Source organism: Sander lucioperca, chromosome 22 (assembly GCF_008315115.2).
Source record: "Sander lucioperca isolate FBNREF2018 chromosome 22, SLUC_FBN_1.2, whole genome shotgun sequence".
Lineage (NCBI taxonomy): Eukaryota > Metazoa > Chordata > Actinopteri > Perciformes > Percidae > Sander > Sander lucioperca.
Genome location: NC_050194.1, coordinates 5,839,884 through 6,117,383, shown reverse-complemented (window position 1 = coordinate 6,117,383; position 277,500 = coordinate 5,839,884). Strand labels below are relative to the sequence as shown.

Genomic DNA, 277,500 nt, shown 5'->3' with positions numbered 1-277,500 from the left:
AGAGAGGAGAAAAAGACAAGTGGATTCAAGCGGAAGAAGGGAAGGAAATAAGATAAGTGGGTAGTAAACAGAAACAAGATGCAGGAGGAGGAAAAGGGGTAAACTAAGTAATCCAATCCAATCCAACTTTATTTGTAAAGCACATTTAAAACAACCAGCTGACCAGAGTGCTGGACATTGACATGATTATAAACACACGAGTAACAAAACAAACATTTACAACCAAGGGGGTAAGCCTCTCCTCGGACCGCGAACCTCCTATGGCGCCATTTTGATGCTACAAAGCCATCACCCCCCGTTAGCATTCCATTGACTGCCATTCATTTTGGCGCCACTTTGACAGCGAATAACTTTACATCTAAAGCGTTTAAAGACTCTATTTGTCCATTGTTTATTTCTAAAGAAACACAACAATGTATAAAAGGCTCCATTACCTTGTACCTCACGTTATGGCTCCGTAGCAGACGTTTTTGTAAAAATAGGCTAACGATTGTGTCATAACCACGCGACTTACTGTCGCATAGTAGAGGAATTACCGTATAGTACAGGAGAAGTGCGCAGGCAGTTTCATCTCACATTAGCTGTTTAAGTGTAATTACTAATGTTAACTAGCATTTTAGTTAGCAATAATTAGCCTGTGCCTATGTTATCTCCTTACATATACCTACGCTCTCCATCTCTGCAAGATTGGGAATGATGAGATTTCTCTTGGCACAGCTACCAGAAGACTTACAACTTTCAGACACGTTGCTCACGGCACATTTACGTCGTCTCTCTCAGTTGGAGGCTGCGCAGTAACCCTAGCCATCACCAGAAAAGTGCTTCTATTGGCCTTCACTGGTCTTCGCCCAGAGCAACGGGATCTGTTGGTCCATTCTTATATACTGTCTATGAGTTTTAAGTCGTGATTTAAAAATGTGAAGGCTGGGGGCCAATCTGACATGCAGAGGCAATTCATTCCACAACCTTGGGGCCACGACTGAGAACGCTCGATCTCCCCTATTTTTGAGCCGCGTTCTAGGGACAACAAGGAGTAGCTGGTCAGCAGACCTTAATGACCTCAGAGGAGTGTGCGGCTTCATTAGATCAGTAATATAAACTGGGGCTTGACCATAAAGAGCTTTAAAAACAAACAGAATCTTTAAAGTGTATTCTAAAGCAAACCGGTAACCAATGAAGGGAGGCAAGAACAGGTGTAATGTGATCTCGTTTACGAGTAAGTAAGGAGTCGAGCGGCAGCATTTTGAAGTAATCTGGAAAATGTCACAGGAAAGGGGTGTGACATGTTTTTTTGTTCTTTGACAGATGTTGACTTGGACTCGAGTCGACTTGAGTTTTGATGACTTGCGACTTGACAAAAAAATGACTTGAGACTCGACTTGAACTTGTAGTTTAATGACTCAAGACTTGACTTGTGTGTATTCATAAGTTTCAATGTTAGCTGTTAAAGCAGCCATATTATGCTCATTTTCAGATTCATAATTGTATTTTAAGGTTGTACCAGAATAGGTTTACATGGTGTAATTTTCAAAAAACACCATATTTTTGTTGTACTGCAGTGCTCTCTCTCACTGCTGCAGCTCCTCTTTTCACCTGGTCTCTGTTTTAGCTACAGAGTGAGACCTCTTTTCTTCTTCTTCTTCTGTAGTATCTTTGATTGCACTGCACATGCTCAGTAGCTCATATGTAGATCATGTCAGCTAGCTAGCTCCATAGACAGTAAAAGAAAGGCTGTTTCTACAACTTCGGTCAGTTACAAGGCAGGATTAGCTGGGAGACTTCTAAATGAGGGCGCACATGTAAGTAGTTCTTTTGTAGATTATGGTGAACTTGTGTGTGTTGTAGCAGTGCTTTGCTACTGAGAACGAGGTAGCATGCTAGCGTTAGCATTAGCGTTAGCATGCTAACGCTACGAGCTAATGGTTGCGGTTAGCCTGCTCGTTTCGGCTTGTGACGTCACAAGCCGTGCCGATTTTGAACAGCTCACCCAGAGACTGAAGGCAGGACACATTCAGAAACTGTATCTCACTCTAAACAGCATGGATGGATTTTTTTCAAAGTTTGTATGTGTGTGGAAGCACCAGAGACACAACATAACACCCCAAATCCCAGAAAAAGTGATTTTTTTTCATAATATGGGCACTTTAAATATAAAATAATTTAATGTTGTCACGTTTCCATCTGACTATCAAGGTATGTCATGCAGCGGCAGCAGCGTAAACTGTGAATCATGATTGGACGACTCAAAAAACTCCCAGGTATGTGATTGTCATTATTGGATGACTGGCTGTCAGTCAAACATCAAAGACCCCTGATGAAGCCTCATTAGTCAGACCAGACCACCACAATGGTTGTGTCTGTGCCACAGATTAAATTAATTCTCATACTTTTGGTACTAGTTTTTACAAACTAGCCAATCATTTTATTAGGTGGGCTGCTAATACCTTGTCTTTTCTCTTTATAAAGAACGAGTTCTACAGGTAAGAGTGCTTTATCTTGGGTGTTGAGTGTTGATTTGAGACTTGACTTGCCTTAACTAAGGACTCGACTTGACTTGCCTTGCCCCCAAAAAAATAACTTGAGACTTGGACAAAATTACTTTAAGACTTACTTGGGACTTGAGCAAAGATGACTTGGTCACAACACTGCTCTTTGACTCTTCCCGGTGCTGCAAATATTTTTCTTTGACCCTCCCTGAGTGAAGTTAATAGTATATAAGCATATTTAGTAGGGTTGAGTAGTGAAGTCACTGTTGTGAAGAAACTGTTGCTGATACAATGGAACCACATCCTGAGGGTTAAGAGGTCAAACGGAAGGTCTCTTTCATCCTTCCCTTGTTGTTTGTGTGCAACCTACAGCGGTACGAGGCAGAAACATAAAGCCTGTGATGCGGGACGATCGATAGAATTGAATTAGCTGTGATGCACTGACTGGACACAGGAAGGAGATCCTCTGCTGGGTATTCCTGATTAGATTGAATATGTTCTCATCTCATTTAAGGCTGCTACAGATGGCTGTTCCCACTTCGCTTCTTATAAGTGTCAAAACTTGTGATGATGGCTCCCAAAGCCAGTTTCAACTATGAGATATTTGCAGTGTTGGGGAGTAACGGAATACATGTACCGCCGTTACGTATTCAGAATACAAATTATGAGTAACTGTATTCCGTTACAGTTACAATTTAAATAGTTGGTATTTAGAATACAGTTACATTGTTGAAATCAATGGATTACATTACACTCTCTGAATAAATTAAGGCAACTCCATGCATTTCCCAGAAGCCCCAATATGAAAATGAAAAAATTAGCTATTTGCGTGATCACGGATAGAGGTAGAGATTGAGCCGGAACCGGCACAACAGAGCCAAGGCAGGAATGCATTTCTATCTTGGAAATTCAAACAGCATTTCATATTGAAGAAAGAACAGGGAGAACGAAATATAACTGCGGAGTGCAACCTCTGCTTTTCAGCAACCAACCTCCTTTCAGGTTCCAAATTACTCCACCTCCAACCTGAAGAAGCACTTTTAAGTTATTTTTTTTAATTGGCCAAGGGTAGTTGTCTGCTGTAGTTTTACTGGTAACCTTGCTATTGATGTGCAACTTTACATTCTCCTACGTGCTGATTTACTAGCCCCAGAGCCGTAGAAAGACTGACTATTCCCGTTTGACATGCTAGCTAATGTTAGCTAAAATTAGCTCGTGGTAGCTTAGACTGCGGTTAGATTTTTGTAGTATGCAGTTTGGGACTACAAATACAAAAATCTATCTGCTTGTTCAGGTACACATTCAGCCAGTTGGAACAGAAGAACACACCAGAATAGGCCTGTTTAGTAAGCTGTGTGTGATGGCTGCATTCCTACACTTATAAAATGCAATTCATTGTGGAAGTAATCCAAGTATTCAGAATACGTTACTCAGATTGAGTAACGGAATATGTTACAAATGACATTTTTGGGCATGTATTCTGTAACGGAATACGTTTTGAAAGTATCCCTAACACTGGATATTTGTCTGGAAAAGAACCGTTGAGAATTGAGCCAAGCAGTTGGAAGCCAGACCTCAGCAAACTGCTGAGTGGTTTATGATAACAAGCAATGCTGTGATTTGAATTTAAAGGTCCCATGTTATGCTCATTTCCAGGTTCATATTTGTACTTTGGGTTTCTGCTAGAACATGTTTATATGCTTTAATGTCTTTCGCATCTGTGCTCTCGGAAACCCTGCAACGTCATTGCAGCCGTGGAATGACTGTAGCGGCACTTTCTACCTATGACATCACAACCGTATGGAAGTCCTAACGGCTTGTTTAAAAACAGCGTTTCTGAATACGGGCTGTGCGCATGTCTCTGTGGATTGAGCGTTTTGATACTTTTCCAGTATTTATATAGCACCTCAACCTGCTCTATATTGAAAAGACATGAAATTTCACTTTTTACGATATGGGACCTTTTAACCTCAATTTCTGTACCTTATGAGCAAACTTAAACTGGGTGTTGTAGGTCTAAAACTCAGCTGAGCAACTTCAAGGCTGCTTTTTTTCTGTATATTGTCAATATTGCCATTGTACTGATACAGGCACTGTTTATATGCTGCGCTATATGTCGTTTTGTTAATACCGTATACAGTGGTGTAGTCTAATGTATTCTAGTGGGTATATGTATATCCCATATATATATATATATATATATATATATATATATATATATATATATATATATCTCTATCCTGGGGGGGAGCATATCAAAGTGTGGGGTCTGGGTGTCCTCCCCCCAGGGTTATTTTGTGCGTCAAAAACTTAATTTCCTGCATTCTGATACACTTTTATGCACCAATTTATGGTGGAAATACCTTATTTATCCTATGAGAAGGAAAACACAGATGACATTCAAAACATATCAAAAATATAATGGAATATTAAGCAGTAAGGGGGCTTTCACATCAGGGACCTAAGTCTGGATCACAAAAGTTGACCCCAAAGCAACGAGGGCAAAAATAAAATAGGCTACTTATATTTGTCTTAAATGTGCGGTGAAGGGAGGATACTGGCGTCAGTGTAGGCGGAGCATTTGGGCCCGCGCTCTCTACGCACACACTACGCACTGCGCTCAGCGAGGTCGATGAAAAGTCTCTCTGCTTGTTCTGCAGTGTTAGTTTAGTTTGCTGTCACATTACTTGACCCCATATTTGTGAATACAAATACCTGAAGTGAATGTTCTGTCACAAAACTATGTTGTTGTGTATCATTGCACGTTTTTAAGTGGGTATATGGAAAATCTTGGAGATTTCTTAGTTGGTATACTGCGTATAACTGCGTATCACATAGACTATACCACTGACTGTATATCTTAGTGTATTCATATCCACCCCTTACTGTGTGCTTACCAGTGCTTTTTGCACTTCTCGTTAGATGCTAAACTGCATTTCATTGTCTCATACTGATTTAAATGTAACATTCTAGTAAACACATCTAGTGTTTGAATAGCGTTTAATTTAAATAATTTATTTACATTTAAGCATAATCATGTTTTTTTGCCGTGCAATTGCTTAAATATTTGTTATGTTTTTGTAGATGAAAAGAAAGTTGGAGCAGAGTGACTGACATGGTTCTGGAACGTCTGTTTTTAGGGTAATGTTTACGACCCAATTTCCACCGAAATACCAACAATCCCTTTGCACTGCCTCACTTGAATGGACCTCACACCTGTTTGTGCCTGATCCAAATACCTCACAGACAGGCAAAGCAAATTTCAAAGTCGGAGCGCTGCTTTAAGCTGAAGAGACTCACACTCTGTTGAATGAGTTTACATTGTTTTCAATGAGCATTTGTCCCTCATCTGTTTGATGTAGATAAAGGCAGATCTATTCACCTCATTCCTGAGAGCAAAGCAACATTCGTGGGCTGGCTATTAGAGCTTCGTTTCAGCACACACAATCACACAACTATTTATTTAGTGTCATCCAGGTGACAATTATTTGCAGTGGAGTAGGCTGTTTGTCCACTCACACTGATACGGCTCGGAGGCAGCTGTTCAAATTAACTCTGATGGGGAAGGACTTAATATAAACACTGGTACTGTTGACTCTGGTAGGGGCAAATGAACACTGCCAAGCTAGCTGTTCAGGGTGACCCGATTATTGCTAACACTTTGGTTAAAGGTTAGAGGTTAAACATCATCCATCATTCCTAATAAGATGACTAGATGTTGATTTTCATTTATATATATATATATATATATTTTTTTTTTTTTTTTTTTTTTTTTTTAATATATAATCAACATTTCCAGAGGATGAGCTGCCAACCAAACTTCAGTCAAATTTCTAACAAACAATATGTGATTTAAAAAAAGGAAAACTTTCTTCCAACTTTATTGGCAGAGAAAATAACCGCATCAGTTTTAAGCTTGATGGGAATAGAACTCTGCTTAATTAAATCAGAGGAAATACTCATGAGATGCACCAAGTGGGAACGTGTAGCCAGAAAAGTGACGAGTGGAGTTAAACTGAATATGCTGAACTGGATGGAAGTAAGTTTGAGTTTACCTTAACATCCTCTGAAGTGGGGATTCTTTGAATAGATCACAAAGCAGCGGATGCTCGCTCGTTGGCTGTACTAATACCTCCTTTTTCCAGCCCTTTCCTCAGAGCTCCACTCTCTCCAGAGAATCATCTCTGCTCATACCTGGGCCTGCACACCAGCTCCCTGCAGGAGGTTTCTCGAGAGAAAATCTTGCCAGGAGTTTCTTTCTCCAAAAACCTTTTTTTCTGTCCAGTTCTTCAATTATTTAAAAGGGAAGTTTAGGCTTTGTTTCTGCATTCAAACTTTTTCTCTCTTTGCTGCGGGTGGAGGAGAAGGAAGAGGCGGAGGAGGAGGCGGAGGCGGAGGAGGAGGAGGAGGAAGAGGCTGTTTTGCAATGTGTTATTTTCTCTCAGCCATGCCACAAGCTGAGTATCCGCACTCAGAGCTTAGCATTAAAATTAAGGTTGCAGATATTAAAATGATTAATACAGCCTCACAAAGCTGAGCTCCCATTTAGCCTGACCACTTTTATGATTCCCTCCTCTCCACTGCTCATACTGAAAATGTCCTATTCATGCAGATGTTCCATTATGGGCTTCCTACACTGTGTGTGTGTGTGTGTGTGTTTCTGGGATGAGGAGAGGAGGGGGGTAAAGGAGGGAGAGAGGGCATGAGAAGAGCGTTTACACAGAGTGAGCGTGATGGCTGGGTGAATTCAGGACCTCCGACTGTCAACTCAAACACCATTCACAGACCTCTCCCACGTGAACAATGCACAGCTCAGCTTCCCATTTTGCTACAATGCTGCTGTCTTCCTCAGCCAGCCAAATGACCAACCATTCAGTCGTTTGCTCCTGGCTTTTTCCCTTTTTAAAAAGCAAAAACAAACATGACATAACACAAGTTACTATCGTTCAACTGCTAATACGTAAAAGGAACATGACAACCAAATTCACATGTAATATAATAGACACAGGAGGATGGATACCTGCCATTGATTGATACATGAATAAGTTTGCACTACTGCTAGTGAGCTAAAGTGCTAACAAGTTTACTACTGACCACTGTTGGCTATGCAAGCTAATATATAAATATACTGAGAGTAAATAAAAGTTGTGATGTATGCATTACTAATAGTATTAGTTTCACCATGGATAAGTTACAACATAACTAAGTAATAAAAACTAAAGTTACATATGCCCTAAATCATAAAATGTCAGAGTTATACTCACTAATGGTAAAGCCACAGTTTTTGCTGTTTTAATTGCATTCCATTTTGCAAAACCGTAAAAAAACAGAGACCTAATTTATATGAATTTTCAGTATCGATCTAGCTTACTACAATGTGCTGCGATGCCGAGGCTTTGAAGCCGATTTGACATAGTGACCAAACCGTGGAATTACAACTTCCGTCACGCCATGGGGCCCAAAAAGACTTTTCCCAATAGACTACATTGGGAAAGAGACGTCTGCAAATCAGTGGAGAAATGTTTTTGAGCATCACAACCCCAGCAAAATAACTTGTTTCTCTCATTTGGTCCGATAACATTTGGAAAGTTTAGAAGAGACTCTGTATTAAATTATTTTAGCCACATCCAAGTTAGCGAAAGGCTAAACCCGAAGCTAGCTGGTTTGGTCAGCAGTAGCTAGTGAGCTTTCTCTATGAGCCCCATAGTGAAAAAGCAGTGCTGAATGTATACCATCATTTTAGACATGGAAGTCTAACTTTTTGGGCTTCATGTGCCACTGAGCAACGTTAATATGAATGAACGAGCCCCCGCCTCCAACACTGTATTCAGTTTTATTTAGGGCTGTCAAACGATTAATTTTTTTTAATCGCGATTAATCGCTGAATTTCTATAGTTAATCGCAATTAATCGCATGTTTTATCACGATTAAAATTATATTTTGCATTTCAGAACTGTTTTTAAGTACATATTAACAATGGAAAGCAATTCTTACTAGTGTATCTTGATTGGGAATCAAATGAATGCAAAGAAAGTGACTTTATGAACTTGATTTTAAGATTTGTATTTGTTTATTTATTTATTGACTGTAAACAAAAGACAAATGTGTGAATCTAGTCACACATTTGAATTTAGAGTCAATATAGTGTGCAGTAACTCCTAAATCATTTTGATTACTCACTGACGTCCAGTGATCACCTTGCATCACTTTGCAGCAGTTCCAGTTGGGCTGCTTTCTCCGTGTCATACAGGCTGTGTATGCGTGCATGAAACTACTGTCCCCCTCGACGGCAATGTATAAGACGGGTCAGAACATGCCAACCGTAGTACGTCTTTAAGACCCGAGTCTTCTACGATGCTGACAGGTCTGCAGTTAGTTGCCACCCATTTTGCGAGAGCGATAGTATTTTTTGGGGATTTGGTTTCATCCGCAGGTCGGCAAGTAGCACGCTCCAAAATAGTGCTTTGCCTGAGCCTGCTAGCATCAACCTGAGTCACGTTAACTGTACTACTATGCTTAGTTCGTAGGTGGTAGCTCAAGCTTGACGTGCTTCGGTGATATTTTAATTCGGCCTTACACAATGGCTTTTGACCTGTCTGGGAGTTTTGGAAAATAAAAAGCGCCATTCAGAATTTCGTTGCTGCTGTCTTTCTCCATCGTGCCTGCAGCAGCAGGATGTGTTGTTACGAGGAAGTATGGCAAAGTGCGGCAAAGGGTCAAAATAGTAGCCTGTTAGGCACGACGCGAAGCTGAGTGAAGTGAAAATAAATTAATAAATGGCGACATGCGATTAAAAAAAATGTTAATGCTGACAGCCCTAGTTTTATTCATACATCCATGCTTGTGCCAGCCGAAAAGCTAATGTTTATGATGGAACTCTTTGATTGTTGATTGGCCACTTGCCTTAGTTATGTCTTTATGTCCAAACTAGTCAGGTTATGCCCCAAGTAGTCGTGGTGCAACCAATTTTAGTAGCCGATCTAGTTACAAACTAACTAGTACTTACTAAGCCTCTGTTGACTTCACACCCTAACTTAGAACTTACGCATGCAACCCAGTGCTGATGTTTAACTGGTGCAATATTAACCATCTTCCCCTTACTTACTGTAAGTGTGTTACCATGGTAACAATTGCAAATTAGCACTAAGTCATGACACAGCTGAAGATGATGGGGATGTCATTAGTTTTGCAGGTATTTGCTCATAAATTATTATTTGCTCATGACATTGGCAGCCCCTGAGTCATGCTGCTAGCAAGACTAAACATCGATGCATTTCAGTAGAAACTGATTATTTAAAATGATTTTCTTCTGCCCGAAATTCTGAACTGAACTGGCGGAGGTCTTTTGCTCACACAGATTCTTCGGTAATAGAAGTACAGAAATTGGAAAGTAACTTTTATTGAAAGGTAGACGTTATGTTTCCATAAATACTCAGGAAGGGTGTCATGGTTTTCGAGGGAGATCAGCTTGCTTTATGTAATTGGTTCCTCTCATAATTATACTATTATATATTATACTTATTATATTTGAAATGTTTGCATTGATTTGATCACATTGATAAGACACTGCCTTGTCAAAAGAGGTGAAATAAATTAGATTTCAACTGATGGGATAATAGAGGATGTCTGAAGAAAATAAGTTATTACCACTGTAGATGACCAAAGAGAGGCTTACTGTCCTCTTACAGCACTCGAGGTTATCATGACACAAAGTTGTAAACTTCTCATTTAGTTGTTTTTTACTAAGAAGGGGAAACAAACTACTGGAGCTCTGTTAATGACTGTTACAGCGAAGTTGGAGCTGATGTCGGAGCAGTGTCTCCCCATCAAAGCAGAATGTGTCCCCGACCTGTAGCCTTGTCTGACCCACTTCAGCTCTGCGCTGCACATTCACTCTCCTAATTGCCCACCTGTGGGCTATCCTAATTGGCTTAGTACACTGGTTTTAATTAGGGAGAGTACCACGATTAAGACCCCAAGACTGCCTCCACAAAGCTAAGACACTGCTAGAAAGCCGAGTGAGAGAAAGAGAGGGACTCACCACACCGACAGAGTTCAGAATGACTATTTAGTAAATGAAAACAAAGTGGCATTTTGAGCCACCTCACACACAAGCGAGTACTTAATGATGCGGATTAAAGCAGAGATTTATTAAGGAATCTGTAGAAGGCCATTAGCTACGCCTTTGATTTATTCACCGGGGACTGAAGCAGCGCAATAAATATGGAAATAACCTTTTCAGACCACAGCTCTGGGGAACACCCGACCAGAATAAGAATTTGGATCCAGAGGGTGTCGATATCTTGTTTGGAGATGAGCTCGTGATAGCTAGTTAGAGGTTTCTGTCCGTGCAGACATAATCACTGATGGCAGAGGATTGCAAGAAATTCACTGTTTCAATCCCCTCTGCACACACACACACACACACACACACACACACAAATCTTTGCAAACACACACAAAATGTTAACTCCTAATGCAAACTGAATTACGCATAATGCAATTCATAATGCTAGTTTTTCTCTTCTCTCTGCCCAGTGAGCCAACTGAATGAAATTCATTCAGACATGTAAAGTCGAGGTCAAGTGGAGACAAGACGCTCTGTCCCTCCAACAAAACCAGCTGGCAGTAATTTTCCATCTATATCTATCTACACTATATCCACTGCAATTTAAATATCACAGAGTCATCAAAGTCATTTCTAAAGCTGCTCTCAGTATCTTGGATTAAGAGCTTTATGATGTGGTAGCTTTTATTGTTTATAAGCTGGTCGGGCCAAAGGAAATAATTAAGTCTGTGCTTTAACATCTGTGTATGTAATTAACCACGGGTTAGTTAACGGTTGAGCTTCTTAATTTGCCGATACCGCACTTCTAAAATGCATTAGCTCGGTGTATGTTTGTACTGTATAGTATGCATACACTCTGCAGATTCTACACTTCTACATATGTATATTATCGGTGATGTTCAATTTCTTTAAATGTATTTTTCTGATGTGTCATTAACTCTTTTGTTTTACCCACTTTGACTCAGGCTGCTTCATTTTTTAGTAACTTTAGTTAATGATTGGTTAGTGAACTACATTCTCCATAATTGCTTTAACAAAAACGCAGCCAATAATTTGTTTAATGTTTGCATGAAGATTACCTGTCCAACCCCTTATTCAAAAGGAACATGTCTTGTGATTGCATTGCATTCTGGTCTATTGAAGCGACAGCTTGTGTACAAAATTGGCAACCTCGCCTCTTCAGCAATGGATTTTTCCCTGTACGATCTTTGAATGTTAATGTGAAATGCTGAGTCTAGACTCAAATAGACAGACATCATATTGCGACATTTACTGACATTTTTTTGTGCTGTCACAATCATCAAAGTATTTTATGGTAATCCTTTATATTTTATTTTATTCATAGTTCTTGTTAGTTTTAATGGAGCATTTAGCTTTTTTCAGCTCATTGTTTTGACTCCACAGCCCACCATGCTTCTGTTTGTTTACCACTCTCATCAACCTTATTTCCAGCCACAACAAGCATCTGTTTTCAGCAAAAAATGGTCTACTGAAACCCAATGCACATAAGCCATGATATATATTCACATCTAACTGACTTGGTAATTGTGGAAACAGTGGAACTAACCAAGACTTTTTTGGTGAGTTTGAACAAAGTGTGTTTTGTCAACAATGTAGTTAAGCTTGTCTTAGTTCTGTAAAAGAGAGAAATTTAAATTCAGAAGGTATTTTTGAATATTTCAGCTATAATTTAGTTAACTTTTGTGGAGTAAAACAGTTTATGTCTCTTATTATTTATGAAGTTTTACAAGGACTGTTGATAAAAAAGACTGTTCATCAGGTTCTTTGTAGCAAGGGTGCCATTTACCAGGGGGGGATGCGTGGGATTTCCCCCCATGTTTGGTCTATATATCCCTGCCTTTGCTGAATAATTTTTTCCCCAGTGGTCACAAAACGTATCCCCTCCCCCCTAAAAGTGCAATGCTACTCCTCCAATAGACCATATATTATATACCTAAAATAGAAGTATTTTAAACTAAGTAAAATGCTTTAATGTAAATACGATTAAATCCGAGCGGTAGTTGCTGGTTGTATTTAGCCATAGACATCAACAACCACCCACTAGCACGCACTTATATAAAAAAAATAGTAATTAATTTATTATCATCTCAACTGTAACTCCAGAAAACCTTTGGTCTGCTTTAACCATTTAACGAGCTGTAAGTTCCCAACCAGAACCTATCTGCACCATCACAAGGCATATTCTTTTCCAGCATCACAAGTTCACTCTTTATAGAGCAATACATCACTGTGACAGATCTCATCTCTGAACAGGGGTAGGGCATGTGCTTTCTTTGTTTCTACGAACTGTATGTGAACTGCTGCACTTTGGCACCTGATTGGCAGCACCTGGGGGTACCAGAAGCTCAAAACAAGTGTCAATAGCAACAGCAAAATAACCTGTTTGGCAATAGCAGAGAAGATTTGGCAAATTTTTCATTTTAGTTGCATTACGGAAAATGTTCGATCCAGCATTGTTGGGGCTTGAGCCCCAAGGAATAAAAAGTCCCATTCAGACTACAAAAAGTGATCTGGCAATTCGCCACAGGGTTATGCGACGGTGGGAGTGTCACTTAAAGTGGCTATATGTAACTTTCAGTTTGTGTTGATTCCAGCGGCCCCTTTGGACAAAAGCGCTATTGTTTTTACCACACCTGCTTGTGCTGTTGTAAAGGTCTTTTCTTTATGGTGCTGTATTGCCCACTGTAATACTGAGTTAGCATTACCAGGAGATCATATAGTTGCGATGAATGTTTTGCTCAGACAGAAAATCATTAATTTACAATAAGAGAATACGTTGCAAATGGCATGGTTGCATTTCAAGTGTTGCATATGGTAACTTAGGACCTACTCTATGTTTAAAGTGTCTTGAGATAACTCTCATTATGATTTCATACTCTGAATAAAATTGAATTGAAAAAGTGAACACGGAGTGATTTCGGTCCCACCCTCATTTGAAAAAAACTAATTTAATAATTTAACTAACCTGGTGATGTCACCTGTTCGTAGTTCCATCCATCCAGCTGTTTTCGCTGCTTCTAGAGGTTGTGATGTCAGCTGACTCAATCTGGAAAAAATAATGTGAGATCATTACACTTGATAGGGCGTCTGCGTCGGACAACTCTCCTCCGTCTGTGGAATGGACCTGCGAGTCCTCCTACGTCTACGAACGGGGCGAGCGGCGTGTCTGCGTCTGCGTGGCATTGTCAAAAAACTACCTGATGGGAGTAACGGGGATCTATTTATAAACTCTCAAGACAATGTTCTGTGATGTCACTGATGATATCACAGTTTATGTGACACATCATCATCCTTTATGATCTCACAGAGACAACATACCTTGATGTCTTTGATGATGTAACATGCTGCCTTCAAATGTGGTCAGGTAACGAATCAGTGATGTCAGTGATGATGTCACAAATGCTCTGCAACGAAAACTTAGATCAATCACTAGTGACATCACTATAGTGTCATTGATAGTCACAGGAATTTGACATCATGAAATGTCTCTGTGAGGTCATAAATGATGATGTGTCACATAAACTGTGACATCATCATTGACATCACAGAACATTGTCTTGAGAGTTTATGAATAGATCCCCGTTACTCCCATCAGGTAGTTTTTTGACAATGCCACGCAGACGCAGATACGCCGCTCGCCCCGTTCGTAGACGTAGGAGGACTCGCAGGTCCATTCCACAGACGGAGGAGAGTTGTCCGACGCAGACGCCCTATCAAGTGTAATGATCTCACATTATTTTTTCCAGATTGACTCAGCTGCTATGAAGACTCAGAGAAGCACCGGAAACAGCTGGATGGATGGAACCAGGAGCATCACCAAGTCAGTTAAATTATCAGTCAGGTCCTTGTGTTTTCTCGTCTCGCATTCTTCCCTGGATACCCTACTACTCCCTGCTACACCTTACTACACCCTGCTACACCTTACTACACCGTGCCACACCCTGCTACACCTTACTACACCCTGCTACATCTTACTACACCTTACTACACCATGCTACACCTTACTACACCCTGCTACACCCTGCTACACCCTGCTACTCCCTACTATACTCTACTACACCCTACTACACCTTGCTACACTCTGCTAGTCCCTACTATACCCTACTACACCTTACTACACCCTGCTACACCCTACTACTCCCTGCTACACCTTACTACACCCTGCTACACCTTACTACACCCTGCCACACCCTGCTACACCTTACTACACCCTGCTACACCTTACTACACCCTGCTACACCCTGCTACTCCCTAATATACTCTACTACACCCTACTACACCTTGCTATACTCTGCTAGTCCCTACTACCCCCTACTACACCTTACTACACCCTGCTACGCCCTGCTACACCCTGCTACATCTGCTGACATCTCTCCATTAGTGCATTGTTGGAATTGTTGGAATTGTTGGGTCGTTGTAAATCTATCTATCGTTACTACAGGTTCTGTGTTTGTTCCTGCCTGAATTCCCAATGTTTTGTGTTATGTTCAGCCTGAATTGCTGATGTGTATTGCCCTTATAATACAATCACTAGTGACATCACTATAGTGTCATTGATTGAGTCACAGGAATTTGACATCATGAAAAGTCTCTGTGAGATCATAAATGATGATGTATTACATAAACTGTGACATCATCAGTGACATCACAGAACATTGTCTTGAGAGTTTATGAATAGATCCCCGTTACTCCCATCAGGTAGTTTTTTGACAATGCCACGCAGACGCAGACACGCCGCTCGCCCCATTCGTAGACGTAGGAGGACTCGCAGGTCCATTCCACAGACGGAGGAGAGTTGTCCGACGCAGACGCTAGGCAACGCTAATAAACATGCATTTTTAGGGCCCGGACAAGTATAATGATCTCATTCTTTTTCAGATTGACTCAGCTGCTATGAAGACTCAGAGAAGCACCGGAAACAGCTGGATGGATGGAACCAGGAGCATCACCAAGTCAGTTAAATTATCAGTCAGGTCCTTGTGTTTTCTCGTCTCGCATTCTTCCCTGGATTTGGGACCTTACTACACCCTGCTACACCCTACTACACCCTGCTACACCTGTGGTCTAGACCTACTCTATGTTTGAAGTGTCTTGAGATAACTCTCGTTATGATCATTTATGATCTCACAGAGACAACATACCTTGATGTCATTGATGATGTAACATGCTGCCTTCAAATGGGGTCAGGTAACGAATAAGTGATGTCAGTGATGATGTCACAAATGCTCTGCAACAAAAACTTAGATCAATCACTAGTGACATCACTATAGTGTCATTGATAGTCACAGGAATTTGACATCATGAAATGTCTCTGTGAGATCATAAATGATGATGTGTCACATAAACTGTGACATCATCATTGACATCACAGAACATTGTCTTATGAGTTTATGAATAGATCCCCGTTACTCCCATCAGGTAGTTTTTTGACAATGCCACGCAGACGCAGACACGCCGCTCGCCCCGTTCGTAGACGTAGGAGGACTCACAGGTCCATTCCACAGACGGAGGAGAGTTGTCCGACGCAGACGCCCTATCAAGTGTAATGATCTCACATTATTTTTTCAGATTGACTCAGCTGCTATGAAGACTCAGAGAAGCACCGGAAACAGCTGGATGGATGGAACCAGGAGCATCACCAAGTCAGTTAAATTATCAGTCAGGTCCTTGTGTTTTCTCGCCTCGCATTCTTCCCTGGATTTGGGACCTTACTACACCCTGCTACACCTTGCTACACCCTGCTACACCCTGCTACACCTTACTACACCCTGCTACACCTTACTCCACCCTGCTACACCCTGCTACACCTTACTACACCCTGCTACACCTTACTACACCCTGCCACACCCTGCTACACCTTACTACACCCTGCCACACCCTGCTACACCTTACTACACCCTGCTACACCCTGCTACACCTTACTACACCCTGCCACACCCTGCTACACGTTACTACACCCTGATACACCTTACTACACCTTACTACACCCTGCTACACCCTGCTACACCCTACTATACCCTACTACCCCCTACTACACCTTACTACTCCCTGCTACACCCTGCTACACCCTGCTACATCTGCTGACATCTCTCCATTAGTGCATTGTTGGAATTGTTGAAATTGTTGGGTTGTTGTAAATTATAGAGTGTGGTCTATACCTACTCTATGTTTAAATTGTCTTGAGATAACTCTCGTTATGATTTGATACTCTGAATAAAATTGAATTGAACAAGTGAACACGGATTAATTTCGGTCCCACCCTCATTTGAAAAAAACTAATTTAATAATATAATTAACCTGGTGATGTCACCTGTACGTAGTTCCATCCATCCAGCTGTTTTCGCTGCTTCTAGAGGTTGTGATGTCAGCTGACTCAATCTGGAAAAAATAATGTGAGATCATTACACTTGATAGGGCGTCTGCGTCGGACAACTCTCCTCCGTCTGTGGAATGGACCTGCGAGTCCTCCTACGTCTACGAACGGGGCGAGCGGCGTGTCTGCGTCTGCGTGGCATTGTCAAAAAACTACCTGATGGGAGTAACAGGGATCTATTCATAAACTCTCAAGACAATGTTCTGTGATGTCACTGATGATGTCACAGTTTATGTAATACATCATCATCATTTATGATCTCACAGAGACAACATACCTTGATGTCTTTGATGATGTAACATGCTGCCTTCAAATGGGGTCAGGTAACGAATCAGTGATGTCAGTGATGATGTCACAAATGCTCTGCAACGAAAACTTAGATCAATCACTAGTGACATCACTATAGTGTCATTGATAGTCACAGGAATTTGACATCATGAAATGTCTCTGTGAGATCATAAATGATGATGTGTCACATAAACTGTGACATCATCATTGACATCACAGAACATTGTCTTGAGAGTTTATGAATAGATCCCCGTTACTCCCATCAGGTAGTTTTTTGACAATGCCACGCAGACGCAGACACGCCGCTCGCCCCGTTCGTAGACGTAGGAGGACTCACAGGTCCATTCCACAGACGGAGGAGAGTTGTCCGACGCAGATGTCCTATCAAGTGTAATGATCTCACATTATTTTTTCAGATTGACTCAGCTGCTATGAAGACTCAGAGAAGCACCGGAAACAGCTGGATGGATGGAACCAGGAGCATCACCAAGTCAGTTAAATTATCAGTCAGGTCCTTGTGTTTTCTCGCCTCGCATTCTTCCCTGGATTTGGGACCTTACTACACCCTGCTACACCCTGCTACACCCTGCTACACCTTACTACACCCTGCTACACCCTGATACACCCTGCTACACCCTGCTACTCCCTACCATACTCTACTACACCCTACTACACCTTACTATACTCTACTACACCCTGCTACACCCTGCTACTTCCTACTATACCCTACTACACCTTACTTCTCCCTGCTACACCCTGCTACTCCCTACTACACCCTACTACAGCCTACTACGCCCTACTATGACTTTGCCCATTTAAAGATTTGATTGAGTATCTATCTTACAGAGTAGTACCCTGTCACCCTTATTTGTGTTCCTGTAGATTTCCCTATGTCAAAATGTTGGTTTAAACAGCATTTGGAACTAGTCCTCATCAAAGCTAACATTTCACCAAATTGTTTTACGAGTCATTCATTTAGAATAGGGGCTGCTACTACTGCTGCTAGTCGAGGGGTCTACAGTACTTCTCTACAACAACTTGGACTAAGACAACTAAGATTGCATATAACTGGTGGTGGTATAATGGATGGGTGGTGTTCTCAATGGTACTGATGTAACTGTTTTCATCAATTTAGATTTTATTTTGCATCTATCGTAACTACAGGTTCTGTGTTTGTTCCTGCCTGAATTCCCAACGTTCTGTGTTATGTTCAGCCTGAATTGCTGATGTGTATTGCCCTTATAATTACAGGTGCCTTTGTAACTGCAGAGGTCAGTGGTTGTTCCTGCCTGGATTGCCGAGATTTCGTGTTCAGCCTGAATTGCTGATATGTATTTTTTGTTTTAGATCTGCAGAAGTTTTGTTTGTTCCGGCCTGAATTGCTGATATGTGGTTGTTTTGTAATTACAGGTGCCGTTGTAACTGCAGAGGTCTGTGGTTGTTCCTGCCTGGATTGCAGAGTGCATGTTCAGCTGAATTGGCGAGATTTTGTTTTGTTCCGGCCTGAATTGCCGAGTTTTGTTTTGTTCCGGCCTGAATTGCCGAGTTTTATTTGTTCCGGCCTGAATTGCTGAGTTTTGTTTGTTCCGGCCTGAATCGCCGAGGTTTTCTTTTGCAACATCATATTCTTCTCATGTCTTTTGGGGTTTGATCAATGTCAATGCTGAATGTCTTTGTTACACTGATTATTCACTGATTATTTAACACATTCATGTTTGTATTACCATACAGATTGTGGCGGCTGTAAGGTATGTAGGCTATATTCATGTCATTTAATCACTTAAATTCTTTTCAAGTTTTGGGGGATGTGTTTGGTTTTCCTAAACATTAGTTGTATAGATCCCCTTTACAATGGAGTCTAATCTGTTTGTACTTGTTTGGTTAATTGTTAGTAATAAATGTTTGCATATCTGCAACAAAGTCTCGCCCTGCTACACCCTACTACACCTTACTACACGCTGCTACACCTTGCTACACCCTACTACACCCTACTACTCCTTGCTACACCCCACTACACCCTGCTACACCCTGCTACTCTCTACTATACCCTACTACACCTTACTAAACCCGCCCCGTTCGTAGACGTAGGAGTACTCGCAGGTCCATTCCACAGACGGAGGAGAGTTGTCCGACACAGACGCTAGGCAACGCTAATAAACATGCATTTTTAGGGCCGGGACAAGTATAATGATCTCATTCTTTTTCAGATTGACAGAGCTGCTATGAAGACTCAGAGAAGCACCGGAAACAGCTGGATGGATGGAACCAGGAGCATCACCAAGTCAGTTAAATTATCAGTCAGATCCTTGTGTTTCTCGCCTCGCATTCTTCCCTGGATTTGGGTGGCACCTAAATCATGGTTGCAGCTGCTGCCGTGTTCCTGCTCTGCGCCCTGCTACACCCTGCTACACCCTAATACACCTTACTACACGCTGCTACACCCTGCTACACCCTACTACACCCTACTACTCCTTGCTACACCCCACTACACCCTGCTACACCCTTGACTACCCTACTACTCCCTGCTACACCCTGCTACACCTTACTACACCCTACTACACCCTGCTACACCTTACTACACCCTACTACACCATGCTACACCTTAATACTCCTTACTACACACTGCTACACCCTGATACACACTGCTACACCCTACTACTCCCTGCTACTCCCTACTACACCCTACTACAGCCGTGGTCCTGCTCTGCGCCCTGCTATACTCTGCTGCGCCCTTCTGCGCCCTGCTACACCCTACTACACCTTACTACACGCTGCTACACCTTGCTACACCCTACTACACACTACTACTCCTTGCTACACCCCACTACACCCTGCTACACCCTGCTACTCTCTACTATACCCTACTACACCTTACTAAACTCTGCTACACCTTACTACACCCTACTACGCCCTGCTACGCCCTACTATGCCCTACAATGCCCTGCTACACCCTACTACGCCCTGCTACACAATGCTACACCCTACTACTCCCTATTACTCCCTGCTACACCCTGCTACACGTTACTACACCCTGCTACACCCTGCTACTCTCTACTATACCCTACTACACCTTACTAAACCCTGCTACACCTTACTACACCCTACTACACCCTGCTACACCTTACTACCCCCTGCTACTCCCTACTATACTCTACTACACCCTACTACACCTTGCTACACTCTGCTAGTCCCTACTCTACCCTACTACACCTTACTACACCCTGCTACTCCCTACTACTCCCTGCTATGCCCGACTACACCTTACTACACCCTGCTACACCCTGCTACTCCCTACTATACCCTACTACGCCCTACTACGCCCTGCTATGCCCTACTATGCCCTACAATGCCCTGCTACACCCTACTACGCCCTATTACTCCCTGCTACACCCTGCTACGCCCTGCTACATGTTACTACACCCTGCTACTCTCTACTATACCCTACTACACCTTACTAAACCATGCTACTCCCTACTATACTCTACTACACCCTACTACACCTTCCTACACTCTGCTAGTCCCTACTCTACCCTACTACACCTTACTACACCCTGCTACACTCTGCTACACCCTACTACACCCTGATACACACTGCTACACACTGCTACACCCTGCTACACCCTACTACTCCCTGCTACGCCCGACTACACCTTACTACACCCTGCTACTCCCTACTATATACCCTACTACGCCCTACTTCACCCTACTACACCCTGCTATGCCCCACTATGCCCTACAATGCCCTGCTACACCCTACTACGCCATGCTACGCCCTGCTACACACTGCTACACCCTACTACTCCCTATTACTCCCTGCTACACCCTGCTACTCCCTACTACAGCCTACTACGCCCTACTACGCCCTACAATGCTGTGCTACACCCTGCTACGCCCTGCTACACCCTGATACACCCTGATACACCCTACTACTCCCTGCTACGCCCTGCTACGCCCGACTACACCCTACTCTCACCACCCTGCTATAACTTGCTACACCCTGCTACTGCAAGACAATGTTCTGTGATGTCACTGATTATGTCAGTTTATGTGACACATCATCATCATTTATGATCTCACAGAGACAACATACCTTGATGTCTTTGATGATGTAACATGCTGCCTTCAAATGGGGTCAGGTAACGAATCAGTGATGTCATTGATGATGTCACAAATGCTCTGCAACGAAAACTTAGATCAATCACTAGTGACATCACTATCACTGTCATTGATAGTCACAGGAATTTGACATCATGAAATGTCTCTGTGAGATCATAAATGATGATGTGTCACATAAACTGTGACATCATCATTGACATCACAGAACATTGTCTTGAGAGTTTATGAATAGATCCCCGTTACTCCCATCAGGTAGTTTTTTGACAATGCCACGCAGACGCAGACACGCCGCTCGCCCCGTTCGTAGACGTAGGAGGACTCGCAGGTCCTCCCATGTCCACAGACGGAGGAGAGTTGTCCGACGCAGACGCTAGGCAACGCTAATAAACATGCATTTTTAGGGCCCAGACAAGTATAATGATCTCATTCTTTTTCAGATTGACTCAGCTGCTATGAAGACTCAGAGAAGCACCGGAAACAGCTGGATGGATGGAACCAGGAGCATCACCAAGTCAGTTAAATTATCAGTCAGGTCCTTGTGTTTTCTCGCCTCACATTCTTCCCTGGATTTGGGACCTTACTACACCCTGCACCCTGCTACACCCTACTACACCCTGCTACACCTTACTACACCCTGCTACACCTTACTACACCCTGCTACACCTTACTACACCTTACTACACCCTACTACACCCTGCTACACCCTGCTACACCTTACTACACCCTACTACACCCTGCTACACCCTGCTACACCTTACTATACCCTGCTACACCCTGCTACACCCTACTACACCCTGATACACACTACTACTCCCTGCTACGCCCGACTACACCTTACTACACCCTGCTACTCCCTACTATACCCTACTACACCCTACTACTCCCTACTATGCCCTGCTACACCTTACTACGCCCTGCTACGCCCTGCCACACCCTACTACACCCTACTACTCCCTGCTACACCCTGCTACACCTTACTAAACCCTGCTACACCTTACTACACCCTGCTACACCCTGCTACTCCCTACTACAGCCTACTACGCCCTACAATGCCCTGCTACTCCCTACTACGCCCTGCTACACCCTGCTACGCCCTGCTACACCCGACTACACCCTACTATGCCCTGCTACACCCTGCTACATCAGCTGACATCTCTCCATTAGTGCATTGTTGGAATTGTTGGAATTGTTGGAATTCTTGGGTCGTTGTAAATTATAGAGTGAGGATAATGAGCTGAACCGGGTAATGTTTTCACTGTCACTGTGTCAAAAGCCAAAGCATTAAGAGTTTGTTGTAGCAACCAACGTAATAATAACTTAGATTAATATACTATATACAACTACAGGGGGACATAATTTAATGTCGGCTACTGATGTACAACCACATAGTGCATTGTAACGTTATTTTATGAATGAAATAGACATATTACATACCTATGGCCAATTTGCGGTCAGTTTTGAATCATTTACAATCCTGTAATTGTCTCCATCTGTTGAAAGACCGAGTATGACTCAGGTTTTGCCCGTTGTCTTTCACTTTCCCATTTAGCTTTTAGTTGTTGTTCATTTATTTTCTTTTTTTCTGTGATGGTCCTGCCCCAGTATCAGCCATAACTACAACAGCTAACTTCTAAAATAACATTAAAATACAATTAGGCCTATATAAAGAAATCTCCTGCTACCTTTTACCTGCATACTCACTAACACAGGCTTTTCCGGTGTTACAAAGTGACCTGTGACCCGTCAGAATGTGTGCCTGGTAGCGCCGTCTACCTGCCGTAAATCATTTTGTGACTTTGCGGAAAAAATCGGACCCGTGCAAAGGCACCAATAAAAACTATATAAAAATAGCGTTCTTTTCACTGTTAGTATTGTTTGCTGTTACAGGTCATTTATGATCATCAGATGGAAAATTACACAGTTTCAGAAACATTTAAAAGTTACATATAGTCACTTTAAATGAAGAGAAAGAAAATCAAATTTTCATACAATAAAAGAACAAATAACAATTAATAACATAAAAGAAACATGGGTACAAATTTGCCAAGGAAGTGCGATACTGAATTGCTGGAGGACCCCTTTACTGTATTTGGACCTCCAGAAGCTTCTATTTGTGTTTGTGTGTGTGTGTGTGTGTGTGTGTGTGTGTGTGTGTGTGTGTGTGTGTGTGTGTGTTTTGCCGGACCCCACAAGTTTAAAGGGCTGTTTGAGGGTTAAGACTTGGTTTTAGGATTAGGGATAGAATTAGGTTAGGGTGAGGGTAATGGTTAAGGTTAGGCATTTAGTTGTGATGGTTAAGGTTAGAGTAAGGGGCTAGGGAATGCATTATGTCAATGACGGGTCCCCACAAAGATAGTGCCACAAACCTATGTGTGTATAATTTAGTCAGGAGAGAAATCCAGAAATCTTGTACCCATCTAATTTCGACCCAGAACACGAGCTACTGTAATGTGTGATCAATGCGTGAACTCTTTGAAAATGTCTTTGGCTGACAGTGTCTTCAAGTTATCTTTCAGAAGGCTCTGAAGAACTGTCTTATGAATCTTCTTACTCCTCATGCTGCAAATTGCATTAGAGCCTTTCCACAATGTTGTACGTTGGACTCAGTACAGTACGTTTTTATGTTTGCCTTTCACCTCTACTCAACGTCATGCATCAATCCCAGAGGGACCGAGCAATACTCCATATGTACATTCCCTGCCCTCATTTGCATTATGTGCGTGGGGGCATGTCTCGTCATTCTGTGGCCTGTAGAGGATCTCTTCTGAGTCTTGTGCTTCTCCGTCTTTCCATATGTCTCTGAACACATGTAAACTGTACATGCACACTCAAACACACTTTACACATACACAAACAATCACAAACCCATCCACCAATATACACACACCCACCAGCATTTCCCTTTGACTCTGAGGAAATCTAAATAAAAATTCTGTGTGTTATAATGCCAGTAATGCCAATCCACACCGAAGTGAGCGCAGGGCATCCTGCGGGAGTGCTGCCTTGCACGCACATCAAAGCCTTAATAGATAGATTGGCATCCAGACAGGCTGCTGTTTGTCAATATGTGTCTATTACATGCAGTAATATGGAACCACATGCTCCCATGTGAGCAACACACAGGGCTTAACTGCAATAATCAGGTGAATCCTGCATTATTGCTTGTTTTTCTGCAGGATCAAGGAACATGATACATGTTGTACTTTGATCAGGATCAGGTGCCTTTAGTGCACAAGGCCAACACGAATGTCTCTTTTAGCTGAAAATGGTATTTGCCTGAGAAAATGCAACCCGTACTCACTCGTCAAACCCGTTTTCACCAACCGGTCAAATACGACAGCTTGGTCAGTGTCCCTCAGCATCTGATACTAACACACAAGGCACCCTTTAGCTTCTGTATGAGACGCACCAAGCGTTCAACTGCTTGACTGCGGCTCAGTAAAATGACGTAGTTTAAAGAGCGACAAAGTCAGGGTTGGGTCAAACAAACCCAGGACTTTCACCAAGAAGAGTGTTGTGTCCCCCGTGTCCCATTTGAAACCAAAATTGAACTTACATGACGCCTCTTGTCGGATGTCCATCTCCTTACACTATCAATTTTGCAAGGGTACTGTCACTGCATCTGGGGCTTGCCGCCCAGGGTAGTTATGATTGGTTTAAAGAAGTACAAAAAAGCCAGAGCATTTTTCCACCTATCCTAGAAAAGCGGTGTAGCCACACCATGCTCCAACACAGCACTGTGGAGATAGATCTGGCAATGCGAGACTATTAGCCTAGTATTTTTGTTGACCTAAACCTAACCAAGCAGTTCAAACTTACTTATTTTAACCCAAACAACAATCCTTTCCTAAACCTAACACAGTAGTTTTGTTGCTTAAACCTAACCATACCCTGCATGTTGAAAAATGACGCCAAAGGGGTACCCAGGGCATTAAAAACGTGATGCCAAGGGTCCTGACCAATCATATGTGACAAGTTGGGAGTAAGAAAGTGATGAAAAAAATGCACACAGGAAAAGAGACAGAAGATATTATTTTGCACAATATTCAACTGATGTAATTTAGAATTCGTATTTTTAGGCATGATCAGTCGTGACATTTAACTCCAACAGACAGAGAGCACAAAGCATAGGTAACTGGCAGGTTAAGTCAACCTTTATCACACCCACTCCAGTTAGCGTACCCACACAATAATCCAGTGCAGTGAGTTCCCAGATCAGTCCCTCGGAAACAAATACCGGTAGTAAACCCCGTTCTTCCTCTTCCGCTCTGCATGGACTTCCTGGTTGAGGCCGATGTGGCCGTGAGCTGCTCCCACGTCATAGTGAGGAACGACTCGTTGAGGTCTGGCTTGAAGGTCCGCTTGGTGCCGAGAATTTTCTTATGATCAGGAGCGTTGCATACCGCCAAGAGCAGAGACTGCCACGGCTGCTTTGCCTAGTTAAGATATTGTGCAAAAGCCTACTCCATTTTTGTTTTATTGACTTTTGCCTGAGATTTGTGAGATTATTGTAATTTTGGCTTTAGCTTGCTTTTAGTTTTCATTCGGTTTTGGAGGAATACTAAATGCAATAATAATAAAAATAGATTGTAAACATGTTTTGTAATAGCGACTACAGCTGTTGTAGTACAGTGGGTTGTGGAGAAGCAAGTGGCTCATCTTTCTCCTATGTGCGTGTATTTAACTTAAGAGTGACATTGCTGTGTTTTGTTTAATTGATTATTATTGTTTTCTTTTGGTTGCAGTATTGCTTGAATGTTAAGGCCACTGGCTTCAGGTGCCTTTCCAGGTTGAATTTGGCCATAGCTCCAATATAAGTTTCTTTTAGTATCTCTTCCTTTTTTTTAAAGGATTGTTTTATATTTGTTTGCTGTCTTTTGCTATTTATGGTCATTTCCATTTCCAGGCATTAGTGTTATCTTGGTTTAAATGTGTTGTATATATTTTTTACTGATCTCTCAATACATTAAATTTCTATTCTTGTATCTACGTCTGAGTTTTAATTGTGGACTTGCCTGCGGTTGAGGGAACTCCTGGTTTAGAGAATAAGTAAGTAGTTAAAAGTAATAAATTGGGTTTGAACCCCAGTCTATGGTACACTCTGGGTGAAAGACCTGTAATATAATTTAGCCACCACCTCTTCAGTGTCCGGTTACACATAAATATCTACAAATGCACACAAGACACAATAACTGATAACAGTCACCCTGGTTCAGATATCATTGCTGAGGCAAATTGCAATATCAAAAACAAACAGTTGACCTGCAATTTCAAATAGAGTGAGGGATGGGATGTGAGCATATTTACACAGAGCTCCATGCAAGACGGCTAAATTTTTCCAAGCGACTGTTGAGGCCGATAGCGGATACAATTTACCATCATTGCACTGTGAGTGCATGTTTACATATGCATATGCAATCGCCACATGGCTCTCCAAAGCCACCGCTTTCCTGGAATGGGAATGGATCCAGCTGTTGCCCTTGGCTACAGATTAATGTGTGTGCATGTGCAAGTATGTGAAGTGCATAAAAAAGCCATATCTATTCCTCACACACCTGTGATCCATTCTCTAACCTCCTCCCCCCTCAAAGTTTGCGATCTTCTCGAGTTTTGCAGCTCCGAGTCGACAATCGCACACAAGCACGTTTGATGCACCGCAGGAATAATTCCACAGCGTCACAATGCACATATTGATTTGTGAAGATGGATTAAGGACAATTTGTGTAGCTTGATCAATGAGATCAAAGCCAGGTAAGCTCTAGAATATAATTCAGGGGTCATGACCAGCCATTATTCACCTTCCATACAGAAAGACGTGATTAGGGAAGGGTTTCACAGCGAGGCTACGGAGCCAGAATACTAACTGCAGGAGGACAAGGGTTTCCAACAGCACACTTGAAGAAGTAGCGTGACGTTGATTAGTGAGTGAGAGTTTGTTTCCCACAGATCAGAGGAAAAGTCTCAAGTTCCCCTTACATTTTGGGGATCCAATTTTTCCATCACAATTTAACTTACCCAATAGTTTTCCCTCTAGATTTCAACTTCCTTAAAAGCAAATTGTTTCACTTTGGATTGAAGCACACCAGCAGTTTATAAGTTCAACTGAATGCAATGAATAAAAAGCAGAGAACAGAATATGCGTCTACAGCCATGCTAGTGGTCTAGCACGGAGGCGGATGTTTTGCTGTATAACATTTACAATGTTCACCATCTTAGTTTAGCATGTTGGCATGCCATGCACTCCACAAAGTACTGAGGCTAAAGTCACTACTTTACGACCAAATATCTGCAAAACTAAAGTATTGGACAATTCTTTTTTATTTTAACCTGTTGTGGCTCTAGATGTAAAGTCAAGGGATCACCAACATGAATACAATTCATGCTGAGCGTAACATGAATTCATCATCATTTAACCTATTTTGCTCTTTGGGGAGCATAGGTCATTCATGAACTTTCTCCAGCTGGTTCGGTGTTGGGCAGTCTTCTCTACATGAATGGAACATGAATGTCTGTACCAAATGTCATTCAATCTATCCAATAGTTGTGACATTTCACTCAAATCTACAAATGTCAAAGTCATGGTGGCGCTAGAACAACAGCCATCCACCAGATGAAAAGTCAAAGGATCACCTAAGTTGTTTATTCTCTGGGCACCGTGAATATATGTACCATATCTCATGCCCACACATCCGTTTGTTCTAGACATTTCACTTAACCTGTCAACTTGCTGGTGGTGCTTGAGGAAAAGTCAGGGGATTGGGGAACATCAGTAGGATTCATCCTCCAGGGACCATGAATGTCTGATCAAAATGTCATGAAAATCCATCCAATAATTGATAAACTAAAGATAAGGTAGATAAACTAAGCAATAGACATGACATTGTCCACAAAACTAACCTGGGCAACTGAAACTGTTTAGAGGCCTTTCTCCACATTTGAAATCTAAAGTATTCATTGTCATTTCAATCAGAACCGCCATCATCAAAAGCTCACATACCCTCTATTTCTTTTTATCCTCCTCATTATCGCCATCGGTATCGATATTATCAACAGAAAACTTATCTCCTTCTGATAGTCCATCTCTTGCTCCTGTATCTCTTCATATCGGTTTCCATCATTACATTTTCATGTCATCATCGGGTTATCAAGCGATGGTTGCATGCAGATGCTTCCTCAAAGTCACCTTTATCCTGCAGATCAAAGCTGCCATCAGTGACTGAAGACCAGTGACTGATGTTTGTGGCCCTCGCTGAGTATAAACTCTCTCATTGTGTGGAAGAAGAGGTTGACAGCGACGACACATAGTGCCCCAGTGATTGCGCTCCATTTCATCATGCTGGTGCTTTGTTGGTGTCAGCCAAACTGGCAAAGACTTGCAGATGGATTTTAACAGTTGAAATGAGAGCCGTTGACTGATTGGTTATGGGTACGTTGGTGATTTTTGAGCTGTGACTGGCTGTAACTTATTGTAATATCCTGAAGATCTCTTTTTTACAGTTGTGTGGAAGTTTATCGTCTTCTCTCTGCATGTGCTTTTTTATTATAGTGCATAAAAAAATCATAAAAAAAGATTTCATATGTATGAGACTGGAGTAGCATATTCAGACGGGATCCCCCACCTTTGCCATGTCGCTCCATCTGAAAAAACATTTAAAAAAAAGAAAAGAAATGTGTGTTGCCTTTGAGATTACGAATGGATGGATAAGATATAACTTATAAGATATAACATGTATAAGTTATATCTTATCCATCCATCCGTATATTTGGAACATTCAGAAGTTCTTTAAAAGTGGTGGAAATTTCAGACATTACTGTTCTCATCTTTACGAAACATTACGCAAACATGTCGTGTGGATTCTCTGCTAAGTTTTATAAATGATGCCCCAGGTTTCTATGACCACAGAGCCTTTAAAATATGGAAGATTCCTTTTTTTTTAGCACTTTTCTGACAAAGATGGAGTTTTGTACAGTCTTATGTCAACTCTGATAAAGTGCGATTTGCAATACAATTATTTTGTTACTCTGCACTACTCATGAAAAAGTGAAAATACCTCTGCTGAGGAAGAGGAAGCTACTGTATTTAGCCTCCAGTCTTTTCTGGAGTGATTCAACCGTGTCTGCTGTAGGTGTCAGAGCCAACCTGCTGGTGTCAGGTGGGTTACATTTCACAGGTTAACCTGATAACCCGCCAACAACCCTCTCGGGATTTGCTGTCACATTCAATTACCCCACCTGAGTGGCTGTGTTTGTATGTGAAAGCAAGAGAGAGAAAGAGGAGACGAGGCGGAGAGAGAGAATATAGCGCTGAAAGGAAAGAGATTGATGAATGCTTGTCTGTTGTTTGCTTTCTGTGGGTATGCGTGTCTGCCTATGTGTGTTTGTTCATGTTCACCCAATGCCTGCATGAGGCACATCCCAGCGATGTGTAAAAAGACTGTCAAAAAGTGAAATGTGATTTCCGCTGGTGCCTTTTTGAAGTCGCTCGTGTCATCGTCATCATCATCATCATCATCATTCAGCTGTGTGTTTGACCCACACCGCGTCTTTCGTATCAAAGAGTTAAGTGTGGAAGACTGATCAGGAGCACTTTTGATAGTCTGTGACAGTGCAGGGTATCCACTTGTTGGAATAACCATGAGGTTGGTGACAAAAAAAATCCACATTTAACCTTCACTGTCAATCTCTTTAACCTCACAATCAAGTATAAACTTTCCACCTTCATTACCACCGTCAAATAATGTCTGTCTCCATCGGCTCGATTAGTCATTATTTCTCCAGGGAACTTGTTGAAGCATATCACCACATCTCCAGATTGGTTAGAACCATGACTACATAGAATTTTGTCTCCCCACTGATTAGTCCGAAAAGCTGCATCAGCTTCAAAAGAATGAGTCTCTCGTAAAAACAAACAATGAGATTTTTACTCTTTACAAAACAAAAAAAGGGCTTTCCTTTTAACAATGTCTTAGCCCCTAACATTCAACGAACCAAAACAAATTTTGTCATTTACCATTAACACCAGAAAGCTGTTAACTTAACCCACTCAAGAAAAACCGTAGGCTTTGGGGAAAGATTCGTCCCTCCAAAAGTTTCCACTGCTTTATAACCATAAACAGACAGGGTTCCCTGCAACTTTACCTGTCGTCTTCAATCCGCCGTCCATCGATGTATCCATGTGGACCCCGAAAGAAAGCTAGTTTCCCGGACCGCCTTGCCTGTTCAATTAGAGGCCACAACCTCCTTCTTTCCTGGCAGAACCTCCGCGAAACAGATGCCTTTCTCTTTACAGACCGAAGAGTTTTTGGTCCGGCGCCAGATTTCTTCTTTCACCCATCTTTTGGTAAAGAGAACGATGATATGCCTGATCTTATTGTCAATCTTCTTTCCGACTTTTTGGACAATGTCCACTGCTTCTTCCATCTTCGACCCAATATCTGGAGCAATCAAAACCAGGATTTGGGTTTGACCTGCGTATGGATATCTTTGTCTTTTCTCTCTTCGAAACCTTTTATCTGGAGGCACCACCTCATCCTGTATCTTTCTTGTTCTTTGACTTTCTCCTTAAGCTCATTATCCACTTTGCAAAAATGGTCGTGTTTCACTTCTTGCCCGGCTGTCCGAACTGCCAGCGGCTCGCGTGAAAACTGACCTGGCACGTATCTTCTGGGACGTACCATGGCGCGGCTGGTGGAATATCAAGCATTGACTTGAATGGCAGCGATTGCAGGGTCGCTGCGCCTCCGGAACGCAGCGCAGATGTGCCTGGTGGAAAACAGGGGTAAGTGTGCACATCCAGTCTACTTGTAGGCCAGGGGCTTGATAAAGACTGAACACACGCACACACGCACGCACACACGCACGCACGCACACACACACACACACACACACACACACACACGGACCACTGCAGCTCACTATCTCTCTGGAGGGGCCAACTTTGAACACTGTGTTTACAGACAATAAGCGATACAACACATTATAGCTTTAATGTATCATATCTCCAAATTACATATAACCCACAGCTTCCAGTGCCTTAAGTGCCATAGCTAGATCTAAGAATTGGTGCACGGATATAGGATCATATAAATAATCATATATTCTGGTGTGTGTGTGTGTGTGTGTGTGTGTGTGAGTGAGAGAGAATTCATGTATGTGCCAGAGTGCCTTGGTAGCTGAGTGGTACAGCGCATGACTAATATCTGCAATTTCTCATGTTTGATTCTGGCCTGGGGACCTTCGTTGCATGTCAGACCCCTCTCTCCCCCATTTCTACACTGTCCACTAGGGGTGTAACGGTACGTATATTTGTATTGGACCGTTTCGGTACAGGGCTTTCGGTACAGGGCTTTCGGTACGGTGCGCATGTGCACCGAATGCAATCTTTTGTGTGCGGAACATAGGTCAATTTTCGTGTTTCCACACGAACATATTAAGTGGCGGAAGTCTCCGCGTTCAGCGCAAATCCCGCCCTGCAGCTGATCCTAAAGTTTTCATTGGTTATGTCAATATGTCAATCACTGTACAGATTGCCTACACCAAACACTGATCACTAAACCTACCCGCCGTCACTGTAACCTAAACCAATGAAATCGACTGCAGGGCGGGATTTCCGCTGAAGTGGTTTGGGGAAAAAAAATAATAATCTCTGCGCTGTACAACAACATACATGGCACGCTTTAGCCCAGCCTCTCGCTAGCTAGCGTCATGGCCAATGTAGACAAGCCCATAGACAGTATGGACAAGCCGGAGCATGAAGAGCCACCCATATCATTAAGGTCTCCTGTTTGGGAACGCTTCGGTTTCCCAGTGAAATACGTCAATGGACAAAGACTAGTCGATAAGACGAAAGCAGTGTGCCGACGTTGCTCAGGAATGATCTGGTATGTTTCTGGCAACACTTCAAACTTGTTAACGCACTTGAAAAGGCGTCACGCGAGTGTGAACATCACTACTACAGGAAGAAAACGACCGTAATTCAAACGCAGCTCCTGTTGGCATTTAAACAGACCTTTGCTGGTAATTCCGATCGGGCCAATATATTATATATATATATATATATATATATATATATATATATATAATATATTTTTAATTATATTTTATTATGTGATATTGGTTTGAGACTGAGATTATTTTAATTAGTGGAGAACTTTGCAGCAGTATTTTATTTCTTATTCTTTTTTTATTTTATATATATATTTTATTAAAAAGTGTTTAAAAAAGTGTAAACAAATTGTTAAAAAAGTTTATAGTAATAAACAACCTGCAGTTTAATGTTTGCATTTCTTTCCCTTACTGTACCGAAAATGAACCGAACCGTGACTTTAAAACCGAGGTACGTACCGAACCATGATTTTTGCGTACCGTTACACCCCTACTGTCCACTGTCAAAAAAGGCAAAAATGCCACAAAAATAATCTTTAAAAAACGTGTGTACCTCGGCCAATTTGCATATCTGCATACTTGGCATGACACAAGTTTCTCCCCATTTCAGTTTGATGAATTCAAAACCTCCTCCACAACCCTTTTATGTATATGTGATTTAACAGGCTCATAAGACAACACCAAACAAATGTTTTCTCTTCCCTGTTTTCACAGCCACAGAATTCCAAAATGCACCATGACACTGACACATGCTGCTCTTTTTCACCGCCCGGAAAATGTTTGTTTTTTTCCTCTTCTAATCGATGAAAGCATTATCGGCTGTAATTCATAAATTCTGAAAAAGGAGGGATAATCTGTCACTGCTGAAAGAGATGTTATGCTTTTGAAGACGTACACCCATTTCTAGGGCAGTGCATGTGTGTGTGCGTGTCACTGGAATATTGCCACTAATTTCTCAGAATAAATCCAGTCCTTATTAAAGCATTTGACTGAAAAAGTGTGACGATGCATAGTAATTTCCTGCAGCTACTTAGTTAATACTGATGCCATTCAGTGTTATATGGACTTGTGACGCAAATGTAAATGCACATAGACAGCTTTGTAAGGCTATAATTCAGTATGTGGCAAAAAAAGGTGCATGTGATGAATAAAACATCATAAAAAAACATCAGGCCTAAACAGAAGCTTTGTGGGTCATTGATGATGTTACTGTATAAATCAATGTGTAAATGTGAGACAACCCACACTCCTCCCACAGTGGACACATCCACTCAGGTGAATTTCAGACATTAAATGCTGGTAAGCGTGAATGTATTGTTTGACTATTGGCAGCCCTGTCTCATAAAAATAAAAAATGATGTTCCCATACAACTAAACTACAGAATCCATAACGTTTCGAGGGAAACTTTGACATAACGCAATTACATTTCTAATCAAAGTGTACGAGAGTGGTCCGCGAAAGGTTGCGCGAAGGACGTCAGGGTGGATGGGTGGGTCAGGACTTTCACCTAGGAGGCCGCTGTTCGTGTCCTGTGTAAAACCAAAAGTCAACGTTGACTTGTTTACGTAATGTACTTAACCAATGTACGTAACATACATAATTACATTAACTTGCGTAACAAACACACTTATTTTAATCCTAACCCATCATCTTTTTCTAAACCTAACCAAGTAGTTTTGTTTCAATTCACAAAGTTGCGTAAATTGACAATAATCTTGTTATACTGCATGGTACTAATAACTGACCAGTTTAGACGGATTTAAATGTTTTGCAGAATTGTTAGCTAAAGATGCTTTTATACATTTAGGCTTTACCATTAGTGGTGCTAGTGATGCTGCTCTAGTGATGGCGTTGATGGTCAGTCGACTTTGTTGATCCCCTTTTTTTAGCACTATCATGAGGTTGATTTTGTTTTTTTTGGTGAAATAACTACTTATAGCATAGATTTGCCATGAAATGTGGTACAGACATGTTTATGTTATTTTTTTTTTTAGACTTGACAAAGCTCCTCCAAAGCCTCTGAGGACATTATTCATCTGTTTTCCCAGGCTGGTGCTCTGTTCCTGCAGGTAATATTCCCCTTGACCAGTAAACAGAGTGAATGTATAAAATTCTCTTTTGGGCATTGCAAAAATAAGGAACAAATACTGCAATGGTAAAAAAAAATATGAATGCATTTTGACAGCTCAAAACAAAGCATTAACATTAATGCTACGAATTACATCAGTCATAGAGCTACAATGGGGACACACACTTGTCAATGTGTATGGAGCAACAGACTCATAAGCAGCGTGGGTTGGTGTTTGAAAAGAGCACCTTTTGTCTTTGATAGAACAAAGTGTTTTGCATAGCACCCATTCAGCTAAATACATTCCCAGTATTCTGAATAACATGAATAGCAAAAAGGAGCAGGTTTGAATTCTTTCAAGAATTATGATATGGTGGAGTTTGACTTGTTGAATTGTTTGCTCATTACACTGAAACAATGATGTGAAGAAAACAAGCTGTAACCAAGTAAGGTAGTGAGTGTAGTGCTTTGCTAGAACAAAACACTTAAAGAGCCCCTATTATGCTTTTTGGAGTTTTCCCATCTTTTAGTGTGTCATGTAGTTTTTTGTGTCTATAATAGTTGTATAAAGTACAAAAAACTAGGGCTGTCAAAATAACGCGTTAATTTCGATTAATTAATCTGAGAAAAAATAATGCGTTAAAAAAAATAACGCAGATTAATCCATTCCATATTGACGTTTGACCCGGAGCCGTTCTAGCCACCATTGGACTGTAAAATGAAGGAGGGAGACGAGAATGTGCTGCCTGGATCATTAACTGGAACATTTACTTGTAAAAATCTTCTTCCTGCCAACCCTGGCTACCGAAATCTGGTGCCACTGATATGTCTGCACTTCTCTCTGATGCTCTGAAACAGACGGCAACACAAACACCGCTGCACGGGACGCTAGTTAACACTATACTCGACAGCAGCTAACGTTAGCCTACCACTAGCTAGTTAACACTATACTAGACAGCAGCTAACGTTAGCCTACTGCTAGCTAGTAGCTGGATTAAACACGGTTAAAATGCTGACAGCTAACGCTAAACGGTGTAAAGTTTGACTGTGTTTTACTGTAGAGGATTCAACACCGGTATGTAACAATCTGCTGCTGCTGTCGGAAAAACAACACAGACGGTGCGTTCAATGAAACTGGTAAACTACAGCCTCGTGGTGCATTTTAAGTTATTGTAAATGTCCTTTTCCCATCTGGTGGTTGTTTTTGTCGTTCAACAGCAATTTACTAGTGAAATAAGTTATTGTTATACATTATTATTAGCATACCAGAGACCATTTTTAGACAGACCGATGGATCCGATGGTGTGCCACTGGACGACCTCTGTTTTCAATCAGTGCTGAGTTTGAGGCTGTGCAGAGCCAGCAGGAAAGCTGAGCAGCAGAAGAACTGCAGTTGGACCAAAGTTCAAAAGACTAGTTTCCGCTCCATTTCCTCCAAAAAAGAAAAGCCAACTTATCTCTCTGGCTGTTAGATGACCCATCACTCATCAAATAACGAATCCAACATAGAGCAAGAATAAAAGAGATATTCTTTTTAGTACTTTTTCAACAAGGATAATGTCAGATTTTTCTCTTAAAAGCTAATCACCTCAAGAGGTTGGAATAGGAAATAGGTCATGATTAGGAATAAGTAATCCTAATTGGAAGCTCACTGTTCCGGTAAATGCACTGGAGATGTGCGTATGTGCTGGCCATCTTGATTGTCTCTGTGGCCGACCCGCCTTAGTTTCTAACGTCATTTCAATCCGGGGGGCTTTTGCCAAGCCCCTAAAATTATCTGTGTGGGTGTGTGTGTTGCCATAGCAACAGATGTGTGTGTCGGAGCAGTAGCAGATAGGATCCATCCTCTGCTGTATTTGAGGCGGCGACTTGTTGAATCAGGCCTCTGTTATTGGCAATCCTGAGTGTCTACAATGAATTTCTTAATCTGAGGGTCTCTCGCACTGTAAAAACACACATCGTCCTCAAAGTAAACTAATTCCGCCACAACTAATAACACACATCAACAAACATGTCATATTATCTTCTGCCTGGAAACATAACGCTGAATAAGATAAAAGAAAAAAAGGCACAGACTCATACTTTTTCTGTTCGAGCTTCTGCCTCAGTGACGCACTGCTTCTGCATCTTTCTGATTCAGTATTCTGCTGAGTAACTTTGTTTTGGATGAGGTTACAGCAAACTGTAAATTCACCCACGCAGTCATGCATAATTGGGCATAAACAAGGCAGAGATGGAAGGAATAAAAGAGAAGTAGCCAATCACTGCAGCCACAAACAGCCCACTTCTCATCTGCAAGGACCGCCTAGTGCTGATTATCAGTTTTGCCTGGCAGTCACTGTCATCTCCAATTGTAGTGAAATCGCAGTATTCCACTAACTAACAAGTATTGCATGTGAAGCCAAAGCCTGATGTAGTTTTTTTCCTCCGTGCCATAACTCAGAGGAACTTAAATACAGTATAAATGAATAAATATATCAAAATGAAAATAAACAGTGGCAGTGTGGTGTACGATATATAAATGCTGTATACTGTAGCGACCCTGACGGACTTAACATGGGAGAGACTCTTGGGGAGCTCATGGAGGGAAGATGTTCCCCCTAGTTCAGCTGATAGGTCAGGTTCAGAAAAGGTGAGGGGGAAGAGAAGGGGATGAAAAGTTGAAGGGAAAAGAGAGTGAGAAAGAAAAGCCTGGGAGAGACACCCCCAGTGTTACCCCCAGCTATAAGCTAACTCACTAGTTTCGGCTACCAACCTCTTTGTTGTTTTGGGCACTCTTTCAACCCCGTTATTAGCCTGTATGCTAGGGTAATAAAACCTGGTTCTCGGGTTAAACTTCAGCCACTGTGTCCTTATCTTTCAGCCAGCTAGCAAGCTGTGCACCGGAGCCGCGAGCGCTACGATATTGTACATTACAGTGAGGACCACAAGAGTTTCTGATGAGCCCATCTCACGGTCGACACGGTCGACAAAGCAACTGTGGTTAAGCAGGCCTAAGATTACGGTTATGTTGACGTGTAAACAAACAGAAAATTGATTTAGTGATCTGTATATTTTGTCTAGTTATACGCATTTAGAAGATTGTGCTAATATGAGTTGTCCATATAGTTGTTTCTCAGGGATTTGGGTTAAAAATACAGTAAAATATTATGAAAATACAAACAAGAAATACTCTTTTGCACAAGTAGCACTAGGGTTGGGATGGTGACTTTAAAAATGTAGTCCGATAATTACTAATTACCTGTTAAAAAATATAGTCAGTAACCTAATCCAAGTATCCCAATATTGTAATTTTTGGATTACCTCAATACCAAATATGGTGCAAAACTTGCACCGTACTGTGATGTTGTTCCCCTTTTCTTTAAATACAAAAAAAATGGCAAAATGTCTAGCCAGTGAAAGCTTTTTCCCCATTAACATTAAAGCAGCCATATTATGCTCATTTTCAGGTTCATAATTGTATTTTAAGGTTGTACCAGAATAGGTTTACATGGTTTAATTTTCAAAAAACACCATATTTTTGTTGTACTGCACCGCTCTCTCTCACTGCTGCAGATCCTCTTTTCAGCTGGTTTTTGTTTTAGCTACAGAGTGAGACCTCTTTTGTACTATCTTTGATTGCACTTGCACATGTGCAGTAGCTCAGATGTAGATCATGTCAGCTAGCTAGCTCCATAGACAGTAAAAGAGGCTGTTTCTACAACTTCGGTCAGTTACAAGGCAGGATTAGCTGGGAGACTTCTAAATGAGGGCGCACTTGTAAGTAGTTCTTTTGTAGATTATGGTGAACTTGTGTGTGTTGTAGCAGTGCTTTGCTATTGAGAACGAGGTAGCATGCTAGCGTTAGCATGCTAGCGTTAGCATTAGCGTTAGCATGCTAACGCTAACGCTAACTACGAGCTAATGGTTGCGTTAGCCTGCTCGTTTCGGCTTGTGACGTCACAAGCCGTGCTGATTTTGAACAACTCACCCAGAGACTGAAGGCAGGACACATTCAGAAACCGTATCTCACTCTAAACAGCATGGGTGGATTTTTTTCAAAGTTTGTATGTGTGTGGAAGCACCAGAGACACAAAATAACACCCCAAATCCCAGAAAAAGTGATTTTTTCATAATATGGGCACTTTAAAGTCCATGATAAAGAACTGGCAATTGTTAGCTATGGTTTTACTCGACCCCGGAGTGGTGTTGTGTGAGATGTGTGTTGTAATATGCGCATGTGCATGTTAGTATATTGTTCTAATATCCTGCTAATAATCCCTAAACTAAATGTATCGTTAATCTGATTACGTTTTTTTTCTGTAACTTTAATGAAATACAGTTACCTTTTTTGTATCCTAAATCATTTAACGCCATTCCATGTATTCTGTTACTCCTTAAAGCTATAGTGTGTAGTTTCTGTCGCCCCCATGAGGAATTTGAAGTAATGACAACAAAACTGTCGCGTCCACATGATACAAGCCTTCCGTGATCATGCAACACCCCCACCCCTCCACGCAGTTGCCTTAAGCCAAGGAGGACACGGAGGATTAAAAAAACATGATGGACTCTTCAGAGGAGGTAATTATCTTTACTCAAGCTTTTACGAGCGAGGACGCCAGGCGACACAATTTTCTGAAAATAGTCATACTGAGAAATACAGAGAGAGTTGTGTGGAGCTGATAGTCTTAATTAGCTTTGTAGCAACTCATTTGGCAATGGCTTGAATGTATCGGACGTTTATTAATATCAAAAAGTTACGCGCTAAAGCTTTAAGCCTGAGCACCGCAGGGCACCTGTAACTCTTTTTGCTTCAAGTCAACAAGTCTTTGATGCTCAGCGAGGCTGATCAGATAGCTGTTAGGGTACTCACTGGCATTCACATTTCACTGGCTGCACTTCATCTTCCACTAATGCCATCTGCGAGCACTGGCATCTTGCCCAGAGCAGGATGGACGAGCGTTAAGGGGTCGTGTGTGTGTGTGTGTGTGTGTGTGTGTGTGTGTGTGTGTGTGTGCGCGTGTGTGTGTGTGATGGAGAGTGAGAATGAGTGCATGGCTGATAAAATTAGTAAGCAGGTAAGTGAGTTGAGCTAATCCAGTCCATGTTCATATATTACAGCATTTGCTTTTTTTGTGTTTTTAGCTCAGGTGGCACCAAATAGCAGCCAATTTGCTCTTCCATGCAAACTGTTGTGCAGTTTGTTGGGAGCTGAGAATGTATTCCAAACCATCTACGGGAAATAACTGCAAAATAAGAGTTTACTGCTTTGAGCCAGGGAGAGATGTTGACATTTGTTGGCCGGTAGCTTCCTCATAATTGGAAAGCTGAATAGTAAAATAAATGGAGGAAAAAATGCAGTCTGGACCTCATGCATGGTCACCTACAGTGGTGGAATGTACCTAAGTACATTTACTCAAGTACTGTACTTAAGTACAAGTTTGATTTACTTACTTAACATGAGTCTTTTCTTTTCATTCCACTTTCTACTTCTACTCCAATACATTTTGAGAGAGAAATATTGTCATTTTGTCTCCACTACATTGATCTGACAGCTTTAGTTACTAGTTACTTTACAAATTAAGATTTTTGCACGCAAAACCAATATAGTTTATCAAATACAATGTTTTATTATAAATTCAACTACCCAACAATATATAATGGCCTACAAGTACAGGTGAAATGATTAGGCGATTAAACACTAATTTGATTGATTCTAGTTTCTAAAATGTGAGGATTTTTCTGCATTGAGTACTTTTACTTTGAAGACTTTAAGTACATTTTTCTAATGATACATACATACTGTTACATAAGTAACGTTTTCAATGCAGGATTTTTACTTTTGACAGAGTCTTTTTTCACAGTGTGGATAAGGATCTGAATATTTCTTTCAACATAGTCACCTATCATGGTTAAATCAGCTCCATCCTTCATATGCATCCATTTCCTATATTTAGCATGTGTCTTTCATTACTATCCTGTCATTCCTTACCTGTCCACTAGTCACCACTGACCATCACACCTGCCTCTCATCTGACCTCGTTACCTGCCTACCCAGCTGCTCTCCATTACTAATTAGTCTCAGTTCATATAATGAACTGTTGCCACTCACTGACCTCTGGGCCATCTACAGCATGTAGTCCAGCTTTTTCATTCCAGCCAGCTTTTGTTCTGAAGGTTCATACCCGATTTATGCCACTTCACTCTTGAGCGTGGAGACACCTGTTAAGTTAAGATGCTCATTAAAAAACGTAAATCACAGCAAAGACGGCAGTCAGTCACTCTTACTCCCCCCCCCTTCATTAAAATCTCTGATTTTAGTGGGCTGTCAAGTCATTATATTTCTGTCCAGAAGACATTTATGTGCCTGTCCTTTTGACTTTTGTTTACGAGCCCTGATTCACTTAGTTTGACAGTGTGAACATAAAACAACCAAAAGCAAAAAGGCAACTCCTCCACCTATCAAACCAAATAATCTATTTACTGGTTAATGTGATTTGCATCTTATTTTTGCCCAAGTTTCCTCCTCCCCTCTAAAATTTGTGTGCCCTTTAAAGCTGCACCAAATTTGTTTTAATATTAACAAGGCATCAAAGCACTTGTAGTGATTAACCCACAGACAGTGTTGGGGAGTAACGGAATACATGTACCGGCGTTACGTATTCAGAATACAAATTATGAGTAACTGTATACAGTTACAATTTAAATAGTTGGTACAGTTACATTGTTGAAATCAATGGATTACATGATGATACTTCTCTGTTTCACAAGTTTATTCACTCTCTGAATGAATTAAGGCAACTCCATGCATTTCCCAGAAGCCCCAATATGAAAACGAAAAAATTAGCTATTTGCGTGATCACTGATAGAGGTAGAGATGGAGCCGGAACCGGCACAACAGAGCCAGGGAAAGAATGTGTTTCTATCTTGGAAATTCAAACAGCATTTCACATTAAAGAGACATTTTTTTTTTAATTAGCCAAGGGTAGTTGTCTGCTGTAGTTTTACTGGTCACCTTGCTATTTTATAGTTTTTGTAGTAGACATTTTCCTATGTGCTGATTTACTAGCCCCAGAGCCGTTGAAAGACTGACTAGCCCTGTTTGACATGCTAGCTAACGTTAGCTAAAATTAGCTCGTGGTAGCTTAGACTGCGGTTAGATTTTTGTAGTATGCAGTTCGGGACTACAAATACAAAAATCTATCTGCTTGTTCAGGTACACATTCAGCCAGTTGGAACAGAAGAACACACCAGAATAGGCCTGTTTAAGCAGGATTTGATGGCTGCATTCCTACACTTATAAAATGCAATTCAATGTGGAAGTAATCCAAGTATTCAGAATACGTTACTCAGATTGAGTAATGGAATACGTTACAAATTAAATTTTTGGGCATGTATTGTGTATTCTGTAACGGAATACGTTTTGAAAGTATCCTTCCCAACACTGCCCACAGATAATTATCTCTGACTCTGCAGCTCTATGGAGCGTTTTAGCATCTTTCAGTTAAATTGTTTTGGTTTTACGGCACAACTTTACTGTTTTTTACTGTGTCTTTGACTCTGGGGATGTTTTGTTCGTGCGATTAATTTGCGCGTCAATATGTTTTTTTCAAACCGTTGTTTTTGTCACAAGTACTTTCACACAGTAGGCGCATATTACGCCGCGATAAATCAACCTAATTTTTTTTTGGAACAAGGTTGAGCTTTCGCAATGCAAACAAAGACATCAACCAATCACGTTGTGTTGTTCACATAAAACAACAACAAGAGGCTGCTGTCCGAACCTAGACTGCATAGAATGCCAAGGTTGGTTGGGGCAGTGGATGGGTCAAAAACGCAGGACTTTCACCCAGGAGACCGGGATTCGTGTCCCGTTCGTCACTGAAACGTACATTTCGTGCAACGGCCTATAGATAGGACAGTAGACTCACGACACAGGGAAAAATCTCTTCAAACAGTCGGTTAATTATTGAAATAGTGATACGTTTGAATTCTTTGTTCAAAAATTAAAATGGCCATGATGATGACGTTGATGAAAAGGATGAAGATTGTGTCGAATGGCTTTCCCCGAGGCAGGCAGGTGAGACTTAGACTGGGTAAACCCAGCCCGATCTGCCGGCGATTTGATTTCGCCCTGCAGCTCAGGCTGGAAACCTGTACATTTATTCTATCCTGCTTCCGTTACACATTTGCGGGAACCAATCACAAACTGGCTTATCCACCTGGCGCGCTATTGGCGGGTTTAACACGATGACGATAGAGAAACGAAGGCAAGCAGCTTTTTGTTTACATTCAACGAGCCGGCCACCGAAGCGCAGCAACCCATTGAAGCCGCTGTCGCTGCTGTTTTAAAAGATTTCAAAGGCAAGTTTTCTCTGAAAATGGAACAGAAACTTGTCCTGGAACAATTCCTACAAAAGAAGGATTGCCTTACTTCCGACCGGCTTTTTATTATTTATTTATTTATTCTTTTTTTTTACTACCGACTGGCTTTCACTCTGCCTCTCTCTGCAAAGTACGTCACCTGGATCGTTGGTCTGATTGGTTGAAGGACTATCCAGTTGCGTACAGAGTCATTTGAACTATGCCCGTTGATCACGTCTCTTGTGCAGAGAAAATACAGAGCAGACTCCCCAGACTAATGTTCAATCTTAAAAGATTGAGCTTGGTCTGGTGATAGCCAGACTAGGTGAGACTGACACTTTGAAGCAAAGTTATCAAAACGAGCTGTGGCATATAAAAACCAAGACGTACCATCTAACCCTGTTGTTGTAGCATTTTTTATTCCTTCCCCTTCACCAAACTGTTGCGAGCCCAGGACTTTCTTTTAACTCTAATTTCAAGTGAAGCGAACTCTCAGGTCCTATTTTAACGGAGGGCATGAAGAGGCAGTGGGAGCAGCATTATGCTTCTCATTATCACTGGATCCAAGTGCACTTTTACCACGGGCTACTGGAAAAGCTCATTAAAACAGGCCAACAATGGAGTCACATTCTGAACTCAGAATTTTCTCTGTCAGACTCGGTGTGGAATGTCACAGCCATGTTTTTTATTTATTTTTTTTATTTATTTATTTTAGATTCTTGTATAAGTAGTTGGAGCTGTCATAGGAGGTAATTTGGAACTGCCACTTGGTAACCCCTGGGTGATCCAGTCCTCACACCTTTTTAACAAGAAACACAACTCCCCCACTGATCATCTCATCGTCTTTTTTAGGGCCATTTTGCATTCCCTATGAAAAAAGTAAAATAGTTGAGAACAGATGCTGTGAGACCACAGCATCTCTCTTCAAATTTAAAATGTCACTCTTTTACACCCTTATTATTATTATTATTATTATTCAGTGTGCCGATGTGCTGCAATAGGTGGGCCTCCATAAGGTGAGTACATTTTGACTGCTCCTAATCTTCAGACAGACCTTTTAAAGGCCTGTTTGAGACTTTGGGGTTTTCAAGGGTTAGTTCGGATTCACCAAAGTCACACAATAACACTAACTAACTAACCGATTGAGGCAGTGGTAGACCAGCATGCGTGCGTGCGTTTGAGAGAGTGTGTTGATGAGAGCTGGTTTCAGTTTGAGGTCTCCAGAGCAAGGTCATTTTGGCAAAAGAAATGAGGAGAGTAGAACAAAAAAATAATAAAAAATTCTTCTACAGTTATGGGAATTGCGTGTAATATGACAAATGTACACCGTGTGAGGCCGACACTGCAGATAGAGGGTCAGATAGAACAAGTGCGTATAGGGAGGGAGCAGGAAGAAGCTAATAGGATTTGGTATTAGCTGAGGGTTAATACACACTATTTTCTGTGTAACAGCCAGGATCCAGCCGAAGCAATATTGATTTGAAACAGTGATCCGTCTTTGTAGTTGAACCCGAGCAGACAGCAGGAGAGACTCCACTGAGCTAATAGCCTTCACTCACCGACATCCCCGCAAGCAAAGAACATGCAATGAGAGCACAGAGGTGAAGTGTGTGAGAGACAAAGTCAGTGTGTGTGTGTGTGTGTGTGTGTGTGTGTGTGTGTGTGTGTGTGTGTGTGTGTATGTGCATCTGTTTTTGAGTGCAGAAAGGTGTTTGTGAGGGGTAGGTCTCTGTGGGAATGAGGTTGTGTGTGTGTGTGTGTGTGCGTGTGTTTTTGCATGTGTATTTTTGGGATGGAGTATGCATGAGTGCACACGTGCAAATAAGTGTGTGTTTGCATGCGAGGAGTTTAGGCAGTGTGACACCTCCCGGCGCCCTTCGTTCACCTATCTCCTAATCTCTGCCGAATCCTAAGTGAGATAAGAGCTTACTGACATTTGAATATTCCGATTCCTCGGCTGGAATATCAATTAAGACCAAGGCGACGCTCGCAGCGTTGCCTTTTCTCTTCTATCCTGCTGTGCTTGTTTCTCCTGTCACTCCAGCGACCTGATCGTGTCGAGAGAAAAAAAAAAAAAAAACACAAAACACTTCACGTGGACACTAACAGATTTGCCAACACCACGGGAGGTTTCGGAGACTTTGTGCTGAGCTCAAAACTCGGCTCTCCCTTCACTGAGTGGCTGATTGTCTCCAGGCAATCAGGAGAGATGAGATGCGATGCTGGCGTTAGATAACAGATACCTTTCCTTTTGATCTGTCCTCTTTCCGCCGAGCGCCGTGCAATTTCAGGGGATTTGATTTGATTCAATTTCCCTCTAATCTCGCTTGCCTCGTACACATTAGAATGTGTGGAGCTGCGTGTGAAGTGCAGATTTTGATGGGGGGGGGGACTGATGAGAAATTTCCAGTTGCTTTGAGTAACGAGCAGCCCTAAAAAATCGGAGGGTTGCATAAATCTGCATACATAACCCAAATGTGACCAAGAGCATATTGAAATTAAGTCATTCATCCTCTCTTTGTCAAGTCCTTCTGTCAATTACACGTCTCTGGCCTCCAAAGAAAGTCAAATGGCTACATTATTCATTATATTTATTATCATGTAGATAGAGCTGCGGCGGAGCCACTTTAGAAGAGTGATTTTCGTCTCACACAGATTCACACTTGCATATGCTAAATCCAGAAATGCTGAGAAGAAACACTTCTGCAGTGTTAATCTTCCCAGCAAGATGTATGCAATCAATTCAAACACAGTGGGAATTAGTCAAGCCCCCGAGCAGAGCAGTTCAAAAGTTATCAAAATGACTCCAATAAACGTTCTGAAGTCACAATTTAAAACAATGTTGGAATGTTGTTTCCAGAGGAAAAAGAAGGGGGGGAGAGACAGACAACGGAGGGGAAAAGGGTGTAATACATGAGAAATAGAGGCACAAAGGAAAAAATAGAGAGTGGGTTTGCTATAGCAGAGCTCACTACACTGGCCACCCTGGAGACATACAGTCTGGTAAAGGAGCCATTGACTTATTGTGTCCTGTTTGAGCTGCCTTCACAAAGATGCGCGTCTGTATCTATCTGACTCAAAAGAATCTGCTGAGTAACTTTGTTTGGGATGAGGTTACAGCAAACTGCAAATTCTCCCACGCAGTCGAGAATCATCCAGCATAAACAAGGCAGAGACGGCGGGAATAGTAAAGCTTGAGCTCCTATCCTTTCGCCTCAAACGACTCATCATCCCTTCGCCTTCCTCTCTCCTCGTCCTGTTTTCACTCACACCCTCTTCTTCCCAATCTCTCCCCTTCCATCGTTTTCTCTACCCCTCTCCCCAACTCTCCCCTCTCTCTCCATCAGTCCATCTCCCTCCCCACCTATCCACAGTTGTTGCCTTGGTAACAATACAACGAGATTTTCTTTGCAGCTCTGTCACCGTGGCAACGCTTGGCTTTCCTCCAGGCCGTTGTTGGAAGCGCGCCGCCCTCCGGTCCGCTCCAGCCGGCTTGTACTGACCACCTTTCGGATCGAGGCCACCCATTGGCTGGAAACCGCTCAAGTGCTGATGCCTCTGTGTGCTGTGGATGAGATGTAGATACTTCAAGATGGAGGGTCTATGGAGGTGAAACTGCTGGAGATTTGTGTTTTTGATTGTGGCTGTGGTAATGGTGTAAGTGTTTGGCTTGGAATGGATTTACTATCTTTTAGAGTAATTTTCTGGTTTTGTTTTGCTCTGGTTTTGGTTTGATTGCATCAAAATCCCACTCCTTCTCAGAGTCAGTGGATACACGTTAATGTGTTTAGACACCATAATAGAGCCTCCTCCTAACTTTAGATCTTGCCTCATTGTCATCATGTTTTGACATTTTCAAAACATGAATGATTACATATATTTGGGTGATTGTTGCCTGTGCATTCATGGTTCAAGTGCAGACAGGAAGTGCAAATAGGTAATCCGGCATACTTTTACTGATGCAAATTTGCCAACATGTAAAGAAATATGCTAAAAAATAAATGAAAGATTAGCTCAAGGTGTAGCCCACGGATAAAACTCATTGACTCCACAACAACAATATAGAGTTGCATGGGGAGCTGTTCCCTACCCTGGTTTTAGAAATAAAAGTCCTATTCATTTTTCCCATAGACAACTTTATGTGCACTTCTATGGCTTGGATGGACATGAAACTCTCCCGCTTGAATCATGAGTTCAACTGCATTAGAAAATAATTAGTCTATATCCACGACCTTCCACTTCCGGGATTGCTCCGGTGCTGCCAGAAATTTAGCCAGATGTCACTCTTTTTGGTTGGATGTCCGTTACCTTCCGCTTTCTTTGTGTTGGAATTTTAAATTCCGGTGGATTTTTGAGGACTATGGTTAACTGCTCCTCAGATCTCTGCAGAAATCCAGACAGCTAGCTAGACTATCTGTCCAATCTGAGTTTTCTGTTGCACAACTGATGAAACAACCTTTGAACGTACACATGTTCCACCAAAACAAGTTGCCAAGAAATGCCAATAAACCAGAGCACGTTTTTCTCCCATCCCGGAATGCTGTGTGGACTAGCCAGACCCTCCTTCGCAGCGCTGTGGAGGAAGGTCTTTGTAAAGCGAGACTAGAAAATCCCTTCCTTGATAAAAAGTCAAAGGACTGTGGAACAAGAAGTTAACTACGACTTTCAGCAACCAAGCTTAAAATTCTGTTAGATACGCCAATAACAGAGGGTGGAAGCTAAAGATTATGGTGTACATTAAGGCATGGATACCCGAACCGAGCCCAACGGGTCCCGACGGGTCCCGACGGGTCCCGACGGGCCGGGCCGGGTTCGGACAGATATTTAGAAATTATGGTCGGGTTCGGGTCGGGCTCGGTTACATCAGCACGATAAGGCATTTGTTGTAAAATGGTGCTGTGGCTCCTTTAAGAGAGCTCAGTGTGTGTGTAAAGTGGGCAGAAGAGAGATAGAGAAAAGAGGAAGCAGACGTGTAGATGCGACCGGAGCAGAGTTGGTGGAATGAGTTTAAGTTTTGTACACAGTATGTGCGGTGCCCGAAATAAACCCCAGACTGAAAACCAAGTTCATTCATTTGCTCACCAGAAACGGGATTTTAACCCCCACGTTATTCATTTTATAACGCCGGCCCCTGACGTAACGAGTCTCCCCTGATTTTCTGATCACGGTCGGAAACGAAGCAATCAGGAAAGGTTAACACATTGAACATTTTAACAGCTTATTAACATGCGCTTGTTGCCCCGTGTGTGCTGATGCGCTCATCTGTTGACATTTCCGAATGCCTTCCTACAGTTCCTTAATAAAAGCGGGCTTTCCACACAAACAAACGTACATGTGTCATTAGTATGAGAAAAAAAATGAGATTTTAACTGTGTCGGCCTTGAACACAAATTTCTTAATGCCTGTCGGGCTCGGGCCGGGTTCGGTCACGGCTCTGTCGGACGCAGGCCGGGCTTGCACAGAAAAATTCGGCCCGATTCGGACTCTAGTGTACATTGTTTCAATAAGTTCACTTGCTGATTCCTGGTCAATTTTAGATTAGTCTGGTTTACCGGATGTACAGTGTGGGTATAATGCCTGCCATTCGGCGCAGGCGGGCATTCTCCTCCCCTTCTGCTATCTCCGCTATTCATTTTGCAAGGGCACCGTCTTTGCATCCGGGTCTTAGCGCCACTCAGGATGATTGTGATTGGTTTAAAGAAATACAAATAAGCCAGAGCCTTTTTTTCCCCTTCTCCCAGAATCCTAACTCTGCCGGACCATTCTCCAGAGCTGACACAATGCTGTGGAGGTCTGGCAATGCGAGAATGAGAATACAGAGGGTGGGAAAACATTTCTGGAAGCAGCGGACCTTCCCACTTCACAACTCTATACTTCTTACTTCTTACATATAGAAAAGCATTAAACCGCCGACACATGACCCGCGGTAAAACCGTGAGTCACTTACTAAACTGAACCGGGTTGTGCGAATCACTTGAATCACTTGAGTCAGTATTGCTAAATCGCCAAGGAAACTCAGTCCTACTGCGTACACCCACTCGCCACCTCATGCAGCTGCTCACAGGAGAGCCATTTAGTCACGGAAAAGAAAACATTTTGAGCCAGAGTGTTTATTTATTGTCTTAACTTAGTGTAGCCTAAGCAATATATAGGCTTTCAATGTAGACATAGAAACAGGAATGGAGAAATGCCCGTAGTGAATACATTATTATTATTTTTTTAAATCAACTGTGTGCTCGACCTAATTGCATTTCAACATATTACATTTATACACCACAAACCTACAGTAAGCCTAGCTAGGCTACGTGCAGAACATTGTATGTTATTTCAGAAGTGAAAGAATGGCTTTTGTTGTTGAATTGCTTTACCCTGAGCTCGAGGAGAGACTTCACTCGCTCGTCTGAATGAATCAGATCCACTCATGACAACGTAGCCGGCTGATTTTCGGGATTGACTGACTCACGCGAGCATCGACAACTCACGAGTCATCGAGGGCTCGTGAGTCCTCAAGTGAATCATGGTCTGCGAGCTTCCGGCTCTGAGTCTGCAGGTCGGATAACTCGGACTGTCTCTCTGCTCAGTCAGTCGCTTGAGTTGACTTGTGGAGACTTGTTGTTGTCTGCGAAATTGTAAGTTATAAAGCTTTTTGCAGCTAAGATGGCTAGGACTAGTAGTAGCTAATGTTGCAAGAGGTTTGTGTGTGGCGCTGTTATCATTTTAGATTGAATTGTAGTAGGACTCAACTGATCCGAGTTAATGATACTAGAGACTCGCAATTCGTGAGTCAATTTAAAGACTCGGGTAAAGATCCGAGTGAATCACGACTCAAACAGGTTTAGCAGGTATACGTTCTGGAATTGGTTGCGCCTTGAAAGGTCAGCGGCAACGAGGTCAAAGGTAAAATAATTGGAACTTTGAGTGCTGCGCTTGGCGGGAATTCCGAGCCAAGGGTAGCGCTCTGCCTAGTTGGGCAGCACCGCTCTCCTCAAAGGAAAACAATGGTACAGCCAGCGCAGAGCGGTTTTACAGCGGATCATGTGTAGTCAGCTTTATGGGAACTGTAGAACTGTTCTTAGTTCAGTCGTTCTTAGCTTAGAACATGATTTCTATTTGGGAATTTTAGGCCTTTATTTTTATGGGACAGATGAAGACATTAAAGGGGAGAGAGAGGGGGGAATGACATGCAGCAAAGGGCCGCAGGTCGGAGTCGAACACGGGGCTGACTGCGTCGAGGAGTAAATCTCTATATATGGTCACCTGCTCTACCAGGTGAGCTACCCAGACACCCAGAACATGATTTCCCCAGAATAGAATTAAGAAAAAGAAAAACAATAGGACTGACAAAACCTATTAATAACTTAAATAACTTTTATTTAATAATCATTTTTAATTTTTCCCTATCAATATATATTGTGACATTTCTATGGCTCAGAATGATATTTCCTTGTTCATTTTGGGGACCAGCAGTTGGGACAGAAATTAGTACATAGTTTGGCCCAAAATATAAGGTCTGATAACTGAGCTTGTGTTCGAGTTATGGAGAAAGATCCACGATGAGAGTGTTGAGGAGAGAAAAGTGGCTGAGAGTCACTTTTCCTCCGCACAGGCCAATAATTGCTTGCTACACCCCTGCTGGTGGAGCACAGATATTGCTGCAAATGCTAATGCTGCACAGCTGGTGCTGAAACTGTGCGCCACTCACTAGGTGCAGCAGCCAGTTGGCAACTAATGGGCTTATTACAACAGCACCAGGAGACATGACATTTTGGATGTATTGTTCCAATGAGGAAAATGCACTTTAGAGATGTCACGCTAATGGGATTGTGTTTTGGCCGGCTGGTTTTGGCAGGGGTTGGGAAATTCTACGTTCACCAGGCCAAAACCTGGCATCAACACTCCGGCAAGGGATTACACTTGGGTAAGAGTGTCAGTGTTTTGTTGTTGTGGCGTCTTTTGTCTGAGTGTCATTTTTTTTCTTTCTTTCCTTTCTTTCAAATACAGCGTAACTTTGTCTCTGCATCAAGGCCTATTGAAAAAGATTTCTCTGGGTACCGTCCCGACAGATTGGTCTGGTCCATACCCTCATTGTCATGGTGACTGGCAGCACACAGTCACAACTAATTCACTTGAATTCAGGCATGGATTAAAAAATGTAAAAAAGAAGTTATATATCCAAACTGTTATACAAGAATAAAGGGACAATCATCACAAGGAGTAGTACTCAGCCTGTGAGAACAGTTGTATGATGTTTTCTGTGGCTCTGCAGGGAATCTTCCCAAGTTAGGAAGAAAAACCCTGATGATGTCATCATTTCCAACTTCTTCCTTGTTCCTTGTGCTGGTAGTGCCAATTAAAAAAGTGGACCACCAATGGGTTTATTTAAGAGGCATCAATACTGCTTGATTTTGTCTCCAGTAAAGGACTTCTCGTCATTCAGTGCCTCTGTCATCGTTAGTTGACATAATTAATCTGAAACAATTTTACGCCCATTTTCACATTGGGAGCTTTGGATTTAAATTATACATTTAAGCTATACAGTTGGTTAAAAAAAAGCAGTAAGTACAGTTAAAACCACTTACAGCACTGACCATGTAACATCCCCTTTGACATCCATGTGTCAGTCTGCAACACATTCTCACAAACGGGTTCGTGACATATCGTACAAAAATGTATCCACAACAATTGGTATGATATCTCACGGAAATTACGACGATTGCCGACCAGTCACGTGACAAAGTTTAGCAGTCGTTACAGTTACGTTTAGCTGAGAAAATGTGACTGCCGTGCAGCAACAGCAGTCAAGTTTAGGCACCAAAACGACTTAAGATTAGAACCAAGTTTGTGGTTTCGGTTGAAACACCGGTCCCTTTAAGTAGTGCTCCCGGGACACGGACATCTATTTCCTGGGTGAGAGTCTTGTGTTTTCCCCCTAACTCCGCTCTCCCGCTTGAATGCCCTGTGTTTTATGACCCATCCCTACTCCTTCTCCCTACCCAGATCTTCGCGGTCTTTTACAGCAGCAGTACAGTATGTATATGTATGTACAGTATATGTACGAATTGTTAACGAGAACAGTCAGCTGTATTTTTTTAAGACATGAGAGAATTTGTCAAGGATGGTGTTAAGCTGCTAAGATTTTAACCTCGGCTTGTTGACTATTTCTACCACAGAGACATTGAGACAAACCTCCAAGCATACACACACACACACACACACACACACACACACACACATATATGTACAGTAGAATGTAGCTGCGTCACCATGTAATCCAGGCTTTAAGAAGAGAAATGCTCCTGTCACAGTTCAGGGACTGCTGGCTAAGGAAACGGTGACACAGCGGAAACACTCAGCTGGAGGCGGCAGTGTCACTGGGGCTCCAACAAAGATACATTTTATTTTGTTTATAAATGCTGGTTTTGGTTTGAAGTCACCCCTTTTAAGGCAGAAATCAGTATAATCACAACTCTAACTGGCACTGGAGTTAGCCTTCAATCAACTGTGCAACTGGGTTATAGGTTGCCAGGTTGAGGTGACAGACAGGTTGAAAATTGTATATGGTGTGTGGATTGTGTGAATAGGAGATCATACAAGATCTAGCTACTGGTCAACATTTGACAAACATATTGGTCCGATTATTTATAAAGGAGTTTGGGCCGTGCAAATTAAAGCCATCGAACACCTCTTTTTTTTTTTCGTCACGTTTGGAAGTCTATCGGTAACATTAACAGACAGCGTGTGAGTCTAATGATGGAAAGCCAAAAAAGAAAAGGGAAAGATGGCGCTGAGATGGTCAGACTCAAAAGGAAAAAAAAGCGATCATGTTGCTGTGCTGTGTGTTGTTCATTCATTCACCATCCGAACATTGTACTGTATGGTATGGCTCTGCTCGACTTGACTCACTTTTTTGGTACCAGTACTTTTTCTCTTTTCTTTTCGTTTCCACTGCAGATAGTATCGCCTCAGTGTAGGTGTGATTCTCAGCTGATCGCCACATGAAACTGCCGTGACATCATCCTCAATGCGACACTTGCTGAATCCTGTCAACTGCACCCAAACAGAGGAACACCTAAACTTCATAAATTGTACGGTGTAATGTACGGCGTAGTACATCGACCGAGGTGATACCAAAAAAATCTATCTTCAACTTATGGTAATGGTAAACCAAAAAAGAGCAAGTCCAGTAGAGCGGAATAACCGATAGAGATACAAAATCTCATTTCATTTCTAAACTAAAGATAATGGAATCAGTGTTATTGCATTTTCTGCTTTCTTCTGTTTAGCTATGCTCTTTGTTAAGTAATGAAAAAGCTTGATGCCATTATAGCGTGTTGAACAATCTCTTTTCTTGCAGTTAATCATCTCAGACTTGAAATGCACAGTATAGTACAGTGAAGTCTTCCTCTCTCCTCCCACCTCTCTGTTTCCCTCGGCTCTTTGCCTTCCAGCACACTTTTGATGTTAAGTATTGATAGAACGTCTTGCACTAACAATACACAACTAAGAAATACATTTATGTGTATGTGTGTGTGTGTGTGTGTGTGTGTGTATATAGCAGCAAAGTTAAAGTTCATACTGTACATCAGCTGCTTCCTGCGCCGTTTTATGAGGTTGAGACCTAAATGTTTCACCAATGTCAATTCAATCGATTCAAAATAAATTCCAAAGCTGTTTTTCTGTCTATAGAAAAAGTTGATGAAATTGCAGCTCTTCCTCTCTTTTCTTCACAGTGAGCAGCTGACAGGTGAAATGCATGAGGTACATGAACTGGTGCAGTATGTTACTGATGCAGTTTGGTGTGCTTTTTAATGTGTGTGTGGTGTGTGTGTGAGAGAGAGAAAGACAGAGTCAGAGGGATAGTGCTGGAATAAAAAGATGAAAGCAATACAATGGTGAAAGCGAGGAGAAATGGTAGTGTGTGAGCGTATACTGTACGTGAGTGTGTGTTTGCAGGTGTTCAGAAAAAGCACATTGGTACGTTTGTGAGCATCTGGGTATGTGTGCATTTGTTTGTGTATGAAAAAGAATATTTCAAAAATCCATCTTGCAGGTTTTTGTGTGTGCATAAAACCTTGTGTGTGTGTTTGTAAACGGCGCTGTCATGGTGTGTTTGTGGGGAGACCTTGCAGGGCATCCTGGGACAGTTGAAATAAAAAGCCATCTGACAGCTCCGTGCTGAAATGCACTCTGGGAAAAGCAAAGAGGAAAGAGAGCCAAGAGAGTGGCCTATTTGATAGCTGGTGCACTGGCGCGTGTGTGTGGGGTGGGGGGGGGGGGGGGTATCCAGGTGTGTACAGCAAGCATGCATGTGTTTTTGCTGTGTGTAGACTCAGGTGTGTGCGTGCATGCAACTGTGTGGGTTCTGTAGTAATTAGGTAACAGTCTGGCCCTCAGCGATCCATTTCCTGTCAGTGAGGGCAGAGAGAGACCTGCTGATGAACCATCTGGTGTCCAGGTGCATCTCTCTCTCTCTCTGTCCCGCTCACTCTTACCCCGGGAAGCTGCTTGACCTCCGGTGGCTGCTCACTCTCGTCTCCTTCGTAAAATCGATCTCATCAGGAGGAATGATTAAAGTGTGGTTGTTGTTGCCATCCATTTTGTTCTGGACAGCACCATTCATCTCTGTACCCACAGACAGTGCTTCATCTACTGGAAATAAGCAGAATATGCAGATGTTGTAGCTATGTATGTCGTCATTTTTTAGGCATTCTACCAAAGGCTTCTGAATATCGTGACAAGGACATTCCTGTGTTCACCTGTGGATCTCAATGCTACACCGGGGGGAACATGTGGTTGCACTTTGTAGCACTGTAGTTCCTCTGAGTGATGCTGTGCACAGCAGCAACACTTCCACAGAAAATGAATTCTACATGGTTAGTCCATGGTATACCATGAACAGAGTCGTTTCCTGTTGCAATGCAATGATTTCACCATGAGATTTTAAAAGCATGTGTATTTCATGGTTACATACATAACTACTGTAGTATGTATTTATTATTTATGCTGCCATGGGTTCCACTAGCATTGCACACATACATTTAACCTGCAGCATCACAGAAACCACTCAAACTTGCTTCTCAAACCTTTATTGAATTGGTGTTTTGGTCACTTGGAGGCAGAAAATAAGCTGTAAACACAACATTAACATATAAGCACCTTATAAAGTTGATACATGGCTAACACTTGCCTATTTAGTCATCCAGCAGATACAGGGTAACATTAGTATTCATTTGAAGTCACTCAACTTTTTTGCTCTGTTTTGGTCCCCACCAGCTACTGAGGGAAATAATTGGCTCTTTGGCTCTTTTGGTGCTAGGCAGGTAGTGCACAGTGGGTTTTTAAAAAATGTCTTTGCTGAAAACAGGCACATGCTGCAACTGTAAATGCTACTGATAAGAGCAGTAGGAGTAGCATAAATCAAAATGGTGAATTGAAAAAATGCTCTGTGGAGCTGATGGGAAGTGCAGAGTCGGATGATAGTTGTATGTGGGTTCATTCCTCAGAGCGACCCCTTAACATTACATGTAGTCATTTTCTTCCCTACTGTATATTGACATAAAAACATCGACTGTTGCAGCTTTAAAGGTACAATATGTAACTTTTCTGCTATAAAATGTCTAAAAACGACCATACCTATGTTATATATTTTTTGAATTGTGTAGTTACACTATCCCAAATGTTTTCATCAAATGGCAAACCCAGAGAAATCTGTTAATTTATTTTCAGACACGTCACGTTTCATTTAGTCGCCCGTCAGTGGCGTCATATAACCTTTCACCATCTAGTTACTCGTAACTTCCGTCAAAACACGGGCACCCAGATTCTATGTTCGAGAGTAATTGTAAATCATGCAATGTCACAGAAAAAAATACGGGTAACACTGCTTTTTCTGCCAAAAGGCATCATTTTGTGATTAATTACATGCCACTTTGCAACACAGTTAATACAGCAGAAACCTTATTTATTGATACATATCAATATTAATCCAGCTTAATGTTACTACAATGTATGTGCTGGTTGACAAGTAGCTAACGTTAATGCTAGCTAATGTTTGGTGGATAACATTATAGGGTTACAACATCGTTCAATATGCTCATAAAGTTATTAGTAGTATGATTGTTTTGACCATGATAAAAGCAGAAGCAGCATGAAGTGTCGGGAAACAGAGAATAGCAGACCCAGGCATCCTAGTCACAACATCGGCCATCCATAATGTTAGCTACCGGTGTTTGTACCGAAAGTCTCCTCCCTGCCGAATTTCTCCCCCCTTCGCGTTTAGCTGTCTTTACAGTTAGCTAGCTAAATTAACCAGACAAAAGGTGGGTTAAGCACCAAAACAAATAGTTAAGATTACAGAAAAGCGAAGGGGGAGATCGGGCAGCTGGGAGATGTTCTCCTGCTGCTGACAACGGCAATCGAACATGCTCACCGTCCTGGAGATTCCCCCTGCAATCCCCACCCACACCCGTCTCTCAACCTCGTTGAGTAGCTAGCTAGCGTTACAACAAACCCTGTCCGCCCGGTAAAATCCAAAAGGTGACATTGGCATGTGAAATATACTGTGATAGTGTGGTTATAGCTGCTGGCTAATCATTAGCCAGCATCTAAAATCTGCTAACGTTAGCCCTGGCTCACTAGCTAACTGGTCAGCTAGCTACCAATACAGATTGAATCAAGAAAAACGTAATTATGTTGGGGAAACTGCAGCTGATTTATTAGCATGACATGAATAAATGTTACTAAACGTAACTTGAATAAACTTGAATAGGTAAACTTGTCCGTGAACAGATGCATTCTAATCGATGATAGTGTTTAGCAATAAAAAATTCCCATAATTCCCAACTTCCCAACGTCCTCAAACGTCTGTGTTTACAATCCATTGTTTTGGTTGAGAGACCCCTAGCGGCAGAAAGTTACATATTGTACGTTTAACTAGCATGCTAAGCTAATGTTTATTTAAGGGAGACCTATACTGTTTTCAGATTCATACTTGTATTGTGTGATTTGACTAGAACATGTTTACATGTTTACATGTTTTTTTCATACTACCCATGGCTGGTGCACCTGTATTCACCCTCAATCTGAGACGCTCTGTTGGAGCACCTGTCTCTTTAAGCCCCCCTCCCGAAAAAGCCCAGTCCGCTCTGATTGGTCAGCGCGCTTCCGCATGTCCGCTAGTCTCTGGAATCTCCACTGATGTTGCACTCCGAACCTGAGACTGACTGCAACAGAGCAGGACTTTGTACCATGAAATATCACCAATAAAGGCTTCTAAACCAAATACTACCAAACTGGATTTGTTTCAGCAGTAATTTGACCCGATATTGGAAAGAAATTAACAACATTAGCAGCCAAGATTACAGGTTTCCCTGGCGTTAGCATGTAGTTAGTAGTGGATTGTAATGGAAAACGTTGCACTTTCTACTGTCAAAAATCGCAGATAAAAGCTTCTGAACCAAATACTTCCCAACCGTAAATTTATGAACTATAACCGGATATGTTTCAGCGGTAAAATAATTCCGAAATTGGGGAGAAATGAACAACAATGGCAGCCAAGAGTACAGCTTTCCCTGACTTAGCATGTAGCTAGTCCTATGTAAACACAGCAGTAGGCTAAAAAAACTGCAATAGCCTCCCTGGACCAGTCATAGAAACCCGGCTCGGTGTTAGGTGACACTGAGCCGAGAGTAGAAAAAAGTGTTGCGTCGGGGCGTTCAGAACATTGGGAAATCTGAGGTTTTTGCTCACAAAGATAGATGTACTCCACAAGAACAGCACACTGCCTCTCACTTACACTAATAAGACGTTTGACTATTTGAAGTGCAGAGAACTTACAAAAAATGGTATAAAAAGAACCTATTCATTCACCTACCCCATACCTTCAAGAGAGCATGGAGAGGAGCCCAGCTTAGCACAGTGCCGTTTATCCCTGAGAGCCCAGAACCCACTCTGTTTCTCTGTTTGAATTCTGTATTATCTTGGCAGAGAGGAAACAGTCTCCATGGTGATCGGCCATTCAATCCTTTTGACACGATGACTCATTGAACTTTGTGTGGAGGGTAGTCCCATAATACAATGCATTGTGCATAAGATAATTTGCTGTAGCGCGGTCATGACAAAAACACTTTGATGTGCAGCATGCACACCATGACAGGCCTGGCTCTGACTTTAGTTACGCTGCTCAAGTTCAGCTTTACAATGACGCTGACATGTCTGACATTGATGTCTTTCTATAAGATGTCTTTATATTGGCCACGAGCAGTCAAAGGTTAAAGTTCAGAGATGCAGTGACTTCGGGTAATTATTTAGAACTGCCATAATATGTGATGAGGTTAAAAGTGTGCGTCAGATGTCTAAAGGATGAACTATAGCTTTTTATGCGTGTATTTTCATGTATTCTTGTATTTATTTAAACAGTTTTCTGCATTTATTACTCAATTTCTTTTCTTTTTTTTCTCCAATCTTTCCTTTTTTCTTATTTATGCATATCTCTCTCTCTCTCTCTCTCTCTCTCTCTCTCTCTATATATATATATATATATATATATATATATATATATATATATATATATATATATATATATATATATTCTTCCTTTTTGGTCATATTTTCTTTCTTAATATTTCTTTTTCCTTTTTATTCACATTGTGCTAAGAGGGATCTGCAATGCATGATAGACAGAATACATTTTTTATGGAGCTAAGATCATTCTTTATCTCTCATCGTTCTTTTTTATCCAGTTTTTGTCACAGTCTGTCTATTTATAATAATACATTTCTCTACAAAAATTTGCAGAACCTCTAAAATCTTTAAACCCTCATAATATTTTCTCTTTCTTCCATTCACAATTTTCTTAGAGGCATCCTAATCTGCAATGCTGGATAACAGATGAACGGGCAAAAAGGGAAAAAAAAGTATTGGTGCATTTCTAATTTCAAACAGACAACATTACTATGTTATAAAACGAAGCTTGGTTGGATCTCAATGTTCAAACCTACAGACTATGGTTCAAACAAACGACAAAGTGAGTCCCAGCTCACTGTCAGTGGTATCTCTCCAGGCTGTACATTGCTTTCTCTTTACAGATTAGAGTCTGACTCCTCCTGGTCTGAAGCTTAGGAAGAGAATGGTTCATTTTCACAGGCGCTGATTTTTGCTGCCTTGGGCTATAAGAATAACATATGCAATTTCTGAAAAGCTGAGTGCTGTTTTCCCTACATAATTGATGTGCTGTGCAGTGAAATGGAATGTTTCAGCAGACTTATCAAAAATACTAAAATGGTAAAAAAGATTTATTCTTTACCTTCGTCTACAGGCCTCAAATAATTGTTCTGTTTAAATTTCCTAAAATGGAATATATGTGGGACTGGCTCACAAGCTAAAAGGAATTCAATATGTCATTATGTAAATAAATTAAATCTAGGCATATGCATACTTCAAGAAACCCACATTTCAAACTCCATATCAAACAACCATCGATTAAAGTCACCAGAATTCAGTCAACCCCCCACCCCCCTTCTTTCATAGATTCTTCACATCCCTGTATAATTTCACATTTAAATTATAAAATTATCATCAGAGGGGATTTTAACATAGTTATCAACCCAGCAACAGACTGATAAGGAACAGCAAGCAGAAAACGGCAATCCACCAGAATAAATCATTAAATAAATTTATACGCAGATGACATCTTACTTTACTTACAGAACCCACACATGTCTTTACATAAAACATAAACCTATGCACAAGATTCTCTAAAATCTTTAACTATTACATTAATTATTCCATCCCTCCCTCCACAGGCACCATAAGATACCAAGGTGTTAACCCCCCAAGCTGGTACAGAGCTGGTACATTTAAATTTTAATCCATTTATCAAAACTATAGTTGTGACATAGATTGATGAGACTACCAATCTCATTAAAGGGGTGATAGAATGATTACATTGGGTATTTCACACTGTTCCTTAAGGTCTCCTAATAGTGTATGTAACATTGGTTGGGCTGAAAATGGCCCGGGTGCTATTCTATGGGTCCTAATGCATCCCTGTGTTTTGGCCATTGACATATATAAAATGGACCAACAGATCCCGTTGCTCTGGACGGAGACCAGTGAAGGATATTAGAAGCACTTTTCCGGTGATGGCTGAGCATTACTGCGCAGCCTCCAACTGAGCTCGAAGACGTAGATGTGACATGAGCAACCTGTCTGAAAGTTGTAAGTCAGGCTAATTATTGCTAACTAAAATGCTAGTTAACATTAGTAATTAAACTTAAACAGCTAATGTAAGTCGAAACTGCCTGCGAGCTTCTCCTGTACTGTACGGTAATTTCTCTACTGTGCGACAGTAAGTCGCGTGGTTATGACACAATCATTAGCCTATTTTTCCAAAAACGTATACTACGGAGCCATAATGTGAGGTACAAGGTAATGGAGCCTTTTATACATTGTTGTGTTTCTTTAGAAATAAACAATGGACAAATAAACTCTTTAAATGCTTCAGATGTAAAGTTATTCGCTGTCAAAGTGACGCCAAAATGAATGTCAGTCAATGGAATGCTAACGGGAGGTGATGGCTTGTTAGCATCAAAATGCTTCATAGGAGCTACGCGTTCTGAGGAGAAGCTTACCCCCTTGGTTTTGGCCCTATTTGGAACGAGAGCTTTTCTTCCAAATATGTTATGCTCATGAATATTTAGATGAGCTGTGCGCTGATTGGTTGAGCGAACCACATACACATACAGTGGAGACGAGACAGCAGGTCTCATATTTCAGACACTGCAATGTTATACATTGTTCGTCTGCTATTTCATTACTAAATTCACCTCTGAGACTTTTTTATGCGAGAAATCAACTATGTAAAGGTCAAATATGTGCCGTTTTACGAAAATTGATGGCTAATTACAAATTTTGTCCGACTGTGTGTCGGAGTTCATGAGCTCCGTGACAGCGGCCGGTGCTGCCCGAGTTGCTGCCTCGCCGCCCAGCCTGTCCTTTCACAGACCCCGGGTACACTTTCGGCATAACTATAGTATTTTTACAGTTTGCATTTCGTCACGGCATGTATATCACAGCTACCCTAAGGTCTTACAAAGCTAACACTTTTGTCCAATTTCAATTTAAGGCATTTTTGTGAATTTGAGAGGTCTCGTTTGGAGGAACTGCTAGCCTCTTAAGAAACGCCTGCATTTTCAAGCTTTTTGGTCTAAACATCATACCCAAATTAAAAGTGGTACAGCTCCCATATACTTTGACACTCAGGGATGTTGGAAAGGAAACACTCTCAAGTTTTTGTTCCAAGTGTCAGGGTGATTCTAGGCCTTACTGACACAGAGTTACAGAGGCTAGAATGGAGGGTTTCTATTTCCATCCAAGTCATACATCTGTAAAATGATTAAAATACACTGCTGTGAACACATAATCCAGGTGACAGACAATCCAGGACATTAGCCACATGTTTCTGCTTACTACAGAAAAAATCCAGAAGCCAAAAGACTCAAAAATGGATTTTATATGAATTTTTTTCTACATATATGTCTGTGCGTTTTCTGATTTCCATTTGAAAAGTGCAAAGAAAAAAGCCAGTACAAAATAAAACACTTCTCAAATACACAAACACACCCACATCAATCATACACATACTTGAAATAACTATATACATAAATATATAGAAATAAGTAATTTCATTGCACAGGGTGTGAAATGCTTATAGGAGGCCCTGTTTTTGCTTTGACACAGCTCCAGCCATTACAGGGTTAAAATTTCACTGGCACATTTGGTATCTATCGACTTGTCTGCTCATTGGCTAAAAATGTAGACGGGTCTTATAGCATTTAAATCTAACTGGTCCGAGCAAATGTCGCTCGAGTACACGTGGTGCTCACATCGTGTCAGAGGACTCTTCAACTTTCCATTATATACATATATACCAGGTCTCTATGGAAACCTTAGAAGTCAGAGAATGCAGTGACGCCCACATCAAGTTACTAGGAACCTCAGGAGAGACGCAAGGAAGTAATACAAATAGAGGGTTTAGAGTGTAAACAACTGAATGGAGTAATGGAGTATTGTGCACTTTGGATGCTTTAATACTTTATATCTAAACAACAGAAAAGCTCATCAAAACGCGTCCAAGATGCAAAGGCATGGAAGGACTTAGACCACAAAAAAAGGCGCGATATTTTGAGAAATTACAGTTTACTGGTGGTGTAGATCCCTACAAGTTGGCTCCCTCTTCTTGGACCCATGGCGACTCGGTGATTCTTCCTTCAGTTGCATATCCCGATATAGTCAACTACCTGGTTTTCTCGCCGAGCCCATACATAGCGGAAGACCTTAAATCCTACAAAAGTTTGGAGGCCTATAACCAGATGGTATGTGGATGGGTGAGGGAGACGCAGTACCAAGTCATTAACGACCAATGTGGTGTGAAGCCAAAGTAAGTAATGCAATAACGTCTTTAATCAACCTAACCTTAACTGTATGATATCATTGCGATACTCGAGGTGTAGCCAAGTGACTCTCAATAGTTGTTTTTTTCATTTCAAAGACCGAACAAAACAGATTGTTTCCTCGTAGATCCTGGTTGAGCTTTGCCAACCACAAGCGCCTCCTTTCCTCTGATAACTTCTGGCATTCCTCTCCCTGGTTTTTAATAACTTTTGGAAGTCGATAATATTCCAAATGTTTTTCTCGGTCTGACCTATTGGTACAACCTAAAACAAGGCAATAATTAACCATTTTCCTTGACGCCGTTCGGGATCTACTTCAGTGCCTATGCTTTGTTGTGATGCGGAGTACCTCCAACATGGCGACTTCGGGTCTGATGACGCGTCTAATGACGCGTCGTGAAAACCCTCTATACGGAAATGAAAACAGTTTAGCGATTTCCCGTTGTGATTCGGCCAGAAACGTCAAGATTGTGAGGCGAACAGCTCGTTTTGGATATAATGGCTTGGATATTCCATTTCCTTGGACTCTTGGGGATTTAAGAAAAAAGTTTTGGGCAAAAAATCCCCGCAGTGGCTAAAGGGACAAGGAAAAAGGTATGAATGCACTACACACGGGCTGCGCTGTTTACGCTGAATTGTTTTATTTTCTATAACTTTGTAGCAGTTGTGTAACTGCTATAAATCATCTTATCCTTTGTGTATATTTTGAAGATTAATGCTTTAAAGGTATAAAAACGTTTATGAATCGAGGTTACAGCGACGCCACAGCCACAAGCTGTACCGTAGACGGTACAGTGAACTAGCTAGGCTATGTGTCCCATTCAATCCTATGGGAAAAGATCGCCGCTACACTTTCGTCATAACTATAGTATATTTACACTTTGAATTTCGTCACGGCATGTATGTCACAGCTACCCTAAGGTCTTACAAAGCTTAGCTAACACTTTTGTCCGATTTCAATATAATGCATTTTTGTGAAATTCAGAGGTCTCGTTAGGAGGAGGCTAGCTAGTGTTATGGATATTTTCTGGCACACAGAGAACACAAAGAAAACACAGAGAATGGTTAAAGTGATATATTGCAAAAGTTTTACGTAATTAATGTGCAATTAATTACAGGGGAGTTACAGAGCAAAAGTGTAATTCAGTTTTACTCCACACAGAAACACATTGAATATATAGCTGGTTACAAGAAGAATAAGTCCAAGCCTATTGGAGAGCAGCCAAATGAATATTTTTACAAACCAATGAAAAAGTTCAACAATTTCCAGTAGCCAATGGCAAGCTTTTAAATGTCTCCGTATATTTAGCTTTTTCCCTTTAATGGTCACACAGACCTACTGTCTCCTCCAAAGACAGGCTGTCAGAACTTCACTCAGTTTAACATAGAGATTTTATAAATAGTCTCCAACCTCTCTACAGCTCATAAATCAGTGAGACAAAAACCCTCTGCATAGGCATTTTGACTACCTCTCATGTCACAGCTCATAAAACATAAAGACAGTTTTGAACAGATCAGAGAAATGTTCAAATGATTAACAAAATACAAAGGAACATGATTTCTTTAACACTAGGTCTCATTGATAGAGCTCCATCCAGCTCACCGCGGGCTCTATTAGTGAGACTCGCGGACAAGAGGCGTTTATTTCCCCCATTGTTTGCAAGGTAGCGTGGCCGAGCGGTCTAAGGCGCTGGATTAAGGCTCCAGTCTCTTTGGGGGCGTGGGTTCGAATCCCACCGCTGCCATAATCTTTAATCTTTAGGGGTGGCAGTAGCTCAGTCCGTAGGGACTTGGGTTGGGAATCGGAGGGTTGCTGATCAAGTCCCAGTACGGACGAAAGTACAGAGTGTGGATTGGTGGCTGGAGAGATGCCAGTTCAACTCCTGGGCATCTTGAGCAAGGCACTGTACCCCCCCCAACCGCTCAGGGTGCTGGTCTAGCAATGGCAGCACACTCACTCTGACATCTCTCCATTTTGTGCATGAATAGGTCCTGAGCATGTGTGTGTATTTCAGGCCTGTGTGTAGTGATTTCTAACAGAGTGTAAATTGTAATTTCCCCACTATAAATAAACAGTATAAATTAATAAATTAATAAATTACCAAAAGGTATTAAATGAGAAAACACTCAACTGGCCCCAACTAGTGCCAAATTCAGCTGCTAAACTTAAAACTAAAACCAGTAATAGAGAACATATTGGCATCACTACACATTTTAACATTGGTTTTGCATAACTTTGGATTAACAAATAAAGACTGGGAAGATGAGAGTGATTGACAGATGACAATGACAGTGGTGATCATAATATGTTGATGATGACAATAATATTGTTGGCAAAATAGATTGAAAAGACAAGTGACAGCCAAAACAACTACCAAAAGATGATGGTGATGATGCGATTGTGATGATGCCCCTGACGGTAGAAGTAGAGATCAGTGCCAGATGGCTTAAAAACACACAGAAAGCTCTTGTTGTGCAGCTCTGCTGAACAGGATTCAGGAAGGTAGAGAGGGATTGGCAGTGGAGCGGGAGGAAAATGCAGGTTTACTTTGTTTTGAGTTAAATTCCCTGGACTGTTTCCTCACTGCCAATAGCACGGGCAGTCTGAGTAATTAGCGTAAACTCACATCGTGTGAATGTGTGTGTCTGTTGTGGTGTGTGTTTTTATTCGGATGGGTGTGAAGGCAACATTTGTGTGCAGTTAGTTTCATTTTTATTTTTATTTATTTAATTTTTTTTACCTTGCATGCACGATCCATTTGAAGGTGAAAAAACAAACAAATTACACCCAAAACAGTAGGTTTGATTTTGTCTGGCAGTGATTTTACATTTGAAGCCCAAGGACACATTAACTCTCTGGCTTCAACTCTGCATGTATGAGGAGACGCAGCTGAGGAGAGAGGTATGAGAGAAGAGTACCCAGAAAATATTTTATGTTGAATAGATGTCGATGTGAATATAGTGACTTTGTAGAATGCGGCGCATTTCATCTTCCCTGGGATCTCTGAAGTTATTTTTAATGAAAGGCATATCGCCAAAAATTCTCTCTAAAACTTCAAGAGGTGATGTTGATACAACTACATGCAAAAAAAGTATGAAGGCAAGTGTAAATTAAGCCCTAAAATAATGTTTACGTATATGCAAATCAAGTTTTTATAGGCTACTACAGGTCCCAGAATTCTACACTCCTGGAGCAGCTACTTTGTTAGAAATACAACAAAAGAGCAAATGGTGTATCTGTTTACAGCGTATAGGCAAACAAACTTGCATTGTTTTAATAAAGAAGAAAGCCAATTAGTGGCACGTTTCCATCATCACCTACTAGATCACTGTGGCTGCCCATTCCTGTTTGATAACGTCATGCAATATTTAAAACTCATCTGATGAAGTCAGAAAATGCAGGAAATAACCATATCATAATTTGTACACTCATTTTTGATGAACATTGCATTTCCTCTGACTGCTTCACAATAAAAACCAACCTATGTTTCGCCAGTTCAAAGCTTTTAACGTGAAGCAGCAGCAGTCGGAAATGTTGGGTTAGCATTAGCAGTAACTTAATACAATCAATTTTGATTGTCACATAAAAATTGTACAAGGTAATTTCAGTAAATTGTAATGTACCATCAAGGTTAGGCAGTATAAATCCCTGGTGGGAATGGTGGACCCCGCCACTAACACTTAGGACTACTGTATAGAGGGGTATTACTGAATGTAAATACATTAAATGGCTGATGCTGCAAACATGCAGACCATATATAGTATCAAAAACAGGGTTTTATTTAATTAAAATCTTAAATTAATCTGAAATCATAATGATTGAATATGCACGTTGCCAGCTGTCAATTGTGCACTGTGAAGAAAATGGAGAAAGAGGCGCTAATATAGCAGCATTTAACAGACAGGAATAGGAACAGGCTCGGGAATTTGTTTGACATCTGTGAGACATTTAGGTGTCAATTTCAAAAAAACAAAGCAGAAAGCAGCTGACTGTGAACGTCGCTTCAACTTTTGCTTCACTGCTATATATAAATGTGTTTCCAAAGTTAGTCCAATCCGCTGTAAAATCATCAATTTAACATCAAATGTTGGTTGGGAAGTAGAGAGCCAAGGGAAACAAAGAGGAGGGAAATGGGAGAGGAGATATGAAGAGAAAAAGGAGGAGTTGAAGGACTCTTTCTGAGGACAATAGGACAAACAAACAGAGAATAAAAGGAGACACGAAAGGACGGCAATGAGAGGAGCATTTTTTTTTTTTTTTTTTTTTTTTTTAACAGAAGTCATCCTTTATTGCCACGTAAGAAAGTCGTATATAGAACAATGGTGATATACTGTCCAATGGCAAATCATCAACAAAAGAAGAACAAAAATATCCCTGTCATCCCTCTCCAAAATAAGGAAAACAGACAAATTCATAAAAACACTATGGTAATATATTTCTGGGACAAAACGTCTGCTATATCTCTTTTTCTAACAATATTTGAATAGTACCAAAATACAGCTTTTTCATAACTTGATGTCACAAATTATAAAGTCACTAAACAGTAAAAGGACAATGGGGCATCACGGTGCATATTATAAGCTACTGTGCAAACAAAAATAGTGGGAGATGGGCTCTACCATAGAAAATATGCTTTACTAGTCACGCATAAATGCAGTGCTGGGGCCATATGTATCCATATACACATATGCCTAAATACCACAAACTGGTCTGGACATCAAAAATAGAAAATTGGATCTCATATAAGTTTGCATGTAATGCATGATCAACACCAAAATGAGTTAATCAATGAGTTATTCTATAAAAGGATATGCTCACTAATGGATAGTAGTTATATCGCAAATAGCTTATTGATTCTTCAAAGGTAAATACCTTGGCTCTGGACCATGGTAGCAGAGGTCAATAACCAGAGTATTTTTTTCACATCCGCTGTGATTGATATCCTGACGTTAATTCTAACAGCAAGTATATTTAATATAGGTTCATGATAAAAAAAAAATCATACATATAAAGCACACCATAGGAGCAGAACCCTTTTAAAAACAGATGTTGAGCATAACTGGACAACAAACACTTTATCTCCTCTGTCTCCGTGTGCAGAAGCTCCAGATTGGTGAAAACATTGCGCATAAAGACTGATGCTATACAAAGTCGTAAACATAGCTGATGAGATCCCCTTTGATAATACTGATATATTGATTATTTTTTCTTTTGATCATACAGATGCTGCTCCTCATAGGCTGTAATGTTTACAACGCTATCAAGTCCAGCAAACAGCGACGGCAAAGGATAGAAAAGAGTGGAGGAAAACCTGGTAAAAACTTGTGTTTAAGCCCTTTAGTGTCATCCCAAATGTACTGTACATACCCCACTTTCTGATCATGAGAAAGCTGCTCTTTCTTTTCTTTAATGAAGAAAGTATTCTAACGAGTATTCTGCTTTTTATCTGCTGTGATTAAGGGGGAAAAAAAGTCTTTATTTAGTACCTCCCCACCTAGAAATAAATATTTACAGACAACTGCATTGTCCTGATTCAGACTGACATCAAGAACAATCCATGCTTCACATATTTACGTAGCTTAAATGTGATACACAGTGTAAAGAAACACTCAACCCAACAGGAGCTGAAAAATGACATGTTCCAGTGCATGTTAGTAATGGCCAATCTGTCTGGAGGAACTAGTGATTGATTTGGGAATCTGCATTAATGATCAAAACAAGTCTGAGTGTCTGTAACAATACTGTGTGTGTGTGTGTGTGTGTGTGTGTGTGTGTGTGTGTGTGTGTGTGCGTGTGTGTGTGCGTGCGCCAACTGTCATCTCTGATTCACAGCTTTCCAAATGGAGCTGTTAGCTCTCACGTGCCGTGCGCCGCCATCATTTTGCGATATCAATAATTCAAAGCTTCCTCCCTATCAAGTATTGACATTAAGTCCCTTTTCTGTCTTTGTGTGCCACTGTGGACCGAACCTCTGTCGCAGCACCAAAGCTCTTCCCCCACGTTTCTCTGGGTTTCAGTGATTAAAGACCAAAGTGAGAACTTGTAAAGCCCCCCTGGCCACTGGTCCCAGTGCAGCTCCTTTTTCTGTGTCTTATTGAATATTCCTTGTAGATATTCCACTGTGTGGTTTTCTCCCGGCGGCTGGCTGCTCTGCTGAACAAGAGAGGCTTGATTTCAGCACAACTTGTCTAATGGGGTTGCTTTTTTTGTATTAATAAGCCTCGCTCTCTCTGCTGAAGCAAGAGAGAAGAATTTGGACCGCAATCCCAATTTTCATATCCCATTCATATCTCGCCTGCCACTTTCTGCCTCTCAATGAAGCTTATGTGGGCTAGTGAGAGTAGGTAAAAAGAAGTGTGTCAAAGGACACATATGACTGTCCACAGTATAACAGTGGGGGTCAGTGCGGTAACAGTGATAGCAGTGTGGACCATGCCAAAGAAAAGGTAGAAAATGCAGAAAAATACATAGTCAAAAAAATCATGTTGTGTTACCAAGGTAGCTGGTGTGCGATGCTTCAATGTAAATCAAGGGCACGAAAGATCCAAGGCTGAACACAGCACACACTGCAATGCGTCATTTACTTTGGAATGCAAAGTGTCCTCGCCAGACATCAGACTTTCATTTTGATAAAGCCACTAAATAGATTTAGTTTTACTTGCCTGAATGATATTAAAAAGATTGGTGTAAATTCAGTCAAAATATTGCATTCATAAAAAAAAAAACACATCCAGCAGAAATGTTAACACCACATGACATCAGGCTGCATGCTTCACTGGCCTGATTCTTGCTCCTGCCTCTGATGCTGATCAATGTGCCGGTGAACCGCTGCACCCTCTAACTTGGGTCTGATTCCTATAATTAGGCCAATTGCACATCCACTGTTCATTTGACTTCCATTCAAGCAGGAAGAAAAATAATAATACAGCAAAACCTTTAAGCTGTGGAAGGCAGTGCACCCACAGGACTTTCAGGAACCTGAATGGTTTGGAGCAATGAGTTCACACTGAGTGGTCATCCCTAATTTTGGAACCCATTTGGCAGTGTCACGGTAGGGAGTAAGACACTAAGAGGTGAAGGTGATCACTGACACTTATAATGCAAGATGTCAGTTACTACAGAGTGGCCAGCTGGGTAGGGGAAGTTTTGATTGACTAGTTTGACTAAAGGCCTGGTCACACCAGAAAGTGGCACAGCGAAAATCATTGACGTGTCCTCCCAAAATATTTGGTTCTAGATGTTTGGTGACGTAATGACTCTTTGCAGGGCTAGTTGGTAAACTATTCTCAAGATTTAAAGAGTTATTTATTTGCTTGGTCATTTAATAAAGATTTGAGTTGTACCAGTGACGCCTGTCTCAAACTGTTTGCAAACAATGCCTTATTTGTAGAGCAGTTTATACTCAGGCAGAGGAGGTTAAATCAAATGGATGAATGGGGCGAGACAGCTGATAAGCAACGACAGCTTTCTCCATTTTCAACGGGATCTCGTGGGAAGCCATATAAATAGCACGCCAATTTTAAGGACATTTTGCGTGTCATGTCAATGCATGTTAAGCTTTTCTTGTGTCAGTTTAAAACACGCAGTTAACATTGTGAGTGCAAATAAAACTACTTTGTTAGGTTTAGGAGAAAAATAAGATCATGGTTTAAAATGAGTATGTTTGTTCTGTAAATTATGTACGTAAGTAAAGTTACGTACGTAAGTAGTCAAAGTAAAAACAGTCATCATAGACTTTTAGTTTCACACGGGACAAGAACAGCAGTCTCCTGGGTAAAAGTCCTGTGTTTTTTTTTTTACCTATCCATCCACACCGACCTTCTCCCTATGAGGACTTTAACGCTCATTGTACTACGTCACAATATAAGTCAGTAGAGACTTACGCCCCCTTCACATTGGTACAGTAGATATGGCTGCGAAACAACCAGAAGTTATTCATTTCCTATAGAGATTCGCAGACCGCATGTGAATGGGTCCGAACCGATGCAAACGAGTGCGGTGCAAAAAAAATCGGGTCCATTGGTCATCCGGATGTGTTAAAAAAGTTGAACTCATACGACAGGCAACGGACGGTTCCTATCCGACAATCCGAGCAAAAGTTAGCGTTGCTATGGTACTGATAAACAAATGTGAATTCTTAACTTTTAATAAAAATTATTAGTAATTATAGAAAGGGGTAAAAGATTGATTCATTTTGGAGTATGAGAAAAGTTCTTCCGTGCAGAAACAATGCGTGGGATACCTGCTATGGCTAAGTTGGTTAGCAACAGACATCAAACTATTGACATTATACCGATATATCACATTTTACATTACATGTCATTTAGCTGACGCTTTTATCCAAAGCGACTTACATTTGCTATATATGTGAGCAACTATGGGTTAAGCGTCTTGCTCAGGGACACATTGGTTGATGTATCGCAGTGGGAATCGAACCCAGGTCTCCCACACCAAAGGCATGTGTCATATCCACTGCACCATCACCACCCAGAAAATCGTCACAGGTCGGAATCGAACCCTGGACCTTCTGCGTCGAGGAACAAACCTCTATATATGTGCGCCAACTGAGCTAACCCAGCCACATTTAACCGACCTAACGTATCAACATCCTGGGCAACTTTTCGTCGTTCTAGTCTCTCCGCCATTTTTTTTTTCTACTCACTTCCGACGCTTTCAACGGTGTAGTACGACGTCCACTGGGGGCGCATTGCGTATTACGGAGCTGATTTCAAGTGCCAGTGTGAAGGCGGCGTTAGAAATGACACGAAATGACACGCGGAGAGCCAATAATGCGTTGTGATAGCATGTGAAATTACTTAAGAAAGAAAATTTGGTGATATCAGGCTGCCATTTTGGACTCTTCGGCTTTGAGGGCTTGCTATTGGTCAACAGCGCAAATTCACATTTCAAAGTTCACCAAAGTTGAACTCAACACGATAAATTTGCGTGCATTTACTTTGCCTTCATGAGCGAGTCCACTGTTGCCATTAAAAATAATTGATTTTGCAGTTTAAAATGCTGGTGTGACTTTATATATGATACTATATAAAAGTGATTAATTCTATACCCAATTCATAAGTTTATGCTGTTCTGGGTTCTGTGTGTCTCATAAACATTAGTGGAAAAAGTGGGAAGTGGGAATCTTAAAAAAAAGACAGAAGCAACAGAACCTTAAGTTCTATCAACAGAAAATCTTCAAATTACAAAAGCACTCAAAAATGAGAAGGAATAATGAGGAATAATCAATATTTAACTTTTTTTTTCCTGTGGAACTGGTAGGCTTTCAGTTGTCTATTAGCCACTGAATGTACTTATTATAACAGTATGTTGAGCCAGTAAAAATTCTACATCGTATCACCAAATTGTGTTGTCAAAATGTAGAAAAACAAGAATGTCACAATTAATGATGAACACTCACTGTTCCAGGGCTCCTACTGGCTCTGTTACTGAGCTGGCTGTTTTGAGCCTACAGACTACCTCTGTCCTTTAGTCTCTGCTTTGGCATTTTTTGTCTGACTGACTTGTCTGATGAAAAGTGTCAGGCATGACTGCCTCCTGAACCCAGTCATCTGTAGGGCCTGACCCATTCAACAGCGACCTAGCCAGCGTAACCACTTCCCCGCTTTCTATCAGGTTTATTTTGGCTGTTACCATGAGGGATGAGGGATTTTTTGTTTGTTTACTTACTGTTTCCACTGCCCTGCCTGCTTACCAATTGTTCCAGTGGCTGCTTTTGCAGAGCTGAATGGGCTTTAAGGGTGGAGCAGTATGTGATGGCGAGGAGGGTTCATATTTGCACATTTCCGCCTTGCTGGATTAACACAATTGGGTCTGATAATGCACATCCCGAGCAAACATTGACCTTCTTCTCAACTTTGTTGCAAACAAAACCACCAGCTGTCAAGAAAAGGAAGAAATAAAAACATAGTGGAGGCAAAAAAATGCGCAAAGGATTCTCATCATAACTCCATTTATATACGATCCATTTGTTTGAGTTGTTTGTTTGAGTTTGGACTCCTTAAGAGACAATATTCATATGCCGAAGTTGGATACACACACACACACACACACACACACACACACACACACACACACACACACAAAGCCAGACGTAGAAAAAAGTTATAAAGAGTGAAATGTGCGCAGTGTTCAAGAGGATACACAATGGTACAAAATTGCAAACTGAATTACATTTTTTTTGGCACACAATCAATCACTTATATTTCTTGCTGGAACAATGCACACCAATCATGCCTTTCAAGGTGGGGGGTGAGGGTGAGGGGGGAGGATGAATTATTATTATTCACTGTCTCATCATGACTGTACTCCACTATCACAGAAAAGATTCTTCACAGCCCCGTTTTTGTTTCTCGCAGAAATTTCTCCTTTTGAGACCATGGAGGGAGCAAAGAAGGAAAAAAAAGGGGATGAAAAGAAGTGAAGAAGAAAAGAGAGATTAAGAGAGAAAAGGCTTTGTATATTCATATATATATATATATATATATATATATATATATATATATATAAAAAGCATAATATCAGTTATCGCTACAAAGGGCCAAGGTCTGGAGTTTCACAGTCTTTCATGTACAACAGGCGCAGTAAGAGAACGGACTCCCGACTGTGATGATGCCTGCCGCTCTGCACTGTGGGAGCAGAGGGAAAGCAGAGTCCACCCTGTAATGTATTCTGTGTGTGTGTGTGTGTGTGTGGGTGGGTGTATAGGTGACATATTTGTAATGCTCTGATGACTTCTTAAATCCTGTTCCTTGCTTTCAATTTGGTCTTAGGTTTCCTGTCTTATGACCCTCGAGACAGCAGGGGTTTTCCGCAGCTTGAAGGCAAAAAACACCCCCTCCTGCACACCCCTTTATCTAAACGCTCAACTGGCTTAGCTGTTTCATCTTTTGATTTAGGAGCTGTAGTATTAGACCTCCCCCCCTTTGTACCTCAGATCTACATGCAGTCTGGATACACAGTGTGCCCAAACGGAGTGTACCTCTGCTAGAGCTTCCAATAAAAATGTGTCACACTGAAATAGTGTCTTTTTTTTCCTCAACAGTTTGTCATGTACATCTCTCTTATACGTACATGCTTTAAAGGTCCAGTGTGTAACGTGTTTAGTTGTTCATTATCAAAATCTGTGTTGCCCGTTCACAAACTTGTCCTTTTTCATGAATATTTACCACCACCATCAATTCCAAGTATTCCTTTTGGCTTGAAATTTTACATTTGCATTCGCATGAACTGGGGTAGACGCTCCATATTCATGCGCCATCTTGAAATACGTTAGCCGGTAAGGGACATACAGGACATACTGCTCCGTCTTTCGCGTTTTTCGCTGTCACATGATAAACTCACAGGTGCTGCTAATGCTGCTAATGGGTATCGTCGCTTCCCGGCCCCGGCAAGTTTGAAGAAGGAAACATGGAGGACCACACGTATTCAAAATCCTAATTTCAGGAACAGGAGTCTTCTTCTTCGCCCAGAAAAAGAAAAAGGATATTGAAAAGAGCAAGAGACCGGCTTTTTGAAGCGTGAAGGCTACCGCAGCTGTAATACGTACTTTGAACTGCGTGGTGCGAGAGAGCTAATTGCGATATATGATCTCAACGCTAGATGGGAGAAATTCCTACACATTGGACCTTTAAAATGGACAATTCATATATTTTTTTGCTTGTGCTTTGGTCGGATCTTTCTATTTTAATGTGGCTAAGCATTGTCTCATTACAATCTGATCGCTCAAAAATGCATCTTTATTGCAAATGTAAAGAGGGTCTTAGAGGTGGAAGTAGCACTTTAGATAACAAGGTCAAAATGATATCTGTGGCTGCAGCTGCTAATAAATCTCACATCATTACAACACAAGCAAATAGGCTCGGAGAAGCCCATAGATTTGGCCTATTTGTCAGACTTATTTTACGGATTTATTTTTATGAGAAATATAACCCAGATAGTTTTTTTCCCCCCCTGCTGGTTGTGATGTTTTTTTTTCCAGCTAGAGCTTGAGTACAGTGAGTGATCTAATCAAGCCTAGTTTCTTGTGGCAGTGTCTTCTTTTACCAGCTAAAATAAATGTGGTATTTTTACTTCTGTTATATCCACTTTTAACAGTAGTTGCTTGCTTTTGTCTAAAACTAGAAAAATATGACATCCTATGCAAAATCTGCGCAGAAATACAATGTTGAGAAGCCAAAGTTTACATTTGGTCCACGAAATATGTTAGGCATATAGTTGCTCAGTTGACCTGCTGTGCTGTCTGTGATTGCTTTAACTTATACATACATAGAATATATTTTTCATTTAATAGGTCATTTTGTCCACTTCCAGTATGATGAAGGCCAAGCCTGACCACAGCTACACTAAAACCGCTTTGTTTTATGCACATTTTATTTGTTCTTTTAGAGAAATTGTTCAACATTTTGTTGCGTTACGCTGATAATAAGAATAAGTTACTGTGTCTAGAAAAGAAATAGTCTGGCACATATACCACAAAGTCTCTTTTTTACAGTTTGTCTTTTGTTCGGTTTAAAAAAAAGGCTAGGTATATCATAAATTAGGGAGTTCTTGAGATGCTTGTATGCAGATTTTGTTATTGTACTATTGGACAGAACCAGTCTAGCTGTTTCCATCCCGTTTCCAGTCTTTGTGCTAAGCTAAGTTAACTGACTACTGGCTTTAGCTTCATATTTAAAATGCAGACATAAGTGGTAGCAATCTTCTCATCTAACTCTTAGCAAGAAAGCAAATGCACATATTTCCCAAAACTACTCCTTTAATTGTACAATTGTACAGTTGTTAATAGTTTTCTAATTCAAAAGTATTTATGTTTACCAAACTGTACCCTGTCATTGAATGGATGGGGTGGGTCATTCTGACGTACTGTAGCTGTCATTTCTAAAAAGTTATCTCAGAAAAAGTTTAATCCGAGAGTTTTACACCACTATGATAGTCTAAATTCACTGATAAAAATGTATTTTTGGGGAAGCACTAAACTGAGTTAAAAAAAAAAATGCAAATCGACTAATTAAAAAACAAAACAAATATGTACAAATTAAACTTAACATCAGCCTTCTGTAACTGAATTCTAATGATTGGTACTTTAAAAAAAAAAAACGTATTGGTCATACCCTGGTTGCGGGAATTTCTACAGGATACGTTTCTGTGTGTTTGTGTGAAAATATGTGTCTGCATGAATGTGTGTGTGTGTGTGTGTGTGTGTGTGTGTGTGTGTGTGTGTGTATGTATGTATGACAATAATGTCTGTGGAGCCTCTGCTAGCTCCAGCATCATCCAGATGCTGCCTCCCTGCCTCTTTATCCCTCTTCTGGGCCAGCTGTCACCACACAGACGAGATCAGAACAGAACAATGCCAGTGTGACAGCCTCCATTCTTTGTGCTGGAGCCTTGCGGAAAAGGGGCGACCTTCAGCTGCAGATCTTATGAAGGCGCTTCTGAATAGCCACAGTACAAAGCTCTGCATGTCTGCAGTCCAAAGCCCAGCGCCTGCATCACGTGTGTCTGTTTCAAAGCCCTCGGGAGATTTTGGGGGGTGCAAATCGTTAGGGAATGTTATTCCTTCCAAACCTTTCAACGCTTTGTTGGGCAGATGAGCAGAATTTTTGTTGCGAGGTTTGTGTGTAAACTTGCTGTGTTTCTTCTTTCCCATGATGCTTCGGTGCCTTACACTTAATCCCTTATATTGCTTCTCAGGTTTGGTTCATAAAGCCAATCCATTTTATTATCAACAGTTTCCCACTTTATTATCTGTGTGTTGTTGCACTGTAACGCTCAGATATTGTCATCGTTACCGAGTAGATATTAGCTGTGAGACAACACTCTAATATCACCACCAAGTGTACGTATACACATCCCTGCTCTGTAGGCTCTTTGAAGTCATGGTTACAGATGCCACCAACTTGGACGTCATCCGTGATTTGATTGGTAAACTCTGTTTGTGAAACGAGGACCACTCAGACACAGTGTCACTGTCCCACCACAACGAGCCACACAAACACACACATAGATCTGCACTTTTGACCAACGCAGGAGCTGGTGTCTCCACTCAGAGATTACTTGTGCCACCACACCACATGCATCCTTTGCCCCTCTTTTTCTCCCTTTCTTCCTCTCTCACACAGTCACCTCTGTCTTGCTGTTGGTCACAAAGTAGGGCTGTGTGGGGAGGAAGTGTTGGCTGTGGCTGTGGACTCTGGTGCTGTGAAGCTGGTTGGGCTCCAGCACAGTACACTGAGGCTTCTTGTGCCCATAGGTCTTCCTCCGGCCCACCGTCTCAGTCCCATCCCAGGCCTTCAGCCCCAGCCCCATCGTATGCCCAGCCGCGATTGTGTTGGAGCTGTAGGCCATTGGGCGGCCCATTGTAGCCGAGCTGGAGCCAATGGGGGTCTCGGCGGCCCTGGAGATACCCAGGGATGTGCGACCTGGCATGGTCCCTGCCATGTGTGCCAGGGAGGTAGCCCCAAGGCCTGGCGGCTTGCTACTGTGGCTATGACCATGACTGTGAGTGTGAGAGCTGTGAGAGCTGTGAGAGCTGTGGCCCATGTGACCATGGCTGCCTTTGGGTTTCTGGCCATTCAGCTTGAGTCCCCCCCCTCCTCCGACACCGGCTATGTGCCGTTCTGTCGGGAGGGTTGAGACGGAAGAGATGCTGGGCATCTCGGTGATATAGGTGGCCACCGGCTCAGGAGTCAGTGGACCCAGGGAGGTCATAGGAGTCATGTTGGTCATCTGGTTATGGGAAGTCATGGGTGTCATAGAAGTCATGGGCATCATAGACGTCATTGGGTTCATGGAACTCATCTGGCTCATGTTAGGGTTCATGGAATTGGATACCATTTGGTTGGAAGCCATGGGGTTGGTAGTCATCGGAGGAGTCATCGAAGACATGTTGCTCATTGAGGGTCTGGAGTTGCCCATGGGCTGGAGAGGCAGCCCGCCCTTTGTTGGCAGCTCCACCATCAGCCGACGCTTGTTGTAGACTTCACCATTGTACTTGGCAGCTAACAGAAGAGGGAAAGAGAGGGATGGAAAATTAATGAAAATGTTAAGTGGACATGAAAGAGCAGCTGAAATCTTGGGATAAATGTTGAAAATTGAATTCCTTCAATTTGACTGTCAAGTGTGAAAAAAAAATCAATATCCTCAGCTTGTCTGTTTTGCTACTGTGGAACAGAAAGAAAATAAAACTGTTCTATAGAGTGACTCATAAAATAAGACTTTCAGCAGTTTGCAGATCAGCTGCAAACTAAGACATGCACATGTGAGCCAACAACACACTGGCAGAAGTTTGGATAGAAAACATCCCATCCCTTTTTACTCCCACTATCTGAAAAGGTCATATAACAAACCCCATATATTTTAACTTTGTTAGTCAGCCTACCCTTATTTACTGTAACTGACCAAGCAGGGTGTCAGGGCTACTACGCCTGCATAAAGAGGCCCGTTGTGCCACCGGGGGAGGGAAATCAAAAGGCAAGCTCAGAATGTCGTCTTCACCTCGCCTCTTCCTCCCTTATGAAGCCAAGAAAACATCTTATTTCTGTGTGGTCGGAAGAAGTTCACTATGATAAAAAGAGCAAAGCGTGCATGTTTTTTTCCCCTTTTGACATATAGAAAATATTTCAAAAAGATCTTGCTGAGTGCCCTTTATAGGGAGGAAATGAAGGGTAGTGCACTTTCAGAGCTAGAATGCTTTCTGATTCAAAGTCATAGATCTGATTTTGTGTACACAGCATTTGACATTATTTGCTTCTGACTAGTTTCAATAAAAAAAAAAATACAACATGCGCTATAGTGGTGATTATTACAACATGGCAGCTGTCTGTAGCTCCAAACATTGAGTGAAAGGACGTCCCTTTCCACATATAATCAAGTGAAAATTTAAGACGTGGACCGCTTAAATTAAGGGTAGTGCTATTTTTGTGTGAATGTGTAATAGGGTTTGTGTATGACTTCACTTGCCATATATCCAGTAGTGTAGATTTATTGGCTCACGGGTGCCCTCTGGCAGTGGGTAAATGTTGTGAGTAACAGCTAATTTTGCCAGTTAGACTTCATATCAACATCTATCTTATTTAATTTACAACAACGTGTAACAAGTTTATATAGTGTATTTACAGTGCTAAATCAATCATAAAACATGAAGAAGTGCATTCAGTGAACAAGCTAGCTAGCCACTAGCTACTGTAGCTAAAATATCTTCTTGATTATTTGTAGTATGCTTGGTCTGAGCATGGTGGGCCAAATGTGTGACTACCAAGTGGATATAATGCATTCACAGTGCTCAATTGTTCATATAACATGAAATAGTGCCTTCAATCTAGCTGTCACTAGCTACAGTAGCTTAAATAACTTCTTGATTATTTGTAGTAGCCTACGCTTGATCTAAGCCTGGCAGGCCAAATGTCTGACTGATATAACAAGTAGATATAATGCATTTACAGTGCTAAATTGATCATGTAACATGAGTAGTGTATTCCAGCTAGCTGCCACTAGCTACAGTAGCTAAAATAACTTGTTTGTATGGACTGGTCTGAGCGTGCCAAGCCAAATGTGTGACTGACCAGTACATATAATCTGTTCCTGTGCAGACAATAAATGGCAGCACAGAAATAGACACAAGCCTCCTTTTCTTCATTTTTCAACACAACACAACATAGCGTTAAGAGGTTGCCTCACAGCACAGAAAGTTGCAGAAAAAATTATTGTTATTGTGACAAATATTTTCCAAGGGGTAAAGAGTATGATGCAAAAAACATGCTCGCACATCCAAAGTCACACCCAATAGACACATTTCTATCTACCAGGCCTCACTGTGCTCGATGTGTTGGTGTAAGCATCTTCCCATATCTTCTCTGTGTTTGTGTGTGTGTGTGTGTGTGTGTGTGTGTGTGTGTGTGGGGGTCTCTTAAGCCTCGGAGCAGTCAGGTTTAATGCCTCAAATGTATTCCTCCCTCTGTCAGTCACTGTCACCAAGCAACAGTCTGTCTTATCAGTGTGAAATGTGACCCTTTTTTCCTGTCGAATTCCCGTTCACAGTCAAGTCATTACTCTTTAGCCCTTGTTGCCTCCACGTCCTTGAAGATAAAGTTAACACACTCAGCGAGTTTGCTTTGCCGTCTAACTATAAATCTACTTTATCGCTCTGTGAACGGGGAGAGAAACGAGTGACGGAATAGCAGAGGTGTTTGTGGGGTGGGTGGGTGGGGGGTGGGGGAGTAGTAGGGAAAGCGGCGTCTCACCCGCCGACACGCCGCTAGACCGCCCCTGGGGATCAAACCTGCTTAGGCGACAGGTGAATCAATCCCGTGGCAGTCGGCTCAACGGTGCGCATATCCAGCGGCGTACGTGAGTGGAAACGGAAAACACCGCTGTTACACAGTGTGGGCTCTGCATGCCTCTGCCTGAGAAAGGCCAGCATCCAACAGAGACCAACACACATTATACATCAGAAAATCAAGCACCGCTTCCCTGAAGTCCCTGAGTGTCAAGAACACAAGGACCTTATTAGGATTTTTATTAGCCAATCGGGTCTAGTGTCTAGTCTTCAGAACCTCTTTTTACATTTTATATATATGTTTATCCAAATTCAAAACCTAATATATTCCTGAGATGTTTTAGTACTGTATGTATGGGTGGATCCCCATGTCATAGTGCTGCCACCCTACCTAGAAACATCCATTAGTCTGGGACTTTTATTGTCTTATGATAACGTAAAAGCTGTCTGTGAGGTTTTTTAACTCTGAGGGCCCTTTCTTGCACCCAGCGCAATTGACTTTGTACACCAACGCATGTATCATTCTTATTTTGCACCCGACGCACAGCGGACTTTTCCCTCAACAGACTCACGTCGGTAAATTAGGAAATGAACTTGCGCTCCCGGCGGAGCCTGCTTTTAAAGGGAATGTGAGATAACGCTCTGATTGGTTTATTGCACGGTACGCCAAAACCACACCTATGAGTAATGTAGCTACTTCAGACCAATTTACAATTGACATTTATCCCACCGGTATAATAGCAACAGCGCCCGAGATCCGCCCACAAAGCTACTTGCGTTTGGCGTTTGACTTGCGTTTCAGATCGTTAAAATAGGGCCCTGAAAGGTAAACTCTTTACATCTGAATGGTTGTATTATTTTGCAGGAAAATGCTCTTAATATAAAGATATTCAAAATTGACACAGGATGTGGGATGTTATCTGAACCGGCTCTCTGTGGGAGCTGTGGAAAAACAGTAATGTCAGGAAAATTATGGGCAATTTTGGCACTGACACAATGTCAGTGTCTAGGATGAATCTGTCTTGGTCTACCATGAAATATCTCAACAATTGCTAAGGACCTTTGTACAGACATTAATAGTGCACAAATGATTAATCCTACTGACTTTCGTGAACCCTTAACTTTCCTTTAAGTGCCCCCCAGGAGGTTGACATTTTTGTTTTTAAGTCTGGGGAACTACTGGATGGATTGCCATGAACTTTGGTACCATGGTGTCCAGGCGATGTAATGACTTTGGCAATCCTCTGATTTTATGCCTGGTGCTTATTAGCAAATGTGGCACCCTAACAAACCAAACTAAGATGGTGAACATGGAAAACGTTATAGCTTCTAAACATGAGCATGTTGTCAAGATATTACTTCCCCGTGTTGCACCAAATCATTAAACGAAAAAGGCTGAAACGTTCTCCCTCGTTTCATTTTTGAAACTCATTTGCATGTAAGGAGGATTAAACAAGGAGATTAAACGACAGCTGTAGTGTGAGGATATATGTTTATAATCTACATGTAACTTTTTAAAATTAATTTCACACCGATAAGGATCTTTTGCTATTTGAGTCGTGCATACAAAACAGTGCAATATATACTACCACAGCAGGTGGAGTATGTGGAAGCCTAAAGTCTATTAAAGTGGCTTGCGGCTTGTTGGGTGATACTTTCATTCCCTTCAGTACTTAAACCCTCACCCAGTAGCCATCAGCAGCAGCCTGGCTAGACAGGGAGGCTTCCAGTTTGAGATACTGAGGATTCACTTTACAGATAAAACTTTACTGAAAGAGAGGAAGAGGAACATGCCATCTTCAGGGTTAATGGCAGTTGTTAGATTTAGCGTGGGCCATAATTGGTCATTTGCACTTTTTAAGACTACATCCTCCTCTGGAAGGTCTACATCCAGGGACCTTTTAGTAGTTGGTTTTTGCCTTGGCTGCAGTCAGAATTTGATAAAGTGACCTTATAAAGATGCACAGGGGGACAGTGGGGATGGCTATTGATTTTACAGAAGTATGGCTCATCACCTGGATGGTAGACCATTGGGAAAGTGGCAGAAGCAATTAAAGAAAAGCAACACAAAAATGGCGGTTGGAAGGAGTGTTGGGGAAATGGTGTTGATCTTAGATTTGGTTCTATTTCTCAAGGGGTCAACCGGCAGTGAGAACACCAGGCTGTATAGCAGAGGACAAGAAAAGTCCATTTATGTTGCTTTTTAGCGAAGCTTCTGAAAGAGCTTCTGGTTTTGTTTGCTGTAATTTAGTCTTTCTCCCTCTCGTACTTTACATACACACACACACACACACACACACACACACACACACACACACACACACACACACACACACGGTTCCCATCATTGGACTGGCAGCTTGCCTCCTGTGGTGTATATCTCTGGACAGGTTTCCAATAATTTCATAGGAGCCTTTTTGAATACCACTTGTGGAATGGAAATCTGTCATTCAAGTGTGAGCCTGAGGAAAGGGGGGGGTGGGGGGGGGCTGCCTTCAATTACAGAAATAGAATCAGATATGAGCGCTTTAAGGGAGGATCGAGATTAGCAACCCAATGATTCTTTAAGGAGCTATACAGAGCTTAATGGATTGGAGGGGAAGGGGGAGGGATTGCGTGTGAGGGGGAGACAAAAGAAGCAAAAAGAAAAGGTGAGGGAGAATGCAGAGTTGAGGGCAGGAGGCGGATGGTAAAGGTGTCGATATGAAAGAAGAAAAGACGGGAAATAGAGAGAGGTGGGAGGGAAGGAGCAGGGGAAAAGTTAAGAGGGAATGAAGGGGATGGTGAGGGAGAGAGAAAAACAAGCCGAGAAATTAAAGGTTGAAGAGCAAACGGGAGGAAAATGGTCCAGGAGAAGCGGTGAAGGGAAGATGAGGGCCATTTTAGATATAGAAAAGCAGAAAGGAAGAAGTGGGTTCGAAAGGAGCTGAAGAGGAGGAAGGGAAGACAAGTGTCAGACATGCTTTTGGTTTGAATGTCTACATTGCTGCCTGTACCCAATTCAGTCTTCGCAAAGAGGGTCCTGTGTAAACCCACATGTACCAGTTTGAACCATACTGGTAGAGTAGTTTTGCACATTTTATCCCATTAATTTGTAATTCTGTACACTTTATATTACTTTCAACAATTGAGAGCCTACCACAGCTTTTTAGATTGATTTTATGCCCTCCAGGCTTCTCTCTCTCACAATTCCAGCGCAAAATGAACCTAGGGGTTAATAACAGATGTGTACCCACTCGATCTCTCTCTGGGACATGTTTTCATGCTAATCGAATGTGTTTGTAGCTTGAAACAAGCTAGCGCGGACTGCTGATTAGCTTACAACGCTAGTATTCAGGGCACAGGGAAAGTAAAAACCAATCGCTATTTATACCACTAAAAAGGTTCAAAGTATCACCACACTTCAACGCTAGCATAATGAGGGTCCCTAAATGTTAACCGAAGCATTAAGAACTTTGTAAGTGTACAGACAGTTTATTAAAAAAATAGTTTAGAAAGACAGTAGCTCCCAAGACGGCGGCCACCTGTATACAAGAACGCGATTGTCTTTATAATCTATCAACTTTGTGCGTTGCTATGGTTGCTGTACACAAACCAACCAGCCAACAGTTTGCAAGGCTCCAGAGCCGATAAGGAGAAACACACAGCTACTTTTAAACATTATCAACAGGTTTTCGGATATGAGCAAACATCGCTACGCCAACCTTTTCAAGGAGCTGGTTGAAGGAATGAAAGAGGGACGCTGTGTTCGCACAGTCCAACAAGTCCGCCACCGCTGGTAAACTTTGAAAAAAATGTATTTTGCACGGCTACATGTAAATGGGAATATTAGTGGAATATTTACTTTCATTGGCTATGTAAACAGCTTAGTCGGAATATCGTCTTTTTTGATATAAGGGCAAAAAATTGAATATTATGTGCATGTAAACGTAGTGAATGTTACAAGGGGTGGGAACATTTGGGAATATCACGATTCGTTTCCAATTCTTGGTGTCACGTTTTCATTTAGAATCAAATTCAAATCCGATTCTTAATTCAATAAATATAAAAGGGGGTAGTAGTTTCAGGCTCTTACTTCAGTGCACTGTGTGCCAAACCATTTACTTGTGTTTTTAGTCCGTTAAAATACAATATGAGACTTAGCTGGCAGTTATTAAGTTAAATGGTCTTGATGAAGGTTAGTGCCCAGAGAAAAGTGTGTAGGAGTACGCAGCTTCTTTATTTGAAAGAGCTAATTAGCATTAATTTGGAAGAATGTCACAGTCTTCTGCCTGTATGAAAATAATGAAATCAAAGTGTAAATAACTAACCATTACTGGTTAAATGTCCTTTGCAGAACAGAAGTTGCTCAATGTGTTCTGGAGTAAGGAGTAAAGAAAAGTGGTGCAATGGGGAACGCAGTTTCTGCTGCAACAGAACCCATCGTTTTCCACAGCGCTGAACTGGTTCAGGTCTTTGCAGTGAAACGTACCGCAGAACCGACCAGCGCCAATCCCCCCGACCTGGCCTCTGAGCCTCAAGTCCCTTTCACACATCCGCTGCCAACATGAAATTATCTCGACATTACCCGCAGGAGCTGTATGTGAGAACCCAAATGTTTGAATCCGACCATGAATTCGGTTGTTTGGTCCTCACCAGAGTTCGAATGAGCTTTCACACCATCCCAAACTAACCGGACTATCCGACAAAATGCTCCAGGGTTCGGTTAAAACGGACCAAACTGCCAAGGTATGAAAGCACCCTTCCTTAAGTGTGATGTGGAAACTTGAAACCTCTAGCAAACATACACTGAGAATGGCTTCATCAGTGGATTAGGAGACGTCTTGTGTCCAGTAGTTAAACTTTTTACATGGAACATTTACATATATATTTGCATTTTCATAGATTCTGGATTTTTGTAATAATATAGGGAGAAGGAGTATATGTCATTTTAAAATGTTCAACCAGGTGATTGATTTTTTTCTTTTTACATAGCTTAAAAAAATGTCTGAAAGAGATCTTGAACATTTTGAACGCAAAAATAACATTTGACTTTTCACAATATGCATGTCTCTTCAGATTTGATTCTTATTAATTTCTAGCTGTATGTTGTGTTTTTAACGCTTTAAAGCAGCAGAATCCAGCGTTTCAAAGGACAAGTACATTTAAATACTGTTACTATATTGGGCCCTATCTTGCACCCGGTGCAGCGCAAAGCCCGACACAACTGTCTTTGCTAGTTTACGACCGACGCAGTGTTGTTAATTTCCCGTCCAGCGCCCCAGGCAGTGCTGCCTGGAAGGCACTAGGATTAGGCAATGATTATGGTTATAGTTATGGTTAGGGTTAAGGTTAGGGTTAGATGCCTTGTAGTCAACGGTCGCAGCACTGCCTGGAAGGAGACGTTGGGGACTTAAAACACTATCGAGCGCCCATGGTCGTGCTGGTCTCACAGGGAGTTGTGTTCAGGTGCATTCTTGGAATATTGCTATCTTGAGGCAGTGGAAAGTGATTGTGCCATTGACCAACAAAAACCTGTTCTGAAGTCAAGCGCAGCATTTCATTGTTATTTTAACAGCAAATAAGTAAAAGGCTAGGCTCGTGCACAGCGCGTGCACACTATGCTTGTTACACACACACAGGGACGCGCAGCAGCACACAAACATGCAAAAGATTGAAAATAAAAGTATTACAATGTGAAATAGTATTATGATATAATCTGCTTGCGCACTTTCACTTCATGCACGAGCAGATCAGTTTCTTCTCCTGAAAATCTCTCCTTCCTGCTCAGCAAATCCGCCATCTTAATAGCAATGCGCCAAGGTACAAACGTGCCTGGCTTTTAAAGGGAATGGGAGAAGACACTCTGATTGGTTTATTGCATGTTACGCCCAAAACACACCTATGATTGATTAAGACACTAAGTACAACCCTTTTGAACCACGCGCCTGGCGCACGGACCCTTTTTAACGCCATCAAACTAGCAAAAGTGGATTCGTACACGCCCTAAACGCACCTGCACCAGGCGCTTCACGCCGTGTGCTTAGATCGATTAAATAGGGCCCATAGAGTACATTTTTAAGTTTTAATACTTAACAAATTCCAGAAAGTTTGCTAGAATTAGCCCTTTCCTTGTACCTTTTTTTCCCATCAACCTGCCTCATTTTTTTCTCCCTACAGTTAGAGATTTCCCAATCCCCAGAGCGTGTTCTGCATCCATCTGTTGGTTTTTATGCGTAGTTGAGATGAAAGGAAATCTGCAGCCAAACATCAGAGAGTAAGGTTTTTTAGTTGGGGAAACAGTGGGGCTGCATCCCTGCATTCCCCTCGAATTGCAGCCGCACTGCATTCTGGTCTATTGAAGCTCTTGTCAGTGGAGAAATTGGCATTTTCTCCTATGATGGATTCATTTTCTCTTGGTTGAATATTGGTGCAAAATATCGACTAAAGACTTGTTCTCTGATCCCCGTGGTCCGACACCAAGACGTCTTCCGTTGGCATTTCATATAATGGAACAATTTTCTGCAATCAAACACAGCTGTAGCTGAAAATATCTGTTGTGTGATGTCTATATTTGGCCTGTTATCTGGGAATGAACAAAAATACATGACCAAACGGGTCCAGGACTCAGGATGACAGTGTTAAACACCATTTTGATTAACGTTCTTGCAGGGTGGCTTTCCTTAAAGCTCAGACATGATGTGTCCACTTATCACTTATTATTCATCTGCTTCTTTGTTTTCAATTTCACTGGCAGTTATTTAAACTGCTACTATAATATCCCAAGAATAATCTTCTTGCTTCCAGGGCACAAAGCAGTGCTCATCATAATAAACAAGCATGATAATCTATTACTGTAACATGTCTGGGGATGAGTCATTGCCCTCCACATGCAGTGTGGTGGAGGGAATAGCATTTAAATTTACAACACAGAGAAAGTTCACACCTACATTTGTCATCTGAATCAAATATTTTACTTTCTGCTGCTTGGCATTCAGAGGAAGGCTTTTCAAAGACAATTCTTTGTCTAATAAATCCAGACAAATAGTGTCTGCAGCTGTTTATACAGATATTGTGGATGATATCTGGCGTGAGTGGGCTGTATTCAAGTGAGGGCAGGGTACCTGTCTAGCATAAACACACAGAAAAATTCACAATTTAATCCCAATTGAGTTTAGGTTATGAAATAGTGATGCCACTGCCAATGGCATATGGGCATGGTGAGGCGACTTCAAAACAGCTGCACTGGCAAATGAGCTCACTGAATTCAGTGGCATGCATTAAGCTGTCAAACTTGATGAACAGGCTGTTTCTGTTTTTACAGCGCGTCCAGTTTGGTAGTGCAATCAATAACACCTGTCAGATCTGCCTGCAGGACATCGCTCCTGGAGACCCCTGGGATGAAAACAAATATTCTTTGTCTTTGGATCACAAAATGTTCAGTGAACTATAATGAAAAAAACAAGTAATTAATAAAAGACTCAAGACTCACTGCCAAGTCAGGATGCATCAGATGGTTGTGACTCCACTGATAAGAATAAGGGAAGCTCCAAGATTGATTGCGACGATGATGCACCTCATTGATGTATAAGGAAACCTGGATGCAGCGTTTGAGGCGGAGCCCCATTCATTCCTATGAGAGTTGCCCAGTGGCACATGAAGCCAAAAAAAGTTCAACTTCCTTGTGTAAAATTACCCGTTTGAACGTGGTGCTTCTGCATTACAGGGCCCATGAGCACTAGAGACCTCCGCCGGCCGAGCCGGCTACTTCCAGTTTAGCGCTCCGCTAACTTGCATGTGGATTAAAAAATTTAATTGTGCGGCTCTTTTAGACTTTCCAAATGTTATCGGGCCAAATTGATCAAATTCTGATGGTGAAACAAGTCATTTCGCGGGGGGTTGTGATGCTCTAAAAAGAATTCATCCACTGATCAGACGTGTCGCCATGTGAGTCCATTGGGGAAAAAAAGTATTTTTGGGGCCCATGGCATCACGTGAGAGACACAGAAGCTGTAATTCCAATGTTTGGCCACTATGTCAAATTGGCTTCAAAGCCCGGCATACTTCCTGGAGGCCTGATGCACCTTCTCCAAACAAGAGCCAGATGCAACGACTGGCAAAATCAATCAATCCGTTTTCTTTTTCATAACCAATAGCACAACATCAAGGGCACTGCCTACCTCACAGTGTAAACCTGTTCTTCAGTTTGTCTTCAAATTTAAAGATAATAAAATCACTTTACAGACACTCACCCACAGCCTTCAGGGAGGCGTACTTGTTGAGATCCTTGTTTTGCTGCTGCTGTTGCTGCTGTTGCTGCTGCTGCTGCTGATGCTGCTGCTGCTGCTGTTGCTGCTGCTGCTGATGCTGATACTGATGCTGATGCTGTTGCTGCTGTTCGTAGACATGAGCCAGCTGGCTGAGGGCAGGGTAAGGGTGCTGCTGGCCCATGTTGGAGCCCGGCACCACGCTGTTGTTCATCTGACCACCCTCTGTGGGCAAAGACATATAACAGGACAAGGTTAGAATCAGTTTTAGGACGTTATGTGGGAGCGTTGACAGTTTGAAGCTCCACTTACAAGCAGTGGTGGAATGTAACTAAGTACATTCACTCAAGTACTGTACTTAAGTACAAATTTGAGGTACTTGTACTTGACTTGAGTCTTTTCTTTTCATGCCACTTTCTACTTCTACTCCACTACATTTCAGAGAGAAATATTGTACTTTTTACTCCACTGCACTAATCTGGCAGCTTTAGTTACTAGTTACTTTACAAATTAAAATGTTTGCAGACAAAACGCATGTAGTTTATAAAATACGATGTTTTATTATAAATTACTACCCAACAATATATAGGCCTACAAGTACAGCTGAAATGATTAGCCAATTAAACACTTTGTTGATTGTTTCTAGTTCCAGTTTCTAAAATGTGAGGATTTTTCTGCATTGAGTACTTTTACTTTTAATACTTGAAGTACATTTTCTTGATTATATATACATACTTTAACTTAAGTAACATTTTCAATGCAGGACTTTTACTTGTAACAGAGTAATTTTACAGTGCTGTATTAGTACTTTTACTTAAGTAAAGGATCTGAATACTTCTTTCACCATGGTTACAAGCATCCACTTATATAACACTTATTTTTTTATACTGCATGATATGCTGCTTTAGAAATGATGTCCATGCTCCACAATTCTCAGGACACATTAACACCTATTCATGCCAGTACCATTAGCTGATGGACTCTTGCCATCATTCTACAGCTGCATCCTTTTTACCATATATGTCACGCTGTCTAAACACATTTGGACAGAATCCAGAGATTATATATATGTACACTGAAAAGCTGCATCTGCTGTCTATTACATGATGTTTTACCAATACTGACATGTATGTCAGTATTAGAACTGGAACGCTCATGTCCAACAGAGTGTGTGTGTGTGTGTGTGTGTGTGTGTGTGTGTTCTTGTTTAACTATATTCGTGGGGTCCAAAAACCGGGAGTCCAGTATACTTGTGGGGTCCCGACAGCTTTGTGGGGCCAAAATGCTGGACCCCACAAGGTTAAAGGGCTGTTTGAGAGTTAAGACTTGGTTTTAGGATTAGGGTTAGAATTAGGTTATGGTTAGGGTGAGGGTTAGGGTTAAGGTTAGGCATTTAGTGGTGATGGTTAAGGTTAGGGTAAGGGGCTAGGGAATGCATTATGTCAATGATGGGTCCCCACAAAGATAGTGCCACAAACGTGTGTGTGTGTGTGTGTGTGTGTGTGTGTGTGTGTAAAGTAAGAGAGGGAGAGGACAGAGACATTTCAATATATTGCTAAGCTGACATTTTTTATGAACATTTGACTCATCAGCCTACATGTGGAATTGAACTGCAACAAACAAAGAGCTTTAGTTTAGTAAGTTTAGTTTAGTCTTCATTTGAAGTGCTTTATAGACACATCCTAATTCCTGGTGTCAGGTACTGTGTTTTCCACAGTTGCTCAAGATATCTCACCATGAGAGAAGTCTGGCTTTAAAAAAATGTCTTTGCTTGCTTGCTGACTAGTTTTGATGCACTCTTAATTGCAACTGTGGTGTTCAGGTTTTCTGGCTGATGTAATATGAGGATATATATTTTGTTCCTTTTTTTTTTTTTTTTTAAATTCACCAACACCGCGAAACATTTCTTCACAGGAAAAAAAAAGAAGCCGTGAGTATTATTCATTGACATATATAAAATGGACCAACAGATCCCGTTGCTCTGGACGGAGACCAGTGAAGGCCACTTAGAAGCACTTTTCCGGTGATGGCTAGCGTTACTGCGCAGCCTCCAACTGAGCTCGAAGACGTAGATGTGACGTGAGCAACGTGTCTGAAAGTTGTAAGTCTTCTGGTAGCTGTGCCAAGAGAAATCTCAATCATTCCCAATCTTGCAGGGACAGAGAGCGTAGGTATATGTAAGGAGATAACATAGGCACAGGCTAATTATTGCTAACTAAAATGCTAGTTAACATTAGTAATTAAACTTAAACAGCTAATGTGAGACGAAACTGCCTGCGCGCTTCTCCTGTACTGTACGGTAATTTCTCTACTGTGCGACAGTAAGTCGCGTGGTTATGACACAATCGTTAGCCTATTTTTACAAAAACGTCTGCTACGGAGCCATAACGTGAGGTACAAGGTAATGGAGCCTTTTATACATTGTCGTGTTTCTTTAGAAATAAACAATGGACAAATAGAGTCTTTAAACGCTTCAGATGTAAAGTTATTCACTGTCAAAGTGGCGCCAAAATGAATGGTAGTGAATGGGATGCTAACGGGAGGTGATGGCTTGGTAGCATTAAAACGGCGCCATAGGAGGTTCGCAGTCCGAGGAGAGGCTTACCCCCTTGGTTTTATTTCCTGTTGCTGTATTCAATGGTTGAGATGACTGCAGAGACAGATACATTTGCGAGATGGACATTATTTTCAGGAGTTATTACGCTGTGTTGAAGCGAGCTGTCCCGTCACCGTTCCCGTGGTCAGAGCCAGAACCAGAGACGGTACGTGTCGGTACGTCAGCGCGGACAGCAGTGTGTCCGAGCTGCTCACAGATAGAAACATGTCGGGAATTAATGTTTAGGCTTGCTTCGCGTAAATATCATTGCATTTTATCAGCCGTGGAAAGTAACTGTGCCGTACTTCAATACAACTGTAAGGTACTTTTTATTGAGTATTTCCATGTTCTCCTACTTGCCTATTGTACGTTTTACGTTGTAACTCAAAAGTAAGGCAAAAGTAGTGTAAAGCATTACAATTCAGAAACAGTAATATTGTAATATAACTAATTACTCTCAAATGACAGTAAGTAGTAATCTAGGCCTATAGTGTATTACATTTTGGAAGTAACTTGCCCAACACTTTTCCTTTACTATAACTGTCTATTAATATGTGAAGGAGTTTTGGCTTTAAAAGGAATGAACTCTTATGTTATAGGAAGTAACAGATGTCATATTAAATACATTCTCCTGGTTGCAAAATTAGCTAATGCATTCCCCTTATTTAAAAAGCAATAATTACAGGACATTTTAAAAGGTGTGTGTATATATGAGTGTACTCTCCAACATCTTTGCAGCACATAAAGCTAGAAATAATCCGGTGCCTCTATATCACATCATATCATCAGTAAAACATATGTTGAAGAGTTACAAAAAAATCAGTAAGCTTTACAGTATGTTCTGATTGTGATTAGCAGCCAATCAGTCCTCCAAAGTCCCAGCACATTCTCAAAGTAGCCCTCTCAACCATGGCCATATTTGATTAGTGAATGGATCAGCCTTCCTCTAGTGCTGCACCTAAAGCTGCACCTCCTCTGGAAGTTTCAGGAAACCAGATGGCATCAGTACAGATGGATATGAAGGGCGGCGCCGGCAGCTTGACAGAGTTGTACGAGAGCGGTTGAGGAAGTGTAGCAGTCTGACTTTAAAGCACAGCTTTATGTCAAAATATATGTGGGAACTTAGAGGACTCTCTCTTCAGCATTGTTCTCTCGCTGCGCTGAGTCTGACAGATAATTGCAAATTCCTGTTCCTGAAGGCGAATGTATAACCTTGCTAAGTGAATACATTCTGTTAAAAGCCCCAAACTTCCACTTGATAATTTGAGACATAAGAACAACTTAAGAGACGGAGAGTGAGAGGAAGGAACGACAGGGAGAAAAGTGAAATGGGGAGACAGGGAGAGGGGATGAGGATGCATAAAGAAATGAAGATAGTGAAAAGAAAGTTAGAACAATGGCAGTAAAATGGCATAGTAAAAGGTAGACAATCTCAACAGTGATACAAACTCTTCCTCCTCTCCTTCTCCTTTCAGCCCTCTTATAGGTGCTCATACAGATGGCCTTTTGTTGCTCTACGGCAAACAGAAGGGGCACCGGCCTTAAACCTGCACAGTCCAACTGTCAAGCAAAGCAAGTTGTGTTGTTACTAATTAATTACTTAGCCCTGGCACTGACTCAAACCACACACACACCTACACACATACACACCTACACTGACTGACAAGGTAGAGAGAAAGTAGAGACAATTATAAAGAGCATCAGAGTGCGAGACAGCGTGACGCGTGAGGTGTAGAAGAAAGAATAAGAGACATATAGAGTTCATATAGACATCTGGCTTACTAAAGGCCTACGTGGATTTAGGTAAATGGAAACAGAAGGCACTGATTTACCTTTCATGCATCGAGTCTCTCCAAAAAACATTTACTTCAGTTGCAATGAAAGCCAGTCCTCTGCTTTATTGTTCATAGGTGGCCAAAATGGCTGGCACGAGGTCACCAATTTTCTCATTTCATAATGGATTTTGCCTGGTTGTAGAGCACAATTTTAAAATGCAATATCATATCAAAGCACTAGTCCACCTGCTTGTTTGCAGGCACTGTGCCATGGACTGGATCGCAGTGAATCATGAACAGTCATGTATTTATACTAAATTGTGATTGCATGCAAATGATTTATGTTGATAATAAATAAGAATCTGTTGAGATAATATAAAAAAAAAAATGTCATTAGAGAGACAATGAACACAATGTATTAACCTGACTCGTGTCTGCTCTGCCAAGTTGGCTGGCTGTTGGCTGTTATGGATGTGACAAGCTAGCGATTCAAATTACAGCCTCACTGAGCCACAGATAAACATCTGGTAACTGTGGTGCATTTTTGGCTTAAAGCAATAACTGGACATTTTGGGGAATATACTTTTCACTTCTTTTTTGGGGGGGCATTTTCAGCCTTTGTTTTGATAGGACAGCTGAAGACATGAAAGTGGAGAGAGAGGGGGGAATGACATGCAGCAAAGGGCCGCAGGTCGGAGTCGAACCCGGGCCCGCTGCGTCGAGAAGTAAACCTCTATATATATATATATATATATATATATATCAACTGAGCTATCCGGGCGCCCACGCTTTTCACTTATTTGGTGCAGAGTTAGATGAGAGGATTGATAGCACTCGCAAGTGCATTCAATATGTAGCTTGAGCCAGCAGCAGACTAGCTTAGGTTAGTACCAAGAATGAAAACAGGGGAAACAACCCTTGGCGTTTTTGGGTCTTCCGGATCTGCGCTCTCTGAGTCTCTGTACTGTCATTGCAGCCAGGGAATGACTGTGACGGCAATGTAGCGGCACTTTCTACCTATATACAGTAGGCTAGTCAGACAACTCACGTTTGAAATGTTTATTATAACAGCAGAACATTGTGTTGGCGGCCAGACTCCGACCTCATCACTCCCCACAGTATGGGTTTACATGAGATATTTGGGAGTGATGATAAAGTAGCTTCCCCCTGGCCGGAGCCTGCAGGTGGATGGTGGGGTGGTGGTGGGGCTAACAGCAGGCAGCGATACAGGTGCAGGGCAGCAGCAGCATTGGCAAGGCAGAGATGGGGAAATTGTGCAGCTTAAATAGACCGCCAAATTGAGGGGGTGTGTTTGGTAAATTATACGGGGAGTGAGGCATGTCACGTGTGTGTACACAGTGCAGCTCGAGTTGACTGCCTGAACTATAGCTCGCAGGCGTCGCCCCATTTCTGACATGACAACCGTACGGAAGTTCTGATGGCTCATTTAAAGGCAACGCTTTGGAAAACGGGCTGTGTGCATTTCTCTGTGGATTGAGCGTTTTGATACTATCACAGTATTTATATAGCACCTTGATTTGCCTTAAAAACAAAAAAAAAGACGTGGGAACAATAGCAAAGTGAACCACATTCAAATACAAAACTGCACTTCTACACTGTAAATTGTTTATGTATTATAATCATCTGTTGCTGCAACTTCTCCATGTTGGTGTGAAGTATTGCAGCAACAAATAATCAAAATTATTACAGTAGTATAAAAACAAGTGTGCCAGTCCAGATTTTGCCCTTAAAACCACCGTTTTTATCCAGCACCTGTTAACATTTTTGGTTTTGCGTCATTCATTTTCAATAGCAAACAAAGTTTTAAGGAACCAAATTCAAAAGCAAATCAACACCTCAGAGAGGCTTAAAGTAAACACTGTAATATATTCAAGAAAGTGTAGCAGTGCTGTTAGGGTTAGGGTTACAACAGATGTGCTTGTGGATGTAATGGACACATTTTCTGAAATTGATCACATAAATAAATATAAATATATGCTAATTGTCCCGTAAGAGGAATTCTTTGCCAGTTTATCTCTATTGCTCATGCATTAGCTCCACAACATAGATTAATGCTGTGTACTGCTGCTCCCAATCCACAATCTTTTCTCCTGCAGTTCTCTTTGCTTATAAAGTGCTATTATTATTTCATGTTTATAGAAACACTGTGTTAGCTCTCAGTTGACAAGGATGACAAAGTGGATGGCGATTTGAGCCAAAATACATATAATTGCCGACTTCACCTCACGCAATCTTAAAAATGTTCTGCTACTATTGCTCCAGGATCTCTTTGTAAAAACCTCTCATCCATGCGTTTTGATCTGAGTGAATGGGTCGCACACAGAGCACAGCAACCTGATGACATCATCACATTATGAACCCATTTGCCAGGATGACTGACATGTGTCACCAGGATGCCCATCTGGATGATGAAAAGGATGCAGTGGGAGTCTGCTGGTGTGGTCACAGTGTGTCACCAAGCTGAACCAAAACACACTCCTTCTCTAAGGTCACCGCAGCCTTTTAACTATCTTCAGAGACAGATTTAATTCCTCCCAAGATTAGGGCTGCAGCAAACTACAAAGAAAGAAAAATAAATTGGATACAGTTGAGAATCAGTTTGACAAGCAGCGGCAATTACAAGCCCATTGTGTTTGGGTCAAACAAAATGGAAACTAAAGATAAAACTTAGATGCCACAACAGTGCTTCTCTAGAGGTGGGGGGAAAAAAATTGATTCAACACTATCGTGGTATTTTCCGTTGCAATGCTGTATCGATACACGGATGCCAAGTATCAATCTTTTATTATAGAAACTGCACATGAGAATTAAACTTTTTGCTACTCAAACTCAATTGCTTTTTCAGTCCACTAGGTTTATCTTTTTAGATAAAACAGATGTTGACAAAGTTTTCCTTTGGGGACATCTTTTGAAGTTGGGAAAAAAGGTAATAAATTGCAATATATCGCAGAATATCGCACAATGTTTGAAATTGCAATAATATCGTATTGTGACATAAGTATTGTGATAATATCGTATCGTGGGGCCTCTGGTGATTCCCTCCCTATTCTCTACATCATAATATACATTTAAGACGACATTTCAGCCACAGAACGCCTTCCTATGATACTGGCTCTTATTATGGTTTTACTGAACATTTCAACAAAGCTTTAACAATGTAACTGGCACATACAAACAATCCTGGCAACTGAATACAATCAATGTTTAGCAGTCAAAATTGCCAGGTCAGAGCTCATTAAAAAAGCCAATGTATTGAATTAAGAAATCCCAGAAACGAAATTCATTTTAAGAGAAAATTGCTCAGTAGAGCTCAATAGAATCCTCCACCAAAGTCTAATCACCTCAGTTATTTGGTACTTTGTCAGCCAAGCTGTACTGGATCGATGACAGCTGTATACAGTTACTGAGTTTGAGATCATGAGGTCAACAAAATCAATAGGTTTAGTCCTGATTGTACAGCAAATATTGTGTTCATGACAAAGGCCAGAAGATATGTTCATCTGAAAACTGAAAGATTGGACAGAGGGGGTGGTGCTACAAGACAGAGCCGGAATGCACTCAGCAAATTTCATATAGCTAAACATATCTCACGTAAAGGACAGTCTGTGCACTATGTACTCACATAGTAACCCGCAGTTTTTGTTGGAGGTACAACACGTTCAAACTGGTGGAGCTAATCCTTAATATTGAATTCCTTTATTCATTTGTCCGATTTGTATAAAGACTTTTCAGTTGAAAAGGCCCTTTAAAAATCCTAATACAATGTTGATAATATGCTCTTGGGTCTCTCTCAGTTCCTTCAAAGTAGAAGACTGACAATGGATGCTTAGGATTCTTAGAAGTGGCAGTCCAATCCTTGAACTAAGGGGATTTGGAAAACACTGGTCTGTGTCTCCGAAGTAGCCATTCTGGGTGCTATTGAAAATATTTATAGTTGACTGCTGATGTATTTCTGTAAGAGGGCTTTTATACTAAAGACTAATGTATGCTCCCTTTATGTACAAAAACAGATAGGCCTATGTAGCTTTTAAATGATGTAACCATCACTGCCCATATATTTCCTTGCATCCTTTACGTTGGCAAAGATGTTAAGCAATACAGCCATTAGAGCGCTTATCCTGTGGTACCTGACCAATCCCCTTTTTCTGTAGTAACTGTTTGTACCTGTGCCCGGGCGAAGAAACATCATGGCTAGATATTTAAAGTTTCTGACCAACTCATATGGCCTCTCTTCAAAAGGTTTCGCCATTTTTACTATTTCTTCATCGTGTCCTATGGTCATCATGTCTCACTTGAACTATTGTCTACACTGCCCCCATGATCTCCGTTCGTACTGCTCCGTTTCGTCCGTATCCATAAGCTTTCAGAAAACTTGCACAAATATGGACAAAATGAACAAGAGCATGGACAGAAGGCTTCGTCCCTATCCGTATCTTACATTGAGCATAAATGAGCCTTAACAATAGCAAAGTGGCAAAAAAACGCAGGCTTCCCCATTCTTTTCAATAAGGCTGCATTGGCGCAGCAGGGGGTGTTGTTGCAGACTGCTCCGGCAAAAAACATGTGCAGGAACAAATACATGGTTAAACACTTTAGAAGGTATCTTGTCGTGTAATATGTGTAAACCTTTTGTCAGTATATGTAAAGGTCAAAGTTTAATTTAAACTTTTGGAGCCATACCAGATGGGATATCGAGGCCCTTTTTTGCTCACGCAGTTGTTTAGCCATGTGTAGCCATCACGAACAATGGCTGTCTCATGCCTTGCTTGTGTGTCTGGTGTGAAAGGTGTACACCGATTCTCCACTGGGCGCGTCTGTGCTGCGTTCTGGCTGCGTTACGGTTTTGTTCCGTCCTCCGCCACGCGCCATATCACACCGGGAGTGTCTCAGAAGCGGAGCCTCTTGCTGCCCGACTCGCAGTATATTGTCTCTACAAGTACTTTACAGAACAATCACGTGTTTATTAAGTTAGTATCTACCTTCCACTCCAAGCACTCCTGCAATTTAACTGATTTTTAACACTTTAATGCTTTCTCTTTTCTCGTGTTTTTTATGTATTTATTTTTTACCTTTATTCAGGGAAGTTTCACTGAGAGGAAGCCTCTCTTTTGCAGGAACACCCTGATCACATTTACACAGCTACACATTCATACCTGGAAGCTTCCCAGTACAACCACAGTCTGATCTGCTGGCCACTAAACAGCAGCTGCACTGCGTTGTCCTGATGAAATGGATTTGTGATGTCTATTATGTTTTTCCAGCTCCAAGATGAATCTCTCGTTATCCATGGTGTTGTAGAGAAGACATGAACGATATTGGGGGGGGGTGTCTTTTGGTGAATTGCCTGGATACCTTCGCTGTTGTACTTCTTGCCCGGCTGTCCGAACGGGCTTCCGGATCGTGTGAAAATAGACCTGGCGCGTATCTTTATCCGCTTTACGCACGCTTCTGGGATGCACCGTGGCACGGCTGGTGGAATATCAAGCATTGACCTGAATGGCAGCGATTTCTGGTGGAAAATAGGGTTTAGGCTAGCGCACAAACTTGAAAAAGTAATATTTGCTGCTAGCTGTCAGTTTTGAGAAAACATGCAGAAACGCTCATGAAATAACTGTTTTTATTGTATTTTCCCACCAAAGAAGGGAATCCACAGTTCTGCCTTCTAATCGAATCCATTCAGGTACACCAGGTTTCCATAGACAGGTGGGTGTTTTTTCATCTCCCAGCTCGTTGAATGAATGCCAGAAGACTTCTAAAAGGTCAGGTATTATGATTTTTCTCAGACCTCTGTGAGCTTGACAAGATGGACGTCTGGCTTTGCAAGATTAGTGCTGCCCAGTATGAAAGATTTATCATTTCCTGTATATAATTTTTTCTTAAGACCTGCTCACAACAGGCTGCTTGTAAAAGTATTTTGTAAAAGTGGCTGTAAAGTGGCTGAATCGTTGCCATGTTACATCAATCCCTGACAGGAGGGAGCTGGGAATTTATTTATATAAAGTCGTCACAGGGTACTGCTTCAGGAATTCAGGGTAAAAGCAGTGGATTTGATCATCGTGTGGGTTTTTTTAACATTGAAGAAAGAGACATTTACATGAACTCACCCTGCAGGGCGAAGGCGCGGGAATGTCAGGATTACAGTGCGTGTGACTGCACTGATGAGACAGCGTGTGGATGATGAGCTTAAGACCGCCAGGTAACAGACAGTGCAGTCAGCAACGCGCAACGTGAGTGTGCACTACAGTGCATAACACCGCAAAGGCCGAGTCACACAGCGCCGACACACAATGATTTCAAAGCCGCGCTGTCTCCCTCGTGGGAAGCCAGACATCCAGCGTGAAGCAGTGAGGCAATCCTCCCGGGGCAGACATGGTATCTGTGCTTTTCTCATGCCCCATTCCGTTTAACTGTGTCCCTTGATGTGTACTATATAGTTGTGTGTGTGCAAGAAGGAAATGAAGAAGAAAAAAAAACAAACACAAGAGAGACATCAAGAGAGAGCCAGGGCACATGTATGTAGGAGTGCTTCTATCTCATGCTTGGCCTGACTCCATCGCTACTGGCTGTACAGTGTAATTTAACTGCTTGTTTGATTCGCCGCTGAAAATTGTAAGCAGCTGACTCATCTATTATTCCCTCTTTCTCCTCACTCTGCAAATGGATAAACCCTCTTCTTTTCTTCAGCTGCAAAACTGCCTCTCTGTCATTACTCAACCCTCTCCATCTCCCTCTTCTTCTCTCTTGTCATGGCAACAGTATTCTCTCGTGTAGTATTTGCTCTGCAGCACACGGCGAGTTCTCATTGTCCCGCAGTCACCCTCGCCCACATATCAACAGGCAGGCAGGCCGGCTGTACTGTACTGAAAAAGTCATTGTTATGCAACCTATGTTATGCTGCCTGCTGCTCTGTTGGTCTGTCCATCTCTCTTCACGTGTCTGCTTGCCTCCTCCGAGCTTGTTCTAGGTCACATCCTAACGGCTTTGTCAGGCATTGTCAAAAAAGCACACATGTTTTATTGAAAGACTTGCTCTAGTTTGGTAAAAAGGCAGTTTTATCATAGTCACAGTCATATTTGGGTACAACCGAGCAAAGCATTTTTAAGTTGAAATGATGTTGACACAAAAGTCTGCTCCGACAATGAAAAACCTGGGTAAATAGAGTCTCAAAATGAAAGATGAGACGTGCGCAGTTGTCCAAAGCTGCTGCCTGTACTGTTTTCTAAAACTGGGAGCGACAGTAAACATCTTTGTGATATTAGCTCAGAACAGTTGTATGAAAATTCATGCTCAAGATATGCATCCTGAGAACACAATTTCTTTCTTCACATATTCTCTAATGTGTGAAGCTTGCTCTATTTATTATGTAGCTTTAAGAGCTCTTGACTCGTCCAAATCACTCACCCTTATGTGACAGTGTGCACACATCCCATGTGTAGGAGTGTGTGGGGTCTTCTCCGTTTCTCTGCATATGCATATTTAGTCACACTGAAAATGGTAAGCAGGTTATGTGTGAGCCTGTGCGAGGCGGGAGTCGAGAGCTTCCTCTTTATTTGCCCTCCTGTCTGTTTACAGTACATAAGAAGCACTGCATCTGTCTTGACCTCATCCCTTCGGCCCATATCTCTCTCCTGCAGCACGGATGACAGCGAGGATCACAGAGCGAGCAGAGGCCTCGCTATGTGACCGCTGAGCTCATGGGAATTTAGCCAGGGGCCGGGGGTAAAACCCCCTTTGTATGGTGGGTGGTAAGGTGAGGGAGTTCATGTGGAGGCTTGAGCAAAGAAGACGTGGTTGGACTCTGAGGGTCACGCCTTTGTGATTGGTGGGCACAGTGGAGTAAATTCATCTAGGCTTTAAACAAGAAAGTTTGCTAGAATGAAAGAGAGACAGACAGCGGGAACAGAACAGATGCCTGAGGCTCCATGGTTCTTGCTGCCTGCTGGCACTGTCAGCAGTGGGGGGGCAAGTTTAAAGTGTAAGGGCCAAAAAGCTCCCAGATAGAAACTATTTGACACCGATGCTTACCGCCTGAAGGAAATCCAAGCATACTGCCTACAGCTTGTAGAGGTGCTTCAAAAGTCACTGAGTAGCCTACTTTAGAATAGTGATTCCCGATCAGTTGTAGTTGTACCCCGGGGGGGGTAATTCTGCAGTTGCCAGTGGGTAGGTTTTAAAGATTGTTGTGTAAAAAAATGCATTTTGCAAATGCAAAAAAAGAAGAAATATTTAGACATATTAAGTCAGGTATTACACCTGAACACCACAAGTTGCAACAAAAACAAATGCACGTGAACTAGTCAGGGGCGTAGCACAACATTCTGGGCCCTGTAAAAAGGCATTTTCTATGGGCCCCTCCCCGCATCCACAGCTATTCATTCTAGCATCTTTTTGGGCCCTCCTCACATGAGGGCTCTGGGTACTCAGTCCCCCCCCCCCCAGTCCGACACCGAACTAGTTAGCAAGCAGAGAAGTTCTAAACAGTTAGCTAAAAGTAATGGGTAAACAGCTGAAATAGCTAAAAGTAAAAGGTTGAAATTGTTATCTAAAAGTAAGAGATAATCAGTTTAAATAGTAAGCTAAAAGTAATGGATAAATGGTTAAATAGTTAGCTAAAAGTAACGCATAAGCAGTCAAAATAGTTGCGTAAAATTGATAATTGAATGGTTAAAATAGGTAGCTAAAAGTAATGGATAAATGGTTAAAACATTGAGCTTCTGTCACTAAAAGTATGAAAGTTGCCCAAAAACATAGACATAGACATAAACATAGTTAAATTGCATATTGTAAAAAATACTGTAATAATATTCACTTTTATATAGTTAATGTTAAATGACATCCAGTTTTAAACATATTTGGAACATTTCGGATGGTGTAATTGAAGGGACAGCTCTGGGGGGGTAGCCTACGTCTGAAAAGAAAGTTGGGAACCACTGCTTTAGTTCACAAGACTTTGCTGTTTAGCAACACAGTAAGTTTCAGAGCCACAAAATGAGAACTTGCATGAACACTTGGGGGCAAAAGCTAAGCATCTGTGATATGATTAAAAAAGATCTTACTTTATTAAAGGCATGTCACTGGCACCAGCATTTAGTTGCCCAAAAACATTGCCTTAAGGACTTGGGCGTGCATGGGCATGAATAATATTTATGTAGATTAGCCTTAAGGCAGCTGTATGGCATTCCATGCACAACACTGCCTGTCTTTTCCATAGCAATGTGTCAGATCCTCAGCCTTATATATGGCCTTGATCCCCAAACATTGTTAATCTCATTATCATCACCATATGCTGCTAGCTTTTTCTTCGCTCATTAGCACATCAGCGCACTCCCGTAAGAGATAGTGAGAGAGAGAGCTCAGAGGGGGGGCACAATGGAGAGTGTGTCGTGAAATGCTTGAGCGATACAGAAATATGGGCTACAGAGAAACGTGTGCAGCCAACTCTACTCCAAAAGCGATCTCATATCTCCGAGTAATTCTCATGAGGGCTGACCATTAAACAGATAGGAGTGCGATGCAGAGAAACCGTATTATTGAAAAGTCTGTCACGGGAAAATGGCGGCGGGAAATGATAGCAGAGAGAATAGCTTATCTCCCCTTAATTGTTCCTCCCTGAGCCTTTGAAAGCACAATGACTTCCGTTGTACCCTTTTATGATTAGAGTCTTTCGTCATACCTTCCTCATTTTGAAGTGCTATCCATTTCTACTGTTCCTCTTTTTTTTTTCTCTCACATTTCACAGAGGAAGCTTTGCAACAGGATTCAACAACCATTTTCCACTTGCGTTGTCTTGTCACAAGACAATGCATTGACTCGAGTCTCACAGGACATTGTTAAAGCTAGTGACTGAATCAATAGTAAGATATCTCTCTGATATCTAAAGACCTGATAGCTGTTAAAACTAGGAATATCTCAGTTCAAGGGAATTGTGTTTTAGCTGTGTAGAAGTACAGAATCAGCGTCAAAACCATTCTGGCAATGACCATCATTGTCCCTTGAGATGCGTCCTTTGAACATATTCCATTATTTTCCTTTCCCACTGCTTCTGACACATACTGTATACTAGGACAGTTGCCTTAGATTTTCATCTGTGTCCAACTCCTAAACCATAGCAGATGGGGCCATCCATTTGTGACGGCATCATAATGTGTCATTGCAGCTGACTTCACACTCGTATTTAAACGGAAAAAGAATCTACCTTGTGGCATCTACACTGCACGAGTGGATGGAAGCAACTCACACGTGAAGAGCAAAACAAAATGCCAAATAACACCTTCGGATAACAAGACCTGTTTATCAAACGCTTAAAACCATATGTCCTCTGCACTGCTGAGTGCTGACAGATGTGTGGGAGAACACCAGGTTGAAAACAGAATGTGCAAAAAGTTGTTTGGAAAGCTGCTGAATTCTTTCTAATAACTGCAGCTTGATATCAACAATAAATCACACTGTGAACTGTATGTCTCTCATTGTGTAGAGTGCAGCTGTTGAATAACTGTAATGTATGTAACCGATTGAATGACACTGACAAAGAACTCACATTTAATGTAGATTAGTTGAACCTGGCCAAAGCCCGATCCACTTAACAAGGTAGGAATCGGCCCCAATGCCGATCTTGCTCATCAGGTCATTATTACAATCTAATGTACAGTCTGTATAACAACAAAAAATGGGAGAGTACAAACAATTAGAAATGCACTGATTTATCGGTATCTGCTCCAATATTGACCTTCCTGAGAGGATTTGGGAATCGGCCGGCTGATGTGACTGATCCACATTAAGTACAGTTTCTGTGTCTATGTCATAAAATTAAGTGTGTTCACTATCAGTTACATGTATTTAGTCCAGGTAGAATGTGACAACGCATTCTCCCTCCCAACTGGTCACATACGGCCGCTTGGTCAGGACCCCTTGGTGGCATGTTATTTTATGCTCTGGATACCTCTTTGTCATCATTTTTAATGCTCTGGATAACCCTTTTGTGTCATATTTCATCGTGCAGGGTATAGTTAGGTTTAGGCAACACAACTACTTTGCTAGGTTTAGGAAAATATCACGGTTTGGGTTCAAATAAGTATCTTTGTTACGTAACTTACATACGTGGCGTTAGTTCAGTAAGTTACGTATGTAACTTAACTTATGCATGTAAGTCAAAATAAGTATACGTTGACTTTTGGTTTCACACGGGACAGAAACAGCGTTCTCCTGGGTGGAAGTCCTGTGTTTGTTTGACCCATCCATCCACTCCGACCTCAGACCAACGCTTTATCTCTCTTTATACTACGTCATCTCACTGCCCCACGGTCCAGCATGTTGAAAGCCTGGTGCGTCTCATACAGATGCTAAAGTGTGTATCAGTATCAGATGCTGAGGTTCACTGACCAAGGTGCTATATTTGACGAGTTGGGAGTGGGTACAGGTTAGACTGTTAATAGTTTTTAGTGCCACAGCAATCCCAGCCCTCATGTTAACTTACATAAAGATGATCCCGATAAGTTCCAGAGGTTGGGAAAAAGACAGCAATACTCTGAGAAAAAGTTGGACTGGTGCATCTCTACCATAGAAATAGAATGAGAGTAGAACGGACATTGAAATGTTTGCCATGGTCGTTTGACAAGTTTAAAAGAAAAATGGCGCTCAGCACTGTGCATTAACCATAGAAATAGAATGAGTTAGCCTGCTACAGCAGTCACATTTCTTTGCAATGACAGCGGTACACATAAAAATGTCTGCCGCTCTGCTCTGACCATCCTGCTATGTTTATTTCAATGGGGAATGTCTGTCTACAAAGTGTACAAAGTACTTGAAATTGAATCTCTCCTCACTAAATTATTTTCCTTTCGGCCAAAGTAAGAGACAGTTCATGTTTTTCTCTGCACACTCACCACACACTCATCATTTTCATTTTCTTGGTATTTCAAAATATCCAAACTCAGATTTCTGCCACATGACGTTATCTGGTAAGTGCCTGTGGCAGTCATCTCCGGTGGCTACAGACTGGGTGTTCCTCCCTGTGACAGGGCTCATCAGTCACCGGGCCACAGAGAGAAAGACAGACAGGCAGACAGCGAAAACAGAGAAATAAATACCTACTCCACTAAAGTACATGCCTTACAAAGAGGAGCCCTTATTCATCATGATGATGAAGCACCACTCAAGGAAACAGAGCATTCACAATAACATATGGGCATATTGTTTTTCTCAATGATCTTCTGTCTCTCTCACAGACTATTTTTTAAAGTTCTGGTTGTTTATGAATGTTTTCCAGAAGAAGTACCAAAAGTGTCCTCGTCCATGTTTGTTTTAACTTTTTTCTTCTTTTCTTGCTAGGGCTTTCACACCTACCTCATTTGGGCCAGACTTTCTGAGTTTTTAGTTTGATCCAAACCAAAATTACGGGTTACACCGATCCGGACAAAGCTGCTGAAATTTGTTCCGACCAAAAGAGGTAGTATCGGTTTGAATCAGACTGATCATGGTCTGGTTGGTTTCTAGTGTGAAAGCATTTTTTAGATGGTTCTGTCTTTTGGAAAAATACAGGAAGTTCTGGCAGGATATTGTCTTTCTATAAGAGAAGCGTAGCTCCTTTAAGGAAAAGCTCAGTGCTTAGTGTGTACGTGAGAGAGAGTGGCAATGAATGCGCTCAGAGCAGAGAATAAATTAGAAGTTTACTTGTAAAATGGTAGTAAATGTACAGTGTAGGTTTCAGTTTATTTATTTTTCATAAATGCTGTAGCTCCTTAAAACCCAAGTAAAGTTCCCGTGTCTCGCTTCTCAACAACGCAACAAAACAAAAAGAGACGCTGTAGCACGGGGAGAGCAGGAGTCGGTTGAAAAAACTCACGAAAAAAGTCTGACACCAGAGAGAGGATACGCGAGGACGGGGAAGCTCGTCTACAAACAAAAAAAATCTCAATTACAAGTATCGGGAGACACGGCTGACGTATGTGATGACGACAGGACATAGATATAGTTCTTTAGTGTGCTTACATAACTGCAGTGTGAAAACTAACTGAATCACATGTACACAATGTAACAAAAACATGAGCCTTGGGTGAAAAGGCCCTGAGTCTCTAGCTTTCAAGAGCTCGTTGGAGTGTTTCTGGGCTTCCTGATTGGCAGGATGCTACCACTGCAGTGCAACCTTGACTTACTAGGCTATATACAGTACTATTTCTCCCCTCCTTGATCCAGTGTTATAAGTCAGCAGTGGGACTCCCGCTCCATCAACTGAGGGCAACATGCTGCTACAGACAAGGCAAGACAGACATATAAGGAAGAAGGCAGTGGGAGATGGTGATGATAATGATGTGTGTCTCCTAGGGGGGCTGACACCTCTGACAACATGTCAGCAGGGCCGACCCAGATACCACCGCAGAGAGACAGGCAGGACAGCGCTTTCCAGTGGTTGCATTTGAGCGCCTGTCAGGTAACTATGCTATGTACTGTATGATGACAAAAGTGTGTGATTTCAATGGAAGAAATGCAATATTAAGCTGCAGCTAACTTTGTTTTTGTAAAAGGCCATTATACAGTATTGTGCATCACGGATGGAAAAGCTGTAAAACTCTTACATTATTTTAGAGTTAGCATCTCTTTAAGCTACTATGAGCCATCTTACATGTTCAATGCCTTTATTGAATAGATAATCGCTTTTTAGTCACGCTAGCGCGTGATCGGTCAGTTGATCCATATGGGAAATATCTCATAAAATATTGGATGGATTGCCATGACATTTTGTACAGCCAGACGATTGAACCGTATGACTTTTAACCAAATGTTGGATGGAAAATAGGTACACTGCTACTAATTAGATTTTTTTATCCAATGACATCATCAGGTCAAAATCTCTCTTTATCGAATACTTTAGTTTGAGCCATTATGCCGAATGGGTGCCATTTGTTTGTTGTAACTCTTCCAAACTGAACTTCAACACTGAGTCTAATAACGCACTTATTTAAATATTCAAAATGTGTATTGGTCAATCTCAGGCAACTTTATATCCTTTTTTACAATGTTTCTAAGCCTGTGTCGTTTAAAAAGCATATTTAAAACCATGTCAACTAATTCTTTAGTTTTCCCCACAAGAAATTGTTTATTTTAAAGAAATGGTTGGTTACATGTTTAAATAATTAAGATGTATAAAAAACCCACTATATACGCAAGTTGTATTTTTCTTTAAAAAAATGCAAAGTTTATATTTTTTATAATATTCCTGCAGAACTAATGACATTGGCTCAGCTGTACTTTGCGTTAACTGCTAATTACAAAAAGTTAGCATGCTAACATGCTAAACTAAGATTGTGAACATGGTCCCAAATTCCAAACATTATACCTGCTAAACATCAGCGTGTTAGCACTGTTATTGTGAGCATGTTAGCATGCTGATGTTGCAACGCGAAGTCTTAGTCTTAAACCCTATTCGCACGGGATTAGTATCATCTGGGGTCCTTGCGTGATTTAGAAATTACCCCCCCACATCTGAATTTCATGTGGCGCATTCGCACGGGATAAGCCGAGCCTGCTTTAACTCAAATTTACTGACTTATCTGTACCACAAGAGTTGGATACACGGAGGCGCGCGGAGGACAGCCGCTGAGGACGGCCAGGGCGAGGCCGCCGCACCGCACTTGGGTCGGGGTTCCGTATGTTTTTGGGCCAGGCCCGGTAGAGGTTACCAGAGGCACATACCCTATCCCCGCCGCAGCGGCACCCACAAAGCATCACCGTCTGCCCTCGGACGAAGCCGCAGTGAGCCAGTCGACTCAGAGACGGAGGTCTCCGGTCGGGGGCAGTGGTCCAGACTAGGTTGGCCATGAAAGGCTGCGTCCGCAGCCCCTTGCGATCCGATATCCTTCTTTGCACAGGAAACATAAACCTTGAAAAATGGTACTCGACCCTGCCAAATCACAGACACGTCGATTCACACTGGACTAATATTATCACAGGACCTCGGTGTTCGACAAGTATAGGCTGGTAATTTGCGGGGGAATTTTTACTTGACAAATTACAGACATGGCCGATTCGCAAGGGCTTTAGTTAAATACTACAGTTACAAAAATAACTGTCACAACCTGCTCTGTCATTTACCTGCTGCCTGGTAATTTTCCACTCTCCCCACCTGTGCTCCACCCTGCCACCCGGCCACTCCCACCTCATCAGCCGCTCTGCTCACCTGGACACACAGCTGCTCCTCATCTGCAATCAAGTCACTACTTAGGCCTCCCCAGTTCACTCACTCGTTGTCACCGTGTTCACGTGCCAGACTCTCTAGTTTAAGTCTCTGTTACGACCCTGCCTGTTCTTGATTCTCCTGCCTTGCTGTATGCTTGGAAACCAGTCCTGCCTTCCATCCCTGACTGCGATTCCTGCCTTTTTGCTTCGTATGAGTTTCGCCTGTCTGTCAGACCTGGATTCTGTGAACTGTGTGGCTGCGGTCGAAAAGTCAAAAAATGACCTAAGTCCTTTTTCCTAACCACTTTGCCTTAACCCCGTTGGTAAACGTCATGAGGTCAAGGAAAGGTGTGAAGGAGAATTCAAAAGGAATTAAGTAAATGCAACAGCGATGTGAGAAGAATCCGACTGCCCTTACACTCGGCTGTAAACGTGAGGTTTCATGCAGGCTTAATAAACGTGAACAACACGGTGGAAAATATTACCTCATCACCATTTTTTTCCCTTCTTATTTTGCAATTATGTCGTTTCATGTGAAGCACCCCCTGCATGTCATTTTGTTATTATGAAACACTGGGCTGTAGGCTGTTTCTTGTATGAAAGGTGTTCAGCAAATAACGTTTATCATTATTGGTTGCTTAGCTCACCCTCTTTCCCACTCATTTTTATCCACATGAATCCAGATTAGGATGATTGTATGGAAATAATTAACATGTATGCAAGATAAGCAGAACGCGTTAGACCTACGACCTCCTTTCCTTCGCAAAGGATGGTCCAGTGTATCCTATGCTAAAGGAGACAATTCGAATGCCTCTTATCATGGCAGCCACATAACTACTTCCGGGTCATTTCACTCCGTTAGGAACCTTCCTAAACTAATTTGACTATTCAACCGCAGCCTGTGAGCGTGAGCACGCCTTCACGCCCCTGTGCCTCACTGTTGCAATCAAATACTCCGATTCCCAGCGTCCAAGTCAAGAGTGCCCAGGGGTTGAAGTGGGCCCGAACAATATGGAACGGTGTTCTGGCACCATTGATTAACAAGTAAATTAATCTAAATGGCAGTTCCACTCATCAGTGTTTCCCGTTCGTTTAAAATGACACCAAATATCCATTCCAGTGTTTTCTCAGCAGTGCACCGCCGTGAGTCCATGAACGAGATAAGATTGTTTGTTTATTTAGGATCCTCATTAGCTCCTGCATTGCAGCAATGCAATTGCTGCTAATGCATTGCTATTCTTCCTGAGGTCCTTACACCTCACTTGAAAATATGGCAATGCAATAATAAATACACATAACATCATAAAAAATAAAAATTGTAAGACAAAAACTAAACATACACTATCATTTTATGACACAACTCATATAAAATGACAAAATACACACACATAAGACAAGGACAGAGCAATAGACAGCTCCACCAGTGCACCAAGTGCTGTGGTTAGTTCACATGTCTGTAATGTACAATCTGGTAAAGTCCATTGGAACAGGTGAAGATCTCGTTGTCAGTAATCTACCAGTTACTAACGGCAGATGTACTTCAGATCTGGTGTTTTTAGCTAGACAGAGAATCTTTAGTTAAAACAGATCGGTGATGCTGGAAGTGAATGTAGCCCTGATGTGTTTTATGTCGAGTGACTGCGTTGGACTCCGTTTAATTATTATTTTTTTAATTGCCTTTTTAAATGTTTGTTAGCAAAACGGTAACTTGCAATTTGGCCTTATGTGCTCTGATTCGTTTGGCAATATTTTGTTTTAATAAAATCTCACCTCATTGTAATTGCTCCTGTGTTCTTCACCACTGTTTTGGTTAAACTGTAATGTCCCCCTGGATCTTTGGGTTCTCCCTCTGCCAGATCCCACTTCAACCCCTGAGAATGCCCATAGAAGATGGATGTTTTCTGCAGACAAAAAATACCAACTGTGCCCTTTTTCCGGTGTCCTAACCTCACCTGTAACAATAACTAATTCAAATGTTGCATATTTACTTAATCATTTTTTCTGTGTTCTATAACATTTTCATAGCACCAGCAATATCAGATATTGGTTAAACTGATACATCAGTCTCACCTTTAATCCAGCAGCCTCTTTTATAACCGAGCAGATGTGCTGAAGGATTCTCATAGTATTTAATTAAACCTAACCTTAGAATTCATTCCCCTGCCATCTTTGACCAACAGTCTGTTCCTCTGGCTCCTTTATGTTTAAAAGCTTTAGTCTGCTGCACCTGGCCCTTGGGCTGAATCCCGGGCAGGTTTTAAGTGTTGGAGCACAGCTGTGAGGGGCTTTTCTTGGCCTGCGAAGACAAGACAGGGCAGTAGGCAGATTTCCCCTCGCTCATCTCTCAGCTGCCAGCCAGCCAGCAGCAGCAGGATGAGAAATGCATGACAATAATTGCTGAATTCAGGCGAATCAGGGAGTTAAATGCGAACGGTAACAGCTTAAGCTGCGTGCAGTTCACACGGCATCAGAACAATCTAATCGATCCCAGACTGCAATTAACCAGCTTTATTTTTGTTTGGGGAACAGAGAAAGGGCTTCTAGGTGGATGTCTAGAGAGCCGCAGTACAAATAAGCCCTTGTTACATACTTTCCAGAATTGGCTCCAAGCACCACAGCTCGATAACATGATGCTTTATCATCATCTACAGACATAATGCTCGCAGACTCAGCTTCATGACATTTAAAAGTTTCCTCAAGAACAACATTCTAACCACAATCTGTTTTTCTATTTTTGTCTTTCTCATGTCCCCCCAGTGAGGCTGCAAAATAGCCTTGTATCCATCTGTGAGGTACATAATCTGTCTCATGCTCCTCTAGAAACTAACTGAAAACACAGATTTTGCCTACTGTTTGCTTGCTGGTAGTAATCCTCAGTATCAGCCTGTGTTGCTTTGCTATGTTCTTGAGTGTGCGTTTGTGTGAGTGCTCCTGACTGAGCTGTGAAAGTATAATTTGCTTTAATTGAACATGATTAGGTGCTTTATTGTAGATGCAACATGGGTTTACTAATGGAGAGAGAGGCTTCCGCGGGGCCAGATTGAGAGGCTTGGTGTTTAGAGTGATCTCTCCTCTGTCTCTGCCTCTGCGTTGCTGCCATATGCCCGTCTGATACCAGCACATGGTAGGCAACACGCTCCTAGCCGTGTGTTATTTGTGTACCTGTTTATCCGTCTTCTCTTTCTGTCTTTGCCTCCTCCTCTCTCTCAATCCAATGATCCCTCAGTCCATCTGTTGGCAAAAATTTCCCAAGGATTTATCTGCCTGTTTCTCTGCTTTCTTGTCGAGCTGCAGAGGGAGCAGGTCAGCGCACTTTCACTGCATTGTACACTCAAACACACATACAGAACGGCATCTGATATTTTCCCCCTGCTTTCCCTCCAGCTTATGAAAGATGTAAAATTTGGGTGGGGGAGAGGAATATTCTTTCAGGAACCCTCGCCAGTGGCCCAGAGGGATCTCCGCTCTAAGAGGGACAGATTAGCCCCGTGAGTGATTCCCACACTCTACCGCAGGACCTGTCTATTCATCCACAAAAATGCCTCGGTGACGTTCTATTATTAGCAATATAAACTAAATGCGCCGCTTATTGATGGCCCGTGCTGCTCTCTCGAAGGAGAGGAAAAAGTAGGTTACTGAAGAAAGACCGGCTGCCTCGCTCCATTTGTAATCAGAAGAACACAAGCACTGGCAGGGTGCAAAGTGTACTGTTTGTGCGCCATTGTGTTTTATTTGTGTGAATGTGCCTGTGTGTCGCTGTCACTTTGCGAGCAAGACAGTGGCTGAAAGAAACGTACAAAGAACAACAAACGGTAGCATGTGATGTAATGGAACTGTATGAGTGCACATGTGGGTGCACATTCTCTCTGGGTGTTTGCACCCAGTGTCTGGCATTTGTGCAGTTTACAGCTGATTTCTGTGTGAATGCCTTTGTTTCTCTGTGTGCCATTGTTTCATGCACGGAAAGCTATGTGGTAGCGTTCATGTGAAGATCTATGCAAAGGCAATGGTTCAGCAAGAGTGCCAGTGTTACTGTCAGAGCTTCTGCACCACTCCGTGTCTTGGCAACAGGGAGTGTGAGGGAACCAGCGCGAGCAGACAAGGACACCTCCTTCTGCTTGACGAATGCTGCAGAGCGGGGAGGCAGGCGGGCGAGAGATGGCTTCTGTGCAGCAGCATGGGGGTAAGAAGTGGGTCAAAGGGAAATCCCCATATGGACGACCCCTCCAACCCCACAGCCTACCCCGCTGGGCACTGCCAGTAGCCCTCCAAAATCTAGCCCAGAGCGAGGTGCACAGAGCAGACATACGCCTGGCTCATCATAAACAGTGAGCTGCCAGTTCATAAGAAACAATCTCTGCCTCGTCACGTAACTGCATGCGCGGAGAAAGACAGCATTATTTGCATCACCTAGTGTTAGTCAGTGTAACTGAATCAGTGTCACTGCATTTTGTAATAGTTTTAAATAAGGCAAGATTGTTGCTGATATGCCTGCTGATTCTACTGTACCATGACCCAAATTTGTTTTTAAGGATGTTTCAATAATCTACAGAGAATGGGGTGAGCAAAAACTAGAGATCACAGATCAGCTTGCGTGTTGATCAGAGGGGTGGAAGGAGAATGGCAAGAATCCTGCAAAACTGACAGGCCACAACTAGACAAATCACATCCAAACTCCATGTGTGTTAAGAAGATCATCTCAGAGTGCACTAATTAAGGCAATTAGGCTGTTGTAGCTCAATCAAGACGAAAACCACGCTGTGTGCCGATGTTGTCTGCAGAGAACATGTCTCCAGCAGGCAAAGGAGCATCAAATGTGGGCCACTGAGAAGTGCAAACAAAGTATCTTGGTCAAACGCCAACCAAAGCATATGGTTTCTCATGCTGATGGACAAAGGAACCTGAATATGCGGATCCTGGTTCAAACTTTGGCTCAAACATCATGATGCAGTTTGGTGTCAGCACAACAGAACCGTTTTGTACAGTATGACGTATCTGAATATCATTGCCGACCAAGTTTATTCCCTCTTCGCTACAGTTTATTCACACTTGAATGGACCCCTCGGGCATGATAGCACACCATGGAACAACACTTTTTCCATGGAGAGATCTCCTGCTGGCCTGCACAGTCGCACAGATCTCAACCCATTCTAGCATCTCTGGGATGATGTGGAAAGGTCCATTTCTACATGCTATAACCAACGTCTTAAATGAGTCATGATGATTTCATTCTCAAAGGCCAAATGAGGTGCAACAGTCCAGATCCAATGCTCTTGCCGTCACATTAGGTTTCAACTGACAGGCGAAGGTTTTTCCCTCAGAAATGAGTCTCTAAATCTCCACACACCGCAAACCCGCTTTACTGGTCTAACCCTACTTCACACATATTTGAGTCAAGTACAAACTGCCAAAGCCTGAGCTCTGATAGCTGATAACTTTGTCCAAGTTGTGAGACGGAGACCATAAGAGAGCTCATTGTGACGGAAAACGATCTGGAGTCAGGAGATTTTACACCTGATCGTAGTTCTCACAAGGACACAAGTACAGCACAGATACACAGAAACACACTCATTTGCATGCATACTTACTGTACATACATAGTCTCTCTCTCTCTCTGATATTATCTGTGTCTCTCACTTCTGTTTTCTTTTTTGCATACGCACACACCAAACACATCCTCACACACACTTCTGCGCCCGCCGCCTCATGCTCGTGTCTTCCTAAATGAACTAAATCTAAACTGGTTAATTATGAGATTCATCCCTGTTAGCACCTGTTAGGTAATTAATGCCAATCACTGCCTTCTGGGGAGGAAAATGATTCTCCATAAAAACACAGTTTAGCTAGCATCTCGCCTCTCCTCTCTTGTTCTCTCCTTCCTTTCTCTCTACCCTCCAACAACCTGTGTGCCCTGTGCCTGCTGTTAGCAAATCATCACAGAAAATAAATAAGCGCCGCTATAAACAAATGTTGCAGGCATTAGGCTCGTAGATAAAGCAGTCTTGGAATTCCATCAACCACAGACGGGGCAGATGGTGTAGGAGTGTGGACGTGGCGACGGGGAAATCTAAGATGTCAGTTAGCAATCAGAAAACCATAAATAATATAGGACTACGCTAATGCTTGGATGGTAATGGTGGTTCTGGCCAGAGCGGTGGTTGGCGAAGCAAAGCTTATGCAGCAGCTTCATGACTGAATATCTCATATTCATAGTTTTCTATAAAACTTTAAGAAATGTTGCAAATTTAATCAGAAGTCAACCACTTGATATTAAAACCGTCACTCCAGGACTGCTGCAGCTGTAGTGTAGGAGCCGATGAAGGGTACTTTACCGTGCGTTTGATTTTCCTCTCAGAATTGATATTGATACATGTCTGGCAGGTTGCGGATGTGCACTGTAAACATTTGTCTCTGAAGATGATGATGATAATCTTCCTTACCAACACGCTGACTTATAACAAAGCTGCAAAATGTGCTATTGCTGGCAAATAGGCTATCAAAGGTGTTGCACTTCAGCATCAGTAAACATATGATATAATATATGCAAACAAGACATAAACAGATTATCGCTTAGGTGATTGGCAGCCTCTACCAGGCAACACTCTGCACTTTGCTTTATTTGCTACCACTATAGATTGTGCTGTGTTAATCTATGGCAGGGAGTGATTGCTTTACCACACAAAAGCTTTTAAAGCATTGCTAAAATGTAGAATGAATTAAAGTCCAACAGAAAATACAAAGATTTTAGAAAGCAGGTAGACAAAAAAGCAGCTTCTCAATTCACGTTTGCAACCGTCGATTTTGCAGGCTGAAATGACTAGGCAGATTTGATCAGCTGTTGCTGGCTAGCTATTTGAGTTATTTGATCTGTTAGCTCCATAAGTTGTTTAAAAACACATTACTTTTATATGATGAGGACTTATTGATGTGTTTGGTGAACGTAGCCCTGTCTTGATAATGGGTTGGGGTTGCTGAAGTGTGAAGTTCCCAAAGTGTTAAAGGCTGCTATTAGATTGTTTACATTTTTTTTTAATCTAGACCCTTGAAGCGGGCCCCATGGCATACTGTTAAGAGAGGCTCTGTTCCAAGGGTGTATTTTTAGTTAGTACTAAAGTACTTTAAATGCGAAATTGAAAGGAGCCACAATTACTAAGATTTAAGAAATTTGTTAAAGTTTCCCAAAAGATATCTGAGGTTGAGGTAAAGCACCAACTATTTATTTATTTGTTTATGTGTTGAAGTGATAATTGTTGGGAGATGGATGATTGTTCCTGCAAATGTATTTTTGCTGTCTCTGCTCCACAGTGAACCTTGCATTTTCAGTGGCCATGTATCTTACATTTTAAGCTGTAATGCTTTCCAACAAACATTATGTTGGTGATGAAATACACCTCAAATTCAAATATTGCTACTAAAATAAACTGAATATTTCTTTCAGCCTGCTTGAGGTAATTGTATGTTTAAATGAATTATGTGTGCTTATTTTTGTCCAGTTTATTGACTCTGGCATAACAAGCAAAAAAAAAAAACATTCCGCAGAATTCCACAGATTTTCAATCTTGTTAACAAAAAAAAAAATCTGCAGATTGCGTTTGGGTCTGGTTATTAGCGTCAAATGTCAATAGGATTTTGAATGTGGTTTTCTAGAACAGAACCTGGAAGATTATCTCTCTTACTGCACCCCTATCCACACTGCTTTAACATGGGGAGAAATCTATAGCTTTACTTCTTCATTTCTTTATTTGCATATATATATATATATATATCTCCCTAACCAACGTATCATGCATAGCCATGCCAACATAGCCTACTGTGTTTTCCAGGGTTTTAAGAGTGGAGCGAAGTAAAAACAAACCGTGTCGGGCAATATTAAGATGGCTTGACGATGGCGTAAGTGTCGCTCGTGGTGTTACTTGGCAAATCAAGGTGCTCATTGGATCAATTGCTTTTTCAGCAGAGAAACCGCTCTATAATGACATGAAGCCGGATACATCCGTCAACTCGATGGAGTGGGCAATTTCAAAGGTCTGGACCCAGGCCACTTCTACATAGTTAACGGTTATTAAGCTGTGATTGGACAATCTCTGTTTGGGAGAGGGGTTTAGTGAACGGTCAGTGTTTTACAATAGTAATATAAAGGTATCACATTTGACTTAACGGATATATTAATGTTGTAAAATGATAAGTGCTATATAAAGATAATCAAACCATTCAACTGATTAAAGCACACACTTTGAATTATTTAGCTATACAGGGCTGCACAGAGACTTTTTACCAACAAGAGAGTAAAGAAGCTTGATTTTACATTCACAAAATAACCCAGAACGGTGTGGGATGCATTCGAATTTATCAAGGTACCTGGTGATAGATATTGGGGGTCAGTGGAGACAGTCACACATAAATCTAATCTGTTGCGCAGGCATTGCTGCGTGGAATGAATTATACATCATTTATGGCTTGTAACTGTTGATCTAAGGGCAGATCCTGGTGGTGGAACAATGTACACAAAGGGAGGGGAGAGGAGGAGGCGATGAGAAAGAAATATGGGATGGGCGAAGTGGACTTGGCTGACGGTTGGGATGTATTGAGGGTACAGATTAAAATCATTTCAAACAGACGGCTGGACTAAATGTCTCAGTACAGCAAGATCGAATTCAATATGATGCTGAAATAACATAAGGGAGCAAACGAGGGAAATGTTTGCACTAAAGGCCATGCGTGCAAAATGACATGTTTTAAGCACACACATAAGTATTAACAAACCCTTGCATACAAGCATGAACATACAGGTACAAAATGAGGATTTGAAACTTGACTACCTAAAGATTTAACTTGACCAGGGGCCCGTTTCAGGAGAGAGGTTTAACAAACTCTGAGTCTAACCCTGATGTCTGAGTTGATTTACCCTGAGATGGGAAACTCTTGAGTTTTCGGTTCCAGAACAGCTGATTAGAGTTGGTTCAATCAACTCAGAGTAGGTTCACTCAGAGCTAAGCGCGTGCACCACCACAATAAAAAGGCAGAATGAATGGAGTCATAATACTACGATTCACCATAGTAACAACCACAAACAGAAATACTCATTGCGCACGTACAGCGAGTTTGAACATACATTTCGTTAAAAAAGCAACACAGCGGCTGCTGCAAAAGAGAGAAATTTGCGTGGGAGAAAATTGCTGCTAGAGTAAATGCGTACGTTCCAATATAGTGTAGTAATATAATATTTAATCATAAGTATAATATCACTGGTGAAATGGTATTGAACCTATAATCTATTTCATTTAGGTGCAATCCTGCAGGAGAAAAAGTCCTAGTCCTACTAGTCCCATTCTGAGGCTGCAGCACCATAATTAACAGAATTATAATTCATAATCTTTTATTTCAAAGGGTTTACATCATTCACCTGCAATACCCTAGAACTCCTTTTTAATGGCTCTTACTGGTTTGTGTCCAGGGAACACTACAAGAACGTTTAAAACACGTTTCAGAGCGAGTCACACTCTTCTGACGGAGCTTTGCTATACAGTGGCTTTACAAATATGCTCCGCATCACCAATGTTGTAAAGAAAACAAAAAAATGTAATGTGACACAAAGAATCTGCTGGAATGATGGGTGAGGATAAGGTTATGTAGGCTACATATCTGATAGACTGGGAAGAAAAACGATACAGCTCAAATAGGTAGGCTAGTATCTGGAATTAAAAATGCATCTATAGTCGGGGCCTCAATATCATCTCCCGACGTATGTTTAACTCCCTGCGAAGTAATACAGCTTCTTCATCAACGGGATCGTTAACAAAAGGAAATGCCATGTTTTGAGAAAGAAAAACATTTTATAGTCTGCCTAACATGGTTAATAAACCAACCCTGTTATTTTTATTCATGCAGATAACAAACCATTCATTCATTCAGAATGAGGAAATGAAAGAGCGCTGTGTCAGAGGAAGGAGACTGAGAGAAACTGGAGGTTTATTGAAGAAAACCTGCTCCCGACCAGGTTAGGTTCACAGGCTCAGTTACCATAGTAACTGACTCTGAGGTGAAGTTACCCCTCTCTCTCTGGTTTGATTAACCTCCCTTTCTGAAACGGACCCCTGGCGTGTTATGAACCACCAGTTTAGACATTCTAACAGAACATAGGAATCTTTTTATAGTTTACTGTTTTTGCAGATTGGACAGAATACAAGAAATTGACATGATAGTTTTTGTAAATCTGTTACACTCCATTCTGTGAGAACTCTGAACAAAGCCTCATCATACCGTACATTGTAACACAGTTTTCCTTCTTGAAGATGCATCTGTGTGAACCAACCTTGAACTATTCCTCCTCTCCTAGGGCCTCTTTCTTATCCCTCTACTCTCACGTCATCCAAGTGAATGGAGCGATTGTTAAACAAAAAAAAAAAAAAGGAATATCCTTGTGTGTCTCATTAAATCTTTAGAACATTGTGAACTGAACCCTGCTTTGTGTCGCTTTGTTCTCCGAGCGAGCCACTGCTCACGAGCCAGTAGATGACAGGAGACGAGCCACAAAACTTGATCTTGATCGGATTGTTTCACCGCAATAGTAGTCAATAATTGGGATTTAGAAAGCCACCGCAGGTTAAGCGTCACAAAAAGACAACAAAAATATATTTTTTTCCAACAGTGTAATTATTGTTTTCGTAAAGTGGTCCAGAGGCTGTTTCATCACCATCCGAAATTAATTAGACAAACTAGGAAATATTGTTCAGACCAAACAAGGTCTACTTGGATACATCTCATCCATTTTTTTTTTTTTCAGACTCTCCCTTCCGGTTGCAGACACAGATATCCGAGAAAAGTTATTCATTCCTATGGCAGTAACCCAATTTAACAATCTGTGGTAGAATGACGAGCAGAAAAAGAAAATAAGGTCGGAAGTAGGTTATGTTAACTCCTAAATTTAGATAGATCATGATTATGGGGGGGGGGGGGTGCATTTGTAAGTTTATTTCCTTTGTGCATTGTGGGAGAAAAGTGTAGCCTATATTAAAAGCACACTTTTCCGAAGGATGCACACTGACTATCTGGATAAGTTAAGTCAACCTGGGTGTCCTGCTCGGGATTCTCGCCTCATCGGACTTACGTTGCCATATTCCCAGATCTCAGCAGTTAGCTTTGTTATTATAATGGTGTTATTACCATAAAAAATGATGGCCAAAGCTATGCAAACAATACAGAGGTAGTAATAGAACAGAATTACCATGCTGGCAGAAACACCAATTGGATATGTAAAGGAAAAATACAGTACCAAATACCTGTTCATACTGTAGATTCACATTCATAAAACATACAATATACACACTCCAAACCCCATTGTCTCTGCCGCCTCCAGTTCTCCATCTACCTATCTACTTCCCTCTCATTGTCTACCAGCAAAAAGCAGAAATCAATGTGTCACATTTTCTACCCGTAAACTTTGCAAGACTGATGTACCTGCCACATTCACAACAATACTGTTTTTTCACACTTGACATGTAACACGCTCGCTGATGCTACAGAAGGCGGGGACTTTGTACACTGAGGAGCTTTTAACCAATATAGGACTAAATGGATGTCAAAGCACCGAAGCGCACATCGCTACAACAGTGGAATGTTGCCTTTGTGTCCTCAAAGGCGAGACGCAACAGGGAGCTTTGAGCTCTGAATCCTGAATCTCACTTTCATATCAGGAGAGGCCTGAAATATCGATGGTTTCAGTATAGATCTCCTCACTCCATCTTTCGCCAAACACTCTCAGCCCCCCCTCTGCGGGCTCCGCTTTTTTTCTTTTCTCATCTCTGGCCCTCCACTTCCACTCTACCAGTCTTATTTTTGTTCCCTAACTTTATTTCTCTACTCAGTCTCTATCTTTCAGACTTGGCATGTACGACTACTCTCCGTCAGGCTCCGTATATCAGAATAGGAGGGGGGGGAGAAAGGCATTTTCAGATCCCCTCTGCTTCCATTTCCCAAGATTCCTGAGGGGGACTGATTCAATCGCTGCCTGCTGCTGAGGTTGACAGTGACATCTAAAGGTACCCCTCCCTTTGGATGCCTGTCTCTTGTGCTTCTCTAGAATTCTTATTCCTCTACTCGCTGCAGCACTCGATGTAATTGCTATCTCTCGATAGTAAAATAAGTACCTTTCTTGTGGGATTGAAGATGTTTATCATATGTGCAAAGATGTACAGAGTTGTATGATTATTGGCTGTGTGTAGACACTCAAGGGAAATAATAAATCTGCATGCGGGAGCTCTACATAGTGATAGATCTGAATAAAAGTTGAATGCATCATCACAGGCAGAATACTGTATGTTATATATTACTGGGCAGCCACCTCAATTAATGTGCTCTCTGATTTTCCAATAAGGTAAGGCCCGTTGAGATTAAGGAGCTCATTAAGTTGCTTTGTGCACAGACACAGTGGCATGCTGCTGCCTGTGATCTGATGAGGAGATACTGAAATGGTGCATTTGCATATATGCATGAGACTAAACACGATGGCCAATGAAAGGGCAGGAAAGCAATTCAAATTTCCATATTGAGTCAGCAGGTTCACCAAACCAACAAGAGTGTGCTTTTGGCAGTTCCGTGGCTTTAAAATTGCATGAATTGTAAATAAATCTGACTTAGTTCTTTAGGATTGATGGAATGCATCATGGTTGTATCTTGACAGAGACACATCCAGCACACATGTTAACTGCTGAATGTGGTTTAGTATCATGCTCAAGTTCAATTTGAACAGGAATAATTGATAAGGGAAATGTTTGTCACGTTCACTTTCCCCTCCCAGACTTTTTTTTCTTTAATAAAGTGAATTATCAAATAATTTTGGATAGCACATACACTTGTTCTAAGCTCATTTACTTCTTCTGGGCCATCGCTTTACTTTCTCTCATGACCAATGTATGTAACAATAGTTGCAAGCGAGAAACAAACTGATAATTTTAGCATCAAATGGATTGTGTATTTAGCTATATTTAGGCGTATTACATGTAAGTGTGTTCCACATGTTTGGAACATACTAAGCATACAGATGACAGGTAGATTATACCGCAGCACTAGTTCATTTGGATGTTTTGATGAAAGGAATAATTTGACATTTTGGGAAATATCTGTATTTGCTCATTTGCTAAGAGTTAGCTGAAAAGATTTATGCCACTCTCATATCTGTACGTTAAATATGAAGCTGGAGCCAGTTAGCTTAGCATAAAGATTAGAAACAAGGGGAAGCCAGCTACCGGCACCTCTAAACTAAAGTTCACTAATTAACATTAACATATTGTTTATTTAATTCTTACAAAAACCAAAGTATAAAAAGGACAATTTGTGGTTTTGTGCGGGACTATCGCCGACAGCGCTGACTCTCTTAAACCTTGTTTCTTAAATCGTGAGGTTGCCAGGCAACTGGTAGCTGTTTCTCCCTGAGTCCAGTATCTATGTTGAGCTAAGCTAACTAGCTGCTTTCTGTTGGCAGAAACTTCATTTTTCATAAATCAGTCTGTCTGCGGGTTTTACCAACATTTAAAACGAGGCAATTTCACCTGATTTCATCGAAGGTAAATAGCTCAATATAATGTCTTGAAATCATTTTGGGAATTTTTTCCATTTCCTGAAAAGCAACAGTTTTAGACATACAAGTTTTTGCCCGACGGTAACAATGTTTAACACCAGACATCCGAGTGGATTTTCTCACAAAGCAAATAAGCGTGTTTTTTAACATGTCAAACTGGCCCTTAAATGCTACTGTATGAAACTGGGTGACCATTGACCAATTACAAGTTGACTACAGCTGCCTTTCTGCCCTTTAGAAAGACCAAGCTGAGCAGAGCCACCTTTCATACTCAGAACATGACGTTTTTCAGTGGATCAGTTCTTTAAAAGATTTCGAAGCAAGAACAGTTGCGAGTTGTGTGTTCTCCTTGACTCTCTTCTTTGACACTGAAGTGGTTCTGGCTGTGTGAAGCTTCCACTACCACTGTCTGGTTATATGTGGGCAAAATAAATAAAAGCAGCATGACCTTTTCCTGAAGGAAAAGCTCCTGAAATAAAAAAAATAAAAAAACAGTTGATCTCCTGGTTTATCCTCCAAGGAAGGAGATTTGTTGTTCAATTTTAGACTCACTCCCATTCTCAAGGCACAAAATATATGCAATGTAGCAATCTCAACTTGTTTATCGGTGCCTTCTAAACCTGTTTCATACATATACGGCAAATTGCTTTGGACAGAAACACACTTCTGCCTGGAAAATGGTGGGAATGTCATCTATATAGAAACCAAAACAAAAACAACACTACAAGAAGAAAGAAGAAAATACTCTACAACCAACTCCTGCCGTAAGAGACATGAAATGCCAAGAGAAAAGGCAACGGTGGCCAGCAGCCGAGGGGAGCTGAAAGTAGGGTGATTGCCGCAACCAGAAAGGTGGAAAACAAAACTCCTTCTCTGTTTTTGTGAGTCGTTCCGGGCTGGTAGTTTGCAGACAGGCACAAGATCTGTCAGAGCGAGAGCCCAGCATCGTGACGCATTTCGCCCAGCCACATGTCCCCTATCCATGGGCCAGCGCCCAGCAGGATGGGGGGTGGTGGGGGCCGGGGCTGTAAGCCTGTCCACGGCATTGTGTCTTTCAGTGTTTGTGTGTGTCCATATGTATGTGTATATATTTGAGGATGGGAGGGTGAGCGCCGGAAAGGCTGCCAATGTGTCCCTACCTCCTCGGGGCAGGGTGGTGAGCAAGCCAGGCCATACTGAAGCCCGCAGGCCAAAGAGAGAGAAAGAGGTGGAGTTGGTGATAGTGGTGTGTGTGTGTGTGTGTGTGTGTGTGTTTGTGTGTGGGGAGGGGGTGACATGGACGGCACACGGCGATGGAGGGAGGGGGGGGGGAGGGGTTCACAAATGTGCTCCCACCATGAGCTTTCCCTGCCTCTGACTTCATCGCTGGTGGCATTAGTCAGCTTGCCAAGCAAATCTGCTGCCTGCCCCCGGGCCGTGTGAAACACAGGCTTGGAGAATATATGTGTGTGTGTGTGTGTATGGAGGTTGTACACGTGTGGGTGACTTTTGGTGTCCATATGCATGTGTGTGCATAAGGAGAAGACAAGAAAAAAGAGCCCTCAGCACCTCAGGGACATGGGAAGTGATCTGTTGCTTTGGCCTGTTCATCCAAAACAGACTCTCTTTTGAAACCAAGACTTCCAAAATGCACACACATGGAGACATGACCGGCCAACACACAGCTTAGGTCATTTAATACTGTAGCTGTAATACGATGTTCTTTCCCCCAGTGTTCCCCAACCTTGTTTGGTTGTTTGGTTTGTTTGTTTTTTTAACCACTATTACTAACTAAATAATTAAAATTACTAACTAAATGTACACATAGGTCTACATGTTACATATTTTTTCATTAGTTTTCCTTTAGGTTTGGTCAAGGTTGCCTTTCTACTACCGGTGACATAAGCTAGATGTTTAAACCGTTTTAGCTAATCTAGCTAAACTAATCAACTGTTTATCTTTTAGCTAGCTATTTATCCATCCCTTTTAGCTAACTTTTCCAACCATTTATTCGTTACTTGTAGCTAACTATTTTAACTGTTTGTCTATTACTCTCTTCTAACTATTTAAACCATTTATCTGTTTCAACTGTTGATTTGTTACTTTTAGCTAACTATGTATCCATTACTTTTAGCATACAGTTTTACAACCGCTTGTGTGTTACTTTTAACTCTCAATTTAATTTTTACTTTTATTTATTCCACCATTTATCCAATAGCTAACTATTTCAACTGTGTATCTGTTGCTTTTAGCTAACTATTTAAAGCATGTATCCATTAGCCTACTTTCAACTGTTGAAAGTAGGTACCAACTGTTAATCGCAACCCGTGATGCTTAGGTGTTCCAGAACACTGTATGAGTATGCAGACATACTGTAGCCTATATATATGAATTTAAATCAAATCATAACTATTCATAATTTTTTTTCAAATTTGTTGAGCTATTTCACAATCTTTCCACGTACTCCCTGGCACATGCAGAATTACCCAGTGGGCTACAGTATTTGGGAACCAGTGACATACCACATGGGAGAAGAGCTTCCACTATGAATACTATCAGAACACTGCTGGAACACTGTTGGGAAGTGGCAGGAATGTATATACTATTACTGCCAGCCATACAGCAGATTGGAGCTCTATTCTTCTATTAGAAACGGTATGAAAGGAAAACTCTGGACAATAGTTGCAGATTACAGAGGATTTCCCACAGTGTAACAGCCACATGTTAGGGGGCCTAAATACACTTAGAATGCTGAGATTTAACTTGCTTTAATGTATGTCTGACAGACAGTGAGCTTGTTATTGTTGAAAGGAACATAGATTTTCTCAACAGCTTAATAGCAAATATAAGGATGCTTGCATCAAGCCAAGTGCCTCTCGAAACTTAACAGCCAGAATTAACAACAAAACCCTTGACTTGGAAACTGGGTTAAGCGTTATCTTCATTAATAATAGCATTTTTGTGCAAATTAATATTCCTGCAGAAAATATTCCTAATATTTGCAAAAGGCTTGACTCATTAATTTGAATGGTCGATTAAGGAGAGTCAGTGTAGCAGTTAATTAGAAACCAGTGGTGATAACCACCTGTTCAAACGTACAGATGGGAAGTCTGTCTGCTTATCCCATGACTGCCTGCGAGTGCTGTATCATTACAGATAGTCAAATGTGAATGAGTCTTAAAAACAGATGAAGATAGATGGATGTAATGTCGCTCACCACACTCAGGATATTACTGAAGCACAACACGGGTTATGTGCATTCACACAGGCATGTATCATGCGCACGTGAGTGAACATAGACTTGGACACATAGACATGCACACACACACACACACACACACACACATACAGACGTAATTACCTGTCAAATGCAAGATGGGACTTCCTGGGAGTAAATGAAGTGATTAATATTCGTGAGTTTTTTTTTTTGCTGATTAGATGTTAAGATATTCACTGTCCCTATTGCTTCTTTTATTACAGCACCACAATGACAAGATGGGAAATTACACGCTGGGTGATGCAAAACACTAAGGACAGAAATGGACGAACAGCATGCATTCGGCCACTTTCTCTGTCCGTCAAAAATACTCTTTGTTTTCTTTAAATGTCCAATTTCTATGAATTTTTTTTTTTTTTTTATCGTTTTGCTTCTTTTCTAATTACAGTCCCAGACTCCTGGGATGTCTGACGCTGGTTGATGCCTGTCAGCTGTGCGGCCCCAGAGCCACAATAGACAGGAATCTAATGGCGTCCCTGTCTGTTCAGGGACCTCAAATTTAGCTAATTAGGCAGACAGAGGGTGCAGGAGTGAGGCCCTGGAGAGGAGGCGGAGACACTTCTGCACTTTCTGAGAATCTGACCCTGTGACTTTCTGTCCTTTTGCCTTGTTGCTCCCTGTAACCTGATTTGTGGTTTTAGTCTATCTTTATGATAGGAACAACATTTGACGTCGCACCAAATAACCATATATACCAATGTCTGAAAATGTGGAAAAGCAATGTGATTTGTCAGGAGCGACAAGCTATTCAGACAAACTAAATCACCTTTAATGCAAGGTGCTATGAGGCGACAGATGTCGACAGCTAGCAGGAAAGGTGAATTGTGCCAAAGAGTGCAGGCAAATATATTATGTGTAGCTAAAGTTAAAATATGCAGACTGGAATCTGATTAGTTTAGTCTCTTAAACTAATTAGCGTTTCTCTAATGGCTATTGGACAGGGCATTAGGGTTACAACAGCTAATTTAACTTTTTCTAATGTGTTTGGTAGCAATTTTGAAAGTTATAGTCCATATAAAAAAACATTCTAAGACTCACAGCAAAGCATCTTTTGGAGCATGTTTGTCTTGAAGTGTCTCAAGATGATCATTTTCAACCAGGGTGGTTGTGGCTTGCTTGCTTCACCTGTAGTCTCCATTTGCCCAAATATGACATTTCTGGCTACTTGTCAAGATGGCGGAAACTGCTAAAGCCAAATTCAGGCTTTAAAACGCCCTGGTTTGTTCAAGTTAGAATCTTTGGCCCTGAGCATGAAATATCAGTAACCTAAAGCCTGATTTATGATCTTGCAGAGGCTCCACGCAGAGCTTTCGCCGTAGCCTACGTAAGTGTCCTGAATTTTATACTTGTGCGCCAATCTCTTTAAGAGAATAGCAGGGCCGGCATGTGTGTTTGCGTGGAGAGTGTGTGGTAGAGTGAGTGAGAGAGCGACGGTGATTAGCTTCGTAGCGAGTAGCGACTCTAGAGGCATAGTGGGAGAAACAAAGTGTCTCCTCTGTGCTTTCTGACCACGGTGGGAAATCTGTAGCAGGAAAAGTGAACCCTCTCCTTGATTTCATGTTGTTTATGGAAAAGGAGAACCAGGAAATGAGGAGGGGGAAATGCAACGCTACCAAGCCACGGCCGAGCGACGTGCGTCACCGCGACGTGTAGTTACATTTTTCGAGAGGTACACGTCAGGCTACGGCGTAGGGTCCGTGCCTCCACGTACCTACATATTTAGCCCCGGCCTAGATTTAACGCAGAAGCATAAATGGGCCTTAACTGTGATGTGTATTGATAAATCCATGGTGCTATCCGTGGTGCTGAAGTAGCAGACAGATTCGTAATAGCGACTTTTTCTCTGAGTCTTGCCCTTCTGTCAGTTTCTTCTTGGATCTAGTCATATTAGTTGAGTCACACTTGGGTCAGTTCGCTAGTCGCCTGTTCATCCCTGTTGAAAATGAACAAAAGTTGCCTCCTGAATATACTTAAAGGGAAAGTTTGACGTTTTGGAAAATTGGTTTATTTGCTTTTTTGCCAAGAGTAGATGAGAAGATCAATGGTACTCTCCAGATATGAAAGGGGTATCAATCTTCTAAGGTAACTCTCGCCAAAACCGGGAATAAGTGTAACATCCCAAAATGTCAAACTATTCCCTTAGTGTATGAAAATGGCCAGTAAATATGTTACGAGAGTGTCTGTGTGACTTTTGTGTGTGCGATAAGCCTTTTTTTCCATAAATAAACGGTGTGATCGAAAGTAAATCCCCAAAAAATGGAACAAACACTATCCTCAATGGCAGACGCTTTATTGTCGCTCCAACGAGCTATGAGCCTGAAAGACAAACTCAACTTGGAACCTTAACTTCAGCAGCTTTTTTTTTTTTTTTTTACCTGTTTGAACATGAGGACAGAAGCTGAGCTTCAAAAGGAGCCATTGTCGGAGTGACGCCTCTTCGATAACTACCTCCAGCTCTGTCATTTTCTCTCCCGCAGCCTCTCTTTGCTTGTTTTCTACGGCCTGTGAAACTGTGTGTGGGTTCACTAGCCAGAAAGCTCCTCTTTCCGCTCTGACACTCTGCAATCAGATGTGACACCCTGAAGGCTCACAAGACAGCCGGGAAGACAAGGTCACACAGTCACCTACTTTTAACGAAGGATATGCACAGCTCCTTTTGACATGCTGGCTCTGTGTGCGCACACAGACACCTTCACTTACACACACACTTGTACACATAGTCAGTATTTCGCAGACAGGGCCTTTCCTCGTGCCTGTGCAATCTCAGAAGCAATTACCTATTAAAATTTCATCTTTCCCATCTCAGAATGTTTAGGGAAAGATTATAACTGCTGGGGAGGTAATTAAGCCTGCAAATGCTGAATTGAGTCGTGAATATAGAGTGCTGTGCTGTGCGTGCGTGTGTGTGTGCGTGCGTGTGTGTGTGTAGTTATGTGTGTTTTGTCTTAATAAAACTAATAGTGTTGGCCACCTAAAGCAGGACTAAAGAAGTACAATATTGGTCCGGAGGAATTATTCAGTGTAATAATTCACAGGGATAAATACTGTTTTCCAATTCAATTTCACCACTAACTTCTTCATTAGATTATACCGTGAGCATCATGACAAAGAGATTAGCTGCTGCTGCTGCTGCTGCTTGTCAATTACACTTAAGAGACACTCAAGACTTCTGGTGCCAAAAAACTGCAGTGAAAGTCACCCTGAATCCAGTGGCAATGGCTCAAGATGGTGTCAGACTTTTTCATGGCAACCCAACAAGAGCGCAGCTTTAGTGCGGCTTTAATATGGAGCATGTGACAGATACAAAGCCCCGTCCTTCAGTGCTTCAGAAATGGTTGCTGCCATCAATCTGGGTGTTGCCACTACGATCTCTTGAGTGTTCCTTCTCCTTCCACCGCTCTCCCCTCTTTATCCATCCCTCACTTTTTTTTTGTCTTTTCCGCTCTTTGATGCTGTGAGGTGAAGAGACGTAGGATTTTCAGCCTTTTAAGGATTCGAACAAAGTCTTCGGGTTCGAAGATAACATGAAAATCTGCAGCTGGCCGGCCAGCCAGGGATTGGTTGTTCTGGCTGGTTCTGGTTCACAAAGCAAACCAAAGTGTCTATTCTTAATATGCAGTATGTTGCAGGGAGGGCTCCCTTTTGGATATGCGCAGGAGCCCACAACCAGTGCCTGAAATGGGCCAGTACTCACCAGTACTGAGAACCGCCACTCCTGATTTTTGTCCACATGAGTACCCCTACTTCTAATTGTTATTAACAGTACTAATAGGCTGATATCCAGTCTATGGCTGATATTTATTCCAAAATAGGCTTTAAGTCATGATGTATTGGGAGAAATCAAGCAATTCTATGTAAAATCAGACATTCAGCACCTCCATATAGCACTAATGGAATGATCCTTTGTTTTATAACCACATTTGCAGACATGGCGACAATTCAAATAAGAGAATGGTAGTCGAATCACGCCCCTTAGGTCAAATAGTAGACTATTCGGGGTCACCCCTACGAGATATATAAAAATAAATATATCCAATACACATGCATTGATCATGTCATGCAACTGCTGAATTAGGGTAATGGCACCTTTTATGGTCCAGTTCAAACAGGCACTGCCCACAACCTAACAAACGCAAGCCTCACACTTAACACTTTCTCACTTGTAGACATGTGATAAGTATTACCAATGATCAAGACACAGCAAAGCACGTATTGGGAATATGGCTTTGCTTTTTTTTTTCCATACCTCTGTTGACAATAAAAGTGCTCGAGGGGGACACTGTATAAATGATAATGCAGCTGTGGTCATCAGTGGTCACTTCAATTTTATTTTTATTTATAGTATCAAAGTGATTCCTTGACTGAGAATCGCACACAAAGGAATTTTCTTCTCCTACATAAGCAGCTCGAACCTGCCAGACCAGATTCCTCGATGCCAGTAATGGAGCAATCTAGCCATAAGCTAAATGTTTAATCAATATGTAGTTGGTACTTAAAATAGATTTTTCAGTACAATCATGCACTGTATTTGAACAAACTCCCCTTGTACGCACGCACGCACGCACGCACGCATTTCAACCCAAGCACTCATCTTTACATTCGCCTCGCTCTTCACTCTTCTCTCCCTTCCCTGTTTGTCCAGCGGCTCTCTTAATTAAACAAAAAATCATCTTGCTCTGTTCAGTCTATTTATCTTCTTCTTATCACTTAAAACAAGAATAACATGTCCATATCCAGCAAATCCATATCTAATTTCTCTCCCCCTGCAACCATCGTGCCTCCCGTGATGAATCGTCTTCCTCGTCCGGCGGAGGGACCCGTAAACCAATCAGGTGGCTGTCATCGGGGAGGATCCCACCAGATCACAGAGGTTAATAACAATTCCACATGATAACTTACAACCCCGAGGATTGGAAGGTTCACGGGAGCAGATTCCACACTGCAAATAATAATCTCTATTTCACAGCAGCGTTCTCCTGGCCGCTCAGGTGAAAGGCCACCACGCTATCTCATCTCTCCCACAGTGAGGCAGAGAAGAAAAAGACTCGAGCGGACCCCAACACCTACTAAAAGTAGTATTCATCTCTTTTATTGGTATTGGTAGCACTTTAAAAAAAATAATAAGACCCCTCCTCCCCCCCACGCCTCTGAAACCAACCCATTTTAATGAATGCAACCTTCCCTTCCCCTTTTCTATGAGATGTGCTCTCGTCATGATGTTGATGGTTCCTGTGGGCGTCCTGCTTCATGCTGAGTAGGGTTATGTCACCTTGATGGGAGCTGTTGTAGTAATACAGATTATTCTCATTCTCGCAAATATAAGTAGTTACTCAAAACCCCCATACCACCACCACTTCTATACATGAACACTTTATGTCTTTTATAGTAATCAACAGCGCCCCAAAATCCCATAATTTCTTTTTTGCCAGCTTGCTGTTGATGGTTTAAACTCAACTGTGTGTAAAGTTTCCAACATAAACTGCAACCTGCACGGAAAAGTTTGCGAATGCTATTGGTGCTTTAACAAAATTAGGAAGGGTACCTGTAAGAGGCAAGATTGCCATAAAAGAAAGAACTTTTTAAACTTGTTTTAGAGCAAGACAACGTTCTTTTCTCAACCGAAGCGAAAGCAAGCCGCCAATGTGAACGGAACTCTTGACACCGCTTTATTTGCATTGGAAAATTGCAAAATAATCTCATCCAACTGGGAAATCTGTTCACTTTTCCGGGAAAGTAGGACTTTCAAACTCAACACAAGACGCAATTACTGTGTGAAATGGATTTATTTTGCCTTGCTGTGCACCAAAGGGGTGACATGCATTCAAAAAGACAATATGCAGTCTTTTTCTTCACGTGCAATTTCAATTGAGATTTGAACTGCCGTCAGATGGAATTGTATACCGGGTGCCAATCATGCATAGATTGATAGTAACCCAAGAAATTGGGGGATTTTATGTATTTGTTTATGTATGCACCAACCTCCAAGGCAAATTACTTGTGTTACTTGGCAATAAACCCTTTTCTGAGTTCTGATTTCTGAAAGCCAGTCCTCTAACAGGACCAGTGTGAGTACGGTCTTAAAACACATGCTCAATCTTAGATCTGCTTTTTGTTTTGGCACAAGAAATATGATGCAACTTTGAGGGGATCTGAATGCTGTGTGCTGACTGTGTTCGTGATGTGTATGTACTGTACGCTCGAGTTTGCACATATTTGTGTGTGTGTGTGTGTGTGTGTGTGTGTGTGTGTGTGTTTTTGTGTGTATTTTTGTGTTTTTGTGTGGAATGGATTCATCTGTTTGATCTTCGGTGTTAAAACACAAAGAATCTTGGTACTGTAGCAGCCCACGGGACGCAACAGAAATAGATGGCATTCATACACTCTGTATTCTACCACCAGCACCCTTCAAACAGCCCCCTCTCCCTACACACACACACACACACACACACACAAACACACTACCATCACCACAACCACTTACTTCCTCACCGACTCACACACACTCCCACTTCCCTTTTTCTCTCCCTCATTATATCATGTAGGCATGAACAAAAATAAAACGGTGAATAACGGTTGCATTTGGAAAGCAGCAGAAGAGGCAGGCAGGTATTCTCTTTCCAACGCGTTATGAAATGGATGGATAGCCGAGATGAAACAAAACCCAATGCTGTCATTTGAAACAAAATAGAAACACGCCTGCAGGGATGTGTGCGCTCTCCCCGTGTGTGTATACTATACTGTATTTTTGGATGTTCTGACTACGCACCATCAGCCAGATATGAGCGGTGGTTTTGAAAATAGTTGAGCCCAGCTTGGATGAGTAACTCCTGCATTCTTAAAACGCTCCAGATGACTTCATAAGGGCCTATGACACCAACTTGGACACATTCAATCAGCTTTTTTTTTTTTTTTTTTTGCTGACACACACCCCACCCACACCTCTTTATCTTGATCTACAAAACCCAGCAATGAGATGTCTAAAATATATTTAGAAAAAAACAACCACTCACGGAGGTTTGTGGCCCTGGAAACAAAGTGCTGCGAATGCATCCCTAGGGCCTCCTCCCCACGATACTGCTCACCTGGACAGCCGCCCTGCAGCACACTGGCGACGGCCCTGCCACACACACAGACAGAGGGAGGAGAGGAGAGAGACAGAGAGGCGGTGATGGATGAGGGCTGCAGACATGAGGAACTGGGCATAACATGGCTAATTTAATTATTCATTTGGGCTTTACTGCTGCACAGAATCTTTTCATGAACCTGTGAGGGGTAGCCAACTGGTAAGAGGGGGGAAGAAAATCCCTAATGAATTGGAAAAATATTTGGTTTCATTTGTCCTGTTTTTTTTTGGGTTTTTTTTGCTGCACATACACTCCTGCCTATTAGATTACACTATGGAGGTGTTTAGAAGCATTCTCACTTATCTACAATCATACCCAATGGAGTGAAAGCAACTGTCCGCCTGATAGGAGAAGAGTAGCTCATGTATTGTTATGCTATAATATAATATAATAATGGATGGATAGACTGGAGTGGAGTGAGCATGCAGTATCCACTTTTTTTTTCCCCCATGAAGAGTCTCAGTACATGAGTTGCTCTGGTTGCCAAGGAACCACAGCCTGTGTGTGAAACATAAGCAGTGCTGTTATGTTGCTGCGTTTCTGTGATTGATTCGCATTATAATATCCTTGTGATGTGCACAGAAACAGATGGAGAAATGAACGACACGTCGCGCGCCAGACCGCTGCGTGCGTAGGCTACTATCGCAACTGTCTTTGTAAACAAGCGCACTGAGGGAAGCAGTCAGGCAGAAAGGGAGAGGAAGGGAGAAAGAAAGAGAGACTCACCTGGACATGTTCTCCCTTTGAGGCCGGTGCGCCTTTTCGAGCCCCAATTTGGTGAAAATCCCCACAAGAGCCATAATGGCCACTACTCCACATATAATGTAAACAATTAAGTTCGTCTTGTCTTTGGTGCTGTCGTGGTTCTTGTTCATTTTTTTGGGAGTCTGTCCGGTCTTCAGCCACACCGGGGTGTCATAATTTTTACAGGTGCTCTGGTCCAGCCGCGAGTGCTTGTAGGCGCAGCAGAAGCGGAAGCCACAGGTGCCGCAACAGTACAGATAATTGCCCGTTTTGCAGATGAACGGCGGGTCCCACTGGCCCATCACGTCGTAGTAACCCCGACAGTTGTCCTCCGTGTGCGGGGTCTCCTCGGACACGCTCTCCTCCTCCCTGGAGCCGTTGGAGGTGGCGATCATTACGAATCCTCCGAGCAGTCCCGGCTCCCCGTCAGCCTTGCACACGAGAGCCATAAGTTTGAGCAACAAGAAGCCGAGGAGAAAGTATTTCCCTCTCATCGTGCTTTCTCCTCCGTTCAACTTCACGCAGAAACGAAAAGACTTGGAGAGAGGAAAAAGGGCGCGCGGTCATGATATGCTGAAAAGTCCAGAAACACACATCCAAATAGCAACGCACCGTCATCCGTGCTGATGAACATCTTTACTAACATATCATCATCCGTAAACAACAACACAACCGCGCAGAATAAAAATAATCTCCGTGAAATGAACTTGATTTAATCTAACAAACTGCTCCCCAACGCGCGCGCTCTGCAGCGCATCTATAGGCCTACGTCTTCCCAGAAAGGCATTAATGCAGGCTCAGATTTGGCGTTTTTCAGGAGCGCATCACTTTACATATCCATCGGTGCGCTCTTACGCACAGGTGTAGGCAGAGACACAAGCCGCACCGAGTGTATGAGAGCGCTGTGAGCGAATAGAAGAGCCGAGGGTGGGAGAGTCTGGTGCGCAAAAGGAGAGGAGGAGGAAAACATGGGTAGGGAGTGAGACTGCGAGGGCTGGAGAGAGAGAGAGAGAGAGAGAGAGAGAGAGAGAGAGAGAGAGAGAGAGAGAGAGAGAGATACACACATTCATTTTATTGGGAAATATTATTATAAAAGCCCCCGGATACACAGTGGCACCGGCAGCCGTAATATTGTACGCACCGTGCGTAATGTTTTGTTTATTGATCTCTGTTACCGTTTTCTGTGAGACACTGTGACACTGTAAGGTTTCTCGGCACAGTTTTGAGTTGTTTAATAAACCGATTAATGCGAGCACTTTACTTTCGTCTCCGACTCGTGAATGGAACCTTACATTGAAGCACATAGGCTATGCTACAGATCTGCGAATAAATGGATCGCCGAATTCAAAGTTACACAGCGCACCGGACGCGTCAGAAACGAGATCACTATTTCGCCCCTTAGTTGCTTATTTAGGCCTGGATATATTCATTTAATTGAAAGTCACTACATATATGACTACATTATGTTGACCATGTGTGAAACTATGGATGTTGTGTGAGAATGTGTGCGTGTGTGTGTGTGTGTTTCTGTGTGTGATGTATTTGGTCTTCTGCATGACAAATATGAGCTACTGTATGAGAGCTGCGGCGGCCGGGTCTTGTGCGTAAAATCCAGCGCCACTGGGATTACGCACATCACTATTCGGTTTTGCCATCGAGGAAGGGCGTGGGAGCCTTTCCTCCCTTTTTCACTTCAGTCGTAGGTTGCCATTGTTTTGGAAATCCTGACATCACACGTGTTACGATAGACAGTGGCTGGCACCGTTTCTAAAGCAGGGAATGCATTTTGAAAAAGAGCCCTTCAACAAAGATGTGGCCGCAGGATGTAATGCCTACTAGATCCCTGGGGACTTTTTGGAAAACAGTAAGGGTTCTTAAGCAGTAATGCTCATAAGACCCCGCTCCTTAGTTCAAATGTGTCCTAACCAAGATATATACGCTAAGATAGGTACATTCTCAAAACAACGGACAAAGTGCTTGATACATATTGTTTTACCCAGATAAAAAAGCGAAGAGCCTTATTACCAAATAGTATCGGATAATTAGAAAACTTCTTAAAATGAATAATATTTTCAAAAACACTGATGCTTTTTAGCAAACACAATAGGCTTAAGGCCTAAGCAATACACTTTGTATAGGAGTACATATTTAGTGGCTATCTCAAGTGCAGTTGTTTTTGTCAAGCAGGTGCTGTGTGAGAAAAACACAAGTGGTCTGTGCTTATTTTAATTTTGTGGTTACAAAGCAGACATTTAAAGGACCTTCAATGTTATTGAACTGTGTTGATGAAGTGAAACCGAGCAAAAACAATAATTAACACTTATTCAAATACATATAATTACGAAATACTAAAGCAACCAGATAAGCAGTTTCTCCAGTAAGATAAAAAAAAGAGGATGAGTGGAGCATGCTGAATTTAAACCACCTCTCTCCATGGTGCTGAAAGGCCCCATGACTCTGTCCAAGGTCCCTATCTTTGTGTTAACAGGTGGCTGTTAATAGCCTAAAACATTAGTATATAGGGGCTTCCCGGAGTTTTTAACACGGAATGCAAAATGATTTGGACTACAGACGTTTAGTTTATAACGGTTTATGCTACAGCACCTGAAGATAAAGTCTATAGGCCTATTATTTGTGAGGAAAGCCCGCATGGTGTAGCCACACTGGGGGCCGCTGCAGCGAAAGTCACACAGACTCACCAACAGGCAGTGTAGTCGATCACCGATAGTCACCACAGTCAGCGACAGCAGGGACGACCCAACAGTTACACGAACCTGTTCGAAGGCTCAAGTCACATACTAGTTCGCTCGGACAACGCTTTCACATTTGGATCTTATGGCTGAGAGTGAGGATATCTTTCTCAGGGCTGAACATCGGACTTTCAGCGGACTGACTGAAGGTAGCCGAAAGTCATTAGCTTATTTAGCCCCGCCGGGGTTAGCCAACTTACATGCTAACCCGTTAGCTAACTCGCTCTAACTTAGCTAGCTAGGTGTTACACGAGTTGTTGTTGCTGGCTGCAGGTTAATGGTCTGACAGTTCAAACGCAGTCACTTGGCAGCTTTTGTGTAGCTTTGTTTTAATAACCGAGTCACTGTTGTCAACCATAGCAAGGCTAGCTTGCTAGCTTGTGTTTACAAATTAAAAGCGTATGAGTAGTGTTGTGTTAGAGTGACGTTGGCGTTAATGAATCAAGTCAGTGCAGCAAAACAATACTCCGTTTTTGTTGTTGTTAATACTTTAGCCTACTATCAATGTCTGTAGTTAATAGTTGGTGGTTATGTACTGTGAGTGGGCTAATACTTCAAACTTTTTTGGTCTACTTACATTGAATCCCGAGGACCCCTAATTTTGCAGCAACGTTTAACTGTTAAACATTTAAGTTTAAGCATTTCTGAGGAGGGGAACTTCGAATGTTGTCACTGTGGCAGACCTCGTAGATTAAATTAATCTAAAAAGTTTCATAAGTAAAGTGGTTCAGCCCTGCAGTCAGGACATTCGAGGATTACAGTAATCATCTGCCAGCTGAGTTATGATTAATTCTCCAACGAGGTTCAATGTGCTCATCATGTTGGAGTACCTGCATTTGTTGTTGCTGCTATTATCATTTTGTGTGGCAGTGAAGACGCATTAAAATGCAGCAGGATCACAGGTGAAGTTCAACTGGTGGAGCAGGTGTAGCTTCAGGGTTTTAAACTGAACTACACTTATAATGATGACCATATACTATGTGAGACTCACACAATAAAACAGAAATAGCTGCCACCACCCAACCTGATGTTTCTCGTCTGCGGTGTTGATGTTTTAGTAGTAGTAGAGAACCGAAAGTTAAAAAAAAGCTAAAGGGACTTTCCAAGTTAGGGTTAGGTTAGCTCATTTATGGTCTTTTAACCTAAGTCTGTTTGGTTCTGAAGCACCTACTGTAGGAAACCAGTTAGCACAACGGAACTCAAGGAAGGAAACTGAAATGTTCAGGATGTTATTATTTGCTGCAAAAGCAAGACCCCGTGTGCTTTCATCTCAGATGATGATTAATTTTGTTTGGAGCGCACAATCTGCCACCTGAGAAATCTGTGCGATTAATGTTTGAAGTTGTGCTCGACCAGCGCAGCCACACAAGGCTGCTGCCTCTTATCTCCTGTCATGGGAGCTTTGTCGGCTTCTGCAAGTCCTTTTTTTTCATTATTTGTCTGTGAAATAGTTCACACATCTGACTCCAGAGAGAGACATTGTGCTGTAAAGTATGCTTAGTGTAACAAAAAACTTTGCAGGATTTGTGTGAGTGCGCCTCACAGCTTTGTAAAAATCTTAACAGGGCACTCAAAGAAGTTGGCTAATTTCAATAAGCAAACACTCAAGATGGGACAAGATGTGCTGATGAGAGGTGATCTGGTCTGCATTCTCTTAAAAAGTAAATGCTGATGGACTGTCGTGGACTTCTGCGATAAAACAAAGGGAACTTAACTTTTATACTACAGTAGCAGCTGTTCAAATTCAAAATCCTTCATCAGTCCTCACTGTGTAGTCATTAGTTAAGATCAAGGCCAGGCTAGTTTGGACTGAAGGCATTCTAAAGTTATTTGGTTGAAAACATAATGATGATAATCCTAAAACTAGAATGCGTTTCCCCTCTTGGTTTTATTAATGTCAATTACACCAAGGGGATCATTTGTAAGCGACACTCTTTGTCGCACTTTCTTTTCCTGTCTTTGTTCAAGTTTCTCTGGAGGACCGAATTATCATACACTCATTTAGGAGAGAGACACTTGGAGGGCGTGTTAAACACAGAGGATGTTGAACAGCAACTGTAGTAGTCCCTGCTGAGTGTGTGAGTGAGGGGATTTGCACAGAATGTAGATCGCAGACTCTCCACGGTGACAGCAGTACTGCTTACACATCCTCCGGAAACGAAACAAGTGGAGCACAAACTGTTTACACCTGCTCTTTGCATCTGTCCATACGCGGGCAAGAAGAGGGACACTTTTCATATCACTTTGCCGGTCTTTCTTTCTTGTGTCCCTCATGTCGAACCTTGTCATTACCATCAGACAAGCCGTGTCGAGTGTCCGCTTCCGTTCTATACATGGAAAGCCAGGAACAGTTTTTCTGGTTAATGAATATTTGAGGGGGATTAGAATGTAGGGCCCTTCTGTTACGCAATATCAGGATTATGTAAAACACTTGTTCTTTGCCATTCATGCTCAAACACGTAGCTGTTTGTTAATTATTTAGAAGTGATTATTCACTGAGTGAGCATGTACAGCTTTAACATAAGGTCGTACATTACATCCTCCCTACATCCAAATCACAACACTTTCAACTTATCAAGATATATAAGGCTTTCTACATGACGCTTTCACAGCAGGCCTTGTACCGCTGATTGACTGAATGCTGTGATGACAATCACTAAAGCTTTTATGTTTCTGCATGCTACAATGTGCAGTGTTCTGTGCAGGCACCCTGCGACCTCAACGTACTGCGATGAAAATGTTCAGATGCTGGCAGAATGTGAAGTTAATCCCCGGCAGATAAATCAATAGGTCAACTGCTAAGAAAATACTGTGTCCATTATGTGAGTTTACATTTGAGCAAAAGTCCCCAATCATATGCAACTTCACAAATTGTAAGGTGACACTTATATTTAAATCTGTGCATGTAAATTAGGGCTGTGCAATTAATCGAAATTTAATCATGATTATGATTTTGGCTCCCAATGATCACAAAAACAGAATAATCGAGAAAATTATTAAATTATTATTATATTTAGCGTATTACATTTTGCAAGTATTTTGCTTATTTTCTCTTGTGTTCTGAATGAAAAAATAAAGTTTAAATAGGAAAAGTATTAAGGCAAATTTCAGATGTATGTGTTTTTTTTTTTTTACTTTTGATTTATTTAACCTTTTCCACTGTTTTTTAAGTTCAATAATTGCAACATCTTTCCAGAAGTCAACGAGTAATGGTGTTAAGTTATCGTGATTTCAATATTGACCGAAATAATCGTGATCATATTTTTTTCCATTATCGAGCATCCCTAATGTAAATCAGTATTAATTGCCATTTAGCCATGTGTTTGTCATGCAAAAAAATTCTAAATACTATATACTATACTTGCTTTTACGCTAAGTGCTCAAGCTGTAAAGAGGGGGTTGGTGGGTGGTGATGGCGCAGTGGATATGACACGTGCCTTTGGTGTGGGAGACCTGGGTTCGATTCCCACTGCGATACATCAACCAGTGTGTCCCTGAGCAAGACACTTAACCCCTAGTTGCTCCAGAGGCGTGCAACCTCTGATATATATAGCAATTGTAAGTCGCTTTGGATAAAAGCGCCAGCTAAATGACATGTAATGTAAAGACAGACAATTACATGTATTAAACTGTACGAGAATCTAAAGTAAGTTTTGTATTTTGCTCATGTAAAACACTAAGGAACCTTTTAACACAGTGAAATAAATGTGTAACAACACTTAGGACGCTTTCACACCTATAGTTAGGTAGACTCAGAGCGATTCGGGGTGGGGGGGTGAAGTTGCAACAGTTGCATTTTTCATACGGTTTGGCTTGTGTTCACACTGCACTTTGTCAAACGACACCAAATATTGTGAAGCAATGTCACACAGTCGAAACGGTCGCTGGTCTATTAGACAGCATATCCGAGCGAAACTTACTGACACTTCTGGGCTCCGAAATAATGGAGCAACACCAAATTTATAACGTCTCGGGTTTTTCTGGTTTTGATTTAGTGTTTCTAATATTTCAGAAGAAGGCGAGGAATATGAGCAGCTGACGAGACGGCGGGTAAAGGAGCGGGAGGGCCCTGATGAGAGAAATGTGTTGTCACGCAGACGACAAGCGATGTAATGTCATATTAGGTTATAGATTTCAGTTATTAGCCCTTAAATTATATTACAGGAAAACCCTATTCGCACAAGACTAGTATTACCAGGGGACCTCATGTGATTTAGAAATCCTCTCCCTCTCTCGTCTGTGTTTTGTGCGGCGTATTCGTACTGGTCAAGTGAAGTCTGTATTTTACTCAAATTTACTAACATTATCCCCTGGATACGATGTCAAGGCTAGGTCAAAACTTTAATTTATAATTGCCAATGCAGCCAACCCAACTGCCCCAAATCACTGAGATGCTGATTCGACTGATTACAGACGGTGCAAACTTGCATGGGATTAGGACAACAGACGACCTCTGCAATTATTACAAATGAACAAAGGTCCCCACGTAATGCCTGTCCCGTGTGCAGAATAGTCCGTAAATTGTGTGCAAGGTTAAAATTGCAGGCTAGTAAATGCACTGTTTTTTGGTTCACTTCCTATATTTGGGTCGGATTGCATTCTCACCTAAAGTGAACTCTAGCGCACTTGGAAGCGAACCAAGACCCCCGTTTTCAAGCGGACCAGAGTTCGGGTTGTCTGGTCCGCGCCAGAGTTGGAATGAGCTTTCACACCACCCCCAAACAAACCAGACTATCCGATGAAACGCTCCAGGGTTCGGTTAAAACGGCTCAGGTGTGTTAAAGTAGCCTGGCTCCGCCCTCCTACGTACTTCTGCTCAGTTTTAATTTTCCTTCAGTACTCCGTCTGGGTTTGTGGTATATTCTTGGGTTTTCTTCGACCAAATCTTTGGCGGTCCAATCAGCGAACAGAGGGAGTGGCTGAGAACGATGACGAGGTCGTGACGTGCGCTAGTTTGAGTTTGATTTTCCAGCTCGCTCCCTTAGTGGTGAAGAAGTTGGCTTAGGCGAACGCTAGCGATGCTAAGCTGATAGTTGTTTTTAGAGATTTTTTGCCCTTTTTTGCTTCCCGATACCGATTCCAATACCTGAACTTGCATATCGGCCGATACCGAGTACCGATCCAATACCAGTGTGTCATATATTTTATTATGTTTTAACAGCTGTATACTACTATCCCTGTATGGATGTGATATGATTTCTATCTTTGTTGTCGGTCTGGCTCAGGTTAAACTCTTTGTGAAACATGAATGCCACAGAACTTTCTTTTATTATCCAGTTTGACAGTCAGTTATAACGGAAAAAGAACATAAATAAACTACTTTAACGTAGATTTTCTTTAGGGCTTTATTACGTGGTATTAGATTGGTGCATAAACTCCAGTACTTCCCATTTTAGGCAGTATCGGAGCCAATACCGATACTGTTATCGGTATCGGAACATCTCTAGTTGTTGTCGTCTCCCCTCTTGTTAGCCTGGTCCTACCAGACGGTACGTAGGAGGGCGAGCAAGGCTACCAGAGTGGCTCTGGGAAGATCCAATAGTTTTAAACTTCAACAGAGTACCCGCCTTCAAGGAAGTTAACACTTGCCAATGGAGAGTGGCCAGACTCTCTGTACAAATGAAATGTACGAGAGTCTGGTAGGACCAGGCTAGTGTTAAAGTTGCCTGATGCAGCTTTAAATAAAGTAAAATCGTGTTGTGGTCTTGGTAGTAACTGGTGTCCGTCTCTGTCCATTTGTGTCTCTTCCTGATCCAGATGCAGAGCGTGAGTGGACGGGACCATTTTGCTTCATCCAGGCCGCCGACCCCCAGCTCGGGCTGATGAAGGCCTGGAGAGAGGGCGACTGCGACGGCGGAGGGGACGAGTGGGCCGAGGAGGTCGAGCTCACCAAGCAGGCCGTGGAGGCGGTAAACCAGCTCAGACCCAGGCCCAGGTTCATGGTGCTGTGTGGCGACCTGGTCCATGCCATGCCAGGTAGGGATAGAACACATAAAGCACATGCACAGCTCTTAACCCTTGTGTTGGGTTTCTTTCAACCAAATTGCCCAAAGGAACATGAATACATGGATGTATGGCTTCCATACAACATTCTTTCGCAGGTCAAATTAATGATTACTTTCATTGAATTTTGGGTGTTTTACTCAATGTTATAGCATTTGAGAAGAATGTTAAAATGGTTTCAAAAGACTAAACTTTGACATAAACCAGTCTTTGATCCACTCAACATCCTCTGATCTTAAATATTAGTCAAATTAATTCATATTTTCTGATATTTTTAACAAAAACATAGGTATAATGTTATATAAATTTAGTTTATTGACCATGAATTAAAAAAGCGTTGAAAAAATCAAAACAGAAACGTTGAGAAAAGCACAGAAAAAAAGATCATTTTCAATTTCGACCCGGAAGGACAACAAGTTCGACAAGTGGTCGACGGGAAGACGACACAAAGATTAACAACCTTTAGTTCATTTTGTAGATTTCAAGAACTACATGAGAGTATTACTGCTGCCATCTCTCCTCAAAACGAGGTTGTGATTGCAGTTTTTCACCCGGTAAAGTCTTTGTGGATGAACAGATTTTTTCTGGGCGTCCTGCTGTTGCGTTGTGATGAAACACTGTTTTGAAGTACGTTGCTTTTGCTGAACATTGAGATACTTTCAACTTGTCTGAGCAATAAATACATGCTGAGTTCTGAGGGCTGTAAAGAAACGACAACAGCACATGCTTACTAACGAAAACAAGCCACAGTAGCGAAGAGAGGTTCCCACGGACAAACAAGATACCGGCATCAACAAGTGGAGCTGCCAATTAAACGCCTAATGTTGGAGGACATAATGTGAACTCACAGATGCCAGTGGCGTGAGTTTAAACTCCGCTCAGCCTCTTTTAGTGAGACCAAATGACACAGCTGTGGTCCCACGAGCGTTATCTCATGGCATCTGGTACATCACGCAGCCTCATGCAAATGCCGCACTTATTTCAAAGTGTTTGAAATGGCTCTCTCAAGTAACAAATGACCGCAAACTATATAGAAACACAAGCTGTGATTTCATGCACTGCACACCGTCTCACTTAGCCTGACAAGCCAGACCCACATCAAGATGTTGGATCTGATCTGATCAAGATGGAACTCACCATTGGCAGGGCTCAATCCGAGGGGTAAACGGTTGTCTTTCAAATTCCCTCTGCACGCAATAGCCAACCAGAGCAACGCTAGTTGATAGATTAAACTTTTAGATAAAACTCCGAACACAGCTTCCTTTTTAAAGAATGACTTCAGTGCTTAACTCCAAGTCTTTCAGAGTCGCGGCCAAAACCGATTCGAAAGAGCGCTGTTCGCCGGCAGCAACAGCCATCTACTTTGTTTTCAAGTAGCAGGGAACCTTCGCAACTCTGCCGTCCTTATGTTAAGCCCGCCCACCGACTCTATACACGATGTGATTGGCCTGACCAGAATTTGGTTTTTCCAGCTCGCAAGCCAACGGAGAGTTGCTAGACTGATCCTGGCTGCAAATTACATTTGCTGCCGCTAGAGTGCATCTAGATTTCTAGGCTACGTCTCACCAGTCAACTTGTTTAATGCCTCGTCTGTATTCAGCACTCCCAAAAGCTGCGTGTTGACAGATTCAGTGAAGCTGATATCTTGTTTTTCATTAAAGACATCAAAGGACGGTTCTGAGCAAAGTTAGAAAGGATCATCAACTATCACCCGAAACACTGTTTTTTCATACACACAATCTTCATTTTAATCAGTAGTTCTGTTATGAGTAATAACGTGATCTGATATTTGATACAAACAGTTTGGATCTGGAGAAATTGAACTTATAGTGTAGACTCTTTTGTGCCACCCAGATCAACGGATCAGCAGCAGCTGATCTATACATCTATTGATTTATCTAGTGATCTATTTCCAGCTTTGTACATCTAAATGCTACTGCTGATGCTGAAGCAGGGTTTGTACTCGACGCAAGAGGTCAGTGGCAAAGTTTGATTTATAGTACAATGTGGCATTTCGCCCAATAATAGCACCACCACAGCACTAGACGGATATATTGTATGTGCTCAGACTGCATCATGTCTTAGATATACTCTTCACAATAACAGTTTGCATTCACTTTATGATATAGAGCAACGTTAGGCTATGCGTGTTAACAAGCCAGCCGCAGGGGGCTGGCATGCAACCACTACAACCACTATGTTAATGTTTGACTAGGCCCTTCTTGTTTTACACTTTAATGCTAACAAACTCTGTGTCCGTTGGGCTTGCTTATCATGAGTTGAACGAGGGACTAAACTACTTCCACATTACGCTTCCTGCCGCAGTTGCGGAGCTATCTCCCCGGACCAGCTGTCGCTACTGTCTCTGGAAGGCGCTGTTTTTTGACTCTCCCGTGACATTCGTTAAAAGCGACGCGGTGATCGGCAGCAGCAGATGCTGGTCCAATACGAAAACAAGAGGAGGGTAAGCTACATTATTGGTGATCGTTACAGCGTGTAGTGGATGTTAAATATATTAATAATGAAAACAAATGTTAAAGGTGCCCTGCCACACTAAACTGTTTCTACTTGTATTTTTTGAAATATGTTAGGTCCATATGTGTTTGTGTTATGTCGTGAATGTGAAAATGAACTGCTACCTCCTCTGTCAGCTCTAGCCACTGAAAAGAAATAAGTGGAGAAATCAGGCCAATTACAAAAGCTGGTCAGTCTGATGTGGTGTTGCCTGAGCTCATTACTATTCATGAGCTCACCCAGTTGCGCTGGGTAAAGGATGCTGATAGCCAGGCTCTTATTGGCTAGCTGTTAGCCAATCAGAGTCAAGCAGCTTAGCTCGTTGAATATTAATGAGAACTGGCACAAATCGAGCTGAGTCTTCCTGCAGGCTTTCTATACACCGCTAGAATGGCTTGAAACAAGGTAACCAAGGCATTTTTTCCACAAAAAATGTTACAGAGTCCATGGTAGAACTTCAGACATTACCACAAAGTAATGAAATACGTGTGGCAGAGCACCTTTAAGAAAGTGGAAATCAGCACCCGCTAGCAGCCAAATGCAGGTGAATTTGATCAACCTACCAGCCATTAGGGCAGGTAATCAAAGGGGGCATTTAACAGATGATTTAAGCGCTCTGTCTAAAGGCTGCTTGAAAGCTGTGGGGATAGGGAGTTGGTCTCCGGTTTGTTTTTTCCCTGTCCGGTGATCGGCACATCGGGTGTTGTGGTCGAATGTGCGTTTGCATGTTGGTGGTGTTTCTGTTCACATTCCCTACGTTGGACGATGGAGCAACGGCGACTCACCATCCTTATTGTGGCTTATACAGTACAGAACTCTCCCTCCGTTGCTATTGTAGCTGACCGATCTGTCTGTTGTGCTAACCTCAACAGCCGTTGCTAACGGCGGACAGCTAAAAGTTACCAGGCGGAACGTGCGCTTGTGAAGTCTTATTCCGCGTTACGTGCGTCAATCTACATACCATATGTAGATACCACATCACCGCGACAGCCCTATGCATAGATCTATAGAAGTAGAGTTACATTTGGTTGAGCGTAGTGGACATGGCTTTGCAAATATGTGTTATTAAAAAGCAAAAGATTAGAGTCACTTTCTCCCAGCCCCCGCTTCCCATGGGGGCAGGATAGGAAGTCGGACAAGGGCATCTGCGCTCCCGCTCTATGGATCACTTTAAAGTAAAATGGCTGCAAAGTCAGATACCACTGGGTGATCCGGGCGTTGGTTGTCTTCACTATAGTCTATATCCATGACGTTCCACTTCCAGGATTGCTCTGGTGCTGCCGGGAATTCCGCGGAATGTCCCTCTTTTCGGCCGGATGTCAGTTACCTTCCGCTTTCTTTGTGGTGTTGTAATTTTAAACTGGTGGATTTATGAGGACTGTAGTTAACTGCTCCTCAGATCTCTGCAGGGTAAATCCAGACAGCTAGCTAGACTATCTGTCCAAACTGAGTTTTCTGTTGCACGACTAAAACAACCATTGAACGTACACGTTCCACCAAAACAAGTTCCTTCCCGAGGGTATTTTGCAGCGGCATCCGTGGCTCTGTCCGGCGCCCATGATGATTGTGATTGTTTTAAAGAAATGCCAATAAACCAGAGCATGCTTTTTTCCCATCCCGGAATGCTATGTGCACTAGCCAGACCCTCCTCCGCAGCGCTGTGGAGGAAGGTCTGGCAATGCGAGACTATCTTCACTATTAACAATCTCCCTGGGGAAACTTGAAGTATAAAACCCAAGCAACCCGAGCTGACCATTCACAGTTCTTGCAGTCCCCATGTGGTATCTCTGTTGCTGCTGTGAACCCTAGTACGCGTAGTGACCTTTTTGAGGAGGCACACATCAGCTACGCGTGTCAGCTCCGTCTCTAAACCGTAACTAATAATCCCCCAACCACACCCCAGCCTTTACCTGCAGCATATTTGCCACTTCTGAGTGCTAGTTGCTGCAAGCTGAACTGTTGTTCAGTTTTGAAGAAGAAGACATGCTGTATTGATCCCCAAGGGGAAATTACATTTTATGTTTAAGCTGATCAATAGATTATCATTTAAATGTACCACATATCTGTGCTACATCAGGTATTTGGACCTTTGTATTATTTTGTAAGGTGTAGGCGTCAGACTTATCAGCGTTGAAGCTGCCTCTGTTCACTCTGCTTCCACTGTGGGTTTTAGTTTTTGACCTGCCCAGCATGAGATGCCTTTCTGATTAGGCAGGAAAGCTGCTCTGACATGAGCTATTATTCCAATGTCAAATATATTTGTCATAACTGCAAAATAGGACAAGACTGTTTCTGACTGAAACCATTATAATGTCATGCTTTTTTTTGCGTCATACTGGATTCCAAATAGGTGTGTAGTGTAATCTGAGTCTCATGGTGCCGATGCCGCTGTCATTTCTGAGCCTCGGGCAGAAATGTCTATTTGTGACCCCAAAGGAATGCATGTATGCACCTCAGGAAATGGTGGATAGCATTTGACCAAAATACGTAACCGAAAGGATGAGTATAATAGGCGACACGTGGTGTTTTGTTATACCTAGCGCAAATATACAGAATCTAGCAAGTTTTTACATTTTCAAACCCTTCCTATACTGCGTCCTTGGCTGCAGATTCTCAGATATGTGTTGTTAGCAGAAGCCGAGCGGGCTTTCTGACAGTCATCAGTCTTTAAAGAGAATGGAATATGTCTGATATATATTGATTAATGTATTCTCAGCTGCCCTCCGAGGCAGTCCTAATCTAATTAATGCACTCTGTGAAGAACATCAGCTTTGGGAGGGTTCAGCAACAGAATATTTCTCACTGAGGTAGGTTTGAACATTAGCCCTCTCTGTTTCCCTGCCAGAGTCTGTAAACACTGAACTCCCCCATGACAGCAGCTGATATTTATCTATGAAAAAGCACAGGCCTTCTGACGATTCTCAGGCAACTTCAGTTTCTGTGCTGATGAGGATTTTGGCTATTGATTTGACCAGATGCACTTTAAATTCCTGTCCAATTCTAAAAATCTATTTAAAGATAGCGGCTGGTGTGTTTTCAGTTGCTGCAGCTGGTTGTTAGAAAAAGTTTGTTCTCGGTTCTGTTTGTAAAATCTAGCTTGTAAAGATCATACCCCCTGTGACAGCATGCAATATATACAGTATCTATATAAAGCACCTGGTTGCTGTTTGCATGAATTGGCAAGATTTTGCTTTGTGAAGTGGTTGCAGATGGAGAATTTTAGGCCTATTTAGTCACTCATTTGTGAATAATCTCTAACCGAACGCTACTGAACGCTGGTGTCGCGCCATCATTCTTATACTGGGAGTTAGACGTGTTAGATGTGTTGGAACCAGGACAGCAAGCCGACATCTTTTGCCACAGTGGCAGCTGGTTTCCCCAATTCACCAGATGCTTTACTGTCTCGCCAGACAAACAGATTTTCAGAAAAGAACGGGGTTTGGAAATAGTTGGTTGCCTCCAGAAATGGCTGGCCGAGCTTAAACAAAATAATCATCCTGCTGCTCATTTCCCACCTTGTTTGGAACTGACACGCTGTGTTTGACTCATGCTGTGTACAATTGTGCTCCCTTCTGTCTGTCTGTGTCCCCTGTTTCGGCAGTGACAAAAATATGATTAATGCTAACCTGTAAACACAAGCCAAATAATTCCACTTATAAAGTAAAGGACCTTTTTAAAGCTGTAGACAATACTCATGTGTTTCTCAGTAGAGGACCTTGACTGTGTAGCTTGGCAGGCATTAGCGTCAAGCGGATGCTTTTATTTAAGTAATGAAATGAGTGACTACAGAGAGTTGTGCGTGTGTCTCGATGTCCAGCTGCCTGATTTGATAACAGGGTAGGAGGAACAGGCTGGCAGGACCCACTGCAGAGTTAATGTTCATCAAAAAGAGCCACAAGCCGCCAACCGATGCAAACCACCTTTGCATGACAATTAGGGAGTAGCATGAGGTGCCTGGCTGCCTGGCCTCGAGGAATGGGCACAGAGAGAGAAAAGGAGTCAGCGGGCGAACCCGTCTCTCTCTCCATCTCTGCATGTCAGTGTCTCTCAGTGTGCCCTTTTACATGTTGGACTGGATCATGATGAAATGATCTGGCCTTGATGCTGATTTGAAGAAGTTATTGAGGCGATTATTTAATTATATGTGGTGCAGTGTGTCATCTGTAAAATGTCTAGGGCTGGGACAATATGCTCATGGCCGGATTTGATTATTTCAAGATACATTGGTGCCGATTTGATTTGTATTGCGATTTTCATTTAAAGTAATTCGAGAAGTTTTGCGATTTGATAGTATGCGATTTTCTTTTCCTTCTTTAACAAAGACAAAAGTTGAATAATACACTTCTAGAGAGACAATATATCATGAGACATTTCTAATAACTATTCTTTTTTTTTTTAAAGAATGCACATCACATGTCAATCAGTCTGATCACAATCAGTCATTTATTTCATTTGTAAAGAAGTACATAACATGGATTTTCTGCATTTTCTGCTTTCGGTCTGTTTTTCTGGAAACGGATATGATGTAGTTGCTGTCAGCGGTACCGTCTAGACAAAAAATATTTAGGGGAAATTATTTTTTTTATTTTAAAATTTTCGATTCTGTGGTATAGAATCAACTTTCAAAATTGTTGCAAATATCACGATACATACTATTTTTCAATTTTTTCCCCCACCCCTAAAATGTCCTTGGCCCCTGTTTCTAAAAAGACTCAAGGCAAACTATTCACATGCAACACAGATTTGGCTTGGCTTAGTCACAAAGCAACTCTTTCCTCCCTATCCTCTTTTTGTTTTGGTTGAGACCGACCCCCAATTTTAGCTGCACGGTGACAGTCATGAACGCTCTTTGAGCTGTCTCCCCGTATCATCTAAGAGTCTTGCTTTAGGCATCCAAGTATCCTCATCATCTCCATGACTGCACCATTGAGACAACAAACTTTGGCACCATCCATTTCCCCACATCTCTCTCCTGTCTCACTCTGATCAGTCGCATTTACAGTAGCGCTGCACGATATGAGGAAAATCTCTAATTGCAATTATTTTGACTGATATTGCGATTGCAATATGATTCACGATATTGAAGGGAATGATCATGTTTGTATCATTATTCTCATTTTCATTGACTAATATAATCTTAAAAAATTAAAATGATTATAGTGTGATTTCTGCGAGGATCTGTACCAAACAAAGATGTTTTCTGTAGTCTGTAGGATAGGATGTGTAGGCCAGGACGTGTTTGCAGCACCACAACACGTCATTCAGAATGGTTTGACACCTTTAACAAATATTGCACCCCTTCTGCGATTTGGGTATTGCACTAGTCCATATTGTGATTTCGATGAAATTGCGTTTAATTGTGCAGCACTAATTTATAGGTGGAGATCTATTTCAGATGCACTGCGGGACAGTAAATAGTGTAAACATGGGGTTTAAAGCGCAAGGCCTTGGGGACCTTTAAAGACTGCGGCGTCAGCCCTTGTAATCATCAGCCCCAACAGAGCAGGTTGTGTGTGCCATCCTCATTACTCGCCATGTCTGTCACTTGCCTTGCAACTGGGCTGCTGCATCAGAAGGGAGGAGGGAAGAGATATTATAGCCTGAGCTGCTACTTCCGTCTTAGGCTGACATTTCTCCTTAAACTGTTTATTTACAATACAGAATGAATGCGTGGTGGCCAGGGGAAGCTGGCTGTCAACTGGCATTGTCAACACTGCTGCCTGTCGGCGACAGGAAATTGGCAACTGTATTTCTGTTCCCACAGATTTCACTCTCGATCTCTCCTCTCCTTCGCTCACACATTCTGCTTTCCTGTCTCTTTCCTTTCCATCTTTCTCTCTCATTTGTCTGTTCTCTTTAGTAAACAGCTGCGGTCTCATGCCTCATACCTTATTTTGACAACCTTCATTTGACACCGTACACAAACATTTATTCTGGCCTCTGATGAATGTATTTGAAGCATCCATTTGAATTTCTTCTAGCGTGGAGGAAGCAGACGTTCTGTTTGTTCTTGTAATTTCTTCTGAAACCAACATAGAAAACAACAACAATAATAAGGTCATCCTGCTCGTCAGTGTTTTTATTCACATGAGATGGAGAGGAACCCTGATGGACTCAACGGCTTTCATTTGCATCCCATCACAGTGGTCCACGAGGTACAATCCATTCTCCTGCTTCCTAAAGAAATGCTGGCCAGCGTTTGCTCCCACAACATTGACTACGTTTGCATGCAACTAATATTCAGAATTTTTGCCCGTATTCCGAAAAAGACGATATTCCGATCTGTTTACATGGCTAATGAAAGTGAATATTCCACTAATATTCCCGGTTACATGCATAATAGGGTTTTTCCAAAGTTTTCCACGATGGCGGAATTTTTTTGACAGCTTCTTGAAAAGGTTGGCGTTGCGATGTTTGTGCATATCCAAAACCCTGTTGTTTTCCAAGTCTTTCATAATGTTTAAAAGAAGGTTTGTTTCTCCTTCTTTTGGGCGTACATCTCTACCGCAGCCTTGCAAACTGTTGGCTAGTTGGTTTGTGTACAACAACCATTGCAACGCACACAGCTGACAGTCGGAATATGACGTTGACAGGACCTGTATCAAATTCGGAATGTTGTCATATATTCGGAATAATAGTGGAATATTGGTGTGCATGTAAACATACTCATTGTGTCATCCAGACCTTTACTGATAGAATGTTCCTTGATCCCAATTCCCTAGTCTCGCCTCCAATCCAAACTAACCCCCAAGAGACGCTTTCTCATCTCAAGGACTTCCTTTAATCTCCCTTCTCCCTCACTCTTTCTCTCACTTATTTTCAAAGCTGACAAATGAAGAGGATAAAGAGCAGGGAGGGGGTGGGGGGGCTGAATAGCGAGATGATTAGATTAGAGAAACATGCTGGACTTAACATTCTCCTAATGAGCACTACAAAGGATCCAAGCTCTGTTCTCTGGGGGTTCGTAAGGGATGTTACGCTTGATACAGCAGGGAGAAGTATTTGTGCGCATCTGCATGTGTCAAAACTCCTAAAGGTGAAGTTAAGGTTACCTTTGGACTTCCCTGTCCCCTCTCTGTCACTGTTGAAACCTGTTTAATTGCCGTTGAGGGCAGATCAAATGGGACTCTCCGTGGGATACTGAAGCAGAGGAAGGGAGAGTATGAAGACTGCCTCGGGAGAATTTGTTTTTTGGACATGTGAAAGCACTTTTGAATTTCTTTGTAGAGGGGTTGGTAAGCACGGAGGTTCAGAGTGTGTTTATCAAATGGGATCGTCCAGTGGCTTGTGCAGTAATAGTTTTCTTTAAGGGTTTGGGACTACCAAGGGATGTAGAAGTTTAGAAATGCCTCTCTGTTACCTTTTTCATTCTTCATCATTTCATAGTTGCCCAGGAGATACACATTTCAGAATAGCAGTGTGAAAAGATCCTGTAAGACAACTGTGGTGAATATTGTAGCGTAAATTCCTCCGTCCGTCCATCCATCTATCCATCCATCCATCCATCTGAGTATCTGAGTCCAGTTCACATAACAAGGTAGCCCAGATGTCTGTCTCCCCAGCCACATCCTCCATGTCCTCCAGGGGGATCGCAAGGTGTTCCCAAGCCAGATGGGATATGTAATCCTACCAGCGTGCCCTGGGGTCTCCTTTTAAGTTGGATGTGCCTGGAAAACCTCTAAAGGGAGGCCTCCAGGATGCACTAATGTACTTACTCAGAAGTCAGAATTGCTTGCCGGATTGATGAAAAGTTTTAGACACCCCCTCTCCTCAAATCTTTCCTGTACTGAAACTGGGGAGGCTGCAACTGATCATTTCTGTAATTTTCCGAAAACAGACAATCTGACATTCATGCCCACTTCAGCCAAAGTCAAATTCCCTGTATGTTTTCACACTTACTTGGCCATGAAAGCTGACTTTGATTCTTCTCGCAGCGATTGACCAGGTGTGTGGTGAGAACGTTTGCCGGGTTTGAACTTCTCCCTGAATACCTCTTTTTTTGTCATTCTTTACACAACTACTTCTGTCACTTGTCACATAAACAACCAAGTGCATGAATGTCTTTAAGGAGAAACTGTCTGAAATGTGCGCCGACGGCATCTTTTCACCCCACATTTGAGTTTGGCCGTTCGGAACAGCTATAAACACTCGTCATGGCATACAAACTAGTTATCTTCTAGCATAACCGCACCCTTTTCAGATGCCCAAACCACCTGAATTGACTCTTTTCAACGTGAAGGAGCTCCCCTCTAATGTCTGAGCCCAGAGTGTTTATGCAGTGCTCATGGCATATTCAATTTATGTAAATTAGGACAATCAGACTTAGTTTCCGCATATGACAACAAAGGCACCATAACACAATTGTATTGATATCGGCTCCACCGTTGTTGTTTTTTTGGAAGAATATATCTATTGATTGTAAAATCCCTATACATATAGCTGACATTGTCTTCCCCCTATTAGATCTAAACAGGGCTGCAGCTATTGATTATTTTAGTTATTGAGTATTCTGCAGATTTTTCTAGCGATTAATTGAGTAATCGGATAAGAAATATGGCTTCATTAAAGAGCAAAAGTAAATATACAAAAGAGAAAATCAGAACCTCTCTTAAAATGAACAGCTAATTGGTTTCCTTTTTTAGAAAAATCGCGTAAATTGCGTACAATATGAATATTATCATCTCATACCCATTTAGTGCATTTAAGTCCCATATAACATTCTGGGTTTTAAATCAAACATTTTCTAACTGAAGGTTTTCTCCAGAGCTGCCGTCTGCTCTCCCCACAGTGAAGTAGTAATCTCCTAGCGACGGACAGTGGTGCGGAGGGGTCACGGTGATAAACAGTAAATTCATCAAATTCAGTGCCCCATATTGCTATTTTCCATGCTACTGTAGCTGTTATATTTGGCAAAGACGGACCTTCAGTTAGCAGCTGTAGCTGTATCCGGCAGGGAGTCAGGGCAGGTAAGCGTGTTGTGCGACAGTAATAAACATTTGGATTAACCGAAGCTTCAATGCAAAGAATTTGCATTTTAGTGGTTTTTATTAATCGAGTTACTCAAAGTTTCATGAGGAATTGTTTCAGACCTAGATCTAAACATGACATGAACCTATGTTTGTTTATGCCAGAATCATCATGATGTACTAGCCTGGCTCCGCCCTCCTACGTACTTCCGCTCAATTTTCATTTTCCTTCAGTACTCCGTCTGGGTTTGCGGTATATTCTTGGTTTTTCTCCGACCAAATATTTGGCGGTCCAATCAGCGAACAGAGGGAGTGGCTGAGAACGATGACGTTGAGGTTGTGACATGCGCTAGTTTGAGTTGTAGTTCCGTAATGGCGGCGGAGAAAGATGCGAGCCAAGCCATTCGGTCCGTTGTGGCAACGCTGCCGAATATCCAGAAGTTAAAGCCCGAGCAAGAACAGTCTTTGCTGAGTTGTGTTGGTGGCCGTGATGTTGTGGCCCTCCTCCCCACGGGGTTCGGGAAAAGTTTGATTTTCCAGCTCGCTCCGTTAGTGGTGAAGGAGTTGGCTAAGGCGAATGCTAACGATGCTAAGCCGATAGTTGTTGTTGTCTCCACTCTTGTTAGCCTGGTCCTACCAGACAGTACGTAGGAGGGCGGAGCCAGGCTACCAGAGTGGCTCTGGGCAGATCCAATAGTTTTAAACTTCAACAGAGTACCCGTCTTAAAGGAAGTTAACACTTAATGGAACTCAATGGAGAGCGGCCAGACTCTCTGTACAAATGAAATGTACGAGAGTCTGGTAGGACCAGGCTAATGATGTCCAGTGTTTCCCACACATAGACTAATGTGTGGCGGTGCGCCGCACTATCAACATTGGCCGCCGCACATTGCGTTTCGTTATCATTTTTAAACGCTATTTAAAACACGTTCTTCTGCATTTCCTTTCTCTGCTATCCTCCGTCTCTCTGTCACTTGTGTTTTTAGCCCCCAACGTCGCCTTTCAGGCAGCGCGGCAATGGTTATGTCCTTATGTCAAAGAAGTTATGTTAGTGTTAAGGTGAAGGTTCGCTGCCTGTAAGGCGACGTTGGCAGCTTAAAACACCATCGATCCCACCGTGCACACAGCGTCTGTCTCCATAAAGGAGAGAAGACGGCTGGTGAAATTCACAAGTTCACGAAAGATTGTTATCTATCTCGTGAACACCTTTACACAATCACACATTCACAATCACCGACCCAACTCTTAGCAAACAAGCGATTGCGCCCGCTTTAGAAAGTTAACTAGTCGCAAGTTTGCTGTAAAATGCAGTTGGGTTGTTGAGGTCAAAACACTATATGTAGCAGCTGTGAATCAAAAAACCTATAAATAATGTTATGTCATTTTTTTACTCTTACACTGAATGCTGGCTGCTTCAATCCAGATGAGTATTGAAAAGTATTTTCCGCGACTGAAAAAGGCACGTGTTGAGGATGAGGACCAGCCTGAACCGGAGGTATCAGTCTGAAACAGAGCTGAACAGTCCCACAAGTGGAATTAGTTATGTTATTCATTTGTTTACAATATTTTCAGGCTTCAACCAGTGAAAGACAGGGTCAGGGAGAGAGAGCGAGAGAGAGATAGATTTGTTAGGCATTGAAGTAGGCGGAGGACAGCATCCAACAGCGTGATCCTCCTCAGTTTTTGATACTTGATTGTGATACGGGGCGACCCCCCCGCCACAAATTGCGTTCTAATTTGTGGGAAACACTGATGTCCACCATGGTAATCAAGAAATATAAGCATTAGAAGTGACCCTGAATAGTCGAATATTCGATGCTTCGATCCAAGGAGCCTGATTTGACTACCAATCTCACAGTCAAATCTTAGCTGAGAGGCGTAAAGCCCCAGTTCCAACCAACGGTTCGCGACGAGACGAGTTGAAACTTGCAACTACTTGAAAAGCACCGGTCTGCAGCGTTCTGAAACCTGCCAGTTTACACCAATATCATCTTCATAGGAACGACTCTTTGTACTTCCGTTCTAACTTCTGACTTTCAGGCTATTTTGTAGCTGGATATATCATTTGTTGCATCTAAATTTGAATGTGGATGTTATTGATAGTCAGATGCATGCTACAGTTGCATTTCTAGTGATGAAACAGCGAAAACAACGTTACATTTCTCTGATTCACTGCTTTGATTTAACGCCGCTTGCTCTCTTCAGTCACTCTCTAGCACACTCGACCACATTACCATGCTTGCGGTCGCTCGTTGAAGCTTCTAGCCAGCCTCCATCCAAAACTCTGCCATATCGACCAGTTGACAGTTTGTAACATAGAAATAAAATGTATAATGGATCATTTTATTTCAAAAGTGATGAAGTGAGGATCATGCCATTTTGGTAGTATGGGGTGCACAATGTCTGATTTTACATAGAACTACCTGTTTTCTCCCAGTAAGTTAATATTCAGCCTATTATGATATACATATCAACATATTGCTCTATATAAAAATGTGAAAAGAATCTTTTTAAAGTGCGTAAAGCAGCGTGAATAAATCCAACCACCCCGTGACAGATTTAAGTTTCACTTTCCAGGATCCGTGACCAACGGTCAAAACACATTGACATAACAACTGGAGACCAATACATTTGGCAACTATTCAAATTCATTCACATTCACACACTGTTGCACTGAAGAGCCCGGCTGTCGTAAAGGAGAGCAAGACTGCAAATTTTGTGGTTGAGGTTGGCCAAAACAAAGTAGAGTACAGTAAAGGAAGGAAATATAAAATATATACCTGCCTTAGGATCAGCATGGGACATCTGTAGTTTTATGGTGACAGTTTACAGGACATTACAGTTTACAGTATCTGCGGTGAATTTCATCGCTAACAGGATTGATTCAGCATACTGTAATGTAGTACATTACGTACAAGTCGTGTGTGTGTGAAAGTTTGTGGGACACATTTAATTTGACTCCATCCTAGCTGCCACCTTGTCATAAACTGTAGGCCAGTGCCACATCAGCACAACCTGTCAGTGCCGGTACATGCTCCAGTTAGTCACAAACATAGAGGTCCCCCCCACACGTTGAAAATACAGTTGTTTAAGTGTAGAAAATGTATGTGACAGCAAGGCCCCACACACAGAGGCCTGTGTGCAGTCTCGACTCTCGATTGAGCGAAGTGCTTACAGTGTTGGACAGGCTCAACGAGAACTTGCCAAAGTCTCCCGTCAAGGTTTGAGAATCACATTGTTGCAATCTCATTAAATGAACAAGGCCTTTCAGTCAGAGCTACAGAGAGAGTGGAGAGCAGCATTGTGTGTTTTTATTTCCGTATACCCTGTAAATATAGCTTGTTCCAAAAGAGGAAAGCAGGGCGAGAAAATGTATGCATAAAAGTTTTTATTTTTCATAAAATGTTGCATGAGCCTTCATTATGAATCCTACCTATTTATGAAATGAACTTACCTGCAGTTTTTTATTACTCTTTGTGCACTCTACTGCATGCTCTTTGTCGTTTTTTTTTTTTTTTTTTTTTTTTTATTTTGTGCATACTTAAGGCTATGGGTTCTTATCACAATCCTCTACTCCCCCTTGAATTGTATCCATTGCCAAGCAAGTGGTCATTTGCACAATGTTGTATGACACTATCAGTGGTGGAAGTAACCCGATAAGTATGAATCAAGTTTGATAGGTAATACGCAGTCTAGACTTTCCAGCTGCAGCAGGACATTTGTATCTAAACAACCTTCAAATGTTAAACTGACATGTTGCCATGCCCATAACCACGCCCTGTTAATCTAAGGCAAGGTGTCACAAATGCAGATTGATGGGGTGCTGTATGGTTAAGGATTGGTTGCGTGCTGAAGGATGATTTATGGATATTGCCGTGTTAGCGGATGGCTGTAGTTGAAGGCAGGCAGCTGGAGGTGTGAGGCAGTGCAGCGTCCTTGCCACTCTGTGGCTTCAGTGAAAGTAAAAATGCACACATTGCACACATTCACACTCAGGTTTGTTAGCTACCAACAAGCTCCACTGGAGCAGCTGACAAATTCCCTTCTAGGTTTATCTAAACTTGGTTTAAGAAACTGACCTTATGGGAATAAAAACAAGACAACCACTTGTGAATAAACGGTTGAAATTGAATTGTCTGTAACAGCAGGATGAGGTGAGAGCTAGCAGCTGCAACAATTGCCTCAGCTTTTCAAATGACAACCTCGTCATTAGTGCAGCTACCTTTGTTTGTATATAATTGTGCCAGCGGTCAAATATTGTGATTGTGGAATAATAAGTCCACATTGCCGTGGCACCATTTCTATCAAGATTCTGCTTAAACTATCAGCTCGCCCAGAGACCAAGCCAGATGTTTAGTTTTTTCACAAACTGGTCATCACCTGTTGTAAACCATTGCTCAGACCACTTATTATTATATTTATTGACAATCATTGATAACATTGTGAATTGAGAGGTACATGTAGTAAGCTGAGGTATTTTACAAATGCATAACACAACTTTATATATAGCAGTAATGGTTTCAGTTTCACTTTTCATGGCACAGGACTACTATCCGTTTAGAACGAAATGTACATAATTACAGTATCATTACCATTACTATTACTATACAACCAAAACAAATGCACCTTCATGCTATTCCACCAGAATGCTCAAAATGCACTTTTGTGACAGTTGGCCAGCTTTCTGTTAAAAAAGTGCATCTTGTGCATGGATTTTGTAATGTTTGATAATCGCTTTCTGCACTATACTAGGCAGCCATTGCATAAATGTAATAGCGCACTCCAATGTGTATTTTGTTATTGTGACATGTTGTAAATTAACGCTTACATACTTTATTCCCCAGTAGTAGATATTGACCAAGAGACCTGCTAGAGCTGTACTGGCAGCTCAACTCATTAACAAGATTTACCTTCAGGTGTCATCAGCCCATGTTAGGACAGCCAATCAGTGGCAATACTTGACATTGCTGACTGCTAGTGATGATCTGTGAACATTTAATGGCACATATCTTTTTGTTCTTCTTGAAATACAACCACGTCAGGAAATTAATATATTATGTATTAGTTACTCTGCAAACCTGAACATGAATGCAGTCACCGAAGTGTCTCACTGAATCTGTTTAACATAACAAAAAAATGCCTTCATGTCTCCTTTTATATTTGAGTGCCTGTTTGTGTGTTGTATTGACAGTTTGGAGTTTGACCGGCCGGCGTAATTGTAGAAGAGAGACAGGTGAAAACAACGTTTTGCCTTTTTATGTGGATGCGTTTTTTTTGTTTTTTTTTAACTCTGTATTCTCTCGCTCTGTCATGCACAAGATGTTCTGTCGGGGGAAAAAAGGCTCTTATGTAATTAATCCTATCCAAACAGCCAAGGAAACGTTTGCTATAAAAGTAGGCCAGTAAAATAATTACTCAGATGAATAAAAATGAAACGAAATGAGAGAGAAGAGGGAGAGGAAGGAATAATTTAAGAGAAGTGGCTAATAGGTTTGTTTGATATACATTCTAAATTATAAATAGGCTGGAGTCTCAGCCATTCTCTGTCCTTTACCTACACTGTGACTGAATGAAGGTTTTGTGCGCTTCTCCATTTAGCGTAGTACTAGTGATTTTAAGGTTGGGTTTGCTTTGTGGACCGGGGAGGCTTCCACCACAACACCACTCATCATGGCAGTAACCATGGTGACAAAAAGTCGAGCTGTGTACAGACTATTGATCATTCTCTGAGCTGTCATCTTTATCATCCAAATAATCCCCCTTCCCTGAGGCGACTACCACCTGTAGTACCCTTCACACTCTCAATCTGACAGTTTTCATCAATATTCATATCAGTTTCTCGCTCTGACTGATTATATCGTGTCCAGGTAAGATGTTATTATCAATATTAATAATTAAGCATTGGTTTTTCTGATCCAGGTCAATGCTGTTTTGTTTTGGGTTTTTTTTTGTGTGGATGTCGATGATCGAGCTGTCTTTCCCCTCGTGTCCCCACCCACCCACCCCCCAGACACCCCATTCAGAGAAGGTCAGGAGCGAGACCTGAAGGTGGCCTTGAAGGGGACAGATCCCTCCATCCCGCTGGTGTTTGTCAGCGGGAACCATGACCTGGGAAACACCCCCACTCCTAGGACACTGGAGCAGTACTGCAGTGCTTGGGGAAATGACTATTTCAGCTTCTGGGTGAGCAGACATCTAAGAATGTTTAATTAGTAGCAGTAGTAGTAGAAATGCAGCCAGTAGTATTGGCTGTCGCTTGGACGGCTTATTATGACCATGGGCACAAATATGCGTGCTCACTAGGGCTGGGTATGGTTTAAAAATGATGATACCAGTTCCAATAAAGTAATTACAAATAACCCTCAAAGTGATACTGATACCAATAGAGTACTTCATTTGATACCTTTTTTTTCTCCCTCATTCGATTCAAATAGAGTGTACAAAAAAAAGGTTTCCACAGGGTACAGGGAGGAGGAAGGGTTTTGACCAGGTGTTCTCACAGGTTATTTATTTGTTTACCTTCATTATTTATTTTCTATGGTGAATATATACATATTAGAGCTGCAACAAATTTTAAATTAAAATTAAAAATTTAAATTAATCGCAAACTATTTTGATAATCGATTAATGATTTTGAGTCATTTTTTTAAGACAAAAGTAAAAATTCTTTGATTCCAGCTTGTTAAATGTGAATATTTTCTAGTTTCTTCTCTCCTCTGTGACAGTAAACTGAATATCTTTGAGTTGTGGACAAAACAAGACATTTGAGGACGTCATCTTGGGCTTTTGGGAAACATTGATCCACATTTTTCACAATTTTCTGACATTTTATAGACCAAACAACTAATCAATTAATCAAGAAAATAATCAACAGATTAATTGACTATGAAAATAATTGTTAGTTGCAGCCCTAATACATATGTAAATATGCATGTTTTCTTTTTTGTGGTGTGTAAAGGTAGGAAATTGTAAAGAATGTGTTAAAGATATATGATATACTATTCATGATGATTATTATGAAGCAGAAGGGTTGGGTACCGAATGTAATACTTTTAGGCACCGACCGAATTGCCTCTGATGTATCAAGTATCGAAAAATGCCTCGTCATTCAATACCAAATTTGAATACCTAATGAGTAAATCTCATCAGTGTGAGTGTGCCAATAAGCACGCAGCATGCTTCTACTGAGATCTAATTAGAGCCAGACCGATATATCGGCGGGCCGATATTATCGGCCGATATTAGGTATATCGGTATCGGCATTCATGATGGCCGATAAATGAACAAACACCCTTCAACCATGTTATGAGTGTTGGCGTTGCATAGTTTGTCCACCAGAGGGCGCTCTACAACGTCCCTGTTGGCAACACTCGTGTTTAACCCTTTAAGTTTTATATCTTAAGTTTGTATTTTTATACATTTCATTTATCAGAACTTTAATATATTTTGATGTTCCTCTGTTCTGTTATTTTTAAACTGCATTATCATATTATTTTAGGACTACAATAACTAATGTTAGGGAAATCTGTTTATGTTTTTTTACATGTTTCTGGATTTTTTTTTGGAAGTACATATCGGCCGATATATCGGAATATCGGATTTTTAAATCACCAAATATTTGTTCGGGCTCTAGTTCTAATAATGTTTGTGATTGGCTGCCTATCGTTACACGGCATTGAGGCAGGCAGGAAAAACTCTACATTACGCAGAGAGAGCTGAAAAATAAAGGAAAATATTTGTGCCGTAATGATGTAATTTCTTTTATTTAAAAAAAAGTTATTAAAAAAAAGTATTGTTTAGGAACCAGCCCTATAAAGTAGTGGAAAAGGGTAGGATTAAAAAAGCTTCTGCTTCTTCCTATTCCTTTTCATACATGTTAAATTATTTAGTTTTAATTTTTTGTTCTTTTAGTTTTTATTGTATTATTTTTTTTACATAATTGAAATAAAGCATTCATTCATTCATTCATACCCGTTATGTGAATGGAAGCATTCGGTTGCGTAAAATGCCACTACCACTCCTCCCCAACACAAATGATATGATATATGGGATGTACTGTGTATGTAGCTGCTGCCGTATGGGCTAATCACAGGTCACATTAAAGCTATGGCGCGCGACTATTTTATGTTAATGAACATCCGTTACATTCAAGCCACTGGCAAATTAGTTGATACAAGGCTTATTAAGCCAAACAGCTCCACAAAACTCTCTCTGTAGTTCTCCGTATCGCTATGTTTACAAAATGGTGTAGTCTGGTGACATTCGCGCGCAGCAGCTCGAGTGATGCGTTTTACGTCGCCACCGAGAAACGACAACAGCAGCGTTCAGCTTCAGAGACAAAGAGTACTGCTGCAACAGGTGAAGGCATGGCTGAAAACCCGAAGAAGCGCCCACGAAACGTTTCAGTCAGTGATTGTACTGCTTAGAAAAGACGTACACTTTCAGCAGAAGGATTTAAAAACCAAAAAAAGAAACTGACCGACAGACCGACCAAAGTTTTGATACGACTTGGTACTGGGTCATTTCAGTCCATACTGCTCACAGGACTTGGGTGCGCAAAAGCACAGGGCCAAGTAACCTCCACACCATGTACTATGTTGCAGTTATGTTGATTATTTTGGTATGTGACATCAACCACATTTCGGCTCTGTTTTGCTCTGAGCATACCATGTACAGCTACAGCATACGTTGTATTTCAAGCCGTACCCCCGCTATTTAGTATTGTACTGATATTGTACTAAGATCAAAATCAAAGGGAGAGAGCCAGAGTTGTCCTGACATTTAGTCTCTAGTATGGGTCAATCTTTAAAAACACAGGGTCCTACATTTCCCATAATGCAACTCAATAACAACTTTCATTAGACCCTCCCTGCCTGGTAAATACTTACGTTTTTCAAACTCCACTCTAGTTCGTAACACAGGCTTTCTTTTATAAATTTGAAGTCTAATTTGAGATAGCCCAGATGACATCACTATGATATCATCAGGGTTATTTTTTCAGACTTTAGAAAGCCTCCCCCAGAGCCATGGAACATTATAAAACTGTTTTAACAGGCCCACCCGTGTGGGAGTTTATTTCATGTTGAAATCATGGTTGACACTTGACATGACATTTACATGTATGCCTACTCCCATATACAGTGTCCTTTTTACATATTTCTACCCACTTGAACAAACCTGCAAGCCATAAGCCGCCCTCGACTCCAGGGCCTTGCTCACAGGCTCACTTTGCCCATGCAATAACCAGTGTACATATAAGCAGTAGAAGTGGAATTTTGAAAAGAAGACGATTCTTCATTGATCTTCTTTGTGGAAGTTAGGATTTGCAGCAGTACAAGTTATATATAAAAATAGGAATACAAATGTTTGGATAGTAGAAAATGTGCTATAAAATAACCATTTTTTACAATCCAAGTTGTTGTTGTTGTTTGAAAAATGAATGAGGTGTAGGTAACCTCTCTGTGTTTTCTTTGTCCTGTTGTCTCAGGTGGGCGGAGTCTTTTGCCTGGTTCTGAACTCCCAGTTGTTCTACGACGCCTCGGCCTGCCCTCAGCTGAAGGAGGCCCAGGAGACGTGGCTGGAGGAGCAGCTGAGCAGAGCTTCCTCCCCAACGGTAGATTGGCGTCACTGATTCTATTCTTATCTGATTTATGAAGATGTTCAGCTAGATAATGTCGTCCTGGATGTTTGGAAATTGCTGCCGTCTGCAGCCATTTGACACAACAATTGGATTTTTGTCTTTGGAGATTGGCAATGAACCCATCCCCTCGCATCTGTCTCTGTTTAGGAACCCAAACCCAAACACATCCTGGTGTTCCAGCACATTCCTCTGTACCTAAAGAGCCCCGATGAGGAGGACAACTACTTCAACCTGCAGAGGGAAGTCAGACAAAATCTGCTGGACAGGTTCAAGAGGGCAGGTAGGACAGTAGTGCTCGTTATACCTTTTTTTCATCCAGTTACTGTGTTTTTATGCGGATCAACTTGTAGTGACTGATCAGGTTCGTGTCCAGTATTTTGCTCAAGGGCACTTCAACATGCCAGACAGTTTGCGTTGTCTCTTCTAACTACTAGGTCTTGTCAATCCAGATTTGTGTACATCTTTGTTGGGCTACAATGTCCTAACTTTGAGTTGGAAGTCACAAAAGAGATAAGAGCTTTGAAAGTTTTCAAAGTTAAGCAGCTTCCAAAACCCTAAAATATCAGCAGTATTCCCTGTAATAATGGATTTAGGCCACCATGAAGTGGTCTTACATTTCTTGGCTTAATACCTCTTAGCTTATATTCCCGTTAAACCTGTTCATTTTTAGCATATCTAACTGAAGCACAGTTAAGATCCCAGCCCAGAGGATTAATATGCCATTAGCTAGAGCTGCAGGAGGAGCTCCTGGCATGCACACACACACACACACACACACACGGGTGTAATTGAATTAATGAATGCATTCACTCCCTATAAGAAGAATAATTCCATAATCAAAATCCATTGTTGACGGCTTATAAGAGTCTGATACAAGGGTATCAGGCCAGGAAACTCACAAGGACAATACGTCTTTAAGAAAGCACACACATACACACACACACACACACACACACACACACACTGCCGATTGACAGGACCGCTCATACGCCCATGTGTCATGCTTCTCAATCATGCATCAAGGTGACTGTCGGGGGATGGTATTAATTTAATTATCCAACCATTATTCCAGCATGCATTTAACCATGTTGGCCTGTTTTGGTCTGATGACCCATCTCCTTCATAATTGATTGCTCATCCAAGGGAACACTTGTTAAAGATTTAAAGGGCAGTTGGTTCAGGCTTTTTATATGCAGGAACGGAGGGTATCACTATATGTACAGAACATGCTACGCACAAGTGTCCTTTCTCATCCACACTCTTGTTCACACATGTCCTGCCGGCAATTATTAATTCAGACTACATACAGGGTATGTACTGTATGAACTATATACGTACGTGTGTTCATGGTTATTAAAAATTGATGACAGACATGCTGCCACTTGCTGTAAAGATGAGTACACTACATAGCTTTCTCATGTTTCTATGGACGCTATGTGGTACTTTGATTTACTGCCAGAAAAAGGATGTGATTTGGTTACGGCCTGTGATTTATCATGTCATTGTCGCATTTTGCTCGTCACGTTTATGCACCCTCTCCCATACATAACAATGGGCTCAAGCAGAATGTCAAGATCTGTCTTTTGAATTTATCTAGAAATTTCTACTGCTCGGGTGTAGAATTTCAATGTTACTGTAAAGTTATCCTTCATTTTGGCCTGTTTAATACAGATTTGTAGCGATTAAGATCATAGGAATGAAATTAAGTGCAGCACAGCTTTGTCATTGTTAATAGCTCTTCATAAGTCAGCTAAATGTACTAAATCTAAAACTAAAATTTTGATGACTTGACAGACTTGTATTGAATTATACAGCCTTAGTCTCTTTGTTCTTTGTGCTCTCCTCTGATCCCCTGGTTTTTCTTTCATCCTCCTGCTCTCTCCATCTCCAATTAGGAGTGTCTTGGTTACTGATGCTGTAACGTCTGCACTCTGAATCTTCTGTAGTATGTCCTCGAGTCATGCTTGTACAGTAAAAGAGACTGACTGTAATCATCGTTGTGCTCTGTTTCAGTTTGTGATAGAGCTGCTACTGTACATTCATACCAGAAATTGGTCAGAAAAGGTTTTTAGTCCAATAGTGGCGAGGCTCCATAAAGGGAAATGCAAGCAGCAACGTCCGGGTCTGTAAAATGAAGCCAATGCGGAAGTGCCAAAAGTTCCTGGAATGGCCACTTTAAGCTGGCTCCCCTAGGGAATCACGGGGGTCCCCCATGGACCCCCATGTTAAAATATCCAACTTTACAGCAGAAATAAACATGTTTACAGCCTGGTACAAAAACGATTTTGGTCGTTAATGTTAAGTTCCCCCTTCATGACAACTGTGGTGGGGCTAGCATAGACTGTAGGCTTCATTCGGCCTGCCTCAATTACATACACGCTCCAACTCTTTTCCCACTTTTGGATTAGGCAGGTGTTAGGCCGCTAACAGGCACTGCAAAGATGGGGGCGGCCATAGCCACCCACATTAAGTTTCACAATGGCTCTTCAGAAACCTATGGGTGACGACATGGAGACTACGTCTATACAGTCTATGGGGAATGTTTTTTTGTTGCTCGGTGGATTGGTCCACCACTTTGCTCCAGACTTTAGCTCCAACACAAGCTTGACAATTTAATTTTTTTAGTAAAATGTCATGGCAACTATTGGATGGATGGTCATGCCATTTATGCAGATATCCTTGGTCCCCAGAGAATGAATCCTAATGGCTTTGGTGACGCCTTTGATGAATTGCCATGAAATGACATATTGAGATTTAATAACTTTGGTTATGAATATCATTATGTCGTATCGTCCATCGGTCTATCCGTTTAGATATTGGTGGTCAAATGTTAAGGTTACTGTGACATCACAAAACAATCTTTTGACCATAACTCAATCATTTCTATGCTAATTATGTCAAATTTCACACAAATGTTAACATTTATGCGATAAAATAATGAAGTGATGACATTTTACTTTTCACTGTGACATCATAATGTTCTGCAAAAACGCTTTTCTGGCCATAATTCAACAGCATGAAGGGAGATTGTGACCATATTTCCCATTTGGTCAGATACTGAATTGGTCACACGAATCTTGGTTGCCCACCTTAAAACTGTGGTGATTTTATGGATCTTCTGTGCTGCGGGGTTGAAGATGTGTGTGAAGCATCCCCGTTTTAGAATGTGTAGCTTCTTTGCAGCAACATCCATAATTGAAGCATTGTCTACTGTCATGGCTACAACTTTGTGTTCTATTCTGTTCCTCTAGTAGTCCAGCATAAGCTCATTGGGATGCTGATATTGAGCTTCAGGTTATTCAGCTTCAGATTGTCGTTGCACCATGCGATGAAGCTCTCTATCAGTCCTGTGTACTCCTCTGTAAAAAAAAAAATAGTCTCTTAAGTGAACACAGCATGTTTCTCACTGGAAACCATTCACTGGAATCACACATGTCAAAAAGTACACTTATTACCGTTTATTAAATTCACTATTAGTGAGTCTTCACTACATATATAGAGTCTTGACAGATATGGATGTAAACTGCTACTTGACTGGTTGGTGGAGGCATACAACAACAAGGCGGTAATTCTAGTTTTGTATGTTAGCTGCAAAGTAAAGGAATTGTAAGAACTTCCATGAAGTAGGAGTTCCCTGCAAGGGCAAACAAGCGGCCGGTAAAAATATCCCAATGGAGAGATTGTAGACTTTTTAGGGGAGAAACCAAATGAAACACGTGTAGAATTGCAGAAAACTAGGATATGTTATTTACTGCATATTGTTGTGATATGTTACATATTAAGGGAAAAAGGGGCAGGTGTGTTGTTTGTCTTCCTGTGCGTGCGGCGAGGGGCTGTTTCCTCTCATCCGTGGTAAATAATGTCCCTTTTGGACATACATTGGTTATAGTAATTTTTTTTTCCCCCTCTGCATTGCGTTATTCACGCATCATCTCCCTCCCATGTTGGTCTGTCCTCACCGGTGCATCCTGTGATGGGAAGCCTCCGGATGTGCACTTATACTCTGGTGATCATTACTGTCATTACAGTAAAGGGCAGCATCTTTAACCTCGCACACGCGCACACACACACACACACACACACACACACACACACACACACACACACACACACACACACACACATCTCTCGTCTCTTTTGCTCTCAAAAAGATTAAGATCCACACCAGAACAGTTAAGCATTGGCACAGACAATGCATGAATGTCATTTTTCTACTGAGAATTTCATTAAGTATGCAGTTGACAAGGATAAGTCTCTGTCTATGTTTGCGCTGCCAGCTCTTATATCATTTTACCTTGGAAGACAAATGTAGTTCCATCAACAGTTGAAGGATTACGTGTTTTATAGTGGAAAAATAATTTAGTTTCAAGATCCCTTCAAGGAATTCTCGAAAGCTCATTATGATGCTTTAAAAGTGTTTCTCTTTGTACCAATAACACATGGACGTTGTTTGAAAAACTCTTCATGGATATTCTTCTTAGTTGGCTACCTCAAAGTTCTTATTGGGTCTTATTTAAGCCAAACCAAACCAAACAGTCTGGCAAGAACACAGAGGTGAAATTGGACGGCTTTCCTCATTTGTTGTGTTGTAATTCAAAACGACTCTAAAATGGAATCGCTGGATGTTAGACAAATGTGTTTCTGGCATCACATCAACATATTTAAGTGCACACTGCGGTGTGTAACTGAGTTCTTCGACCACTCCAAAGGTGTCTTTTTGTGGTGTCAGTTGACTCACAGCAGCTGGGGATTTGGCGCAGCATTTGTGAGGTTGTTATTACTGCTTTCTGCAGCCCCCCACCACTATGATGGATATAGAGAAAATACTCCCCTGCAGACAAAGAAATACATTTAATTGATTTTTCCTCATTGAGGTATTTTTAATTTTCTCTTCCTACTCTGTGTGTGTGTGTGTGTGTGTGTGTGTGTGTGTGTGTGTGTATGCATTTTGTATATCAATTTCTACACAGTGGTGCATTTTTCTATGCATGATATATTCTACAGTAAGTATCTATATGTTATCTCAGCAGCACAGCCGCACATGGAAGAGGTGCAACACCAATTATTCTTCTACTCTGTCTGGCTCATCAGAGTGAGCAGTTCCACCCTGGGAACTGTTGACTGCATTCCAGCTCATATTAATGATACACTGTCTCTGCGTGATGACCGCCTCCCGGGACACTAAAGTATCGTGCTTTCCCTTTTTTTTTTTTTTTTTTAATTGCACGAGCAGTTACTATGGTTTTGGATCCAACAGTGATTTGGTTGTTATTAAATATTGCCTTTAATTGTGCACAAAGCTATTCAATTTTGATTAATATGATTTGAGCTGAAACCAAGCACCTGATCAGAAAAAGGATATGTATCAAATGCTCAACTAAAGCCCTATTTGCAAGGGTAATGTCTGTTTTGTGCGCCGCATTCGCACGGGATGAGCAAAGTCTGTATTTTACTGGAATTTACTGACATTATCTCCAGCATATGATGTCAAGACTGAAAACTTTCATTTATAATTGCCAACGCAGCCAATACGACCGAAAATCACTGAGATGCAGATTCACACGGGATTAATATAATCACACCTCTGTGATTGGCGAAATATGGTAGGTAATCTGCGATGGAATTTTTACTTTAAATTATACATGGCAGACTTGCGCGGGATTAAGATCACAGACGACTTCCGCAACTACAGTATAGCAAATTACTAGAGGTCCCCAGGTAATACTAGTCCCATGCAAATAGGGCTTAAGTCTGTCAACTTGTTTTTACTTTTTTGTGGTATTTACTACCTAGTAGAAGAGTCGGCACAATACAGCCAGTTTGTTGGTAACAACCACACAAAGCGCTAAACACCCTGGAGGAAGTTCTTTACTCCTATTACTGTACTGTATGGGTACATGTGTTCTTCCTCGTCACTGTCATACTTAGAATCATAGTAAATAATGCTATCTTTGCCCCCACCTACGCCAATTTTTCAATGCATGAGTGCAACTCAGCCAGCAGTTAGTTACTGCAAGCAGAGGAAGAAAGACATGTAGTTCGCTTGCTCTTTTAGGATGTTGAATTTAGAGAGAACAGGTTTTACGCTCATCGAGAATCTCTTCAGAGAAGATTGAATTCCCATTGCTGGAGGCCGATGTCTCCATTTTCGATGAGGCGACTAGAGAAACAGAAATCCCAGCAGTGATCTTAGCCTCTCCTTTCCTCATGGATGGAGCACTGTAATTAGATTTCTTTCCTCTTCCTCCTCCTGCAAGGTTTATATCCTACCTCCAGAATACCTTCAGTGCACGTGCAAACAAGGCCGAACGCACGCACATATACAGACAGATACACACTTCCATGCTGCCTCCAAACCCTGAAGAAAAAAAAACAAAAAACAAAAAAACAAGAATTGCAGCTGAGAAATTCATTGGAATTCCCAACACTGCTAGCGGCTGTAGAATTGTACATACAGTAGCTAATTAGAGGCGAAGATAAGCCACGTGCCGCTCTGCATAGTCTCTCTGTCTTTCCCCCTCTGTCTCTCACTCTTTCTCTCTCTCTTGCCGCTGGTTGTCTTTATCAGCAAGGGTCCTTTTCTGTTCAAAAGCGAAGTCACATGTATCACCCTCTGGGGATTTGATAAGAGGCCACAGTTAAGCCTTTAACCCCATTGTTTTAATGGTGAGGCTGAATAACGCTTTTGCTTTCTCTTATTCTGTCTTTATCTTTGTCTCACTCTGTCTTTCTTCTTTCGTTGATGGGGACGACTTACCGGGTATTCAGACCGAAAAGAGGGCCTGCGATAGTTAGGGCGTGTTGTTTCAGATACCGGTAAGATGATACGATCCAGGAAGGCCAGTTTAAGTAATGGTTTCTTGGAGTTTGAAGGCTTATCAGACACTGGAACAAGTTTGTAATACTATGAGAATGGATTTTACAATTCAAGAAGATCATGACTGTGGCAGTCATATTGTCCTTCATTGCAGCAATCACCAGATAAATTAAAACTAACCTTACAAAATAATGACCATGAAAGTGTACGTGAACGTATTTTATTGGCCAACGTAGTGTCTTGCTGGATGACTTGCATTTCGTTGCGACAAAAGTTTAACCAGGTTCGGCTTTTTTGCCAGTCCGTTGTGTTGGTTGCAAAGCAGCAGCCTCATTGAAATGAATGAGGAGGCCGTGTTTTTTTTTTCATTCTGTCTGAACACGGCCTTAGTGTACTGATCCATCATGTCTTCAAGCTTGAAACGCACAGGACTGTTAGAATGGTCGATATCCATCCAGCAATCCTCAACACTTCCTGTTCATTTACTGTTTTATCGATTGCACTGTTGATGAAGGTCCTGCCTTGTTTCTGCTGTTTGCTTTTCTCTTCCGCAGCAGGTTAAAAGTCGTTGAGATTTGGGTAATCACATATGTATATGACTGCAATCCCTTTGTTTATGGACATACTATGCAGCAGAAATCAGAGTTATATTATCATGTTTTCTTTTCTAAAGGGAGCACATTTGAACTACACTCTGATATCTGTGTGTTGGGTAGTTAAATGTATAATGTTATCACTCTCATCAGAGGTTTAATCTTAATCTGCACAGTCACTTTAATGTAAGAGTAAAAAGTATACAATATTTCTATATTAGTGGATTCCAAGTGTGAAGGATCAGAAAATGGAAATACTTAAGTAAAGTACAAGTACCTCCTTCACTGGCTAACTTTTTTAATGTTGGAATATTGCAGTCTATTTAAATATAGTTCTTATTAAGTTTATACAAGTTCCCAGACTCCTTTCAAAGGTCCCCGCCAGCTACTTCTCACCTCCGCTCACCTCACACTTCCTCCCCTGCTGCGGTTTAAGCGGCGCCTCAAAGTGTTTTACTCAAATATCTACAGTGATTATGTTACATGGGCTGTGAACACTGCCAAAACGTGGGTGACCCACGCTCAGCGCTGTGCCTGAACACCTCCTCCTTTGTAGACGCTGTCAGAGGACTGAAGCTGCTGCTCTGCTAAGATGCTGCTTTTGCGACGCCTGCTGTGTAACACACTGTGGAATAAAGCACGGTGTCCATAACACTGTCAAAGTGACATGAAAATGCCGTGCTAGTAGATTTTTAAAGTTACCAGCCAATCAAATTTTCCACAGGCCACATTTTTGTTTTTGTTTTTTTTTCCTAACTAACTTTACTACTTCATGTCGGCTCCTCTGGTTTGTTTGGCGCCGTTCGTCTTCTCCGTTTCAGCGTAGCTCGTAATCGATACCACACACACGCCAGGCAGCGTAGCCAACGGTTGTACGACACGTCACTCACAACATAGTGTTCATGGGAAATGTAGGAGGAATACAACAAGCAGTTGTTGCCAGAGAAGGATTACCAAGCCAAACACACACAAAACCGCCCAATTGTTTTTAGCAGAAAACAGGCCAATCTGGCAACACTGACTCGTCGCATAATTTCTGCAGCCTGCCGATTCAAACAGACGCAGTGTTATTTGCTTCATGCTTTACCCACATTTGGATGGTTGGCGGGTGTCAATTTGAAGCCCTGCTTATAATGCTAATAATGTCAAATTTGCAGATAAAAAGACACTTTTAACTTCAAGCTTTTTGAGGGACCTTACCAGGTAGGGGTCCTGGGTACTTAGTTCTACTATTCCCCTCACTACTAATCCCCTGTCGGCCTTAGAAAAACATAAGGATCATAGCTTGGTGAATTTAGGATGATTAGGTACCACGTTGGGTACCAAATGGCCAAAAGGCATGCATGCTCTCAGAGGGATTGATGACATCCTGCTGACAACTTTCATTTCCCAGCTTCCTGTGTGTGTGTGTGTGTGTGTGTGTGTGTGTGTGTGTGTGTGTGTGTGTGTAACTGGAGGACACAGGAAGCGGATGCTGTGTGGTGACTGATGGCTGAGAGTGATTTATGGGGAGCCGGGGCTGCATGATGCCTCACCACGCTACATCATTTTGTATCCCTCTGTCATGCAAATTATCAACAGCCACCATTTCATGATGAATTATTTCCCAGACCTGCACTTTAATGACAACCGCCCTTCAATACGAGCGCACACGTTGCATGTTCACTCCTACGCAGCCCCGCTCTCACAGATGTGCAGATGACAGCTTTGTTCAGAACTGCATTAAGAGTTTGTAAGATGGAGAGAAAAAAGGAGGTACGGTCTGAAGGGAAATGGCTTCTCCTGGAGGGAATCACTGATAGGTAGAGGTTTTAGTGGCAAGATAGGATCTTAGCTCGCAATTATCAAATCCAATCTGGTAGCCTGCAAAATCAGTGACCAAGACATGAAAGGGAGATGATGCAGAGCGGGAAAAGAAAGAAGGGGAGGGCCAATTGGAGGAATGAACACAAACATCAAACAGGATTAGACGTGGTCCGACGTTTCTTTACTCTCCTTTATTCCTTTATTTTGCGGCCGACATCAGCGACCGCTGTTAGCATTTGAATAGCAAAGGTGTTTCAGAATATTTAAACACATCCAGAAATTAAGGCGAACATGGCTGAAATGGCTGCAGCATATGAAAATCAGACTATAGACAAAATACATTGGCACATTGGATGCACATTGGAGGGACTCCCCTCTCCTCTCTGTGCATTTTTCTGCAACTCTGACCAGAATTCAATTTGACTCTGGGTAATTTTCCTCCGTTAGCATTCAATATATTTTCATCACTCTGGTTGCTTACTCTGGGTATTTTCTGACTGCTCCAACCCCCAGCCCACCACCGTGCTTCTCCCTCCCTCCTTCCCACCCCTCCCCACCTCTGTCTGTCAAAGCAAAGGCCAGTCCCCAGATGGGAATCTTTATCAAAGAAAAGCACAAAAGAACCAGCACTGTTCCAAGGCTGTCAGGTAAATGGAATTTCCGCTGAGACAAGATGTGGAATTACCGGCACAGAGAGTGCATGTTTTTTTCGCAAGGGCACCCACTCGGCAAAAACAAGGAAAGGAGAGAATGAAGCAAAGCATGGCGAAATTGGACTTAACAATCCTCCACTGAATGCGATACTGCTATTTAACACTCTTTGAACACATACTGTGCCTCTCATCTGCGTATAGCTCAGTGGGTAAAGCAAGACACTCACACTTAGCATGGTTATTTGTTCTATTCTCTGTATGGCTGAATGGGTTTAGTATGGTATTGTCAGAAAAAGGACAAGGATTTTATTCTTGGTGTAGCTCATTGGCTAGAGCCATGGCACTGACAACAGTCACCCCCGCCGATTGTTGTACTGCAAGCCTCTGTGGATAACAATGTACAGAAAGCGAGCTGTGCCACTTTGATTGGAGTGACGTGAAATGAGTTGTGGATGTTATTTCGTCATTGTCAAATCAGGGCCATGTTCCCAGAAGGGTGCCAGCTATCATTTTCCCGGAGGCAGTGGTAGTCCACAGCAGTGCACGTAAGCCCACAGGCTCTCAGGTTCCAGCAGTGAACTACAGCAGCTGTTCACACTTATGAGGTGCATTTTTCTGGTTAAAGGTGGGCACATTGTGAAATCAGCTGCTGTAGTGTTTCATAAGAACGAGTACCTGCAGATTGCTGGCGCTTTTTTTTTTTTAGGGCTGTCAAAATTGGCCAAACATGACATTTGATTATTCCTTCTAAAAAAAACACACAGGTTCGAATATATTTGAATATCTAGCCTATTTTTGTGCATTGTGTCCATTAGAGGGCGAACCAATAAAACGGGAGACTTAACTACTATTTATTTCAACATAATCATTTATTTAAAAAGATCTAGATACTGCATTACAAAATAACCTAATAAAAATAATGCCCTATATAATGTAAAACATCATATAAATACTGTAGACCTCTAGCCGGTTTGTCCTCTAACCAAGTCTTGCCGTTCCTTGAATTTGTCTGTCGATTTCGGTGTCGGTCCTTACCAACAGTGTTTCCTGAATCTCTCCAGTTAGACATGTTCATTGCCATCTTCTCCTTCAAACTTGTTATTTGTTTTCTTCCGGTTGCGCCAGCTGCATGATAGAAACGTCACCAATACGCCTGCATGCTCACTGTTAACTCTCTGGAGGACCGGCTGGGCTCATTCAGACAGGGAGCTGAACGTTTAGGGAGCAGCAGCCCAGGCCCAACACAATGAGTTAAATATATATTCGTATTTAGAATATTTGTTGACAGCCCTAGTTCTTTAACCTAGTGGTTAAAGAACTAGAAACACTACAACTTGCAGTTAAAATGCAAGCACAGCCTGGATCAAAAAAGTAAATTACTTTATCCGCTAACTCAATAGCAGCTACCGAGGTTCAGAGCATTTCAAATCCCAGTGTCTTCAGTGGAACTACTTGCTGGCCAACAACAGCTATCAAGTCTCAATGAAGCTAAGTTTCCAACTTGAGATCTTGCACGAAGCTTCCGTTTTGCCATCATGAAGTGGGCTTCAAACATTTCAAAAAGCTTCAAACTATGTGCTTTTTTAGTCACGCTAGTCATCTGGCTTTTTCGGATGTCGATATCAGTCGGCCAGTTGGTCCACTACTTTGATCCAGACTATATTGTATATGACTAATGTCTCTATAACTATTGGATGCATTGAATGCAATTTGGTCCCCTACACAGGATTGGTTACCCCATGGGTAGTCTGGATCAACGGATGTACAGTGCTGGGATACAGCCTGACATCTGGCGCTTCCCTCCCATTTCGCTATCTATTTATATAAGAGCACCGTTGCTGCATCCGGGGCTTAGCACTGGCCAGGGCGGTTTTGATTAAAGAAATACAAACAAGCCAAAGCGTTCTTTTTTTCCTATCTCAGATTGGATGAACGGTTGGATAATGGTGATAAAATGTCTGACCTGCGTGCAACCCAAGTCAGGAAGGTTTAACCCTCATCACTGTGTTGGTCTAGAAGGGCTCACTGCCAATCAGTAGTTACATGCCACGGCAAGTCTTTGATACATTGCTAGGGTAAATTGCACATTTTTTTGCTTCTTAATTTGTTCATTTTTTCCGTTCCATACAGGCAATCACAGCCTCTACCCCTCACTTTAAAATAGCTTATTGCTTATTCCACATTCATTTTCTGTCAGACCATTTCAGAGGTCAGCTTCATCTTCTGACTGCATTGCAAAGGGGCCGACTTTTTCAACTTCTTTGTTCTGGTTTTTTCTTCTTCAATTGTTTATCTTTTATTCATATAGAAATCTTTTGGAGATTGAAAATGCTTTTCTTTCACAGACAGGCCATCTCTTCTCTCAAGTGTTTTTTTTTTCAGCAGACAAGAGCCCCGATGGAGTGGTTTGTCTTCTTAAGGCTGTGTAAAGACGGCACTCTGAAAAGGAAGTGCTCTAATGAATTCAGGTCAGGGTGTTATCTCTAGGCCTTTGCTAAATTGTTTCTATGAAATAGGTTTTGCTCCGTAAGAGCCAGTGGAGCAAGCCAGCAGAGGGAGGCGATTCCAATTAGAATTGTCTATTGGTTCAGTCCACCTCAGTTGTCAGCTATACTATAGACCGTAGATAAAGGTAATAAAGCCTGTAGTGTGTCGTGACAACCTAACAGAGATTCCATTCGGCCTGATAGACATTAGACAGGTTAGCCAAGCGCAACTCTTCAAGAGCCTTTATGCCTCGGAGGAGAAAACTAAGAGGTGAATCTGTTATTCTTGTACTTGAAAGGTAGTATTGAGAAAAAAAGGCAATCATGGTTGGCTGAGAGACATTTTATAATACCAGTGTTACTATTACTATTACTACTATTGTATACTTATTGTTGTAGTAAATACTTAATGTTTAAGAAGACTTATATAGGTTGTTATTCATTTCTATTGTGGGGGGCGGCTGTGGCTTAGGTGGTAGAGCGGTCACCTGCCAATCAGAAGGTTGGTGGTTCAATCCCTGGCCCTGCAGTCCCATGTAGAAGTGTCCTTGGGCAAGACACTGAACCCCGAATTTCTCCCGATGCTGCGCCATCGGTGTGTGAGTATGTGTGAATGTTTGTCTGATAAGCAGGTGGCACCTTGTATGGCAGCCTCGGCCACAGTGTATGTGTGAATGGTTCCTGTATGATGTAAAAGCGCCTTGAGTAGTTAACAATAAAAGTTCATTTACATTGAAATTAGTGCTGTCAAACGATTAAAATATTTAATCGCATTAATGTCATAGTTAACTCGCAATTAATCGCACATTTTTCTCTATTCTAAATGTCCCTTGATTTCTTTTTTTCCCATAATTTTTTCTCATTTTAATGCTCTTATCAACATGATACGATACTTTTAAAACGGTGCCTGAACCGAAAGATTTTTATATATATATATATATATATATATATATATATATATATATATACACTCACCTTGAAGATGCAATTATCTAATCAACCAATCACTTGGAAGCTGCTTCAATGCATTTAGGGGTGTTGTCCAGGTCTAGACAATCTCCTGAACTCCAAACTGAATGTCAGAATGGGAAAGAAAGGTGATCTAAGCAACTTTGAGCGTGGCATGGTTGTTGGTGCCAGACGGGCTGGTTTGAGTATTTTCCAATCTGCTCAGTTACTGGGATTTTCATGCACAACCATTTCTAGGGTTTACAAAGAATGGTCTGAAAAAGGAAAAACTTCCAGTATGCGGCAGTCCTGTGGGCGAAAACGCCTTGTTGATGCTAGAGGTCAGAGGAGAATGGGCCAACTAATTCCAGCTGATAGAAGATCAACTTTGACTCAAATAACCACTCGTTACAACTGAGGTATGCAGCCAAGCAATTGTGAAGCCACAACACACACAACCTTGAGGCAGATGGGCTACACCAGCAGAAGACCCCACCGGGTACCACTCATCTCCACTAAAAATAGGAAAATGAGGCTACAATTTGCACAAGCTCACCAAAATTGGACCTTTCAAGACTGGAAAAATGTTGCCTGGTCTGATGAGTCTCGATTTCTGTTGAGACATTCAGATGGTAGAGTCAGAATTTGGCGTAAACAGAATGAGAACATGGATCCGTCATGCCTTGTTACCACTGGGCAGGCTGGTGGTGGTGGTGTAATGGTGTGGAGAATGTTTTCTTGGCCCCTTAGTACCAATTGGGCATCGTTTAAATGCCACAGCCTACCTGAGCATTGTTTCTGACCATGTCCATCCCTTTATGACCACCATGTACCCATCATCTGATGGCTACTTCCAGCAGGATAATGCACCATGTCACAAAGCTCAAATCATTTGAAATTGGTTTCTTGAACATGACAATGAGTTCACTGTACTAAAATGGCCCCCACAGTCACCAGATATCAACCCAATAGAACATCTTTGGGATGTGGTGGAACAGGAGCTTCGTGCCCTGTATGTGCATCCCACAAGTCTCCATCAACTGCAAGATGCTATCCTATCAATATATAATATATAATAATACATTTGTGACTAGACAGTGTTGGGCCAGGCCAGTTATTCAGTCACCTAGAGCAGGGTCAGGGTTATATGAAAGCCTATTATTCCTGGCCACACAAACAGACTCATGAAACGTATCCATGATGCAGTGATGGAGTACTCGAGTCCTGTGCGTGGCGCTATTCTCTGGACTCGTGACTCAACCTGGACTCACGCACTGATGACTTGAACTCGGACTTGGACTCGAGGATTTATGAAATCAGACTTGAGCATAGAGCTGCTCGATTATGGAAAAAATTATAATCAGGATTATTTTGGTCAGTATTGAAATCACAATTATTTAACACGATTAGTCATTGTCTTTTGGAAAGATGTTGCATTTATTGAACTTAGAAAACAGTAAAACAGTTAAACAAATCAACAGTGAAAACACCTTGAACTGTGACATTTCCCTTAATACTTTTCCCGTTTGAACTTTTGTTTTTTGTTACTTGCAAAACGTAATGTGCAAAATAATAGTTTTTTTTCCGATTCATTTGTTTTTGTGATCAATAGGAACCGAAATCGTAATCATGATTAAAATTTTGATTAATTCCACAGCCCTACTTGAGCATTCATGAAATAGGACTCGGAAGTTGGTTGGTTTCTGACTACTTTTATGTGAAATAGGGCATAAAAATGTGATATAAGATATTGTGTATATATTTAATCTGTAACTGTTTGATGCGGGGGCAGTGCGTGTGTCCTCTACCTGCGACTGTAGTTCATGATGCATGTGCCCCCCACTACATGTTCACGTTGGGAAGATGGAAAGGGATGCACCCCGGCTCGTGAAGTTCGCCTTCACAGATTTTACATCCACTGCTGGAAAGAGCACCGCGAAATGTTCCATTTGTGAACGCACTAATTGAGGAGAAGACTGGGACCGTCAGTAATGTAGACCCTCTTTTATCTGTATATCAGCTCTTTGAAGGTGCCAGAGTGGAGCAATTGAGGCAGTGTTGGAATTCAACTCAGACTCAACCTTGATGTCTCAAACTCGGGACTCGGACTTGGACTTGAACGCTGGTAATGGTGACTCGACTTGGACTCAGACTCTTCTTTAGTGACTCGGACTCGAACACCGGAGACTTGAGACTCGACTCAAACTCAGGTAATGGTGACTCGCCTCGGACACCACTCTGACTCTTCTTTAGTGAATCAAATTCGAACACTGGTGACTTTGAGACTCAACTCGAACTCAGGTTATGGTGACTCCCGTCGGTCTCGACTCTGACTCTTCTTTAGTGACTCGGCATGGTTGTTGGTGCCAGACGGGCTGGTTTGAGTATTTTCCAATCTGCTCAGTTACTGGGATTTTCATGCACAACCATTTCTAGGGTTTACAAAGAATGGTCTGAAAAAGGAAAAACTTCCAGTATGCGGCAGTCCTGTGGGCGAAAACGCCTTGTTGATGCTAGAGGTCAGAGGAGAATGGGCCAACTAATTCCAGCTGATAGAAGATCAACTTTGACTCAAATAACCACTCGTTACAACTGAGGTATGCAGCCAAGCAATTGTGAAGCCACAACACACACAACCTTGAGGCAGATGGGCTACACCAGCAGAAGACCCCACCGGGTACCACTCATCTCCACTAAAAATAGGAAAATGAGGCTACAATTTGCACAAGCTCACCAAAATTGGACCTTTCAAGACTGGAAAAATGTTGCCTGGTCTGATGAGTCTCGATTTCTGTTGAGACATTCAGATGGTAGAGTCAGAATTTGGCGTAAACAGAATGAGAACATGGATCCGTCATGCCTTGTTACCACTGGGCAGGCTGGTGGTGGTGGTGTAATGGTGTGGAGAATGTTTTCTTGGCCCCTTAGTACCAATTGGGCATCGTTTAAATGCCACAGCCTACCTGAGCATTGTTTCTGACCATGTCCATCCCTTTATGACCACCATGTACCCATCATCTGATGGCTACTTCCAGCAGGATAATGCACCATGTCACAAAGCTCAAATCATTTGAAATTGGTTTCTTGAACATGACAATGAGTTCACTGTACTAAAATGGCCCCCACAGTCACCAGATATCAACCCAATAGAACATCTTTGGGATGTGGTGGAACAGGAGCTTCGTGCCCTGTATGTGCATCCCACAAGTCTCCATCAACTGCAAGATGCTATCCTATCAATATATAATATATAATAATACATTTGTGACTAGACAGTGTTGGGCCAGGCCAGTTATTCAGTCACCTAGAGCAGGGTCAGGGTTATATGAAAGCCTATTATTCCTGGCCACACAAACAGACTCATGAAACGTATCCATGATGCAGTGATGGAGTACTCGAGTCCTGTGCGTGGCGCTATTCTCTGGACTCGTGACTCAACCTGGACTCACGCACTGATGACTTGAACTCGGACTTGGACTCGAGGATTTATGAAATCAGACTTGAGCATAGAGCTGCTCGATTATGGAAAAAATTATAATCAGGATTATTTTGGTCAGTATTGAAATCACAATTATTTAACACGATTAGTCATTGTCTTTTGGAAAGATGTTGCATTTATTGAACTTAGAAAACAGTAAAACAGTTAAACAAATCAACAGTGAAAACACCTTGAACTGTGACATTTCCCTTAATACTTTTCCCGTTTGAACTTTTGTTTTTTGTTACTTGCAAAACGTAATGTGCAAAATAATAGTTTTTTTTCCGATTCATTTGTTTTTGTGATCAATAGGAACCGAAATCGTAATCATGATTAAAATTTTGATTAATTCCACAGCCCTACTTGAGCATTCATGAAATAGGACTCGGAAGTTGGTTGGTTTCTGACTACTTTTATGTGAAATAGGGCATAAAAATGTGATATAAGATATTGTGTATATATTTAATCTGTAACTGTTTGATGCGGGGGCAGTGCGTGTGTCCTCTACCTGCGACTGTAGTTCATGATGCATGTGCCCCCCACTACATGTTCACGTTGGGAAGATGGAAAGGGATGCACCCCGGCTCGTGAAGTTCGCCTTCACAGATTTTACATCCACTGCTGGAAAGAGCACCGCGAAATGTTCCATTTGTGAACGCACTAATTGAGGAGAAGACTGGGACCGTCAGTAATGTAGACCCTCTTTTATCTGTATATCAGCTCTTTGAAGGTGCCAGAGTGGAGCAATTGAGGCAGTGTTGGAATTCAACTCAGACTCAACCTTGATGTCTCAAACTCGGGACTCGGACTTGGACTTGAACGCTGGTAATGGTGACTCGACTTGGACTCAGACTCTTCTTTAGTGACTCGGACTCGAACACCGGAGACTTTGAGACTCGACTCAAACTCAGGTAATGGTGACTCGCCTCGGACACCACTCTGACTCTTCTTTAGTGAATCAAATTCGAACACTGGTGACTTTGAGACTCAACTCGAACTCAGGTTATGGTGACTCCCGTCGGTCTCGACTCTGACTCTTCTTTAGTGACTCGGCATGGTTGTTGGTGCCAGACGGGCTGGTTTGAGTATTTTCCAATCTGCTCAGTTACTGGGATTTTCATGCACAACCATTTCTAGGGTTTACAAAGAATGGTCTGAAAAAGGAAAAACTTCCAGTATGCGGCAGTCCTGTGGGCGAAAACGCCTTGTTGATGCTAGAGGTCAGAGGAGAATGGGCCAACTAATTCCAGCTGATAGAAGATCAACTTTGACTCAAATAACCACTCGTTACAACTGAGGTATGCAGCCAAGCAATTGTGAAGCCACAACACACACAACCTTGAGGCAGATGGGCTACACCAGCAGAAGACCCCACCGGGTACCACTCATCTCCACTAAAAATAGGAAAATGAGGCTACAATTTGCACAAGCTCACCAAAATTGGACCTTTCAAGACTGGAAAAATGTTGCCTGGTCTGATGAGTCTCGATTTCTGTTGAGACATTCAGATGGTAGAGTCAGAATTTGGCGTAAACAGAATGAGAACATGGATCCGTCATGCCTTGTTACCACTGGGCAGGCTGGTGGTGGTGGTGTAATGGTGTGGAGAATGTTTTCTTGGCCCCTTAGTACCAATTGGGCATCGTTTAAATGCCACAGCCTACCTGAGCATTGTTTCTGACCATGTCCATCCCTTTATGACCACCATGTACCCATCATCTGATGGCTACTTCCAGCAGGATAATGCACCATGTCACAAAGCTCAAATCATTTGAAATTGGTTTCTTGAACATGACAATGAGTTCACTGTACTAAAATGGCCCCCACAGTCACCAGATATCAACCCAATAGAACATCTTTGGGATGTGGTGGAACAGGAGCTTCGTGCCCTGTATGTGCATCCCACAAGTCTCCATCAACTGCAAGATGCTATCCTATCAATATGGGCCAACATTTCTAAAGAATGCTTCCAGCACCTTGTTGAATCAATGCCACGAAGAATTAAGACAGTTCTGAAGGCGAAATGGGGTCAAACATGCTATTAGTAGGGTGTTCCTAATAATCTTCAAGGTGAGTGTATATGTATATATATATATATACATATATATATATATATATATATATATATATATGTATATATATATATATATATATATATATATATACATATATATATATATATATATATATATATATATATGTGTATATATATATATATATATATATATACACACATATATATATATATATATATATATATATTTAAAAAACGAGCACCTTGTTCAATTGTATTTGTCTGTTCTGTATGTTCAAAAATATAAAACAATAAAAAGTTGAAATAAAAAAAAGGAGCACAAAATGGCAAAAACAATAACTTTGAATGCACCACGAGGCTGGCGATGCGAGGCTGTTTTTCAGACAACGGCAGCTACAGTCTGGTGTTAAAATCCTCTCCAGTGAAATACAGTCACACTTTACACTGTTTAGCTGTCAGCATTTTAACCGTGTTTACTCCAGCTGCTAGCTAACAGTAGGCTAACGTTAGCTGCTGCTAAGTGTAGTGTTGACTAGCGTCCCGTGCGGCGATGTTTCAGTTCCCTCTAACGTCCGTTTTTGGAGCATCAGAGAGAAGCGTAGGCATAATCGATTAATTAGTTTAAAAGTAAAAAATTCTCTGATTCCAGCTTCTTAAATGTGAATATTTTCTAGTTTCTTAACTCCTCTATGACAGTAAACTGAATATCTTTGAGTTGTGGACAAAACAAGACATTTGAGGACGTCATATTGGACTTTAGAAAACACTGATGGACATTTTTCACCATTTCTGACATTTTATAGACCAAACAACTAATTGATTTATCGAGAAAATAATCTACAGATTGATCGACAATGACGAAGTAATCGTTAGTTGCAGCCCTAGCTGGGTGCAGCACTTGTTGTCTCTATGCGACTTCATGCATCCGCATACGCTCACTTCTCATTGGGAACAACTAAAAAAAGACGCTGACACTCAGGAAAAAAAAAAAAAAACCTATGTGGACACAGGCTGTTAACCAACAAACTTACAGCTACATGAATGCATCACAAACATGTCACACACATATGGGGGAAGCTCACTGCTGCTGCGTGGTGGTGTCATGCGGTGTGTGTGCGTGTGTGTGTGGGATGTGGATCATCAGAGAGAGAGAGAGAGAGAGGCGGCAGAACTCAGACGCACAGGCACATGTATACATGTGCACACTTGCGCACTCCCACACACTTTATTCGGTGGCATGATTAATCGCGGCATCTTTGGGAGTTTTAGAGGAGGTTCAGAAAACACATTTCAACTTCAAAAAGATTTTCCTTTTTTTTATCCTGCCGGTTTATTCATCAGGATTAATTCCTGCCTATTGCTTCTTTACTATTGCTGTCTTGGCGTCTTCCTCCCACCATCCGAGGTGACGAGGAAGTCACAGACCTCATTTGGATGCTGTAACAAATCCAACATTTCCACTCATCAGGTGATCCCGTCAAACATTTTCCCTGGTTCAGACTTTTGTTGCTGCTTATTTATTCGCAGGGTTTGAACAGTTGTAGATGAGCTGCGTGTTTTCTCGTAAGAAAGACAAAAACACTTAGTTATCTGTTAGTATAGAGGGAATAGGACACAGAACACACACACACATAGTCATACAGAATAATGAGAACATGCTTTGGCCTAGAGGCCATTTGTGGCCCGCATCTAGAAATAACATCTAGGACAAACATTTGTGACTAGACAGTGTTGGGCCAGGCCAGTTATTCAGTCACCTAGAGCAGGGTCAGGGTTATATGAAAGCCTATTATTCCTGGCCACACAAACAGACTCATGAAACGTATCCATGATGCAGTGATGGAGTACTCGAGTCCTGTGCGTGGCGCTATTCTCTGGACTCGTGACTCAACCTGGACTCACGCACTGATGACTTGAACTCGGACTTGGACTCGAGGATTTATGAAATCAGACTTGAGCATAGAGCTGCTCGATTATGGAAAAAATTATAATCAGGATTATTTTGGTCAGTATTGAAATCACAATTATTTAACACGATTAGTCATTGTCTTTTGGAAAGATGTTGCATTTATTGAACTTAGAAAACAGTAAAACAGTTAAACAAATCAACAGTGAAAACACCTTGAACTGTGACATTTCCCTTAATACTTTTCCCGTTTGAACTTTTGTTTTTTGTTACTTGCAAAACGTAATGTGCAAAATAATAGTTTTTTTTCCGATTCATTTGTTTTTGTGATCAATAGGAACCGAAATCGTAATCATGATTAAAATTTTGATTAATTCCACAGCCCTACTTGAGCATTCATGAAATAGGACTCGGAAGTTGGTTGGTTTCTGACTACTTTTATGTGAAATAGGGCATAAAAATGTGATATAAGATATTGTGTATATATTTAATCTGTAACTGTTTGATGCGGGGGCAGTGCGTGTGTCCTCTACCTGCGACTGTAGTTCATGATGCATGTGCCCCCCACTACATGTTCACGTTGGGAAGATGGAAAGGGATGCACCCCGGCTCGTGAAGTTCGCCTTCACAGATTTTACATCCACTGCTGGAAAGAGCACCGCGAAATGTTCCATTTGTGAACGCACTAATTGAGGAGAAGACTGGGACCGTCAGTAATGTAGACCCTCTTTTATCTGTATATCAGCTCTTTGAAGGTGCCAGAGTGGAGCAATTGAGGCAGTGTTGGAATTCAACTCAGACTCAACCTTGATGTCTCAAACTCGGGACTCGGACTTGGACTTGAACGCTGGTAATGGTGACTCGACTTGGACTCAGACTCTTCTTTAGTGACTCGGACTCGAACACCGGAGACTTTGAGACTCGACTCAAACTCAGGTAATGGTGACTCGCCTCGGACACCACTCTGACTCTTCTTTAGTGAATCAAATTCGAACACTGGTGACTTTGAGACTCAACTCGAACTCAGGTTATGGTGACTCCCGTCGGTCTCGACTCTGACTCTTCTTTAGTGACTCGGACTAGAACACTGGGGAATCGTGACTCGACTTGCACTCGAACTCAGGTAATGGTGACTCGCCTCGGACACGACTCTGACCCTTCTTTAGTGACTCGGATTCGAAGACTGGTGACTTTGAGACTTGACTCGAACTCAGGTTATGGTGACTCGCCTCTGTCTCGACTCTGACTCTTCTTTAGTGACTCGGACTAGAACACTGGGGAATCGTGACTCGACTCGCACTCAAACTCAGGTAATGGTGACTCGTCCCGGACTCGAGTCTGACTCTTCTTTAGTGACTCGGACATGGACTCGGACTCGACCACTGGGGACACGAGACTTGACTCGGACATGAAAGTTGGTGACTCGACTACAACACTGCCGTGATGATATAGCTGCAGACCCACCCATGAGGGTGGGCTTTACACAGTGCTGCCGCAGGTTTTGATTTTAAATGCATTTATCCCAGGCATACACACATACACGCCTAATCAATTTCCATCTTGGGCAGATTTATTATTTAATAGTCCTGCATGCGCAACCGCTGTCCTCACATAGCTCTGAATATTAATATAAATTTAGGTCACATTTGTATTCTAGTGCTGTTTGATTATGCAGAGTGGCGGACTTGATGATTCAGGGCAATTTCACGCTGCTGACATCGAAGTAGTATCAACAGCGGATGCATAGGAGTTTTTGTGGAGGGATCTTCCTCATCTTTTTTTGTGCTGATTTCTGGGACAGACCGATGTCTTTCTCGTGTGCAGGCTGCAATTCATCCTCTTTTGTTGCCAGTTTTCATAATTTTTTTTTTTGGCTGGGTGTCTCTCTGGAGACGAGGCAGCGAGCAGCCAGACTTCCCTCCATGGAATCACTTGCAGTTAAAAAATAGAGCAGCTCATTTTCTCTGCCGAAAGCCTGCAGTAGACTTATTTTAAAATCCAATTCCCTCACCTACACATGCATGCACAGTTGATCCTGCAAGCACACGCATAGGTAGAATACACACATGTATTGTATCACTATACTTACGATGAACTTTCAAAGGTAATAACTTATATTTATCTTGTCCTTTTAACATTCATCTATTCTAATCTTAAAACATAAAACCCCTGGCCAAATCGTTTTCTCTAAACCAAATCCAAACATTATGTTTACCCCTTGTTCAAGTGAAAATTGGCCAGAAATGATAACAACTTACCAGAAAGTCAAATTGGTTCTCCAAAAAAAATAAAGACACCCTCAGACAAGTACTACCTTCACATCGAACAATTTTGCGCCCCTCATTCAAAGTGAGGCTTGTTTTGGCATGCCATTTTAAGTGTGCAGTCATTTCCCCTGTAGTGACACAGCATCACTGCCGCAGGCCGAGCCATACCCCCACCATTCTGTTAATGATGTTGTGTGTAATTGAAAATAAATTGGAAATGGTGGCTCCCTTAAATGTACACTCTCCAGGTTTTCAAAATATGCTACAAGTGGAAAGCTCCTGAGTATGTACTTCTCTCTCTTTGTTATTAGTTTGGTTGTCTCCTCTCTACCAAACATCCTTCCTTTTGCTCTTTTCTTTCCTCCCTCATTCCTTCCTTCCTCTTATCTCTCTCCTTTCTGTCTTTTTTCCTGCCCTTTCTTTTTCCTTCATTTCTTCCCTCCTTCTTCCTCCCTCTGCATCTCTCTCCTTTCCTGTTTCCCTGTTTGTCTCCTTGAGCAAGACACTGAACCCCAAGTTGCTTCCGATGGGCAGGCCAGCACCTTGCATGGCAGCTCCGCCGCCATCTGTGTATGTATGAATGTGTGTGTGAACGGATAATTGAGAGGCAAATTGCAAAGCACTTTGTCCGGTAAAGTAGAAAGGCGCTATATAAGTGCAATCCATTTAACATTTTCTTGCCATAAAACATTTTGTTCAGCCAGTTCTGGTCGATGGAAAGAGATAGGAATAAATTATTCTACATTACACTTTAACAGTGCACTGCTGTCGCATTATGCTGATCAGATGCGACTAATAATGATATTATGCTAATGCCGAGCTACTGCGTAACATAGAAGGTACATTTATCTATCAGAAACCATGATGATGAGCAGAAGGTTCTTGTTTCAAACACATGGGGAGCTGTAAAGTGAGTTATTTAAAGCCATAAATCTCCCGGTGGAGCAAACATTGATTAATGATCACTAACCCTGTCAGGACCTTGTAGACATATTTTGGTAATTTTATGCTGCGAGGTGTTTGTAACCGTATGTTTATCTGGGATGCATGAGGGACAGAGGGGTCAGACGTGGTGTGAATTACACTGCACTCTAAAGAGCATCATGCATATTCATAGTAACATCCCAGTTTGGATCGTTCACGTCAGCAGACACAAACTAAATCAGGCCACTAAAAAAACTAATTTAAGCTTTTTGTGTTCCCCCCCATCCAATGCTTGGACTTCTTTGTAGTTTCTTCATGAATGAAATTCAGCACTCTGACACCTCTCTCATCGCCACAGGGGTGAAAGCGGTGTTCTCCGGCCATTATCATCGAAACGCCGGCGGTTGCCACGACGGCCTGGACATGGTCGTGAGCTCGGCCATCGGGTGTCAGCTCGGCGAGGACACCCACGGCCTCAGGGTGGTCGTAGTGACCGCCGACGACATCGTCCACCGCTACCACAGTCTGGAGCAGCTGAGCGTGCACGGCATGGACGAGGACCTCAGGAAGCTGCTGCAGGTCTGAAGGCCAAAGGAGGGAAAATCTGAAAAAACTACAACAATTTGGGTTTTCAGTGAATTGTTTTTTGTTTTATAGCATTTTGAGCCCCTGTTCTTAGAGGCACTCAAGAAGGTTTTTGGAGACTGGCGCGTTGGTCAACACGTCAGCACATAAGAATGTGAGATATTAAATTCATTCATACTGTGTGTTCCTAGTACATCATTTTCTCCAATGTAATAAGCTAAAACTTCATGCTTAGGCTTACGATCTTCCAGCGAACAAGTCTCAAAGGTGACCAATCACCAAAAGTCTGCATATTCAATAAAGTGGAAAAAATTATCATTTATATTGAGGCATGTTGGATTAGAAAATACGAAAATAGCAGTGAGTTCAAACCAACAAAAATGCAACTACAAGCCAAATAATAAAGCGTACGGAATCTCATAATTACGTTAAATTGTGTTTAGTTTCTCTCTCTACTGAATGTTTTCCTTGGAGCGTCTCTTGGCAGAATGGATGTTATTATTTCTGCATCATGGGAGTTGTAGGAAATCACTAAGGTTAAGACAAAGTGACGGACGAGGTAAACATACAGTACATAGATACATTTCAGCTTCATCCCAAAATGACTACTGGACTGCACTGAATGCAGCAGGTTAATGTTATCTAACAGTGTGAGAGTATTAAAGCAACACTAGGTAACTTTTCCTGCTTCGGTCCCCCTACAGGTTGGAAGCGGAATTGTCCATTACATTACATTACGCAACAGTGCTCAAATTATCTTTTTGTCTTTAAGGGGGTCTCTCTATCTCATAAAAAAAAGTTGGCACACCCCGCACATAGCCTAACAAGGCTATACAATTAAATAGCCTAGGCGCGAGTGGCACTTTTGCGCAGTATATGCGCACGGTAGGCCTATGCTATAACTTGACACACGCACACAACAGACAGAGAGATTTTTTTTTTACAGAAATGGATTCATTTGAATTAATTTCAACATATTATTGATTGTAATAGTCATACTCATTTGAACCAGACCACCGTCTCAGATATCCTCAGTGTCAAACACAATAATGCATGTAGTCTTTAACTTATACACAGGAAAAATGCACTAACTGGCAGAAATTAATAAAGCCATTGCACAGCCAAACTATGTTCTAGTTTTATAATGTACACGTAGTGATAACAACACCTGGGTGTTCAGTCATCTCATGTGTTGAACCGTGGAAATAAATAGACGAACAATTTTGGAATTTGCACTGAGATGTTGTCGGGAAGCCTATTCACTGAATCCGCCATCAGAGATTGCATTGTATTGCTGACAGGTGTTTCAAAATATCTGGGAACTTTTCCGGAGCTCTGAATGGCAGAGGATAGCTACAGATTTATTTATTGAAGATGTATTGGTGGTATTTACCTCAAAAGCAAGGTGACTTCTTCGGACTTGCGAGTGCTGTCCAATCGATCGTATGGGGTTTGCTCACATAGCCTAGTGGTGTGGTGGTGAAGTGCAGTCATGCTGCATTCATGAGCGTAGGGTAGGCTCAGGTCTACGTCCCGTAGTAGCCTATATTTTATATTTTAATTTAACGTATTTAATGGTATGAGACAGCACAGGGATTTGATAATGAGCGTTGTTTAAGATTAAATTACACTTGACACCTTCAGATATGAGAGACCCCCTCAGATTTTTGACTTTATTGCTTTCATGGGAGCCAGTCCTCACTCTATGGGAGCTTGGCTCCCTCTGGCTCCCACGTAATTCGAGCACTGTTACGCACGTTTGCCAGATCGGGTAGCAGATCGGTAGTTCGAATGAACTGGACAATGTAATGTAATGGACAATTCCGCTTCCAACCTGTAGGGGGACCGAAGAGGGAAAAGTTCTCTAGTGTTGCTTGAAAGGGTGGAATTTTTCTTTAATGATCCTAAACTAAACTATGCCGTAGTCTAATACCTTGTGGGCTATCCTATGCAAGCTATTCTTATCATCATATTTTTATGTTTGTTTATGTTTAATGTGGTACAATGTTTAAGATGTGGAGTTGACTGCTGACCTGATCAGACTTTGAGCTGTCTGTTTATCGACCCTTACACTGCCCTTACAGGTAAAAGAAACTGAGAAGCTGTTTTTTACCGTCCAGCCAGCATACTGTTTTAGATAGTCTTTTAATATATGTTGGCTTAAAAGATTATTGTTAATCCATATCAATTATAACAAAAATAAATTATAATCTTTAAGAATTCAGTCCTGGTTGATAAAGAAACATTTCACGGGTGACACCTGTGGCAATATTTAAAACTGATCTACTGTATAAAAGAAAATACATGGTCTTTCCTGTGACTGCTTCACAATAAAAGCCACACAGGTTTTGCCTGTTACACACTTTTAAATGAAGCAGCAGGTGAAGGAAATGTCCAGTTAGCATTAGCTGTAACCGTAACTTAATACAGCTCTGATATCAATCAGATAAAACAGTAAGGCTGAATAACATACTTGATTTCATGTGAATCCCCTGTGCGTGTGAAAGGTATTTAAATTCAGCGCAGGAATGGCGGACCCCTAGACTGGGTAAACCCAGCCCGATCTGCCGGCTATTTGATTTCGCCCTGCAGCTCAGGCTGGAAACCTGTACGTTTATCTATCCTGCTTCTGTTAGAAATTTGCGGGAACCAATCACAAACTGGCTTATCCACCTGGCGCGCTATTGGCAGGTTAAACACGATGACGATAGAGAAGCGACCAAGCAGCTTTTTGTTTACATTCAACAAGCCGGCCACCGAAGCGCAGCACTCCACGGCAGCAACCCGTTGATGCCGCTGTCGCTGCTACGTCACCCGGATATCGTTGGTCTGATTGGTTGAAGGACTATCCAATTTTGCATACAGAATCATTTGAACTATGCCCGTTGATCACGCCTCTTGTGCAGTAGAAAATACAGAGCAGACTCCCCAGACTAATGTTCAATCTTAAAATATTGGGATTGGTCTGGTGATAGCCAGACTAGCAGACCCCGCCACTAACCAGGATAAACTATTCTATAAAGAGGTAATTACTAGCCTGGTTGACACCAGACCATTCTCAGTTGTAACTGAGAGTGGGTCTGGGCAAGGTTCATTCACAGCCCATTTCCAAAGGGGCGTCACCAACGGACACCGCTCAAATGTCTCTGGGCGCATTGGACCAATCAGACCAACGATCAGGGTGACGTAGCAGCGACAGTGGCATCAACGGGTTGCTGCACTTCGGTGGCCGCCATGTTGAACGTAAACAAAAAGCTGCTCGCCGTCACTGTCCTATTGTCATCGCGTAAAGCCCACCTCAACGGTTGCGATTGGTGTAAAGCCCACCTCAACGGTTGCGATTGGTGTAAAGCCCGCCTCAACGGTTGCGATTGGTGCCTCGATCTGGAAAAATTGGAAATGGGCTTGAATGGGCTCTTGGCCAGACTGACTTGCAGAGCAAATTTCAAATTTGCCGGAAGTTTGTCAGGGTTTTCCCAGGCTAGGTAATTACAGAATGTAAATGCATTGAAAGGTGATTGCAGAAAAAAATGGGGTTTTACTTTGTGAAAATCTTTAACTTGTTTGAATCCTTAATGTCTAAAGGTCTGATTCTTTGTTGGGAAGCAGAATTTATTTGTGCCCAAACCCATCATTCCAATACAGATAAATTACTACAGTATGGCACGAGTGTTGCAGTATCCATGTGGTTTTTTTCAAGCTACTTTTTTCGTTTATGAAAACGTAGATCTAGACTGTTTTTGGTAAATATTTCATCATTGAACCAGCGATTTAACCAAAATGTTTAATGCAACACTTAACATTTAATCCCAACCAATCAGTTTAATCAGTTTGGGACTCTCGCTGTGAACTGTGAAGTAAATAAAGTGAATAAGGTGTAATTGTGTTGTTAAATGCCAAACTAAAGGACTGGTGTCAGGCTGATAGAACGTAGTGATAGTGATGTGATTAATGGTGGGAGAAGGAGCGCAGTATTCCCTGACTGTTGGTCAGGCACAGTGTAACAGCCTACTAGCTGCAGGCTTATTGGGAAGCTCACAGTCCTCAAATTGTCTTTAAAATGGACATTTCTGCAACTAAATGACTTTCTCTGAGAGCCCTAAATGACTCTACTGGATCTCACACACACACACACACACACAGACAGACTCTCACACTTGCTCTGACCAACTGGGAATTTAAGAGAGTTGTCATGGCAACCCTTTAGCAACACATCTGTGTGTGTCGGAGAGAGACAGGAGAGAAAGTGTACGTACTGCCTGGCTCTGTGTGTGTGTGTGTGTGTGTGTGTGTGTGTGTGTGTGTGTGTGTGTGTCCGTCGTTGGTCTGGCGGGTACTGTAGGTGATTTTTCCATCAGCGGCGTGATCGCTGACCTCATTTCACACTGACGGATTCTGTCTCTTTTCCAAAAAGTCAGCATGTGATGGAGGGGGGGGGGGTCTGAGAGAAATGGATAATGAGTGTGATGTGTGAAAGGCGACTCTGTCCATCTCCTTCATTTCCTGTCTGAGAAGGAACCTTATGTCCTTATCTATTTTTATATCCTCGTTGTAGCCGAGCTCAATCACATTGTTCTTTATCTTGCGTTGTGTGTGAATTTGTTTTAGAGCACATTTGCTCTATGAATCGGGGAACATCACACGCTCTGACTTGTTCCTGTGTTAAATTCTAATGAATGACCATACTGGACGACACTATGACTGTGACATGATTGGTTGTATTTTTATAATAAATGTTGTTTAATCTTATGATGGCCGGGTGTGACTGTGTTTATTATATTGCGTTAGCCATTCTCAGTACTTTAAAAGTTGTACCACAAGCAACTTTTCATGCACGTTTCTAAACCGTAGTAAGACGCATAACTCCTATTGTCTTCACTACTCAGAAATTGCTACATTAAATTACACTTAATGAGCCCCTATTATCCTCCTTTTCAGCATATTTGCACTACCCTATCCCACCCATACTGTTCTATTTATTTGTTTACAAATGTAGATACTGTAATTACACCTATACATAGCCATATTCTACTGCTCTTCATACTATTTATCCTGCACATACACTTATTCTTACTACTCTTATAATGTTACCACACTGCACATAGCTGTACATACTGTACATATCTGTCTATATGGTTCATACAGAATATACATATTTATTCTGTTTTTCTTATCATATATTCTGCTAATACACTGCATATATCTATATTATTATTACTACTATTATAATGTCACTGCTACTACATTGCACATATCTGTACATGCTGTTCATACACTGTTCATATTACATAGCCATATTTATTCTGCTCTTATAACACTGCAATATATTTCTTGTCCAGCCTATGCACCACCTGTCTATAATTGAATATCACATTGCACTTTTCTGCTTTCTTTGCACTTCTGGTTGGACGCAAACTGCATTTAATTGTCTGTGTACTTGTACTCTGCACAATGACAATGAAGTTGAATCTAATCTAATCATGAGCTCATATCGTTGAGATGACTATCTCAGGCTTCTCTGTGTTGGAGCATCTGTTATCCTGGGACCCCTCTCTCTCGCTCTCTCTCTCTCTCTCTCTCTCTCTCTCTCTCTCTCTCTCTCTCTCTCTCTCTCTCCCTCCTGGCTATTGATGCCTCATCTTGTGTGTTGGTGTGGTCTGTCCTCTTCAAGGTCTCCATGATGGAGAGGAGTTTGTGTGACTTAGGTCTGCTTGGCGACACCTAGAGATGCTCAAAGTCCTTCCAGATCCATTCTGTATATATCTTTACTTTATATCTATAATTTTGTCATCCTGATCCAAACTGCACACTGTAATAATCCATACATGACATCTATTGCATGTTTGCCTGATATCAGACAGAATTGTCCACCTGTTTCAATCTTTCTGGCCTGAAAAGAACACTAATTAAATGATTATAACTTCCATTTGGTCCTCACAGTGTTACATGGAAGTGGAGAATACTGTTGTAACACTGTACTGTTGTTATTTTTTGCAAATACTTTTTGGGGGAAGCCTCTCCCAGGAACGCATAGCTCCTACGGCGCTATTTTGATGTTACCAAACCATCACCTCCCGTTAGCATCCCATTGACTGCCATTCATTTTGGCACCACTTTGACAGCGAATAACTTTACATCTGAAGCATTTAAAGACTCTATTTGTCCATTGTTTATTTCTAAAGAAACACGACAATGTATAAAAGGCTCCATTACCTTGTACCTCACATTATGGCTCCGTAGTAGACATTTTGTAAAAATAGGCTAATGATTGTGTCATAACCACGGGACTTACTGTCGCATAGTAGAGGAATTACCGTATAGTACAGGAGAAGCTCGCAGGCAGTTTCGACTTACATTCGCTGTTTAAGTTTAATTACTAATGTTAACTAGCATGGTATCTCCTTACATATACCTACACAAGATCTCGTCTCTGCAAGATTGGGAATGATTGAGGTTTCTCTTGGCACAGCTACCAGAAGACTTACAACTTTCAGACACGTTGCTCACGTCACATTTACGTCGTCTCTCTCAGTTGGAGGCTGCGCAGTAACGCTCAGCCATCACCGAAAAAGTGCTTCTAATATCCTTCACTGGTCTCCGTCCAGAGCAACGAGATCTGTTGGTCCATTTTATATATGTCTATGCTACAGAGGTGTAATTAGGCTTCAAATATTTTGGGAACCCGTTTTTCTTTGGACCTTCTGCAGTTTATGCAGTGGTTAGATTAAATAGGTTTAAACCGTGATTTGTCTATAGTATGTTTAGCTGATATTCCCTGATCCAATTCCAACAGTGCTAAGCCTAGAATAACCTTCCATTTCTATTGTGATGTTTTAAGAATAGCTTTGTAACCTGTTAATTCACGCATCTTCTAAGTATTGTTGTGCACTTGACACTAAAACATGTACTTGTTCCTGTTTTAATCTGCACACATTTTGATACTAAGCCTTCCTTTTCTTCTACAAATGATTGTGACCGGTGATTTCTTCTGTTGCTCAGAGGTATCTTTGTCTCGTTCTGCCCTTTCAATTGTCACTGTGGTTGGTCCATTTTGTTCTCCATGTACAAAACAAACCCTTCACACAAAATAACACATATATATTTATATATATATATATATATATATATATATATATATGTCCTCTTCGCCATCTGAATGTACCAAATCATGCTTTTGTGGCAAGCAAGTCCATACTTTTGAACGGCAGTGTACACTTTTTCAACTCAGATTTCAACATGAGTGTGTGGCTTTCTGTGTCTGTTTTAGTATTCATGTGATGTGATACAGCTTGTTTGTTTGTATCCTTCTCAGAAAGAAGAAACATGTCTGGCTCCAAAAAATGCCTCCTTAATTCTGTTTGCTAAATGGATGATTTCAATCATTTCAAGTTTAATTTTGTGTCTGTCAATATAGACACAAATCTGGAAGAGATGTATCATCAGCTTTGCAGAACAAACTGAACCTGAAACACTGAGGCTGCTGATAAGATGTGGCATTTTCACATAAAAATATCAACACGTTTCATCTTCAACCGAATCCATTCATGCACCGCATATTGTTTTCATATTTTCCACTCTCTCTGTGTTAAATCAGAGATTAACCGACTCCAGCGCAGCCCAAGGGGAGTGAGCATTGACATTGCTTGCTCGAGGACTCTGATTGAAGGTGCGACTGACTGCTTACAGGACAGTAATTCATTCACAAAACCACACACACCAGGGCGCATACACAATTGAGGTTTAGTCTTTTACTTTACTGCTACAAAATTGTGATGATTTGTAAAAATCACCATCTTTGTAGTTTCTTTGAGAGAGCATTTTCAGGATTGTGGGCAAATGGTTGACACTGCAAAAAATGTCCTCACAAGATGGCAGCTTTCTGGACAGACCTAAGGTCAGTGTCATGGCCTTTGCTCTCTGCTCAGTTCCTGCAGGGGATTTATTCTACTGTGACAGATGAAAGCTAGTTCCTGTTTATTGATCCAAAGCGCTGTTGCAGTGTCCCCAAGTGCTCGCACACGTAAAAATGCAGACATACACATAGACGCATGTACATAAACACTCTACACACACATAAAAGACACATACATCTCTCTGCAACACTTTCATCGGCTGCCAGGGTGTAGAGTCCACAATACTGATGTTTTTCCTCATACAAGTGTGCACTTTGGGCATAGGTCACCTCCTTTTGAACATACATGAGAGGCCCATATACAGCCCAATAGCAGGAGGGAACATTTTCACCAGAGACACAAAAAGGAGCTTGTTCGGCTGAGTGTTTTGGTGCCTAATGGAATCCAAGAAGTTATCATTACACGGTGGCAAGATCAATTTGGCCGTCAGATATTTTTGGCTCCGTGCTGTTAGCCATGTGAGTGGGTATCTGAGGAAAACTTACAAGACACACTGTAGGTGAAGCAAAGTTTAAAAAGCAAAGCGATGATGTACTCCACAATTCATCCGAGGTTCATCAATTTTTTTAAACTCAAAGTAATAACAGCTGAGGCAGTTAAATTACATGCTCCATGAGTTAGGACTCCCATTCCTATTGTTGGAATAGAGAAAGTACTTTCACAACACAAATCTACAGTATAATGCCCAAGGACCGCTTTTGTTTGGCTCATTCAAATTACTTAATTCTGAAGTCAAGGCAAGGCAAGGCAAGCTTATTTGTATAGCACCTTTTAACAACACCATTAAAAGTGCTTTACATAAGACATAAAGGCGCTAACAAAAGAAACACAGGGCATTGATACAAAAGATTGATAGAAAGAATGTAAAAAGACATTTAAATTACAATTAAAAGAGTAAAATAAAATGGAAGATAAAAATCAGCTTCAATAGAATAAGACAGGAGGATACAAATAACAGTACAGTTACAGTTCACTATAAGTAGTGCCAAGGTTAATTTATAGATGTGGTAGGCAATTTATTTTTGGCGCCGTTAGGCAAAAATAAAATAATATTTCAGCATATTGTAATTCAGGTGTCTGAGATAAAAATACATTTCTGCATCTGCTCTTGCTCTGTTTTCAGGCTTTAAAAAATATAGCCTGTGACTGGATACTTTGGCCAATCACAGGTCGTTTCAGAGAGAGAGAGAGAGAGAGAGAGAGAGAGAGAGCATTCCTATTGGCTGTTCTGCGCCCGTGCGACAGAGAGGGGGAAGGGAGAGCTTCAGGAAGAGGTCTCACTCTACTTCAAATTATGACGTTTTCTTCTGCTTTTTACCCACTGTACCTTTAAAGGGCAACTATTATATAGCATTTTCAGGATTATACTTGCATTTTGTGTTTGTACTGTATGTTAAAGTGCTCATATTGTGCTTTTTGGCTTTTTCCCTTTCCTTTATTGTGTTATATATCTTTTTGTGCACGTTATAGATTTACAAAGTGAAAAAGCCAAAAGTCCACCCCAAAGGGACTTACCATCTTCCAGAGAAAACACTGTTCACAAACTGCTCCAAACAGCTCTATTGTAGTCCAGCCTTTACTTCCGTGACAAATGTGCGTCACTTTGTAACACACGTTATAATGCTTGCCTAGCTGGCACGCCCTCATACTGTGTTACTGACTAGCTAGCAGTGCTTGCCTAGAAGTGTGATGCCTCACTCTGTAGCTAAAACAGAGCTCAACACACAGGGTGAAAAGAGGAGCTGCAGCAATGTGCAGTACATCAAAAATATAGTGTTTTTTGAAAATTAAACCACATAAACCTATTCTGGTACAACCTCTAAATACAATTATGAACCTGAAAATGAGCATAATATAAGCAGTTTAAAAATAAAACTTTTTCTCATACTGCTCACGGAGTATATAGCAGGTACCGTAAGAAATCACCAATAAAGGCTTCTAAACCAAATATTACACAACTCGAAATATCCCAGCAGTAAAGTGACCGGAATTTAGGGAGAAATTACCAGCATTGTCCAAGATTACAGCTATGTCACATTAGCATGTAGCTACTTAATAGTTAGCAGTATGCTAATGTTAGATTGTAGTGGAATGAAGCAGCACTTTCTACCTTCAAAACTCGCAGATAAAGGCTTCTTAACCAAACACTACCCAATCTGACATGTTTCAGCAGTAATGCGACCCGGAATTGGGTAGAATTTTACAACATTGGCAGCCAAGATGACATTGTTTACTGCCGTTAGCCACGTAGCTACTTTAGTTAGCAGTTGACACTAATGGAATATTGCAGAAATTTCTACAAAATCTAAAATTGCAAGCCAAGGTGACATCGTTTACTGCCATTACCATGTAGTTACATGGGACAATGTTAACAACGCAGTGGCTTAAAAAAAACATTCCAGTCCTGCCTACTTGGAGCAGATGACCAATCATAGAAGGCCGGCTTAGAGTTGCGTAAGACTTACCCGAGAGTAGAAAAAACTGAGTGTTCAGAATAATTGGAAATCTGAATATTTTAGCTCACAGGGATTTGTCTAAAACACGTTTACCTCATTATTTGAATAATATCCAACATATTAACATTGTAGATATGACAGAAGACCAGAAAAGCATAATATGTGACCTTTAATAAAAGCCAGTGGTGCATACAAACTGAATGCTGCTTCTTTGTGTTTAGTTTTGAGTCTGGGGACATTAAGCAGACCTGTCCCAGACACCTGAGAGGTCTGTACGGTTCACAATGGAGCAGCAAATCCGAAATGTATTATGACCCTAAACCATTTAGTATTTTTAAACTAGAGTAGTTGTAGTACCAGTAGTAGTAGACCTGTAGTCAAGCCTGCTAAAGATAAATGTAGTCCATACATTTTTGGTGTATTCTTATGGTGATATTATTATAATTTTATAATTGAGTCCATGACTCAGCCAAGATTTCTGTCTTGGTTTGTGGTCTTTAAATTTTGTGACCAAATGTGAGCACAGACTTTTAATTGTTCTTCTTTGGGTTCACAAACAGTTTTATCTTTGTTTAAAGGAGCATTTGGCACATCCACTCACTGATTTTTGTTTTTGTATGGGACCATAGTCACCTTGTGATATCTTTATATAAATCGGTGTGTCGTCTGCATAGTTATGGTTGATATTTTGTTGTTTTCTATAATCTGAGCTTGTGGTAGCATGTAGCCTTGGGAAGCTCCACATGTAATTTTTGTATGCTCAGATGTTTAATTACCAATCAAATTGTCAAAGACAGTTTTTCAGTCTGACTAGTAATATGTTGTGGTCATCTGTGTTTTTTACGTTTTGAGGTTTTGGGTTATTTTTGCTTTCATAACATGTCTGCTTTCAGACTACTGGGGAAAAATACACATTTACGTGTACTACACTTTGTCTATTTGTCTAGAATTTTCCTTAATTCACCAAAAGTTAGCATTAGATATATATTTTTTGCATATATAAATATTTCAGAAAACTTGTAATACACAAATATTTGTCAATGTAAGTAATCAACTCTGTAAGTTTCATGGTGATATTTGTTAGTTACATTTTTAACTAACTTTTTTACTTTTTTAACCCTTATTACCTGTTAGGTCTCCCCTTCAAAACGGGACCTTCGATATGGGCCTGTAATTGTTCATGAGGGAGTTGTCTTCATTGTTCGTTTTAAGGAGTGGCTTATTAACTGCAGTTCTCATGGCCTGTGGGATATAACATGAGAGTAGAGCAGTGTTGACTTTTGAAAAAGCCTGTAGGGAGAATATTAAGGCAGCAGGAGTTTATATTTGATAGGATCCAATTGTCTTACGCTAATTTAATTGGTTTTAAGTGGATGCCATACAGACCCAATACCTGGTATGGAAGAACTGACAGCTTGTCTACTTTTCAGAATTGTGTCTGTACTGAATGAGACAAATTAATTGCATCACTTAGTGAATATAAGTTCAGGGTTTGTCAGCCTGCGAACAGCAGCAAATGAGCATGTTTTTATTGTTTTGGCAATGATGTCAAAGAAGGACTGTGTTGCATTTCTGGGTTCTCAATTTAAAAAACCATGGTGGGGGAGTTTCATCACCTGCATTTTGACACACTTATTAATTTTTAGCAGCGTGGCATTTCTCCATGGTGCTTTTTCTTACCAGAGACTACCTTCACCTTAGTGGGGGCATCGACCATTAATAACATTGGTCTTTTTAAAACTGAAATTATCTACAAGATCATTGATTTTGACCCAAAAGATGGCAGGTGTAGAAGAGAAAGCCTGAATGATAATTCAGTGGTATTTTTAGTGAAACACTATTTTTTGATAAACTGATTGAGAAACATGATCTTTTGTGCTGCTGTCCTCAGGGTTGTCAACATGAATGTTAAAATCCCCAACAATAACTACAAAGTCAAAATCAATGCAGCTGATAGACCAACGTCTAGGAGGACTTGAAGTAAATGGGAGATTCATGCAGTAAAAAATGACACCACAGAGAGCATCCACCGTCACTCTTTCGCTTTCGTTCGGCCACACACTTGTTACCCCCACATTATGTTGCCACAGGCAACCCTGTCTCCTAAAAAGTTTAATTCCCATACAAAAAAATTATTTTCCAACAGAACAACCCTACAATGTGCAATGCTCGATGGCATGGTTAACGTAAATTGAAACAAAACTATTTGGTTAGGTTTAGAAAAACATGATGGTTTGGTTTAAAATAAGTACATTTGTTACATAATTTAAGTTATGTACGTAAGTTACGTGTGTGACGTAGGTTAAGTTTGCTATGTTAAAAGTCAATATTGACTTTGGATTCACACGGGACACAAACAGTGGTCTTCTGGGTGAAAGTCCTGTTTGTATGACCCCAACCTCCTCCCTACATGGACTTTGATTAGAAACGTTTTTGTTATATGTTAAAGACGTACATAATGCAGGGCAAATTACGTTTCTATCTAGACAAAATTGAGAATGCAGTTTCGTTGTATGGGAAGATATTTTTTAGGAAACAGGACCGGTAATTTTGGTTCAGATCAAACTGAAAAGTCTGATAGGACACACCAAACGACGTAGGTGTGAAATGGCTCTATGTCCCCCGGCTAGTCGCCTACTTTCTCTGTTTGCCATTTTGTGCATGGCAGGTAGGTTCGTTTTTAGAGCTTCTTCAGATAAACTGCTGCCTGATGCAACTGGTTCACTTTAGCCGCTCTCCAAAACACTAAAGATGCGGGTGTCAAACCAAAACAATGAGCTGAAAGACACTAAAACAAACTGCAGAGTTGGGTGATTATTCTCTGTGAGTTTGTCGCTACAAGCTGCCTTTTTCACATTATACATATTTGATTTCATCCATTGTTGATATAAAAATGATGATTATAGCAGCTGTAAAGTGCTTAGAGAAATGGAAATTTGAACATCTACTATTTCATAACAACTTAACAAACTCCATTTGCTTAGGAAGATAGAGGTGTGATACAATAAAAAAGCTTCCGAATAGCTACTAAATGGATCTTGTAGTGAGATTGTATTGCCAACTCCTAATGCAAGGTCAAAATTTAAAAAAAGTCCAATGAATGTTCTCCCGCTGCAAGTATTTAACTTAAATTGGCTCTCAAAAAGATATAAGTACAAGAACGTGCACACACACTCGGCCATGCTCCAGTACCACCACCCTGTCATTTCTCCACGCAGTCCACAGGTGTTGGGGGGAAGCAAATGAAAGTTGGCATATCCAATCATGGCCTGACGTCAGGGTGCCACCCCTCCTGGTAGTGAGCCTGCTGACAGAGCGAGCCATCTGGGCAGCAGAGAGCCGGCGACAGGCCCATCCATCCCTGTGCCCTGCCCTCTGGGCCTGCAGCCAGCAAGACAGACTGGGAGAGCTGGCGGAGATCAGTGCTCCTCGCTCGCTTGCCAAGATGGAGCATGTTTTGATGATTCTAGCATTCAGTGGGGTCAAAACTTTGACATGTGCACGAGTCACTTTATTTAATGCAAACGGTTGGTTTCAGCCACATAGTCTGACTGGTCACAGATGTATCCCAACTGTTGCATTAAGGCGGTAAATAATCAGTCACATTTTCACATAAATATGTGTATGTTTTTTTTCACTGTCTATTACCAGATGATATAAAGTAGTCATGATTTGTCCTGTACACTTTTTGACTGACTGGTGATCTCCAAATCACATTTTCTGTTTTTTTGAGACATTTCTCCTACATCTCCATCATACCCAACAATGAATGCCGGAGTGAGACACTGGTGGTGGGGGGGTGAGGCAGCAACGATAGCAACAAGATTAGTTATATACCCTTCGGCTAGGTTAATCATGGTTGACAGAAAAGTACATGCGCATAACTTAGTGAGTTCACTGGATAATAATTGAGAGGTGGAGACCGGGTGTGATGAGAAAATTAAAATGATAATTGTCTTTCCTCTTGAACTAAAAGCTTCTTTTTTCTCATTTGAATTCCAGAGAAAAGTTTTTAAGTGATGGTGAACGCTTGCAAGTCATAAACATGGCAATGTTTCCCATTTTAACGTAGATCCCATATGACGTAGTAAACATGTATGTAGAAACAGGAAGTGAGCCAACAGTCAGGGATTAGACAAATCCTCAATTTTCCTGTGTGCCAACAAAAATGAACTTTGGGCAGGAAGCCAATGTCATTTTTCTGAGAAATGTTTGGTTCATAAAACGTGTGTGAAATAATTTTAATAGTTGCACAGTAGTTGCATGTATGTGTCTTGTTACTAAAAAGATGACATTGGCAGTCTGTGAAAAGGTTGCCTTTCTCCCTTTTCACTAGCCTCTGTTCCCAAAACTAACAATGTTTTGTGTCTGTTTAATCCTTAATTCCAGTGTAATGTTTTAGTTTATTTGATACTTTATCATTTGACATAGGCCTGTTTAGTGGGTTTATGGGTTCATAGTGTTTTTGCTATGGTTCTGCCTGTGATGTGGGTGGTAGATCAGCTGTTCACTAGCTTAATCAAGGAGAGTACATACAGGTGGGCCTGATTATGTCCTTTCAGCAGGGAGGGGCTGGGCACTCTGCTAAGATAGTTCTGCAGTGAATTACATTTTTATTTTATATATATAATATTTGGCGGACTCGGCCATTGGACTTGCCAAATATTCTAGTTGGTCTCGACCGAGTCCAGCACTATATGCTTTTTTCAGTTCAAGAATGTGAACATGTCAGTGTTTTTTAGTGACACTGTGTTGCTTGTTATTTGTTACATTTTCCATCGGCAGTCCAGAATGGTCTTGTTACACCAGATTAAAAAGACGCAACATCTAATATGTAAAGTTGCACTTCAGCTTAATGTGACTTAAATAATGTGGCCTAATTTGATCCATTCTTTCTCGGTCATGACTGTCTCTCATTTGGACTAGGTCTTGACTTGGACTTGAACCTTTTTGGACTCGGTCTTGACTCGGTCTCAACTAGTCCTGGTCTTGGACTTGTCTTGGACTCAACTTGACTAAAACCCTGGTATAAATAGTAATGTCAGCAGTAACTGTTCTATCTAAATGTAATGGTATTTTCTGATACAGAGTGTTGAGGTTGCGCTTTCAGTTTAGCTCACCGAAAACCTGTGCAGGTAGTTGGGTCCAATTAGGTGAGGCTGAGAGGTTGAAAGGGCCTTCAGAATAAGGGGAAGATAGAAAGGATTTGGCAGCTTGCTGTGAGGTTGCCGTTTTATATTTGTTATTTTGCCTCAGTTTAATTTAGGTTTTTTTGTATTTCCCGGGTTTTATTTTGTGCCCTTTGTCTGAGTATTCCTCAAAACGCCCCACCACCTCATCGGCCTTGGCATGAGGTGGGGGTTTGACACAGTCATTAATCTGGAGAGATCCTCTGCTGTTCTTCTGTCTTGTTCTCCCTGACTGTTGTTCGAGCAGACAAAGTGATGGATATACCCATAGATTTGTGTTTTGTTCACTTAGTCAGATATGGAACAGAAGGCTCTCTGTGACATTTACCCACAATACTGTTCTTCACACCACCACCAACTGGACTCCCACTCTCTCAAAGTGAAGATGGAAGATTGTTTCAACAGTTTGTATGGACGTACAACACAACCTTCCCAACAAATGGCTGAATACTGTTATTTACCAGCAGTACACAGGATGTGAATGTAGTGGCTGAGAGGCGGAGAGAGACAGGAGTGGTTCATCATGACAGCGAGGAGCACCTGCGCCCACCTAGCACTGTGTGTGTGTGTGTGTGTGTGTGTGTGTGTGTGTGTGTGTGTTTGTTTCCCTAGTGTGAGTGCAAAAAGCCGTTTGCAAGAAAGCGGCAAGTAAAATTATTGTCCTTTACACTATTATAGTGTGTCTACATTGCATGAGTATAAACTGCTGGATGACTCCCTAAATTGAGAAACATAATTACACCAGCAGTTAACACCAGAGTTTGGAGGGTATCATACACCAGAAATACTTTTGGCTCTGTAAAACTAATGTTGCGCCAGTAGACAACAGTTTTGCGTAACTTGTGTCCATCTGATGTGTAAACTTAACATGGTCTCCTGCGGTTCCTGCGATCACAACACCACAGTTATATGTTAAAGTTAGCCCAGTTGCCAGGAAGCCCACCTACTGAAGCGCTATTAGAGCCATGTTAAAGATGTCAGTGTTTTCACACATAGCAGTGTTTAGATTAACATAACAAAGGAAGGTTATTTCTGCTATCGTATAGCAGCAAGTGCTCATGTTCCATTGTAATAGGCCTGAAGACGGAAGCCACTGGCTAAAAGCTGGTTTCCATCAGGAATATGTGCTCATACCATTACGGCACAAACAAACTACTGCCTATTGGCTCAGAGTACATATGATTGATTTGATCTTTAATTAAATTATGAGAAATAATTAGATTTTTTTCATTTAGTCGTCAATCTAAATATGGATCTAAGACACAATTGAAGTCACCCCAATTAATAATTTGGAGCAACTTGAATTGAAGTAGAAATAATTAAAAAAGAGGGGAAAAAAAGTATTTAAGTGAGGCCCATAAATGTTGACCAAAGTAAATAGGAGTGAATCTTGCCAGTTACAATGACATGCGTACCATTGTATCTATATATTTGAAGAGAATGTCCTGTTTAACTAGCACTGCAACCCCTTGTGATTCAGCTGAGAAAGAAGAGTGAAAAGTCTGGCTTATCCACCTGCTTCAAAGTCTAATATGTTTAGAATATTTAAGCTGCTGTAAAGAGGAGATTTAGATTGATTGACAATCATTCTCTTCTAGATTTTTGTCCCATAGCACGTTCTATGGTTAATGTTTACTAGTGCATAGGGTTGCAAAGGGTCGGTCAATTTCCAGGCAGGGAAGTCAAGCTTGAGATTTTGAGAATGTCAATATAAAAATCGTACATATTAATATTGACTTACTTGGGAGGGAAAATGCACACAAAAAAGCAGGTCTTATGTCATGTTTGGGTTAAAAGAATGTCCATTTAATGAAATTGTAACACATGTACAGATCAGTTGCCAGCATCCCATTAAAAAGGAATTCAGCTTGGATAGCGAAGATAAGGCATCAGCGTCTGACATTGAGGAAGTCCAGGGAGAGGATTTGGAGGCCGAAAAGAAGTCTTTTATTCAATATGTTTAATTAGTCAACTGGTTTAATTGAAGTTCCACTCAACTAAATTGTTGATTTTTTTTTTTATTTCTATTAGAAGGGTTTAAAATGATGTGTGCATATGACATGGTAAACACAGCCTGAGCAAGTAGCCTCTAGATTTCTATTTTATACCTGGTAATTTCTGTTAACTCCCATGGAGAGTTTCCACCTTGAATATTCCCGGAATTTTGCAACCCTAGTGTGAATCAATATGCATTATGTCAAAGCAAAACAATTTAAAAAAAAAAACATCCATGGGACAGATGTTGCCATATTCTCCTGTCAGTGTATCCTTTTCAGTATTGCAGATGAAGGGTTGCATCATAAACCAGAAACATGTTATTGCCTTCTTTCTGTCTCTTTTCATCAACATGCAGCCACAGCAGAGTCAGGTAATACTCCACATTGTGGTAATTGGAATATGCCCACTGAGTTTGAAAGTTCACAGTTCCTGCGGGCCAACGCAAACCAACTAAAAGTTTCTTTTAGCCAGCAGAGCAATTTGTAGTGTAGCGTAGCGGCCATTTCCCACTGTCATCACAACACTCTCCCCTCACTGCTGCGTCGCTTCTATAAGAACCCCAAGGAGCAGCAGAGTGTAACAGCTGAATAGAAGTGTACACATCTCTAAGCCACCTGCTATCCCCTGAGAGGAGACTGCACACACATAAACACACTATTCACTCTCTAATGCATGTGCACACACATTCACCCTTATACAACTTTGATAATAAGCACACATAGTCTGAAACACTCACATGCACACGCGTGAAGGCTGCACATCCATACCTGGACATAGAAATGCTGGCAAATACGGTGCATTTTCTTCATAAACAACCACACACACACATAGTGTAAAGGCAGGTGGACATTTTGCTTTCTTGCCTGTCAGTCAACATTCCCTCTCACAAATCTTAGCTTGCTTTAGCGCATGACGGCCCATCTGCATGCCATTACCGTGGGTTCCGACACTAATGGAGTCATTTCACCAAGCAATAAACTGTAGAGGAACATTAGCACCCAAGATGCAGTCTAACAATGCACTAAACTGACGGGTGCCGACGCGCTGCGCATCGCTGAAAGCACCTCCGGGGCGAGGCGATGCAGCAATCATTCCAAATATTAATATTCTTTAGTTTCTCAGAGAGGGATGAAAATATGAAGAGGAAAGCTGGGGCAAAGCCACAATCAGGCATCGTTGCACTGTTCCATTTTAATTGACTATTTTCTTAACCTAGCTCTAAATAGTACAGTGTGTCTGTACATTAGCTCGTCCATCAATCACAGTAATCCCACTTTATAGGTTTAGGCAACTGGAACTATGTGGTTAAGGTTAAGAAATCAAGGTTAAGAAATCAATCATATAAACTGTTAATAGGAGACATGACTAAGTTAAAAGGATTTTTTTAACTTGTCATGCTACTTTCCATTTTGCTACCGAGAGAGGACAGTAAAGGTGTCAGTATGATCCAACTGCTTGTTGAATGGTCGAACACCATCAGAACCCCCTTTACACCAACACCTTTTTGATGTTGGAATAGGGTGACTATGTCCAGAACTTCTGAAACTTTTGGAAACAGACAAGCACGCCCATCTCGCACAGGTGTTTAAAGGTGTGAAAGTAAGCACTCTCTCAGCTGTTTTTTAACCGTTTACTTCTGTCACTTCCCTGCCTGTACACGACAAGTGCAACACTGAATGCCTTCTAGGAGTTTTTGGCTGATGGTGGCAAAGTAAATCTTGTAGATCCCATCTGAGTAGAAGCCACTGCTTCAGTTAATTACTTGAGTGCTATGTTAGTACTATTTCAGAACAACACAAAACATTCTCACTCCCAACTTGTTATATAAATACGGTCAGTGGCCCTGCAAAAGTTAATGTTGACTTATTTTAACTTACATAATGTACTTTACTTAAAGCAACACTATGTAACTTTTCCCACTTTGGTCCCCCTACAGGTTGTCTCATTGGAACTACAGATCCCACGGCTGTAGTTCCAATGAGACAACCTGTAGGGGGACCGAAGCGGCGAGCCGTGCGAGCTGTAGTTCCAATGAGACAACCTGTAGGGGGACCGAAGAGGGAAAAGTTACATAGTGTTGCTTTAAGTCACATACGTAACATACTTAACTTACGTTCATAACTTAAGTAATAACGTACAGTACATATTTTATCCCAAACTATGAATTTTTTCTTACGAAATTTTTGAACGAAAGTTTTGAATTCACAACGTTAACCACGTTAAAAAATTATGCTAACGGAGGCCCTGACGTAGCGTCTGTAAGTGTTGGGAGTTGCGAGTTGGGAGTGAGAATAGGCATGGTCCTTACAAGGATACACACACAAGTCCTCACAAAGACAGAAAACAGAAACACAGAAAGATGCACACACACAAACACTCACATGTGGTTGATTCATTTAAAACTTGTGCCTCCAGATTCCCCTCTGTATGTTTATGGCCATGATTGCATGCCTTTAACATGTTGACACTCAGTATAATCCGTCCTTGCAATTAGACAGGCCCCAACACCATAAGCAAAAATAGAGGCAGAGTGATTAAAACAGGAAAATCCAATCAAACATGCTTCTTATGTCAGTGTACATTCACTGATGAGGTGGCGGCTCCACATATAGGATATAATACAGTAACAATTACCCTCTCACGTTCTGTCAAACACACAAACAGGCGTCCACGCACGAGTAAGTGTACAACCGAACGCACACATACACAACCACAACAATACTAATTAATCCAGATATCTTTTACCACACAGGATATCCTTGGCTTTCATCCCCTCCTCAATTAGATTGAACTTCCTACTGTTATGTTAGTGTTTGGATTAGGAGGAATTATGGAGGAATGCTAATGTTTGAAATCCTCCTTTGCCTTTGACTTACTGCATCAGGCGCTTGACAGCTGTCTTGGCTTTTATAAGGAGAAGTGTGTATTTCCTTGTGTGCGTGGATCTGAATGAGTGTTTATGCTGCACAAACGCGTTAGCTAAACCTTCACTACGTGCTGGCACCTTCATTGACTCTTGGTAAATACACTGGCTTCATTCAGACCTTGCATCACTCTCCCAGCTGCCTTTGTTTCCACACTCCTGAGCTGAGGTCAAAATGAGAGCTAACGATTGTTTCTATGCAAACTTTGACCTGGTTTTTATTTCCTTTGGGACTCTGACAACAAAGACCTAAACTTTGATTCTTGATAATCACATAAAACACTATATAGCTGACATTTTCTCTGCATGTGTGTATGGAGAGTGTGTGGTAGAGCAAGTAAGAGAGTTACAGCTATTGACTTCGGAGCAAGTACTGACTCTGGAAGACATAGTGGGAGAAACAAAGTGTCTCCCCTGTGCTTTCTGACCACGGTCGGAAATCTCTAGCAGGAAAAGTGAACCCTCTCCTTGATTTTATGCGGTTTATGGAGGAGAACCAGGAAATGAGTAGTGGGAAACGCAACGCTAGCATGCCACGACTTGTAGTTACATTTTTCGAGAGGTAAACGTCAGGCTACGACATAGGGTCCGTGTCTCCACGTACCTACGTACGTAGCCACGTTGTAGATTTAATGCAGAAGCATAAATCACACTCATGATTTATGGTCTTGCGGAGGCTCCATGCAGACCTTTGGCCGTAGCCTACGTAAGTGGCCTGAAGTTTATACTTGTGCGTTGGTGTGTGCATCGATCTCTTTAAGAGAATAGCAGGGCCGGCATGTGTGTGTGTGTGTGTGGGGAGTGTGTGGTAGAGCGAATAAGAGAGTGACAGCAATTAGCTTCGGTGCGAGTACCGACTCTAGAGGCATAGTGGGAGAAACAAAGTGTCTTCCCTGTGCTTTCTGACCACGTCGAAAATATTTAGCTGGAAAAGTTAACTCTCTCTTATTTCATGTTGTTTATGGAGAAGGAGAACCAGCAAATGAGTAGGGGGAAATGCAACATTAGCAAGCCATGGCCAAGCGATATGCGTCCCCCCGACGTGTAGTTAAATTTTTCGAGAGGTGTACGTCAGGCTACGATGTAGGGTCCACATAGCTACGTACGTAGCCACGCCATAGATTTAATGCAGAAGCCTAAATCACGCTTTACCATAACCATTTGGCTGCAATGCCTAGCCCAACGAGAAATATTGCATTCAACTCATTGTTTTATCAGTCCCGGTAGCTGACTCCTGATTAAATGGGAACTGCACCCACACAGGTCCTTTCAGTTGTTCTGGCTGATTAGACCTTGTAACCAGACTCCATGTTCTAATAAGGTAAGTTGTCCTAGACCTTTTTCACGGGAGTGATTTTGACTTTATGTCATTGCAGGAAAAACACAGGTGTAACTAATAACATTAATGATGGCTTCCTTCTACTCAAGTCTGCCAGTGTTTGATGAGCACAGATGTCATCCACAGAAAATGTCTATTGAGATTAAGCAGCATCCTCTGGTCCTGAAAAATGAAGCCAACGCAGAAATGCCAAAAACTGCAAATGCGAGTCCAAAAGCGAGTCAGTCCCCAAAACCCCCATGTTAAAATGATAACTTTAGCAGAATTAAACATGTTTACAATGGTACAAAATACGGTTTCGTCTCTATAGCTAATTTCCCCCTTTGTGACAACTGTATGGAGGTGGATTTAAAAAAAAATAATTGACCCGTTTAAATTATGTGCAGGCTTAAAGTACTGCATAATTAAGGGTGTTTGCTTTGAGTGACAGGTGGGCTGCCATCACAGGAGTATATAATAACACTGAAACTAAATAGTAATTTAAAGCATGGTTTTACTTAATTTCAAATACGTTACATTAAAGGCAACACATTCAAAATTGAAAATTGTCCAGCATAAGTCAGGGGAAAAGAAGCAGGTTTTAGGTCTTTGGTTATCAACTAATAGCAAACTTGACCTCTAAAACAAGTGGGGCTAAAACAGAGGATGATATTCATACTCTGTTTGGCAAAAAATACAACTGCATTTCCAGAGCCATATGGGATGTCAGCCAAGCCAGCATGGTGTAACTGTATGATCTTATATTTGCTTTGCTTTTAGTTGCTTAGCTAGCCAGTGAGGTAGCAAACAGCTGGTACTGGTTGAAGCCGCAACACGCAAAGAAATGTTGGTCTTCAACTTTAAAATGTCACTGGATATCATGTCACAACGGCTGTTAGCAAATTACCCAGGGCACTTACGTGGACATGACCTGATTTGAAGTGGCTATTAAACCTGAGGTATGGGCTTACTTAGATCAGTGGTTCTCAACCCCCCAACCCCCCTTGACAGTGAGAAAGAGAGCTGCAAACAGCTGTTTCTACATATCTCCCCCTGCTTGCTCTGATTAATACATGGAAACAAATAATGCTTTGCTTTAATAGTTTTTGTTTTAGTTTTAGTTTTAGTTTTAGCAGCTAGCACCTAGCCTTGTCCAACGTGCTCCAGGCTCTGTGGATTTTTGATGCGTTTGTGACTTTTTCTCTCCCCCTGACCTGCCTTCAGACCCGTTTCTGTGTTCCAGGACCTCCTGATTTACACATGAAGCTCTGAATATAACACATGAAATGTACCAAACTCACACAGTAATGTAAACAACCATTCCCCAGTTTAGAATATGTTTATCCCACAAACATGTTGGTGCCTTTCTCTTTTTCCAGTGTTTGTGCTAAACTAAGCTACCACACAGAGATGAAATTGTTATCAATCCTCTCAAGACAGCAATGTCAGAGATTTCAGGTGAGGTGGAGGACGGTTCTCTGCTTTAAGGCAAGAAGTTCAACATTGTAGCCTTCAATTCCTTCAATGTCAAGATGCTGTTAACGTGAAAACATAAACACCTATATTAAATTCAACACAAGCTCCCTCTTAACCTCACACCCCCTCCTCCCCACCACAGCAAGATTGGAGGTTCTCCTTTCTAGGACAATGCTGGTAGAGATCAAATCAGCCTTTGAGCTGCCTTGATCTCTGCTTTTCTCCTTTGGTTCTCTCTTGTTCTTCCTCGCCTCTCTATCTTTGGTCCAGGAAGTGCAGCATTGTGGATTTGAGGTCTGCAGGTCGATAGCGGGCCTCGGATCCTGTCGGGATTTAGGGTTTATTGGTTTTATAGACAGAGAAAATGTGTGTCTGCAACATCAAACAGAGAGCCTAGGTCTGTGCTGGGGAAAAACTACCATGAAAACGGTTGCAGTTCTCCCATGATCGCTCATGAGAGGGACTGAGTGAGATATGCTAATAGGTCCTGAAAACTCTGCGTGTCAGTCCCTCGGCAGTGTGGGTATTTCTCTGTTAGTGCCTGCTTCCTCAAAAACACACTGTATACCTTCTTCGTTTTGTATCAGTTTTTCATATTCACACACACACACACACACACACACACAGACACAGACACGCACACACACGCAGACATACATACACACACACGTAGGCATTCCTTCCACTCCCTCCAGCTTGTAACGTATCTCCCTTGTCACCTACTGACACCGTCCTCTAAACCTCCAGTCTGCCAACCGTCTTGAATTATTCATCTAATATGCCCATTTGACAAAGCCAGCTGTTTGCCAAACATTACAGGCAAGAAAAAAAGTGTTAACTGTCTCTCTGTCTCACTCCTTCACATCCTGTTATTGTCTTTTCCTCTCCCTCAGCTCTGCCCTCTGCTACTCTTTCTCATCTTTTCTCACAAATGCCACATTCCCCTCCCGTTTATTGGCATTCGTTGTCACAGTGATTTGCTAAAGTGGATGTGACAGGCAGCGAGCCTTGTTCACGCATCTTATGAAAGCCATACATTTGCTTCAATAGAATTTAATTTCATCTAATTTCTTGCTGCTTCTTTTGCATGCTGTGTTTGACCGTGAGAGAGTGCTTTTTCTTTACTGCTATAATGTTTATTCCCCTGTTTTGTCACTGATAAAATATGTAAATTGCAGCCCTGGAAAAACGTAGGTTTCTTTGCTTTTGGTAATCAGCTCCTACCATTGCGTAAACAAAGAAATTACTTCTGTATGTGTCATCATGGTTGAGCATTACAGGGAATGCTTGACTGGTGCTGCTTGACCCAGCTTTGAGTGCCAAAATGCTCTTCTCTCTCATCCGTATTTCAGTGCACTGAGGGTGTTCTGTAATAATCCCAATTTGTGAACATGCAGGCACCACTCTGCCATTTCCAAGCACTGTAATCGTCACATTCTACTAAGGTGTTGGATCATGACAGCCTGAAATGCTATACATGAGCCCGCAGAAGCCATCTTCTGTGCTGCTGGAGTACTTATTTCCACTGAAACTCAGCTCCGCTAGCACAGTTTTCTAAATGTGTGGCTGCTCTCAGCACTAAAAGGCTTTCAGTGAGTCATACTTTATAGAATTTGACCCTGAGTTGGCTGCTTCAACCTGAGGTGCAGTCTAAGAATTTTTGGCCCCTGGCACCTTAATTATGACCACACTAGAATAGTGACGTGTACATAGGATATTATTTGAAAAATAGTCGATGCAGGTGTGGAAGAGGTTATGCTTTACACATCCCTTACAAAACCTTCTCTAAAGCCTTTACCAAGAAGATAAAGAATTGATTAACAAAAATCATGTTTTTGTTGTGTGTTGTTATGTTGTAGCAGGGCTGCTCTTTGGTTTTCGGATTGGAATCAGACTTGTTAGAAAGAGAAATCTGGGTTATGGGCAGACAGTAAACATGCTGCCAATACTGCGCTGGCTTTGGCTCAAAAATACGATGTTTGTTACATGTTGAAATATTGAATTATGGAAATACCAATTAAATTAATAGTCCTATATTGTAAAACGTGAAATTTCCATGGCTTTTTTTTATTATACAGCAGGTCAAGGTGCTATATAAATACTGTAAAAACATAAATGGATTATAACGCTCAATCCACAGAGAAATGCACAAAGCCTGAATTCAGAATCTGTCCCTTTAAACGAGCTGTCAGGACTTCCGTACGGTTGCGATGTCACAACTATACTATATATAGAAAGTGCCGGTACAGTCATTCCCCGGCTGCAATGGCTGTGCAGAAACTCCAAGAGCGCAGATGACCCGGAAACACTGACCAATCAGAGCAGACTTGTGCTTTTTCGGGAGGGGGGCTTAAAGAGACAGGCGCTCAAACGGAGGGTGAATGCAGGTATATTCAGTCAGACAGTATGAGAAAAAGAATGTGTTTTTGAACATTAAAGCATGTTCTAGTAAATGCAAAATACACATATGTACCTGTAAATTAGCATAATATGAGACCTTTAAGTCCAGTTTTAATATACTTCTTTTTGGACCTGCAAATCACCAGATCAAATCTGCTACATCTCCATTAAGTGTTTGCATTAGAGCTGAAGATCTTTGCCTGAACCTGACGGGACCCGTCAGGTGATGCGGTCAGGTGATGCGTTTCTATTAGCGCGAAAATGGATGCTGAGGAGGTGAAACGGAGGCTGGTCTCTGGAGGACTTATTTTATTTCTTTGTTCCAACTTCCAAGTGGCCTATAGCCTACGTTAGTCATGAATAAATCATGTTAAAATTGTATAAATTACTCATTCTTGACAAAAGGCAAAAGAGCTGTGTGCGTGCGCACATTTGAATAATGTTGGGCTGTAAATGGGTTCGGCCTTTTAAAAAGCTGTCAATCAAAATGTACTTGTTGGGCTCAGGCCGAATTCTGTCGGGCTCGGACCTTGTCGGGCCTAACTTTCAAGGCCCGATTACAGCTCTAGTTTGCATTCCAACGGCATGCCGACAAGGGACTGATCAGCGACCTTTAAAAAACGGTGTCTGCCTATGATGTGTGTGTGAGGAGCTGGTAGATAGATTTCGTTATCTTTGGACCGAGCCAGAGTAGCTGTTTCCCCCTGTTTCCAGTCTTTGTGTTAAGCTAACTGGCTGAGTGGCAACAACCATCCAATCTAACTCTCAGCAAGTAAGCGAATAAGTGTATTTTCCAGAATGTCAAGCTATTTCTTTTAAAGAGAGTGTGTGTTAACCTCCAGAGGCGTTGAGTTTGGCCCTTAGAGCCTAGGAGGCTCTCAGGCTTAGCCCTCCATTTACAACAAAACCCTGCTGCTTCTCTCTCTTCCTAATGAGGGCTGGAGGGATGTATCGGGCCTTTAGCTGTTTTCTCTTCTCTCTCTCTCTCTCTCTCTCTCTCTCTCTCTCTCTCGCTCTCTCTTTCCCTCCTACACTGCAGTCAGGCAGGCAGTGTTAAATATCTTGTCTTATTTTTTCCTCCAGCCTGCCATCAATTTCAAGCTGTTCTCCTCTTATTTACAATAGTGCCGCACCATCCATGATATCAGGATGCACATCAGCTGCCAAACCTTTTACTCATCTCGCTTGATGCAAAGAGAAGCGGATGAACAGGTTCCGCCGCAATCCTTCACATGTGCCAACCAACCTGACGCTCCCTCCGTGGGAAACATGCTGGTTCCTCCTAAGCACATTTATGCATCATTTGATTCAATTTCATGTACCATAAAACTCTAATAATAGCAGAATCATTTATGTTTGCTTTTTTTTCTTCCTCTCTCTTGTCAGTCCTAATGGCGTTGTGTTACCCCTCCATCCCAACCGCCTGTTTTCATCCTGACATTAAGCTGCAGAAGAGGCTGGATGGACATTAACGTTCTCAAACACAGATCATAGCAGAGGTAAATCCGTCTAAAGGGAGATGTATGTGTGCAAAACACAGCGCTCCACTGCTCTCTATAGGCTTGTTCACGACACTGCATCACTTTAATCCTCCAGGAGCCATGTGTCTGTGCCCTCAATTGTCCAACATATTTGTCCTGTTAGAAAGATCAAATGAGCCCTTGCAGGCAGATAAACTTTGTCTTTATTTAGCTAATAAATCACTCTCAAAATCAAATGGATAGATGAACACAAGGCTGTAAATGTGGCTGTAAAAGACATTTTGGAGAATGATTATTCTCTCTCTCTCCCTCTCTCTTTCTCTCTCTCTCTACCACTGAATCCCTGTTGTCAGTTTGTGAGACTTTTGACTGTGAATACATATGAATGGACTCAAAAATACTGGCCTACGAATATTATGGTGCACTTTATGGTCAAAGTATGTGGACACTCGATTATTACACGTTCAAGTGATTGTTTGATCTCTCATTCCAAAACCATCTGCATTAATATTCTGCTATCTGCTAACAGCGTGGACAGATTTCTGTGAAGGTTTACAAGGTTTTGGAATCTGGCTGCAGGAATCTGCTTCCATTCATCCACCAGAGCAATAGGTTACCAGTGGTGGAAAACATATTCAGATTTTAATTTTTAATTTTTTTTAAGATTTTTTTTTTCCAGGCATTTTCGGCCTTTATTTTTGACAGGACAGCTGAAGACATGAAAGGGGAGAGAGAGGGGGTACTAATGACGTGCAGCAACGGGCCACAGGTCAGAATCTAACCCAGGCCCACTGCGTCGAGGAGTAAACCTCTATTTGCCTGTTGTTTGTTTGTTTGGTTGTTTGTTGGTTTGTTTTTATTGTGGAAAAACTGCTGCTGTTACAAGTGAATTTCCCCATTGTGGGATGAATAAAGTATTATCTAATCTAATCTAATCTATATGGGCGCCCACTCTACCAACTGAGCTATCCGGGCGCCCCATATTCAGATCTTTTACCGAAGGGTTTATGTGCATATGTACAGTATGTGTATATGTATATATACACTTTTTTTAATATATATATATATTAACCACCGGTTAACGTCCGCCATATATTAACCACCGGTTAAGGTCCGCCACTGATGGTGCGTGATAAGGCCATTAGCTTATAGTCGGCATTCCAGGTCATCCCAAAAGTGTTGGATGGGGTTGATGTGAGGGACAGGCCACATATCTTTGACCATATAGTAATTATATTCTATCAAAAGAAGTTGAAGAACTTAACACATTAATGAAATTCATAAGTGATGGACGAGTTACTGAAATATGAGTTTTAATTAATATACTTTTCGGCAACAGTCCTTCACCCCTCATTTATTCTAAATCAGGATATTAAAAGAAATTAATTTTACACACACATGCACATTCACATTCACCCACAGAGTTTCCTGTGTCACTTCAAAGATAACTTTGCAGATTAGGACAAAGTGAAAAGAAAAGAAAACATATTATCCAGATAACTCATTATAATGAGTCCCACTCAAGGGTGTTGCTTTATATAATCTGGGTCCACACGGAGTACATCATAGCAGATGAGTGACAGATGTAACAACAACAACAAGTGGCTAAATTTGAGCCTGAAGTTTTAAAGCTATGGTGAGTCATGTCTGTGCCTCTGTGTAACAAAACATCTCTGTGTTTGTACTCTAGCGTGTGTGTGTGTGTGTGTGTGTGTGTGTGTGTGTGTGTTAGTGGGCTCAGCCTCGACCTGCTCCTGCTGTTGTTCATGAGCACAGACCTATTCAGGTCCCCTCCTCTCTTACGGCAGAGAAATGTGGGCTGACACAACAGAGGGTTTTACAAAGCCCAGCTGGCAGCCTTTGTTATGCAAACACATTACAGCACTGTTCCTGTCTGTGCATAACAGGAATAATCCACCTAAAAACTGGTTAATACTGTCACTAAAACAGCTATTGGCGCCGCACTATGAATTTCTGGGCCCATTGTATTGTTTGATAGTGTATTAGTGTGTTTGTTATTGCGTTAGTTAACTGAAAATGGATTAGTGTTTGACTGCTGTGTGGTTTTTCGGTTTGATACTGATATTATTACATCAGTGCATCGGATTGCCAGCTATTTTGACAGGTCACAACCACATCTGATATTTAATAACTTTAAATGTGGTGTTTGATGCGAAAACAATTCAAGGTGTTATTGATTTTCTTCTTGTCAGGAAGAAAATGTCTCTTAAAACAGAATTTAGAAACATGCTGATTATGCTTTAACCAAATTAATAATTTATACTTTATTGCTAACCCTGGTATGCGTGCAGTTTAGTGTCCCAAATTCCCCATACAATGTCTTTAATTATGAACCTGCTTAACCACCTGTTTAACAGGTGTTTTGGTTATGGTTATGGTTAGGGTTAGAGTTAGGGCAACCTGTCTCAAATAAGACCTCATTATTTCGGACTCTCAGTTTTTGGAAAATAATTTGGGACACTAAACTGCATGTATACCGCTAACCCTTCTCCAAAGTGGTTCATTTTAGTATGTTCTAAAATCAACGTGACATTATCATTATAACATTAGCATTCTGTTTGAATACATTTGATAGCAGAGACTGTTTAATAGCATAACTGGTGCGTTTAAATGCTTATGGGAAAATCTGACATCAAAACTGGTGAGATAAAAAAAAAAAAAAAGGATTTCATTAAGTTAGGTCTGGTATGCAGTCAAATTTAAAAAAAATCTCAACATGGAAGAGTTTTTCAATGTTAATGAGAATGTGATAATGAACTATTTACAAAGAGATAAAAGCACATCTGCTTTCGTTTCATATTGAATAAACCATCAGCAACCAAACTCTGAAGTCTTGTAAAAACAGAACATCTTGTCCTCCATGTCACTAGATGGCGCCCTTGGCACGCTCACTTATCACGTTCTCGTTTGTTTTTTTAGTATCACGTGACCGGATGTGCAACTTCAAAACATTGAATAACCAGATGCGAGCACCCCACTGTTGTCTCTCGCTAGACTTCTGTCGCTTTTTGGTGACTTTTATCACTGGGAGTAAGAGAAAATTTGGTTGTTTTCGTGGTTCTTGTGCCGCCAACATGGCGGGGCCGCTGCTGGAGTTTGAGACTGAGATGTTTCTGAGTCTGTTCGGCTGTGACGGGCTGCTAGTGGTAGCGGAGGGGATGGGGATAGACCGCATCCTGCTGCAGTTCATGCGGGTTTACTCGGAGCAGGGCAGCCTGGTCCTTCTGCTCAACACAACCACACCAGAACAGGTGAGGAGCGCATAGCTTAGTGTTAACTTGTGTAGCTAGCGTAACTAGGCAAGGTGGCTAATATGGATAAAGTAAGTAGGCTAATGTAAACTGTAACTCGAGATGACAAGAACAGAGCTTTGTAGATGGTTTTCAGAAATAAGGGCTAAGGCATTCAAACATGGTGTCTGTTTGAAAATAATTCATAAGCAAGTACTGACGTTAGTCCTACCACCAACATGGGAACAATGCATTCTCTTCGCAGCAGACTTGTTAAAGTAGGACAAGCACAGGTGGAATTAATAACATTAATGATTGCTGCATTCCATTGAGGTGAGCAATTTCCAGAGGTCTGATAATACGCATGCTCACTGTCATGGGCTACTGGGACACTTATTGGAATGAAGTCATGTTATTATTACAATGCACATGTGCTTTTCCTGATCTAACATGTCAAAATGTCTGAAAAGGGTCTATATAGCATCACATAGCCTATTTGTTATTAGAAACTACACTATTGTAATGCACCTCACGATACATCTCTTTTTGGCTGCCTTCCCATGTCCAATCCTTTCATAAATTTCTGGGGCAATTTCACACCTCATAGAGGGAACAGCCAGTGGCCTATATGTTGCACCATAGGATCAAAACATTGTCATTTAAAACACGTACCCAGTTAAGTCTTCCAGGTATGAATGTGTAACTGTGTGAATGTGATCAGGGCGTTCCTGCGAAAGAGAGGTTGCCTCTCAGCGAACCTTCCCTGAATAAATTAAGGTTAAAGTTGTAGTCACACATGCTTTGCCCTTTTTTCACAGAAAAACCTTTTTAAGATTTGCCATGCAGTCACTATGTAAACAAAATATATATATATTTTTTTACAGTTTTACAGGTACCTCTAGCTGCATCCAATATGTAAAGGTACTTAGAGTAGGTTTAACTAAATACTTTCTTTCTTGTCTTCCCTTCTCAGGAATATTTCACGGAGCAGTTGCGAGCGGAGGGTGTGACCCACCTACCCAGGACAGTGACCAGCGACGTGCAGAGCACTGAGCGCTATAATGTTTACACTGAAGGAGGAGTGCTGTTCGTCACCAGCAGAATCCTGGTGGTCGACTTCCTCACTGACCGCATCCCCGCTCATCTCATATCAGGTCAGTACTACTGTCAGTTACTTACTGTTATGACAAAAGGTTATATTTTAGTTTTAAAGGCATTTCAGTGCTTACAGCGCTGTCCATTTGAGGTATGAAGGAACAAAAATAGTAATACTAAATGCCCTGTCCAACAATATTTCAAGCATATTGTCACTCACAATTTGATAGACGTGTCTTTTAATATGGGGACTAACAAGAGAGATAAAAGAATAAATTGGCGAATATCTTTAATTATAGTCTTTTGAGAAACACAAAAAAAAAATTATTTATTTATTAAATTATTTTCATCTAAAAGTCAAACTCTTTAACCATATACCATAAACAAACCATATACAGATTGAGTAAAATACACTTTAAAACAAGCATTTCATGTTAAGTATAAAGCTAAATGTACCATAACTAAACAATAAAACCACTTTCATCAAATACGTTTCCCCCCATATTTATTGATGGGTGTTGCACTGCACAATTTACAGAATTCTCTATTTGTCTGGTCACTCAGTGTGGTCTCAGTACCAAACAGAAACCCAGACTAACATGCACAGACTATCTTTCTGTACCACCCCCTCAGGCATCCTGGTGTATCGTGCTCATAAAATCATTGAATCGTGTCAGGAGGCCTTCATCCTTCGTCTGTTCAGACAGAAGAACAAGACAGGCTTCATTAAAGCCTTCACTGACAAGGCCACGTCCTTCTCCTCGGGCTTCTGCCAGGTGGAGCGTGTGATGAGGAACCTCTTCGTCAAGAAGCTCTACCTGTGGCCCAGGTACCATCGAACATAATAGACCTTTTATCACAGCAGACATAGCAGAAAAAGCCCACGTGTAATTTCACAAAGACTGCATTCCTCCCTCATCCTTCTTCACCTTTGCTCTCTAAACCTGCTTGGTTCAACAGGTTTCAAGCATCAGTAAACACAGCGCTGGACAGGCACAAGCCCGACGTGGTAGAGCTCCATGTGTCACTGACGCCGGCTATGAGGGCCATCCAGAGCTCCATCCTGGATATCATGAGCGCCTGTCTGAAGGAGCTGAAACGCTACAACCCCACCCTGGAGGCCGAGGACCTCTCCGTGGAGAACACGCTCGGCAACGCCTTTGAAAAGGTCTGCCACTGTGTTTATGACTGCTTTGGCATGGAATTTGATGTTGAAATATAACAAATTCTACTTCTGTTTTAGAAGGCCTAATGTAATGAGGACAAGAAGAAAAGAAGAAACTTTATGAAAAGCTGGCACACACGTCATTCTTATGGCGGATCTTTTTTTACGATTAGTGTCAATGCTAAATAGCAAGATGAACCTTCTAAATTGGCACCCAAAATGCTATTAAAGCTGTTAATAAGGTACAGCTTACACCCTTCTTAATGGAGAAGTATCCGGAAACATTTGAAAAATATCCTCTACAGAGAAAAAATATGACCCCAAATTCTATAGTTGACTATTCACACAAGACTAATATCATCAGATGACTTTTGTGTTTGGCAAAGATTTACCGCTCACTTTAAAGTCATATACGGATGTGCCAGATTCACTTGGACACAGATGATTTTTGCAATCATTACAAATAACTGGAGAACCCCAGTAATACTATGACTGTAACAACACACCTGTTGTTGTCCAAACACCTTGTTGATGACCTATATGTGAGTTGAATTTTCATTTTTAAGGCTGTGTTTTGCCTTACTCCCATCCAGACCATCCGTCACTACCTGGACCCCTTGTGGCACCAGCTGGGAGCAAAGACCAAGGCCCTGGTCCAGGACCTGAAAGTGCTGAGGGTTCTCCTGCTCTACCTCACCCAGTACGACTGCGTCACCTTCCTCAATCTGCTCGAGTCGCTGCGCTCCAGCCAAAAGATCTTTGGATCCAATTCAGGTAAACTAGAACTTGCAAGTACTTGGGGTAAATAATTGTGCTGAATCTTTGTGGTGAGCCACCTTTATCCATGTTTGATTCATCCATCAGGGTGGTTGTTCCTCGACTCCAGTACCTCCATGTTTATGAATGCCAGAGGTAGAGTGTACCGCATCCCTGAGAGCAAGAAGAAACTCAAAGTGGGAGCGGAGGCAGAGAAACCGAAGTCGTCCTCTGCCTTAGGTAACTGACTGATGAACAGTTCTCAGACATTGTGTTCTTCAGAGTAGATATCCGCAACATTATCTGCTTGTGTGTGTACTGATGTTGGAGTTACTCAAGGCTCAGTATATGTGCGTGTTTCAGAGGTGAAGCGAGAACTGGTGCTGGAAAAGAGCCCAAAGTGGGATGCTCTGACGGAGGTACTGCAGGAGATTGAGAAGGAGAACAAGAGCTCCGAAGATGAACCAGGTTAGAGCTCAGTTCTGTTAAAGCACTATAAAGCCGCCTACACGTGATAAGAAATGTGCTCTTTGCGCACTGCAAGGTACGGCGCAGAGGCAAAGCGCAGCGCAGGTATACGTCGTCAAAGTGTGTGCAAGGAAGCTATTTCAGCTACAGTCAGACCGTTTTGTGTGAGATAAACCTATATAGACTGTATGATTATATATTGATATATAAAATATTAACATCATTTCATAGAAACGACTACTAGTTTCTAAAAGGTGGTTTTGTTGTCCATTGAAATTGCCTCTGAATCTACATGGGGAAAGCATATAAATAGATGAAATCTACAAATTGAATTGAATTTTAAATGTAGAACCAGCAGAGGTCAGCCTAAACACAGCAGATGTATCACAAAGTCGTCCTCAGGGTGTGCTGGTTTGTCCTGGTTCACTGCCTTGTGCTACTGCGTTTTAGACTTTATCATACACATGTTACACACACACACACACGCACACACACACACACACACACACACACACACACACTTTACTGAATTTGAAAATACTCAGTATGGTATAGGGCTTTCTCCCAGTAGATATTTTTGCTGGTCATAGCAGGAAAAGCCCGGGTTTAACTTATAACATTGACGATGGCTGCGTTCCATTTAGGTGTGCCAATAAGCCAGTGATTCTAAAACAGGAGTACTAGTACCCCAAAGAGTACTTCTACAGTTGATAGGGGGTACATGGAAAGATTGTGGAGTAGCTCAAGGAATTTGAAAGAAATAGAAATCACAATTTGGATACAAGAAGATATCCACAGTTTGATTCAGCTGTTTGAACATTTAATCCCCACATATTGAGAGTGCATGAAAACTAGTTTGCAGATAAGTTGAAACAGTTAGCTTAAAGTAATGGCTAAACAGTTGAAACTGCACCGAACAACAAGTCTCCTCTGTGTCAGGACAGGGGCTCATCTGACAATGGAACAGGAAGCATCAGGCTCTTCTTTTTTCTTTAAACTGGGACAAACTGTTGATACACATTCATTATTTTACCTTCATTGATGATAGATGTTGTATGACTTGGTTGAGATAAATGGTGTCGGTAAAGGTACGATAGGAGAGGTATCCGTCTAACTGCTTAACATGCTGCCGCCAGGTCGTGTGCTGATCTGTGCCAGTGATGACAGGACTTGTGCCCAGCTGCAGCAGTACATCAGGCGCGGCTCTGACTGGATGCTTAACCGACTATATGCCCGCACAATCGGTAAACGGGACTCTGCTGCAGCCGCTGCCTTTGCACTTGACTTGCACAAAAAGGGCAACGGCTGGCCTAAAAAAGGAGCCAAGGGAAAGGAGCCTGCACAGAAAAAACCCACAAAGTCCACAAAGAGTAAAAAAAGGCCATCCCTGACCCTGACCCAGATGGTGGGGAAAGAGGAGATGGATGAAGCAGCTGCGATGGGAAGCAGTGGAGATGAGGATGAACTGATGGGGGAGGACGGAGGGGAGGAAGAACAGCTGAAGCTGGATTTGTCATCGGATGCCTACTATGGCGTCCTAAAGGAGCCGCTGACTGTCATCCACCCACTGAAAGGCCTCACTGACCCCCACAGCTTGACGCGGGTGCTGCATGAGGTGGAGCCCGGTTTCGTGGTGCTGTACGACGCTGAACTCAGTTTCGTCCGCCAGCTGGAGATCTACAAAGCTAGCCGGCCCGGAAAGGCACTGAGGGTGTATTTCCTCATCTACGGAGGCTCGACAGAAGAACAGAAGTACCTGACGGCGCTGTCTAAGGAAAAGAAAGCTTTTGAACACCTGATCAGGTCAGAACTAATTCTTTCTCCTCAAGCACCCGGGGAGTATCTGTTGATGTGTGTTTTGTTGAAATGTCGGCTTCTCATTGGTGCTCGTATGTTTGTTTCTCTGCAGGGAAAAGGCTACTATGGTCGTCCCAGAGGAGAGGGAGGGGCGAGAAGACACCAACCTGGACCTTGCTAGAAATTTAGAGCCTGCCAATGCCACCACTAACACCCGCAAAGCAGGCATGTCTATTTTAGTCATTTTTGAAAAGTGTAGCTTTGTTCCCTGTTTTTTTATTCTCTTTGAATTTCCAGGACAGTTTACTTTGTCATCTCCTTCAAAGGTCCCAAGTGTTCTTGAATAAGTGTCTGATTATTTAGTATTTCCATTTTCTGTCCAACAACCAGGAGGCCAGGAGCAGCCCAAAGAGCCCTCACGAGTCATCGTGGACATGAGGGAGTTCCGCAGTGAACTGCCCTCCTTGCTGCACCGCCGTGGGCTGGACATCGAGCCTGTCACCCTAGAAGTAGGTGACTACATCCTGACCCCGGAGACATGCGTCGAGCGCAAGAGCGTCAGTGATCTGATTGGCTCGTTGCAGAGCGGCCGCCTCTACACCCAGTGTCTCTCCATGACCCGCTACTACAAAAAACCAGTGCTTCTCATTGAGTTTGACCCAGCAAAACCGTTTTCCTTAACGGCCCGGTCAGATTACCGTCATGAGATATCGTCCAATGATATTTCTTCAAAACTCACCTTACTCACCTTGCATTTCCCCCGGCTCCGTATACTCTGGTGCCCTTCCCCACATGCCACTGCTGAGCTCTTCCTGGAACTGAAGAAAGGTCGCTCTGAACCCGATGCTGCAGCAGCTCAGGCAGTCACAGCCGAGTCAGACATGGTGGCTGAATCGGCAGACCTCTACAACCCCGGACCTTACGACTTCCTGTTGAAAATGCCTGGGGTCAATACAAAAAACTATCGTGTTCTTGTAAAAAATGCAGACAGTCTGGCAGATTTGGCCAAACTCAGTCAGGACAAGCTAGCAGAAATACTCGGGAATGCAAGCAACGCTAAGTTGCTGTATGAGTTTCTGCATAATGTTGCTGATGTTCCTGCTCCTGTGCAGAAGGCCAAACAGACACGATAGGCAGTAAAGAAATAGAGGGAAAGTAAATGGAAAATATGCCTTCTTCTTCTTCTAAAGCATCTGACTGTTTATACATATATCTGTCCTGGTATCAGGATTAGTTTTACATTGTAAAGTTGGATGACAGTGACGTTAATGTAGAACGATACAGACTGAATTCACACCTTACATTTGTTCAGTATGAGTCTTTGTCATCAAAAGTGAAATGTGTATTAATGTACAGAATGAACTGAAATAATGCAGTGTTTTTTCTATTGTATATTGTAAACTATTCTGAAAATAGAACATTAGATTTGTTTTAAATAACTCGGCAAAAAAGTTTTTAAATATTTTATAATTGTTTTGTATAACCTGTTTCAAAATAAAGTTTTCTAGAACAACACAGTTTTTATAACCCTAAATGGTACAGCACACAGAAAAATATACATTCAACATACATTGTTTTAAAATATTCAAGTGTTAATGTCTTTTGGGGTAGTACCGTTTGCTCTAGTCAGTGTTATTTATATATACAGTATAACCTTTATTTAATCAGGTAATCTCATTGAGATCAAGATCTCTTTTGCAAGAGAGAGAAAAACAAACCTATATAATACATACAACCAAAATAACCAGACAAACAAAAGCATACAACATACATAATAATTACAATCCAGTAATATAATATTTATGATTAGGATATGGGCTATTCTGCATAATGAGTACTTTCAGTTTTGGTAGTTTAAGTATCTTTTGATAATGATAATACTTTTGTAGTTTGAAGGTAGGACTTTCACATGTAAGAGTATTTTTACACTGTAGTATTGCTGCTTTTACTTAAGTATAATATCAGTACTTCTTCCACCATTGGTAATATATAATTAGGTGTTTAATTGCACAAAAAATAGCATCAACAAGTACAACTGTCTAGTAAAAGTAACTGAGTACAAGCTATAGTTCCCTTTATACTTTTAGTCAACAACAGTTTTTGCAAAATGGAACTACACAAATACCACTGCTTCATAATTGTACTTAGTTTTTTAGTAACTCTAATTTACCTTTTGCCTACTGTTACCTACCCTGTGTAGTATTTTCTAAAGTAGTCCCTTTTGCACGTTCTTACTACTAAAGTAGGCCTACAGTTGAAATCACCCATTCCAGAGCATTGTGTTGCTCTTGTGCTCAGTTTCTGATGCACTACTTCAAGACACAGGACACACAAGTAGCGTTCTGTTCAGTACATTAATAACAGAAAATTCTGGAGGAACACTTTAAGATACCAGCCAGTCTCTATTTGATGATTGAGAACAAAATACAGACTCCTTGGCGAAAACAATTGAAAAATAAAAACAGTGGTGGTGGTGTGATGTAGTTTAGTAGAAAGAAGAAAAAAAACTGGTCAGTTCACATTCTGACCGGTAAAGAGGACACAGATATTATATAATATTCGTTTATGAAGAGGACAGATGCCCTCCGCCACTCCCCCCAAGGCTTCCTAAACTCCAGCGTCATTACGTCACTCTGCATCCGAACCTAGACCAGTCGCAGCCATTTTACTCCGCGAAATAAACTCCAATCACACAGCTAGAGGAAAAAACAAAATACACAAGATAATTTCGCTGACATTCATGGATATCTCATTGTAAACAAGACCTCGGACAGATTCGGGGTTCAAGACTTTGCAATTCGGTAAGACCACAGACCCGGCGCTGTCTTGTTTTTAGCATGTTAGCCTGTGTTAGCTAAACCGAGCTAGCTAACTAGCAAAACTGTGAGGAGGTTGTTGTTGAGCAGTGCGTCCGTGATATGCAGACAGAAGCAGCAGACTAGGCTTAGTAAGACTGTACAGCAAAGCATTAACAACGAGGGTTTGACTGTTACTAAGCCTGAGGTATGATTTTTAGTCCTCGGAATGATGACCGCGGAGGAGCTTCATCGTCATGTATGACTGGCAGTGTGAGTATCTGCAACTCACTCACCTGTCAGATGTTGAGTAGCTTCTAGCCAACGTTAGCTTATCCCACACCCACCCGCATCCACCACTGCGATAACTGTAGCTGTGGTGGAGCCAACAGCCATGTCAGTAAATAAGAAAAATGTGTTCTTGCCGTTTAAACTAGCTAGCTAACGTTTGTTGTGAAGTTATTATTTGTGACTATGACTTTGGTGCACTGTATGTTTATTTCTGCCATTACCTCTCTGAATGCTGGGGCATAGCATGACGTTACATTGTGAGTTGGCACTGGCAGCCCTACCACTCAAGTAATACTAACCACGCACGCTGTGAAATGAAGCCCATGTGGCGTGCACAAACCCGATGGTGTTATCTTATTGCCTTACAATCGATTGAAACGAGGAAAGTGAGGTAGTGCTGCAGCAAAGCCAAACAGGTCGCGGTCTGTGTGAGTCAGACAGGCAGGATGTGGTGGTTTTAGAGGCGGCCCTATCCAGTCGAGGTCTGTCACTGAAAAGTGTGAATTATTAGCGTTAACTTAAAGACTATGCTTATGGTTGGATGGGAAAGTAATTATCCCAAGGCTGTAAGCCATATATCCCTATGTGTTTGGCTTATTTCAACCCCCACTGCAGTATTAGTTTGCAGTTCAGACCACTTCAGACTAGGGTTTCCATGTCTTTCCCTGTGGCGAATTAAATGAAAATGAAACCAAATATCACAATGTAGGCAAACGTGCTTGCATAGTACCTGGTTTTCCTCCAATAATTTTAGAATGTTCTAGTATAGGACTATTTTACCCCTTATAATGATTGTGGCAAATCAGATTCTACTGAGTTGCAGGAGTTATTACTACTGACATCTAGTACCCACAAAAAAGTGTGCCACCCAGGCCATTTAAATCAGATTTTTTCCTTTCACAGAAACTACTTTATATAACCAGCCTACGTAATTCTTCGTTGCAGTCCGCACTCGGTGTTGAGGTTTGGCCATGTAACTGCTGGAGTGGTCCTTCTTTTCTTAGGTGAGACAGTCCCATGGTGTTTGGCTTCCAGCCATTGATCCTTTTGTACTGGTTTTAGAAAATCTTTTCAGCGAAGTCTACAAAGGCAGTCAGGAACAACACCACACGTGTGTCTGTGGGAACAGAGCAGAGCAGTGACTTTAGGGAATGAGCCACAGCGATGACATCATTTCTCTCTTATCTCTGGATAATAGAAGGCATTTTTGTTGGAACCAGACATGGTCTATTTAAGATCCAGAAAACTGCAGACTCAAACTGTAGTTGGCATGGAGGTGTGTGTGTGTGTGTGTGTGTGTGTGTGTGTGTGTGTGTGTGTGTGTGTGTGTGTGTGTGTGTGTGTGTGTGTGTGTGTGTGTGTGTGTGTGTGTGTGTGTGTGTGTGTGTGTGTGGGTGGGTGGGTGGGTGGGTGGGTGGTACATTTGCTCAGCATCTCACATAATTACAGAATGAATGTCTTACAGGTAATATTATCAGGGTTAATCATAGGGGTGTAAATCACACGTTTTATCACGATACAATATTATATTGATCCTTTGGACAACGATACAATATTTACTGATAAAGATGACGATATGTATCGGTATTTTCACTTTGTATCAATAATATTGGATCGTTGAGGATTGGATTGATATATCGATCCAAATTGATGTATCGTTACACCCGTAGGTAATCAGCAGCAGGTCTTTCTTTTTTAAGAAGATTCCCAGTCATCCAGGAGATAGGATATCTAGTTTTTTCTTTTTTTAATGGTAAGCCTATTTGTTTTTTTGTGATTTGCATGATAAGGTTGTGTCAGTGTTTTATCACATGCTCTTTTTTCTTTGGCAATTGACAGTGTTATGTTTATATCCTTAAACAGAAACCAGACTTCCTTGACTGTTGTTATGGTTTATTAACTCTTAGATAAAGGCTGCAGTTTTCAGTTATCTCATGCTGTCAGTTAAGTGTGTGTGTGTGTGTGTGTGTGTGTGTGTGTGTGTGTGTGTGTGTGTGTGTGTGTGTGTGTGTGTGTGTGTGTGTGTGCGTGTGTGAGTGAGTGCTTGTGGGTACTTCATCACGTGAAGGCTTCACAGCCAGGCCTATTTGTAGTAAAGTTGACCCATGACCTCTTCTCGTCAGTATGCAGACACTGGGAAGTGGTGGTTTCTCTGTGTTTGTTACTGTTGTGGATACAGCTTTGTGGTTGCAATAATGATTGTTTTGCCAAAAACAGGATTGTGAAATACTGTGCTGGTATATAGTTTGTTGTTATAGTTCAATCGCGTCAGCCTTAAGACAATCAGGAAGATGTTTGCGGTTGAAGGTCATAGGGCTAAAGCCTCTCACCTGCACAGCATATGTCTAAGCCTTTATAAGGTTGTGAGAGAGAAAGCCCCAAGGTGCGTACACACCCAGATACTGTCATCATACTGCAAAAATGCTGACTCAAATGATTACCTAGTTGAACACTGATCTTCTATTGCTGCAGATTATAAAAACACAGATGGAACTAGGACTGCAACTAACGATTATTTTCATAGTTGATTAATCCGTTGATTATTTTCTCAATTAATCGATTAGTTGTTTGATCTATATCCTTTCATGTCTATCCACTGTCACTATAATAAAGGAAAAGCCCCAAAAAAAATTAAAAAAAAAATGTCAAAACATGGTGAAAAATGTGGATTAGTGTTTCCCAAAGCCTAAGATGACGTCCTCAAATGTCTTGTTTTGTCCAAAACTCAAAGATATTCAGTTTACTGTCACAAAGGAGAGAAGAAACTAGAACATATTCACATTTAAGAAGCTGGAATTAGAGAAATCTTTTTTTTTTTTTTTATAAAAAAAAAAAAGACTGTTAATCAAACTGATTAATCGATTATCAAAATAGTTGGCGATTAATTTAATAGTTGACAACTAATCGATTAATCCATTCATCGTTGCACCTCTAGGTGGAACCTGAAACCAGTTTTAGTTTTCAGTTAATCACAAACCCCGCCTGGTTAATTTGGTTTGGTCCGAGATGCTAGCATTGCATTTAGCTCCACAATAAGCATATTCCAATCAATATCAAACTGAATTCCTTTTGAGTAATGGCAGTGTTAGTGTCCCGTAAGTAAAATGTCTCATTTAACAGCAATTGCATTTTTAGTTCTTTCAGTGAGAGCATGGGGATTGGAGTAGTGACAGACCGATTTTATCGGCCGGCCGATATATGGGGCCGATATTTGTGTTTTTACGTGTATCGGCATTGGCCGATACGCGGCTGCTGCATTCGCCGATAGTTTTTTCCCGGCATTATTTACAGACAGGCGTCCACAGGCAGCTCTGTGTTGCTGGAGACGCTGCAGTTGACATGCAGAAGCCTGGCAGGCTTCCAGCACCATGGCAGTCTTAAATTACAAATCAAGCACTTTATTTCAATGGCTAGTTTTCAGGTTTATTGTTTTCTTAAATTATTTAAATGTGTTGACAATTATATCTGTCTTCTAATATGTCAGCAAGCAATTCATCATCAAAGCTGTGTTGTAGATGTTGATGAAAGCCTTTTACCCTTGCACTGTTAACCATATGCAGTGCACCCATCCATATGATGCGCATTGCACACATCATTTGGGTGATATGAATGTAAGATGATTGCAGAAGTGACACTGATCTGTGTTTTTGTTTATTATTTTTAAAGAAATGGCAGAGCAGATTCCAAAAACAAATCTAGTGTGGTAGGGTTTACATTTTTATGATGTAAATTGAGGGAGCAAAAGCAGTATCGGCTCCAAATATCGGCTCAAGAAAATCGGCAGCCCGTATCGGTCATTGGCTAAGGCTGATGGGAAAAAAAAAAATCGGTATCGGCACAAAAAAAATCCATATCGATCAATCCCTAGATTGGAGGATTGCATTGTTAGTCAGTATGTTGGATCTTTTGGTTGATTGTCTAGTGGGGCTCTTTGACTTTTCAGGCACTTACAGGATGTCCAGTTTTTGTGACCTTTCAAGTCTGACCAGTATATGACTGATACTCCCAGCTCACTAGCTGTACAAATACTGATTAAAGATTAACTTATGTTGCCTCTGACAATCATTGTCTGTGTGGCACTGATACCACCTACCCGTTTTTATTTGTCTTTGAAAATAATAAAAGCTGCTTGTTTCTGATGTTGCTGATGAAGTTCTTTTCTACAGTGATGACCTTCTTTATTCATTTCTCTTGATGACATGTTGAGCAGACCAGATCACAGGTTGTTGGCAACACGTTTAGCAAGAAAGCAGGCTAGTATGTGCTGACAGGGAAGAGACGGGTACATTTGTCAATATTATAATTATTGTGAGTGCACAGTGCAATGTTGATGATTGACGTAAGCATGGACCACTGCAATGACCCTGCACATCACCTGTGCCAAGTTTGAAATACCAAACACAACCAGTGGCAGGAAAAGACGACACTGCCTCATAGGGTTGCAAGCTATATCGACTCAATGTCGTTATCGCAATATCACGTTGCACAATATTATATCGAAAGTGTCACAATAAGTATGCAATATTTTGTTTATTTTGTGGAGCGCTGCGTCCCGTCCGTTGGCTGTGTGGCTTAGTTGTGTTCGATGTCGAACCCGCTTGAAACGCTATAATGATCATCATTTCATTGGCCGGTTACCATGCCACTTGCACATGTTAGTACACGTCAGTGCACGGGTCCACTACGTGACAAACCCTATGTAGCGTACCACGTGTGCATATTTCGACAGAGTGACAGTGTAAGTGCGTGCGTGCGTGTGCCGTATGTGTGCATTACCCTTTGATAAGACACATGGTTCTTGTTGCCCCGGGCCATTAAAAGAGCAGTCCAGGGCAGAGCATCATGGCGCCTGCCATCTGGATCTGCTCTTTGATTCTGCTGGGCCAGCTCTGATGTTTATCCCACAACGCCCTGTCAGCCGTGACAGTTGTTTGTTCCTTCTTCCCTCTTTCATAGCCTTCTTTCTCTCTCTCACACTCGTTCACACACACCTTCGTTTTCCCCAACACATATAAACACACAGCATGTAGTGCTCTGACGGTTGGAATCCTTTCGTCACTTCCTGTCTCTTGTCTTTTACTCTCGCCAATTGAAATCTATTTTCCATCAAATTGATTATTTGACGGAAGTGGGTTTTTGGTCTTAATACACACTTATTTATGTCATTATGTGGTTGTTTTTTCAATTCCCATGCCACACACATGCAAGGAATCAGCATTCATCCCTAAGATTTGTATTGCTGTCAAAATTGCTGGAAATGTTCTAGAACAGCTTCAGGAAATCATACCCAAAAATGCGTTGCCATTTTTTACACAGCAGTTATGGTGCTGTGGTCAGGGAGAAACCTACATAAACAAACATTACTGGCAAATATCAGATGTGCAGTAGAAGAGCACTATCTCCCCTGAGTGTCAATAAATTGATGCATAATCTAAGTATATTAAGCAAGTGTCCTGAATAGTCCTGAAAGCTTCTGTGTGTGCAAACTGCAGCGTGATGCTACATTACAGCTCTCCATTCATCAGTACCGAGTTGTTCTATTGTCTCTGCACGGAGGATCCACTTCATTGTCATAGAGACCACTGCAGGTTTTCCTAGCAACCTGTGCACATCAAATTTCAGCCCTCGATGCAGCCTTGAGTGTCGTCTTGTTTAATTCAGGCATCTTTAAGTGGTACTCATCATCTGTTTATTCTCCACTTATCTTTAAATACATCTATTCAAGCAACAGCAGTGTGTGTGTGTGTGTGTGTATATGCAATTTTATTTTATTGTTTTTGAATGGGTTTTAATTGGTAAGTGTAATATCATATTTAATATTTTGTAGTTGGCCCCCCTTTTTAACCCTTTAAAATGGATTCCTTTTTGTAGCGTGGTTCTGCTGTGCCATTTAAGATTTTTCTAAGATGTTTTTTGGGGTTGCTTTTGAATCTTGCTTACCATAATATAGAGGTACAAGCAATAGCCAACAAGGCTGGAACAAGGAAGAAGACAGTGCTACCTACAGAAACTCACTTTAAAACAGAAATATAATGGTGAAAGACATTACAGGACTGAACATACCATTTAACTGCAATCTAGTGGGTGTGCAGGGTGGAGGTAAAATCCTGCGAGACCATTTAGTAGCATTTGTTATATTCATGTTTGCTCCTTTCTCTCTCCTACCAGGTTTGACTTCATGGCTTAGTGTGAGTCTTGACAGCAACTAGCCCGGACATTTCTTTCCGCTCTCCCCTACTGTCCTCTGCCACTACAGGTAGGCATGAACTCATCAACGGAAGGAGTATTACTATTATGAGGGGGGGGGATGCTGTCCTCCTCTCCTACTTCAATGCCTAACGAATCTATCTCTTTCTCTCCCTGACCCTGTCTTTCACTGGTTGAAGCCTGAAAATATTGTAAACAAATTAATAACATAACTAATTACACTAGTCGGACTGTTCAGCTCTGTTTCAGACTGATACCTCCGGTTCAGGCTGGTCCTTATCCTCAACACGTGCCTTTTTCAGTCGTGGAAAATACTTACTTACACTTGCATACTGTGTAAAGGTGTTCACGAGATAGATACCAACCTTTCGAGAACTTGTGAATTTCGCCAGCCGTCTTCTCTCCTTATGGAGACAGACACTGTGTGCACGGTGGGAGGAGCTGTGTGTATGTGAGCGAGACGCAAGTGACAGAGAGATGGAGCAGGGAAAGGAAATGCAGCTGAACGTGTTTTAAATAGCGTTAAATAAAAAATGAATAACGAAACGCAATGTGCGGCGGCCGGTGTTGATAGTGAGGCGCACCGCCACACATTAGTCTGTGTGTGGGAAACACTGTGGTAGTGTGAAGCACTGCCACACAACACCACCAAGTCTGCCTGCCTGCGTAGAACCTTCCTTCTACTTGTCTCCCTCTCCTCCTCCTCTCTCCCTCTCCTCTCCCTAGTAGCGCGAAGCGAACAACAAAAGCTGACAATTTTGTCTGGACAGACGAGGAGGTGGAGTTATTGCTCCAAACAATGCATGCATAGGCACACACAGACACACACGGCACACACACAAATGTGGGGCACACACACACACACACACACACACACACACGCACGCACGCACGCACGCACGCACACACACACACACACACACACACACACACACACACACACACACACACATGGCGCACACACTCTCGCACAGTACGTTTTTACCGTTTAGACGGGAATGCGATGGTGGAGCATTTTTAAGATTTCCACTCTGGAGGGTGGTTTCACTTTTTTTGTGTTTTTAAGCCCCAAAAATGCCGTCGAAACAAAAGGCAGATCTGATAAAATATTTTGTTGTTTTCACCCGCGAGCGGATTCGTGTAAACAGGGCCTGAAATCCAGTACCTGACTGGCTGATGTTAGATTTCATTGCTTAACGGGGCGCCCTGGTAGCTCACCTGGTTGAGCATGCGCCCCATGTACTAAGGCTTAATCCTTACCGCAATGGTCCGGGTTCGATTCCGCCCCGGGCCCTTTGCTGCATGTCACCCCTCTCTCTCTCTCTCTCTTGCACTTTACTATCTTCAGCTGTCCTATCCATTAAAGGCCAAAAATGCTCCAAAAATAATCTTCAAAGAAACAAAACTAAACGATTTCATTGCTTAACGACCTTCTGCTGCCACTGAAAGAGAACCTGAGAGAGATGAATAGCACTTGACCAGAGTCCCCTTTCCAACAGCTTAGACCTGACCCAGAAAATTCAAAGCAGAAGGCCTCACAGCACAAGAGGCACCGTATTTTTGTAATCTATAGGAAGTACTTACAGGCTACAGAGCAGAGACTGGTTAGTCACTAAATATGCTGTTACTGGAGATCTGTTACTGCAGTTCTGTCACAAAAAACACTGAGGTTTAAACACCAAGGCCCGAGTAACGTCTGGAATAGGGTGTTTTATTATCATTAAGGGGCCGCAAAGTGGCTGCGGGTCAGAGCCAAGTTTCAGAGAGTGGGGTCATTTTGCAGTGGTTGCCAGAGTCAACATTCACCAATTCAAATTGTCAGTAAATGCCAAGTGAACTGGGATTGACTCCGATAATGTCTGATTGGTGGGGCTGAATGCACCCTCCCACAATGTCACAGATATAGCAGGTAACAGTAACTACAAAGTACACCAGGAAGTCTTTAAGACAGAGGCGTCAGATCTTAAACTCTGACTGTGAAATAATTACTTGTAGTCACATTCATCAGGTAAAATCCATATAGACAAACCACACCATTATTATATATATTTATGTAAACCTAGCCCAGGAAAAGCCTACTAATCATACAGTACCAGAAAATACTGTGTACTATTGGAATATTTTAGTTTTTTCCCTTGCAGACAGCTGCAACAGCATAAAATATTGGTATCAGGTCAAATTTTAAAATGATAAACAGAGGCTCCGTCTATTGTCCATTACACTTGTGACATGTACAGCAATGTATGGCTAGGGCTAATAAAAAACTTTTTAAAAAACTAAAAAATAGTTTAAAAAAACAATTTAGAATTCATCATTGACATTGTTGAAATTGTTAATTGTTTTTGAAAAAATAGCCGCTTCCTCTTACCACAGGGATATTCTATTTATTTGTCTCATCAGTTTATTTGTCAGGGACAATAGGCATTGTTACATCTAAAGTGCAACCGATGCAATGTATGTGGGACTTCTAGCCGTAGGCTAATTTGCAGTCCTTGTCTCTGGTTAGACTTTTAAAAATGTTATTAATAATATGTTAATAATAATGTTATTATAAACTTGTCATTGAGGATGCAGAAAAATGAAGAGCTTCACATCTGGCAAACAGCAGAAAATCAGTGTGTGCCTGGGAAGATATGTGTTACTTATTGCACAGAGGAGCATTGTTATGTAGATTATGATACAAACTTTAAAAGCAGAACAAGAGATGACGAAATATGGGGTTTAGGATTTGTTGTGTTTGGATACGTGACATGGCATCAGCATTCAGCAACCAGAATGGACAACATTCAGACATGTCGAACTTGAAACCAAATGTGTCTGAGTCCAGTTAAGTCCCACAGTCTCCCTGGGCCGTCTAATGCCTTTGGCACTTTTAAGGACCTACAGGGAGAAATAAAAGCAGCCACAGGAACAAAGTGGTTCTCAGCCAAAAGCAACACATCAGGGTGGTTAGTAAAGAGTGCCTAGGTCCTTGAATAGCTGCATGTGGGTGCTGCTGAAGAGCGATAAATAACATGCATGTTCAGACTGAGCAGTCTATCATCTGCTGGTTAAGAGGCTGTTGGGAAGCCATGGATACTAAACTGTTTGTTTTGCTCCCTGAAATGTTTCCGTTCCCCCTGTTTGAAACCGCCACAGCGACGTCATATTTCAGATTATGAAGCCTGTCTGTACAGAGAGAACATTCATGCACAAACTGGCCTTGTTTCTCACGAGCAGCGGTTTGAAGCGATTATTCAGTATAATAGCCAACCCAGCTCGTTTAATGAATAATTTGGGCTGCGACTGAGCTCTTCCAGATGGCCCAAATGAAATGCCACCCTTAGCATTTCACCAGTTGGGCAAAGTAGTCATACCAATGGTTATTTTTCTGAATTACTGATGTCCTTGAGGAGCCCACAAAATAGCCTTGAGTGATGTATTCCTCCTGTCGATTTCTTCAGTGAGTGGAGCAAAGCAGTTACTAGATTTTCCTCTACCTCCTCACTCTCTCTCTTCTTGTTTCCTGTACCCACACAGGTAGCAGCGAGACACAACCAAAGGCACGGTGACCAGAACCCCCTGCTACTGGCCTCCCCTCCTGAGGCAAGATGGAGCTCCAGGCGTCTCATGGGCAGCTAGGAGCAGAGGGGGATTGCGAGATGTCGAGTCTGCTGTTGGCCAGTCCCCAGAGCGAGGCGGTGACCTATGAGCTGGAGGAGCTGTCACTGCAGCCACTGCCTCCACTCAACGAACGGAAAAATGGTGAGGACCTGCTGCTGTACAGGCCTGTCATGGCATGCTAAAACAGAAGATACTTTTAAACAATCCACCATGATGGAAGAGTAACCTAAAAGAGATTTATATTTTCACCTCTTCCTTCTGGAGAAAACTAAGGAGCTGCCTCTCAGCAGGATGATTGAATGATACTATAAAAAGGGAACAAAAAAACACAGAACATCTGTCACCCTAAACAGATTCACTAAAATGGAATTCCACATAAATCAAACTCAAACTTGACAGCCAGTATACTGTATATAATAACATTATGCTCTTTGTATTTGCTGCAACTCCTCCAACATGGTGACACTTATGGCAGCCCTGTTTAGCCTTAAATACCCTTCATACATAGATGGCCCACACACTGTCAGTGTTTTCAGAGCACTCAGGTGCAAATTACATCATACACTCTTTTGCATATTGGTGACGTCATTGCGCAGTTATTTGCATAAAGCTAAGTGGTTGTTGTGAGGGAGAGAGATCACTAATGCAAAACTTGCAGCAGCTTGTCACACAAATGGGAATAGCTGGTCCACCTTAAAGTTCAGCCCACCTTAAATTAGTGAGCCTGTGCTGAAGTTGTCGCTAACTCCGAGGCTAACCCCCTTCACTTTAACCAGTAGGTAGCAAGCAAGACACGGGATCTTGGCTCTGGTCTTGAGGACTTACAGCATTTATTTACCGACAGATAAACTGTACACACTCTGCACCGCTACCTTCAGAGCTATAGCATTACCTCAAACGTCATAGTTACCGACAAACACTCTTTCTCCACCGCACACTCGCTAACGTGTGGGCTGCTGCTGCCGCTGTGTGCGCAACATGCAGCCGTGCTCATCCAGATGCTCTCCACATTGTTTTTACGTTCATAGGCCTAAGCTGTATAATGGCAGAGAAAACTCTGGCTGTTTATGCATGCACGCAGGCACGTACTGCATTAATGAACTATTAAGTTCAAAATGGGCCATAAAAGTAAGTGAAACTTCCATCAGCTTTTCTTTTGTGCAGTGCGCAACAAATTCATATTCATCATGCGAGCCAGCCTGCATGTTAGCTTCACATTACTGACACAATGTTGATGGTGTTCTGGCAGCCACATAGGACTGACTCAGACACTGATGGAGGGGTATGCGATTAACAGGCTTTAGGAGTGGGTTAGATTCACTGCTTCCTTTGCCAGTTCCTAATCATGGCTTAGATGGTATAGGGAGATCAGTTCAGTGCAGTCACTGTGATATTGATCACTCTACGCTCCGAAAAGTCTGTCAGATACAGTCAACAAACGCAGGGTGTTCAGCCAGAGCTGGGGATTAAACGTGTGTTGGATAATTGTAGGATTTTGTGCTGTCGTGCACGGTGGCTGCTGCTGCCTGCAGGAGAGCGCCGTGAAATGTCTCGACTGTGGAACATTTTTGTGGAATGTCAACAGTAGTAGCACCCACTCATCATCTTGGGTTTTGTCATTTCCCTTCCAGTGAGAACACGCACCTCATACTTTCCACCCTCTGAGCCGTCCCCAGCACTTTGCTAACCGCAGAGTCGCCTCTCTCATATTGGTTTTAACATGCAGGTGTTGATCTGTCTACCATCATGACAGGTCTGTGTGTCTAAGACCACTTCAGTTGTGTGGGGCAGGAGGCTGTAGCTCAGAGAGTCTGGAGGGACTGGGAGAACTGCTCTTTCAGCAGAGTGGGACGTCAATACTCAGGGCTGCGTGTTTGTTGTGAGGGGAACGAGAGTCTGGCCAGTAAGCACTAGCACATTATGTGAAATCAATAAGGATATCGATAAAAGCAAAAGCCTGCTAAGAGGATAAAGGAGTGTACAGCTAGAAACAAAGGATCGTAAAGAGATTTAGACTAAAATGTATATAATAATATCTCTGAATGATAATCGGCTACTTCCCAAAGTAGGATGCAAACTGTCGTCCACAGTATTTTTATTTTGAAGTTTATAAATAGTGAATGTTGCCTGAAATAAGAGTCTGACTCTTTAAAGAAATTGTTGAGTAACTGCTTTCTCTGTTGTATTTGAATTATTTTTGGAATTCAGTCTTTAGTCAGATGTTCAAAAATAGGCCAGAGTCATTGCAGTATACACACACACACACACACACACACACACACACACACAAACATCACAGGCTGACCTACTGTGGCGTCTCTGGTTGTTAGCATTAGTGGTGTAGGGATTTTGATTGATTATGTATTTAAAAAATATATAAATGTCAATTTTATTATTTTACTTTGTACTTTTATTAGGTCGCATTAAGGAATAGTGCAGAGTTTTGGGAATGCGCTTATTCGCTTTCTTGCTGAGTTAGATGAGAATAGTTTTTAAATCCGCCTCTAGATAATAGTAAAAGCTCCTGTTTTAACGGCAGGTGAAACAGACCAATTCCTTATGCATGTGCTTGGGTTTCCTTCATTGACCTGCTGACTGTGTGCCTGTCTCTGTGTGCATAAACAGCTCAGTCATGTCATCCACCTCTCCTCTCAGTCTGCTTAGGTCACAGGTCAATGTGTTTGTCAGGCTGAGCAGCATTTCCTGGAGGAATCGAGGACAATGCCACTGACTGGAAGTCTAAATATATCACCATAGAATCATGTCACCGCTGCATACCTTTCTCTAACTATTTAGTATAGTGTAGTGAGTGTAGTTGGGGTCCAAATTGTTTGTTTCTTATTTTCATAGGCCCTTTTCAACAAGCCCTGCACACTGTCTATATAAACAGGAGCCAGAGTAGATTTTCTGTAAATGTTTCACCACAGCTCTAGTTGATATTAAAGCTGCAGTCAGAGTACACAAAAGGAGCAGGTTATGACATATTGATGTAGGACAGTTTTGCATAGCCACCAAAGTAATGCAATCAGTCTTACCCTGGGATAAAGAGTTTCACTCAGTTTATGTGTATCGCCAAAGAGATTAGAGAGACAAAAGAAGTTAATGTTGGTGAGGCCAGCTGTTTCCTGCTGAAGCAAGACAGCTGGTATAATTTCACTGTGATTTTTGATGCATCCTTTCCTGTGAATGGAGAAGTGTCTGTACTCCTGGTCAGTGTTTAATTAGTGCAAATCTACACCTCCTCCTACTTAATATGACACATCCTTATGTTGTTTGGCCCACTAACAAGATAACATTAAAGCTATAAAACACTTGTGTTGTTGCCACAAGCTTGTCTTTTCAGCTTGGAAGATGCAGTTGTTTTTGTTTTGTTGTATTGTCCTTAGTCAGTGCTGACTCAGACTGTTCCTCAGTAGTTTTACAAGGAACCAGGGTAGACGTCACATCAGGCTGTTGGGATCGCCCACAGCCAGAAAAAAACCCACCCCAAACTGGCTGAGTAAGAGAGGGAAGTAAGCTTAGAAGGGTAGGAGGGGGTTGTGGCAGTAAAAAAAAAAAGAGTCAGGGAGGGATAGAGGAAGGGCCCAATGTTGCTTCTCTAATTCTTAGAAGCGTCACAGCGCTGTGGATTCTTATTATTTGGATGATCATGTTGCACCGTGACTGAGAGAGGATACGACTATAAGCTACATATTTTGGGCTTTAATAGGCCAAATTAACCTTGGGATCAAATGGCTTAATCACTCAGTTGTATTTTGGACTGCTCTATAGACCAGGACTCTCAGTCTCAGACAATGGCCTGTTTGGAGGTAGAGACCCACAGTGACTGCACTAGGTTCAGAGCAGGTGAGCACTCCTCTTCTTTGTCGTTATTATGCTAATTCCTCAATTCAAGTAGGCTGATGTTTTTGCCAGCTTGAATATAACTAGTATTTTGGTGGTGGGTTTCCTGTGATTGCCTTGTACCGTTTTTGGGTAGGAGTGGTCCAAACTTTAAAGCGGCAGGCTTGTGAGCAGATAATAACTGAAATCTCATACTCTGGTGAAGCGAAGCTTATGGAAAAATGGAACGAAACACCATCTCATTCTTAAACAGCTACTGAAGTTGCACTAGGTTGCAGGAGAATAAAAAATCCCACAAGCTAGGACTGACTGTTTTGGAGCTAAGACTTTAGCTCCAAAACAGTCAGTCCTAGCTCTGCAGGCTTTTAATGGCAGCGTAGGAATAGCTGGTGTAGTTCCACCACGCTACCATGCACTTAAGTATGTAACCGATGTTTAGAAAAATGTTGTTGACTGGTAGGATAACTTACGTCCTGAGTGCAAAATGTCCCCTATAAAAAGACGTTATCGTATGTTGTCAACCTAATGACTAGAGAGAAGGATATGAGTGGTGTATCGGGGGGTGGGGAGCGGTTAGTATGTGGTTACCATCTCAGCTTGATGTCATTTTCTACCCTATTTTATTTTTATATACTTCCTCATCTGTTTATTCTTCTGTCTGCTTTCCCTCATTTATCTTCTCATGTTTTTCCTTTTTTTTAATTAACATTACAATCAAATTGCCTGTTTTTCTTTTATAAAAATGTTTCCCCTTTTGTTTTCAGTCCTGCAGTTGAGGCTTCAGCAAAGGCGAACCCGGGAGCAGCTGGTGGAACAGGGCATCATGCCACGTGAGTATCAGCACTGCCAGTTGTCCATCACTCACAAACGACTAATGTGGTGTGAGCGGGTGTATGATATATGATTTTTATCTAGATTATTTGTATTTGTATTACTTTGAAGTTGTGCTGAGACTTGTGCATTGATGAAAATGTTATGTGTTGCAGCTCTGAAGAGCCCGGCAGCTTTCCATGGGCAGATCCGCAGCTTGGAGAGAGCCAGGGTAAGGCACCCAGTTTTGGAATTAAGTGCCAACTGTGGACTTGAGAAGCAAAGGAAATCCAGTCACTCAAACGAGCAAAAAAGAACAGAGCATTACAGGGCTTGAATTTTGAGGGGGACAATCAAGTACTGGATTACCTTGAAAATAGCCCCTTTTATAACAAAGTGCTTAAAAAGTCCTCAAAAAGGTCTAATGTACCACATACCGCTGTCTTACATTTTGTTTAAGTCAAGCTTTTTCTGTTTTTAAATTCTGACATGTTGCCATCTCCCTCTCCTTTCCTCTCACTTTGATGAGCTTGTTACTGAAAACTGAATATGCCAGGGAAGTGTAAATTGAAAAGCTGAAATCTTGTAAGCAGCCGGTGAACAATGCTGATGTGATAGATTTTTTCCGTCTATGCACTCTGTCTTCGGGCTTCGTCTGAATGTTATTAATAGAGCTGGCGGGTATAGGTAGTACTATTGAATCACAAAACGAGATCTCCGCGTTTTACAAGCACTTACTATTTTGTCCTAACAAAGTAACACAGCGTTGACAGAACTACAGCTAATAATCACTGTAGTGACAGTGTGACTGTGACAGACAATGTCTTGCCGTTTGTCACGATGACTTGAGAAGCACTCGTGGGATTTTGAGACCTCAGCATTGTCTGTCAGATGATATTTATGAATTTGGTTGTGCCGCATACTACTGACCAATCAACCTAACATATATATATATATATGTATATGTGTGTGTGTGTATGTATGTATGTATATATGTATATATATATATATATGTGTATGTATATATATATATATATATATATATATATATATATATATATATATATATATATATATATATAGTGTGTGTGTTTTTAAGATGATTTTTGGGGCTTTTTCCGCCTTTTAATTTGACAGGACAGCTAGGTGAGAAAGGGGAGAGAGGGGGAAGACAGGCAGGAAATCGTCACAGGTCGAATTCGAACCCTGGACCTCTGTGTCGAGGCATAAACCTCTCAGTATATGTGCGCCTGCTCTACCCACTGAGCCAACCTGGACACAAATCAACCTAATATTTTTGTGCACATTTATGTCTGTATGCTCAAGGACCTCTCGTATTTTTGTGTATAAAATGAATGCATGAAATTAATTATTTGCTTTGAGTGAAGTCATTGAAAATGAAAAAAAAAGTCCTTAAAAGGTACTTTAAAAGTCCTTGAATTTCGTTTTGTAATGTCTGTATGAATACTTAATTTAGATGATTTACCGACTGTCCGTCTTTCTCTTCTAGACCGAGAATTTCCTCAAGCACAAGATCCGCAGCCGTCCAGAGAGAGCAGAGCTGGTCAGGATGCACATCCTGCAAGGTACTGGTGATTGTCTAGTTCTCACTACAAACACTTGTTGTATTATCTAATGTTCCTCATGGACCTTTTTTAAACATCACAGAATTCAAATTGGCACCAGACACGATGCTATAAACCAGCACAGCAAACAAGAAATCTACAAGCTGACGGTATACAGTATGACTTCTATGTGTGGTATTTGTGTCTTTTCCTCAGAGACCGGAGCAGAACCCTCACTACAGGCCACCCAGATGAGACTGAAGAGGGCCCGGCTGGCCGACAACCTGAACGAGATGTTAGCCCAGAGACCCGGCCCCATGGAGCTGGTGGAGAAAAACATCCTGCCTGTGGATTCCAGCGTTAAACAGGCCATCATCGGTGAGAGACGGGACAGTAGTGATGATAAAACGGAAAATATTGCCATATTAGACAGCCTGTGTTTTTAGAGCATTCCCTGCCTTAATGAAACCTGTCAGCAGAAGAAGTCATTGTTTGATCGACCATGCAGGGAATTGGAGAGAAATAATGATAAAAGGTGTGTATTACTGGCAAAGAGATACAAGAAACATTGAGTGATTGAATGCTGGACTTTGTTGTTGTCTCTTAGTGGGTCAGGTGAATTATCCCAAAGTGTTGGATGAAGACAGCAGCGATGCCCTGTCCCCAGAGCAGCCAGCCAGCCAGGAGTCTCAGAATTCTGTCCCCTCTCCCGTGGAGAGCAAAGTGCCAGAGATGCCCTCTCCAGCCCCAGCACCACCACCACCACCTCCACCAATACCCACCACCATGCTGCAGGTCAGATACAGGACTAGTAGTACTGCTGTTTGTGTATGCCTGGCCTAATAGCCCCATGTTTTTGTAAATCAATGACATTGATAATGGACTTAACAGCGTTTATAAGAAGTCCAGTGTTTGCTTTGCAGTTATGTATCTTTTTGTTATGTTTCTTCAGGCCTTCCCAGTTGCTTCACAAGCAGCAACAGACTTTATGAAAGCGATGTCTACTCCTGCGCAGCCATTCACCACAGCTGCTCATTCCAAACCAGGCCCAACACTGGTGAAAGTAAGAGCATTTTTTTCCACCTCTAAATATAATACAACCTCTTACTGTAACATTTGAATGCTGCTGGACAAACCATATGTTTTCCCTGTTTCCTCCTACTACAGCAAAGCCAGCAGAAGCCTCCCTCAGAGAAGAGCCGCAGTAAGAAGGGCAAAGAGCCCAAGTCCAGGGTGAAAAAGCTCAAGTACCACCAGTATGTTCCCCCAGACCAGAAGCAGGAGGCCAGTGAAGCACCCATGGACTCGTCTTATGCCCGACTGCTGCAGCAACAGCAGTTGTTCCTCCAGCTACAGATCCTTAGCCAGCAGCAGCAGCACTACAACTACCAGACTATATTACCAGCACCACTTAAGTACGTATATAACACATTAAAACTAATGCGAAAAGATATCGTAATTGTATTGTTTGATTTCTGGTTTGGCTTGCCTTCATAACTCTAAATCTAAACGCCTGAAAGCAAGCCAAATATAGTTGTTTTTAATGACCCAGAGGGCCATTAGCTAGTTTCCAATAACAACTCTGCATCTAATCATATCAATAAGGAACAGGATGTTGTTTCACCAACTGCTGTCTTCATAACCGTCCTCGCAGCGGCAGCATGGCCAAGCTCCCTTTGAACTACTGCACTGTGGTTTGGTTGACTGGCTTTGTTAGTGAGGCGCAGGGCACAGGATGGATGGTCTGCTCATATTGAGAACAGATTTCCTCTCTCGGTTTCCTCCCTTTCTCTCCCTCTTCAATGGTCTCTCCAATAATACTCCTTTGTCCACCTTCCCTCTTTCTCCCACCTTCTTTTCCTCTTTTTCTGTTTCTTATTCATGTGATGCGGAAGTAGTGTGAATTATTTCCTGAAGTAACAATGACCTCATGTTTTTGTGTCTCTTTCTCACTGTAGGCCTGTGGCCGAGGGTCAGAGCAGCAGCGCCGGCAGCCTGCCAACCTCCATCGTGGTGTCTTTGCCCACCGCTCCTCCACCTCCACCCGTGACTCCGGCTCCGGTTCGTCCAAACAACTCGCTCTCACACCGCAAACCAGGAGTGTTGCCTGCCAACCTGGAGGAGATGAAGGTATTTGGAAACCCACTTGTACCGGCAAACCGCTCACCACCAGCAGCTTAGAAATCAAAGATAAAATTGTAGCCTAAAGGGAGAAATTACCCTTCCTTGGGCCCACTTAGCTGTTGAAACTGAACGAGTCGAGATATTACACATGTACAGCAATGTTTTTTATAGAAATCTGATAACCCCACATACAGATCTATCAAGGTTTTGTCTAGTCATTTAAACGTTTCATAAAGCAATGACAACCTGAGGGCACAGACTTAACATTTGTTAATTTCTTTTTTTGTGGTGGTTGCTCCACTGATTACACTCCAGGAAGTGACCGGCCCAGTCAAGAAATAGTCGTAGTAAAAGGTGAAATTCAGAGGTGCTGGATGGCAGATTTAAAAAAAACTATGCACAGAGCCAGGCTAGCTGTTTTTCCCTGCTTCCAGTGTGTGTGCTAAGCTAATCGGCAACTGGCTGCTAATCATAATTACCAAACCGATATGAGAGTGGCATTAATTTCCTCATCTAACTCTGGACAAAAAAACACCAAATTGTTGAACTATTCCTTTAAAATCAGTTGCACTCTTCCTCTGGCACTAGTCCAGAATTGATGACATGATAATATTTGTATTTTTGTAGGTGGCTGAACTAAAACTGGAGCTAAAGCTGCGTGGCCTCCCTGTGTCAGGAACAAAGACCGATCTCATTGAAAAACTGAAGCCTTACCAGGACAATCACTGCACCTCTGCTCCTACCACCACTACCTTCTCCTCCATGCCCATGGAGGTCACCACCACCACTACAACTCCCGCTATAGTTTTTCCAGTCCAGCAAGTTGCTCCAGAGAGCATTAACCCCACACCGCCGGTCTCACCCATTCCCACTGATCGCTCCACCCTCCAGCAGGATGCACCTCTCCCGTCTTTCCACGTCCCGGAGGAAAAGGACAGGCGGCTCCATGAGAAGGAGCAGCAGATAGTGGAGTTGATGAGGAAGCTGGAGCAGGAGCAGAGGTTGGTGGAGGAGCTGAAGATGCAGCTGGAGGTGGAGAAGAGAGGCCAGGGTGGCTGCACCGCTGACTCTGCCTCTGTGTCTCCCAAACTCACTTCTGTACCTGCCATGAATCCTGTTCCCACCGTCCTGAACTCGAACGTAATAAAAATGGAGGGTGCAGTCCTGTCGAACTGTTCATCCACTACAGCTGCAATCCCCAACTGTATCCTGGGCTCGCAGACTCTCTCTCCCCTGCAAACAGTGGTCAAGTTGGAGGATGTGACTGTTTCTTCTGTCAAGCCGCTCCAGCTCCAGACCCAAACCCATCTCATCAACCAGATCCAGCCCCAAGCCCAGCCCCAAATAACCAACAGCCCACAGATACTCTCCCCATCACAGAGAAGTCCCAAGCTTCAGACCCAGCCACAGTCCCAACCTGCAGCCCCCAGCCTGCAGCAGTTCTTCATCAGCCACCCAGGTGGGGTGTCCCAGGTGCTGGGTCAGCCTCAGACCTTGTTAACCACCACTGGCCAGGCTGGGAGGATCCTCCTCCCAGTCTCACTACCCAAAAACGCTGCAATCCAGCTGCCAAGCTCCACTGTCAGCCTGCAGGTAAGATTGCAGTAACGTAGAGTGACATCATGTGTAGTGGTGTCTGTTAGAGAACTGTTTACCTGCTTTAGGGGTTGACAAATTCGAAAACTGGATGTGTAGACTCACAATTATGTTCTTACACCCTCTCCCCTTATCCCAGCCTGTTCTTCAGGCCACAGTCTCAAATCCAGGCATGGTCCAGGCCTCAGTTCCTCAGCTGCAAACCACTAAGATGGAGACGGCACCCAGCCAGCAGTTAACCAACCACAACCCATTGTTACAGGTCAGTCACGCCACGTAGTTGGAGGCATTTCTGTGGGAAATTATGCTACAGAGAAACGCTGCAAATCCTCACATGTGAGAAACTGTAACCAGAAAGTGTGAGTATTTGTGTTTGAAAAATGGCTCAGTAACCCTAATCGATTGTTTCAGCAGTATTGCTTGTGAGATGTGAGACATGCTATCTTTTACCACAACCATTACTCTTTATTTTGTAGCACACATCTTGTGAATTAGTCATGATCATATGTCTTAGTAAAAACGTATTTACTTTCAGATTTAGCTTGTTTTACAATTTAACAGAAATCCAGTGTGTCTGCTGCGCCACAAGATATTTAAGATGAATGTTTATAATTAATGAAACTCTACTCTTTCCACTACTGTAGCTCTACGTGAGAGCTACAAAGTTGTGTGTGTGTCCTACGTCCCATTTGCTGTATCTTCAGTTCCTCCTTTAAAAAACAGCACTGATGTTAGACTCTGTCTTGTGTGTCTTGACAGACTCTGACTATGTGCAATAACACTACTGGCTTGGAGAACCAGACTAGGCCTGAGATGAATCCCCAGTGTTTCCTGAGAAGCTCGCCAGAGAACAGGGTCTCTCCACGGGCTTCACCCAACCACAACATCTCCAACGGACCCGTCAATAAGGTATTACTGGAGGGGACGGGGCTTAGTTTGGTTCGATCTCTCCTACTTACTGAATACTTTTTGAGATAATTTACTATTTCATTTAGACAATTTCCCCAATGTAACCATTCAGACGGTTCTTAATTCTGCCTGTGTTTTCTCCATCTCTCTCTTATTCTTTTAGTCTCCTTCTCCCCAGCCTACCTTCATCCTTCAGCCCACCTCCCTTGTTACTCACAAGACAAGAGAGCCTCCCCGCTATGAGGACGCCATCAAACAGAGCCGCAACTTGCACATCAACAATGTTTCACAGGTTAGATACGCACCAGCCACAGCCCAGCTCACACACCACTAGGCACCACTGTATCCTTCAGAATACAAAAAAAGCTTAAAAACATATGAGACTATCAGTTTTCTAGCCATAAGGAATTGTTTCGCTTTTGGTGAGCAGCCGCAAGTCTCTTAATTTTGTTTACTGTCTTTTCAGGTTCCCACGGCAACCAGCCAGCAAATGGATGACTTGTTTGACATCCTTATACAGAGTGGAGGTAAAGAAGTGCACACTGACAGTACACATCCAGACCATTCTGTTTAGTATGAGCAAGTTTAAAACTTTCTAGTCTCAGGGAAATGCTGCGTCTTCAGTTTGGTGACATCACAGCTTATGTTAACAGAATTGGACTGATTATGACTGATATCAGCCTTTTAGATATTTATGTTGTCTTGGCTAATATGACAGAGGCTCCTCCTCAACCACAGCAACATGTAGACCAATAATTCACAACCAAAAGAAATTTAATTATGATTTGACTAATATATATATATATTAATTGAGTCAGCTGTAACACGTGAACATGTTACAATTGGGAGTGTGTGAAAATTAGTTACCAAGGAAGCAAAGAGGTCTAAATAGTTAGCTAAAAGTAATGGAAAATGGTTGAAGTAGGATTCTAATAGTTATAGATAAATGTTAAAATAGTTAGCTATAATTGATAAATAAATGGTTGAAATATATAAGCTAATATTGATAAATAAATGGTTGAAATAGGTAGCTAAAAGTAATGACTACATGGTTGAAATAGGAAACTAAAAGTAGCAGATACGCAGTTAAAATAGTTGGCTAAAAGTAATGGATAAAAGGTTGAATAGTTGGCCAAAAGTACTGGATACATGCTTGAAATAGGAAGCTAAACATAATGGATAAATGGGTAAAATAGTTAGCTAAAAGTAATAGATAAGTGGTTGAAATAGGTAGTTAAAAGTAAGGAATTCACGGTTGAAATAAGAAGCTAAATGTAACAAATAAGCAGTTGAAATAATTAGCTAAAGTTGATGAATAAATGGTTGAAATAGATAGCTAAAAGGGTCAGGGTTAGCTTTAGTATCAGTTTCTGAGTCCCGCTGTAAAAGCATGTTCTGTACAATTTGATTAAAAAAATTGGCCAGTGCCAGTCTTCAAAGAAGCCCTCATTGGTTTAACTCTCCTAATAAAACTTTTGTTTTTATCCCCCTCCTCCTCCTCCTCCTCCAGAAATCACTCCATTTATCCAACAGGACCCCCATGTGTCTCTCACTAAGACGATCCCAGTCACAGCGAGCATCTCCACCCTGCCGGTCAACACCGCTCTCTCCAGGCCGCCTCCACAGATCCAGGTGGCTCCTCCGCCCACCCTGAGCCCCATCATGGACCACGGCCTGTCCAGCCTCTCCTCGCTGGCCACAGACAATCAGCTGGAAGCCTTTCTGGAGAACACACTGGCTGAAACGGCGCCAGCGTCAGACCCGCGCACACAGGGCCTGATGGAGGAGCTGCAGGCCCAGCTGATGGAGCAACAGCCCTACTCTCCCATGGACACATCAGACCTGTCCTTCTGTGATTCTTCCTCGCCCTCCTCGCTCAACATGGGTCTGTCTGACCCAGGCCTGGACAACATGGAGTGGCTGGACCTCACCATGCCGCCAGGTCCTGCTGGGGCACTCACACCACTGGGGATCCCAACAGACTTCCTGGATACACAAGACCTGCAGCTGCACTGGGACTGACCGAGGGGTGGATGACAGAAAAAGAAAGACAGTGTCCAGGGAGTTGGCAGAGCAGGTCAGTCAGGAGTGAGAGATGGATGGATAAAGAGAAGAAGAAAGGGAATGGCAGCCACAAAGAGGTTGCATTTTAACATCTTAATTAAGGAGAACACATGGCATTTCTGTGCCATAGCACTCTCACCAGTACATCCAAACCATCTGTAATATTCCCACTATACTACAGTAAGAGATGCTGTACAGGAGGTGCACTGATTCAAGTTGAACTACAAGCAGGAGTTTGCACAGCTTTAAAAGACAGCCACTAATGGCTGAACAACCACAATAACGTCGTCACTAAGGTGATTGTGGTCACCCATCGTTTTAGTGATAAAGATTTTAAGCAGGCTAGACTTTTACGGTGTCTGATGTCATGATTTTACGTGATTACAGAGACGAGGAGACGGAGCCAAACGAGCACTGGTCGCTCGGGCTGTTTGTAAATACTCTTTAAATCACACTAATACAGCTTAACTTTCCCTGGGACAGAGAGCCCGAATAGCACCGATGGCTGATATTACCCGTTTATTTCTACTGGAGGTTCGGCTGGTTGCGAACACTGCGTTTATTTTACTATGTAAGCACAGTAACTACATGTAAAAGGGTGGGGGTGGTGTGATGCGAAGGCGTTTGTTCCACTGAAGCATAACTGTGCCATACTAGATCATAAAAGCTGGTCATTACAACACAATAACCGTGTCGCTCTTAATGACAGCTCACAGGCTCCAGATGAAATCTAGTCATAATAAACATAAATTTATATGAGCTTAGATTCTCAATAAAAATTCATACGAGGCTTGGCCTGGGGCATCAATGCGTCATGGTGTCAGTACAGACTCGGCCACTAACCCCTTCACCCGGGCAAGCTTAGACTAAACCGGTCTAAGTCTCAAATGCTTGACAGTTTGTTTCCTTTATGATTGGAAGCCAGACGTGCTTAGTCAGTCACTGAGCTAAGTTTTAAAGGGATTTCTAACGGAGAGGAGGCCAGTCCTCTGTTCACACTGGTCCAGTCTACCACTTACTGTACGTTACACATTTGCTGACTAATCTGACTTGTTGTATCAGATGTAACTGTTTTCTTCTGACCTATGACGACCCTGCGGTCAAGCTGATGAACCAATGACTGTAAAGAACAAAGACTTCAGTCTGATGACGAGAGGAGGAAGCTCCTCAATCTATGTGAGAGCTATGCACTGAAGAGGCGGCGAGATCTGGCGATGCGCCTTATTCACCTCAAATCAAGGAAATGTGAACTTTGCATATCCAAAGTGGTCGTTGATATGAAGTGATCAATACGATTGTGATCAACATAAAGATCATGTGGCCAATTGCTCCAGAGATACTGCAGTTGTTGTCCAGGTATCTTATTTTGAATGTAATTTTGAAAAATGGGACTTCACTCACAAAGTTGGCAGCTTTTTTTTCTTCCAATAGTAAACTGAGTAATAAAACGGTGGAAAGGGAACAAATATCAGTTTATGAGACATGCAGACAAACATCCAGAATAGGTGTGAAGTGCAAGTTATATCAAGGAATAAAGATGTCTTTGGAGGAGATTAGCTGTATAGCTGTGTGTGTGTGTGTGTGTGTGTGTGTGTGTGTTGCCTGTTACCATCAAGTAAGACTGGTGAAATAGTCTAACTTGTGATGCATCAGCTAGTGTGGCCTGTAGACAAAGTTAGTTTCCTGACCAACTGGGCAGAAGCAGGCAAGTGTGTGTGTGTGTGTGTGTGTGTGTGTACGTGCGGATTTATCTTCCTGTCTTTTGCATGTCCACCCGTGTCTCTGTGTGCATGATTGTATTCACGTTTAATCTCGGGCTGTTTCGAGCTCGGTCGCCCACAAGTTGTCTGAAGAAATTTTGATGATATCAATGAAATCAAATCATTTGACATATTCAAAACTTCCCTCTTCAAAAGGCTTCTGATGACTGTTTACTGTCTTTTTTATCTGTGTTGCTCAGTTGGTGTCCTACAGTCCAAAATGCACAGACACCTTTTAAGGTGTGATACACAGCGAAGAGGGCTTAGCTACTTTTAAAGCTGTCATAAATTCCAGATGTTTATTTTTAACGGATTGCATCATGTCCCACTCGCTGTTTCTTTTTAAACCTAAGTATTGAGTTACTGATTTAGTATCTCAGTTTAGGATGCTATTGATTGCAGTCTTACTGTATGGCACTTTGATATAAGAATCCTTTTTTAATTGTCTTTTTTTTTTACAGTTAAATCACATTTTCAGTTCATTTTAACCACTTAAATCTGTCATTACGTCCATTGGCACTAGAGGGCGCCTCCTCTCTTCTCTTGTGGCACATTTTCAGGGTCATTTCTAGCAGGAACAAAATTTAAATGGGGCTTTTTTTTATTGTGTTTTAAATGTATTTTCTGCCTGTGTAATGCTGATTTGCTGTGTTCATCAGCAATACTTTGGAGCCCTTTATGTCAAAACTGTCTTGTCAAAGAAGTATGATGCTCTTACTGCTGCAGTTACACATTTATCATCAGATCAGATGGATGCACCCAAATCCAAAACATTTGATCACCTAAAAGAGTTGCGCCAAATACTGCACAGACCCTGGGCCGTCTTGTATTTTTAGCTTTTTTTTTTCCTACAAACAAACTCAAGTTAAACCACCTGTTTAAATCCCCATTCTCACCTCATTCTCCTGGGCACCCCTGGTTTTTGCACCGTTGTTTAAGTTCCATCAGGGTGCTCGGTCTAGTTGTATTTCTTTTTTTTTTCCACATTGCTGCGAGTGTTAATCCTACATAGGATGAACAATAAGATATCTAGTGTGTCCTGTGTATCCTGGAAGAAATGACAAGATAAAAGTTTTTTTTTCTCTCCAGTCTTGTCACCTTTAATGCTGTCATATTTGATATTTTGTTGCCAAAAAAGGCAGTGGAACATATTATCACATTTTCTTTATTAGCTCACGTTTTTGTATGTATCACCTTTTTTTCTTTTTTTCTTTTTTTAAGGGTGAAAAGAAAAATCATTTAATCTTTTTTTCAGCTAATGTAAAAATCTGTTAAAGAGGATTTCATGTGTATATTTTTGGTTTGCAGAGTTTCTTTCATATTTGTCATATCAGACATGCACACACCTCTTGGCTGCATTAAATCTACACATGTATGTGATTTACGCTCGATTTGACACCACTTAACATTGGCAATTGTGATTGGTGACTGGCAAGACAGGGACAGCTGAAAACAATAATGGCTGCTCTCCCTTGATATACTGTACAGTTAGTCAGATCCTGCCTTGATTTTATCATTGTAACAACCTTTACTACAGAGTAATACAGTTTATAAGGTCATTTATAAGTTCAGAAGCACTTAATATCTGAGTGGTTGTTTGAATAACCCTCTTAATGTAGAGGTTTGTGGAGGCAGAGTCAATCTGAAGAATGCCTAAAGGGTTCTGTCAACTTCTCTACTTTTATAGTGGAGGGTAACAGGTGTTGGTTCGGGCTTCCCCATATTGACTTCAGCTTGTCCTCATTCACCTGCAAAATCAATATATTTTGGGGAAATTTACATCTTTCATTGTAGCTGATTCTCCTCATCCATCTCCACCTGCCATGCCTCTTGTTGTTTGTATGCCATATGTTTTGCACATTGTGTACATATTTATATAGATGTAACGCATATTTTTCTACATGTGTAACATCCATGGGTTCTTTATTTTGTAAATACTCCAAAAGATGTATATGAGTACTGTATGCCTTTATGTGTCAATAAAATTTGGTGTACTGTGAACGCCTCTGTAAGAGTTAATTACATAACAATGCACATTTCTTTATACAATTTATCACAAACAATATTTCAAATAACTGGTGTGAGTACAGAAACAGAAGAATCAAGCAAGGCACTACATTTGAATTGTGTTATGGCTGACGGTGTATCAAAACAGTTCTTTGTCAGGTTACAGGTCCGTGTTTGCATATTTTCACCAATGCATTTCCATTTTCCTTTGAGATAGAATAGGAACAGATATTCCCAGATATACTTTCCTTATACCAATAAAGCTCATTAGAGTGTTGACAGACAAACCACGAAGCTGTATCCTAATATTAGCAAAACAAAAGGGCATTGATTCTTTTAAATGTAGGTGTTAGTTTGTGTAAATTATTAGTATCTGACACATTAACTAGTCTAGATATTATTAAAGTAAGTATTGATTTGAATGGCAGTGTTTGCATTTGCGAGCATAGAGCTTGAATTAAGTCCATGTTATGCAGATATTCTGGTAGCCAAACTGAGGCTGACTTTCACATACAGTAAGAACACTAGGTTTGCCTTAAGTTGTCTGAGCCTTTTTACAGTTTGTACCAGCAATGTAGTTGACTCCAGGCACATTGCTTCGATCACTTGTGGAGTCAAACAGCAGAGGCCGAGTCCCAGACAGCTCAAAGTCCACAGGAAGTGGTCACTCAAGCACAGACGCAGTGGATCATACTGTACAAATCACACCAGTGCTGTTAATGTAGTAACCTCCAGGTCAAAATGGCTGGTGGATGTGTATATTTGCCTGGCACTGGGGACACTTGTGGTGGACGTCCTTCAGACGGCTCATGAAGAAAGGGATTAAACAGCAGCCTGCGACACACCTGTGGAAGAAAGGAATGAAGAATGAGAGATAGGATGTGACAGGTGATGTGCAAGGTCAAAGTTCATTCATTACAACATTGAGGTATACAACAACTAGTTTGTCCTAAAAACTGACTGTAAATCACTTTAGATTACAGTGGACAGCTTAAACACACCACCTACTGACATTACAGACTTAATAATGTAACTTACACAGCAATATTTATCTAAAGTTTGCTAGCACTGGCTAACATCAACCACCATTAGCTACTGGTCATACGCCCTTTACACCCTTGCTTCAAGTCTAAATGCTAAGCTAAGCTAATGTCTCCTGGCTGCATACAGACATGATACTCTTGCCAAGAAAGCAAATATGCATTTTTTTCCTCTCCAAATGTACTGCTTCTTTAAGACTAGTTTTAACACAGAAGTCTGGCAAGGTAAAAATGTCTACAATCAATTGGGTCCAGAAAGACATACCCCATGATGGTGCACAAGAAACAAATCATCCATGTAGCCTCGCCCACTCTTCTGCTGGTTTCTGTGAAGACAATCTCTTCACAGGATGGACACCTGGTGACCGCTGGTGTTTCAACAAGACTTTCCACTTACCCATGAGAGAGACAGAGAACACTGTTACCGGCATACTCAGATGTAGACAAATGCATGGCTGCTGGGGTGTAATTATTATACACAAGAACCCTCGAATATTCAAGAAGTATCCAATTGCCCAGTCAACAAAGCCGCATGAGCACAGTGGCAAATATAATATTTAAAAAAAAACATAGTGCAGTATGTTGAAAAAAGTCACAGTAAGTCCAAAAACTCATAGTATCGTTTGTCGAAAAATATTCATAGTATAGTATGTTGAAAACATTCATAATATTTATAAAAATCATAGTATAGTATGTTGAAAAATAGAATCATAGTGTAATATGTCAGAAGAAATCATAGTATAGTATGTTGCAAAAAAAGTCATATATGTCGAAAAAAAATGAACAGCATAGTATGTTGAAAATAATTCATAGTATAGTATGTCGAAAAAGGTTTTAGTATAGTATGTTGAAAAATATTCATAGTATAGTATGTCGAAAAAACAGTTATTGTATAGTATGTCGACAAAGTCCATATAAAGGTCACAGTAAATAATGTAAAAATTAATGGTATACTATGTCGAAAAAAAATCATAAAAAGTCAGTACAGTATAGTCGAAAAAAGTCATATGATAGTATGTCAAAAAAGTCATAGTATAATATGCTGAAAAAAATCATAGTACAGTATAGTTTGTCAAAAAAAGTAAAAAGTATAGTATGGTGAAAAAGGTCATGAAAAAGTCATAGTATAGGATGTCAAAAAATCATAAAAAGTCATGGTATAGTATGTCAAAACAATGATGGTATAATATGTCGAAAAAAGTCATAAAAATGTCACAGTATAGTATGTCGATAAAAGTCATGAAAAGTCTTAGTATAGTATGTCGAAAAAAGTAAAGAAGGTCACAATACAGTATGTCGAAAAAATTAATTAAAAAGTACTAATATAGTATGTCGAAAAAAGTCATAGTATAGTATGTCAAAAAAGTCAAAAGAATCATAGTATAGTATGTCGAAAAAGGTCATAGTATAATATGTCGAAAAAAGTCATAGTATAGTATGTCGAAAAAAGTCATAGTATAGTATGTCAAAAAAGTCATAAAAAAATCATAGTATATAGTTTGTCGGAAAAAGTAAAAAAAATGCATAGTATAGTATGTCGAAAAAAATCATAAAAAACTCATAGTATAGCATGAAGAAAAAAGTCATACTATAGTATGTCATAAAAAAGTCATACTATAGTATGTCGAAAAAAGTCATAAAAAAGTCATAGTATAGTATGTCGAAAAAAGTCATAGTATAGTATGTTAGAAAGAAGTCATAGTATAATATGTCGAAATAATTCATGAAAAAGTCAGAGCATAGTATTTCATAAAGAAGGCATAGTATAGTATGTCGAAAAAAGTCATAAAAAAGTCATAGTATAGTATGTTGAAAAAAGTCATAGTATAGTATGTCGAAAAAAGACAAAAAAGTCATAGTATAGTATGTCAAAAAAGTCATTGTATAGTATGTCGAAAAAAGTCATAGTATAGTATGTTAGAAAGAATTCAGAGTATAGTATGTTGAAAAAAGTCATGAAAAAGTCATAGTATAATATGTCGAAAAAATTCATAAAAAAGTCAGAGCATAGTAATTCATGAAGAAGGCATAGTATAGTATGTCGAAAAAAGTCATAAAAAAGTCATAGTATAGTATGTTGAAAAAAGTCATAGTATATTATGTCATAAAGAAGTCATTGTATAGTATGTCAAAAAAGTGAAAAAAGGTCATAGTATAGTATGTCGAAAAAAGTCATAAAAAAGTCATAGTATAGTATGTCGAAAAAAGTCATAAAAAAGTCATAGTATAGTGTGTCAAAAAAAAGTCATAAAAAGGACATAGTATAGTATGTCAAAAAAAGTCATAAAAAAGTCATAGTATAGTATGTTGAAAAAAGTCATAGTATAGTATCTTAGAAAGAACTCATAGTATAGTATGTTGAAAAAAGTCATGAAAAAGTCATAGTATAGCATGTCGAAAAAATTCATAAAAAAGTCAGAGCATAGTATTTCATGAAGAAGGCAAGTATAGTATGTCGAAAAAAGTCATAAAAAAGTCATAGTATAGTATGTCGAAAAAAGACATAAAAAAGTCATAGTATAGTATGTCGAAAAAAGTCAAAAAAGTCATAGTATAGTATGTCAAAAAAAGTCATAGTACAGTATGTCGAAAAAAGTCATAAAAAAATCATAGTATATAGTTTGTCGGAAAAAGTCAAAAAAAATGCATAGTATAGTATGTCGAAAAATATGATAAAAAACTCATAGTATAGCATGAAGAAAAAAGTCATACTATAGTATGTCATAAAAAAGTCATAGTATAGTATGTCAAAAAAGCCATATTATAGTATGTCTAAAAAAGTCAAAAAAGTCATAGTATAGTATGTCGAAAAAAGTCATAGTATAGTATGTTAGAAAGAAGTCATAGTATAGTATGTTGAAAAAAGTAATGAAAAAGTCATAGTATAATATGTCGAAAAAATTCATAAAAAAGTCAGAGCATAGTATTTCATAAAGAAGGCATAGTATAGTATGTCGAAAAAAGTCATAAAAAAGTCATAGTATAGTATGTCGAAAAAGTCATAGTATAGTATGTCGAAAAAAGTCATAAAAAAGTCATAGTATAGTATGTCAAAAAAGCCATAGTATAGTATGTCGAAAAAAGTCAAAAAAGTCATAGTATAGTATGTCGAAAAAAGTCATAGTATAGTATGTTAGAAAGAAGTCATAGTATAATATGTCGAAAAAATTCATGAAAAAGTCAGAGCATAGTATTTCATAAAGAAGGCATAGTATAGTATGTCGAAAAAAGTCATAAAAAAGTCATAGTATAGTATGTCAAAAAAGTCATTGTATAGTATGTCGAAAAAAGTCATAGTATAGTATGTTAGAAAGAAGTCATAGTATAGTATGTTGAAAAAAGTAATGAAAAAGTCATAGTATAATATGTTGAAAAAATTCATAAAAAAGTCAGAGCATAGTATTTCATAAAGACGGCATAGTATAGTATGTCGAAAAAAGTCATACAAAGTCATAGTACAGTATGTCAAAGAAAGTCATAAAAAAGTCATAGTATAGTATGTCAAAAAAGTCATAGTATAGTATGTCGAAAAAAGTCAAAAAAGTCATAGTATAGTATGTTGAAAAAAGTCATAGTGTAGTATGTTAGAGAGAAGTCATAGTATAATATGTCGAAAAAATTCATGAAAAAGTCATAGTATAATATGTCGAAAAAATTCATAAAAAAGTCAGAGCATAGTAATTCATGAAGAAGGCATAGTATAGTATGTCGAAAAAAGTCATAAAAAAGTCATAGTATAGTATGTCGAAAAAAGACATAAAAAAGTCATAGTATAGTATGTCGAAAAAAGTCAAAAAAGTCATAGTATAGTATGTCAAAAAAAGTCATAGTACAGTAAGTCGAAAAAAGTCATAAAAAAATCATAGTATATAGTTTGTCGGAAAAAGTCAAAAAAATGCATAGTATAGTATGTCGAAAAATATGATAAAAAACTCATAGTATAGCATGAAGAAAAAAGTCATACTATAGTATGTCATAAAAAAGTCATAGTATAGTATGTCAAAAAAGCCATATTATAGTATGTCGAAAAAAGTCAAAAAAGTCATAGTATAATATGTCGAAAAAATTCATAAAAAAGTCAGAGCATAGTATTTCATAAAGAAGGCATAGTATAGTATGTCGAAAAAAGTCATAAAAAAGTCATAGTATAGTATGTCGAAAAAAGTCATAAAAAAGTCATAGTATAGTATGTCGAAAAAAGTCATAAAAAAGTCATAGTATAGTATGTCAAAAAAGCCATAGTATAGTATGTCGAAAAAAGTCAAAAAAGTCATAGTATAGTATGTTAGAAAGAAGTCATAGTATAATATGTCGAAAAAATTCATGAAAAAGTCAGAGCATAGTATTTCATAAAGAAGGCATAGTATAGTATGTCGAAAAAAGTCATAAAAAAGTCATAGTATAGTATGTTGAAAAAAGTCATAGTATAGTATGTCGAAAAAAGACATAAAAAAGTCATAGTATAGTATGTCAAAAAAGTCATTGTATAGTATGTCGAAAAAAGTCATAGTATAGTATGTTAGAAAGAAGTCATAGTATAGTATGTTGAAAAAAGTAATGAAAAAGTCATAGTATAATATGTTGAAAAAATTCATAAAAAAGTCAGAGCATAGTATTTCATAAAGACGGCATAGTATAGTATGTCGAAAAAAGTCATACAAAGTCATAGTACAGTATGTCAAAGAAAGTCATAAAAAAGTCATAGTATAGTATGTCAAAAAAGTCATAGTATAGTATGTCGAAAAAAGTCAAAAAAGTCATAGTATAGTATGTTGAAAAAAGTCATAGTATAGTATGTTAGAGAGAAGTCATAGTATAGTATGTTGAAAAAAGTAATGAAAAAGTCATAGTATAATATGTCGAAAAAATTCATAAAAAAGTCAGAGCATAGTATTTCATAAAGAAGGCATAGTATAGTATGTCGAAAAAAGTCATACAAAGTCATAGTACAGTATGTCAAAGAAAGTCATAAAAAAGTCATAGTATAGTATGTCAAAAAAGTCATAGTATAGTATGTCGAAAAAAGTCAAAAAAGTCATAGTATAGTATGTCAAAAAAGTCATTGTATAGTATGTCGAAAAAAGTCATAGTATAGTATGTTAGAAAGAAGTCATAGTATAGTATGTTGAAAAAAGTAATGAAAAAGTCATAGTATAATATGTTGAAAAAATTCATAAAAAAGTCAGAGCATAGTATTTCATAAAGACGGCATAGTATAGTATGTCGAAAAAAGTCATACAAAGTCATAGTACAGTATGTCAAAGAAAGTCATAAAAAAGTCATAGTATAGTATGTCAAAAAAGTCATAGTATAGTATGTCGAAAAAAGTCAAAAAAGTCATAGTATAGTATGTTGAAAAAAGTCATAGTATAGTATGTTAGAAAGAAGTCATAGTATAGTATGTTGAAAAAAGTAATGAAAAAGTCATAGTATAATATGTCGAAAAAATTCATAAAAAAGTCAGAGCATAGTATTTCATAAAGAAGGCATAGTATAGTATGTCGAAAAAAGTAATGAAAAAGTCATAGTATAATATGTTGAAAAAATTCATAAAAAAGTCAGAGCATAGTATTTCATAAAGACGGCATAGTATAGTATGTCGAAAAAAGTCATACAAAGTCATAGTACAGTATGTCAAAGAAAGTCATAAAAAAGTCATAGTATAGTATGTCAAAAAAGTCATAGTATAGTATGTCGAAAAAAGTCAAAAAAGTCATAGTATAGTATGTTGAAAAAAGTCATAGTATAGTATGTTAGAGAGAAGTCATAGTATAGTATGTTGAAAAAAGTAATGAAAAAGTCATAGTATAATATGTCGAAAAAATTCATAAAAAAGTCAGAGCATAGTATTTCATAAAGAAGGCATAGTATAGTATGTCGAAAAAAAGTCATACAAAGTCATAGTACAGTATGTCAAAGAAAGTCATAAAAAAGTCATAGTATAGTATGTCAAAAAAGTCATAGTATAGTATGTCGAAAAAAGTCAAAAAAGTCATAGTATAGTATGTCAAAAAAGTCATTGTATAGTATGTCGAAAAAAGTCATAGTATAGTATGTTAGAAAGAAGTCATAGTATAGTATGTTGAAAAAAGTAATGAAAAAGTCATAGTATAATATGTTGAAAAAATTCATAAAAAAGTCAGAGCATAGTATTTCATAAAGACGGCATAGTATAGTATGTCGAAAAAAGTCATACAAAGTCATAGTACAGTATGTCAAAGAAAGTCATAAAAAAGTCATAGTATAGTATGTCAAAAAAGTCATAGTATAGTATGTCGAAAAAAGTCAAAAAAGTCATAGTATAGTATGTTGAAAAAAGTAATGAAAAAGTCATAGTATAATATGTCGAAAAAATTCATAAAAAAGTCAGAGCATAGTATTTCATAAAGAAGGCATAGTATAGTATGTCGAAAAAAGTCATAAAAAAGTCATAGTATAGTATGTCGAAAAAAGTCATAAAAAAGTCATAGTATAGTATGTCGAAAAAAGTCATAAAAAAGTCATAGTATAGTATGTCAAAAAAGCCATAGTATAGTATGTCGAAAAAAGTCAAAAAAGTCATAGTATAGTATGTTAGAAAGAAGTCATAGTATAATATGTCGAAAAAATTCATGAAAAAGTCAGAGCATAGTATTTCATAAAGAAGGCATAGTATAGTATGTCGAAAAAAGTCATAAAAAAGTCATAGTATAGTATGTTGAAAAAAGTCATAGTATAGTATGTCGAAAAAAGACATAAAAAAGTCATAGTATAGTATGTCAAAAAAGTCATTGTATAGTATGTCGAAAAAAGTCATAGTATAGTATGTTAGAAAGAAGTCATAGTATAGTATGTTGAAAAAAGTAATGAAAAAGTCATAGTATAATATGTTGAAAAAATTCATAAAAAAGTCAGAGCATAGTATTTCATAAAGACGGCATAGTATAGTATGTCGAAAAAAGTCATACAAAGTCATAGTACAGTATGTCAAAGAAAGTCATAAAAAAGTCATAGTATAGTATGTCAAAAAAGTCATAGTATAGTATGTCGAAAAAAGTCAAAAAAGTCATAGTATAGTATGTTGAAAAAAGTCATAGTATAGTATGTTAGAGAGAAGTCATAGTATAATATGTCGAAAAAATTCATGAAAAAGTCATAGTATAATATGTCGAAAAAATTCATAAAAAAGTCAGAGCATAGTAATTCATGAAGAAGGCATAGTATAGTATGTCGAAAAAAGTCATAAAAAAGTCATAGTATAGTATGTTGAAAAAAGTCATAGTATATTATGTCATAAAGAAGTCATTGTATAGTATGTCGAAAAAAGACAAAAAAGTCATAGTATAGTATGTCAAAAAAGTCATTGTATAGTATGTCGAAAAAAGTCATAGTATAGTATGTTAGAAAGAATTCATAGTATAGTATGTTGAAAAAAGTCATGAAAAAGTCATAGTATAATATGTCGAAAAAATTCATAGTATAGTATGTTAGAAAGAAGTCATAGTATAGTATGTTGAAAAAAGTAATGAAAAAGTCATAGTATAATATGTTGAAAAAATTCATAAAAAAGTCAGAGCATAGTATTTCATAAAGACGGCATAGTATAGTATGTCGAAAAAAGTCATACAAAGTCATAGTACAGTATGTCAAAGAAAGTCATAAAAAAGTCATTGTATAGTATGTCAAAAAAGTCATAGTATAGTATGTCGAAAAAAGTCAAAAAAGTCATAGTATAGTATGTTGAAAAAAGTCATAGTATAGTATGTTAGAGAGAAGTCACAGTATAATATGTCGAAAAAATTCATGAAAAAGTCAGAGCATAGTATTTCATAAAGAAGGCATAGTATAGTATGTCGAAAAAAGTCATAAAAAAAGTCATAGTATAGTATGTTGAAAAAAGTCATAGTATAGGATGTCGAAAAAAGACATAAAAAAGTCATAGTATAGTATGTCAAAAAAGTCATTGTATATTATGTAGAAAAAAGTCAAAAAAGTCATAGTATAGTATGTCGAAAAAAGTCTGTTAGAAATAGTTAGTCTGTATGTTAGAAAGAATTCATAGTATAGTATGTTGAAAAAAGTCATGAAAAAGTCATAGTATAGTATGTCGAAAAAATTCATAAAAAAGTCAGAGCAAAGTATTTCATAAAGAACGCATAGTATAGTATGTCTAAAAAAGTCATGAAAAAGTCATAGTATAGTATGTTGAAAAAAGTCATAGTATAGTATATCGAAAAAAGACAAAAAAGTCATAGTACAGTATGTCGAAAAAAGTCATAAAAAAGTCATAGTATAGTATGTCAAAAAAGTCATAGTATAGTATGTCGAAAAAAGTCCAAAAAGTCATAGAATAGTATGTCGAAAAAAGTCATAGTACAGTATGTCGAAAAAAGTCAAAAAAGTCATAGTATAGTATGTCAAAAAAGTCATAGTACAGTATGTCGAAAAAAGTCATAAAAAAGTCATAGTATAGTATGTCAAAAAAATTAATATTATAGTTTGTTAGAAAGAAGTCATAGTATAGTATGTTGAAAAAAGTCATAGTATAATATGTCGAAAAAAGTCATAGTATAGTATGTCGAAAAAAGTCATAGTATAGTATGTCAAAAAAATCATAAAAAAGTCATAGTATAGTATATTGAAAAATGTCATAGTATAGTATGTTGAAAAAAGTCATAGTATAGTATGTTGAAAAAAGTCATAGTATAGTATGTTAGAGAGAAGTCATAGTATATGTCGAAAAAATTCATGAAAAAGTCAGAGCATAGTATTTCATAAAGAAGGCATAGTATAGAATGTCGAAAAAAGTCATAAAAAAAGTCATAGTATAGTATGTTGAAAAAAGTCATAGTATAGTATGTCGAAAAAAGACATAAAAAAGTCATAGTATAGTATGTCGAAAAAAGTCTGTTATAGTTAGTCTGTATGTTAGAAAGAATTCATAGTATAGTATGTTGAAAAAAGTCATGAAAAAGTCATAGTATAGTATGTCGAAAAAAATCATAAAAAAGTCAGAGCAAAGTATTTCATAAAGAAGGCATAGTATAGTATGTCGAAAAAAGTCATAAAAAAGTCATAGTATAGCATGTCGAAAAAAAGTCATAAAAAAGTCATAGTATAGTATGTCGAAAAAAGTCATAAAACAGTCAGAGCATAGTATTTCATAAAGAACGCATAGTATAGTATGTCGAAAAAAGTCATAAAAAAGTCACAGTATAGTATGTCAAAAAAAGTCATTGTATAGTATGTCGAAAAAAGTCAAAAATGTCATAGTATAGTATGTCGTAAAGAAGGCATAGTATAGTATGTCTAAAAAAGTCATGAAAAAGTCATAGTATAGTATGTTGAAAAAAGTCATAGTATAGTATATCGAAAAAAGACAAAAAAGTCATAGTACAGTATGTCGAAAAAAGTCATAAAAAAGTCATAGTATAGTATGTCGAAAAAAGTCAAAAAAGTCATAGTATAGTATGTCGAAAAAAGTCATAGTATAGTATGTTAGAAAGAAGTCATAGTATAATATGTTGAAAAAATTCATGAAAAAGTCAGAGCATAGTATTTCATGAAGAAGGCATAGTATAGTATGTCGAAAAAAGTCATAAAAATGTCATAGTATAGTATGTTGAAAAAAGTCATGAAAAAGTCATAGTATAGTATGTCGAAAAAATTCATAAAAAAGTCAGAGCATAGTATTTCATAAAGAACGCATAGTATAGTATGTCGAAAAAAGTCATAAAAAAGTCACAGTATAGTATGTCAAAAAAAGTCATAGTATAGTATGTCGAAAAAAGTCATAAAAAAGTCATAGTAAAGTGTGTCAAAAAAAATCATAAAAAAGTCAGAGCATAGTATTTCATAAAGAAGGCATAGTATAGTATGTCGAAAAAAGTCATAAAAAAGTCATAGTATAGTATGTTGAAAAAAGTCATAGTATAGTATGTTAGAAAGAAGTCATAGTATAGTATGTCGAAAAAAGTCATAAAAAGTCATAGTATATTATGTCGAAAAAAGACATAAAAAAGTCATAGTATAGTATGTCGAAAAAAGACATAAAAAAGTCATAGTACAGTATGTCGAAAAAAGTCATAAAAAAGTCATAGTACAGTATGTCGATAAAAGTCATAAAAAAGTCATAGTATAGTATGTCAAAAAAATTACTATTATAGTTTGTTAGAAAGAAGTCATAGTATAGTATGTTGAAAAAAGTCATAGTATAATATGTCGAAAAAAGTCATAGTATAGTATGTCGAAAAAAGTCATAGTATAGTATGTCAAAAAAATCATAAAAAAGTCATAGTATAGTATGTTTAAAAATGTCATAGTATAGTATGTTGAAAAAAGTCATAGTATAGTATGTTTGAAAGAAGTCATAGTATAATAATTTGAAAAAAGTCATGAAAAAGTCATAGTATAGTATGTTGAAAAAAGTCATAGTATAGTATGTTAGAAAGAAGTCATAGTATAGTACGTTGAAAAAAGTCATGAAAAAGTCATAGAATAGTATGTCGAAAAAATTCATAAAAAAGTCAGAGCAAAGTATTTCATAAAGAAGGCATAGTATAGTATGTCTAAAAAAGTCATGAAAAAGTCATAGTATAGTATGTCGAAAAAAAATCATAAAAAAGTCATAGTATGGTATGTCAAAAAAAGTCATAGTATATATTGTCATAAAGAAGTCATTGTATAGTATGTCGAAAAAGTGATAAAAAGGTCATAGTATAGTGTGTCAAAAAAAAGTCATAAAAAGGTCATAGTATAGTATGTAAAAAAAAATCATAAAAAAGTCATAGTATAGTATGTTGAAAAATGTCATAGTATAGGATGTTGAAAAAAGTCATAGTATAGTATGTTTGAAAGAAGTCATAGTATAGTAAGTTGAAAAAAGTCATGAAAAAGTCATAGTATAGTATGTTGAAAAAAGTAAAAAAAAAGTCATAGTATATTATGTCGAAAAAGTGATAAAAAGGTCATAGTATAGTATGTCAAAAAAAAAATCATAGTATAATATGAAAATTAATATTATAGTTTGTTAGAAAGAAGTCATAGTATAGTATGTTGAAAAAAGTCATAGTATAATATGTCGAAAAAAGTCATAGTATAGTATGTCAAAAAAGTCATAAAAAAATCATAGTATATAGTTTGTCGGAAAAAGAAAAAAAAATGCATAGTATAGTATGTCGAAAAATATCGTAAAAAAGTCATAGTATAGCATGAAGAAAAAAGTCATACTATAGTATGTCATAAAAAAGTCATAGTATAGTATGTCGAAAAAAGTCATAAAAAAGTCAGAGCATAGTATTTCATAAAGAAGGCATTGTATAGTATGTCGAAAAAAGTCATAAAAAAGTCATAGTATAGTATGTCGAAAAAAGTCATGAAAAAGTCATAGTATAGTATGTCGAAAAAAGTAAAAAAAGTCATAGTATAGTATGTCAAAAAAAGTCATAGTATAGTATGTCGAAAAAAGTCAAAAAAGTCATTGTATAGTATGTCGAAAAAAGTGATCAAAAAGTCATAGTATATTATGTCGAAAAAGTGATAAAAAGGTCATAGTATAGTATGTCAAAAAAAATCATGAAAAACTCATAGTATAGTATGTTGAAAAAAGTCATTGTATATTAAGTCAAAAAAGTCATAGTATATTAAGTCAAAAAAGTCATAGTATAGTATGTCGAAAAAAGTCATAGTATAGTATGTTAGAAAGAAGTCAGTATAATATGTCGAAAAGATTCATGAAAAAGTCAGAGCATAGTATTTCATAAAGAAGGCATAGTATAGTATGTCGAAAAAAGTCATAAAAAAGTCATAGTATAGTATGTTGAAAAAAGTCATAGTATAGTATGTCGAAAAAAGTCAAAAAAGTCATAGTATAGTATGTCGAAAAAAGTCATAGTATAGTATGTTAGAAAGAATTCATAGTATAGTATGTTGAAAAAAGTCATGAAAAAGTCATAGTAAAATATGTCGAAAAAATTCATAAAAAAGTCAGAGCATAGTAATTCATAAAGAAGGCATAGTATAGTATGTCTAAAAAAGTCATGAAAAAGTCATAGTATAGTATGTCGAAAAAAAATCATAAAAAAGTCATAGTATGGTATGTCAAAAAAAGTCATAGTATATTTTGTCATAAAGAAGTCATTGTATAGTATGTCGAAAAAGTGATAAAAAGGTCATAGTATAGTGTGTCAAAAAAAAGTCATAAAAAGGTCATAGTATAGTATGTTGAAAAAAGTCATGAAAAAGTCATAGTATAGCATGTCGAAAAAATTCATAAAAAAGTCAGAGCATAGTATTTCATAAAGAAGGCATAGTATAGTATGTCGGAAAAAAGTCATAAAAAAGTCATAGTATAGTATGTCGAAAAAAGACATAAAAAAGTCATAGTATAGTATGTATAAAAAAAACATAAAAAAGTCATAGTACAGTATGTCGAAAAAAGTCATAAAAAAGTCATAGTATAGTATGTCAAAAAAGTCATAGTATAGTATGTCGAAAAAAGTCAAAAAAGTCATAGTATATTATGTCAAAAAAAGTCATAGTACAGTATGTCGAAAAAAGTCATAGTATAGTATGTTAGAAAGAAGTCATAGTATAGTATGTTGAAAAAAGTCATGAAAAAGTCATAGCATAGTATGTCGAAAAAATTCATAAAAAAGTCAGAGCATAGTATTTCATAAAGAAGGCATAGTATAGTATGTCGAAAAAAGTCATAAAAAAGTCATAGTATAGTATGTCGAAAAAATTCATAAAAAAGTCAGAGCATAGTATTTCATAAAGAAGGCATAGTATAGTATGTCGAAAAAAGTCATAAAAAAGTCATAGTACAGTATGTCGAAAAAAGTCATAAAGTCATAGTATAGTATGTCGAAAAAAGTTAAAAAAAAGTCATAGTACAGTATGTCGAAAAAAGTCAAAAAAGTCATAGTATAGTATGTCAAAAAAAAGTCATAAAAAGGTCATAGTACAGTATTTCATAAAGAAGGCATAGTATAGTATGTCGAAAAAAGTCATAAAAAAGTCATAGTATAGTATGTCAAAAAAAATCATAAAAAAGTCAGAGCATAGTATTTCATAAAGAAGGCATAGTATAGTATGTCGAAAAAAGTCATAAAAAAGTCATAGTATAGTATGTTGAAAAAAGTCATAGTATAGTATGTTAGAAAGAAGTCATAGTATAGTATGTTGAAAAAAGTAATGAAAAAGTCATAGTATAATATGTCGAAAAAATTCATAAAAAAGTCAGAGCATAGTATTTCATAAAGAAGGCATAGTATAGTATGTCGAAAAAAGTCATAAAAAAGTCATAGTATAGTATGTCGAAAAAAGTCATAAAAAAGTCATAGTATAGTATGTCGAAAAAAGTCATAAAAAAGTCATAGTATAGTACGTCAAAAAAGCCATAGTATAGTATGTCGAAAAAAGTCAAAAAAGTCATAGTATAGTATGTCGAAAAAAGTCATAGTATAGTATGTTAGAAAGAAGTCATAGTATAATATGTCGAAAAAATTCATGAAAAAGTCAGAGCATAGTATTTCATAAAGAAGGCATAGTATAGTATGTCGAAAAAAGTCATAAAAAAGTCATAATATAGTATGTTGAAAAAAGTCATAGTATAGTATGTCGAAAAAAGACATAAAAAAGTCATAGTATAGTATGTCGAAAAAAGTCATAGTATAGTATGTTAGAAAGAAGTCATAGTATAGTATGTTGAAAAAAGTAATGAAAAAGTCATAGTATAATATGTTGAAAAAATTCATAAAAAAGTCAGAGCATAGTATTTCATAAAGACGGCATAGTATAGTATGTCGAAAAAAGTCATACAAAGTCATAGTACAGTATGTCAAAGAAAGTCATAAAAAAGTCATAGTATAGTATGTCAAAAAAGTCATAGTATAGTATGTCGAAAAAAGTCAAAAAAGTCATAGTATAGTATGTTGAAAAAAGTCATAGTATAGTATGTTAGAGAGAAGTCAGTATAATATGTCGAAAAAATTCATGAAAAAGTCATAGTATAATATGTCGAAAAAATTCATAAAAAAGTCAGAGCATAGTAATTCATGAAGAAGGCATAGTATAGTATGTCGAAAAAAGTCATAAAAAAGTCATAGGATAGTATGTCAAAAAAGTCATTGTATAGTATGTCGAAAAAAGTCATAGTATAGTATGTTAGAAAGAATTCATAGTATAGTATGTTGAAAAAAGTCATGAAAAAGTCATAGTATAATATGTCGAAAAAATTCATAAAAAAGTCAGAGCATAGTAATTCATGAAGAAGGCATAGTATAGTATGTCGAAAAAAGTCATAAAAAAGTCATAGTATAGTATGTTGAAAAAAGTCATAGTATAGTATGTCTAGAAGAAGTCATTGTATAGTATGTCAAAAAAGTGAAAAAGTCAGAGTATAGTATGTCGATAAAAAGTCATAGTATAGTAATGTCGAAAAAGTCATAAAAAAGTCATAGTATAGTGTGTTGAAAAAAGTCATAGTATAGTATGTCGAAAAGAAGTCATAAAAAAGTCATAGTATAGTATGTCGAAAAAAGTCATAGATAGTATCGTAGTTAGAAAGAACTCATAGTATAGTATGTTGAAAAAAGTCATGAAAAAGTCATAGTATAGTATGTCGAAAAAATTCATAAAAAAGTCAGAGCATAGTATTTCATAAAGAAGGCATAGTATAGTATGTCGAAAAAAGTCATAAAAAGTCATAGTATAGCATGTCGAAAAAAGTCATAAAAAAGTCATAGTATAGTATGTCGAAAAAAGTCATAAAACAGTCAGAGCATAGTATTCATAAGAACGCATAGTATAGTATGTCGAAAAAAGTCATAAAAAGTCACAGTATAGTATGTCAAAAAAGTCATTGTATAGTATGTCGAAAAAAGTCAAAAAGTCATAGTATATTATGTCGTAAAGAAGGCATAGTATAGTATGTCTAAAAAGTCATGAAAAAGTCATAGTATAGTATGTTGAAAAAAGTCATAGTATAGTATATCGAAAAAAGACAAAAAAGTCATAGTACAGTATGTCGAAAAAGTCATAAAAAAGTCATAGTATAGTATGTCAAAAAGTCATAGTATAGTATGTCGAAAAAAGTCAAAAAAGTCATAGTATAGTATGTCGAAAAAAGTCATAGTATAGTATGTTAGAAAGAAGTCATAGTATAATATGTGAAAAATTCATGAAAAAGTCAGAGCATAGTATTTCATGAAGAAGGCATAGTATAGTATGTCGAAAAAAGTCATAAAAAAGTCATAGTATAGTAGTGAAAAAAGTCAGAAAAGTCATAGTATAGTATGTCGAAAAAGTCATAAAAAGTCAGAGCATAGTATTTCATAAAGAACGCATAGTATAGTATGTCGAAAAAAGTCATAAAAAAGTCACAGTATAGTATGTCAAAAAAAGTCATAGTATAGTATGTCGAAAAAAGTCATAAAAAAGTCATAATATAGTGTGTCAAAAAAAATCATAAAAAAGTCAGAGCATAGTATATCATAAAGAAGGCATAGTATAGTATGTCGAAAAAAGTCATAAAAAAGTCATAGTATAGTATGTTGAAAAAAGTCATAGTATAGTATGTTAGAAAGAAGTCATAGTATAGTATGTCGAAAAAAGTCATAAAAAGTCATAGTATAATATGTCGAAAAAAGACATAAAAAAGTCATAGTATAGTATGTCGAAAAAAGACATAAAAAAGTCATAGTACAGTATGTCGAAAAAAGTCATAAAAAAGTCATAGTACAGTATGTCGATAAAAGTCATAAAAAAGTCATTGTATATTATGTCATAAAAAAGTCATAGTATAGTAGGTCGAAAAAGTGATAAAAAGGTCATAGTATAGTATGTCGAAAAAAGTCATAGTATAGTATGTCGTAAAGAAGGCAAAGTATAGTATGTCTAAAAAAGTCATGAAAAAGTCATAGTATAGTATGTCAAAAAAATTACTATTATAGTTTGTTAGAAAGAAGTCATAGTATAGTATGTTGAAAAAAGTCATAGTATAATATGTCGAAAAAAGTCATAGTATAGTATGTCGAAAAAAGTCATAGTATAGTATGTCAAAAAAAATCATAAAAAAGTCATAGTATAGTATGTTGAAAAATGTCATAGTATAGTATGTTGAAAAAAGTCATAGTATAGTATGTTTGAAAGAAGTCATAGTATAATAATTTGAAAAAAGTCATGAAAAAGTCATAGTATAGTATGTTGAAAAAAGTCATAGTATAGTATGTTAGAAAGAAGTCATAGTATAGTACGTTGAAAAAAGTCATGAAAAAGTCATAGAATAGTATGTCGAAAAAATTCATAAAAAAGTCAGAGCAAAGTATTCATAAAGAAGGCATAGTATAGTATGTCGAAAAAGTCATAAAAAAGTCACAGTATAGTATGTCAAAAAAGTCATAGTATAGTATGTCGAAAAAATCAAAAAAGTCATAGTATAGTATGTCGTAAAGAAGGCATAGTATAGTATGTCTAAAAAAGTCATGAAAAAGTCATAGTATAGTATGTCGAAAAAAAATCATAAAAAGTCATAGTATGGTATGTCAAAAAAAGTCATAGTATATATTGTCATAAAGAAGTCATGTATAGTATGTCGAAAAAGTGATAAAAAGGTCATAGTATAGTGTGTCAAAAAAAGTCATAAAAAGGTCATAGTATAGTATGTAAAAAAAATCATAAAAAAGTCATAGTATAGTATGTTGAAAAATGTCATAGTATAGGATGTTGAAAAAAGTCATAGTATAGTATGTTTGAAAGAAGTCATAGTATAGTAAGTTGAAAAAAGTCATGAAAAAGTCATAGTATAGTATGTCGAAAAAAGTAAAAAAAAAGTCATAGTATATTATGTCGAAAAAGTGATAAAAAGGTCATAGTATAGTATGTCAAAAAAAAAAATCATAGTATAATATGAAAATTAATATTATAGTTTGTTAGAAAGAAGTCATAGTATAGTATGTTGAAAAAAGTCATAGTATAATATGTCGAAAAAAGTCATAGTATAGTATGTCAAAAAAGTCATAAAAAAATCATAGTATATAGTTTGTCGGAAAAAGACAAAAAAATGCATAGTATAGTATGTCGAAAAATATCGTAAAAAAGTCATAGTATAGCATGAAGAAAAAAGTCATACTATAGTATGTCAAAAAAGTCATGAAAAAGTCATAGTATAGTATGTCGAAAAAAGTAAAAAAAGTCATAGTATAGTATGTCATAAAAAAGTCATAGTATAGTATGTCGAAAAAAGACATAAAAAAGTCATAGTATAGTATGTCAAAAAAAGTCATAGTATAGTATGTCGAAAAAAGTCAAAAAAGTCATTGTATAGTATGTCGAAAAAAGTGATCAAAAAGTCATAGTATATTATGTCGAAAAAGTGATAAAAAGGTCATAGTATAGTATGTCAAAAAAAATCATGAAAAACTCATAGTATAGTATGTTGAAAAAAGTCATTGTATATTAAGTCAAAAAAGTCATAGTATATTAAGTCAAAAAAGTCATAGTATAGTATGTCGAAAAAAGTCATAGTATAGTATGTTAGAAAGAAGTCAGTATAATATGTCGAAAAGATTCATGAAAAAGTCAGAGCATAGTATTTCATAAAGAAGGCATAGTATAGTATGTCGAAAAAAGTCATAAAAAAGTCATAGTATAGTATGTTGAAAAAAGTCATAGTATAGTATGTCGAAAAAAGTCAAAAAAGTCATAGTATAGTATGTCGAAAAAAGTCATAGTATAGTATGTTAGAAAGAATTCATAGTATAGTATGTTGAAAAAAGTCATGAAAAAGTCATAGTAAAATATGTCGAAAAAATTCATAAAAAAGTCAGAGCATAGTAATTCATAAAGAAGGCATAGTATAGTATGTCGAAAAAAGTCATAAAAAAGTCATAGTATAGTATGTTGAAAAAAGTCATAGTATAGTATGTTAGAAAGAAGTCATAGTATAGTATGTCGAAAAAAGTCATAAAAAAGTCACAGTATAGTATGTCAAAAAAAGTCATAGTATACTATGTCGAAAAAAGTCAAAAAAGTCATAGTATAGTATGTCGTAAAGAAGGCATAGTATAGTATGTCGAAAAAAAATCATAAAAAACTCATAGTATGGTATGTCAAAAAAAGTCATAGTATATTTTGTCATAAAGAAGTCATTGTATAGTATGTCGAAAAAGTGATAAAAAGGTCATAGTATAGTGTGTCAAAAAAAAGTCATAAAAAGGTCATAGTATAGTATGTTGAAAAAAGTCATGAAAAAGTCATAGTATAGCATGTCGAAAAAAGTCATAAAAAAGTCATAGTATAGTATGTCAAAAAAAATCATAAAAAAGTCAGAGCATAGTATTTCATAAAGAAGGCATAGTATAGTATGTCGAAAAAAGTCATAGTATAGTATGTTGAAAAAAGTCATAGTATAGTATGTTAGAAAGAAGTCATAGTATAGTATGTTGAAAAAAGTCATGAAAAAGTCATAGTATAGCATGTCGAAAAAATTCATAAAAAAGTCAGAGCATAGTATTTCATAAAGAAGGCATAGTATAGTATGTCGGAAAAAATTCATAAAAAAGTCATAGTATAGTATGTCGAAAAAAGACAAAAAAGTCATAGTATAGTATGTATAAAAAAAAACATAAAAAAGTCATAGTACAGTATGTCGAAAAAAGTCATAAAAAAGTCATAGTATAGTATGTCAAAAAGTCATAGTATAGTATGTCGAAAAAAGTCAAAAAAGTCATAGTATAGTATGTCAAAAAAAGTCATAGTACAGTATGTCGAAAAAAGTCATAAAAAAGTCATAGTATAGTATGTCAAAAAAAGTCATAGTATAGTTTGTTAGAAAGAAGTCATAGTATAGTATGTTGAAAAAAGTCATGAAAAAGGCATAGTATAATATGTCGAAAAAATTCATGAAAAAGTCAGAGCATAGTATTTCATAAAGAAGGCATAGTAAAGTATGTTGAAAAAAGCCATAAAAAAAGTCATAGTATAGTATTTCGAAAAAGTCATTGTATAGTATGTCGAAAAAAGTCAAAAAAGTCATAATATAGTATGTCGAAAAAAGTCAGTATAGTATGTTAGAAAGAAGTCATAGTATAGTATGTTGAAAAAAGTCATGAAAAAGTCTTAGTATAATAGGTCGATAAAATTCATAAAAAAGTCAGAGCATAGTATTTCATAAAGAAGGCATAGTATAGTATGTCGAAAAAAGTCAAAAAAATGTCATAGTATAGTATGTTGAAAAAAGTCATAGTATAGTATGTTAGAAAGAAGTCATAGTATAGTATGTTGAAAAAAGTCATGAAAAAGTCATAGTATAGTATGTCGAAAAAAATCATAAAAAAGTCAGAGCATAGTATTTCATAAAGAAGGCATAGTATAGTATGTCGAAAAAAGTCATAAAAAAGTCATAGTATAGTATGTCGAAAAAATTTATAAAAAAGTCAGAGCATAGTATTTCATAAAGAAGGCATAGTATAGTTTGTCGAAAAAAGTCATAAAAAAGTCATAGTACAGTATGTCAAAAAAAATCATGAAAAAAGTCATTGTATATTATGTCATAAAAAAGTCATAGTATAGTAGGTCGAAAAAGTGATAAAAAGGTCATAGTATAGTATGTCGAAAAAAGTCATAGTATAGTATGTCGTAAAGAAGGCAAAGTATAGTATGTCTAAAAAAGTCATGAAAAAGTCATAGTATAGTATGTCAAAAAAAGTCATAACAAAGTCATAGTATAGTATGTCGAAAAAGTGATAAAAAGGTCATAGTATAGTATGTCGAAAAAAGTCATAAAAAAGTCATTGTATAGTATGTCGAAAATTGATAAGAAGGTCCTAGTATAGTATGTCGAAAAAAATCATAAAAAAGTCATAGTATAGTATGTTGAAAAAAGTCATAGTATATTATGTCATAAAGAAGTCATTGTATAGTATGTCAAAAAAGTGAAAAAAGGTCATAGTATAGTATGTCGAAAAAAGTCATAAAAAAGTCATAGTATAGTAGGTCGAAAAAATGATAAAAAGGTCATAGTATAGTATGTCGAAAAAAGTCAAAATAGTCATAGTATAGTATGTCAAAAAAAGTCATAGTACAGTATGTCGAAAAAAGTGATAAAAAAGTCATAGTATAGTATGTCAAAAAAAGTCATAGTATGTTAGAAAGAAGTCATAGTATAGTATGTTGAAAAAAGTCATGAAAAAGGCATAGTATAATATGTCAAAAAAATTCGTGAAAAAGTCAGAGCATAGTATTTCATAAAGAAGGCATAGTAAAGTATGTCGAAAAAAGTCATAAAAAAGTCATAGTATAGTATGTCGAAAAAAGTAAAAAAAAGTCATAGTATAGTATGTCATAAAAAAGTCATAAAAAAGTCATAGTATAGTATGTCGAAAAAGTGATAAAAAGGTCATAGTATAGTATGTCAAAAAAAATCATGAAAAACTCATAGTATAGTATGTTGAAAAAAGTCATTGTATATTATGTCATAAAAAAGTCATTGTATAGTAGGTCGAAAAAGTGATAAAAAGGTCATAGTATAGTATGTTGAAAAAAGTGAAAAAAGTCAAAGTATAGTATGTTGAAAAAAGTCATTGTATATTATGTCATAAAAAAGTCATAGTATAGTAGGTCGAAAAAGTGATAAAAAGGTCATAGTATAGTATGTTGAAAAAAGTCAAAAAAGTCATAGTATAGTATGTCGTAAAGAAGGCATAGTATAGTATGTCTAAAAAAGTCATGAAAAAGTCATAGTATAGTATGTTGACAAAAGTCATAGTATAGTTATGTCATAAAGAAGTCATAGTATAGTATGTCGAAAAAGTGATAAAAAGGTCATAGTATAGTATGTCATTAAAAAAGTCATAGTATAGTATGTCGAAAAAAGTCATAAAAAAGTCATAGTACAGTATGTTGAAAGAAGTCATAAAAAAGTCATAGTATAGTATGTCGAAAAAGTGATAAAAAGGTCATAGTATAGTATGTCGAAAAAAGTCATAAAAAAGTCATAGCATAGTATGTCGACAAAAGTCATAGTATAGTATGTTAAAAAAATCATAAAAAGGTCATAGTATAATATCTATAGTATAGTGTGTCGAAAAAAGTAAAAAAAAAGTCATAGTATAGTATACCAAAAAAAGTCATAGTATAGTTTGTCGAAAAACGTCAAAAAAGTCATAGTATATAGTATGTTGAAAGAAGTCATACAAAAGTCATAGTATAGTATGGCGAAAAAGGTCATAGTATAGTATGTTGAAAAAATTAATAAAAAAGTCATAGTATAGTATGTCGACAAAAGTCATAAAAAGTCATAGTGTAGTATGTCGACAAAAGTCATAAAAAGTCATAGTGCAGTATGTCGAAAAAAGTCATAAAAAAGTCATAGTATAGTATGTCAAAAAAAGTCATAGTATGTTAGAAAGAAGTCATAGTATAGTATGTTGAAAAAAGTCATGAAAAAGGCATAGTATAATATGTCAAAAAAATTCATGAAAAAGTCAGAGCATAGTATTTCATAAAGAAGGCATAGTAAAGTATGTCGAAAAAAGTCATAAAAAAGTCATAGTATAGTATGTCGAAAAAAGTAAAAAAAAGTCATAGTATAGTATGTCATAAAAAAGTCATAGTATAGTATGTCGAAAAAAGTCATAGTATAGTATGTCGAAAAAAGTCAAAAAAGTCATTGTATAGTATGTCGAAAAAGTGATAAAAAGGTCATAGTATAGTATGTCAAAAAAAATCATGAAAAACTCATAGTATAGTATGTTGAAAAAAGTCATTGTATATTATGTCATAAAAAAGTCATTGTATAGTAGGTCGAAAAAGTGATAAAAAGGTCATAGTATAGTATGTTGAAAAAAGTCAAAAAAGTCAAAGTATAGTATGTTGAAAAAAGTCATTGTATATTATGTCATAAAAAAGTCATTGTATAGTAGGTCGAAAAAGTGATAAAAAGGTCATAGTATAGTATGTTGAAAAAAGTCAAAAAAGTCATAGTATAGTATGTCGTAAAGAAGGCATAGTATAGTATGTCTAAAAAAGTCATGAAAAAGTCATAGTATAGTATGTTGACAAAAGTCATAGTATAGTTATGTCATAAAGAAGTCATAGTATAGTATGTCGAAAAAGTGATAAAAAGGTCATAGTATAGTATGTCATTAAAAAAGTCATAGTATAGTATGTCGAAAAAAGTCATAAAAAAGTCATAGTACAGTATGTTGAAAGAAGTCATAAAAAAGTCATAGTATAGTATGTCGAAAAAGTGATAAAAAGGTCATAGTATAGTATGTCGAAAAAAGTCATAAAAAAGTCATAGCATAGTATGTCGACAAAAGTCATAGTATAGTATGTTAAAAAAATCATAAAAAGGTCATAGTATAATATCTCGAAAATAATCATAAAAAAGTTATAGGATAGTATGTTGAAAAAAGTCATAGTATAGTATGTCGAAAAAAGTCATAAAAAGGTCATAGTATAGTATGTTGAAAAAAAACATAAAAAAGTCATAGTATAGTATGATGAAAAAAGTCATGAAAAGGTCATAGTATAGTATGTTGAAAAAAATCATAGTATAGTATGTCATAAAGAAGTCATGTATTTTATGTCCAAAAAAATCATAAAAAAGTCATAGTATAGTATGTTGACAAAAGTCATAGTATAGTTATGTCATAAAGAAGTCATAGTATAGTATGTCGAAAAAGTGATGAAAAGGTCATAGTATAGTATGTCATTAAAAAAGTCATAGTATAGTATGGCGAAAAAGGTCATAGTATAGTGTGTCGAAAAAAGTAAAAAAAAAGTCATAGTATAGTATACCAAAAAAAGTCATAGCATAGTTTGTCGAAAAACGTCAAAAAAGTCATAGTATATAGTATGTTGAAAGAAGTCATACAAAAGTCATAGTATTGTATGGCGAAAAAGGTCATAGTATAGTATGTTGAAAAAATTAATAAAAAAGTCATAGTATAGTATGTCGACAAAAGTCATAAAAAGTCATAGTGTAGTATGTCGACAAAAGTCATAAAAAGTCATAGTGTAGTATGTCGAAAAAAGTCATAAAAAAGTCATAGTATACTATGGCGAAAAAGGTCATAGTACAGTATGTCGTAAAGAAGGCATAGTATAGTTTGTTGAAAAAAGTCATAAAAAAGTCATAGTATAGTATGTCAGAAAAAGTCGTAGTATAGTATGTCGAAAAAAGTCATAAAAAAGTCATAGTATAGTATGTCGACAAAAGTCATAAAGTCATAGTATAGTATGGTGAAAAAATTCATAAAAAAGTCATAGTATAATATGTCTAAAAAAAGTCATAAAATAGTCATAGTATAGTATTTCGAAAAAGTGATAAAAAGGTCGTAGTATAGTATGTCAAAAAAAGTCATAAAAAATCATAGTATAGTGTGTCAAAAAATGTCATAAAAAAGTCATAGTATAATATGTCGAAAATAGTCATAAAAAAGTCATAGTATACTATGTTGAAAAAAGTCATTAAAAAGTCATTGTATAGTATGTCGGAAAAAGTCATAAAAAAGTCATAGTATAGTATGTCGAAAAAAGTCATAAATTCATAGTATAGTATGGCGAAAAAAGTCAAAAAAGTCATAGTATAGTATGTCGAAAAAGTGATAAAAAGGTCGTAGTATAGTATGTCGAAAAAAGTCATTAAAAAGTCATAGTATAGTGTGTCAAAAAAAGTCATAAAAGGTCATAGTACAGTATGTCGAAAATTGATAAAAAGGTCATAGTATAGTATGTCGAAAAAGTCATAAAAAGGTCATAGTATAGTATGTCAAAAAATCATAAAAAAGTCATAGTATAGTATGTTGAAAAAAGTCATAGTATATTATGTCATAAAGAAGTCATTGTATAGTATGTCGAAAAAGTGATAAAAGGTCATAGTATAGTATGTCGAAAAAAGTCAAAAAGTCATAGTATAGTATGTTGAAAAAAGTCATTGTATATTATGTCATAAAAAGTCATAGTATAGTAGTTCGAAAAAGTGATAAAAAGGTCATAGTATAGTATGTTGAAAAAAGTCAAAAAGTTATAGTATAGTATGTCGAAAAAAAGTCATAGTATAGTATGTTAAAAAAAAGTCATAAAAAGTCATAGTATAGTATGTCGAAAAGTTATAAAAAGTCATAGTATAGTATGTCGAAAAAAGTAAAAAAAAGTCATAGTATAGTATGTCGAAAAAAGTCATAGTATAGTATGTCTAAAAAGACATAAAAAGTCATAGTATTGTATGTCTAAAAAGTCATAGTATAGTATGTCGAAAAGTTATAAAAAGTCAGTATAGTATGTCGAAAAAGTGATAAAAGGTCATAGTATAGTATGTCATTAAAAAAGTCATAGTATAGTATGTCAAAAAAAGTCATAAAAAAGTCATAGTACAGTATGTTGAAAGAAGTCATAAAAAAGTCATAGTATAGTATGTCGAAAAAGTGATAAAAAGTTCATAGTATAGTATGTCGAAAAGTGATAAAAAGGTCATAGTATAGTATGTCGAAAAAAGTCATAAAAAGGTCATAGTATAGTATGTTGAAAAAAATCATAAAAAAGTCATAGTACAGTATGTCGAAAAAGTCATGAAAAGGTCATAGTATAGTATGTCAAAAAAGTCATAGTATAGTGTGTCGAAAAAAGTCATAGTATAGTATGTCGAAAAAAGTCATAAAAAAGTCATAGTATAGTATGTCGAAAAAGTGATAAAAAGGTCATAGTATAGTATGTCAAAAAAAATCTTAAAAAAGTCATAGTATAGTATGTTGAAAAAAGTCATAGTATATTATGTCATAAAGAAGTCATAGTATAGTATGTCAAAAAAGTGATAAAAAGGTCATAGTATAGTATGTCGAAAAAAGTCAAAAAGTCATAGTATGGTATGTCGTAACGAAGGCATAGTATAGTATGTCGTAAAGAAGGCTTAGTATAGTATGTCTAAAAAAGTCATGAAAA

General features: G+C 40.3%; 4 protein-coding genes, 5 long non-coding RNA genes and 1 other non-coding gene across 12 annotated transcripts; 7 read left to right on the top strand and 3 right to left on the bottom strand.

The window, feature by feature from the left end:
• The first annotated feature begins 17,506 nt into the window (after positions 1–17,506).
• Positions 17,507–19,429, top strand: LOC118494319. Its single transcript, XR_004896435.1, has 2 exons — positions 17,507–17,553; positions 19,337–19,429. It is a non-coding gene; the product is annotated as an uncharacterized LOC118494319 (long non-coding RNA).
• A 44,333-nt stretch (positions 19,430–63,762) lies between these two features.
• Positions 63,763–63,844, top strand: trnal-aag. Its single transcript has one exon. It is a non-coding gene; the product is annotated as a tRNA-Leu (tRNA).
• A 7,510-nt stretch (positions 63,845–71,354) lies between these two features.
• On the bottom strand, positions 71,355–132,869 carry shisa9a (shisa family member 9a). Of its 2 annotated transcripts, XM_031297995.2 has the most exons (5): positions 131,888–132,869; positions 131,048–131,154; positions 87,628–87,867; positions 73,746–77,120; positions 71,355–73,194 (listed from the first exon to the last, which is right to left on the bottom strand). In XM_031297995.2, the coding sequence occupies exons 1-4, from the start codon at positions 132,397–132,399 to the stop codon at positions 76,234–76,236; spliced, it is 1,746 nt and encodes a 581-aa protein (XP_031153855.1). In that variant the 5' UTR covers positions 132,400–132,869; the 3' UTR covers positions 71,355–73,194; positions 73,746–76,233. The 2 variants fall into 2 exon arrangements, with proteins under 2 accessions (XP_031153855.1, XP_031153856.1); XM_031297996.2 differs by lacking the exon at positions 71,355–73,194 and having other exon boundaries at positions 75,111–77,120; positions 131,048–131,142.
• Positions 108,038–113,727, bottom strand: LOC116048769. The gene is made up of 3 exons (XR_004104736.2): positions 113,717–113,727; positions 109,819–109,823; positions 108,038–108,104 (listed from the first exon to the last, which is right to left on the bottom strand). It is a non-coding gene; the product is annotated as an uncharacterized LOC116048769 (long non-coding RNA).
• A 1,705-nt stretch (positions 132,870–134,574) lies between the features above and the next one.
• On the top strand, positions 134,575–186,457 carry cpped1 (calcineurin-like phosphoesterase domain containing 1). The gene is made up of 6 exons (XM_031297997.2): positions 134,575–134,804; positions 140,413–140,631; positions 158,149–158,321; positions 161,626–161,751; positions 161,926–162,058; positions 186,050–186,457. Exons 1-6 carry the CDS (start codon positions 134,741–134,743, stop codon positions 186,274–186,276), a joined length of 942 nt encoding a protein of 313 aa, XP_031153857.1. The 5' UTR covers positions 134,575–134,740; the 3' UTR covers positions 186,277–186,457.
• Positions 186,458–189,256: 2,799 nt separating this feature from the next.
• LOC116048772 lies at positions 189,257–189,935 on the top strand. The gene is made up of 2 exons (XR_004104737.2): positions 189,257–189,301; positions 189,762–189,935. It is a non-coding gene; the product is annotated as an uncharacterized LOC116048772 (long non-coding RNA).
• Positions 189,936–216,372: 26,437 nt separating this feature from the next.
• ercc4 (excision repair cross-complementation group 4) lies at positions 216,373–223,462 on the top strand. Its single transcript, XM_031297998.2, has 10 exons — positions 216,373–216,702; positions 217,655–217,835; positions 218,410–218,605; positions 218,737–218,944; positions 219,535–219,715; positions 219,806–219,937; positions 220,061–220,165; positions 221,302–221,968; positions 222,075–222,187; positions 222,353–223,462. The coding sequence occupies exons 1-10, from the start codon at positions 216,385–216,387 to the stop codon at positions 223,093–223,095; spliced, it is 2,844 nt and encodes a 947-aa protein (XP_031153858.1). The 5' UTR covers positions 216,373–216,384; the 3' UTR covers positions 223,096–223,462.
• A 1,154-nt stretch (positions 223,463–224,616) lies between these two features.
• mrtfba (myocardin related transcription factor Ba) lies at positions 224,617–249,318 on the top strand. 2 transcript variants are annotated; one of them, XM_031297999.2, is made up of 18 exons: positions 224,617–224,763; positions 231,217–231,304; positions 234,775–234,999; positions 238,630–238,704; positions 239,466–239,531; positions 239,688–239,743; positions 241,022–241,097; positions 241,293–241,454; positions 241,684–241,871; positions 242,029–242,139; positions 242,244–242,491; positions 243,035–243,206; positions 243,828–244,793; positions 244,936–245,058; positions 245,556–245,705; positions 245,869–245,997; positions 246,172–246,232; positions 247,216–249,318. In XM_031297999.2, exons 3-18 carry the CDS (start codon positions 234,846–234,848, stop codon positions 247,725–247,727), a joined length of 3,249 nt encoding a protein of 1,082 aa, XP_031153859.1. In that variant the 5' UTR covers positions 224,617–224,763; positions 231,217–231,304; positions 234,775–234,845; the 3' UTR covers positions 247,728–249,318. The 2 variants fall into 2 exon arrangements, with proteins under 2 accessions (XP_031153859.1, XP_031153862.1); XM_031298002.2 differs by lacking the exon at positions 238,630–238,704.
• On the top strand, positions 231,595–251,065 carry LOC116048776. Its single transcript, XR_004104739.2, has 2 exons — positions 231,595–231,702; positions 249,335–251,065. It is a non-coding gene; the product is annotated as an uncharacterized LOC116048776 (long non-coding RNA).
• A 1,014-nt stretch (positions 251,066–252,079) lies between these two features.
• LOC118494242 lies at positions 252,080–253,024 on the bottom strand. The gene is made up of 2 exons (XR_004896350.1): positions 252,842–253,024; positions 252,080–252,381 (listed from the first exon to the last, which is right to left on the bottom strand). It is a non-coding gene; the product is annotated as an uncharacterized LOC118494242 (long non-coding RNA).
• Between the last annotated feature and the right edge of the window lie 24,476 nt (positions 253,025–277,500).

What these genes read in the sequence shown, in the direction of transcription:
- cpped1 (XM_031297997.2), top strand. Translation starts at nt 134,741, where the DNA reads ATGGCTGAGAGTGAGGATATCTTTCTCAGGGCTGAACATCGGACTTTC. An exon ending in TTTCAGCGGACTGACTGAAG is followed by an intron (nt 134,805 to 140,412) that starts GTAGCCGAAAGT and finishes TTCCTGATCCAG; the next exon opens with ATGCAGAGCGTGAGTGGACG. An exon ending in GGACAGGTTCAAGAGGGCAG is followed by an intron (nt 162,059 to 186,049) that starts GTAGGACAGTAG and finishes TCATCGCCACAG; the next exon opens with GGGTGAAAGCGGTGTTCTCC.
- mrtfba (XM_031297999.2), top strand. Translation starts at nt 234,846, where the DNA reads ATGGAGCTCCAGGCGTCTCATGGGCAGCTAGGAGCAGAGGGGGATTGC. An exon ending in GGAACAGGGCATCATGCCAC is followed by an intron (nt 239,532 to 239,687) that starts GTGAGTATCAGC and finishes TATGTGTTGCAG; the next exon opens with CTCTGAAGAGCCCGGCAGCT. An exon ending in CCAACGGACCCGTCAATAAG is followed by an intron (nt 245,706 to 245,868) that starts GTATTACTGGAG and finishes TTATTCTTTTAG; the next exon opens with TCTCCTTCTCCCCAGCCTAC.
- shisa9a (XM_031297995.2), bottom strand. Translation starts at nt 132,399, where the DNA reads ATGAGAGGGAAATACTTTCTCCTCGGCTTCTTGTTGCTCAAACTTATG. An exon ending in CAAAGGGAGAACATGTCCAG is followed by an intron (nt 131,155 to 131,887) that starts GTGAGTCTCTCT and finishes TGTGTGTGGCAG; the next exon opens with GGCCGTCGCCAGTGTGCTGC. An exon ending in TTCCAGGGCCACAAACCTCC is followed by an intron (nt 87,868 to 131,047) that starts GTGAGTGGTTGT and finishes CTTTGCCCACAG; the next exon opens with AGGGTGGTCAGATGAACAAC.
- ercc4 (XM_031297998.2), top strand. Translation starts at nt 216,385, where the DNA reads ATGTGCAACTTCAAAACATTGAATAACCAGATGCGAGCACCCCACTGT. An exon ending in ACACAACCACACCAGAACAG is followed by an intron (nt 216,703 to 217,654) that starts GTGAGGAGCGCA and finishes TTCCCTTCTCAG; the next exon opens with GAATATTTCACGGAGCAGTT. An exon ending in AAGCTCTACCTGTGGCCCAG is followed by an intron (nt 218,606 to 218,736) that starts GTACCATCGAAC and finishes TTGGTTCAACAG; the next exon opens with GTTTCAAGCATCAGTAAACA.